This window comes from Bombina bombina, chromosome 6 (genome assembly GCF_027579735.1).
Source record: "Bombina bombina isolate aBomBom1 chromosome 6, aBomBom1.pri, whole genome shotgun sequence".
NCBI lineage: Eukaryota > Metazoa > Chordata > Amphibia > Anura > Bombinatoridae > Bombina > Bombina bombina.
The window spans coordinates 641,654,178-641,942,535 of record NC_069504.1 but is presented as its reverse complement, the minus strand read 5'-3'; the positions used below and the strand labels follow the sequence as shown (position 1 = coordinate 641,942,535).

General features: G+C 39.1%; 1 protein-coding gene across 1 annotated transcript; it reads right to left on the bottom strand.

Moving 5' to 3' along the window:
• Nucleotides 1-102,786: 102,786 nt before the first annotated feature.
• Nucleotides 102,787-281,434, bottom strand: LOC128662178 (ammonium transporter Rh type C-like). Its single transcript, XM_053716005.1, has 10 exons — nucleotides 281,248-281,434; nucleotides 223,548-223,734; nucleotides 201,014-201,164; nucleotides 150,540-150,687; nucleotides 145,949-146,115; nucleotides 145,667-145,804; nucleotides 145,389-145,525; nucleotides 137,836-137,960; nucleotides 123,694-123,767; nucleotides 102,787-102,870 (listed from the first exon to the last, which is right to left on the bottom strand). Exons 1-10 carry the CDS (start codon nucleotides 281,432-281,434, stop codon nucleotides 102,802-102,804), a joined length of 1,383 nt encoding a protein of 460 aa, XP_053571980.1. The 3' UTR covers nucleotides 102,787-102,801.
• Between the last annotated feature and the right edge of the window lie 6,924 nt (nucleotides 281,435-288,358).

The following is a 288,358-nucleotide window of genomic DNA, read 5'->3' as shown; positions in this document are numbered from 1 at the left end:
ATCATTTCCCGCCTTGACTATTGCAACTCAAGCCTCACTTGTCTCCCTAGCTGCCATTTATCTCCTTTATAATCCAAAGTGAATGTCTCTGCCAGGCTGTTCTTCCTTACACATCACTCTTCTTTTTCTGCACCTCTCTGCCAATCCCTTCACTGAAATCCTCTAGCCTTTAGAATTAAAGGGAAAGTCTAGTCCAAAACAAACTTTCATGATTCAGATAGGGTAATGAAATTTTAAACAACTTCCCGTTTTACTTTTATCCCCAATTTTTCTTTGTTCTCTTGGAATTCTTAATTAAAAGCTAAACCTAGGTAGGTTCATATGCTAATTTCTTAGACCTTGAAGGCCATCTCTTATCTAAATGCATTTTTACAGTTTTCACCACTAGAGGGCATTAGTTCATGTGTGTCATATAGATAACATTGTGCTCACGCATGTGGAGTTACCTAGGAGTCAGCACTGATTGGCTAAAATGCAAGTTTGTCAAAAGAACTGAAAAAAGGGGGCAGTTTTCAAAGGCTTAGAAACAATGTAATCACAGAGGTAAAAAGTGTATTAATATAACTGTGTTGGTTATGCAAAACTAGGGAATTGGTAATAAAGGGATTATCTATCTATTAAAACAATAAAAATTCTGGCGTAGACTGTCCCTTTAAACACAAAATTCTGACTGTCATGTAAGGCCTTTAATAGCACTGCATCCCCTATATCTCAGACTTTGTGGTAGATTTAACAAGGGCCAAACCCTTGGCCCTTGTTCCCCTTGTTTCCACGCAAGCCTTCAGGCTCACCGGAAACAGTAGTTATGAAGCAGTGGACTAAAGACAGCTGCTCCATAACTTGTCCACTGCCTCTGAGGATGCGGTCTTCAATCCGCCTGATCCTATAAAATCGGGCTGATTGACATTCACTCGGCCGCAAATCTGAAGGGGGCGGCATTGCACAAGCAGTTCAGGTGAACTGCTTGTGTAATGATAAATGCCAACAGCGTATGAAGTCGGCATTCAGCGATGTCTGTCAGACAGACATTGGTAAATCTACCCCTTTGTCTTCAGATACTCTCCCTCCCGTCCCCTTTGCCCTACTCATGACCTCCTCCTCTCTTGTTACCTCCTTGCATTCCGGTCTACAGGACTTTTCCAAACTGGCCCCTATTTTGTGGAACTCTCTGCTTCACTCCACAAGACTCTCTCCTAGTTTTAAAAGTTTCAAGTGCTTTTTAAAGACTCTACTATCCAGGGATGCATACAATATATGCTATTTTTTTCTAGTCTCAGTTCCTCTCCTCCTTTGTTATACATTTGAACCCCCTTAGCATGTATGCCTATGAGCCCAGCTGTTTGTAGATCATCTTTATGAGAGCTGATTTACAGCAGTGCAACTCTTGACAGGGCCCTCTACCCACTTGTTCCCTACAGGGAGTGCAGAATTATTAGGCAAGTTGTATTTTTGAGGATTAATTTTATTAATTAACAACAACCATGTTCTCAATGAACCCAAAAAACTCATTAATATCAAAGCTGAATAGTTTTGGAAGTAGTTTTTAGTTTGTTTTTAGTTATAGCTATTTTAGGGGGATATCTGTGTGTGCAGGTGACTATTACTGTGCATAATTATTAGGCAACTTAACAAAAAACAAATATATACCCATTTCAATTATTTATTTTTACCAGTGAAACCAATATAACATCTCAACATTCACAAATATACATTTCTGACATTCAAAAACAAAACAAAAACAAATCAGTGACCAATATAGCCACCTTTCTTTGCAAGGACACTCAAAAGCCTGCCATCCATGGATTCTGTCAGTGTTTTGATCTGTTCACCATCAACATTGCGTGCAGCAGCAACCACAGCCTCCCAGACACTGTTCAGAGAGGTGTACTGTTTTCCCTCCTTGTAAATCTCACATTTGATGATGGACCACAGGTTCTCAATGGGGTTCAGATCAGGTGAACAAGGAGGCCATGTCATTAGATTTTCTTCTATTATACCCTTTCTTGCCAGCCACGCTGTGGAGTACTTGGACGCGTGTGATGGAGCATTGTCCTGCATGAAAATCATGTTTTTCTTGAAGGATGCAGACTTCTTCCTGTACCACTGCTTGAAGAAGGTGTCTTCCAGAAACTGGCAGTAGGACTGGGAGTTGAGCTTGACTCCATCCTCAACCCGAAAAGGCCCCACAAGCTCATCTTTGATGATACCAGCCCAAACCAGTACTCCACCTCCACCTTGCTGGCGTCTGAGTCGGACTGGAGCTCTCTGCCCTTTACCAATCCAGCCACGGGCCCATCCATCTGGCCCATCAAGACTCACTCTCATTTCATCAGTCCATAAAACCTTAGAAAAATCAGTCTTGAGATATTTCTTGGCCCAGTCTTGACATTTCAGCTTGTGTGTCTTGTTCAGTGGTGGTCGTCTTTCAGCCTTTCTTACCTTGGCCATGTCTCTGAGTATTGCACACCTTGTGCTTTTGGGCACTCCAGTGATGTTGCAGCTCTGAAATATGGCCAAACTGGTGGCAAGTGGCATCTTGGCAGCTGCACGCTTGACTTTTCTCAGTTCATGGGCAGTTATTTTGCACCTTGGTTTTTCCACACGCTTCTTGCGACCCTGTTGACTATTTTGAATGAAACGCTTGATTGTTCGATGATCACGCTTCAGAAGCTTTGCAATTTTAAGAGTGCTGCATCCCTCTGCAAGATATCTCACTATTTTTGACTTTTCTGAGCCTGTCAAGTCCTTCTTTTGACCCATTTTGCCAAAGGAAAAGAAGTTGCCTAATAATTATGCACACCTGATATAGGGTGTTGATGTCATTAGACCACACCCCTTCTCATTACAGAGATGCACATCACCTAATATGCTTAATTGGTAGTAGGCTTTCGAGCCTATACAGCTTGGAGTAAGACAACATGCATAAAAAGTATGATGTGGTCAAAATACTCATTTGCCTAATAATTCTGCACTCCCTGTATATGAGAGTTAAGTATAATTTGTAGCGAATATCAAGAAAGAGCAGGTATAGCTCCAATCCAGTTAGGATGAGATCTAAGTTTACTATTCTAAGCTTCAAAATTATATTGAATTGAGATCATAGATATATTAATATAGAAATAAGGATATATGGAGTAAGACAACATGCATAAAGAGGGTGATGTGGTCAAAATACTCATTTGCCTAATAATTCTGCACTCCCTGTATAATTATTACCAGCATATCATACCAGTGTTTCTAGCGCTGTAGAATCTGTTTATGCTTTACAAATAACTGATAATAATAATAAAATAATAACTGATACATAATTGAACTGCATTGGATTAACAATGTTGTTATACTAATGCAGTCAATAGTATCATTTTTACCTGGAAGAATATGTGCACTAGGGACTAATGGACATACTTGAAGTTCCTTAACTGCCTCTACATGGACCAGGGGCAGATTGAGAACAACCAAGGTCATTGGGCAAAATTTAGGGCACCCCAATCTCCAGGAACAGGGCCCTATTTAACATTGAAGGGCCCCTGACTCTATGACCAGACTGCACACTACAGGGAACTCACAGTGACAGACCACCCATGCTAAAGACCCAGATACCACACTGCAGGGATTTAACATTCAAGGGCCCCTGACTCCATGGCCAGACTCCACACTACTGAGAACCCACAGTGACAGACCTCCCAGGACCCCCCACCCCCCCACCCTCAATGGCCAGATCTCACACTCCAGAGCCCATTCCTCGATTTCAAATATGGCAGTAGCCTGTTGCCAAAACTTCCTTCTATGGGTGCAAAGGACCACACCATCATACATAAAAAATCTGTAAAGTCATGCACACCTACAGGGTGTTAAAAAGATAGCAAGATAAATCAGGAAAATATAAATCCTAATGATTTATTGTATACAAAAATAGCAACAAATGTCGAGACCAGTTAAAAGTAGTACTATACCTTACGTATAATAGGTATTTCCAGAGAGCCTAAACTTGATCACTTATGTTTTTATTTTTGTATACAATAAAGCATCTCTTTACCAACCTGTCGTTCTTTATTCATTTTTCATGACGCATTAGCTTATTACATATGCAGACTTGGGTTGTCACAGAGACTTAGGAGGAGGTAATACATGGGTGAATACATGGGACATTACTACATATGGCTTAAAACAAAACTCAGTATGCATTGACAATGTTAACAGTTTTAAGATATGTTTAATTTAAAGATTAAAATAAAAGCCACATTTTTCATTGTTAGATATTTCTTTATGTTGAAAAGCAAAAAAAAGCTTTATTACAAAAAATATGAGTCTGCAGTGTCACAATTAAAAAGTTGCTTGCTACATAGTTGCCAACTGTTCCATTTTCAGTCCCGTGTTTTTGCTTCCTGTTCCTGTCTATTAAATAATCACTAAATATGCTAGAGTAGCATAGTTAATAAATGCATAATAAAGAGACAATGTAAAAGCACCTAGTTTCAAATGAGTACCAGATTTTTTTTCTGACTTATGTCAAAATTAGTTACATTTTCCTTTCTAATGCATCATGTGACAGCCATCAGCCAATCACAAAATGCATATACGTATATTCTGTAAATCTTGCAGATGCTCAGTAGGAGCTGGTACCTTAGAAAGTGTGCATATAAAAAAATTGTGCACATTTAGATAATGAAAGTAAATTGGAAAGTTGTTTAAAATGATGTGCTCTATCTGAATAATTAATGTTTAATTTTGACTTGTTTAGTTTAATAATATTGTGTGCCGTCCAGTACTGCCACCACAGAGTGTGGCTTTCGATTTTACTCTATTATTACTCATTGCTCACTATATGTAAGTTTTTTTTTCTGAAACTTAATCTGCGATCTTCTGTTATGTTGAAGTGTGTAGACAGGTGTCAGGTATGGGGAAGACATTTGATATACAATACCAGGGAGGGTAGGAGACAATGGATGTTGAAGCAAGGCATCTCAATAGTGTTGCACTGTTTGGAACATGTGTAATTTCCCCCATTTACAGTATATACTGAAGATTTGCTTAGCAGAAGTTTAATATATCAGGCTCTTAACGTGCTGGAACTGGAATTCAGAAAACATTAAAAAAAAAATTGTGAAACTTTCAGTAGTGTTTAAAAAAGTAAAAAAACAAAATTTATGCTTACCTGATTAATTTATTTCTCTTGTGGTGTATCCAGTCCACGGATTCATCCATTACTTGTGGGATATTCTCCTTCCCAACAGGAAGCTGCAAGAGGATCACCCACACCAGAGCTGTCTATATAGCTCCTCCCCTAACTGCCACTACCAGTCATTCGACCGAAGACAAGCAAGAGAAAGGAGAAACTATAGGGTGCAGTGGTGACTGTAGTTTAAAAATAAAAAACACCTGCCTTAAAATGACAGGGCGGGCCGTGGACTGGATACACCACAAGAGAAATAAATTTATCAGGTAAGCATAAATTTTGTTTTCTCTTGTAAGGTGTATCCAGTCCACGGATTCATCCATTACTTGTGGGATACCAATACCAAAGCTATAGGACACGGATGAAGGGAGGGACAAGGCAGGCGCTTAAATGGAAGGCACCAATGCCTGTAAGACCTTTCTCCCAAAAATAGCCTCTGCAGAAGCAAAAGTATCAAATTTGTAGAATTTAGAAAAAGTATGAAGCGAAGACCAAGTCGCCGCCTTACAAATCTGTTCAACAGAAGCCTCATTTTTAAAAGCCCATGTGGAAGCCACCGCTCTAGTGGAATGAGCTGTAATTCTTTCAGGAGGCTGCTGGCCAGCAGTCTCATACGCTAAGCGAATTATACTTCTTAACCAAAAGGAAAGAGAAGTTGCTGAAGCCTTTTGGCCTTTCCTCTGTCCAGAGTAGACAACAAACAATGCAGATGTTTGACGAAAATCTTTAGTAGCTTGTAAATAAAACTTTAAAGCACGAACCACGTCAAGATTGTGTAATAGACGTTCCTTCTTTGAAGAAGGATTAGGACACAGTGACGGAACAACAATCTCCTGATTGATATTCTTATTAGATACCACCTTAGGAAGAAACGCAGGTTTGGTACGCAAAACTACCTTATCTGCATGGAAGATCAGATAAGGGGAATCACACTGCAAGGCAGATAACTCTGTAACTCTCTGAGCCGAAGCGATAGCTACAAAAAACAGAACTTTCCAAGATAAAAGCTTGATATCTATGGAATGCAAAGGTTCAAACGGAACCCCTTGAAGAACTTTAAGAACTAAATTTAAACTCCATGGCGGAGCAACAGGTTTAAACAAAGGCTTGATTCTAACTAACGCCTGACAAAACGCCAGAACGTCTGGAACATCCGCCAGACGCTTGTGCAAAAGAATAGACAGAGCAGAAATCTGTCCCTTTAAGGAACTAGCTGACAATCCCTTCTCCAATCCTTCTTGGAGAAAAGATAATATCCTGGGAATCCTGGCTTTACTCCATGAGTAACCCTTGGATTCACACCAATGAAGATATTTACACCATATCTTATGATAGATTTTCCTGGTGACAGGCTTTCGAGCCTGAATTAAGGTCTCAATGACCGATTCGGAGAAACCACGTTTTGATAAAATCAAGCGTTCAATCTCCAAGCAGTCAGACGCAGAGAAATTAGATTTGGATGGTTGAAAGGACCCTGAAGTAGAAGGTAGTGCCTCAGCGGTAGAGTCCATGGTGGAAGGGATGACATGTCCACCAGATCTGCATACCAAGAACTGCATGGCCACGCAGGAGCTATCAAAATCACCGAAGCTCTCTCCTGCTTGATCTTGACAATCAGACGAGGGAGCAGAGGAAACGGTGGAAACACATAAGCCAGGTTGAAAGACCAAGGCGCTGCTAGAGCATCTATTAACGCTGCCTTGGGATCCCTGGACCTGGAACCGTAACAAGGAAGCTTGGCGTTCTGATGAGACACCATGAGATCCAGTTCTGGTTTGCCCCAAAGTTGAATCAACTGTGCAAACACCTCCGGATGGAGTTCCCACTCCCCCGGATGAAAAGTCTGTCAACTTAGAAAATCTGCCTCCCAGTTCTCTACTCCTGGGATATGGATAGCTGATAGATGGCAAGAGTGAACCTCTGCCCATAGAATTATTTTTGAAACCTCCAACATTGCTAGGGAACTCCTTGTTCCCCCTTGATGGTTGATGTAGGCTACAGTCGTGATGTTGTCCGACTGAAATCTGATGAACCTGACCGCAGCTAGCGGAGGCCAAGCCTGAAGATCATTGAATATCGCTCTTAGTTCCAGAATGTTTATCGGAAGGAGTGTCTCCTCCTGAGCCCACGAACCCTGAGCCTTCAGGGAGTTCCAGACTGCACCCCAGTCCAGAAGGCTGGCATCTGTCTAATTTTTTGTCCATTGGGTCTAGAAAAGCACAACTGTCCTCGACAGGGATAGTTGTACGCTTCGCTAGAGTAGAGACTGCTCCCTCCACCTTAGGGGCCGTTTGCCACAAGTCCCGTGTAGCGGCATCTATGGGAAACATCTTTTTAAAAACAGGAGGGGGAGAGAACGGTACACCTGGTCTATCTCATTCCTTAGTAATAATTTCTGAAAACCTCCTAGGTATTGGAAAAACATCAGTGTAAACAGGCACTGCGTAGTACTGATCCAATTTACACAATTTCTCTGGAACTACAATGGCGTCACAGTCATCCAGAGTTGCTAAAACCTCCCTGAGCAACATGCGGAGGTGTTCAAGCTTAAATTTAAATGTAGACATATCAGAATCAGGTTGAAGTGTCTTCCCTGAGTCAGAAAAATCACCCACAGAGAGAAGCTCTCCTTCTTCGGCTTCTGCACATTGTGAGGGTATATCGGACATAGCTACTAAAGCGTCAGAGAGCTCTTTATTTTTTCTAGTCCCAGAGCTGTCTCGCTTTCCTTGTAACCCTGGCAGTTTGGACAATACTTCTGTAAGAGTATGATTCATAACTGCCGCCATGTCTTGTAAAGTATATGCAATGGGCGCGCTAGATGTCCTTGGCGCCTCTTGAGTGGGAGTTAAAGGCTCTGACAAGTGGGGAGAGTTAGTCGGCATAACTTCCCCCTTGTTAATTTCCTCTGGTGATAAATCTTTTAAAGCCAGAATATTGTCTTTATAACTTATAGTAAGATCAGTGCATTTTGTACACATTCTAAGAGGGGGTTCCACAATGGCTTCTAAACATAATGAACAAGGAGTTTCCTCTATGTCAGACATGTTTAACAGACTAGTAATGAGACCAGCAAGCTTTGAAAATACTTTAATGTGAAAAAGCAGAATATAAAAAACGGTACTGTGCCTTTAAGGGAAAAAAACAAACACAAAAACTGCAAAACAGTGAAAAAAGCAGTTAACTCTATGAAATTTTTACAGTGTATATAATAGACTAAAATAGCATTGCACCCACTTGCAAATGGATGATTAGCCCCTCAGGTTAAAAAACGAAGCAAAAAAAACGATAAAAACCATTATAACAGTCACAAGCAAACTGCCACAGCTCTATTGTGGCTCCTACCTTCCCATAAAACGACTTTTTTAGGCACAAAAACCCTTTACAGAGGTCCAATATGTCAGGGGACTCTTTCAGGGAAGCTGGATGTCTCAGGATGTAATAAACAACTGCGCAATTAGAGCGCGAAAATAGGCCCTTCCCACCATGGACTCAAAGTCAGAGGGCCTTAAAAAACTATTCCTAGGAGTAAAATAACAGCCATGTGGAAAACTAAGCCCCAAATAAAGATTTATCACCTCAATAAAAAACGTTCCTTATATATATATAACGTTTTACATACTAAGCCATAATAGAAAGTAATATGAAAATTACCCTTTACTGCAAGCATGATGCCAGTCGTTATTAAATCACTGCAATCAGGTTCTGATCATCCTCTAGAAAAAAATATACTGAACATACCTCAGGGCAGTTAATTCTGCAGGCCGTTCTCCCAGCTGAAGTTTCCCCATACTCTTCAGTTATGTGTGAGAACAGCAGTGGACCTTAGTTACAACCTGCTAAGATCATCAAAAACCTCAGACAAATTCTTCTTCTAATTTCTGCCTGAGGTAAAAAAACAGTACAACGCGGCACCGTTTAATAATAACAAACTTTTGATTGAAGATAAACTACACTAATTCACCACATCTCTCTAGCTACTTCCCTTGTTGAGAGCTGCAAGAGAATGACTGGTAGTGGCAGTTAGGGGAGGAGTTATATAGACAGCTCTGCTGTGGGTGATCCTCTTGCAGCTTCCTGTTGGGAAGGAGAATATCCCACAAGTAATGGATGAATCCGTGGACTGGATACACCTTACAAGAGAAAAATTAAAAACAAGTCCTCTGTATATCTACATATATTGTTTTCCATTCCAGCAGCCCCAACACAGTAGTCAGCAGGTTAGAAATATTGAAGTAATATCTATATAAACTAGGGTGCTTTGTGATGCCTTCTATACAGATGCAGAAAGATTAATAATGTAACCCTTGCTTGCTGATTTTGGTACTTACCATAAAGGTATTTTTCCTATGTCAGTTATGTGCTTCAGTGTAGCAGTTGATGAGGAGCTTGATGATTTACCTGCATTGAAGGCTATAACAGTGTAAAAAGAAAATCTTCTAATATATGAGTACTTTTTTTTTTTTTTTTTTTTTTTTTTTTTTTTTTTTTGAGGATTAATTTTTTTTTTTTTTTAAGTATATTTTTATTGGGATTCAAGATAAAGCAAGCAAACATAACAGAGCCAGACAATCTGTATAAAAAGAGCATAGTTTCCAGATAAATAACTTGAACAATCAAACCACAAATGACAACATGCATGTATAAGGCCATATGAAACATATCAATGGTCATAGAGCTTGCCTTTCAAACTTATTGCCCTCTAATTAGCAGCGAGGCCACTCATTGACCTCCCATTTCTTATAGAAAAGCAGTAATATAGAGGGCAGCCATGAACTATGTGAGACCACTTTTGGATCTCAAATGGTTAGTCCCATTTTTTCAGTTCTATTTTCAGTATGTCGCGTTAGACTATATAAAAGGACAATGATATATAACTAAGAACTGGGGTAAGGATCAACTTGTAAGTATGGGGTCACACTGCAGTTAATTACAAGTAGTAATATGAAAATATCTTATTTTACATGTATCATGCTATATATGAAAAGTTTCCTGCCAACTGGTCTAGGGGCAGTATATATGGGTGTTATAGCCGCCCTGAACTCGCTATACAACTTGCTCAATTTGATCACAAAACACTTTTGTTGCATATAGGAACTTTGCTACAGGTTTATGCCAGTATTTTAGGTTAATAATAAAACTATATATATAGCTAACATAGTACTGGAATTTATAACAGAACATCAACTGACCTGAACTAAATTTTCAAGTGGTGAAAGGGAACATATATGTAGATATACAATTGGCAATTAGAAAACCTATAAATCAGGGGATTATATAGAGCCCAGCTGTAGCTATCCACTTATCTAAGGTTTATATATAAAGATTATGCAGTTTACATATTCAAAAAGTTCAGACAGGTAGTCCCACAGTAATTGGTCACATCACATTATCATATAAGGGGTAACTGAGCTCTTATCTAATATGAGCCCCTGAGCCCTTGTCTACTGAGATCGACATATGTGGAGCATAGAATACATATATAGTGTTCATCCTAGGGAATAAACATAGGTAGGGTGGGTTTGTACATAATCTGACTGGTCTAGTCGTCATGAAAAAAGGGCATTCCTGCTATGAGTGTTACTAGTCCTATGACAGCTTTCGGAGGCATGATCCGTAACCGTCACTCTAAATAGCAGAAGATTTAGATCAAAATTTAGCCCACACCGGTTCTCTGGGTTAAAGTTTCAACGGCAGCTGCCTGCCCATATTGCAGTCGGCATATAGCCGCAAGATCTTTTGGGTGGCTGGGTACACCGCCAGCGAGAGGCGGAGGGAGCTCCCAGGACTTTCCCAGCAGAGGAGGAATATGGCGTAGGTACCCGCGCACCTCGGCACCTCTCGCCCATGATCCTCGGCTTGTCACAGTGTAGTCCATCAGAGCCGGTACGTCCAATAAGACCTCTGATGTTTCGATGGGCTGTGTAGCACCTTTCTTTTGCTGTCTAGCTGTTTCCCTTAAAGTGTCTCTCAAATATACCGGAGCTGGAACTAGTTCTCTCGGTTCTCCCTCATTCAGCATGTGATAGCTCCTCAATGTGCTAGAAGCACTCTGTGTCATGGTTCCTTCCAGGTGTGGGCCAAGTAGGTCAAGCAGGTCCCGCTGAAATCTTGCAAAGTGTTCCGCTAGGGTCTTTTGTGCCTCTTTCTCCCACCGGTCAATTGCAGCTATGATCCCCTCGCTACGACGGGAGGCCGCCATTATAATCTCAGCATGTGAAGCTTGCAGGGTTTTTAGCTCAGTAGTTATAATCCTCAGTTCTGGATTGTCCAATGTGTGATCCAAAATTAAGCGTCCCTTAATTAGACCAACTTCCCCAGTTAGCAGCAAAAGAGCTGGACAGCACATACGGCTGTTATTCCTGACATATCAGGACTCAGGGAGGGTAAATGAGGAGCCAGGTCTGTTATTAGGCCTCCGCTGCGTTCCTCATCTATTCCGGTCTGCTTGGCTGAAATTTAAAGTCAAAGAACACAAAAATCCGTTCTTCAGATATTAATCTTCAAGATAGTTGTAATTTCAGGTGTGAAGAATAAGTTTGAGAGGCGATAGACAACGGATCTATCAGCTCCCGGAGTCAGCTAAGATTAAAAGCAGCCATCTTGGTCGGTGTTCGGACCCGCCCCCATATGAGTACTTTTTTATTGCACTATTGCTTGCATATAACTATTTGTTTAACTTCTGCAAGTGGATTAAACACATAGTTAAAGTCATCTCCAGTGCAGCAATGCACTACTGGGAGCTAGCTGAGCACAACTGGTGATTCAATTATGTAGCCACCAATTACCAGTGGAACATTGCTGTAAAAGTTCATTTAAAACTTACGTGCTCTTTCTGAATCATGAAATATTAAATTTGATTATTTTATCACTTTAAGCAATCAGTGTAGCTAAATTATACTACTAGTATTTAATGAGCTTGTTTTTGGGGTCTATCTGAGTGGGTTGAGCTATGAAAAGGGATAAATGGGTGTGGCTCTGCTGAAAAGCATCCCTGGAAAACAAATTCAAATGTTGGCAACTATGTACGATTGCCAGAATACAAATTGTCATAGCAAAATACTGAAACATAATCCATAATTATTAAAATTATACTATTAGACATGTCCCTAAACAGAATTAGAACCAAAAATAAATAGAATTAGACATTAGAATAAAATCTCTAGAAAGGACTGATATATTTGTGTACAGTAATTATAAATAAAATGTATTTTTTAAGAGCCATGATCTGATACTTAAATAGGCATTAAAAGCTTGTGCTTTGTTCCACACTCCATAGAGAGGCAAAACACAAAGGGCCAGAATACAAGTGAAGTGCAAACACTTGCGCGTAAGCCATAAGAGGTTTATCACGGGGGTTTGAGCTCATCAGGCTTACTGCTAGTATTTTAAGTTAAAAGTAAATGTGATCGCTTGAACGCAATCACGATTTACGCTAGAATGATTATCGCAACTTCAGAGCTCTGGTTATCTGTTTTGTAAAACATAAAAGTTGCACAAAACACATCAAAAATACATTACAAAGTACAGTTACACTCATAATAACACTATCTAATAAAAATTATTTTAAAAAAATATTGCACACAAAAGTTATAAAGGTTCAAAGATATGAGATATCAGGTGTTAGAAAAAATACAATCAAAGGGCTTTAACACTGATATATCTATACATATACATGTCTAAAGATGTATATGTATCTATATATAAATGTCTATATATGTGTACATATGTATTCATGTGTGTATATATGTATTTACAGACATACAGGTATATCCACATATAAACACATAAATATAGACATATATAGAAGTGCATTGGCACCCTTTGCAATTAAGTAGATGAAAACATGTTAAAGCATATTTATGCAATATTCATTTTTAATAAAGGTTTTAACTGTATTTACTGTAAATACTTCATATTCCAATGTTCTGCACATAGCAGAAAATGTTCTATGCATTTCTAAATAGATATTCCTATACCTATAAATAATCATGTGTATATATATATATATATATATATATATATATATATATATATATTAGGTGATAAGCCTGCCCAGAGGGCAGACTATGTTTAAAAAATACAAACCCCTAAGCTAAAGTTACAAAAAATAAAATTACAAATTACAGAACAAAATAAACAAAGCTATCCAAAATAAAAAATGTAAACCTAAACTAATACAACTATAAAAATAAAAAATCCCCCCCAAAATAAAAACATCCCCTAATCTAATGCTAAACTACCAATAGCCCATAAAAGGGCCTTTTGTAGGGCACTGCCCTAAGTTAAACAGCTCTTTTAGTTAAAATTAATACCAATTAAATACAAAAAACACCCAACCAACCCCCCCAAAATAAAAAAAACCTAACACTCAAAAAACCTAAGCTATCCATTGCCCCTAAACGGCCATTTGTATGGGCATTGCCCTTAAAAGGGCAATCAGCTCTTTTACAGCCTATTAAATCCCTAATCTTAAAAAAAAAAAATCATAAAACTAAGCCCCAAATAGGTACTCACTGTTCCTGAAGTCTGGTGGTGAAGGTCTTCTTCCAGGCGATTCCATTATCTTCCATCTTCATCTGGAGCAAATGCGGTGTGGAGCGGAGTTGCAGAGCGGTCTTCCACAATGCATGGATCCAGAGCGGCGGTCCTCAGATGCAGTCCTCAGCGGCGGCAATCCTCAGTATTGTGGAAGCTCCTCTTCATCCGATCTCCGGCGTACACTGAAAATTGAATGCAAGGTACCGCATTCAATTTGGGGTAACTTGCATTCCTATTGGCTGAAATTTTTAAATCAGCCAATAGGATTAGAGCTACAGAAATCATATTGGCTGTTCAAATCAGCCAATAAGATTTCAGTAGTTCTCATCCTATTGGTTGATTTCAAAATTTCAGCCAATAGGAATACAAGGTACCGCAATAAATATGGGGTACCTTGCATTAAATCTTCAGTGTGCGATGGACGATCGCATGAAGAGGAGCCTGCACACCACTGAGGACTGTTGCCGCTGAAGACCGCCGCTGAGAACCGATGATGAGGACCGCCGCTGAGGATGCCAGCTCCGCACCGCTGCTCTGAGCCGCCTTTGCCCCGGATGAAGATAGAAGATGATGAAGCCACCTGGAAGAAGACCTTCTCCTCCAGACTTCAGGAACGGTGAGTACCTATTAGGGGCTTAGTTTTAGGAATTTTTTTTAATTTTTTTTTTTTTAAGATTAGGGATTTAATGGGCTGTAAAAGAGCTGATTGCCCTTTTAAGGACAGTAAAAGAGCTTAATGCCCTTTTAAGGGCAATGCCCATACAAATGCCCCTTTAAGTGTAAATTAGTATTGGGGTTAAATTAGGGGGTGTTAGGTTAGGGGATTTAGTAATTAGATTAGTTATTTGCGTTGTGAGAGGTTGGCGGTTTAGGAGTTAATAGGTTAATTAGGTTTATTGTGATGTGGGTGTTTGTCAGTTTAAGGGTTAATAGGTTAATTAGGTTTATTGCGATGTGGAGGGTTGGCGGTTTAGGGGTTAATGTTTTAATTATGTCATTTGCGGATTAGCGGTTAATTACTTTATTATTTTGCGATGTTGGCGGTTTCGATGTTTGTTAATACTTTGTGCGGGAGGTTAGTTTTTTTTGTTATACTTCATGCTGGCGGTTAGTTTTTTTTTGTTATACTTTGTGCGGGTGATTAGTTTTTTTTTTAATTTCTGGTTGGCGGTTACGTTTTTTTACGTTGTTTCGTGTGGGCGGTTGCATGTTATGTTTTTTTTTAAGGCTTTGTTTGCCTACGCTGCATTCAGATTGATTCCGAAAATGGCAGGGGCTTATGTGTTAAACATTTCAATTTGCAATGAATGGGATCCAGTCAATGTCAACAAAGGTGAATTCTTTCACCACCCTGCCATTTTCAGAATCCACCGGGATGCAGCTTTGCTGCATCCAGGTGGATTCTTTTAGCGGCATGCGCAGCCAAAATTCATTTGGCTGCCTCACACAGCCAACATTCCTTTGAGGATGCGTGAGCAACTTGCGACACAGACGGACGTGTTACAAACGCGATTATAGTATAGATATATATCTATAGGTATAGATATATATTGTACCAAAAACATCAGATATACAGTATGTAGAAATATGTATTTATGAATAAATAGAATATATTCTATAATTTAAAGAACATTGGAATGTGAAATTTTCATCTTTTTTTATGTCGGGTTAGCGCAAATGAGAATATGCAATTGGGTTTTGCGCGAGAGTGGGGTGTTTTTTTCCACTTTTTTTTCTACATTAACTTCTATGGGGGAATACATGAACACACACATGATATTCTAACTTCGTTTTTTTGTGCTTGTCAGGTTAACGTAAGAGCGAAAACAGTTTACTTTCAGCTTGTAATATGAGCGCAACCCGATGTACGCAAAAAGCTTACTTCTAGTGCAGTTAATGCTTAAGAAGAAGTGTTAATTTGCGCTCCACAAACCAACAAACAAACCCTGCGAAAAAAACTCTATATTATTGCTGACTTAGAGCAAAAGGTGGGTACTACTCAAAAAACAATCCCAGAATTACTCACTGTTAGTGTAAATGATTAGTTAAGAAAACACTAAACTGAAATAACACTAAATTTGTCTTGAAATCTACTAAATCAATATGAATTGGGCTAGGCATTGATGATATACTGAGGTTTTTAAATTAAATTGTGTAGATATGTGCAATAAGTATTAACCCTAGAGATTACAAAATATTATTTCATATTTTTTTCATACATCAAATTGTAATAGGGTTACAAGCAAAAGTTCAAAAGTCACATTGCAAATAGAAATGTTTAACACATAAGCCCCTTTAAAATGCTGCAAAGAAATATGCTGTTTTGTCAGTCAATAAAAAAAAGATCCTTGTTGATTTCCAAAGCTAAATGAAATGTGTGTTTTTGCACCAGACTACTGAATGGAACAGGAACTTCATTCAAAACACTTGGTTAGCAATTGTTCTCTCTAGTACAGAAGTGGTTAAATTTGAGAGAGGAAAGCTAAGTTGTCCTTTGATAGTAATTCAACCCCTGCAGTGCAACTATAATACAAAGTGATAAAAGAGTTAATTAAACCCCTGTTTTTTTTATTGTTTTCCATCAAAATTCTGCTGGTTTAAGTCAGAGAACCATGCTCCTTCCCACATTACCACATGAATAGGCAGAGAGCTGTGTTACTATGGACAAGTCCAACTGTCCACTCAAGCAAACAATTTGGCTGGTAAATTGACATAATTACAAGGAACAGAGGGAAGTGATAGAGCACCCTCCCTTCTCTCCTTCCCCCAGAGGTCCAATTTGTCTTCCAAGGCTTGTTCCAACCCCTGCCAAGTTATTTAGCCCCTTTGTGAACTTCAATGCCAGGTACTGATTGGGGACCTTGTGCCCTTTTCAAGGTCTGTAAGTGATTGGCTTTCTTTTAATCTGATTAGAATGGATATAGCTTGTTCGCACACACATTCACATATACACGCTTCCACATCCACTTGCACACATTCACTCACATGCACACACAGAAGTATACATGCACTTTACTAATACTCCTGCATTCAGACAGTGATGTTCTTGTTTTAACCAAGGAGCAAGTGATCTGAGTAGGTCTTCTCAGTTTAAGTAGCTCTGTGGTAGGCCATTCAGTGGCTGGAGTATGATCTAAGCCCACCTGCCTGCTTATTAACTGCAGGAATGGATTAAAGCCTTCACCTCCCCCTCTCATCATTTTACAGCTCAGTATAGAGGCCTGAGGGAATATGCCATCTTTTACATAAGAATATGTCAACCTCTTTTCTGCTTCTTGCCCATAGATCACAAGGGATTATAAGTGAGGCCAAGCCTAGTAACTACTTAAACATGGACAGCTTTAGCCTTTCCTCTCATGGGAACCTGCCTTCTAGTGGATGTGGTCAATTGCTTTGTCCCCTCCCAACCAATTTGTACCTCTTAATCTCTTAGATTGTGTACCGTATGTCCTGCATTTCTGTTTTTCCCACACTTCCCTCTAACCTCCAAATGACCAAAAACCATGATATTCTACACAATTGCCCTCTCCTACACTCTTTGGTCTCATTTTATAGAATAGTTACAATTAGACATTAGGAATCTCAGTGCTTAAAAGCAAAGGAGCCAGACAGAAACCCAAGCCTGGAGAGGAGTTAAATACATATTATAAATTGTTTATTCATTAAAAGCAGCCATATATTTAATATTGCGTTACAAGTACATTTGGGTTTATATATAACCTTTCTTTGTCAGTTGTAGGGATTGTGTCATCACTGATATTTTTTTAATAGATTAGCACTTAGCAGTTGCAATTTCAGAAGCATAAATCTTGTTAGCAGAGAAAAGTATACTTTGCTCAGTCCCTGCCATCTTTGACAGGTATTTGTCATAGACTATTATTTCCAGTATACTTCAGTGTTGAACTCCAATTTAAGATTTGTACAATTAATACAGGCTGAAAATTCAAAATGACACTTAAAATTAGTAATTTAAACATAATATTTTCATTGTAATTTAATTTGCTTTTTTTTAAAAACTTTTTTTCACTATTTACCATTGCACTATTGTGTATATTTTGTTGGATGAACTAACGATGTGTAGGGTATATATATATATATATATATATATATATATATATATATATGCAACTTAAAGGGACACTGTAGTCAGAAATCAAAGTACAATATATATATATATATATATATATATATATTAAAAAAAAATGTTGCAGCTAAAGTTGAGGGTGAACTTGCTGTGTTGTCATTTCCTGTTATGAGCTTTATGATATTATAGTACTGTTTCTTCCCCAAACAACTTACTATTTTCCTACACTCCCTAAACCACCTACTCAGCTACCAGGCACCACTTGCTGTAATATTACTAGCTGTTCATAGTATACTGCACACATTTGTTTATAGAAATAAAGTGTAGGGACACAAAAATATAGCAGAATCAGTCTCCCTGCCCTTCTAGATGTGGTCTGTAGTCTATTACAATGCCTGCACAGCCTAGGTTACCTTGGCAGCAAACAGTGAGGGCAGCTGACATTTACATTACTAATACTGCTCCATGACAGGTTGTTTTAGCTGCCTAAACTAACTTTTCCTTGATAAAGTAAGACAGAAAACTGCTGCCTTCTATGGTGTACACAATATACTGTCAACTCTCATTTTTAACAACTTTAGCTGACTATAGTGCCCCTTTAATATTTAATAATGTATCAAATACGTTTGTGAAAATAAATGTTCCACTGTTGAATGGTGTTGTCAGGTGTAATATTATTAAATCACTACATCACAATGTTAAACACGCCACAAATTTTATAGCTTAATATTTTGCATATATAGAGTTAGATTACAAGTGGAGCGCTAATTTAACGTGCGCTCGTAAATGGGCAAATTCGCCTGTTTATGGGCACATGTTAAATAACCGGCCATTATAAGTGGCTGGTTAATGCTACTGCGAGCTCGCTGTAGCAATTAGCGGTCCGAAAATTAACCAGATGTCTTAAAAATGTCCCCCAACTGCCCCCAAAATAAAGTGTTGTGTTGCTATTGAAAATAAAAAATGTAGCATTTTTATTTTTTTAAATACTTATTTCACGAAGCAGTTTAAGGACTTATATTTTGTAGATATGGGCACTGTGTTATTGCTCAAAATATATGTATATGATTATATACATATATATTTATGTGTTAATATGTGCACATTTGCATGCGCTGGTATTACGAGTGGAGTGCAAATATTGTATTTGTGAAAGCGCAATGTTGCGCTCCACTGGAAATCTGTCCAAATTCTTTAATGACTTCCTAACAGCGAAGGAATAACAACAACCAACTAAATAACCAATCAAATGACCCCAACATGGATCCTTTTTAGTGCCAAAGAATGGGCCCAGTTTATGCCTTATGCTTTTACATGTGGTTTTCTTGCTTAGCCCCGCCCATTCCAATCCACCCCAAAAGTAGCACATCAAATTATATTAGCATAATTTAGCCGTACTGATTGGCTAAAGGGAAAGTTAAAATTAAACTTGTATCTAGATTGAGCATGTAATGTTTAAATTCACTTCTACTTTTTACTCATGGCTACCTTTGTTGAAAATTATATGCACATATCCTCAGAGGCAGCAATGCACGATTGGGAATTTAAATATGTGTTTAATCACACTACAGTAAGAAAATAATAAAATGTATCTAACATATTAGAGCATGTTCATGTTTGTACTGAACATAGCCCTCTAATGCAGGTTAATTCACAAGCTCCTCATCACCTCCCTTACTCTCAAGCACATAATTGGCATAGGAAGAATACCGTTATAGCAAGTGCCAAAATAAGCAAGCAAGGGTTAAATTATTAACTATTCAGCATCGGAATAGTAGGACACCACAAAGTACCATAGTTTATATAGATGTTACAAAGTCTGAAATTAGACAGCGATATTACTTCAAAAACTGGCGCTACTGGAATGGAGAATGGTGGGTGGCATTTTATGAGATAACTATTCATTTTTGATTTTTGCCGCTTCAGTGATTGTGGGCAGTAGGTTAATAGACCCAAAATTGCCCTAGTAAATCTTCATTTTTTGTATGTTTTGAATTCCAGTCCCACCAGCACATGAAAAGCCTGATGTCTTAAACCCCTGGAATCAAAACCTTAGTATATAAATGGAAGCAATTACACATGTCCAAATTGTGCAACACTAATGAGATGCCTTGCTTCCTTATCCCTTGCCTTCTACCCTCTCTGGTATTATATATAACATCTCATTGCTTCCACTTACCTGAAACCTGTCTACACAGAGCTAAACTTTAGTGCAGGGGTTTTCAAATTTGTCCTCAGGCCTCTTTAACAGACCATATTTTCAGAATATCTGAACTGGAGCACAGGTGAAATAATCAGCTGATTAGAAAAAAATGGTTATTTAACTGCACTCACCGAAGGTGATCCTGAAAATCTGTCCTGTTAGGGAGGCCTGAAGACGGGGTTTAAAGCCCCTGCTTTAACACAAGACCACAGATTAAGAAGACTATAGAAAAAAAAAAAACACAGTGTAAGCATAGAGACAAAATAGTAAAATAAAAAACAACAGCAACCTCTGTGGTTGGAGTACTGCACTGAACACAATATTATTAAATTAAATTCAGACTAAATTGAACAAGGGGCAAACTTAAAAGCCAGGGACAGGAAGACAAAAAAAACAAACAATTGGCAAACACAGGATACCTGTGTCCAGTCCTGTTCTCTTTTGGTGTCAATACCCTGCTCTGTGTAAGTGTGGTGCCAGTATCCTGCATTCGGCTCCTATGGTGCTAGTGACCAGTCCTTTGTTCCAGTAACACTTGTACTTATCAGTATCCTGCTCAGGATCCTGCGGTGCCAATATCCTGCCTTGGGCTCCTACTGTGCCAGTGACCAATCCTGTGTTTTAACAAAATTGTACTCAGCCTTGCTAGTATTCTGCTCTGTGCTCCTATGGGACCAGTATCCTGTCTTGGCTTCCTCCAGTGTCAGTATTCTGTCCTGTGTTCCAGTGACACCTGTACTCAGCCTTGCCAGTATCCTGTCTTGTGCTCCTTTGATGCCATTATCCTACCTTGGGTTCCTGTGGTATCAGTAACTAGCCCTGTGTTCAAAAGACCCAGCTTTGGGTTCCTGAAGTACCAGTATCCTGTTCCAGAGACACCTGTATTCAGTCATTGGCTTCTGCAGTGCCAGTAATGTATATTAATGTATATATTCTCGGGTTCCTGTAGTGCTAGTATTCTGTCCTGTTTCCTGTGGTGTCAGTGTCCTGACAATTGCACCACCCTTGCATTGTGTTCCAGTATCCTACCTATCTGTTGCCGATATCACAGTACCTGCTTGCTAAGCTTCGTATTTTCCTTAGTGCTGAAAAGAGAAACTACACTGGGGAGAGCAAAGGTGGGAGCCAAGGGTGCACTTTAAAAAAATAAATACTTCAGTTAATACATATCAGATCACTCTGCTTTCAGCATATAGTATTTTACAATAACCTCTTAGCATACATGTGCTTTTATATTAGGGTAATAAGTGTTTTACGTATTTTAACACAATTTTGAGTAGAGTAGAGTAGAGTAGAGTATGCCAGACCTCACAAAGAACTTTCAGCTACTCCCATAGAACACCACTGTTAGAAATATGAATTGCAGTGTAGTTTTATTATGATTTTTACTGTGCTCTTTAAACAGTATTTTTTCTTTGTAATTTCAATAAGATTTTTACATTTTTCCATTAAATATGATTTTAACAAAACATTTTCAGTTTTTTTTTTGTGTGTGATTAAACTGCATTTTTTACAGTATATTTTTATTTAACTAATTTATTTGTTTGATACAATTTTTAAATTACATTTTTTTGTGAGCCCTGTGGTAATGTATGGACAATGCCTTCACATACTTAAAAACAGGGAACACCGCTTTGCGATACACACTTTTCTCAAAATAAAAACTGCCTTTAAAGAATTAAGACAGGGACTTTATAGTGCTGGTGAGATTTCTTAGAAAATTTCACAAGCCCAGAGAGCTGTAGATAATCAGGTCTGAAACCAATGCACAAAAGGCCTGATTATGAAAATCTCGGTGGCATGTAGAGAAGTCACAAAAAAACATTTGTGATGTTCTTTTTGACCTTATATTATAATGCAGGGGCATCTCCTTCACATGGAGAACCATGTACAGTGATGTAAACAGCTCTAAAGATAAAATGTAAGATTCTAACAAATTTTAAGGGATCTCTCAGTACTGATAGGACTTTTTATATTAGCTTGCATTAGCGGAGAACTTTAGATCATCGGGCCCAATGAAATTGCGACTCACCTGACCACAGCACAAAGATAACAGGCACCATAGAAATGGCTACAAAATGCAATGCATACTTTTTTTTTCCGAATTGCACTGATAGAAAAAGATATGTATGAAAAGAAAAAAGCAAATGAAAAGGAAATGTAAGCTGAAAACAATGTTGTTAGATTTGTAAGAGTTTCAAAAAACGTTGTATCAGATTCTCCCTGTCACATTTGCTCTCCCCTGTGATATTTTGCATTCCAGAAAGCTCTGTTAGTTTATATGGAAGATAGCTCGTCACTCATCAGGACTTCCAGGTTGAGCCCTATATTAATAACTGAGTGTCATCTTCGCATGTGAGTATCAGTGTTATACAGTAGTTTACTCTATGCTGGCAAATTTTAGATAATTGCGGGTTTTTTTTCAATTATCATCATATGTTCACCAACTTTCTTCATCTTAAAAAAATTGTTGTAGCTTGTCCTGAAGAACATATATCTAATGACCCCAACCTTTTCCCAGAATTGTCATTAATTCCTTGGTAACTTACTAAGCTTTAAGCATGCAATGTTGCTCAGAACTTATGAAATTTACTTAATTATACTTAGACAGCATTCTTATGATGTTGAAAGACCTGACAATGTTGCAAATTCATACTTTCAGCACCTCCACGTTTTCATCATTTAAAAATACCATGATGACATCATCGTGTCATATGGAATTTCTGTATTTTTTGACTTCTCAGAAAAAGATTCTCCACCAGATATCTCTTTAAATTCAGCTAGCATCATAGGCCTTTTTTATTCCCAGATAAGGCCAATTTCTGACCCATTTATACAGAGGAATTCAGAGACTAAAGATGAAGGTGTTCTTTCAGAATCATTTGGTATTTTTAGATGCTTGCTCTTACATCAGAGGTACGACAGATGGCTCCTCTTTGTAGAGACCTGGAATTGATGAGGGAATTTTAGTATATCCCTGTAGTTTGTCTCGGAGTCAGATATTAGTATATTGGTCCTGTAAACATCATGTGGTTCCTTTTCTCAGAGGGGGCAGATGAACGAACCAAGTGAGGAACCTCAATATCAATGGCTTTAAACTCTTAGCTGGCCCCCTCAATTTGCAGTTTTGACAATGTACACACAGATATTTTTCTTTTTCTTTATAGATAGACAATGTTACTGGATACAATTATAATTGCCACCTTGCTGGCACAAGATCCAAGGTGCTAGGGTATCTGATATGAATGTGACTTTTGTGTCACCAGCATGATTTCCATTTTTGCACAATACATTCCAGAAACAATTTTATAGCAGAATGTTTTTCACATTCCTGGAGGGACTTCAATGTTTGGAAACTGGATATAATCTGATATGGACAAATACAGATTGTTTGTACTCCCTTTTCCCTGCATACGTATCTTAACTTTCTCCAAGAACCATTCACACAGGGTGACGCTCCGATTGGCTAGAAGAGCTGACACTCAAATAGCCCAATTTAAAAATCAGAGAGAGAGACTTTATTCATTGACCTATGTAGCATGAATAAAACAAGATTTATTTAGTGTACAGATGACTTGGGTAGTAAATAAGCACATCAATATGCTAGTTAGAAGAATACCTTTCCAAATATGTTTAGCAGTTTGGGAAAATTTACCATCACTTTAAAGGGACAGTCAACCCAAAAATTACTGTTACTTATTTAGATTAGTTAATTAACAATCTTTACATCAAACTCTAGCCTAAATACACTTTGGCAGAAAATACACTTACTAGATCTCATCTGGCTGTTTTGAAATGGCCACCTGACTCCTCCTTCTCTGACGTCTCTCAAAAGCTTGAACTGCAGCAATAGTACAGATCCTCTCATCCCTGCACGCTCACGCTCCTTTCATTCAGTTCATTGGGACTGATTGGGACCCTGATGCCAAAATGGCTAATTTGTGTAGTCCGTGCACATTTATCTTGCACATGCTGAGAGTAGCACTAGTGAAGTTATAAAGCATGTCACAGATGCAAATACAAATAGATTCTTATTCTAAAGGTATTTTAATGCATTGCTTGTAATTTCCATTTTATACAGTCTATTGATACATTGTGTAAGTTAGATAAAACATCTGAGTATAAGCGGATATTACACCCAGCTCCTTTTACCATTACTGTGTGACAAGAGTGATGACTTACTAGTGGGTACATGAGTTACGTTACTGGTGCAGTCACATGACACAGTATTTGTCACCATATCACAGCAGTGACCAGTGTGCACAGCCCAGGAATGAGAGGCACTCTAATAGTTTGTTCCACAGCTGTGTTTTGTCTGACTCCTGATATACTAAGTGTTGCGTGTAATCAGCTACACAGTCCTCCTCACTGCCTGAAACGTTAGGCTATGTATCACATACATACATTTGCTTCCCTTGGCATAACCCGTGTACGCATATCCAGACACATCCCAGCAATCACTTTGTCTACAGTTTTACCTCCTGAGTTATTTGTGGGCAGACCAAACTAATAGGATTAGTCAGGTCTTCGCTCTGTGTGCGGGGGTGCTGGCCAAGGAGGACCGGAGAACATCCACATGTGCTTTTTCCAGGACACATGCCACCCCCGCACACAGAGCGAAGACCTAACTAATCCTATTAGTTTGGTCTGCCCACGAATAACTCATGAGGTAAAACTGCAGACAAAGTGATTGCTGGGTTGTTTGGAAATGCGTACACAGGTTATGCCAAGTGAAGCAAATGTATGTATGTGATACATAGCCTAACGTTTCAGGCAGTGAGGAGGACGGTGTAGCTGATTACACGCAACACTTAGTATATCAGGAGTCAGACGAAGCGCAGCCGTGGAACAAACTATTAGAGTGCCTCTCATTCCTGGGCTGTGAACACTGGTCGCTGCTGTGATATGGTGACAAATACTGTGTCATGTGACTGCACCAGTAATGTAACTCATGTACCCATTAGTAAGTCAGCACTCTTGTCACACAGTAATGGTAAAAGGAGCTGGGTGTAATATCCGCTTATACTCAGATGTTTTATCTAACTTACACAATGTAACAATAGACTGTATAAAAATGGAAATTACAAGCAATGCATTAAAATACCTTTAGAATAAGAATCTATTTGTATTTGCATCTGTGACATGCTTTATAACTTCACTAGTGCTACTCTCAGCATGTGCAAGATAAATGTGTGCAACACAAATTAGCCATTTTGGCATCAGGGTCCCAATGAATTGAATGAAAGGAGCGTGAGCGTGCAGGGATGAGAGGATCTGTACTATTGCTGCATTTCAAGCTTTTGAGAGACGTCAGAGAAGGAGGAGTCAGGTGGCCATTTCAAAACAGCCAGATGAGATCTAGTAAGTGTATTTTCTGCCAAAGTGTATATAGATGAAAATTGGGCTAGAGTTTGATGTAAAGATTGTTAATTAACTAATCTAAATAAGTAACAGACATTTTTGGGTTGACTGTCCCTTTACGATGCTTTAGTTCACATTTTTAACCATCCACTTGCAATTCCAAATTGTTCATTATTATATGCAAGTGGCCAAATTCAAGATTAAGCACCCTGCACTATCAGTTATGCTCCACTTGCCGTGTAGCTCATTATTTACATGCCAGTAATTATTATTATTATCATTTATTTGTACAGTGCCACAAAATTCCATAGCACTGGGTACAAAGTTAAGGGTATACAATGACAACAATATGTGTTAACATACAAACACATAACATAACCTCTACAAGTTGAGGGTGCAGGGACATAAGGTTTTGGGTAGCTTGCCATGTGGATAGTATTTGCAAAAGCAAGTCAAATCAGTACAAGATTTACTTTGGTTAGAATGATAAACAGTTAATAGAGAGATGGTAAGCCTCTCTGAATAGGTGGGTTGTGAAGCATTTAACATTAAGACTCATTTTCTTAGGAAGAGAGGAAGATACCATTTGGATGTTGCTATACAAACCACAACCCATTTGTTATGTCAAATGCATATAATACAATCAGTATTGTTTATATCACAAATACAATATACAAGTATACAATCTTTTTTTCTAATACATATATGTCCGTGCATTGCAGATCTCTGGTGAAATGGTGTTCAACATTGTTATTAAATATAAAGGAGTATATTCTTAACCTTAAAGGGACATTAAGCTGCTGGTTAAAACTACTACAGCATGGTTACTACTCAACATGCTTTTGTTTTTCCTCCTGTGCTTGCAGCTCTCTTCTAGGCCATACTCTTTTTTTTAACCTTTCAAAAGTGATGGTTAGTGAAGTTTTACATCTTCACACTGGGCACCACCATCTTGGAATTTAACTATTCCTATACCCTGAGACAGAAGTGGTGCACAGATATTATTGATGTCTTACTGACAAGAAGCATCATTCACTACAGTTTAGCATGCACATTACAGAGCGGGAGCTGTGCTTTTTTGCAGTGTCCGCATTTTTCTATATTATTCCTGATGTTTTTATATTTGTAACTTTTAAGTGTACGGGCTTTCCATTTTTTGAGCTAATCCAAAGTGCAAGGTACAGCTGTCAAAAAGTCATTAGCATCACTGATTTAAAAAAGTGTACTGCTTCTGTAACAATGCAACAATATGTTCATACCAAGATGGAGACCCCCAGTATAAAGATTCAAAGCTATACCAACTGGTTTCTGTAATGGGTTAAAATAAGATAATGGCTTTAAACAAAGCTGCATCGGAGGAAGAGGTATTGTAGTTGTTCTTAGCAGTTTAAAAACAAGAACCAACAAGCTGTAAAGTATACAAATTTAACACTCAAAATCTTGATGTATTTGTTATGATATTGTGAAACAGAATACAACATATTTTAAGATGTAATTAAAGTGCAATTAATTAAAAGAAAAGATTTACAATGGATTAATATATATTTGTATGGGATAAAAGCATTCCACTACAATTAACCAATCCTTCATTCTCATAAATCACTTTAATTACACAGATACTGAGGAAAATAATATTTCCCTACTATAAAATTAAAACAGTAAACTAAAGGTCACCCCCTTGGAAACCTCTTACAAAAATATTAACCAAATGTATATCCCTATTCATCCCATTTGGGAAAAGGGTATTCAGTTTAAAAAAAAACAAAAAGCTTGCACCTGCTTCAGAAAGAGTTCACTGTCACAATCCCTTCCTGGTCTAGGGATATGGTCAGTCCCCTGAAGACTGAGTTGGCTTGTATTGTGTCCAAAAATGTATATGTTACAGAGGCCCCCAAATCACCTTTTCCTAATAACTTATGTTCATTAAGACAATTCTGGGCTTTCCTAGTGGTCTTACATACATATGCTATCCCTCAAGGATATTTAATAAGATAAATTACAAACTCAGTATTTCAAGTAAAATATCCTCTAATTTAAAAAATCTTTCCAGTCTTAGCATGCAACAGTTGTGGTCCCTTAGTCTTATTGTTACATTGTGAACAATTGAAACAAGGATAAGACCCTCTGTTCCTAATCAATTCTTAATCTTAGGGCCCATGTTTTCTTCCACTAAATAACCAACAAACTAGGTTGTTTTTTTATAAGACAACATAAGTTTTATCAGAAATTCTTCTATATGTGAGTTACAACTTATGACCAAAGGCCAACATTTGTATATAAATTTACAAGTTTGTTAGCCCAATGTGTTAAACTTTATAATAAAAGATAACCTCTAAACTTTAGCTTGTTTTATCCCACTTGTAGCAATTCTTTCCTATTAAAGTTCGAAACCTTCCTAATCCCAACATTAAGATGACGAATTTGTGAGTTCAATGAGGTTGAAGAGGTAAAGCAGGTGACTTTGTTGCCTACTAGTGTTTAGAAGTGTAGTGTTTTCAGTATGAATACTAGCATGATTAAGGCCTGTTTGCCGAAATTTTGCATGTTGTACTTCCTATTCTTAGGAAAATATTGCAATTTGGATGGTGTGAATATATTCTATTATTTTCTTATAAGGATTGGCATATGTAATGGCCTTTTAGTTTGCACATTTTTTGAATCTTGTGCATGAGTGCTGGACAATTGGATAATCTTGACATCTGTTTATTTACATCTGGGAGATTTTCTAGTAAAAAACTAATTGGGAATATAAATTTAGATCTCTTAGAAAGACATAAACACATACTGTATCTTTAATGTCACCAGGTTAATTGCACATTTTCCCTATTAGCATCACTACACACTATTAAAAGGGATCAATCAACATACAGGCCTCTCAACCTGTGCTGCTACAGCAACAAAGTAGCCATATTGTTTGTCTACAATCCTGGAAATTAGTTTTTAGGATTTCAAAAATGTGAGATTAACAAGGAAGATAACAATTTCCTGTTATTTTTGGGAGTTTTTTTTCAGATTCGAGTGTATGTATTAAGAAGTATGTTGGGGTAATGTCATGAAACTGTTAAAATTAAGGGTTTAAAAGTACCAAGATCCATGTGTATGAAATAAGCATGGTTAAGGGCATATCTGTCCAAAACAACATTGTTTTTGTACCTGGATGTTTTAATAAAAGTTAAAGGGACATTAAACACAAATTGTAAGCTACGTGATTATGAACCTTCATATATAAAAATAGTTTTGCAATGAAAATTGCAGCTTTATTTTATCAAATGAGTATATTGTTTTATGTTTATTCTTTTCACTGATTTCCTTGTCCCACAGAATAAAATAATCCAGGCTAACCAGCCACAAACTGATATTCAGATATAGCATAAACTGCATATGTGCAGAGTGGGGTAGCCTGCCCTCTTGTATTCCCTTAGGGGAGGTTTAGCACTGATTCAACTTAGTTACTATTGTAAAGAATGATTTTCCTATCATGATTGTTGATTCAAAACTGATAATCCACCCTTTTAAAGCATGTGACACCAAAGAAGCTCACATAGAGAGGGGAAAGTAAACAAAAGCTCACATAAATTGCCAAAAAAATATTAACCCATGCCTCCCTGGGAGAAAGTCAAACAATCACAATTTTTAGATGTATTTTACAGTAAAAGGCTGCAAAATAAATTATGAATGTATATTGTAATAATAAAACATTTTGGACCCGATTACGAGTGGAACGCAATTTAGCGCTTTTGCTAGAGAGCTAATTGCGCTAGAAGTAAGCTGTTTACGCTTATTGCGTGCAAACAGCTTACTTCTAGTGCAATTAGAATATCATTCACGTGATAGCGTATTCCCCATAGTCAATGGATCAAAAAAAGTGGGAAAAAATAAACACCCTACTCGCGCAGTAACGCATGTACTCAAGGGCGCTAACCCGACATGAAAAGATGAATATTTCACATTCCAATGTTCTTTACATATAACAATATTGTCTATTTATTCTTTATCTGTATACTATATTGTCTATTTATTATTGTCTATCTGATGGTTTTGCAGAAATATACAGTATATTTAAAAATAAAAATATTTTTTTCTTCTAAATGAAGAACATTTTAAGTATTTATAATTTTTAAACCATATATGTTGATAAATAATGGGGATTCAATGATTGAGTCATTACATCTCAACAATTGTGCACTGCCATATATGGATGGATATGAAGTTTCTAACCATATATAGTATTAGACAATTATTAAGAAGTAATAATTCTATTATTATATTAACCATTGATATAAACCATATATGGTAATCGACACATTCTTCAACAGATATCGTATTTAACAATTGTTAAGATGTAAGGATTCAATTAAAATTACGACCTTTATTTACAACCCTATATGGGTGTTTGTTTGTTTTTTAACCCCTTAACGACCAAGGACGTATGCCACACGTCCTCAAAAAAAATACAGTTAATGACCGAGGACGTGTGGCGTACGTCCTTGGTCTGGAAAGCAGCTGGAAGCGATCCTGCTCGCTTCCAGCTGCTTTCCGGTTATTGCAGTGATGCCTCGATATGGAGGCATCCTGCAATAACCCCCCTTGGCCATCCGATGCAGAGAGAGCCACTCTGTGGCCCTCTCTGCACCGGACATCAGTGGCCGGTATCGTTGGCGGGTGGGAGCTTACGTGGGAGGCGGGTGGGCGGCCATCGATGCTGTGTGTGGAGTGGAGGGGGGCGGGATCGGGGGCGGGACCTACGGGGGCGCGCACGGGAGCGCGCGCGTGCAAGGGGGGTGTTGGGCGGGCGCGTGCACGGGCGGGAGCGGGTGGGAACCGCTACACTACAGAAAAAAAAAAGTTCAGAGTAAAAAAATAAAAATAAATTTTCAGTATTATAAATCTAATCTAAGGGATCTGGAAGGGGTTGGGGGTTGGTCTTGGTGGGGGGGGGAAGCTACACTACAGAAAAGGGATTTTTTTAAAAGAAAAGCCACATTTTTTACAAAACTGGGTACTGGCAGACAGCTGCCAGTACCCAAGATGGCGCCCATTAAGGCAGAGGGGAAGGGTTAGAGAGCTGTTATGTGGGGGATCAGTGAGGTTGGGGTCTAAGGGGGGATCCTACACATCAGCATATGTAAATATGCTTATTTTTTTTTTAAAAAAAAAAGGGCCAAATACCTTTTTATTTTACGACTGGCAGAGTTTCTGCCAGTACTTAAGATGGCGGGGACAATTGTGGGGTGGGGGAGGGAAGAGAGCTGTTTGGGAGGGATCAGGGGGTCTGATGTTTCAGGTGGGAGGCTGAGCTCTACACTAAAGATAAAATTAACTCTGCAAGCTCCCTACAAGCTACATAATTAACCCCTTCACTGCTAGCCATAATACATGTGTGATGCGCAGCAGCATTTAGAGGCCTTCTAATTACCAAAAAGCAATGCCAAAGCCATATATGTCTGCTATTTTTGAACAAAGGGGATCCCAGAGAAGCATTTACAACCATTTGTGCCATAATTGCACAAGCTGTTTGTAAATAATTTGAGTGAGAAACCTAAAATTGAGAAAAATTTAACGTTTTTTTTAATTTGATCGCATTTGGCGGTGAAATGGTGGCATGAAATATACCAAAATTGGCCTAGATCAATACTTGGGGTTGTCTACTACACTACACTAAAGCTAAAACTACCCCAAAAAGCTCCCTACATGCTCCCTAATTAACCCCTTCACTGCTGGGCATAATACACGTGTGGTGCGCAGTGGCATTTAGCTGCCTTCTAATTACCAAAAAGCAACGCCAAAGTCATATATGTCTGCTATTTCTGAACAAAGGGGATCCCAGAGAAGAATTTACAACCATTTATGCCATAATTGCACAAGCTGTTTGTAAATAATTTCAGTGAGAAACCAAAAGTTTGTGAAAAAATTTGTGAAAAGTGAACGATTTTTTGTATTTGATTGCATTTGGCGGTGAAATGATGGCATGAAATATACCAAAAGGGCCTAGATCAATATTTTGGGTTGTCTACTAAAAAAAAAATATATACATGTCAATGGATATTCAGAGATTCCTGAAAGATATTAGTGTCCCAATGTAACTAGCGCTAATTTTGAAAAGAAATGGTTTGGAAATAGCGAAGAACATGTAAACATTGGGTATTTCTAAACTCAGGACAAAATTTAGAAACTATTTAGCATGGGTGTTTTTTGGTGGTTGTAGATGTGTAACAGATTTTGGGGGTCAAAGTTAGAAAAAGTGTGTTTTTTTCCATTTTTTCCTCATATTTTATAGTTTTTTTTATAGTAAATTATAAGATATGATGAAAATAATGGTATCTTTAGAAATTCCATTTAATTGCGAGAAAAACGGTATATAATATGTGTGGGTACAGTAAATGAGTAAGAGGAAAATAACAGCTAAACACAAACACTGCAGAAATGTAAAAATAGCCTTGGTCCCAAACGGACAGAAAATGGAAAAGTGCTGTGGTCATTAAGGGGTTAAACAATCTATTTAATTGAACACTCATTATGAGCAAATAAATATCATTACTTGTATACAAACCTTTTATTTAACTCATAACTTATTTAGAAATCACATATTTGAAACATTAGTTAAAGAATGAAGGCCTTAAATCAAAGGAGGAAAAGTGTTAGGACTATAATTGCTCAAAATGTATGTGTAACATATGTAAAGAAAATTAAATTAAACATATGTAAAAGTAAAACACAAGAATCATGTCAAATATATTTATTAAGAATATTAATGAAGAATATTACAACATCAAAATACTGTCAACATTATTAATTAAGACATTTAAATAAGATGACAACATAAGTTTAATGTCAAATCTCTTTTTAGAACACATTTAAATAAGGAAGATGACAAAACCAGATTCATGTCAAATGTGTATATTCAGATGAATGAGATTGTTTTTTTAAGACTTCTTGATATGAAAATTATAAGATGCCCCTGTTTCCGCGCGAGCCTTCTAGGCTCGCCGGGAAACAGCAGTTATGAAGCTGCAGGCTTAAGACCGTTACTCCTTAACTGGTCCGCCGCCTCTGAGGCTGCAGACATCAATCCTCCTGATCTCATACGATCGGGTTGATTGAACTCCCTGCTAGCAGCATTGCAGGGGGTGGCGTTGCACAAGCAGTTCACCAGAAGTGCTTGTGCAATGTTAAATGCCGACAGCGTATGCTGTTGGCATTCAGCGATGTCTGTCGGACATGATCTGCTGAGCAAATCATGTCGGACAGACATTTGATAAATCGGCCCCATTATGGTGAATAATTGGTTGTGGTACATGAATTATTAACATGTTGACAAAATTGCAATGAATTTATCCTGACAATGTAGTAAAATTGTCATGTAAATAAATATAGCAAGTGCATGTTAATGCATAAATTGTATACAATAATTATTTGCCTCTTAGGAGAAATGTAATCAAATAAGAACTAAGTTAAACATAGTTCAATGGCATACTATTCTTCCATGACAGTAGGGTCAGTTTATTACAAATCCACAATGCATGGAGCACATGGAAATCTATTGTACAATGTCTCTTTGATAATAAAGAGTGCAAGTCAATTGCACTTGGTCCGAGAGGGCAAGAGTCTGCTTTAAAAAATGAAAAAGAAAAAATTGCCACCCTCATGAAATGTGGATAATGGCAGAGGTGGTGGGAAGTTCTCTCCCCGAGTCAGAGGGAACATATTACATACAAGCTGGGGAACAGGTGGCTCAGCCTGTATTCCATAGTTGTACCCGTTCTTCCTCCAGAAACATGTTTCCAATACCATAAAAAAAATCTAAACACCACTGCCCAATATCTATTTATATATTTAATTGATTTGTGGAGTTCAGATTTTTTTATCATGAAACCCAAAATGTTTCTTTCATGATTCAGATAGAGAATACAATTTTTAAAAAGTTTCCATTTTATTTCTATTTTGAAATTTGCTTAGTTCTCTTGTTATTCATTGTTGAAGAGATCAAGATTGGTAGTGTGCACATGTCAAGTGCTCTTGCTAATAGCAACGTTGTTGCAAAACTGCTGAACTTACCTTCCTGATTTTTAAACAAAGGATAACAAGAAAACAAAGCACATTTGTTATTTGTAGTTAATTGGAAAGTTGTTTAAAATTGTATGTTCTATCTGAATCGTGAGAGAAAAATTTGGGGTTTTATGTCCCTTAAAAGAAAACATGATTGAGCATGTAAATGGAAATTTGATTCCCTTTGAATTCCTATGCTGTTATAAAGCAACTGGGTTAAGCCCATAGTAGAAACACTCCTCGATACCGACATTAAAATGATAGTCCTAAGTGAAATCTGCTGTAGAATCAATCAGAAGCACTAGTTACACAGCTGAATTGTGTGACTAGCGCTTCTGATTGGATCGTCAGCACTTTCAGGAAGGAACATGTTGTAGTTGCAATTTTGTATTGCCAGAAATACATCAAACAGCAATTAATATCCCCGCTACCAAATAAGATGCACTATCGCTCCTTTGCCCCCTCTACGCTGCTCCTCCCCTCTACCCACCCCTCCCTCTAATACTATAAATCCCGCTATAAATAGCTAAATTTACCATCTCTAGAAATAAACATTAGTTTCTGTCATCATTTACTAAAAAAACGCTGTTAAAGGGCCATTAAACCCCAAAAATTTATTTCACGATTCAGATAGAAAATACAATTTTAAACAATATTCCAATTTACTTCTATTATCTAATTTGGTGCAATATTTAGATATCCTTTGTTAAAGAAATAGCAATGCACATTGGTGAGCCAATCACATGAGGCATCTATGTGCAGCCACCAATCAGAAGCTACTGAGCCTATCCAGATATGCTTTTTAGGAAAGAATATCAAGAGAATGAAGCAAATTAGATAATAGAAGTAAATTAGAAAGTTGTTTAAAATGGTATTCTCTATCTGAATCATGAAAGAAAAAAATTGGGTTTAATGTCCCTTTAAACTCACCTTAATGTTTATTTTTAGTGATGGTAAATCCTAGCGTTTGTTATACTCTGGGATTTACCATCACTTTAATTAAACTACGTATTTATGTGTAAGTGTGTACCAGAAACAAATAAAAGTGTATGATAAAACTAATATGATATATACATATTAAATAAATCTTCCAATAACCACTATCTAAATAGTTCATAAACCCACTAATCTCTCACCAAGCTCCAATATACCTGTGCCTGGCGCTCTAAGCTGATCTAAGGTGAAAAGATTGTGCAGTTCCAAAGCTTGTATAGCACTCAAGAAGGAAGGGGCTAGGCAGTTAGCAAAATCAGAAATTCCTTCCCCCTGTACTGTAGAGGGAAGTAATTTATATTAATTTAATATTCTTGACATTTTTCCCTATGTATATACATTGTATCAGTACAGTAATAATTCCTGTTAGGTAAGCGTGCATAAAGACATTTTTACTCCTGATGGCTTAGCGCGCACGAAGAACAAAGGCATTTGCATGTGCACTATCCCGACGAGTTACAGTATATTAGGGTGCGTTATGTATTTATTTGATCTAAAATATAATTAAATATTAATAATTACAAATACATTTTAAGGTTCTTATAAATTATAAAAAGACATTATTATCAGCACTGACATAGTTTAATAGTTATATTAATTATTATTGATTATTAAAAAAAAAATATATATATATATGTTTAACATTTGATTTCAAATAAATACATAATAACAAATATTGTGAAATTTGTACTTATAAGTAAGCAATTCTAGGTGTATTGTTTTTCTTATTGTTAAATGAGTTTGGCTGCCTTTGCTAATGGGCTAAACAGCAGAGTTCTATGGGTATAGCTAAAAGTTCTCTGCCAGGTCTGGTAGTATTTTCTAAACATATTTCCTCTGCAGTTTCCCTGTTTAATCTTGCAAACAGAAAGTTTGTGAGATTTGATCAAAATATGAAGAAAAAAATGTCCTTCGTTAAAATATGTGGTTTGCTGAATTTCTACATGTATTGATAAAAAAATTTAAAGTGTTAAACACTTTTACTTTTTAGCAGATATGAGAAAGAACCTTACATGATCAGTTAAAAGTGTGTCTATCTCCACTGAACATTTTGAGTGAAAAAGATATTTAGAAACGTATGTATCTAAAAATGATTTATTTTAAAGCTGACCTGGATTTTGACTAAAGTCTGCCCTTTACAGCACATTGGAAGTAATTTAAAGGGACATTAAACCCAACTTTTTTCAACTTGATTCAGATAGAGAATACAATTTTAAAGAACTTTCTAATTTACTTCTATTATCTAATTTGCTTCATTCTCTTGATATTCTTTCCTGAAAAGCATATCTAGATAGGCTCAGTAGCTTCTGATTGGTGGCTGCACATAGATGCCTCATGTGATTGGCTCACCCATGTGCATTACTATTTCTTTAACTAAGGATAGCTAAAGAATGAAGCAAATTAGATAATAGAAGTAAATTGTAATGTTGTTTAAAATTGTATTCTCTGTCTGAATAATGAAAGACAAATTTTGGGTTTAATGTCCCTTTAAGTTTTTTTTTAAGTTCCATTCTGCCTTTAAAGGGATCTGAAACCCACATTTTTTCTTTTATAATTCAGATAGAGCATTCAGTTTCAAACAACTTTCTAATTTACTTCTGTAATCAATTTTTCTCTGTTCCCTTGGTATCTTTTATTGAAACACAGAGATATAAGCTTAGGAGCCTGCCCATTTCTCGAGGATTATGTTGCAGTAGTTTAGCAAAAATGTTATTGATTTGTAAGAGCACTAGATGGCAGCACTATTTCCTGTTATGTAGTGCTCCAGATGCCTACCTAGGTATCTATTCAACACTGAATAATATCATGGTAAAGCAGCAAATTTAATAATAGAAGTAAATTGGATTTTTTAAAAAAATTGTATGTTGTGTCTGAATCACAAAAAAAAAACCTTTGGGTTTTATATCCCTTTAAACACACCATTCATATCAAATTCACAATGTCTCTAGGCTGTCACATATTAGGTTTATACCTTAGCTCTAACTGTAAGGATGGAGATAGATTATAAAGTTAAAGCACGCTTTGTCTCAATTTATATCTCATAGTATCTCATAGTAACAACATTAAAGGGACACTACATAAATTTCATCTGCATCCCTCTAATCATGGCTGCTGCCATTATGGTATCTGGGTTACACTGCACGCATCTGAAGTACAGTTGCTGCACATGTGCAAACACATCAGCACTGAAATGTAGTGGTTTTAATAGGGTTGCACTCATGACTAGAGGGAGGCGGGGAATAACCTCAATACTATGCTTAGAAAAATGTATTTAGAGTTTAATGTCCCTTTCACTGGTTGGAAACTACAAATGACCAACCCCATCCTTATCCCTTTGGCTATTCTTATGCTGCTTAATGGACTACAGCGTTTAACAAATTCTTTTGGTGATTCTGCAAAGGAATCATGTTTGAGGACTGTAAAGCAAGTACATTACAAAAACATTTTTTGGTGAATTATTTGTCTTGAAAAACATACATTAATTGGGTTATTTGGACTACTTTTATTAACTAAAATCATTTTGACGCTATTTTCTATGGAAAAACGTCTTCAGGGCAGCAGAGGAGCAGCGGGACAGAAACTTAAAAAAAGCTAAATTAGTAACTGGTGCTACTGCTACAAGCCATCAGCATTATTTTTATGTGGTCAGGAATGGCAAAAACAAAAGTGAAGCTTATATACTAGCTGAATGTCATGTATTTCTTGGTCCTGTCAGGTAGCTGCTCCTTTAACTGAGGGATTGGCTTACTTCAGTCTCGGATCCTTTATAACCACCTACCTTACTGCAAACCTTTGCTTATTATTCTTTTGCCGACTGAAAGCAGTGTCTCACTGCTTACTCACATTTCAAGCCTCCTGGTATTCGTTGGTTATAGATTCCTCCTCTGAAGCTCACATACGCACATCTCCTCAGCTGATCAGCTGAATCTCGGCTTTCCTACTCAGATTGTGTTGGCAACTATGGACCGCCTCCTCTACTCTGCCGTTCATGCTCAAACACATCTCAAACAGGTAACGATCTCAAACCTCCAGACATCATCTGCACTTAATGTAAAGGACTTTCCTTTTATCTGCTCCCCAGTGCTGCAACCATACTGAGGTAACCTCGCAACTGTTACATTACTAAGCTCATAGTACAGGGTAGTAAATTTTGCTAATACTGCAGCTAATTACTATGATACTGAGATCTCATGCACTCAAGCTTTACTGCAACATTATATCATATCAAGCATTATGCCTTTCCCTGTTTCTCATGCAATTCCCCTGCAGCTTACACTACCAATAACCTTTGACTGCCTGAAACACTTGTGTCATTTGCTGGGTTTCCCAACAACCTGTAATTATTATTAACGTATTAAGTATTTATAATATATTGTGATCACCTTATGTATAATATTCATAGAGGATAATTCCAAGCTTACCCTACCTTGAATAGCCTCCTAGATTATAACAACAATTGCTATCATTCACCGAAACGAACGCAACAATAGTTGTGTTATTTCACCCTCCATAGCGCTGCCATTACGAGTTACTGAAAAGCCTCCTTGTGCGTGCGATATGGTGGCGTTAAGCTCCACACCGCACAAAATCCAAGGGCTGCTTTGATGTGCTTGTGCACGGTTTCCTGCAGTGCAGAATGGCGATCACCATAACGCAACAACATTGATGTCTATGGGGTGAAAAAGTTACATTTAAAGATAACACCCTAACATAAACCCTTTGTATTTTTTTACAGGTAAAAGAGCTGATTTCTTTAGGGCAATGCCCTACAAAAGGCCCTTTCTTTCATGTAATTGGCAAGAGTCCATGAGCTAGTGACATATGGGATATACAATCCTACCAGGAGGGGCAAAACTTCCCAAACCTCAAAATGCCTATAAATACACCTCTCACTACACCCACAATTCAGTTTTACAAACTTTGCCTCCTATGGAGGTGGTGAAGTAAGTTTGTGTTAAGATTTCTACGTTGATATGCGCTTCTCAGCATTTTGAAGCCTGTTTCCTCTCAGAGTACAGTGAATGTCAGAGGGACGTAGAGAGTATTACCTATTGAATGCAATGATTTTCCTCACGGGGGATCTATTTCATAGGTTCTCTGTTATCGGTCGTAGAGATTCATCTCCTGCCTCCCTTTTCAGATCGACGATATACTCTCATATACCATTACCTCTACTGATAACCGTTTCAGTACTGGTTTGGCTATCTGCTATATGTGGATGGGTGTATTTCGGTAAGTATGTTTTCATTAGTTAACACACTCTCAGCTATGGTTTGGCACTTTATGTATTTATATAAAGTTCTAAATATATGTATTGTACTTATATTTGCCATGATTTAGGTTTTCAGTATATTTCCTTTTGCAGACTGTCAGTTTCATATCTGGGAAATGCTTTTTTATAAAAAAAAAATGATTTCTTACCTGGGGTATAGTCTCTTTTTCAAATTGACTGTCTTTTAAATTCGTGGGCAGAATTAGGCTCACGAGGGCACAAAATGCCAAAGTTTATTGCGTCATTCTTGGCACGAGATTGTTTTGGTGCAAAGTTACGTTCGTTGATGCAAATTCGTCATTTCCGGCGTCTTAGTTAACGCCGAGTCCTTCACTAGGTTACATTATCTATGACGCGAGTGTGTCATTTCCGGACGTTTTTGCCGCCAAAAAATATTTTTCTGTTTGTTGTGCATCATACTTTCACCAAATATTTTCATTATTTAAGACCCCATTTCCATTTGCCTCTTGCCTTTTTCTATGTCAGAGGGCTATGCTGTTTGCATTTTTTCCCATTCCTGAAACAGCCATATAAGGAAATTGATAATTTTGCTTTATATATTGTTTTTTTTCTCTTACATTTGCAAGATGTCTCAATCTGATCCTGTCTCATAAATCACTGTTGGAACCCTGCGACCTTATAACAGTTCTACCAAAGCTAAGTGCATTTGTTGTAAACTTGTGGAGGTTATACCTCCAGCTGTGGTTTGTAATAGTTGTCATGATAAACTTTTACATGCAGAAAATGTATCCATCAGTAGTAGTTCATTACCTGTTGCTGTTCCCTCAACATCTAATGCACAAGATATACCTGTAAATTTAAAATAATTTATTTCTGATTCTATTCAGAAGGCTTTGTCTGCCATTCCGCCTTCTAATAAACGTAAAAGGTCTTTTAAAACTACTCATAAGGTTGATGAAATTTCAAATGACCAGCAACATACTGAATTATCCTTCTCTGATGAGGATCTATCTGATTCAGAAGATCCTGCCTCAGATATTGACACTGACAAATCCTCCTATTTATTTAAAATGGAGTATATTCATTCTTTGTTAAAAGAAGTGTTGATTACATTAGATATGGAGGAAACTAGTCCTCTTGATATTAAAACTAGCAAAAGTTTAAATTCTGTTTATAAACCTCCTGTGGTTATTCCAGTGGTTTTTCTAGTTCCTGATGCTATTTCTGATATGATTTCTAAAGAATGGAATAGGCCTGGTACTTCTTTTATTCCTTCTTCAAGGTTTAAAAAATGGTATCCTTTGCCAGCAGTTAAATTGGAGTTTTGGGGAAAGATCCCTAAATTGATGGGGCTATCTTTACTCTTGCTAAACGTACTACTATTCCTACGGAAGATAGTACTTCTTTTAAAGATCCTTTAGATAGGAAACTTGAATCTTATCTAAGGAAAAATTATTTATATTCAGGTCATCTTCTTAGGCATGCAATTTCTTTGGCTGATGTTGCAGCTGCTTCAACTTTTTGGTTGGAAACTTTAGCGCAACAAGTATCGGAAAATTGATGTTAAATCTATGTCTTTAGCTATTTTAGCTAGAAGAGCTTTGTGGCTCAAATCTTGGAATGCTGATATGGCTTCTAAGTCCAGATTGCTATCTCTTTCATTCCAAGGTAATACATTATTTGGTTCTCAGTTGGATTTAATAATTTCAACTGTCACTGGGGGGAAGGGAGTTTTTTGCCTCAGGATAAAAGACCTAAGGGTAAATCTAAAGCTTCTAACCGTTTTCGTTCCATTCGACAAAATAAGGAACAGAAACCTAATCCTTCCCCCAAGGAATCTGTTTCCAATTGGAAGCCTTCTTCAAATTGGAATAAATCCAAGCCATTTAAGAGATCAAAGCCAGCCCCCAAGTCCACATGAAGGTGCGGCCTTCATTCCAGCTCAGCTGGTAGGGGGCAGATTAAAATTTTTCAAAGATGTTTGGATCAATTCGGTCCAAAATCATTGGATTCAGAGTATTGTCTCTCAGGGGTACAGAATAGGATTCAGAGTAAGACCACCTGTGAGAAGATTTTTTCTTTCACGCATTCCAGCAAACCCAGTAAAGGCTCAGGCTTTCCTGAAGTGTGTTTCAGACCTGGAGTTATCAGGGGTAATCATGCCAGTTCCGTTTCAGGAATAGGGTCTGGGGTTTTATTCAAATCTATTCATTGTCCCAAAGAAAGAAAATTCATTCAGACCAGTTTTGGATCTAAAGATTCTGAATCGATATGTAAGAGTACCAACTTTCAAAATGGTGACTATAAGGACTATTCTGCCTTTAGTTCAGCAAGGGCATTATATGTCCACAATAGACTTACAGGGTGCATATCTTCATATTCCAATTCATCCAGATCACTATCAGTTCCTGAGATTCTCTTTTCTAGACAAGCATTACCAATTTGTTGCTCTTCCTTTTGGCCTAGCGACAGCTCCAAGAATCTTTTCAAAAGTTCTAGGTGCCCTACTCTCTGTAATCAGAGAGCAGGGTATTGCGGTGTTTCCTTATTTGGACAATATCTTGGTACTCGCTCAGTCTTTACGTTCTGCAGAATCTCACACGAATCAACTAGTGTTGTTTCTTCGAAGACATGGTTGGAGGATCAATTTACCAAAAAGTTATTTGATTCCTCAGACAAAGGTAACCTTTTTAGGTTTCCAGATAGATTCAGTGTCTATGACTTTGTCTCTAACAGACAAGAGACGTTTGCAATTGGTTACAGCCTGTCGGAACCTTCAGTCTCAGTCATTCCCTTCAGTAGCTTTGTGCATGGAAGTTTTAGGTCTCATGACTGCAGCATCGGACGTGATCCCCTTTGCTCGTTTTCATGAGACCTCTCCAGCTTTGTATGCTGAACCAATGGTGCAGGGATTATACAAGGATATCACAATTAATATCCTTAAATCCCAATGTTCGAATTTCTCTGACTTGGTGGTTAGATCACCATCGTATAATTCTAGGGGCCTCTTTCCTTCATCCAACCTGGACTGTGATCACAACAGATGCAAGTCTTTCAGGTTGGGGAGCTGTTTGGGGATCTCTGACAGCACAAGGGGTTTGGAAACCTCAAGAGGCGAGATTACCAATCAATATTTTGGAACTCCATGCGATTCTCAGGGCTCTTCAGTTTTGGCCTCTGTTGAAGAGAGAACCATTCATTTGTTTTCAGACAGACACTATCACAACTGTGGCATATGTCAATCATCAGGGTGGGACTCACAGTCCTCAAGCTATGAAAGAAGTATCTCGGATGCTTGTTTGGGTGGAATCCAGCTCCTGTCTAATTTCTGCTGTTCATATCCCAGGTATAGACAATTGGGAAGTGGATTACTTCAGTCGTCAGACTTTACATCCGGGAGAATGGTCTCTCCACCCAGATGTGTTTTCTCAAGTTGTTCAGATGTGGGAGCTTCCAGAAATAAATCTGATGGCATCTCATCTAAACAAAAAACTTCCCAGGTACCTGTCCAGGTCCAGGGATCCTCAGGTGGAAGCAGTAGATGCATTGACACTTCCTTGGTGTTATCAACCTGCTTATATTTTCCCGCCTCTAGTTCTTCTTCCAAGAGTGATTTCCAAAATCATCATGCAGCAATCGTTTGTGCTGCTGGTGGCTCCAGCATGGCCTCACAGGTTTTGGTATGTGAATCTTGTTCAGATGTCCAGTTGCGAACCTTGGCCACTTCCATTAAGGCCAGACCTTCTATCTCAAGGTCCATTTTTCCATCAGGATCTCAAATCATTAAATTTGAAGGTATGGAAATTGAACGCTTAGTGCTTAGTCATGGAGGTTTCTCTGACTCATTGATTAATACTATGTTGAAGGCTCGTAAATCTGTTTCTAGAAAGATTTATTATCAAGTTTGGAAGACTTACATTTCATGGTGTTCTTCTCATAAATTCTCTTGGCATTCTTTTAGAATTCCTAGAATTTTACAATTTCTTCCGGATGGTTTGAATAAAGGTTTTTCTGCAAGTTCTTTGAAAGGACAAATCTCTGCTCTTTCGGTTTTATTTCACAGAAAGATTGCTAAACTTCCTGATATTCATTGTTTTGTGCAGGCTTTGGTTCGTATCAAGCCTGTCATTAAATCAATCTCTCCTCCTTGGAGTCTTAATTTAGTTTTGAAGACTTTACAGGCTCCTCCGTTTGAGCCTATGCATTCTTTGGACATTAAACTACTTTCTTGGAAAGTGTTGTTTCTTTTGGCCATCTCTTCTGCTAGAAGAGTTTCTGAATTATCCGCTCTCTCCTTTTCTGATTTTTCATCAGGATAAGGCAGTTTTGCGGATTTCATTTAAATTCTTACCTAAGGTTGTAAATTCTAACAACATTAATAGAGAAATTGTTGTTCCTTCCTTATGTCCTAATCCTAAGAATCATTTGGAGAGATCTTTACATTCTTTGGATGTGGTGAGGGCTTTGAAATATTATGTTCAAGCTACTAAAGATTTCAGGAAGACTTCTAGTCTATTTGTTATCTTTTCTGGTTCCAGGAAAGGTCAGAAGGCTTCTGACTTTTCCTTGGCCTCATGGTTAAAACTTTTGATTCATCAAGCCTATTTGGAGTCGGGTCAAGCCCCACCGTAGAGAATTACAGCTCATTCGACTAGATCAGTTTCCACTTCCTGGGCTTTTAAGAATGAAGCTTCAGTTGATCAGATTTGCAAAGCTGCTACTTGGTCTTCTTTGTATACATTCACTAAATTCTACCATTTTGATGTATTTGCTTCTTCGGAAGCAGTTTTTGGTAGAAAAGCAGGCAGCTGTTTCAGTTTGATTTTTCTGCTTTTGATTTAATTTTTTTCCTCACATTTATGAGAATTAACTTATATTTTGGGTTGTGGATTCATTTTTTTCAGCGGAAAATGGCTGTTTATATTGCTATCCCATACATCACTAGCTCATGGACTCTTGCCAATTAAATGAAAGAAAACATAATTTATGTAAGAACTTACCTGATAAATTCATTTCTTTCATATTGGCAAGAGTCCATGAGGCTCACCCCCTTTTTTATGGTGGTTATGATTTTTTCGTATAAAGCATAATTATTTCCAAATTCCTTTGTTGATGCTTTTTACTCCTTTCTTTATCACCCCACTTCTTGGCTATTTGTTAAACTGAATTGTGGGTGTGGTGAGGGGTGTATTTATTGGCATTTAGAGGTTTGGGAAACTTTGCCCCTCTTGGTAGGATTGTATATCCCATAAGTCACTAGCTCATGGACTCTTGCCAATATGAAAGAAATGAATTTATCAGGTAAGTTCTTACATAAATTATGTTCTTAATGGCTATTGGTAGTTTATTTTGGGCTAGGGGTGTTTTTATTTTTGTGGAGCTTTTTTATTTTTATAGGGCTATGAGATTATTGTTTTTATTTTTGATCATTTTGTTTATATCTTTGTAATCTTAGTGTTTTTTATTTTTTGTGATTTTAGCATTTATTATTTTTGGTAAACTTAGATTTTTTTAAAAAATTTTTGTAGGATTTGTTTTTTTAAGTTGTAATTTAGACTTTTTATTTTTTTTTCGTAGTGTTATGTTTTTTAAATTTGTAATTTAGATATTTGAATTTGTAGTTTTTTTATTTTATTAGATTAGTTATGTTAGGTTAATTTATAGTTTAATGTTAGGTTTATATTTATTTCACAGGTAAGTTTTCATTTATTTCAATAGAGTTATATTGTAATTATAATTTAAAGTTGGGGGGGTTAGTTTTAGGGGTTAATAGTTGAATTTAGTGTTTTGCAATGTGGAGGGGCCGCGGTTTAGGGGTTAAAAGGTTTATTTAGTGGCAGAGATGTGGGAGGCCGGAGGTTTAGGGGTTAATAACTTTATTTAGTGTCAGCGATGTTGGGAAGCGGCAGAATAGGGATTAATAACTTTATTATAGTTGCAGCGATGTCGGGGAGCGGCGATTTAGGGGTTAATATATTTAAATAGGGTTGGCGATGTGGGTGGGCAGCAGATTAGGGGTTAATAGGTTTATTTAATAACCGCAATATGGGTGGGCAGCAGATTAGGGGTTAATACGTTTAATATAGTGTTTGCGATGCGGGAGGGCCTCGTAGTTTATGGGTGTTAGTGTACTTTGTATCAGTTACATAACTACTGCTCTCAGATTGAGGTATGGATTGTGTTGGTATAGGCTGTAACGCAAACATTTTAGCCGGACCACACAACCTGTAATACCAGCGCTATGGAAAGCCCACACAAAAATGTCATTTTTTTGAGTGCAGGATTGATGTTGCGTTACAGGCTAAAATGCTTGCAGTATAGCTCTACTCACACAACTAATAGTGTGTTCCTGCTTTTACGCTGAAATTGCCATTTTTTCAGCTTTAAAAGCCACAGCGCAAAACTCGTAATCTAGGTGATTGTTTCCTAGTTCTATGTTTGGAATTAGTTTTGCAAGTTGATAGCTACATCATAAATATTCCTATTGTCTTTCTATTTATAGCTTATGTACTACTTACTGATATGTTTACAAACATAATTTTATTGTGCTGCACATTATACTAAGCTCTGCATATTTGATTCACATTATTTATAGCATTACACTAACAAAGGAGATCATTCATCAGCTGACATTGCTACATTTGTATTGAATAGTGTAAATTAGAACTTTTTAAAGCATTAATTGTACATGTTAGAGGCCTTTGCCACCTTTTGAGTAACATTTAGCAGCACATTAAGGTTTTGTGCTGCCCTAGGCACCCAAAATTCTGCTGCCCCCCCCCAAAGATTTTAGCCCTTTTTTCCCCTTAATAATGTTTTGGGTCAGTGTGTAAAATGTTTTTTTCTTTTGTTTTTCATAACAATTCAAAAGAAAATGGGCTAGCAAAACACTTGCATACAGGTGGGTTGAATTGCATGCATCTCATACCATTTTCTCCCTGAGAGAAGGGAGAGAAAAGAAGGGGAGGGGAGAAAAGAGAGAGAGAAGAGAAAGAGAAGAGAAAAGTGGGTAGGGGGAGGGAAAGAAAGGAGTAAAAGGAGGGAGCAAGGGAGGGAGTTTAGAGAAAGAAGGGAGGGAGGGAAAGAAGAGAGGGAGGGAAAGAAATAAGGGAGAAAGAGAAAGAAGGAAGAGAGGAATGGAGGGAAAGAAGAATACACTTTGAAACAATCACTGCCCTTCACATGCAACAACATACAGTAATTACCATCATTCAAGTAATGGAACATTTTAAGTGTCCGTTTACTATTTGCTCAGTGGGTTCATGAATGCAGAGAAAGCTAGCTATTAGTAGCTAACATACATTAGCGTTGAGAGTTTATGATTAGCCATCACAAGCTGATCTAAGCAGACGCATCCAGTCTGTTAGTTACTAAGACTTGCAATAAGCACTGCGCTCGCAGACCCACTACAGCTGACAAAGGGGAGGCAGCATATCGGCACAAGGTCTTCTTCTCCAGCCTCACCTTGCAAGCATATCCCTGGGCAAGTTTCTCACCAAGAATGCTTCCACTGCAAAAATGCCAGCGGCTCTAAATGAAGCAACGGTTTAAAGCAGCACAGCTTGTGAAGAGCGACCTTAATCAGCGCACGTGCCTTGTCTTCCCTGTAAAAGCCTGCACTTTATTGCTCACTGTACTGTGTGCTGGCTTTCAGAGAGAGGATAGGGCAGATGTGCTGCCCCTCCCAAATCTGCCGCACTAGGCACCGGCCTTGTTAGTCTAACATATCTATTAGAGATAATACCGTTTGTCAGGTGTCACTATAAGTAATCTGCCTTTGGAATTTTTTTATGCTATTTAAAAATATGCACATGCCCTTTGAATTTGTTCACTGCCTGTGCCCAAGATTTTTTTAAATGTTTTTATATTTTTTATTTACGTATTTCTTTTGGTGGTCATCCACAGATAACTAACATGCAATAATTAAATTATTTGGAGTGGGGGTGTTAGTAAAGTTAGGAGGCGGGAAATACTTTTTCCATCCTTCAAGCTCTTTAGTCAGCTTGTGACTGAGGTAGGTGGGAAAGACTTTTTTGACAGGTTCTGCACTTTAGTCTGCTTGGACCACATGCTCTGCATCTGCAGATCTGAGGTTGTTGAACTGTATCTAGCTTTGGCTCTCCAGCTGGTAAGTTCATTGGCACATAAACACCAACTCTTGTTCTGTCTGCGTAATATGAGAAGGCTAGTTTAAAAGGATTAAGAGCAGACAGGATACGGTGCCCCTGACAGCTAAACATAAACACTGCAAATATCTGTGTAAAATGCATCATTCATTTTGATGTACTAATTACTAATGTCGTTGATGCCACAAAAAACATCTTAGGGGCCAGGGAATTGAAGTGTCTTCATTGAATATATAAGCATGGTAAATGGCTACATATAATATAAGACAATAGGTACACATCTCTATTTATAAAAAAAAGATAGAAGAAATAAGAAAAAAATAAAGCAAACACTGTTAACCATAAGCAAACATCCTTCAACCCAGCAGACTAACTGCAAAATTACTGCATAGTGTCCTCAAGTCCAATAACCATCATATAGTGACCAGAGAGTCAGGAAAGCAGTACTTAAAGAGGAATAAAATACAGAGAACTCATTACAGGATTGACAGCATGAACAATGTTCTATATACTTAGCTGCTCATGCATAGTTAGTAAAGAATAAATCATCCTCCTTGAGAAAGGGAACTTGAGGTGTTTAGGGAGTAGAGTCTTTCAACATTCAAAAGCCAAAATGTCTTCCAGGATTTAAAGAAATCCTTTTTATCTTGTGGCAAGCCCAGGATCCCTAAATTTCAAAGCTAAGCTGCACCATCGACATCTTCTTTAGAACTGTAACGGGTTGCTGGCTTCATAGATAGAACACTGGTACGTGAATCGGAGTCCCCAATAGGTGCCAGCACTGATACGCTTGTCATATCACTCTGATTCTTTTTGAATTCTTCAGTATATACAATGAGTGACTCCATATCGATGCATAATTCCAGCCCTATGATCTGAACCCCGACTGGGCTGCCTCTTTGTGGTTCACCGGCATCTCCAGAAGTTGCCCTGTCAGCCTTCATATCTTAATGGTCATGGAGCGGGAGGGGTAGCAGGAGCCGAAGCCCCAAAGCTCTGTCCACTCCAGATGGTGCAGTGCTATCACTCACCACTGTCTCCTTTACACACAGCGTGGTGTGGGTAGAGTTGGCTGCCTCTCTCATTGTATCCATGAAAACATCATGGTAAGCCTCCAGTAGGTTACGGATAACAGTGAGAATATCTATAGTATCCCCATATTTCCAGTGAACATGTATAAGCAGCTGATAGCAAGTAAAAGATAGCTTGTAAGCAGCTTTATGCAATAGAGTTGCTGCAATGTCTTGTGGGATATCACTGCTACATAACGACAGAGACACGAAGGTACTCTGCCATAGCGTTAGTTAGAAAGCTGCAACCTTTGCTAAGCTCCAGTAGTCTAGATCTGACATCAGACCTAAAGAAAGTAATATCTTTCAAAAAAGCATTCCCTGCAGAAAAATGAGCCGTACAAGACAATACTTGATGGGATGTTGGAGATGAGATTTTGTACAGAGGAATGCTAAGGTCAGAAGCAGAAGACAGTCGCCGCCCGGAAGTCCCCCCTCAATAAGCGCTTATTCTTTATTTAAATATGAACTGGTTTAATTGTTTTTTAATTACATTTCCCTTTTTTACAATTTAGTGACAACCAATATACAAATACAGTGACAGAAAGGTGTCACAAATGTTATTTTTTTGGGAAATGAAACTAGTAGCTAAATAACAAAAACGGGAGAGGAGAAGGCTGCTCTGCCTTAGAATGCCCGGGCCTATTTGTGGTCCCAGTCTGTCCCTGGAGCTGCGACTGATTTCCGTAGAACACTTTACATTTTGTTTATTTTAGCAATATACACTGATTGATAATCTTGGTCAACTCAGTGTTGGGGAGTTACTTTGTTTAGAAAAAGAGAGAATACAGCAAGCTATATTTATATATCTGATATATGTGTCTGTTCATCTCTTCTGCTATAATGTCTGTTGTTATAAATTAAATCCGTCTGAAAGATTGGATTAATATATGGATGATTGGAAATACAGGCCTTAAAACTCCCTTCTTCTGTAAAACAATAAAAGGTCAAAACTGTGTGAATACTTTTTTTTTATAACTGAACAACACAACATATTTCAGCTGATCAGTGTATAAAAAGAACATTTGCTAAAGAGAAATAAGGGTAACGTATTAACTACCATTACTCTGCAGATAGATCACATTACAGTTGTAAACTTTTCACTATGAAACACTTTCCCCAGCACTGTGAAAGAAACACCTTCAACTTGTTCACACAAACCTTTTAAGACTAAAATCTGTAACTTAAATCCCTGTTACGTACATGTAACACGTGAAAAGCGATTTGAGTGCAATCAGGAGCAAAAAGCTATTTAAGTTATTAGTATAGGGATTTTAAGATGGTTTTTTTCTTCGCAGCTAAAAGAGGCAATTTAACTCTCAACGTTGAGATGTGAGTTGCTCTGGCCAGTCAATGGGGCATATTTATCAAAGTGCGAGCGAACATGATACGATGTAGTGTATCATGTCCGCTGCACATCGATAAATGCCAACAGCATACACTGTCAGCATTTATCATGGCACAAGCAGTTCACCAGAACTGCTTGGGCAATACCGCTCCCTGCAGATTCGCAGACAATTGGCTGCTAGCAGGGGGTGTCAATCAACCCGATCGTATTCGATCGGGTTGATTTCTGTCTGCCGCCTCAGAGCAGGCGACAAGTTATGGAGCAGCGATCTTTAGACCCGCTGCTTCATAACTTCTGTTTCCGGCGAGCTTTCCATTCGGAGCTTGATAATTCGGCCCCACAGAGTTTTTTTATTCCTATGGAACATACACAATTACTTGTATAAATAACAAATCCCAGCACCTGAGACTTAGGAACAACATTTTCTTGAATTTCTTTATTATTCAACAGATATATATTAAATATTTTTACCTTTTCACAATGATGAGAACACTAATGTTTGTCTGCTCTCATTCTCACAAACCCCACCCACCATATGGTTTGTTATTTATACATTTAGCTTAGAGTAAATTAACCACACTCTATTCCGTGCACGAGCACGTTTATTACGGTTTTTGTATTTAGGTAGTGCTGTCACTAATTTATTTTTAATACACAATTACCTGTTAGTTTGAATACTTTAAAATGGTGCCCAAGATATTTAATAGAAAACTTTGTAGTCTACTTTCCCCTTAATAATTTATTAAAAAAAAGTATCTATAAGATTTAAATATGAATTTTATTGTTGCTTACGGTTATTAAGTTTATGATTTTAGCCATTGGTTTGCATGTCATCCCCTTACATAGAATTAATAGTAGACCCTTTTCATAATCACGCAATGATGAGCTGTTTTTGTACCACAGATTACACATTATGCCTATTTGCATAATCTCTTATTGTAAAGGTTTTCTTTTAGAACACAAATCATGCTTTGTCCCATTTTAATATCTTCCTAAAATACTCCCCCTCTCTTTATTTTTAATGCATCTGCCTGTAATGTTAAGTTAAAAATCATTGAGCTGCTAAATTTGTCAATCAAGATATCTTATTACTGTGTGCATCCAAAAATAGATGCCTGCTTCTGGGTCAAAGTATTGTTAGCTTGAAGTAACTAAGGGTTCTTTACCAAGACTTCACCTGCCAATTCTGGTGTAGGCGTCCTGTCAGAATCCCTACTGGAGCTTGTCTTTTACTAAAATAAATTTGTTCCAAACCTGACAGACTGTTTTATGCCTGTTGTTTAAAATGATGGAAAACAAACATTATCATGTATTTTTTCAGCAAATTAATAGTTAACCAAAGTAAATGTGTATCTTTAATTTAAATGAATCAATTTATTATAATTTTTTAAGTGCACGAGGAACTGCATGTAAGTTTGTTGCACAGAGGAAGCTAGGGGCTACTAGTGGGGTTACTATGAGCTACAGCCCCAGTTGTTCTCACTGGGAGCTCAGAGTGTTGAAAGCAGCTAGTTAGTGCACATATTGGCCAGATTACAAGTGTATATGTATGTCTCTATATGTGTATACATGTGTATTTATGTGTTTATATGTGTATATATACAGTATATGTATGTATGTATGTATGTATATACATATATGCAAATATAAATACACCCATACACATATTTAGACATATACAATATATACTATGTAGCCCTTTCTATTTGAACACCTTGTCACATACCATACCTTTTAACCCTTTAAAAAAAATGTATTAAAATTTATCTAATAATGATAGAATAAGTGATTCTATGGAGGTGCGCTAGTGGAAAAACAGCAAACGGTGTAAATCGGCAGCACTCTTGATAGTAGATAGCAGTAAAATCAACCCTAGACGAACAAGGATAAACAAAGGTGCCACATAGGGTAATAACGTAGGAGAACCACAGGTAGAATGATAAACAGACACCCCCCTCTCAGGTAATGGCTACTCACAAACAAAGAGGCACGACCAGAGTGCCTAGCTGTGCAGCACGGGACCAATAAAGTCACCCGATAGACTTGTTCCGGGAGCAGCTAAACGCCAGCAGCAGGTCACACTGATAGAAGATCCCACAGCAAAGGAATGTCTCCAAAGGTGGCGGTAATCCGATACACAGTGCACTCAGGTGTTAGGCGTGGGCCCGCAATTGGAGCAAGTCAGACGATGAGCAATGCAACGAGTCCTCAGACAGCGGATACCAGTGCAAAGAGAACAGAGCAAGTGTATCATAAAAGTGCAAACTTTAATAGCACATTTAACATTTTACCCTATGTGGCGTATCAGATAGTGTATATATGAGTGTAACACTTTATTTTAATGTATTTATGATGTGTTTTGTGCACATTTTTTTTTACTCTTACACTTCACGCTCAGTCTCCACTCATGCATATCTGATGCGCGCTAAGGCCCAGATTTAGAGTTGGGCGGTAGCCGTCAAAACCAGCGTTAGAGGCTCCTAATGCTGGTTTTTACCGCCCTCTGGTATTTGGAGTCAGTCATTAAAGGGTCTAACGCTCGACTTTTCCATACCGCAGATCCCCTTACGTCAATTGCGTATCCTATCTTTTCAATGGGATCTTTCTAACGCCGGTATTTAGAGTCTTGGCTGAAGTGAGCGTTAGAAATCTAACGACAAAACTCCAGCCGCAGAAAAAAGTCAGTAGTTAAGAGCTTTCTGGGCTAACGCTGGTTTATAAAGCTCTTAACTACTGTGCTCTAAAGTACACTAACACCCATAAACTACCTATGTACCCCTAAACCGAGGTCCCCCCACATCGTCGCCACTCTATTAAATTTTTTTAACCCCTAATCTGCCGACCGCCACCTACGTTATACTTATGTACCCCTAATCTGCTGCCCCTAACACCGCCGACTCCTATATTATATTTATTAACCCCTAACCTGCCCCCCACAATGTCGCCGCCAGCTACCTACAATAATTAACCCCTAATCTGCCGACCGCAAAGCGCCGCTACCTACGTTATCTTTATGTACCCCTAATCTGCTGCCCCTAACACCGCCGACCCCTATATTATATTTATTAACCCCTAATCTGCCCTCCTCAACGTCGCCTCCACCTGCCTACACTTATTAACCCCTAATCTGCCGAGCGGACCGCACCGCTACTATAATAAAGTTATTAACCCCTAATTCGCCTCACTCCCACCTCAATAACCCTATAATAAATAGTATTAACCCCTAATCTGCCCTCCCTAACATCGCCGACACCTAACTTCAATTATTAACCCCTAATCTGCCGACCGAATCTCGCCGCTACTGTAATAAATGGATAAACCCCTAAAGCTAAGTCTAACCCTAACACTAACACCCCCCTAAGTTAAATATAATTTAAATCTAACGAAATAAATTAACTCTTATTAAATAAATTATTCCTATTTAAAGCTAAATACTTACCTGTAAAATAAACCCTAATATAGCTACAATATAAATTATAATTATATTAAAGCTATTTTAGGATTTATATTTATTTTACAGGTAACTTTGTATTTATTTTAACCAGGTACAATAGCTATTAAATAGTTAAGAACTATTTAATAGCTAAAATAGTTAAAATAATTACAAAATTACCAGTAAAATAAATCCTAACCTAAGTTACAATTAAACCTAACACTACACTATCAATAAATAAATTAAATAAAATACCTACAATTACCTACAATTAAACCTAACACTACACTATCAATACATTAATTAAATACAATACCTACAAATAACTACAATTAAATAAACTAACTAAAGTACAAAAAATAAAAAAGAACTAAGTTACAAAAAATAAAAAAATATTTACAAATATTAGAAAAATATTACAACAATTTTAAACTAATTACACCTACTCTAAGCCCCCTAATGAAATTACAAAGCCCCCCAAAATAAAAAAATGCCCACGAGCATGTTTTTGAAGCTGGTTGCGGTAAATATGCTATACACTCCTTTTTTGGAGCCTAATGCAGCCGTTCTGTGAACTCTAAATACCAGCGGTATTTAAAAGGTGCGGCCAGAAAAAAGCACGCGTAGCTAACGCACCCCTTTGGCCGCAGAACTCTAAATCTAGGCGTTAATTTTTTTGCGCTTGAGCAAATGAGTTTATTTTCAACTTGCATGCAAGGTAGATAGCACAGGAGTGATATTGCTTATCGCAATCACTTGTAATGTAGCCCATTATGAGCTAGATTAAGAGTAGATTGTGATTTATCACTCCTGCTCACGTGCTAATTCCGCTAGAAGTAAGTTTTTTTACACTTACACTTCACGCTCAGTCTCCACTCATGCATATCCAATGCGCACTTAATTTTTTTGCGCTTGAGCGAATGAGTTTATTTTCAACTTGCATGCAAGGTAGATAGCACGGGAGTGATATTGGTTATCGCAATCACTTGTAATGTAGCCCATTATGGGTTAGATTAAGAGTAGATTTGCGATTTATCACTCCTGCTCACATGCTAATTCCACTAGAAGTAAGTTTTTTTACTCTTACACTTCACGCTCAGGCTATTTAACAAAGGTCTTGCGGACCTGATCCGACAGTGCGGATCAGGTCCGCAAGACCTCGCTGAATGCGGAAAGCAATACGCTCTCCGTATTCAGCATTGCACCAGCAGCTCACAAGAGCTGCTGGTGCCACGCCGCCCCCTGCAGGGGGGTGTCAATCAACACGATCGTACTCAATCGGGTTGAATTGTGGTAATTCATGTCCGCCTGCTCAGAGCAGGCGGACAGGGTTATGGAGCAGTGGTCTTTGTGACCGCTGCTTCATAACTGCTGTTTCTGGCGAGCTTGATAGATAGGCCCCATAGTCTCCAGTTATGCATATCCGATGCGCGCTTAATTTTTTTGCGCTTGAGCGAATGAGTTTATTTTCAACTTGCATGCAAGGTAGATAGCACAGGAGTGATATTGCTTATCGCAATCACTTGTAATGTAGCCCATTATGGGCTAGATTATGGGGATATTTATCAAAGGTCTGGCGGACCTGATCCGACAGTGTGGATCAGGTCCGCCAGACCTCGCTGAATGCTGCTGGTGGTGCAAGGCTGCCCCTGCAGATTTGCGGCCAATTGGCGCCAGCAGGGAGGTGTCAATCAACCCAATCATACTCGATTTGGTTGATTTTCGGCGATGTGTGTCCGCTTGCTCAGAGCAGGCGGACAGGTTATGGAGCAGCGGTCTTTAGACCACTGTTTAATAACTGCTGTTTCTGGAGTTTTGGATGAGTGCTAACCCATTGCATGCAAAATATTGTACTTAGAATTTTGCAACCCCATTATCGTATTCCCCCACACAGTTCAATGGAGCAGGAAAAACAGAAAAAAACCTAACACCCTTACTTGCGCACAAACCCAATCACATTTTCTCAAGTGCGCTAACCCGACATGAAATATTAATATTTCACATTTCAATGTTTTTCACATAGAAGAATATGTTCTATTTATTCATAAATACATATATATATATATATATATATATATATATATATATATATATGAATTTAAAGCTGTAAAAAGCGCTGGGCACTTTATAGGTAGTGTTAAAGTAAAGTATTAAAGATTTATTTCTACTAGCAGCTGTTCCTGTGAGTATGTAGTGTGCCACCCCTGAGTGTCTCACTCAGTACTGAAAGTTATATATAAAGAAAGCGTTGGTACAGCGCTGGGTAGAGAGAAACTGTAAGCATTATAATACTGAAAACTTAGAGGCCTAGTTATCAAGCCGTCAACCTCAAATACGCTGGAATTCCGCAGCGTATTTGTGGTGAGGCTGATTCGCCTTAGTTATCAAAGGCTAGAGACCGGCAAAAGTAAAATTTTGTGACGTAAACTTCGATCCGCCGGACTCAGTCCGACACAGATCGATTCTTACGTCACTACAGATGTTCCGCACACAAGTGCGGCACAATCTGACTACTTTTGCTAGTTATCAAAAAACTAGCAGGTACGCTCGGCACTTTTACGGCCCAGCGTACCTGGTTTTCAATCCGCCGCCCTGGAGGCGGCGGATCCCATAGGAATCAATGGGAGTCTGACCATAGCGAAAGTACAAGTTCACTGCTGACAGACATCCCATTGATTTCTATGGGAGATGTCTGCACCTAACACCCTAACATGTACCCCGAGTCTAAACACCACTAATCTGTGCCCCCTACACCGCCGCAACTAAATAAAGTTATTACCCCCTAAACCGCTGCTCCCGGAGCCCACCGCAAGCTACTCTATACATATTAACCCCTAAACCGCCGCTCCCGGAGACCACCGCAACTATAATAAATGTATTAACCCCTAAACCGCCACTCCCGGAGCCCACCGCAACTATAATATATGTATTAACCCCTAAACCGCCGCTCCCTGACCCTGCCGCAACCTATATTAAATTTATTAACCCCTAATCTGCCCCCCCCCTACACCGTCGCCACCTATAATAAATTTATTAACCCCTATCCTGCCCCCCACTACACCGCCGCCACTGTAATAAATTTATTAACCCCTAAACCTAAGTCTAACACTAACACCCCCCTAACTTAAATATTAATTAAATAAATCTAAATAATATTTCTATTAATAACTAAATTAATCCTATTTAAAACTAAATACTTACCTTTAAAATAAACCCTAATATAGCTACAATATAAATAATAATTATATTGTAGCTATCTTAGGATTTATATTTATTTTACAGGCATCTTTCAATTTATTTTAACTAGGTACAATAGCTATTAAATAGTTATTAACTATTTAATAGCTTACCTAGCTAAAATAAAGAGAAATGTACCTGTAAAATAAAAACTAACCTAAGTTACAATTACACCTAACACTACACTATCATTAAATAAATTATTCCTATTTAAAACTAAATACTTACCTGTAAAATAAACCCTAAGATAGCTACAATATAAATTATAATTATATTGTAGCTATCTTAGGATTTATATTTATTTTACAGGTAACTTTGTATTTATTTTAGCTAGTTAGAATAGTTATTAAATAGTTATTAACTATTTAATAACTACCTAGCTAAAAGAAATACAAAATCACCTGTAAAATAAATCCTAACCTAAGTTACAATTAAACCTAACACTACACTATCATTAAATAAATTACCTACAAATAACTACAATTAAATACAATTACATAAACTAACTAAAGTACAAAAAATAAAAAAAGCTAAGTTACAAAAAATAAAAAAATAGGTTACAAACATTTTAAAAATATTACAACAATTTTAAGCTACTTACACCTAATCTAAGCCCCCTAATAACAAATAACAAACCCCTCCAAAATACAAAAATGCCCTACCCTATTCTAAATTAAAAAAGTTCAAAGCTCTTTTACCTTACCAGCCCTTAAAAGGGCCATTTGTGGGGCATGCCCCAAAGAATTCAGCTCTTTTGCCTGTAAAAGAAAAATACAACCCCCCCCAACATTAAAACCCACCACCCACATACCCCTAATCTAACCCAAACCCCCTTAAAATAACCTAACACTAATCCCCTGAAGATCATCCTACCTTTAGTCGTCTTCACTCAGTCAAGCCAACGATGGAACTGAAGAGGAGACCCGGACCGGCAGAAGTGATCCTCCAAGCGGCGCTGAAGAAATCTTCCATCCGATGAAGTGATCCTCCAAGCGGCGCTGAAAAAGTCTTCCATCCGGGCGATGTCATCTTCCAAGAGGCGCTGAAGAAGTCTTCTATCTGGGCGATGTCATCTTCCAAGCCGGGTCTTGAATCTTCATCCCGCCGACGCGGAACATCCTTCTTTACCGAAGGACTACCGACGAATGAAGGCTTCTTTAAGGGACGTCATCCAAGATGGCGTCCCTTCAATTCCGATTGGCTGATAGGATTCTATCAGCCAATCGGAATTAAGGTAGGAAAAATCTGATTGGCTGATTGAATCAGCCAATCAGATTCAAGTTCAATCCGATTGGCTGATCCAATCAGCCAATCAGATTGAGCTCGCAGTCGAAAGTACACTGTGATGATGAATATGAATATGGGTGTTGATACACTCTATTGATGTTCCACAATGTTCCACCGTATGCAGATATTTAAAAAACAATAAGTTCAAATAAGTGATCTCAGTGAAGAGTATTGTGGAGTGAAGAATAAATCCCCGTTGGGGTTCCTACTTACATCCTTTGACCTCAATCTAATGAGGTAAGTGCCGCACCATAAGGAGGAACCCTATGCTGGGGTGTTGGATCAGCTCCACTTTGTTTGCTCAGAGGATGAAGGAATCTTCCGTTCTTTATTTGCTTTGATTCTTTTGGGGAATGGTAGACTCCTCCTCTGCTCGTGTCACCGGATCAGAAAGTTACCTTCCTAAAACTACCATCTGCAGACTGGAGCTCCACTCTTTCCTGTCTAGATGTATTTGTGTTTATTTGTGTATATATGTCTTTAAATACATAAATACACATATAAATACATATGTATGCACATATATACAGTATATATATATATATATATATATATATATATATATACTTATATATAGGAACACAATTTTCAGAACAAAATGACTTATAAAGGCAAAGTCAGTATTTAGTGTGACCTCCCTTGGCACTAAATACATCTTGAATAGTGATGTCCCGAACTGTTCGCCCGCGAACGGTTCACAGCGAACATAGCTTGTTCGCGTTCGCGTTTGTGGGCGAACACATGGCGATGTTCGATCCGCCCCTATGTGTCATCATTGAGGAAACTTTGACCCTTTATGTCACAGCCGCCTGACACATTAGAGCCAATCAACATCAGACACTCCCTCACAGACCCTCCCAGCTACTCGGAATCCGCCATTTTAGACTCATAACGACCTTGCTTTCTTAATGAGAGGACGTGTTGTGTTTTTGCTCCTGACATTAATAGGAAAAACATAGCTAGGCTAGTGTATTTACAGTCCAGAAGGACTCCACTCATCTCTGCTGCAAGCACAGCACCCCAAAAAGCCCTTTTTAGGGCTATATTTCGTGCCGTTTTTTTTGTTTGTTTTTTTTCGTTTTTTTTTTATTAGCATTTGCCTGGCTTTCAGGCTGTGTGTTTAAGGCTCACAGCATATGCTGTGATTACTGCCACCACTGATATCTCCCTAACAACATTAGTTTAAATTTAACTAACCAAAAATTTTTATTATTTTGCTAGTGTAATTTTTTTTCATTTTCTATCAGGCCAGTGTCACACAGCATATACTCTGGTTCATTGCTCTGTGCCAGCCAGCAGCCACCAGTGTTAATATCCGTTTATAACATTATTTTAAATTTAAAAAAAAAATAAAAAAAAAATATTTTGCTAGTGTAATCTAATTACATTTACTATCTGGCCTGTGTCTGTCAGGCTCACTCAGCATTAATATACCTCATTTTTTTCCAGTCTTTTGGTTAATTGGTCTGTGCCAGGCAGCCACCCAGCACTCATATCTATTCTTCTTCACCTTCATTTTAATATAAAAAAAAAAGTTTAAATTTGTTTGATAGTGTAATCTAATATAATTTTCTATCCGGCCTGTGTGTTTTGCTGACAAAGGCCTAGATTTGGAGTTCGGCGGTAAAAGGGCTGTTAACGCTCCGCAGGCTTTTTTCTGGCCGCACCATAAATTTAACTCTGGTATCGAGAGTTTAATCAAATGCTGCGTTAGGCTCCAAAAAAGGAGCGTAGAGCATTTTTACCGCAAATGCAACTCTCGATACCAGAGTTGCTTACGGACGCGGCCGGCCTCAAAAACGTGCTCGTGCACGATTCTCCCATAGGAAACAATGGGGCTGTTTGAGCTGAAAAAAAACCTAACACCTGCAAAAAAGCAGCGTTCAGCTCCTAACGCAGCCCCATTGTTTCCTATGGGGAAACACTTCCTACGTCTGCACCTAACACTCTAACATGTACCCCGAGTCTAAACACCCCTAACCTTACACTTATTAACCCCTAATCTGCCGCCCCCGCTATCGCTGACACCTGCATATTTTTTTTAACCCCTAATCTGCCGCTCCGTACACCGCCGCAACCTACGTTATCCCTATGTACCCCTAATCTGCTGCCCTAACATCGCCGACCCCTATATTATATTTATTAACCCCTAATCTGTCCCCCTCAACGTCGCCGACACCTGCCTACACTTATTAACTCCTAATCTGCCGAGCGGACCTGAGCGCTACTATAATAAAGTTATTAACCCCTAATCCGCCTCACTAACCCTATCATAAATAGTATTAACCCCTAATCTGCCCTCCCTAACATCGCCGACACCTACCTTCAATTATTAACCCCTAATCTGCCGAGCGGACCTCACCGCTACTATAATAAATGTATTAACCCCTAAAGCTAAGTCTAACCCTAATACTAACACCCCCCTAAGTTAAATATAATTTACATCTAACGAAATTAATTAACTCTTATTAAATAACTTATTCCTATTTAAAGCTAAATACTTACCTGTAAAATAAATCCTAATATAGCTACAATATAAATTATAATTATATTATAGCTATTTTAGGATTAATATTTATTTTACAGGCAACTTTTTAATTATTTTAACCAGGTACAATAGCTATTAAATAGTTAAGAACTATTTAATAGTTACCTAGTTAAAATAATAACAAATTTACCTGTAAAATAAATCCTAACCTAAGATATAATTAAACCTAACACTACCCTATCAATAAATTAATTAAATAAACTACCTACAATTACCTACAATTAACCTAACACTACACTATCAATAAATTAATTAATTAAACACAATTCCTACAAATAAATACAATTAACTAAACTAGCTAAAGTACAAAAAATAAAAAACAACTAAGTTACAAAAAATAATAAAATATTTACAAACATAAGAAAAATATTACAACAATTTTAAACTAATTACACCTACTCTAAGCCCCCTAATAAAATAACAAAGCCCCCCAAAATAAAAAATTCCCTACCCTATTCTAAATTAAAAAAGTTACAAGCTCTTTTACCTTACCAGCCCTGAACAGGGCCCTTTGCGGGGCATGCCCCAAGGATTTCAGCTCTTTTGCCTGTAAAAAAAAACATACCATACCCCCCCCCAACATTACAACCCACCACCCACATACCCCTAATCTAACCCAAACCCCCCTTAAATAAACCTAACACTAAGCCCCTGAAGATCTTCCTACCTTGTCTTCACCATACCAGGTTCACCGATCCGTCCTGGCTCCAACATCTTCATCCAACCCAAGCGGGGGTTGGCGATCCATCATCCGGTGCTGAAGAGGTCCAGAAGAGGCTCCAAAGTCTTCCTCCTATCCGGCAAGAAGAGGACATCCGGACCGGCAAACATCTTCTCCAAGCGGCATCTTCAATCTTCTTCCATCCGGTGCGGAGCGGGTCCATCTTGAAGCAGGCGACGCGGATCCATCCTCTTCTTCCGTTGTCTCCCGACGAATGACGGTTCCTTTAAGGGACGTCATCCAAGATGGCGTCCCTCGAATTTCGATTGGCTGATAGGATTCTATCAGCCAATCGGAATTAAGGTAGGAATTTTCTGATTGGCTGATGGAATCAGCCAATCAGAATCAAGTTCAATCCGATTGGCTGATCCAATCAGCCAATCAGATTGAGCTCGCATTCTATTGGCTGATCGGAACAGCCAATAGAATGCGAGCTCAATCTGATTGGCTGATTGGATCAGCCAATCGGATTGAACTTGATTCTGATTGGCTGATTCCATCAGCCAATCAGAATATTCCTACCTTAATTCCGATTGGCTGATAGAATCCTATCAGCCAATCGGAATTCGAGGGACGCCATCTTGGATGACGTCCCTTAAAGGAACCGTCATTCGTCGGGAGACAACGGAAGAAGAGGATGGATCCGCGTCGCCTGCTTCAAGATGGACCCGCTCCGCACCGGATGGAAGAAGATTGAAGATGCCGCTTGGAGAAGATGTTTGCCGGTCCGGATGTCCTCTTCTTGCCGGATAGGAGGAAGACTTTGGAGCCTCTTCTGGACCTCTTCAGCACCGGATGATGGATCGCCAACCCCCGCTTGGGTTGGATGAAGATGTTGGAGCCAGGACGGATCGGTGAACCTGGTATGGTGAAGACAAGGTAGGAAGATCTTCAGGGGCTTAGTGTTAGGTTTATTTAAGGGGGGTTTGGGTTAGATTAGGGGTATGTGGGTGGTGGGTTGTAATGTTGGGGGGGGGTATGGTATGTTTTTTTTTACAGGCAAAAGAGCTGAAATCCTTGGGGCATGCCCCGCAAAGGGCCCTGTTCAGGGCTGGTAAGGTAAAAGAGCTTGTAACTTTTTTAAGTTAGAATAGGGTAGGGAATTTTTTATTTTGGGGGGCTTTGTTATTTTATTAGGGGGCTTAGAGTAGGTGTACTTAGTTTAAAATTGTTGTAATATTTTTCTTATGTTTGTAAATATTTTATTATTTTTTGTAACTTAGTTCTTTTTTATTTTTTGTACTTTAGCTAGTTTAGTTAATTGTATTTATTTGTAGGAATTGTGTTTAATTAATTTATTGATAGTGTAGTGTTAGGTTAATTGTAGGTAATTGTAGGTAGTTTATTTAATTAATTTATTGATAGGGTAGTGTTAGGTTTAATTATATCTTAGGTTAGGATTTATTTTACAGGTAAATTTGTTATTATTTTAACTAGGTAACTATTAAATAGTTCTTAACTATTTAATAACTATTGTACCTGGTTAAAATAATTAAAAAGTTGCCTGTAAAATAAATATTAATACTAAAATAGCTATAATATAATTATAATTTATATTGTAGCTATATTAGGATTTATTTTACAGGTAAGTATTTAGCTTTAAATAGGAATAAGTTATTTAATAAGAGTTAATTAATTTCGTTAGATGTAAATTATATTTAAGTTAGGGGGGTGTTAGTGTTAGGGTTAGACTTAGCTTTAGGGGTTAATCAATTTATTAGAATAGCGGTGAGCTCCGGTCGTCAGATTAGGGGTTAATAATTGAAGGTAGGTGTCGGCGATGTTAGGGAGGGCAGATTAGGGGTTAATACTATTTATGATAGGGTTAGTGAGGCGGGTTAGGGGTTAATAACTTTATTATAGTAGCGCTCAGGTCCGCTCGGCAGATTAGGGGTTAATAAGTGTAGGCAGGTGTCGGCGACGTTGAGGGGGGCAGATTAGGGGTTAATAAATATAATATAGGGGTCGGCGGTGTTAGGGGTAGCAGATTAGGGGTACATAGGGATAACGTAGGTGGCGGCGCTTTGCGGTCGGAAGATTAGGGGTTAATTATTTTAAGTAGCTGGCGGCGACGTTGTGGGGGGCAGGTTAGGGGTTAATAAATGTAATACAGGGGTCGGCGGGGTTAGGGGCAGCAGATTAGGGGTACATAAGTATAACGTAGGTGGCGGTCGGCAGATTAGGGGTTAAAAATTTTAATCGAGTGGCGGCGATGTGGGGGGAGCTCGGTTTAGGGGTACATAGGTAGTTTATGGGTGTTAGTGTACTTTAGGGTACAGTAGTTAAGAGCTTTATGAACCGGCGTTAGCCAGAAAGCTCTTAACTCCTGCTATTTTCAGGCGGCTGGAATTTTGTCGTTAGAGCTCTAACGCTCACTTCAGAAACGACTCTAAATACCAGCGTTAGAAAGATCCCATTGAAAAGATAGGCTACGCAAATGGCATAGGGGGATCTGCGGTATGGAAAAGTCGCGGCTGAAAAGTGAGCGTTAGACCCTTTAATCACTGACTCCAAATACCAGCGGGCGGCCAAAACCAGCGTTAGGAGCCTCTAACGCTGGTTTTGACGGCTACCGCCGAACTCCAAATCTAGGCCATAGAGAGCCTACTGTGTTTACTTGCTGCCCTCCCTAGTCTATGAGCAACGACTCATATGTGTTTAACCTTTTTTTAATTCCCCCCCCAAAAAAAATAATTTAAATCATTTTTCTAGTGTAATCTAATAGTATTTTCTATCAGGCGTGTGTGTATCTGACTTACAGAGCCTACTGTTTTTAATAGCTGCCCTTCCAAGGCTATCAGCCACGACTCATATGTATGTGCTTAACCTTTTTCTTTAAATTGCCAAAAAAAAAGTCTTTAAATCATTATGCTAGTGTAATCTAATTGTATTTTCACTCAGGCCTGTGTCTAACTGTCTATCTGACTTACACAGCATACTGTTGTTAATTGCTGCCCTACGTAGCAGCCAGCCAGTGCGACCACTCATAGAGTCATATGTGCATTGCACTTCTTAAAATAATTTTAATATTAAAATCTAAAATTTTAAAATATTTTGCTAGTCTAATCTAACTTAATTTTCTATCAGGCCTGTGTTTTTATAACTTACACAGCATACTGTGTTAAATTGCTGCCCTACCTACCATCCACGACTCATATCTGCCAGCCTGTGTGCCAGGCCCAATTAGCCAATTAGTGGCACCAATCATAATTCTTGTAATTTTTTGGACTGCAAATATTCAGTCTCCTAGTGCCATTGAATTGCATTTACCTCCTGCCTGCCACTGCCAGCCTTTTGTGCCAGGCCGTCTAGCCAACTATTTACACCAATCATAATTGTTGTCACAGACAGTATAGTTACTAATTAAAATTAAAAACAATTTGATTGTTGATCTTAATCCTCAATTTGCTCGTGCCCTAGAATTGCACTTTTCTACTGCCTTCCAAGCCTGTGTGCCAGGCCTACTTGAAAAATATTTACACCAATCATATTTATTGTGACAGTATTCTTAATAATTAAAAATTACAATTTTTGGTAATAGTTGTTGTGAATCCTCAGTTTGCTGGTGCCATTGAATTGCACTTTCCTCCTGCCTTGCAGCCTGCTGTGAGCAAGGCCCACCTAGCCAATTGTTGCCAGCAATCATATTTCTTTTAACAGTATTGCAAAAATTGTCAATCATCACTGTTTTGACTGTCAGTAATCAGTCTCCTAGTGTCCTTGAATTGCATCTACCTTCTGCCTGCCAGCCTTTTGTGCCAGGCCATCTTGCCAACTATTTACACCAATCATATTTTTTTGTCACAGTATAGTTACTAATTAAAATTAAAAAATTCTTGATTGTTGATGATCTTAATCCTCAATTTGCTTGTGCCCTAGAATTGCATTTTTCTACTGCCTTCCAAGCCTGTGTGCTAGGCCTACTTGAAAAATATTTACACCAATCATATTTGTTGTCATAGTATTCTTAGTAATTAAAAATTAAAATTTTTGTTAATAGTTGTTGTGAATCCTCAGTTTGCTGGTGCCATTGAATTTCACTTTCCTCCTGCCTTGCAGCCTGCTGTGAGCCAGGCCCACCTAGCCAATTATTTCCAGCAATCATATTTCTTTTAACAGTATTGCAAAAATTGTGAATCATCACTGTTTTGACTGTCAGTAATCAGTCTCCTAGTGTCCTTGAATTGCATCTACCTCCTGCCTGCCAGCCTTTTGTGCCAGGCCGTCTTGCCAACTATTTACACCAATCATAATTTTTTGTCACAGTATAGTTACTAATTAAAATTACAAAATTCTTGATTGTTGATGATCTTAATCCTCAGTTTGCTCGTGCCCTAGAATTGCACTTTTCTACTGCCTTCCAAGCCTGTGTGCCAGGCCAACTTGAAAAATATTTACACCAATCATATTTGTTGTGACAGTATTCTTAATAATTAAAAATTTAAATTTTTGTTAATAATTGTTGTGAATCCTCAGTTTGCTGGTGCCATTGAATTTCACTTTCCTCCTGCCTTGCAGCCTGCTGTGAGCCAGGCCCACCTAGCCAATTGTTGCCAGCAATCATATTTCTTTTAACAGTATTGCAAAAATTGTCAATCATCACTGTTTTGACTGTCAGTAATCAGTCTCCTAGTGTCCTTGAATTGCATCTACCTCCTGCCTGCCAGCCTTTTGTGCCAGGCCGTCTTGCCAACTATTTACACCAATCATATTTTTTTGTCACAGTATAGTTACTAATTAAAATTAAAAAATTCTTGATTGTTGATGATCTTAATCCTCAAATTGCTCGTGCCCTAGAATTGCACTTTTCTACTGCCTTTCAAGCCTGTGTGCCAGGCCAACTTGAAAAATATTTACACCAATCATATTTGTTGTGACAGTATTCTTAATAATTAAAAATTAAAATTTTTGGTAATAGTTGTTGTGAATCCTCAGTTTGCTGGTGCCATTGAATTGCACTTTCCTCCTGCCTTGCAGCCTGCTGTGAGCCAGGCCCACCTAGCCAATTGTTGCCAGCAATCATATTTCTTGTAACAGTATTGCAAAAATTGTCAATCATCACTGTTTTGACTGTCAGTAATCAGTCTCCTAGTGTCCTTGAATTGCATCTACCTTCTGCCTGCCAGCCTTTTGTGCCAGGCCGTCTTGCCAACTATTTACACCAATCATAATTTTTTGTCACAGTTTAGTTACTAATTAAAATTAAAAAATTCTTGATTGTTGATCTTAATCCTCAGTTTGCTCGTGCCCTAGAATTGCACTTTCTACTGCCTTCCAAGCCTGTGTGCCAGGCCTGCTTGAAAAATATTTACACCAATCATTTTTGTTGTCACAGTATTCTTAGTAATTAAAAATTAAAATTTTTGTTAATAGTTGTGAATCCTCAGTTTGCTGGTGCCAGTGAATTGCACTTTCCTCCTGCCTTGCAGCCTGCTGTGTGCCCGGCCCACCTAGCCAATTATTGCCAGCAATCATATTTCTTTTAACAGTATTGCAAAAATTGTCAATCATCACTGTTTTGACTGTCAGTAATCAGTCTCCTAGTGTCATTGAATTGCATTTACCTCCTGCCTGCCAGCCTTTTGTGCCAGGCCATCTTGCCAACTATTTACACCAATCATAATTGTTGTCACAGTACAGTTACTAATTAAAATTAAAAAATTCTTGATTGTTGATCTTAATCCTCAGTTTGCTTGTGCCCTAGAATTATACTTTCCTACTGCCTTCCAAGCCTGTGTGCCAGGCCTACTTGAAAAATATTTACACCAATCATATTTGTTGTCACAGTATTCTTAATAATTAAAAATTAAAATTTTTGGTAATAGTTGTTGTGAATCCTCAGTTTGCTGGTGCCATTGAATTTCACTTTCCTCCTGCCTTGCAGCCTGCTGTGTGCTAGGCCCACCTAGCCAATTATTGCCAGCAATCATATTTCTTTTAACAGTATTGCAAAAATTGTCAATCATCACTGTTTTGACTGTCAGTAATCAGTCTCCTAGTGTCCTTGAATTGCATCTACCTCCTGCCTGCCAGCCTTTTGTGCCAGGCCGTCTTGCCAACTATTTACACCAATCATAATTATTTGTCACAGTATAGTTACTAATTAAAATTAAAAAATTCTTGATTGTTGATGATCTTAATCCTCAGTTTGCTCGTGCCCTAGAATTGCACTTTTCTACTGCCTTCCAAGCCTGTGTGCCAGGCCTACTTGAAAAATATTTACACCAATCATATTTGTTGTGACAGTATTCTTAATAATTAAAAATTAAAATTTTTGGTAATAGTTGTTGTGAAGCCTCAGTTTGCTGGTGCCATTGAATTGCACTTTCCTCCTGCCTTGCAGCCTGCTGTGTGCTAGGCCCACCTAGCCAATTATTGCCAGCAATCATATTTCTTTTAACAGTATTGCAAAAATTGTCAATCATCACTGTTTTGACTGTCAGTAATCAGTCTCCTAGTGTCCTTGAATTGCATCTACCTCCTGCCTGCCAGCCTTTTGTGCCAGGCCATCTTTTACACCAATCATAATTGTTGTCACAGTATAGTTACTAATTAAAATAAAAAAAAAATTTGATTGTTGATCTTAATCCTCAGTTTGCTTGTGCCATTGAATTGCACTTTTCTACTTCCTGCCAACCTGTGTGCCAGGCCCAACTATCCAATTAGTGCCAGCAATCATATTTATTTTAACAGTATTGCAAAATTTGTCAATCATCACTGTTTTGACTGTCAATCTGCAGTCTACTAGTGCCCTCCTTGAATTGCATTTTACTCCTGCCTGCCTGCCTGTGTGCCAGTCCCAACTAGTCAATTAGTGCCACCAATCATATTTATTGTAACAGGATTGGAATTTCTGTTAATCATAACTGTTTTGACTGTGATTCTCAGTCTCCTAGTGCCATTGAATTGCAGTTTCCTTTCTCCCAGCGTGTGTGCCAGACAGGCCCATTTGCCAACTAGTGCCAAACAATCATATTTGTTGTCACAGTACTTGTAATATTTTAAAAAAATAACAATTTGTGATTTTTAAAACATCTGTCTTTTTTGTTGTTGTCAGTCTCACAGCGTATACTGTGCCCACTTTCACAGTGCCACCACTCAATTGGTGTAATAGTATTGTTAGTGTCCATTTTAAAAAAAATGACAGGCCGCCCCGCAGGTTCCGTGGTCGTGGTGCTGTGATTCCTTTAGACCCTACAAATATGCACATTGTTCAGACGCCGGGTGCCAGGGGGGACGCAAAAACTTCTGAGGAGGACCTAGTTGAATGGCTAACACAGGACACCCAATCTTCTTCAGCTTCCGCTGCTAGTCCTCCTAACCTTGACGCACCATCTTTGTCCAGCTGTGCTTTGGGCAGGTCTCAAGTGACCAGTGACACTCCCCCGCCTGTCGCCACCACCAACACTAGCACCACAGCCGCTTCACTTGATCTGTCACAGGAGTTATTGACACATCATTTTGAAGAAATGAGTGATGCGCAACCATCATTGAGGATGTAGATAATAGTGTTCAGTCTCAGTCAGGCAGCATTACGACATGGAGGTACGGTGTGATGATGATGATGATGTTGTACCCGCTGCTGCTTCCTTTCTTGATGTTTCAGATACAATTGAAGCGGTTGATGATGATGTGTCGGTGGATGTCACGTGGGTGCCTGCTAGAAGAGAAGAAGAAGAGGGGGAAAGTTCAGATGGGGAGACAGAGAGGAGGAGGAGGAGGAGACAATTTGGAAGCATGGGGAGGTCGTCTCAAGGAGCTAGTGGCACAGTCAGACAGCATGCATCGTCACCAGGGGTCAGCCAGACAGCACGCCGACGCCCATCAACGCATGCTGTTGCCACCACCAGAATGCCGTTATCGCAGAGCTCAGCAGTGTGGCATTTTTGTGTGTGTCTGCCTCTGACAACAGCGATGCCATTTGCAACCTGTGTCAAAAGAAGTCCAACAGCCACCTAGGTACAACTGCTTTGCGAAGGCACATGGTCTCCCATCACAAAGGCCGATGGGAAGAACACATGAGTAGAAGCAGCACACAAAGTGAAAGCTGCCCTCCTCCTCCTGCTCCAGTATCTTCAGCCACGTCAACCAGTGCTGTCCTCCTTGCCCCCTCTCAACCATCCTCCACTCAGTCTCTCTTACGTAGCAGTTCATGGTCATCTGCCCACAGTCAGGTGTCTGTCAAGGACATGTTTGAGCGTAAGAAGCCAATTTCTCAAAGTCACCCCCTTGCCCGGCGTCTGACAGCTGGCTTGTCTGAACTCTTAGCCCGCCAGCTTTTACCATACAAGCTGGTGGAGTCTGATGCTTTCAAAAAATTTGTATCTATTGGGACACCACAGTGGAAGGTACCTGGCAGAAATTTCTTTTCACAAAAGGCAATCCCAAACCTGTACTCTGTTGTGAGAAAGGAAGTTATGGCATGTCTGGCACACAGCGTTGGGGCAAGGGTCCATATGACCACAGATAGCTGGTCTGCAAAGCATGGTCAGGGCAGGTATATCACCTACACTGCGCATTGGGTAAACCTGCTGACTTCTGACAAGCATGGAATGCGTGGCTCTGCAGAAGAGTTGGTGACACCGCCACGACTTGCAGGCAGGCCTGCTGCTACCTCCTCTACTCCTCCTACTCCATCCTCTTCCATAACCTCTTCCTCGGCTGAGTCCTCTTCAACTTCTGTGTCTTGCTCCACATCTATGGCACCCCCCCAGCTCCCCAGGTACTATGCTACATCCCGGGTACGGCAGTGTCACGCTGTCTTGGGGTTGACTTGCCTGAAAGCGGAGAGTCACACCGCACCAGCACTCCTGACCGCCCTGAATGCACAGGTGGATCAGTGGCTGACTCCGCATCAACTGGAGATTGGCAAGGTTGTTTCTGACAATGGAAGTAATTTGGTGGCGGCATTGAAATTGGGCAAGTTGACACATGTGCCGTGCATGGCACATGTGTGTAATCTAATTGTACAACGATTTGTCCATAAGTACCCAGGCTTACAGGACGTCCTGAAGCAGGCCAGGAAGGTGTGTGGCCATTTCAGGTGTTCCTAGACGGCCATGGCGCACTTGTCCGATATCCAGTGTCGAAACAAACTGCCAGTGGGGCGCTTGATTTGCGACAGCCCGACACGGTGGAATTCAACAGAAAAAGCTGTTAATGAGTATTTGTATGACCGGGGTGCTAGGCCAGCCTCTGGGGAGCTGGGGATATTTTTTCCAAATTACTGGACGCTCATGCGCAATGCCTGTAGGCTCATGCGTCCTTTTGAGGAGGTGACAAACCTTGTCAGTCGCACCGAAGGCACCATCAGCGACATCATACCATTTGTTTTCTTCCTGGAGCGTGCCCTGCGAAGAGTGCTGGATCAGGCAGTAGATGAGCGTGAAGAGGAAGCGGGAGAGTTGTGGTGTCCATCACCCCCACAAACAGCCGAATCAGCATCGCTTGCTGGACCTGCGGCAACGCAGGAAGAGGATTGTGAGGAAGAGGAGTCAGAGGAGGAATGTGGCTTTGAGGAGGAGGAGGAGGAGGAGGAAGACCGAGCACAACAGGGATCCCAGGGTGCTCGTTGTTGTCACCTCTCTGGTACCCGTGGTGTTGTACGAGGCTGGGGGGAAGAAGATACCATCAGTGAGATCAGTGAGGAGGAGGAACGGGACATGATTAGCTCGGCATCCAACCTTGTTCAAATGGGTTCTTTCATGCTGTCGTGCCTGTTGAGGGACCCTCATATAAAAAAGCTGAAGGCCCCAGATAAACCGCAAAGCTATCGGCCGATATCTTTGCTGAACACTGACGTCAAGATTTTGGCGAAGGTGTTAGCAAACAGAGTTAATAAGTACCTACCAGACTTGATTGCTTTAGACCAGGTCGGATTTATATCGGGTAGGGAAACTAGGGATAACACCCTTAAGGTGTTGCAGCTGATTTCACATTCTGCCGACCGGGGGCTGCCGTTCGCCCTGTTGTCGACTGATGCGGAAAAAGCTTTTGATAGGGTGAACTGGCAGTTCCTTAGAGGCACCTTGGGGAGAATGGGATTTGGGAGGCGGTTCATTAACACAGTTTTTAGCCTCTATTCCTCTCCAAGTGCGAGGATACGGGTCAACGGTCTTCTTTCAGAATCACTCAATATCTCAAATGGCACTAGGCAGGGGTGTCCCTTATCCCCCTTATTATTTGCCATCTCGGTAGAGGCCCTAGCGTGTAATATCCGCGATTGCAAACAAATCAAAGGATATCCAATAGGAGATCGGGAATGTAAGATATGTATGTATGCTGATGATCTTCTGTTTACACTACGAGATCTAGAGACATCGGTTCCTGCCTTGCTACAAGAGTTTGACAAATATGGTAAGGTCTCAAACTTTTTACTGAATGCCACTAAGTCTGAGGTTCTGGGAGTTAATTTAGACCCACTTGTAATGGGATGGCTCAAGGAACATAGCCCGTTTCAAATAAAAGAAAGCCAATTGAAATATCTTGGCATACACTTAGCTGTCTCAGTTGCAGACCTCTTTGAGGCTAACTATATGTCGCTTAGACGCACAGTTACGGCTGATCTTTCAGGGTGGAAACACAAAACAATCTCTTGGTTGGGAAGAATAGGGGTAGTGAAAATGAATATCCTTCCAAGAATAATGTACTTGTTTCAAACACTACCTATTCCTTTACCTCCTACTTTTCTTACACAGTTTCAAACCTTAATCGAGGAATATGTTTGGCAGGGGATCAGACCGAGAGTATGCAGAAAAACGATGTATCTAGCTAGGGAAGATGGCGGACTGAGCCTCCCGGACCTCAGACTATACAGGAAAGCAGTGATTCTGCAGAGAATAGTTGAGTGGTGTCAGGGTAACCCACAAAAAGATTGGATTACTATTGACAAGGAAGCTTTACAAGTGCAGGAACTGTCGCCCCTATTGTGGACGGCTGCTAAGCACAGATCTTCCTGTGTGCGGAAGTACCCCTTGTTGGAGGAGCTGTTTAGCGTATGGGATACTACGATAAAAGTGGACTCCCATGTTTCAACATTGTATTCCCCCCTGACGCCTATATATTCCAACCCCGATCTACCACTTCAGTCTAAAATACCCCCGGAACAGAGCAGAGAGTTCGGTAACAGAGTGGCTAGCTTTGTTTCTATGGGGAGAATAAAGGCAAGGGAAGAGATTTTGGCTGTTTTTCCTGAGATCCCATTGTCTTGGTTTACTTATTTACAAATAGGCCATTTCATAAGCACCCATAAACATAAGACACATTTATTGAGGGACCCTACACCCTTCGAGGCTTTATGCATGAAAAAAACTCCATCTAGACATTTGATCTCTATCATTTACGCCCTTCTCCTTCACCCCAAGGACAGCCCCCTTCCAAATTATACCAGAAGGTGGCATAGAGAGTTGGGAACGGATTTGTCCGAGGAGGAGTGGCAGCGTATTTTTTGGGCTGCCAGGACAGTCTCGGTCTCAGCTCGTATACAAGAATCTCATTACAAGTTCCTAAGTAGATGGTATCTTACGCCATCTAGGCTTCGAGCAATCTACCCTAGAGTCTCAGACAGGTGCTGGAGAGGGTGTGGGGAGACAGGAACGATTTTACATATCTGGTGGGATTGCCCCCTCTTGGAGCCCTTCTGGACCTCCGTTTGGCGGGAGATTCAGGGGATTCTGGAGATGGATATTCCAAAAATCCCAGAGATATTGCTGTTCCATTTTCCCAATAAAATAAAGGACAGTCTGAAAAAGACACTTTTAAAATTGATGTTGACAGGAGCTAAGAACCTTGTCCCCCGGAGGTGGAAATCAGCTCAGATTCCCACGCTGGCGGATTGGAAACAAAGTGTGCAGGACATCCTGCTTCTGGAAAAATATCACTATGTTAGGATTCAGAAACTGGACGTCTATATGACGCTGCTGCAGATGTGGGATGGTGCCCGCTCAGCGGGCTAGTTAGTAGACCTGGAACCATTGTAACTTAATAGATAGGTGCACAATGTAAGTTACCTATTCCCTTATAATGGGGTGTTTTTTTTTTTTTTTTTTTTTTTTTTTTTTTTCTCTTCTCATTTTTCACCTCTCTCTATTCTAGTATTTTATATTTTTCTGTCTATTCTCTGACTATTCACTTATCGACATGAAGTCGAGGGGTATGCAAGGACCGGTCACTTTAGTAGTGATGACATACTGAAATAAGTCAATATCATTTTTATTTTACTTTAACTGGCCCTGTTAGGTTTTTTCTTTTTTCTTTTTCTCTATGTGCTCGTTTTGCCCAATTTTTTGGGCATATCTACAAAAGTTATATCTCATGCTATAGAAAAATTTCTAAAAAATTGTAAAAACGGAGCAAAATGATTGTCAAAGCTTTGTCAAATTCTGTATATTCTTTTATGCCATACCATTGACTTTCATGTATAATGTCTGTTTATTTTTCTTTTTCCAATAAAGCTCCTTTAAAAAAAAAAAAAAAAAAAAAAAAAAAAAAAAGCTGAAGGAGAACGACCTGTACTGGGTGTCCACGCTCCTCGACCCCCGGTATAAGCATAACGTGCCTGAAATGTTACCAAATTCCCGCAAGTCAGAAAGGATGGAGCATTTTCATAATAAATTAAAAACTATGCTTTACACAGTGTATAAGGGTGATGTCACAGCACCACGGGAATGTAACAGGGGAAGAGATTAAATTAATCCTCCTCCTCCCACGATCACGGCGGCAAGGACCGGACGCTTTCCTGACGTCTTGTTGATGGAGGACATGCGTACCTTTTTAACTCCCATGCACCATCAGAGCCTTTCGGGATCCAGCCTTAGAGAAAGACTCAACCGACAGGTAGCAGACTACCTAGCTTTAACTGCGGATCTCGACACTCTCAGGAGCGATGGATCCCTTGACTACTGGGTGTGCAGGCTGGACTTGTGGCCTGAGCTATCCCAATTTGCAATGGAACTTCTGGCCTGCCCCGCTTCAAGTGTCCTGTCCGAAAGGACTTTCAGTGCAGCAGGAGGTTTTGTCACTGAGAAGAGAAGTCGCCTAGGTCAAAAAAGCCTTGACTATCTCACTTTTATAAAAATGAATGAGGGCTGGATCCCGAAGGGACTGACATTGGGCAATACATTTGAATAAAAAAGGCCTGATGATGAGATGAGCTGGCTTGGGCTACAACTGGTACACAGGCTGGCCTTTTTTTTTGTTATAAAGCCGGAGGACTTGCTTGACTTATCCGCCAACAACTAGTGTTCAAGCCACAAGCTTTTAGGGCACTTTATAAATGTTTTACAAACATCAATTTTTCTGGCCGCTGCTACAACAGTTGCTACAACAATACCCAATGTTTTCAGTCATTTGTACATTCCTAATTTTTCTGGCCTCTGCTGCAGCTCTGTGGGTACAAAACTCAAATAAAAAAAATAAGGCACATAACACTAGTGATTAAACTGTTACGAATTGTACAACTTAGCAAACCACTCATATCTGGTGGACCATTAAATTGAACGCAAAATGCCACAAATTTGAAGGAGGAGGACCGACCAAGCATCTTTATCCGTCTCTTGGCTGCTCTAAATTATCTCTGTGTTCCATCTATGCCATACCTGTACTCTATTGTGCAAAAGGGTGGCATATGTGGTGTTTCATGCTGTTGTGCCTGTTGCGGGTCGTGGCCCATGGTATAAAAAGGCTGAAGGAGAACGACCTGTAATGGGTGCCCCATCAAATTTTTAGAAAAATGTTCCTGGTTCCTCTCAATTATCTCTGGGTTTCTAAAATGGATGCCATACCTGTACTCGCTTGTGCAAAAGGATGGCATATGTGGTGGTGTTTCCTACAGTTGTTTCTGTTGAGGGTGCTGGACCCTCTTATAAAAAAGCTGAAGGAGAACGACCTGGAGTGGGAGTCCAAGCATGGTTTTTGGGGCTATTTCACTTTTCCAAACAATTATCTGTGGGTTTCTAAAATCAATGCTGTACCAGTACTCTATTGTTCAAAAGGATGCCATATGTTATCTTTCCTGCTGGTATTTTGTTTGAGGGTCCTGGACCCTCTTATAAAAAGGCCTAAGGATAAAGAGGTGTACTGGGTGTCCACTCAATTTTTTTTTCTATTTCACATTTGACCAAAATTATCTCTGGGTTTGTAAAATCAATGCTGTACCTGTACTCTATTGTTCAAAAGGATGCCATACGTCCTCTTTCCTGCTGGTGTTTTTTTTAGGGTCCTGGACCCTCTTATAAAAAGGCCAAAGGAGAAAGAAGTGTACTGGGTGTCCATCGAATCATTTGTTTGATTCAAATTCCCGGTTGCAACAAATTATCTCCGGGTTTCTAAAATCAATGCCTTTCCTGTAATCTAATTTTCAAAAGGATGCCATATGTCCTCTTTCCTGCTGCTGGTTTTGTTGAGGGTCCTGGAGCCTCTGCTAAAAAAAGGCCTAAGGATAAATAAGTGTACTGGGTGTCTAATCAATGTTTTTTTAGATTTCACGGTTGCAACAAATTATCCCCGGGTTTCTAAAATCAATGCCTTTCCTGTAATCGATTATTAACAAGGATGCCATATGTCCTCTTTCATGCTGTTGTTTATGTTGAGGCTCCGACCAGGAGCCTCTTATAAAAAGGCCTAAGGATAAAGAAGTGTACTGGGTGTATAATCTAATTTTTTTTAGATTTCATGGTTGCAACTAATGATCTCTGTGTTTCTAAAATCAATGCCTTTCCTGTAATCTAATTTTCAAAAGGATGCCATATGTCCTCTTTCATGCTGCTGGTTTTGTGGAGGGTCCTGGAGCCTCTGCTAAAAAGGCCTAAGGATAAATAAGTGTACTGGGTGTCTAATCAATCTTTTTTTAAATTTCACGGTTGCAACAAATTATCCCCGGGTTTCTAAAATCAATGCCTTTCCTGTAAACTATTAGTCACAAGGATGCCATATGTCCTCTTTCATGCTGTTGTTTCTGTTGAGGCTCCGGGAGCCTCTTATAAAAAGGCCTAAGGATAAAGAAGTGTACTGGGTGTCCAATCAATGTTTTTTTCTATTTCCCGGGTCATATAAATGATCTCTGGGATTCCAAAATCAATGCCTTAACTGTAATCAATTGTTCACAAGGATGCCATATGTCCTCTTTCATGCTGTTGTTTCAGTTGAGGCTCCGGGAGCCTCTTATAAAAAGGCCTAAGGATAAAGAAGTGTGCTGGGTGTCCAATCAATGTTTTCTTTTATTTCACAGTTGCAAAAAAAATATCTATGGCTTTGTAAAATCTATGCCTTACCTGTCATCTATTGTTCAAAAGGATGCCATATGTCCTCTTTCCTGCTGTTGTTTTTGTTGGGGGTCCGGAACACTATTCTAAAAAGGCCGAAGGAGAACGACCTGTACTGTACTTGGTGTCCAATCATGTTTTTGTTTTCAATTTCACGGTTCATAATAAATATCGCTGTGTAACTAAAATCAATGCCATACCTGTACTCTGTTGTTCAAAAGGATGGCATATGTGGTGTTTCATTCTGTTGTGGTTGTTGAGGGTCATGGCCGTGGGACAGTGTATAAAATGGCTGAAGGAAAACAACCTGTACAGCCTTGCTCCTCTTTTTAGGCAGGCCAGCTCTTTGCATACATGCCCACAGACTCTGTAACGCATGCCTCTTTTAGGGAGCGGTGCAGCCATAATGCAGGGTCAGAACCTCTGCCTGCAACTGTTATACTCGATTTTGCGAAAGGAAGTAAGCTTACCATGGTTCCCTGCACGCACGTATTGTTGTTATATTTTGGTGAGGGTAATTATGATGGCCATGTAGACCACCACCACTGAGAGTCCTGGAAGTAACAGGGATGAGATGAAAGAGCTAAGAATAGTAGAACTTGAAACAACAGAGTTAGTCATGGGTGTTAGTGCAAGACCGCTTGGCTTTTTTTTGGCTTTGGGTGCGGCTATTCATACAGGCCATATAGAGCTGCCACCATTCGGTGTTGTATCAGGTATTAAACTAATAAGAACAGTACTACCAAAATACAGCCAATGAAGGGCCTTAGGAAGACTGAGCCAAGGTTGGATTGTAGTATTTGGTTAGGCTAATCATGATGGCCATGTAGACCACCACCGAGAGTCCTGGAAGTAACAGGGATGATGAGATGAAAGTGCTAAGAATAGTACTACTTGAAACAACAGAGTTAGCCATGGGTGTTAATCCAAGACCGCTTGGATTTATTTTTGTATTGGGTGCGGCTAATCATGCAGGCCATATAGAGCTGCCACCATTCGGTGTTGTATCAGCTATAAAAATAATAAGAACTGTACTATCAAAATACAGACAATGAAGGGCCTATGAAGACTGAGCAAAGGTTGGATTGTAGTATTTTGTTCGGCTAATCATGATGGCCATGTAGACCGCCCGTAACAGGGATGAAAGTGCTAAGAATAGTACTAATTGAAACAACCGAGTTAGCCATGGGTGTTAGTCTAAGACCACTCGCCTTTTTTTTGGGTTTGGGTGCAGCTAATCATGAAGGCCAGATAGACCTGCCACCATTTGGTGTTGTAACAGGTATTAAACAGCAAAGAACAGTACTACTTAACACAACCTACTTACCATGGGTCCCAGAGCATATGTTTGGTTATTATATTTTGTAAGGGTAACCATGCAGGCCATATAGACCTCCACCGATAGGGTGAGTATGAGTAACAGCTATTAAAATGCAAAGGACATGACTAATTAACACAACATAGTTACCATGGGTCGCAGACCAAGAGCAGATGTGTTATTATTATATTTTGTATGGGTAATCATCCAGGCCGTATAGACCTCACCAAATAGGGGGAGTTACAGAGATTAAAGTGCTAAGAATGGTAGTACTTAAAACACAACCTAGTTAAAATAGGTACCAGACCGCATGTCTTATTATTATATTTTTTCAGGGTAATCAGGCAGGCCATATAGAACACCCCCGATAGGGGGGGACGACAGGGATTAAAGTGCTAAGAAAAGTACAAATTAACACAAGCTAGTTATCATGGGTCCAACACCGTGTGTCTTGATGTTATACTTTGTCAGGGTAATCATGCAGGCCATATAGACCTCCCTTGATAGGGGGAGTAACAGGGATTACAGTTATAAGAATAGTACTACTTAAACACAACCTAATTACTATGGGTCCAAGACCAGATGTTTTATTATTATACTTTGTCAGGCTAATCATGCAGGCCATATAGAGCTCCAACAAAATGGGGGGGTAAGAGGGATTCAAGTGATAAGAAAAGTTTTACTTAACACAACAAAATTACCATGGGTCCCAGACCGCGTGTCTTGTTGTTATACTTTGTCAGGGTAATCATAACCGCCATATAGACCTCCACCAATAGGGGGAGTTACAGGGCTCAAAGTGCGAAGAACAGTACTACTTAACACAACCTAGTTGGGTCCAAGAACGCATGTTTAATTATTAGACTTTATTTGGGTAATTATATATCTAACAAATCTATCTATTTCTCTTCTATCGATTCTATCTAACTATCAATCTATGTATATCTATCTATCCTATCTATCAATCTATCTTCTGTCTGGGATGTTTTGAGACAGCCACTTTGGGAATGTCAGTTGATTTAGGCCCATTATGGCTTAAAAGCAGACTCTGCATAAACTATGTAATTTTCCATGGGAGTTTTGCCAGGGATCCACCTCCAGCATGTGACAGTCCAGGTGTTATTACCCTTGAAGCAACTTTTCCATCACTATTGTGGCCAGAAAGAGTCCTTGTAGGTTTTAAAGTTCGCCTGCCTATTGAATTCAATGGCGGTTCGCGCGGTTCATGGGTTCGCGAACAATACCGGAAGTTCGAGTCCGCCGTTCGCGAACCGAAAATTTTAGGTTCGCGACATCACTAATCTTGAACTCTTTTGAGGAGACTGTCCAGAAGTTTTCTGAAGTAATCTTCTGGTATATTATACCAGGCTTCTTCAGCACTTCCCATAGACCTTCTTTAGATTTAGGTTGTCTTTTATTTTTTTCTCTGTCCAGGTGATCCCATATTGCCTCAATAATATTTAGGTATGGACTCTGTGGAGGCCAGTTCATGACTGTCAGTGTTTTATCAGATGTTTTTCTGTCCAAATAGGATTTCACTGCATTAGCAGTGTGCTTGGGATCGTTACCATGCAAAAAAAAAACCATTCACAATTAGGCGCTTTCCAGAAGGAATGGCATGATGATTTAAACCCTGTCTGTACTTTTCAGCATTCACGATCCCATCCATTCGGACAATATCGCCAACACCACTGGCAGAAATGCAGCCCCAAAGCAGGACAAACTCTCCACCATGTTTCCCTGAAGGTCGCTAGCACTCATTCTTCCATCTCTCTCCAACTCTTCTTCTCACATATTGTCGAAGATTGGACCCAAAAATTTCAAACTTGGATTCGTCACTCCATAATACTCTTTTCCACTGATCTTCATTCCAATCTTTGTGAGCTTTAGCATAGTTTAGCCTTTTCCCTCTGCTCCCCTTATGAAAACGTGATTTCTTGGCTGCTACCCTTCCACAAAGACCATTCCTGATTAAGCTTCTTCGGACTGTAGAAGGGTCAACTTGGCATCCTGATGAAGCTGCCAGATGCTGAGTCAGATACTTGCTCGACTTCTTCCGGTCTCTCAAAGAAGAAACTTGGAAAAACTTTGCATCAGATTTTGAAAGTTTTCTTTGCCTTCAAGTTCTTTTCTTTGTCCTTGACCTCTCCTGATTCTTCAATTTTCTTTATAATAGTTTAAAAACCACAACTTGATGCAAAAGTATGATTTTATGTCTGTAAAATTCTGTGATCTTTGGCATTTTGAATGAAATGATGTGATTGAAAGTTAGTCTTATTACCAAGCTTCCTATGAATTAAACTCATACCACATGTGTATGTAATGCTCAAGCATGTCTTGCACAAACCTGGTGTAATAGACCTTTTTCACATCAGTCGTTTTGACATGAAATAGTAGAACAAATACAGGTGTTAGCAATGGTCACACTAAATACTTGCAACTTTAGCCTATAGAAGCAGTTTTTTTTTATTTTCAGGTTGTATTCTAATTAAGAGATTGAGGAATAATTATATATGTTATTATACTATTGCTAAAGCAACAAATTTAATGGTGACCTAAGACTTTTGCACAGTACTGTATATATACACTAACCGACCACTTTATTAGGTACACCTGTTCAATTGCTTGGTAACACAAATTGCTAATCAGCCAATCACATGGCAGCAACTCAATGCATTTAGGCATCTAGACTTGGTGAAGATGACTTGCTGAAGTTCAAACTGAGCATCAGAATGGTGAAGAAAGGGGATTTAAGTGACTTTGAACGTGGCATGGTTGTTGGTGCCAGAAATGCTGGTCTGAGTATTTAAAAAACTGCTGATCTATTGGGATTTTCATGCACAACCCTCTTTAGGGTTTACAGAGAATGGCCCAAAAAAAGAGAAAATATCCAGTGAGCGGCAGTTGTGTGGACCAAAATGCATTGTTGATGTCAGAGGTCAGAGGAGAATGGGTAGACTGGTTCGAGATGATAGAAAGGCAATAGTAGCTCAAATAATCACTCATTACAACCAAGGTATGCAGAATACCATCTCTGAATGCACAATACGTCAAACCTTGAAGCAGATGGGCTACAGCAGCAGAAGACCACATCAGGTGCCACTCCTGTCAGCTAAGAACAGGAAATTGAGGCTACAACTTGCACAGGCTCACCAAAATTGGACAATAGAAGATTAAAAACAAGTTGCCTGTTCTGATGAGTCTTGATTTCAGCTGTGACATTCAGAAGGTAGGGTCAGAATTTTGGCATAAACAACATTAAAGCATGAATCCATTCTGCCTTGTATCAACGGTTCAGGCTGGTGGTGGTGGTGTAATAGTGTGGGGGATATTTTCTTGGCACACTTTGGGTCCCTTAGTACCAATTGAGCATCATTTAAACACCATGGCCTACCTGAGTATTGTTGCTGACCATGTCCATCCCTTTATGACTACAGTGTACCCATCTTTTGATGGCTATTTCCAGCAGGATAATGCATCATGTCGCAAAGCTCAAATCATCTCAAATTGGTTTCTTGAACAGGACAATGAGTTCACTGTACTCCAATGGCCTCCACAGTCACCAGATCTCAATCCAATAGAGCCCCTTTGGGATGTGGTGGAACAGGAGATTTGCATCATGGATGTGCAGCCGACAAATCTGCAGCAACTGCGTGATGCTATCATGTCAATATGGACCAAAATGTCTCCAACACCTTGTTGAATCTATGCCATGAAGAATTAAGGCAATTCTGAAGACAAAAGGGGGTCCAACCCGGTACTAGCAAGGTGTACCTAATAAAGTGGTTGGAGAGTGTATATGTATATATAGGAGTACCCCACTCAATAGCAAAAGGTAAGTACATTAGAAATTGTACTAATGATGTAGACTTTGTTAAACAGAGTAGTGAGATAACCAGGAGACTCCTAGAGAAAGGTTATAACAGATATATTGTGAAAAGAGCTATAGAGCAAGTAGACAATTTGAGTAGAGAAGAATTGCTGTGTGACAGATCTAAAACGAAATACATAACTCTGAGATTGAATAAGATTGATTGTGTGAATAAGGAATCGGTGACGTTTGTAACACAGTACTCCACTGATTATGAGGACATTTGCAAAATTATAAAGAAACATCTTCCCATGCTAACAGCAGATGAAGGTTTAATAAAAGTAACTAAAAAGTTATTTATCTTTTAATTCTAATACCAATTCATGACTAACATCCAAGGATGTTTAGCTGTGGCTTTGGTCCCTGCAATTCATACAGTTTCATACACAAAGGAGATATTTTTAAATAGAATATGACAAATAAACAGTACAAATTGGAAAGTTGTGTAAACTGCAGAGCAAAATATATAATTTATATGGCGTGGTGTAGTTGTTCAGATAAACAAAATGTTGTGTGTACATCTAGGGAGGCCAGGGAGAGAATCCGACAACACCTTTCAGACATTAAGAGATTTGATGCACGCTCGAAATTGGCAAAGCATTTTATCTCAGAACATGCGAGTTCTAATTTAACTTTCAAATGGATGATTATTGAAAAGATAAAGAAAGCAAAAAGAGGTGGTGACCTTAATAAATTATTGCTTAAAAGAGAGGAGTTTTGGATCTTCTCCCTGGCCACCCGTATCCCAAATGGCTATAATTCCATCTATGATGTCATACATTTTTGAGAATAGTGAAAATAGGCTAATATTGAGAGCAATACAGGGCCTCTTGTATCTAAACAACAACACAAACCTTAGGAATAAGTGGATATAGGCCAACAATTTTGGTCAAAATGGTTATATAGATACCTTATCCTTTCCACTAATAACATCTTTCTCAGATATGGTTTGTCTTAACTGTGGCATTCCCATTTACATATTTTACATATTATACATTATTTACTATACAATAGTTGATATGAAGAATGCATAGCTCTAGCATAGGTATCAATTATATGGTTTGTTTAGATAAATTAATATGAGAATGTGGAATTTATCATTTAAATGAGTACAGGAAGTTGCATTTAATACACATGTGGAGTATGAGAATATATATATATTTAGACATACTGTATGTATGTATATTTATGCTAAAGTCCTTTGCAGTCTGTTTTTTGAGGTCTGAGATCTCATATCTTTTAGCCATTATAACTTTTTATTGCAATTTTTTAAATAATGTTTATTATAATGAGTGTAACTGTACTTTTAAACTGTAACTAAGAGCTGTATACACAGTTTAAATAAACTGTCTGGGATGGGTGGAACAGTCAGTGAGATCCAGGGGCAGTGTTGAGGCACTCTTACATCACATCTGGAAAAGGGCTAGATTACGAGTTTGGCACGAACTGTTGCGTGCAAGCGAAAAGGTCTTTATCGCGGGTGTTTGTGCACGTCAGAATTAGCGCACGTATGAAAGTAAATGCGTTCTTCAAGCACAATTGAATTGAATAGCGTGAATTCAGAGCTCTGGTTAACTGTTATGCTCGAATAAAAAGTTGCACAAAATACATCAAAAATACATTTTACAAAAAGTACAATTACACTTATCATAACACTATCTAATAAAATTATTTTTGCAATCAAAAATTATAAGTGCTCAAAGATATGAGGTCTCAGAAAAAAAGGACTGCAAAGGGCTTTAACATAGAGATACATGTCTAAATATGTATATATATATATATATATATATATATATATATATATATATATATATATATATATATATATATAAATATGTTTATATGTGTACAGATGCATTTATGTAAAGATGAATTTATGTATTTATATGTGTATATATGATCTAACTGATCTAAATATGCGAGTATGCGAATTTAGGAGTGCCACATCCTAGTATATATTTTTATATGCAATACAAACCTTCACAACGGAGCGAACAGACAAAAGTCCTTTTTTTTCCAAGAGTATTGTTCTAGGCTCAATGGAGAGTGAGCCGGGATGTAACTCCCAAAACAAACAGGCAATGGCTGCTCCCTTCAGCGTGTCTGCATACACGCCAATATATATATTTTTATATATGTATTTAAAGACATATATACACTACATATGTAGACATATGCAGACACATACAGGTATATAAGTGCTTTGGAGCTCTTTGCAATCAAGTAGCTAAAAACATGTAAAAGCATATTTATGCAATATTCATATTTAATGTGTTTAACTATGTATTTACTGTAAATATTTCACATTCCAGAATTTTTAAATAGATATTTTTATATATATATATATATATATATATATATATATATATATATATATATATATATATATATATACACTAGTCCTAAAGCCCGTGTACACAGGCCATTTTTTTCAGAACAGCAGTTCCACCCCTTGCTCTCTCTCTATTCCCCCTTTCTTTTGCTCTCTCTGCCCCCTCATCTTTGCTCTCTCTCCCCCCTCTCTTCTGCTTTCTCTGTCCCCTCTCTCTCTCTTTTGCTCTCTCTCCCTCTCTTTTGCTCTCTCTCTCCCCCCTCTCTATTTTGCCTTCTTTCTCCCCCTCCCTTTTCCTCCCTCTCTTTTGCACTCTCCTCCCTCCCCTTTTCTTTTGCTCTCTCTCCCCCTCCCTCTCTTTTGCTGTCTCTCTCCCTCCCCTTCTCTTTTGCTCTCTCTCCCCCTCTCATTTGCTGTCTCTCTCCCTCTCTTTTGCTCTCTTTATCCCCCCCTCTTTTGCTCTCTTCACCCTCTCTTTTGCTGTCTCTCTCCCCCTCTCTTTTGCTCTCTCTCCCCCTCTCTTTTGCTCTCTCTCCCCCCTCTCTTTTGCTCTCTCTCTCCCCCCTCTCTTTTGCTCTCTCTCCCCCTCTCTTTTGCTCTCTCTCCCCCTCTCTTTTGCTCTCTCTCTCCTCCGTCTCTTTTGCTCTCTCTACCCCCCTCTTTTGCTCACTCTATCCCCCCTCTTTTGCTCGCGCTCTCTCTCCCCTTTCTTTTGCTCTCTTTCTCCCCTCTCTTTTGCTGTCTCTCTCCCCCCTCTCTTATGCTCTCTCTGCCCTCTCTTTTGCTCTCTCTCTCCCCTTCTCTTTCCCCCTCTCTTCTCTCTCTTTTGCGCTCTCCCCCTATCATTTGCTCTCTCTCCCCCCCCTCTCTTTTGCTCTCTCTCCTCCCTCTCTTTTGCTCTCTCTATCCCCCCTCTTTTGCTCTCTCTCTCTCCCCTTTCTTTTGCTCTCTTTCTCCCCTCTCTTTTGCTGTCTCTCTCCCCCTCTCCTTTGCTCTTTCTCTCCCCCTCTCTTTTGCTCTCTCTCCCCCCTCTCTTATGCTCTCTCTCCCCCTCTCTTTTGCTCTATTTGCCCTCTCTTTTGCTCTCTCTCCCCCCTTCTCTTTCCCCCCTCTCTTTTGCTCTCTCTCCCCCTCTCTTTTGCTCTCTCTCTCCTCCGTCTCTTTTGCTCTCTCTTCCCCCCTCTTTTGCTCACTCTATCCCCCCTCTTTTGCTCGCTCTCTCTCTCCCCTTTCTTTTGCTCTCTTTCTCCCCTCTCTTTTGCTGTCTCTCTCCCCCCTCTCTTATGCTCTCTCTGCCCTCTCTTTTGCTCTCTCTCTCCTCTTCTCTTTCCCCCTCTCTTCTGTCTCTTTTGCACTCTCCCCCTATCATTTGCTCTCTCTCTCCCCCTCTCTTTTGCTCTCTCTATCCCCCCTCTTTTGCTCTCTCTCTCTCCCCTTTCTTTTGCTCTCTTTCTCCCCTCTCTTTTGCTGTCTCTCTCCCCCTCTCCTTTGCTCTCTCTCTCCCCCTCTCTTTTGCTCTCTCTCCCCCCTCTCTTTTGCTCTCTCTCCCCCCTCTCTTATGCTCTCTCTCCCCCTCTCTTTTGCTCTCTCTGCCCTCTCTTTTGCTCTCTCTCCCCCCTTCTCTTTCCCCCCTCTCTTTTGCTCTCTCTCTCCCCCTCTCTTTTGCTCACTCTCTCCTCCTCTCTTTTGCTCTCTCTCTCCCTCTCTCTCTCTCTCTCTCTCTCTCTCCCCTCCTTTCTTTTCGCCCCTCTCTCTCGCCCCCTCTCTTTTGCTCTCTCTCCCTCTCTCTTTTCCTCTCTCTCTCTTCCCTGTCTTTTGCTCTCTCTATCCCCTCTCTTTTGCTCTCTCTCTCCCCTTCTCTTTCCCCCTCTCCCCTTCTCTTTCCCCCTCTCTTCCCTCTCTTTTGTGCTCTCCCCCCTATCTTTTGCTCTCTCTCTCCCTCTCTCTTTTGCTCTCTCTCCTCCCTCTCTTTTCTCTCTCTCTCCCCTTTCTTTTGCTCTCTTTCTCCCCTCTCGTTTGCTGTCTTTCTCCCCCTCTCCTTTGCTCTTTCTGTCCTCCTCTCTTTTGTTCTCTCTCCCCCTCTCTTATGCTCTCCTCCCCCTCTCTTTTGCTCTCTCTCCCCCCTTCCCCTCTCTTTTGCACTCTCCCCCTCTCTTTTGCTCTCTCTCTCCCCCCTCTCTTTTGCTCTCTCTCTCCTCCTCTCTTTCGCTCTCTCTCTCCTCCTTTCTTTTCCCCCCCTCTCTCTCGCCCCCTCTCTTTTGCTCTCTCTCCTCCTCTCTTTTGCTCTCTCTCTCCCCTTCTCTTTTCCCCTCTCTTCCCTCTCTTTTTGTACTCACCCCCCTATCTTTTGCTCTCTCTCTCCCTCTCTCTTTTGCTCTCTCTATCCCCCCTCTTTTGCTCTCTTTCTCCACTCTCTTTTGCTGTGTCTCTCCCCCTCTCTTTTGCTCTCTGTCTCCGCCCTTTCTTATGCTCTCTCACTCCCCCCTCTCTTTTGCGCTCTCTCTCTCCTTCTCATTTGCTCTCTCTCCCCCCTCCCTTATGCTCTCTCCCCTCTCTTTTTCTCTCTCTCTCTACCCCCTTCTCTTTTGCTCTCTCCCCTCTCTTTTTCTCTCTCTCTCCCCTTTCTCCCCCCTCTCTTTTGCTGTCTTTCCCCCCTATCTTTTGCTCTCTCTCTCCCCCTCTCTTTTGCTCTCTCTCTCCTCCCTCTCTTTTGCTCTCTCTCCCCTTTCTTTTTATCTCCCCTATATTGCTCTCTCTCTCTCCTTCTCTTTCCCCCTCTCTTCCATCTCTTTTGCGCTCTCCCCCCTATCTTTTGCTCTCTCTCTCCCCCTCTCTTTTGCTCTCTCTCTCCTCCCTCTCTTTTGCTCTCTCTCCCCTTTCTTTTGCTCTCTCTCTCCCCCTCTCCTTTGCTCTTTCTCTCCCCCTCTCTTATGCTCTCTCTCCCCCTCTTTTGCTCTCTCCCTCTCTCTTTTGATCTCTCCCTTCTCTTTTGCACTCTCCCCCTCTCTTTTGCTCTCTCTCTCCTCCTCTCTTTTGCTTTCTCTCTCCTCCTTTCTTTTCCCCCTCTCTCGCCCCCTCTCTTTTGCTCTCTCTCTCTCTTCCCTGTCTTTTGCTCTCTCTATCCCCGCTCTTTTGCGCTCTCTCTCCCCTTCTCTTTCCCCCTCTCTTCCGCTCTCCCCCTATCTTTTGCTCTCTCTCTCTCACTCTCTTTTGCTCTCTCTCTCCTCTCTCTCTTTTGCTCTCTCTATCCCCCCTCTTTTGCTCTCTCTCTCTCCACTTTCTTTTGCTCTCTTTCTCCACTTTCTTTTGCTGTCTCTCTCCCCCTCTCTTTTGCTCTTTCTCTCCCCATCTCTTTTGCTCTCTGTTCCCCCCCCTTTCTTATGCTCTCTCTCTCCCCCCTCTCTTTTGTGCTCTCTCTCCCCTTCTCTGTTGCTCTCTCTCCCCCCTCCCTTATGCTCTCTCCCCTCTCTTTTTCTCTCTCTCTCTACCCCCTTCTCTTTTGCTCTCCCCTCTCTTTTTCTCTCTCCCCTTTCTCCCCCCTCTCTTTTGCTCTTTTTATCTCCCCTATATTGCGCTCTCTCTCTCCTCCTCTCTTTCGCTCTCTCTCCCCTCCTTTCTTTTCCCCCCTCTCTCTCGCCCCCTCTCTTTTGCTCTCTCTCCTCCTCTCTTTTGCTCTCTCTATCCCCTCTCTTTTGCTCTCTCTCTCCCCTTCTCTTTCCCCCTCTCTTCCCTCTCTTTTGTGCTCTCCCCCCTATCTTTTGCTCTCTCTCTCCCTCTCTCTTTTGCTCTCTCTGTCCTCCCTCTCTTTTGGTCTCTCTATCCCCCCTCTTTTGCTCTCTCTTTCTCCACTCTCTTTTGCTGTCTCTCTCCCCCTCTCTTTTGCTCTTTCTCTCCACCTCTCTTTTGCTCTCTTTCTCCCCCCTTTCTTATGCTCTCTCTCTCTCCCCCTCTCTTTTGCGCTCTATCTCCCCCTCTCTTTTACTATCTCTCCCCCCTCTTTTTCTCTCTCTCTCTACCCCCTTCTCTTTTGCTCTCTCTCCCCCTCACTTTTGCTCTCTCCCCTCTCTTTTTCTCTCTCTCCCCATTCTCCCCCCTCTATTTTGCTGTCTCTCTCCCTCTCTTTTGCTCTTTTTATCTCCCCTATATTGCTCTCTCTCTCCCCTTCTCTTTCCCCCTCTCTTCCCTCTCTTTTGCTCTCTCTCTCCCCCTCTCTTTTGCTCTCTCTCTCCTCCCTCTCTTTTGCTCTCTTTCTCCCCTCTCTTTTGCTGTCTCTCTCCGCCTCTCTTATGCTCTCTCTCCCCCTCTCATTTGCTCTCTCTGCCCTCTCTTTTGCTCTCTCTCCCCCCTCTCTTTTGCTCTCTCCCCTCTCTCTTTTGCACTCTCCCCCTCTCTTTTGCTCTCTCTCTCCTCCTCTCTTTTGCTTTCTCTCTCTCTCCCTCTCTCTCCCCTCCTTTCTTTTCCCCCCTCTCTCGCCCCCTCTCTTTTGCTCTCTCTCCCCTCTCTTTTGCTCTCTCTCTCTTCCCTGTCTTTTGCTCTCTCTATCCCCGCTCTTTTGCTCTCTCTGTCCCCTTCTCTTTCCCCCTCTCTTCCCTCTCTTTTGCGCTCTCCCCCTCTCGTTTGCTCTCTCTCTCCCCCTCTCGTTTGCTCTCTCTCTCCTCCCTCTCTTTTGCTCTCCCTCCCCTTTCTTTTGCTCTCTTTCTCCCCTCTCTTTTGCTGTCTCTCTCCCCCTCTCCTTTGCTCTTTCTCTCCCCCTCTCTTATGCTCTCTCTCCCCCTCTCTTTTGCTCTCTCTGGCCTCTCTTTTGCTCGCTCTCTCCCCTTCTCTTTCCCCCTCTTTTGCGCTCTCCCCCCTATCTTTTGCTCTCTCTCTCTCCCCTTTATTTTGCTCTCTTTCTCCCCTCTCTTTTGCTGTCTCTCTCCCCCTCTCCTTTGCTCTTTCTCTCACCCTCTCTTTTGCTCTCTCTCCCCCCTCTCTTATGCTCTATCTCCTCCTCTCTTTTGCTCTCTCTGCCCTCTCTTTTGCTCTCTCTCCCCCCTTCTCTGTCCCCCCTCTCTTTTGCTCTCTCCCCTCTCTTTTGCACTCTCCCCCTCTCTTTTGCTCTCTCTCTCCCCCTCTCTTTTGCTCTCTCTCTCTCTCTCTCTCTCTCTCTCTCTCTCTCTCCCCTCCTTTCTTTTCCCCCCTCTCTCTCTCGCCCCCTCTCTTTTGCTCTCTCTATCCCCTCTCATTTGCTCTCTCTCTCCCCTTCTCTTTCCCCTTCTCTTCCCTCTCGTGTGCTCTCCCCCTATCTTTTGCTCTCTCTCTCCCTCTCTCTTTTGCTCTCTCTATCCCCCCTCTTTTGCTCTCTCTTTCTCCACTCTCTTTTGCTGTCTCTCTCCCCCTCTCTTTTGCTCTGTCTCCCCCCTTTCTTATGCTCTCTCTCTCCCCCCTCTCTTTTGCGCTCTCTCTCCCCCCTCCCTTATGCTCTCTCCCCTCTCTTTTTATCTCTCTCTCTACCCCCTTCTCTTTTGCTCTCTCTCCCCCTCTCTTTTTCTCTCTCTCTCCCCTTTCTCCCCCCTCTCTTTTGCTGTCTCTCTCCCTCTCTTTTGCTCTTTTTATCTCCCCTATACTGCTCTCTCCCCTTCTCTTTCCCCCTCTCTTCCCTCTCTTTTGCGCTCTCCCCCATCTTTTGCTCTCTCTCTCCCCCTCTCTTTTGCTCTCTCTCTCCTCCCTCTCTTTTGCTCTCTCTCTCTCCCCTTTCTTTTGCTCTCTTTCTCTCCCCTTTCTTTTGCTCTCTTTCTCCCCTCTCTTTTGCTGTCTCTCTCCCCCTCTCCTTTGCTCTTTCTCTCCCCCTCTCTTATGCTCTCTCTCCCCCTCTCTTTTGCTCTCTCTGCCCTCTCTTTTGCTCTCTCTCTCTCCCCTTCTCTTTCCCCCTCTCTTCTGCACTCTCCCCCCTCTCTTTTGCTCTCTCTCTCCTCCCTCTCTTTTGCTCTCTCTCTCCCCTTTCTTTTGCTCTCTTTCTCCCCTCTCGTTTGCTGTCTTTCTCCCCCTCTCCTTTGCTCTTTCTCTCCTCCTCTCTTTTGTTCTCTCTCCCCCTCTCTTATGCTCTCCTCCCCCTCTCTTTTGCTCTCTCTATCCCCCCTCTTTTGCTCTCTTTCTCCACTCTCTTTTGCTGTGTCTCTCCCCCTCTCTTTTGCTCTCTGTCTCCGCCCTTTCTTATGCTCTCTCACTCCCCCCTCTCTTTTGCGCTCTCTCTCTCCTTCTCATTTGCTCTCTCTCCCCCCTCCCTTATGCTCTCTCCCCTCTCTTTTTCTCTCTCTCTCTACCCCCTTCTCTTTTGCTCTCTCCCCTCTCTTTTTCTCTCTCTCTCCCCTTTCTCCCCCCTCTCTTTTGCTGTCTTTCCCCCCTATCTTTTGCTCTCTCTCTCCCCCTCTCTTTTGCTCTCTCTCTCCTCCCTCTCTTTTGCTCTCTCTCCCCTTTCTTTTTATCTCCCCTATATTGCTCTCTCTCTCCTTCTCTTTCCCCCTCTCTTCCCTCTCTTTTGCGCTCTCCCCCCTATCTTTTGCTCTCTCTCTCCCCCTCTCTTTTGCTCTCTCTCTCCTCCCTCTCTTTTGCTCTCTCTCCCCTTTCTTTTGCTCTCTCTCTCCCCCTCTCCTTTGCTCTTTCTCTCCCCCTCTCTTATGCTCTCTCTCCCCCTCTTTTGCTCTCTCTGCCCTCTCTTTTGCTCTCTCTCCCCCTCTCTTTTGCTCTCTCCCTCTCTCTTTTGATCTCTCCCTTCTCTTTTGCACTCTCCCCCCCTCTTTTGCTCTCTCTCTCCTCCTCTCTTTTGCTTTCTCTCTCCTCCTTTCTTTTCCCCCTCTCTCGCCCCCTCTCTTTTGCTCTCTCTCTCTCTTCCCTGTCTTTTGCTCTCTCTATCCCCGCTCTTTTGCGCTCTCTCTCCCCTTCTCTTTCCCCCTCTCTTCCCTCTCTTTTGCGCTCTCCCCCTATCTTTTGCTCTCTCTCTCTCACTCTCTTTTGCTCTCTCTCTCCTCTCTCTCTTTTGCTCTCTCTATCCCCCCTCTTTTGCTCTCTCTCTCTCCACTTTCTTTTGCTCTCTTTCTCCACTTTCTTTTGCTGTCTCTCTCCCCCTCTCTTTTGCTCTTTCTCTCCCCATCTCTTTTGCTCTCTGTTCCCCCCCCTTTCTTATGCTCTGTCTCTCCCCCCTCTCTTTTGTTCTCTCTCTCCCCTTCTCTGTTGCTCTCTCTCCCCCCTCCCTTATGCTCTCTCCCCTCTCTTTTTCTCTCTCTCTCTACCCCCTTCTCTTTTGCTCTCCCCTCTCTTTTTCTCTCTCCCCTTTCTCCCCCCTCTCTTTTGCTCTTTTTATCTCCCCTATATTGCGCTCTCTCTCTCCTCCTCTCTTTCGCTCTCTCTCTCCCCTCCTTTCTTTTCCCCCCTCTCTCTCGCCCCCTCTCTTTTGCTCTCTCTCCTCCTCTCTTTTGCTCTCTCTATCCCCTCTCTTTTGCTCTCTCTCTCCCCTTCTCTTTCCCCCTCTCTTCCCTCTCTTTTGTGCTCTCCCCCCTATCTTTTGCTCTCTCTCTCCCTCTCTCTTTTGCTCTCTCTGTCCTCCCTCTCTTTTGGTCTCTCTATCCCCCCTCTTTTGCTCTCTCTTTCTCCACTCTCTTTTGCTGTCTCTCTCCCCCTCTCTTTTGCTCTCTGTCTCCGCCCTTTCTTATGCTCTCTCTCTCCCCCCTCTCTTTTGCGCTCTCTCCCCCTCCCTTATGCTCTCTCCCCTCTCTTTTTCTCTCTCTCTCTACCCCCTTCTCTTTTGCTCTCTCCCCTTTCTCCCCCCTCTCTTTTGCTGTCTCTCTCCCTCTCTTTTGCTCACTCTACCCCCTCTTTTGCTCTCTCTCTATCCCCCTCTCTCCCCCCTCTTTTGCACTCTCCCTCCTCCCTTTTGCTCTCTCCCCTTTCTCTCCCCTCTCTTTTGCTGTCTCCCTCTTTTTTGCTCTCTTTCTCTCTCACCTATTTTGCGCTCTTTCTCTCTCCCCTTTCTTTTGCTCTCCCTCCCCCCTTCTCTGTTGCTGTCTCTCTCTCTCTCCCTCTCTCTCAACCCCACCCTCTTTTGCTCTCTCTCTATCCCCCCTCTTTTGAGCTTTCTCTCTCCCATCCGCACGGCCCCGCCCATGTCACGTCCGGCCCTGTTCCACCCCTGTCATGCACGGTCGGCCCAGACCCAGATGCCAGGTCAGTGTCGTTGAAGGCCTGGTGTGTTTGTCTTCGCACTGTCTCTACTGCACATGACAGCTTCGGACAAACGCACTTTGCCTTTTATATTATAGGATATATATATATTTATATTTAGACATAGATATATATTTTACCCAAAAAATCATATAAATACGTATTTAAGAATAAATAGAACATATTCTCCTATTTGAAGAACATTGGAATCTGAAATATTATTTTTTCCCGTCGGGTTAGCGCACTTGAAAAAATGCGACCAGGTTTGTTCGCAATAATTGAACTTGTAATATGTGTGCTACCCGTCGTGCACAAAATGCTTACTTCTAGTGGAGTTAACGCGTGAGCGGGAGCAATAAATAGCACTCCACTCGTAATCTAGCCCAAAGTTGGGTGGAAGAGCTGGTTGGGAACATGGCTAAGTGGGCCTTGGAATACTTGGCCTTTTAGAAAGGTCCTGTGAAACTGTGGGAGGGAAAGTCCAAACCTTGACAGTTCTGTAACATGTGGGGTGTTTCGGAGCTTTGTATACCTTTTCTGCCCATGGCATTAGATGGTAATTGTATATAGGTTATAAAGGCTGTATAATGAATCTTGATGTAAGGCATTTAATAGTTTACTTAACGGGGAATCATCTGGGAATAACAAAGAGATAAGTCTTGAAGTGACACTGAACCCAAATTTTTTCTTTTATGATTCAGATAAAGCATGCAATTTTAAGCAACTTTCTAATTTACTCCTATTATCAAATTTGATTAATTCTCTTGGTATCTTTATTTGAAAAGCAAGAATGTAAGTTTAGATGCTGGCCCATTTTTGGTGAACAACCTGGGTTGTCCTTGCTGATTTGACAGCACCAATAAACAAGTGCTGTCAAGGGTCTGAACCAAAATTTGTCTGGCTCCTTAGCTTAGATGCCTTCTTTTTTTTAAAAAAGATAGCAAGAGAACGAGGAATTATTGATAATAGGAGTAAATTAGAAAGTTGCTTAAAATTGCATGCTCTATCTGAATTATGAAAGAAAAAAATTGGGTTTAGTGTCCCTTAAAGTAGTAAATTGATTAGGGCCCTTCCCATTTTTGCAATAGGCTTTATAAACAGATTATTTTGGAAGTCTTGCACAGTTCACTGTGTGAGAAAAATGTACTTAATATTTTATTTACAAAGCTGTGCTCAGTCTATATGATTATTAAAATGTGTTTCCATAACTGTCCTTGCCTTGTATTGAACCTTGGTCTCCCAGTCCATCTTTCACTCTGAATTCAGAAATAATCCAGTGCTGAACCTGATCATGTGACTGGTTTGGGCCTATAAGAACAAATTTCTTGCAAAACAATCATGGCCTGATTATTGTGATATAGATTACAGAAATCTTTTTAAATTTACAGTTAAAAAAAATGATCTACTTCTTTTCATACCTGAACTTTTAGAGATACTGTTTGGCCAAGATATAAACCAAACTTGATCTAAGAGAAGTTTATAAACTATAATTATGAGATCTGGTGATGAAAAGAAAACGACTTGAGTTGATATGGCATTATGAATTTTGCAAAGCATCTACTACATTTCAGCATTTCATTAATTATGTTCTGCATCATTTCCTGGACCAGTTTGTGGTAGCTTATCTTGATGGCATATTAATCTTTGCTGAAAACCTAGAAAATGGTTCTTGTGCAACTTCCCAAAAAACAACTTTACATACAAAAATTTGAATTACATAAACACAGCTAAGATTAAGGCAGTTTTAGAATGTATTTTCCTCAAGAATTAGAAGGACTTGCAAAAAATGTGGTTTGCAATCTTTTACAATGTATTAAGATTTTTTTCTGGAATAGTTGCTCCATTTACTAAACATACCCAAAAAACATAATTTATGCTTACCTGATAAATTTATTTCTCTTGTAGTGTATCCAGTCCACGGATCATCCATTACGTATGGGATATTCTCCTTCCCAACAGGAAGTTGCAAGAGGATCACCCACAGCAGAGCTGCTATATAGCCCCTCCCCTAACTGCCATATCCAGTCATTCGACCGAAACGAACAGAGAAAGGAGAAACCATAGGATGCAGTGGTGACTGTAGTTTAATTAAATTTTAGACCTGCCTTAAAATGACAGGGCAGGCCGTGGACTGGCTACACTACAAGAGAAATAAATTTATCAGGTAAGCATAAATTATTTTTCTCTTGTTAAGTGTATCCAGTCCACAGATCATCCATTACGTATGGGATACCAATACCAAAGCTAAAGTACACGGATGATGGGAGGGACAAGGCAGGGATTAAGGGGAAGGAACCACTGCCTGAAGAACCTTTCTCCCAAAAACAGCCTCCGAAGAAGCAAAAGTATCAAATTTGTAAAATTTTGAAAAAGTGTGAAGCGAAGACCAAGTCGCGGCCTTGCAAATCTGTTCAACAGAGGCCTCATTTTTAAAGGCCCAGGTGGAAGCCACAGCTCTAGTAGAATGAGCTGTAATTCTTTCAGGGGGCTGCTGTCCAGCAGTCTCATAGGCTAGGCGTATAATACTCTGAAGCCAAAAGGAAAGAGAGGTTGCCAAAGCTTTTTGACCTCTCCTCTGTCCAGAATAAACTACAAACAGGGAAGTTGTTTGACGAAAATCTTTAGTAGCTTGTAAGTAAAACTTCAAGGCACGGACTACGTCCAGATTATGTAAAAGACGTTCCTTCTTTGAAGAAGGATTAGGACACGATGGAACAACAATCTCTTGATTGATATTCTTGTTAGAAACCACCTTAGGTAAAAACCCAGGTTTGGTACGCAGAACTACCTTATCTGCATGAAAAATCAGATAAGGAGAATCACATTGTAAGGCAGATAGCTCAGAGACTCTCCGAGCCGAGGAAATAGCCATCAAAAACAGAACTTTCCAAGATAAAAGCTTAATATCAATGGAATGAAGGGGTTCAAACGGAACTCCTTGAAGAACTTTAAGAACCAAGTTTAAGCTCCATGGGGTAGCAACAGGTTTAAACACAGGCTTAATTCTAACCAAAGCCTGACAAAATGCCTGGACGTCTGGAACTTCTGCCAGACGCTTGTGCAAAAGAATAGACAGAGCAGAAATCTGTCCCTTTAAGGAACTAGCTGATAATCCTTTGTCCAAACCCTCTTGGAGAAAGGACAATATCCTAGGAATCCTAACCTTACTCCATGAGTAATTCTTGGATTCACACTAGTAAAGATATGTACGCCATATCTTGTGATAGATTTTCCTGGTAACAGGCTTTCGTGCCTGTATTAAGGTATCAATGACTGACTCGGAGAAGCCACGCTTTGATAGAATCAAGCGTTCAATCTCCATGCAGTCAGTCTCAGAGAAATTAGATTTGGATGATTGAAAGGACCTTGTAGTAGAAGGTCCTGTCTTAGAGGCAGAGTCCATGGTGGAAAGGATGACATGTCCACTAGGTCTTCATACCAGGTCCTGCGTGGCCACGCAGGTGCTATTAGAATCACTGATGCTCTCTCCTGTTTGATTTTGGCAATCAGTCGAGGGAGCAGAGGAAACGGTGGAAACACATAAGCCAGGTTGAAGAACCAAGGTGCTGCTAGAGCATCTATCAGCGTCGCTTCTGGGTCCCTGGACCTGAATCCGTAACAAGGAAGCTTGGCGTTCTGGCGAGACGCCATGAGATCCAACTCTGGTTTGCCCCAACGATGAATCAATTGAGCAAACACCTCCGGATGGAGTTCCCACTCCCCCGGGTGAAAAGTCTGATGACTTAGAAAATCCGCCTCCCAGTTCTCCACGCCTGGGATATGGATTGCTGACAGGTGACAAGAGTGAGTCTCTGCCCAGCGAATTATTTTTGAGACTTCTAACATCGCTAGGGAACTCCTGGTTCCCCCTTGATGGTTGATGTAAGCCACAGTCGTGATATTGTCCGACTGAAATCTGATGAACCTCAGTGTTGCTAACTGAGGCCAAGCCAGAAGAGCATTGAATATTGCTCTTAACTCCAGAATATTTATCAGAAGGAGTTTCTCCTCCTGAGTCCACGATCCCTGTGCCTTCAGGAAGTTCCAGACTGCACCCCAACCTAGAAGGCTGGCATCTGTTGTTACAATTGTCCAATCTGGCCTGCGAAAGGTCATACCCTCGGACAGGTGGACCCGAGACAACCACCAGAGAAGAGAATCTCTGGTCTCTTGATCCAAATTTAGCAGAGGGGACAAATCTGTGTAATCCCCATTCCACTGACTTAGCATGCATAATTGCAGCGGTCTGAGATGTAGGCGCGCAAATGGCACTATGTCCATTGCCGCTACCATTAAGCCGATCACCTCCATACACTGAGCCACCGAAGGGCGCGGAATGGAATGAAGAATACGGCAAGCATTTAGAGGCTTTGATAACCTGGACTCCGTCAGGTAAATTTTCATCTCTACAGAATCTATAAGAGTCCCTAAGAAGGAGACTCTTGTGAGTGGGGATAGAGAACTCTTTTCCTCGTTCACTTTTTACCCGTGCGATCTCAGAAATGCCAGAACTATCTCTGTATGAGACTTGGCAATTTGAAAGCTTGACGCCTGTATCAGGATGTCGTCTAGATACGGAGCCACCGCTATGCCTCGTGGTCTTAGAACCGCCAGAAGTGAGCCCAGAACCTTCGTAAAGATTCTCGGGGCTGTAGCCAACCCGAAGGGAAGAGCTACAAATTGGTAATGCTTGTCTAGAAAGGCAAACCTTAGGAACCTATGATGATCTTTGTGAATCGGTATGTGAAGGTAGGCATCCTTTAAGTCCACTGTGGTCATGTACTGACCCTCTTGGATCATGGGTAGGATGGTCCAAATAGTTTCCATTTTGAACGATGGAACTCTGAGGAATTTGTTTAAGATCTTTAGATCCAAAATTGGTCTGAAGGTTCCCTCTTTTTTGGGAACCACAAACAGATTTGAATAAAAACCCTGTCCTTGTTCCGTCCGCGGAACTAGATGGATCACTCCCATTACTAGGAGGTCTTGCACACAGCGTAGGAATGCCTCTTTCTTTATCTGATTTGCAGATAACCTTGAAAGATGAAATCTCCCTTGTGGAGGGGAAGCTTTGAAGTCCAGAAGATATCCCTGAGATATGATCTCCAACGCCCAGGGATCCTGAACATCTCTTGCCCACGCCTGGGCGAAGAGAAAAAGTCTGCCCCCTACTAGATCCATCGCCGGATAGGGGGCCGTTCCTTCATGCTGTCTTAGAGGCAGCAGCAGGCTTTCTGGCCTGCTTGCCTTTGTTCCAGGACTGGTTAGGTTTCCAGGCCTGCTTAGATTGAGCAAAAGTTCCCTCTTGTCTTGAAGCGGAGGAAGTTGATGCTGCACCTGCCTTGGAATTTCGAAAGGCACGAAAATTAGACTGTTTGGCCTTTGATTTGGCCCTGTCCTGAGGAAGGGTATGACCCTTACCTCCAGTAATGTCAGCAATAATTTCTTTCAAACCAGGCCCGAATAAGGTCTGCCCCTTGAAAGGAATGTTGAGTAATTTAGACTTTGAAGTCACATCAGCTGACCAGGATTTGAGCCATAGCGCCCTACGCGCCTGGATGGCGAATCCGGAATTCTTTGCCGTTAGTTTAGTCAAATGAACAATGGCATCAGAAACAAATGAGTTAGCTAGCTTAAGAGTTCTAAGCTTGTCAACAATTTCAGTCAATGGAGCTGTATGGATGGCTTCTTCCAGGGCCTCAAACCAGAATGCCGCCGCAGCAGTGACAGGTGCAATGCATGCAAGGAGCTGTAAAATAAAACCTTGTTGAATAAACATTTTCTTAAGGTAACCCTCTAATTTTTTTATCCATTGGATCTGAAAAAGCACATCTGTCCTCAACCGGGATAGTGGTACGCTTTGCTAAAGTAGAAACTGTTCCCTCCACCTTAGGGACAGTCTGCCATAAGTCCCGTGTAGTTGCATCTATTGGAAACATTTTTCTAAATATAGGAGGTGGGGAAAAGGGCACACCGGGCCTATCCCACTTCTTACTAATAATTTCTCTAAGCCTTTTAGGTATTGGAAAAACATCAGTACTCACCGGCACTGCATAGTATTTATCCAGCCTACACAATTTCTCTGGCACTGCAATTGTGTCACAGTCATTCAGAGCAGCTAATACCTCCCCAAGCAATACACGGAGGTTCTCAAGCTTAAATTTAAAATTAGAAATCTCTGAATCAGGTCTCCCCGAATCAGAGACGTCACCCACAGACTGAAGCTCTCTGTCCTCAGGTTCTGCATATTGTGACGCAGTATCAGACATGGCTCTTACAGCGCTCTGTATCTCATCTAACCCCAGAGCTATCGCGCTTGCCTCTCAATTCAGGCAATCTGGATAATACCTCTGACAGGGTATTATTCATGATTGCAGCCATGTCCTGCAAAGTAATCGCTATGGGCGTCCCTGATGTAATTGGCGCCATATTAGCGTGCGTCCCTTGAGCGGGAGGCGAAGGGTCCGACACGTGGGGAGAGATAGTCGGCATAACTTCCCCCTCGACAGACCCCTCTGGTGACAATTCTTTTATAGATAAAGACTGATCTTTACTGTTTAAGGTGAAATCAATACATTTAGTAAACATTCTCCTATGGGGCTCCACCATGGCTTTTAAACATAATGAACAAGTATCCTGTGTTTCAGACATGTTTGTACAGACTAGCAATGAGACTAGCAAGCTTGGAAAACACTTTAAAGCAAGTTAACAAGCAATATAAAAAACGTTACTGTGAAATTTGAAATAACAGTGAAAAAAGGCAGTTACACTAACAAAATTTTTACAGTGTATGTAACAAGTCAGCAGAGCATTGCACCCACTTGCAAATGGATGATTAACCCCTTAATAACAAAAACAGAATAATAAATGACAAAAACGTTTTTTAAACACAGTCACAACAACTGCCACAGTCTACTGTGATTGTTACCCTCCTCAAACACGACTTTGAAGCCTTTTGAGCCCTTCAGAGATGTCCTGTATCATGCAGAGGGAAGCTGAATGTCTCTGTCAGTATTTTTAGCTGCACAGAAAAGCACTAAAATAGGCCCTTCCCACTTATATTGCAACAGTGGAAAGCATCAGGAAACTGTCTCTAGGCAGAAATCAAACCAGCCATGTGGAAAAAAACTAGGCCCCAATAAGTTTTGTCACCAAACATATATAAAAACGATTAACATGCCAGCAAACGTTTTATATTATATTTTTATAAGAGTATGCATCTCTATTAATAAGCCTGATACCAGTAGCTATCACTGCATTTAAGGCTTTACTTACATTAATCCGGTATAAGCAGCATTTTCTAGCAAATTCCATCCCTAGAAAAATATTAACTGCACATACCTTATTGCAGGAAAACCTGCACGCCATTCCCTCTTTGAAGTTACCTCACTCCTCAGAATATGTGAGAACAGCCATGGATCTTAGTTACTTCTGCTAAGATCATAGAAAATGCAGGCAGATTCTTCTTCTAAATACTGCCTGAGATAAACAGCACACTCCGGTACCATTTAAAAATAAACTTTTGATTGAAGAAATAAACTAAGTATAAAACACCACTCTCCTCTTACGACCTCCATCTTTGTTGAGGGTTGCAAGAGAATGACTGGATATGGCAGTTAGGGGAGGAGCTATATAGCAGCTCTGCTGTGGGTGATCCTCTTGCAACTTCCTGTTGGGAAGGAGAATATCCCATACGTAATGGATGATCCGTGGACTGGATACACTTAACAAGAGAAAGCAATACATTTGAATTGGTGTATGCAAGCAGAATCAACTTTTAAAAGATTAAAACACTATTCACCTCTACTCTTATTCTGATTCATACTAATACAAAATTGACTTTATTTGTTGTTGTTGATGCATCAGATCCTTCTGTTGAAGGTGTTCTCTCTCAGCAGTCTGGATAAATTTGCTTTCTTTTATCGAAAGAAGACTCCAGCAAAAGGAAATTACGATACTGAAAAATAAAGAGCACCTAGAAATCAAATCTGTTTTTACATAGTGGAGACACATTTTTGAAGGAGCTGTTCATCCCATCACTTACTTACTGATCACAAGAATCTAGAATTTATAAAGTCAGCTAAAAGTCTATCATCTTATCAATCCAGATGGTCCCTCTTTTTCTCTTGTTTCAATTTTGTGATCTTCTAACGATGTAGCCCCAGAAATGGAAACCAGATACTTTGTCCAGAACTTGTTCTGAGTCTCCTCAAACTCCTGAGCCAGCAACAACTCTTTTGCTAAAGAATATTTTTTTGGGGTATAAGCTTATCTTCCAACCTCTTATCTCATATTAAGAGAAGTTATGCTGATGATCCACATGATTTTCTCAGTCCTCCCAGAAATCTTACTATGAGCAAGGTAAAATGCTTATTGTGTTTACCTGCAGCAATTATATGTACCAGAGCCTTGTAGACTGGAAGTATTTAAATTATTTCATGACTCTAAGCTGGCAGGTCACCAATGTATTAAAATAAACTGTTTCCTGGTCTTTTTAGTAGCCAAAGCTTTTGGAGGATGTTCAGAAATAGGTTTTGTCATGTGTCACCAGAAACAAGATTTCTCATTTTTGTCTTCTAGGACTTTTACAACCTCTTATTGTGCATGCTCATAAGTGATAATAGATTTCTACAGATTTTATTGTGGAGCTGCCTCAAACCAGAGAATACACTACAATATTAGTTGTAGTTAATCGTTTAACAAGATGAGTAAGTTTATTTATACCTGCAGTCTTTCAACAGCTAAAAACACTTCGGATTTAATCATCAAGGAGGTTTTTTTTGTCTCTGTGGAGTCTCTAATGTGTTAATATCTGATAGAAGAATATCTATCAGATATTATTGGAAGTTTTTTTTTGTTTTTAATTTTAGGAATTAATATCGAATTGTCATTTTACACCCAAACTAATGGACATACTAAATGAACCAATCACACTCTAGAACAATATTTACAATGTTGCAGGAATTATTTGCAGAATGTCTGGTTTGCATTCCTAGCCACAGCTCACTTTGTTTATAACAATGCTTAGCACACCTCTACTTTTCAGACTACATTTTTAGCAAATGCTATTATACAACATCATTGTCAATCAACCTACTACATATGCTGCACCTGCGGTAGCTTTGCATAACTCTCAGAGTTTAGCAATGCTATAAGAAATCTGCTAACAGATATCAGAAAGATCACGCAATGTATAATATAGGAAGGTTTATGTTCCATCTTGAAAACTAAGTGAAAAGTATTTTGGTCATTATGAAATCAATCCAGTTACCTTCCATTTAAAACTCAGTGACAGACACAAAATAAATCCTATTTTTCATTCTGCTTTTCTCAAGGTTTTCCATAAAAAGTATTTCCCAGCTCCTGAACAAGTTAATGGTGAAGATGAATATGTTGTGGAAAATTTTTTGGACTGAAGATTTTTCTATGACAAAATTGCTATATTTGGTCCATTGACAGGGTTATAATCCTTAGATTATGGGAACCAGTTGAAAACATTCATGATTCTTGATTACTCAGATCTTGAAGTATCTCTCCTTGATGTGCATAGAACACTGGACACAAAGGTGGGAGATGAGGAATATAAAAATAAAGGTAGGAATAGCTAGAAGTTAATACCTAGGGGCCGAATGATCAAGCTTCGAATGGAGCTTGATGCTCCTCTTTCCACACAAGGCGTTAGGATCACCGGAAACAGTAGTTATGAAGCAGTGGTCTTCAATCCGTCGGATCCTATACGATCGGACTGATTGACACCCCCTGCTAGTGGCCCATTGGTCCTGAATCTGCATGGGGCGGCATTGCACAAGCAGTTCACCAAAATCATGTCCGTCCGCACTTTAGTAAATCGGCCCTTTAGCCTTGTGTTTAACCTTTTGTACACTAAAATTTTAGGAAAGTAGACCCACCCCTGAGGACAAGCACATTTTAAATGATGCTGACAGATGTCATTAAAAGCCAAACAAAACATGTAATAAAGCATAACAATATTTATTTTTCAGGAATTATCTTACAACTAATATAGGGCTAGATAACAAGTGGAGCCCTATTTATATCGGTTAGCGTGTGCATTACAAGTTGAAAGCAAAATGTTTTCGAGCACTAACCCGACAGGTGCAAAAAGCCAAACTTCGAATTACACGACTGCTTTAACGTATCTCCCATACACTTCAATGGAACGTAAAAAGTGTGAAAAAAAACTACTGTGCTAACCTGACATTAAATTTGAATATTTCACATTCCAATGTTTTTTTTTACAAATAATAATTTTACTAATAATAAATATGTTCTATTTATTCTAAAATAAATGTTTCTATATATATATGATGTTTTTGTTTTGTTGTACACATATATATATATATATATATATATATATATATATATATATATATATATATACATATATGTGTGTGTGTGTGTATATGATGTATGTGTATAAATATATATATATATATATATATATATATATAAAACTTTATATAGGTATAGATATATACATATATATAGGAATATCTATTTAAAAATACTTAAAATATATATGTGAATGTGAAAAACATTGGAATGTGAAATATTTACAGTAAATCCTCTTTATTAAATAATATGTATATTGCATAAATATGATTTTTCACCTTTTCAGCTACTTGACTGCAAAGGGCTCCAGTGCACTTATATATATATGTCTTTATGTGTGTACATATGTATTTAAATGTTTATATGTGTGTATATGTATATGTATATATATATATATATATATATATATATATATATATCTATACACATTTGTTTGTATGTATCTCTATGTTAATGCCCTTTGCAGCCTTTTCTCCCCTAATACCTGAGACTTCATATCGTTGAGACCTTAACTTAAAAATTATTTAATAAAAATGCAATTTTAATCAGACAGTGTATTTATGGGTGTAACTGTACATTTAAATATTTTTATCTCACTTGTAATCTAGCCTATAGTAAGTGACTTTACATGTCTTATAATATGCAGATAACTTTCATTTTGTGCCTAAACGTAGCACTTTGCAGGTGTGTAAGCTAGGTATGTGTCATAAAAAAAGTATTCATAATAAATATTATTAAGGCATTATTTGAAAACTAGCGCACTTCTGTTTATAGTGCCTGTGCTGATGCTCTCTCAATACCTCATAGTTTAACTTCCTATAACTTTGACCCTCTTTGAAAGCACAGAATTAACACAATCCCCAACCATTACCATACATGAATTATAAACCATAGTATTAAGAAAATAAAAGCTGTGGTATAAAACATTTACTCATTTTCCATGTGTTGTTATACTATGATAGGTGTCAATATTCCTTTAGCTGCATGTTTGTTTTCAACAATAATTTTGTGTAGGTTCATAAAGTTGAACATTTAGGCTATTTTTAAATACTTAATCCTGTAAGGATTATGTCACTTTGTCCAGATCATGGGTGGTGTACTGTTTGCAAGATTCAGCATCATCTTCACCAGGAATCTGCAGAGAGAAAAAGTATTTAATGTTCTTCATGCCAGTAATATACATTAGGCACATTCTGTAGAACATTACAAACATTTGATTTATTTTCCACTAATGTATCACTTTGGCTCCTTTATTATGTAACATATTTGTTTACATTACTTAGCAACGGTCTTCTTAAAGACATTTTTAAATGCGTCCCTTTTATTATGAGATATATATATATATATATATATATATCTCAATCCTTTCTTTCTCTACTGCTCAATATTTTTAATTTTCTTCTTTTTTCATCTCATTGTTTTAAAGTATGTTAATTTTAACGTATTTGTATTTTGTTATACAAGTCCACTTTCACCATTATTTAGCACATGTTGTTAATAATAGGTTGCAGGGTATCTTAAAATCAGCTAAATTAATGTACTTCAATTATCTAATTTGTTTGATTCACTTTGTATCATTTGTTGAAGGAGCAGCAATGCACTACTGGTTTTTAACTGAACACATGGGTGAGCCAATGGCAATCGGAATATATATGCAGTCACCAATCAGCAGCTAGAACCTAGTTTATTTACTCCTCCTGAGCTCTCCTAGATAAACCTTTCAGCAAAGGATAACAAGAGAAGGAAGAAAATTAAATAATAGAAGTAAATTGGAAAGTTGTTTAAAATTGTATTCTCTATCTAAGTCACAAAAGAAAAATTTTGGGTTTCATGCCCCTTTAAGCTATATAGGGCCAGATTACGAGTGGAGTACAAAATTGCTTTCATATTGCATGGAAGCTCTGTGCTCAATAGAGCGCGCTTCCATAGGCTCCAATGGAATGACACGGCATGAGAACTAGAGCATAAAATATAAATATATATGGATAAGAATATATACATATATATTTATGCACACGTTAACACATAAATATATATATGTATATAAGCAAATAGCAACAAAGACAAAAACGTTTCATAAAACTGCACGTGTATATAAGCATAGTCTCAGAAAGACAACGTCAATCTTTCCCACTGCAGTCCTTGTGAAATATTTTTGTGGATACAACCTGGAATCCCTTGATCCAAAAGTAGGTAAACGTAGCAAGTAGCTAAAAATCCCTTAAATAATATGGGATCCATCAGTCCCAATCCCAGCAGTGAACAACACTTAGACAGATGTGATCATGGGACCTTTAAGAGCAGCCCGTGCCCAACACAGCAATTAGCTGCGCCCACTCGCCACTCCTGTCATGTCTCCTTGAATGCTGTCTCACTGGGCTCTGCTTGCTTGTTACAAACGCTGCCCCTAATAGCGGCGTTCTGTTGTTGCACAGGTAGGTGTGTCTAATCCCGTGACCGGCTCCAGCCAATCACCGCCAATCACCATCAGATGGCTCCAAAACAGGGCTATAACTGTAACTGCAGAGAAGGTAGAGGGTAGAGACTGCGAGCTTCCCCTCGCTATTGGAAATCGTGGACAATATGCAAACTTTAGGAAAAAAACATTATTCAAGACAAAGTAAAAACAAACTCATTTATTGATATCCACATTAAATAATTTAAAGATTATTAATACACATTAAAGGAGAAGTAAAACAGAGTGAAGCTATTTGGATAAATAATAAACCAATATTCTAAGATACAACTGTATCTCTTTAGAGGCATAGAAACGCCATTAAAGTTAAACTATTACCACTTAGAAATATTAACAGTGTGTGAAAATAGGTTACATAATTAGTTATCATACACAATATCTCTTAAATTTAAGTGAGACTCACGACACACTGATGTGTATTGCATTGCATTTCATTCTATTTTTATGGAGCACAATGAGTGAGGAAGGAGGGAATATGGAACAAGGAAAATATTGCCTTTTATAGGCATTATATTGATGATTTGCTTTTAATTTGGCAAGGAGATGTCGAACTTATTGAATATTTTATACAGGACCTCAATGATAATGCAGTAGGCCTACGGTTTACCTTTGAGAAACATGAGACTACAATTAATTATTTAGACCTCACATTAACGGCTAAGGACAATGGGCAGATAGTAAGTGATTTGTATAGAAAGCCCACCACTAAAAACACCCTTTTAAACGCCAAAAGCTGTCGCCCTAAGCATGTACCATTTGCGGTTGCTAAGGGGCAACTAATCAGAATAAAAAGAAATTGCACGGAGGAATCGGCTTACATCAAACAAAGTACAGATATTAAACAGAGACTACATCAAAGGGGGTATCCAATTAATGTGCTAGACAAGGCACAGACACAAGTTGACAAATTAGATAGAAGTTCCCTTTTAAAACATTCTAAAAAAGGCCAGATCTAATCAAGATAGGATCAAGTGTGACCAAGTCACTTTTGTCACAAAATTTAGTGAGGAATACAGTAGCATCTGTGGGATAGTAAGAAAGCATTTCTGATTGTTAGCAGCAGATGACAAACTTACTAAATGTGTTGAGAAGGGTCTACGCTGCTCATACAAAAAGAGCAGAATGATAGGGAACTATTTATCTCCCTCTGAATTACCAACTAAAACCCCCTCCACTCAGGGTTCCTGGCTCACATACAGGGGGATGTACAAGTGTGGAAAAACGAGGTGCAGACCATGTGAATTTGGTATCTTCTCAAATAAGTTTCACTCAGAAGTGACCTGAGAAGAATTTAAAATTGTATCTTGTCTCAACTGTACTTCCTCCTATGTCATTTATGTATTGACGTGTATCCAGTGTCATCTTCAATACGTAGGTCTCCCAGCAAATTATGTAAATACTTGGATAAGGAACCATCTATTCTCTATTAAGATTGGTGAGGCCACTACACCACTGGTCAAACATTTCAAAAATATACATGACAAGAGCAATGATACCCTACGATGGCAAGCTATAGAACGGATCAAGCATCCTACTAGAGGTGGAGATAGGGATAAGGTTTTGGGCAAACGAGAAATGTTTTGGATCTTCAGACTCCAGACTAGAGTGCCCATGGGTCTCAACTCAGAGTATGACTTAATTAACTATTGGAAGTAGTTATCGCATACTTCAACTGTGGTGTACTATTGAATCATGCTCTGAGTTTGACCCTTGTCACTGGGATATGCACATATATTCCCTATACTTCTGGTTTGCCTATTTATTTGTTGATGTAATCCCGTTTAGGCATCCTTACTGTTAATATCATTTAATGCACAATACGCACTAATGTATTAATGTATATATGTTTTCAACATTATATATGTTTATTATGTATGTGTGGGCATCTGAAATGATGCATCTAATATTGTATATTATGTTTTGCAATGTAAAATACACCTTATCTATAGGATATATATAATAATACATTTATCCATATTCCCTCCTTCCTCACTCATTGTGCTCACTAAATATAGAATGAAATGCAATGCAATACACATCAGGGTGGCATGAGTCTCACTTAAATTTAAGAGATATTGTGTATGATAACTAATTACGTAACCTATTCGTCACACACTGTTGATATGCCAAAGTGGTAAAAATTTAACTTTAATGGTGTTTCTATGCCTCTAAAGCGATACATTTGTATCTTAGAATGATGGTTTATTATTTATCCAAATAGCTCCACTCTGATTTACATCTCCTTTAATGTGGATTAATAATCTATAATATATATGTATGCAAGCAAAGTCTTTATTTTGAATATATATCTGAATAGAAATAGTTAGTATATTAATTATTATGGCTCCTGTATTCAAAAGTATCCACTATGTACATGTATATATTCTCCACTGGCTTCTAGTGATTTAGAGGTTAATAATGGCACTTAAACTCAAACTGTGTGACTGGTAGTTTATTGACCAATCATTGAGTTGATACACCTTTAAAATTAGTGAGACACGTTTGCATAGAATTAGCTACGATTACAGCAGAAGGCCGAAACATGTCAGCCTAATGCACTCGTGTGTGTTATTTTTTATGTGCACATTGGTACTCCCATGATTGTTTTTACCACAAGTAAATATCAATAAATGAATTTGTTTTTACTTCGCCTTGGATATAGTTTTTTCCTAAAGTTTATTTAAGCATATACATATATATTTACTGGGAACACACAGTTCCTATAGACCGCAATGTAAAGGCACTTTTCAGTTCCGTTTTTTTCTAACACCCCAGGCCCGCCAACTTTAACCCCTAAAAACTGCTTTTTGCAGTTTTTTTTTTTTAATTAAAATTTTTTAAATTAAAAAACAACTTTATTTTGCGAGCAAATGGGGGTTATTTTAAAAATTAACCAGAGGTCTAAACTCTGGTTAATTTTCGGAGCACTTATTACTACCTAGAGCTCATGGTAGCAATAACCAGCCACTTGTAATGGCTGATTATTTATTGCGCGCCTGAAAACGGGCAAATTTGCCCATTTGTGGGCGTGCAATAAATTAGTGATCCACTTTTAATCCAGCCCATAATCTATAATAGCTGCATAAAAACTATCCACCAGGAACTGTGTATATGTAAATGTAATCTTTGGATTTGCATTATAGTGTATAGCTTTTACACCTTTCTTGGGTATTTAAATGCAGATGTTGCAAATGTTACGTATATATTCAAACTTTCTTTGTTCTTTCATCTAAAAAACAACACCTACTGAAAATGCTTATTCAAACATGATAGGACAGTTTGCTAAGCAAACTCAAAAGACAAAGCAAAATAATAAAATATCTTAAAGTGCAATTATCATTGACAGAAAACTGAAATGTGCATATGTGCATTTCAATTTAAATAGAAGCATTTTTGCAATATACTTCCGTTAGCAAAATGCTTCTAGAAAAAGTTATGACTGTTCAAGTGGCATATGCACACGTGGATCAGGCCATTCCTGATGAAGATGTACATATCCCTTTAAGGGCACAGCTAATGTTAAAAATAGCTAATGTTAAACATTTTAACTATTTTCTGAGGGTTAGCTTCATTGGGTAACAGTTTTCAAATATTCTGCTCATTTTAAAATCTGGTCCTCTGTATTTAGGCATTTTTCTATATTATTTTTTTAATATATTATTTTTAATTAAACTTTACAGGGTTTGTGTGAAGGTATTCCAAGTATAAAATTCCTATCTTAATCTGTCTCAGTATTTTCCTTTAAGAAGTCTCAAACAAAGCAACTGTTACATGGGACATATTCACTATGGAGTCCAATGGAATTCTGTTAACAAACTTAGGTACATTTAATCTTATACTCTTCCACCACCTAGTGGCTAAATGTTATATGAAAGCAATTTAACTAAAATAAGATCTGTCCTAAAATCTAATACAATATATGTTAATTCATAACAAACTTACTTAGTTTATTTATATTTTTGAAAATCCTGTGTGTTCTGGGGTTTTTATTTGTATTTTTTTTTACTTAACTTACACCGAGATTACGAGTCTTGACGTTAGCCTTAAAAAGCAGCGAGCAGCGTTGAGAGGTTCCAATGCTGCTTTTTAACGCCCGCTGGTATTACGAGTCTGGCAGGTACAGGTGTACCGCTCACTTTTTGTCCGCGACTCGAGCATACCGCAAATCCCCTTACGTCAATTGAGTATCCTATCTTTTTAATGGGATTTTCCTAACGCCGGTATTACGAGTCTTGGAGAAAGTGAGTGGTACACCCTCTCCTGTCAAGACTCGAACCGCATTTAAAAGTCAGTAGTTAAGAGTTTTATGGGCTAATGCCGTAACATAAAACTCTTAACTAAAGTGCTAAAAAGTACACTAACACCCATAAACTATCTATTAACCCCTAAACCGAGGCCCCCCCCACATCACAAACAGTTAACTAAAGTTTTTAACCCCTAATCTGCCGACCGGACATCGCCGCCATGTCAATAAATATATGAACCCCCTAAACCCCCGCCTTGCAAACACTAGTTACATTTTATTAACCCTTAATCTGCCGTCCCTAACACCACTGCTACTATATTAAATGTATTAACCCCTAAACCTAAGTCTAACCCTAACCCTGACACCCCCCTAACTTAAATATAATTTAAATAAAACAAAATAAAATTACTACAATTAAATAAATTATTCCTATTTAAAACTAAATACTTACCTATAAAATAAACCCTAAGCTAGCTACAATATAACTAATAGCTACATTGTAGCTAGCTTAGGGTTTATTTTTATTTTACAGGCAACTTTGTATTTATTTTAACTAGGTACAATAGTTATTAAATAGTTATTAAAGTGATGGTAAATCCTAGCGTTTAGGAAAAGGCAGCCCACGGCAGAACGCAATTTGGCTGAGAGGTGACGTTTCCACCTCTTAGCCAATAGCCGTTCGGGAAATACAGCTTGGCGCCACAAAAATACAGCTTGGCGCCACAAATCTTTTACCTGTAAAAAAAAAAATACAATACCCCCCCAACATTAAAACCCACCACCCACACACCCAACCCTACTCTAAAACCCACCAATCACCACTTGCAGATCACCCTACCTTGAGACGTCTTCACCCAGCCGGGCACAAGTGGTCCTCCAGAGGGACAGAATCTTCATCCGATCCGGGCAGAAGAGGACCTCCAGATGGGCAGAAGTCTTCATCCAGGCGGATTCTATCAGCCAATCGGAATTAAGGTAGGAAAAATCCTATTGGCTGATCCAATCAGCCAATAGAATTGAGCTTGCATTCTATTGGCTGATTGGATCAGCCAATAGGATTAAACTTCAGGTTTTATTAAGGGGGGATTGGGTGGGGGGTTTTAATGTTGGGGGGTATTGTATTTTTTTTTTTTACAGCTAAAAGAGCTGATTACTTTGGGACAATGCCCCACAAAAAGCCTAGGTACATTTAATCTTATACTCTTCCACCACCTAGTGGCTAAATGTTATATGAAAGCAATTTAACTAAAATATAAGATCTGTCCTAAAATCTAATACAATATATGTTAATTCATAACAAACTTACTTAGTTTATTTATATTTTTGAAAATCCTGTTTGTTCTGGGGTTTTTATTTGTATTTTTTTTAATTAACTTACACCGAGATTACGAGTCTTGACGTTAGCCTTAAAAAGCAGCGAGCAGCGTTGAGAGTTCCAACGCTGCTTTTTAACGCCCGCTGGTATTACGAGTCTGGCAGGTACAGGTGTACCGCTCACTTTTTGTCCGCGACTCGAGCATACTGCAAATCCCCTTACGTCAATTGCGTATCCTATCTTTTTAATGGGATTTTCCTAACGCCGGTATTACGAGTCTTGGAGAAAGTGAGTGGTACACCCTCTCCTGTCAAGACTCGTACCGCATTTAAAAGTCAGTAGTTAAGAGTTTTATGGGCTAATGCCGTAACATAAAACTCTTAACTAAAGTGCTAAAAAGTACACTAACACCCATAAACTATCTATTAACCCCTAAACCGAGGCCCCCCCACATCGCAAACAGTTAACTAAAGTTTTTAACCCCTAATCTGCCGACCGGACATCGCCGCCATGTCAATAAATATATGAACCCCCTAAACCCCCGCACTCCCGCCTCGCAAACACTAGTTACATTTTATTAACTTCAAATGAATAAAGATGGATACAGCACCCACTACTCACTAGTGCACGGAGAGGGCTGACCAAGCCCAAACAATTCAAGTAGAAGAAGGCAGCCTCCAGCAGTGAACAAAGTGACTTTTATTTGTTAAACACAGGTCAAATACAGCAACGTTTCGGGCTAACAATAAGCCCTTTCTCAAGCCTGACATAAATTGAATAAAACACCATTTAAATAGCCATATTGGCGCCAAACAATTGTGAAAAAATTGCACATATATCGCCCTCTAGTGGTGGACTTGAATATTGCATGTCAAAATACATTTCTTGCAATTACAAAGATACAAATCTGTTACAAAATATTTTACATTGTATATATTGCACACATTCAATCAACTTCATAAATAAAGTGCCAAGTGATCCTATAAAAAATGAAGAATAAAAAGTAAAAAATTAGAATAATAATATTTGTGACAACTAAATTCAATGTGAATATATTAGTGAAAATAAATATATTGAATATTCAAATTTATTAGAATTTGAAATCTAAAATTAATCACAATACTCATATCAAAATTTCTTAATTACCATATATGTATATATAGGAACACAATCAATCGAATGGACTATATATAAAAAATTAAAAAATTGATATATATGGGAATCCTTCAACAAAGGATACCCATATTACAATAAGTCAGAGATTTAAAAACTAATGGGTACTCAGTGAAAATATAGGTAATGCCAAATGTTGGATATAGACATTTGGCATTACCTATATTTTCACTGAGTACCCATTAGTTTTTAAATCTCTAACTTATTGTAAAATGGGTATCCTTTGTTGAAGGATTCCCATATATATCAATTTTTTAATTTTTTATATATAGTCCATTCGATTGATTTTGTTCCTATATATACATATATGGTAATTAAGAAATTTTGATATGAGTATTGTGATTAATTTTAGATTTCAAATTCTAATAAATTTGAATATTCAATATATTTATTTTCACTAATATATTCACATTGAATTTAGTTGTCACAAATATTATTATTCTAATTTTTTACTTTTTATTCTTCATTTTTTATAGGATCACTTGGCACTTTTTTATGAAGTTGATTGAATTTGTGCAATATATACAACGTAAAATATTTTGTAACAGATTTGTATCTTTGTAATTGCAAGAAATGTATTTTGACATGCAATATTCAAGTCCACCACTAGAGGGCGATATATGTGCAATTTTTTTACAATTGTTTGGCGCCAATATGGCTATTTAAATGGTGCTTTATTCAATTTATGTCAGGCTTGAGAAAGGGCTTATTGTTAGCCCGAAACGTTGCTGTATTTGACCTGTGTTTAACAAATAAAAGTCACTTTGCTCACTGCTGGAGGCTGCCTTCTTCTACTTACATTTTATTAACCCCTAATCTGCCGTCCCTAACATCACTGCCACTATATTAAATGTATTAACCCCTAAACCTAAGTCTAACCCTAACCCTGACAACCCCCTAACTTAAATATAATTTAAATAAAACGAAATAAAATTACTACAATTAAATAAATTATTCCTATTTAAAACTAAATACTTACCTATAAAATAAACCCTAAGCTAGCTACAATATAACTAATAGCTACATTGTAGCTAGCTTAGGGTTTATTTTTATTTTACAGGCAACTTTGTCCATGAGCTAGTGACGTATGGGATATACATTCCTACCAGGAGGGGCAAAGTTTCCCAAACCTCAAAATGCCTATAAATACACCCCTCACCACACCCACAAATCAGTTTTACAAACTTTGCCTCCTATGGAGGTGGTGAAGTAAGTTTGTACTAGATTCTACGTTGATATGCGCTCCGCAGCAGGTTGGAGCCCGGTTTTCCTCTCAGCGTGCAGTGAATGTCAGAGGGATGTGAGGAGAGTATTGCCTATTTGAATTCAATGATCTCCTTCTACGGGGTCTATTTCATAGGTTCTCTGTTATCGGTCGTAGAGATTCATCTCTTACTTCCCTTTTCAGATCGACGATATACTCTTATATATACCATTACCTCTACTGATTCTCGTTTCAGTACTGGTTTGGCTTTCTACTACATGTAGATGAGTGTCCTGGGGTAAGTAAGTCTTATTTTCTGTGACACTCTAAGCTATGGTTGGGCACTTTTATATAAAGTTCTAAATATATGTATTCAAACATTTATTTGCCTTGACTCAGGATGTTCAACGTTCCTTATTTCAGACAGTCAGTTTCATATTTGGGATAATGCATATGAATAAATCAATTTTTTTCTTACCTTAAAATTTGACTTTTTTTTCCCTGTGGGCTGTTAGGCTCGTGGGGGCTGAAAATGCTTCATTTTATTGCGTCATTTTTGGCGCAGACTTTTTTGGCGCAAATTTTTTTTTCTGTTTCCGGCGTCATACGTGTCGCCGGAAGTTGCGTCATTTTTTGACGTTTTTTTGCGCCAAAAGTGTCGGCGTTCCGGATACGGCGTCATTTTTGGCGCCAAAAGCATTTAGGTGCCAAATAATGTGGGCGTCTTTTTTGGCACTAAAAAAAATGGGCGTCACTATTGTCTCCACATTATTTAAGTCTCATTATTTATTGCTTCTGGTTGCTAGAAGCTTGTTCACTGGCATTTTTTCCCATTCCTGAAACTGTCATTTAAGGAATTTGATCAATTTTGCTTTATATGTTGTTTTTTCTATTACATATTGCAAGATGTCCCAGATTGACACTGAGTCAGAAGATACTTCTGGAAAAACGCTGCCTGGTGCTGGATCTACCAAAGTTAAGTGTATCTGTTGTAAACTTGTGGTATCTATTCCTCCAGCTGTTGTTTGTAATGAATGTCATGACAAACTTGTTAATGCAGATAATATTTCCTTTAGTAGTTACATTACCTATTGCTGTTCCATCAACATCTAATACTCAGAGTGTTCCTGTTAACATAAGAGATTTTGTTTCTAAATCCATTAAGAAGGCTATGTCTGTTATTCCTCCTTCTAGTAAACGTAAAAGGTCTTTTAAAACTTCTCATTTTTCAGATGAATTTTTAAATGAACATCATCATTCTGATTCTGATAATGGTTCCTCTGGTTCAGAGGATTCTGTCTCAGAGGTTGATGCTGATAAATCTTCATATTTATTCAAAATGGAATTTATTCGTTCTTTACTTAAAGAAGTCTTAATTGCATTAGAAATAGAGGATTCTGGTCCTCTTGATACTAAATCTAAACGTTTAAATAAGGTTTTTAAATCTCCTGTAGTTATTCCAGAAGTTTTTCCTGTCCCTGATGCTATTTCTGAAGTAATCTCCAGGGAATGGAATAATTTGGGTAATTCATTTACTCCTTCTAAACGTTTTAAGCAATTACATCCTGTGCCATCTGACAGATTAGAATTTTGGGACAAAATCCCTAAAGTTGATGGGGCTGTCTCTACTCTTGCTAAACGTACTACTATTCCTACGGCAGATAGTACTTCCTTTAAGGATCCTTTAGATAGGAAGATTGAATCCTTTCTAAGAAAAGCTTACTTATGTTCAGGTAATCTTCTTAGACCTGCTATATCTTTAGCGGATGTTGCTACAGCTTCAACTTTTTGGTTAGAAGCTTTAGCGCAACAAGTAACAGATCATAATCATAGCATTGTTAATCTTCAACATGCTAATAATTTTATTTGTGATGCTATCTTTGATGTCATTAGGGTTGATGTGAGGTATATGTCTCTAGCTATTTTAGCTAGAAGAGCTTTATGGCTTAAAACTTGGAATGCTGATATGTCTTCTAAGTCAACTTTGCTTTCCCTTTCTTTCCAAGGTAATAAATTATTTGGTTCTCAGTTGGATTCTATTATCTCAACTGTTACTGGAGGGAAAGGAACTTTTTTACCACAGGATAAAAAATCTAAAGGTAAATTTAGATCTAATAAACGTTTTCGTTCCTTTCGTCACAATAAGGAACAAAAGCCTGATCCTTCACCCACAGGAGCGGTATCAGTTTGGAAACCATCTCCAGTCTGGAATAAATCCAAGCCTTTTAGAAAACCAAAGCCAGCTCCCAAGTCCACATGAAGGTGTGGCCCTCATTCCAGCCCAGCTGGTAGGGGGCAGATTACGATTTTTCAAAGAAATTTGGATCAATTCAATTCACAATCTTTGGATTCAAAACATTGTTTCAAAAGGGTACAGAATTGGCTTCAAGATAAGGCCTCCTGCAAAGAGATTTTTTCTTTCCCGTGTCCCAGTAAATCCAGCGAAGGCTCAAGCATTTCTGAAATGTGTTTCAGATCTAGAGTTGGCTGGAGTAATTATGCCAGTTCCAGTTCTGGAACAGGGGCTGGGGTTTTATTCAAATCTCTTCATTGTACCAAAGAAGGAGAATTCCTTCAGACCAGTTCTGGATCTAAAAATATTGAATCGTTATGTAAGGATTCCAACATTCAAAATGGTAACTATAAGGACTATCCTGCCTTTTGTTCAGCAAGGGCATTATATGTCCACAATAGATTTACAGGATGCATATCTGCATATTCCGATTCATCCAGATCACTATCAGTTTCTGAGATTCTCTTTCCTAGACAAGCATTACCAGTTTGTGGCTCTGCCGTTTGGCCTAGCAACAGCTCCAAGAATTTTTACAAAGGTTCTCGGTGCCCTTCTGTCTGTAATCAGAGAACAGGGTATTGTGGTATTTCCTTATTTGGACGATATCTTGGTACTTGCTCAGTCTTCACATTTAGCCGAATCTCATACGAATTGACTTGTGTTGTTTCTTCAAGATCATGGTTGGAGGATCAATTTACCGAAAAGTTCATTGATTCCTCAGACAAGTGTAACCTTTTTAGGTTTCCAGATAGATTCAGCGTCCATGACTCTGTCTCTGACAGACAAGAGACGTCTAAAATTTATTACAGCTTGTCGAAACCTTCAATCACAATCATTCCCTTCGGTAGCCTTATGCATGGAAATTCTAGGTCTTATGACTGCTGCATCGGACGCGATCCCCTTTGCTCGTTTTCACATGCGACCTCTTTAGCTCTGTATACTGAACCAGTGGTGCAGGGATTACACAAAGATATCTCAAGTAATATCTTTAAAACCGATTGTACGACACTCTCTGACGTGGTGGACAGATCACCATCGTTTAGTTCAGGGAGCTTCTTTTGTTCTTCCGACCTGGACTGTAATTTCAACAGATGCAAGTCTGACAGGTTGGGGAGCTGTTTGGGAGTCTCTGACAGCACAAGGGGTTTGGGAATCTCAGGAGGTGAGATTACCAATCAATATTTTGGAACTCCGTGCAATTTTCAGAGCTCTTCAGTTATGGCCTCTTCTAAAGAGAGAATCATTCATTTGTTTTCAGACAGACAATGTCACAACTGTGGCATACATCAATCATCAAGGAGGGACTCACAGTCCTCTGGCTATGAAAGAAGTATCTCGGATACTGGTATGGGCGGAATCCAGCTCCTGTCTAGTTTCTGCGGTTCATATCCCAGGTATAGACAATTGGGAAGCGGATTATCTCAGTCGCCAAACGTTACATCCGGGCGAATGGTCTCTTCACCCAGAGGTATTTCTTCAGATTGTTCAAATGTGGGGACTTCCAGAAATAGATCTGATGGCTTCTCATCTAAACAAGAAACTTCCCAGGTATCTGTCCAGATCCAGGGATCCTCAAGCGGAAGCAGTGGATGCATTGTCACTTCCTTGGAAGTATCATCCTGCCTATATCTTTCCGCCTCTAGTTCTTCTTCCAAGAGTAATCTCCAAGATTCTGAAGTAATGCTCGTTTGTTCTGCTGGTGGCTCCAGCATGGCCTCACAGGTTTTGGTATGCGGATCTTGTCCGGATGGCCTCTTGCCAACCGTGGACTCTTCCGTTAAGACCAGACCTTCTGTTGCAAGGTCCTTTTTTCCATCAGGATATCAAATCCTTAAATTTAAAAGGTATGGAGATTGAACGATTGATTCTTAGTCAAAGAGGTTTCTCTGACTCTGTGATTAATACTATGTTACAGGCTCGTAAATCTGTATCTAGGAAGATATATTATAGAGTCTGGAAGACTTACATTTCTTGGTGTCTTTCTCATCATGTTTCCTGGCATTCTTTTAGAATTCCGAGAATTTTACAGTTTCTTCAGGATGGTTTGGATAAAGGTTTGTCTGCAAGTTCCTTAAAAGGACAAATCTCTGCTCTTTCTGTTCTTTTTCACAGAAAGATTGCTAATCTTCCTGATATTCATTGTTTTGTACAAGCTTTGGTTCATATAAAACCTGTCATTAAGTCAATTTCTCCCCCTTGGAGTTTGAATTTGGTTCTGGGGGCTCTTCAAGCTCCTCCGTTTGAACCTATGCATTCATTGGACATTAAATTACTTTCTTGGAAAGTTTTGTTTCTTTTGGCCATCTCTTCTGCTAGAAGAGTTTCTGAATTATCTGCTCTTTCTTGTGAGTCTCCTTTTCTGATTTTTCATCAGGATAAGGCGGTGTTGCGAACTTCTTTTAAATTTTTACCTAAGGTTGTGAATTCTAACAACATTAGTAGAGAAATTGTGGTTCCTTCATTATGTCCTAATCCTAAGAATTCTAAGGAGAAATCATTGCATTCTTTGGATGTAGTTAGAGCTTTGAAATATTATGTTGAAGCTACTAAGAATTTCCGAAAGACTTCTAGTCTATTTGTTATCTTTTCCGGTTCTAGGAAAGGTCAGAAGGCCTCTGCCATTTCTTTGGCATCTTGGTTAAAATCTTTAATTCATCATGCCTATGTCGAGTCGGGTAAAACTCCGCCTCAAAGGATTACAGCTCATTCTACTAGGTCAGTTTCTACTTCCTGGGCGTTTAGGAATGAAGCTTCGGTCGATCAAATTTGCAAAGCAGCAACTTGGTCTTCTTTGCATACTTTTACTAAATTCTACCATTTTGATGTGTTTTCTTCTTCTGAAGCAGTTTTTGGTAGAAAAGTACTTCAGGCAGCTGTTTCAGTTTGATTCTTCTGCTTACAATTTCAGTTTTTTTCATTATAAGATTTAAACTTTATTTTCGGTGTGGATTATTTTCAGCGGAATTGGCTGTCTTTATTTTATCCCTCCCTCTCTAGTGACTCTTGCGTGGAAGATCCACATCTTGGGTAGTCATTATCCCATACGTCACTAGCTCATGGACTCTTGCTAATTACATGAAAGAAAACATAATTTATGTAAGAACTTACCTGATAAATTCATTTCTTTCATATTAGCAAGAGTCCATGAGGCCCACCCTTTTTGTGGTGGTTATGATTTTTTTGTATAAAGCACAATTATTCCAATTCCTTATTTTTTATGCTTTCGCACTTTTTTCTTATCACCCCACTTCTTGGATATGCGTTAAACTGATTTGTGGGTGTGGTGAGGGGTGTATTTATAGGCATTTTGAGGTTTGGGAAACTTTGCCCCTCCTGGTAGGAATGTATATCCCATACGTCACTAGCTCATGGACTCTTGCTAATATGAAAGAAATTAATTTATCAGGTAAGTTCTTACATAAATTATGTTATTCCTATTTAAAACTAAATACTTACCTATAAAATAAACCCTAAGCTAGCTACAATATAACTAATAGCTACATTGTAGCTAGCTTAGGGTTTATTTTTATTTTACAGGCAACTTTGTATTTATTTTAACTAGGTACAATAGTTATTAAATAGTTATTAAAGTGATGGTAAATCCTAGCGTTTAGGAAACGCTAGGATTTACAATCGTAACAAATAAAGGGGACTTTCATTCATGAAGTATAAAATACTTCATTCTGAAAGCCCCTTTATTTGTTATCAGCGTTTGCTTCGCTGAGCTGCTAAAGGCAGCCCACGGCAGAACGCAATTTGGCTGAGAGGTGACGTTTCCACCTCTTAGCCAATAGCCGTGCGGGAAATACAGCTTGGCGCCACAAAAATACAGCTTGGCGCCACAAATCTTTTACCTGTAAAAAAAAAAATACAATACCCCCCCAACATTAAAACCCACCACCCACACACCCAACCCTACTCTAAAACCCACCAATCACCCCTTAATAAAACCTAACACTAACCCCTTGCAGATCACCCTACCTTGAGACGTCTTCACCCAGCCGGGCACAAGTGGTCCTCCAGAGGGACAGAAGTCTTCATCCGATCCGGGCAGAAGAGGACCTCCAGATGGCAGAAGTCTTCATCCAGGCGGATTCTATCAGCCAATAGGAATTAAGGTAGGAAAAATCCTATTGGCTGATCCAATCAGCCAATAGAATTGAGCTTGCATTCTATTGGCTGATTGGATCAGCCAATAGGATTAAACTTCAGGTTTTATTAAGGGGGGATTGGGTGGGTTTTTGAGTAGGGTTGGGTGTGTGGGTGGGGGGTTTTAATGTTGGGGGGTATTGTATTTTTTTTTTTTTACAGGTAAAAGAGCTGATTACTTTGGGACAATGCCCCACAAAAAGCCCTTTTAAGGGTTATTTGTAATTTAGTATAGGGTAGCGGTTTTTATTATTTTTGGGGGCTTTATTTTATTAGGGGGATTAGATTAGGTGTAATTAGTTTAAAATTCTTGTAATTATTTTATTTTTTTCTGTAATTTAGTGGGTTTTTTTCGTACTTTAGTTTATTTAATTTAATTGTAGTTGATTGTATTTAATTTAGGGAATTTATTTAATTATAGTGTAGCGTTAGGTGTAATTGTAATTTAGGTTATGTTTTATTTTACAGGTAAATTTGTCTTTATTTTAACTAGGTAGTTATTAAATAGTTAATAACTATTTAATAACTATTATACCTAGTTAAAATAAATACAAAGTTGCCTGTAAAATAAAAATAAACCCTAAGCTAGCTACAATGTAACTATTGGTTATATTGTAGCTATCTTAGGGTTTATTTTACAGGTAAGTATTTAGTTTTAAATAGGAATAATTTATTTAATTGTAGTTATTTTATTTAGATTTATTTAAATTATATTTAAGTTAGGGTTAGACTTAGGTTTAGGGGTTAATAAATATAGTATAGTGGCGGTGGCAGATTAGGGGTTAATAAGTGTAGTTAGGTTGCAGCGACATTGGGGGCGGCAGATTAGGGTTAATAAATATAATGTAGGTGTCGGCGATGTTGGGGGCAGCAGATTAGGGGTTCATGAGTATAATGTAGGTGGCTGCGGTGTCCGGAGCGGCAGATTAGGGGTTAATAAGTGTAAGATTAGGGGTGTTTAGACTCGGGGTTCATGTTAGGGTGTTAGGTGTAGACATAAATTTTCTTTCCCCATAGGAATCAATAGGCTGCGTTAGGTTTTTTTTCAGCCGATTCTGCCCCATTGATTCCTATGGGGAAATCGTGCACAAGTACGTTTAGCCAACTCACCGTTACCGTAAGCAGCGCTGGTATTGAGGTGAGATGTGGAGCTAAATTTTGCTCTCCGCTCACTTTTTAGAGGCTAATGCTGGGTTGAAAAAACCTGTAATACCAGCGTTGTTTGTAGGTGAGCGTTATTGTTGCAGTATGTTTTAGTATGTATTACCATCTAGTGGCCGGTAGAAACATTGCATTTTAGTGATTAGTTAAATCTTAAAAGTTTGATTTTAAAGGGAAACTGTAGTAAAAAAACAAAGTACACTATGTAATAGTACTAACTGTGCAAAGTATACTGCATATAGCAATAAAGGAAACAGTTTTCTGTCTAAATAAGTAAAAATAAAGTATAGGGACACAAAAAATAAAACAGAAGCTGTCCTGATATATGTGCTCTGTAGTTGATTACAATTCCTGGGCAGCATGGGATACCTTGGCAACAAACTAGTCTCTGGCTCTGCAGTGAGGGCAGCTAGAACTTACATTACTTGCACTGCTCCATTACAAGTTGTTTTAGCTGCCTAAACTATGTTTCCTTTACCATTTGCCTCATTTCTGCTAAAGTAAGTCAGAAAACTGCTACTTTCTATGGTGTACACAGCCTACTGTGCTCAGCTAGTTCTGCAACAGCCAGTGGTTCTTGGTAGCTGAGCAGGTGGCTCTATACATGTACTGTCTACAGCAGGTTAGGGAGCATAGAAAAATAGTATGCTGTGTGGGGAAGAAGCAATACTATAGTATCATAGAGTTCATAACAGGAAATGGCATCACAGGTAAGTTCACTCAATTTTAACAACTTTAGCTGCAAAAAAATGTAATACATATATATTGCAAAATACAATTTAAGCTATTCTGTTTTCAAATATTGTACTTTGTTTTCTGGCTACAGTGTCCCTTCAAAGGGACACTGAACCCACAATTTTTATTTTGTGATTCAGATAGAGCATGCAATTTTAAGCAACTTTTTAATTTACTTCTATTATCAAATTTTCTTCATTCTCTTGGAATCTTTATTTGAAAAGCAAGAATGTAAGTTTAGATGCCAGCCCATTTTTGACGAACAACCTGGGTTGTTCTTGCTGATTGGTGGATTAATTTAACCGACCAATAAACAAGTGCTGTCCAGAGTCCTGAACTAAAAAAAATAGCTTAGATGCATTCTTTTTCAAATAAAGATAGCAAGAGAACGAGGAAAAATTGATAACAGGAGTAAATTAGAAAGTTGCTTAAAATTACATGCTCTAACTGAATCACGAAAGAAAACATTTGGATTCAGTGTCCCTTTAAGTTACAATAGCCAATTTTACTCTAAACTCACTGGTAACATATTGTACTATCCACACTTATTACATATACCTGTATTAGCAATATTTATGATTTACTATGCTCATGAGGATATGTAAACATGCCAGGTAGAACAGAACCTCAGGAAACAACTTTGGACATGACTTGATTTGAACAGCAAAAAGGATTTCAGTAGCTCTCATCCTATTGGCTGATTTGAATTTGAAGAATTAAATTAGCCAATAGGAATGCAAGGTACGCCATATTTAAACGCGTAACTTGCATTCAATATTCAGTGTACGGCGGTGATCGTTCGAAGAGGATCCTCCACGCTCCTTGGCTCCGCGGTCACGGGTCTTGAGTTCCTTGGTCGCCGGTCTTCAGTTCCGCGGTCCTGGATGAAAATAGAAGAGGTCGCCGCTTGGAAGAAGACTACATCGCCAGAACCGTGAATACCTATCTGGGGGTTAGACGGTTTTTTTTTTTGGTTTTTTTTATTATTTTTTAGATTAGGGATTTAATGGGCAGTAAAAGAACTGAATGTCCTTTTAAGGGCAGTCAAAGAGCTGAATGCCCTTTTAAGGGTAATACCCATACAAATGCCCCTTTAAGGGCAATAAATAGTTTAGGATTTTTTAGTGTTAGTTTTTTTATTATTTTGGGGTGTTTGGTGGGTGGGGGGTTTTACTGTTAGTGGGAACTTATTTTTTTTTAAAGGTAAAAGAACTGTTTAAATTAGGGCAATGCCCTACAAAAGGCCCTTTTAAGGGCTGTTAGTTTAGTATTAGATTAGGGGGTGTTTTTGTTTTGGGGGGGCTTTTTATTTTCATAGGGATTAAGTATATTTTTTTTATTTTTTGTAATTTTAGATTAATTTAAATTTAGTTTTTTTTTATTTTTAACTAATGTTAGGTTTTTTTATTTTAAAGGGACAGTCAAGTCCCAAAAAAACTTTCATGATTTAAATAGGGCATGTAATTTTAAACAACTTCCCAATTTACTTTTATCAGCAATTTTGCTTTGTTCTCTTCATATTTTTAGTTGAAAGCTAAAGTTAGGAGGTTCATATGCTAATTTCTTAGACTGCCTCTAATCTGAATGCATTTTGACCACTAAAGGGCATTAGTTCATGTGTTTCATATAGATAACATTGAGCTCATGTACGTGAAGTGACCTAGGAGTGAGCACTGAAGTCTGTCAAAAGAACTGAAATAAGGGGGCAGTCAGCAGAAGCTTAGATGCAAGGTAATTACAGAGGTAAAACGTGTATTATAATGGTGTTGGTTATGCAAAACTGGGGAATGGGAAGTTCTGGTCCTGACTGTCCCTTTAATTGTAATTTAGGATTTATTATTTTAATTGTAATTTAGGATTATTTTAATTTATGTAATGGGGTTAATTTAGGGGGTGTTAGGTTAGGGGGCTTAGTGATTAATTATTTGCGATATGGGGGCATGGCGGTTTAGGAGTTAATAATTTAAATGGCTAGATTGCGTTGTGGGGCATGGCGGATTAGGGGATAAAAATTTAAATGGCTAGATTGCGTTGTGGGGGATGGTGGGTTAGGGGTTAATAGTTTAAATGGCTAGATTGCGTTGTGGGGCATGGCAGATTAGGGGTTAATAGTTTAAATAGATACTTTGCGATATGGGGGTTGGTGAATTAGGGGTTAATATATTAGTTATTGTGGTGGGGGGTTGCGGTTGAGAGGTAGATATTGTGCATGTGTAAGGTGTTTTATTTTATAAAATAAAATCTTTTATGCGTTGCCGTATATGCGATCGGGTGTAGTGAAAGGTCAGGTTACCATAGTAACCTATTAATGTTTTAGAAATCTGGCATTGGGTGAAATCTTTAACACAACACTAACTTAAACCTACACGAAAAGAGCGCCCGCACGCAAAGCGGAAACTTTTTCAATGGAAACCTGGTACTAAAATGGAGCCGTAAATTACTTTTAGCTGTCGGTCGCTTTGGTAGCTTACAGCTCTATTTTTAATGACTCAATGGAAACGAGCCCATACATTTTTTGAAACCTCCAGTTGGTGAGAAAAACCCTCTGATGAAGCAGTGGTAACCGCAAAATGCATAAGGCCACACCCACCTTGCATGCCACGGTTTGAACATTCACTGTGACTACAGCTCCTAATGTCCCTAAAGGGGTAGAGTACAGACAGTTAACAACCCCACGCAGAAACAGATAGCTACTGAATCTAATTTTTTTCAGATGTGCATACTGAGACTGCTGAGAGGACCGGAAGACATCAAAGACTGTCACTAGTGATTCTTATTACATGCTATATATACCTATATAAACACATAAATATATATATGTATATAAGCATATACATATATATTTACACTATGTTGCCCATCGCTGCACGACTTACCCCCTTTGCTGCGCTAGATTCTCAGCCATGTCTGACAGCTTGAAAACGAGGCTCCCATTGGAGCCTATAGAAGTGTGCTCTCTTGAGCGCAAAGCTTCCCTGCAGAGATTGCATTCGCATTGTGCCTAACTTTTAATACCAGCACACATTTGCGTGCGCTGGTATTACTGAGTGGAACGAAAATATTGTGCTTGCGTAAGGGTTATTTTGCGCAACACTCTAGCCCTTAGTGTTTCTTACTTAACCTAAAATAATTTTGTACTGATTCTATACCTACCAGGAAAGGAAAGGCTTTAGTGATGAATGGTTTATAACCAACCATTTTCTTACCTTCCAATACACTGCATCCACAAAACAGTTTTCATCTGTTGGTTCTCCCCAGATTGGTAATTTTAGAATGAAACCTGCAGAGATATAAATAAGGTGAGGCCTCACAAAACAAAACAAAGAATCACTGATACAATTATAATCTAGAATTACCAATAAATTGTAGCATGAAGTATAGATAAAGAATATTAGCTTTCCATGAATATAGATATTAAATTGTCTAATGAATACATTAATAAAGCTTCTGCTATCAAAACTTGAACAATTAATTGTTTGGGAGCTCTGTCCACTGCCCTTTTCACAATTTTGCAGGAACTTATACAAGTTCCTTTTTGTTGAGAGCTGCTTAGCCACACCCCCAATCTGCCCTCTTGTTCAGAGCTACCTGTAGTCCCTGCCCATCTCGTCCCCCAATGTAACCTATATAGCCTGATAGTATTTTTTAATTAACAGGACAACACATTTTACTTTGTACAGCTAAATTGTACAGTATAAATCAATTAGGACTTGTAAATTCATCAAACGGTTTAAAAAAATCTTCTCACTAAGCTGAGAGTCAAAAGGACAATGGGCTCAATATACTAAGCAGTGTAAGCTGCTTTTGAGCCCTTGTGGGACAGGCTTGCACATGCAAACCTGCTTCCAGCAATGTAAGGATCTCCAGTCACCAGACTGTTGCTTTTACACTCTCCACCCCCTCTAAGATGGCATATTGAAATTGCTTGGGGTGATAGACAGGCCCTTCTCTCACGTAAGACAAGGGGTGGCTTTACACACTCAAGTGAGTGTGTAATGATACATCAGAGCAGCAGATGTACAGAGTCCGCTGCCTGTTAGATGCAAAGCTAGGAGGACAGGTTCTAAAGTTGGGAACCTTGTCCGCACAGCCCTTAGTACATGAGGGTCAATGTACTCAAACAGGTGGCAGATAACAGTTGATTGCATTCAAAGCAGTAGCAGGAACACTATTTCAAATATACTGGACTCGGGGGGCGTGACCAAGCGGCAGCCATGGCAGTCTGAAAATTCTAAAGCTCTGTAAGAGTTTAACTTACTTTTATATTTATCTTGGGAATTACTCATAATCCATCCAGAACAACAATATTCATGGATTGCTGAAACTGATCACTGCAGGAATATATATATTTTTTTCCATTACGCAGCAGCTTTAATGGGCTAACATTGGCTAATAGTCACTGGTCAGCGGCCTAACATGAGACTATCCGCATTTTCCCCACCCTAACACCCCGGGAGCAATTGAAGGCTTAACCCAGCTATACAGCTTTGCTACTCACAAGAGAGAACCTCTTCTGCCTCTGTGTCGTCCCTCTTGCCTAACTGTGCTCTAACGGTCTCGACATTGGAGAACATGGAGGAGGATCTGAGCATAGCAGTGGCGCTCCTTGAGGATTTCGGTTGGCTGATGGACTTAAGATTCAGCCAGCTTATGGCCAGTGTTCGCTCGCCGAGTGTGGAGGAAAGTGACTTCAGCCCCCAAACCAAACAAGCCGAGATACCTGTGGTGCGGACACGAGAGGTGCAACACACCGCGACACAACCGCATACTGTCAGGCACTTTACACCAATACAGAGTGTAACAGTGAATGCTCCCAGCTCCCCCATGGTACTTACTATTGAGGATGTGGTTGATCATTTGGAGCAGGGTAAGCAAACTTTGTGTGCAGACAGAAGCTGACTGTGACCTGTTTCCCACGCTTCTAACACCAAGCTCTCATAAGAGACTACAGATTCCCCTACCACTTTCTACCCACTCGGTTATACTGGAGACATCCTCAGGAACCCTCTTAAGAGTCTCTTTGGCCCGGATGATTTACTTTCTAGAGGAAACCAACAATCAGCTCCTGACAGTGGCTCTACAGAACACCAGGGGCATAGTGGAAACTGTCCTGCCACAATACAACTTCGATAAATCAGGAGTTGGTTAACATGGGACCTTGTAAGCATGATATTGAAAGATCTGATAGTGGTTCCAGTGACATACGCCAGCTGCTACCAGACTTTTCATTAGCCTTAAATGATGTGCACCATGAAGAGGAATAAGTCCCTGGATAATGGACATAATAGACATTATTAAAGGCTAAAATTCCTTGGGACTGTTATCACTAGTTTTTTGTTCCTTTTTTTTCCTTTTTTATGTTTTCATAATCTTTATAGTTAAGGTTAGTAACTCTTCACACACAGGTTCAATGAAACCTAAGGCGAACATTATAATTATATATCTGTTTTTATTAGTGAATTAAGAAGAAATGCAGATCCACTTTTAGGCTCAGTATCAATCCTCTCCGTTTGTTCTTTTATATTTTTGACTATGAAAAAGTAATGAATAACTCAAATACAACTAATTATTTCTCACTAACCCACATAGCGGAATAGTCTTCTGCTCACTAAGTCAGATCCGGTTAAAGCCAACTTTGATCTGCAGAAAACAGCTAATAAGGTTTCATAAATGCCTCCACCCTGTCTGTTATATAAAGACCTGCCCTATGATAGCTCAGTATAACTTCTTTCATAATGCTTTGTTGACAGTGCATGTTGAGGAGGTTGTAGCCATTTCTCTTATTTGTGCCTTACAGGATGTTCTCATACCATGCTATACTTTTTCCCCTGCTTATAGCTTAAAATGAGAAGTTCTATTTTGCTAACTGTGAGGGTCACACTGGTTATGTATATTGTGGGTACAAAATTGACCAGCCTCATTTCTTTCAACCCTCTCTCATTTCATCCACATGTTGCTATAATACCTTACCTACTATAAACATGCTGACTCTGGCTAATATAAATACGATTATCTATCTCCTACTATTTCATAGAATAGTATAACCTCTTACTCACTAAGTTATATCCTGTTATAGTCTAATTTACTCAGCCGAAAACAGTCTCAAAACAGCTTTTAGGGTCATATAGCTACCCTTAATATCTAGTCATGTATACATACTTAACTCTGCCTAGTGAGACATAGTTGGCTAGGCTGAATCTTTAACCATGAACCCAGTACTACTTGTGTTCTTATTACTACTTTATATCTTCCTTATCACAGCATTTATTTAAACCCTCTTACTTAGCTGCAAATGCTTAGCAATGATAACCTGATTCATACCATGCCCAAGCGTTTTTAGCCATTTAACAATACTGTTGTATAAGGGTTTCTAACTACTACTTGCCGGTTTATCAAGTTTATGACTATTTGACTCATGTATATCTGCCTTAGGTTGTTACTGGCTCTCTAGGGGGGTATACAGAGTATTTTATATCGGAGTATGTCTTCGTACTATACCTATTTAATTTACATGAGCCATAACTACCTTGTACTTTCCAAGATTGTATGTTTGACCCCATATACAAGTTAGATAGGCCTCCCATCTCATATTGACATTTGACTATAATATTGTAATGTATACACCCATTAAGAGCTATCCCTAGATCCCATAACTGAATACTTCCAACATCTCACCCTCAACACTAATGTGCTCACCTCAGCCAGCCCGCCCCCCCTCCCTCTCTCCCCCTTTTCTAATAAGAGCGGCTCTTGCCCGCTGCACTCCTTTTCCCCTCTCTATACTTTAGCCTGAGAAGAACTAATTCATAAGCTCCCACCCTGTATTTTATCCTCATTAGATTACTTTGGTCCAAGAGTGACCCCTCTGACATTGGGGGGAGCCTTTTCATTTGTTTTCATTTGTTTACATTTGTTCTTCGACTTAACATAAAAAAGAAGTCACACTTTTTTCCGTCCAGTCCGGTTTACCACACTGTAGAGGAACCTATCTGAGACCATTTGGCAAACAGCTATAGTTTTACATGCTGACCCCGAAGTTATTAAGACAGCCTTAATGCTCACTCAGCTCAACCTCCTATCATTGTAGCTGTATGATATGTTATGTAATGCTTTTATCCTCTTAATGTATACTTTATTTATGTATAATTCTGGTCTATGGACGGACCTTGTTTGTAATTTTGACTTACGACTTCAATAAAAAATTTGGAAAAAAAAATATATATATATATATATTCCCCTGCACCACTGGAAGGTTGATTTCTGTTGCCTTTTGTTTACATAGTAAATGTGTAGCCAAAATATTAATATTATCTAACACAGCTACTTCAAATGAGAAAATAAAGGAAAGTGAGCTATTTGTAAGCAATTTAATATATTCCAGCAGCTAAAATGGATAATTTGGAACACATTAATCAGAGATAATTCTAAAGTGTAATGCCTCTTTAACTTCTACCTACAGTTTATCTTCAAACTACTTCACATAGAAACTAGTGCATTTAGGGCCAGATTACAAGTGGCATGCTTTTGCTTGAGCGTAAACTTCACAAGAAGTAATTTTTTTTCCATGTGGCGGCTAGCATACGTATTGCAAGTTGAAAGTATATGTGCGGGAGCAAAACCCAATGCACGCTAACCAAATATCGCAACAGAGTAAACAAATTCTTCACATAGTAGTCAATGGAGAGCGAAAAGAAAAAAAAATCTAACACCTATTGCTTGCGCATTACATTAAACTACATTAACAGTATCACACACACACACACATATATATATATATATATATATATATATATATATATATATATATATAAAATAAAAAATGATATAATTTTCTATGTAAAGAACATAGGAATGTAAAATGTGTAACGGGTTCGCGATTTAGGTCTAACTGTTGGGTTAGCGCACATGCAGAATTGCTAACTTCTATGCGCGTTATTGAAATATTAAATATAAAATATTAAAAATAATGTACATATATAGATATGTATTTACAATAAAAAAGTTATCCTGTAAGTGAAGAACATTGAAATGGGAAATGTGTACAGCGAATATACAGTAAAACAAAATTTATGCTTACCTGATAAATGTATTTATTTCCAGGCATGGAGAGTCCACAATTTCATTCCAATTACTAGTGGGATATTCAACTCCTAGCCAGCAGGAGGAGGCAAAGAGCACCCCAGCAGAGCTGTTAAGTGTCACTTCCCTTATACATAATCCACAGTCATTTGGCCAAAGGAAAATGGAAAAAAGATAACACAATGGTATAGAGGTGCCTGAGGTTTATACCAAAAATTTGCAGTCTTAAATGAAAGAAGGGCGGGTCGTGGACTCTCCATGCCTGGAAATAAATTTATCAGGTAAGCATAAATTGTGTTTTATTTCCTATGGCATGGAAAGTCCACAGTTTCATTCCAATTACTAGTGGGAACCAATACCCAAGCTAGAGGACACAGAATGAAAGGGAGGGAGAACAAGACAGGCAGACTTAAACAGAAGGCACCACCGCTTAAAGAACTTATCTCCCAAAGGAAGCCTCAGACGAGCCAAAAGTCTGAAATTTGGAAAAAAGTAGGCAAAGAGGATCAAGAGGCCACCTTGCAGATTTGTTCCACAGATGTTTTATTTTTGAAAGCCCAGGAAGAAGAGACAGCACTAGTGGAATGAGTCGTAATTCTCTCAGGACGCTGTTGCCCAGCTGTCTCATAAGCTAAACGGATCACACTTCTCAACCAGAGAGAAAGAGTGGTAGAAGTGGCCTTCTGACCCCTAAGCTTACCAGAGAAGACAACAAACAGGGCAGAAGTCCTGATTTAGACCAAAGCCTGAACAAAAGATTGAACATCTGGCAGATCTGCCAGACATTTGTGCAAAAGAATAGACGGTGCAGCATACTGACCCTTGAGAGTACTGACTGACAAACCTTTCTCCAGGCCCTCCTGAAGAAAAGACAGAAAGCAAGGAACCCTCACCTGACTCCAAGAGAAACCCTTCGATACGCACCGATACAGATATTTACACTATACCTTATGGCAAATCTTACTAGACACAAGCCTGAAGTATAGTATCATAGACTTACTCAGAAAAACCATGCCTAGCCAAGACTAGACGTTCAATCTCCAAGCAGTCAGCTTCAGAGAATCTAGATTTGGGTGGAGAAAAGGATCCTGAAGTAGAAGGTCCTTCATCAGAGGCAACCTCCAAGGGGGAAGAGATGACATCTGCAAACCAGATCCTGCAAGGCCAGGCACCCTCTCTTGCCTAATACGAGCAATTACCAGAGAAAAGAAAGCAAATGGGGTGAACAGGAACACCAGCCTGAAGTTCCAAGGCAGCGCCAGAGCATCTATCAGAGTGGCTTGTGGATCTCTTGATCTTGAACCATACTTTGGAAGCTTGAGGTTTAGACGAGACACCATCAGATCCAACACAGGCAGCCCCCACCTGAGAGTTATAATTGTGAAAACCTCTGGGTGGAGAGCCCACTCCCTGGGAAGAAAAGTCTGCCTGATCAGAAAATCCTCTTCCCAGTTGTCTACCCATGGGAGGTGGATGGCAGAAAGGAGACAATTGACAGACTCCGCCCACTGGAGAATGTGAGTCACCTCCTTCATAGCTAAGGAACTCTGAGATCCTCCTTGGTGATTAATGTATGCCACCGAGGTGATATTGTCTGATAAATTGGACAAAAGCTAGTTGAGGCTAGGCTATCAAGGCATTGTAAATTGTTCACAACTCTAGGATGTTTATAGGAAGAGAGAAGGACCCTTTATAGGAAGAGTCCAAGGACCCTGAGCCTTTAGAGAACCCTAAACTGCTCCCTAGCATGAAAGGCTGGCGTCTGTGGTCTACAATCACCCAGGATGGTCTCAGAAGACCAATTTCTTCCATACACTGAGCCACAGATGGACAGGTAGAGGACTGAAGAGAAAGGCAAGAAGCCAGAAGATTGAATTTTTTGACCTCCGTCAGAAAAATGTTCATGGACAGAGAATCCATAATTGATCCTAAGAAACACACCCTGGTGTCTGGCTCTATGGAACTCTTCTCCAGATTCACTTTACAACCATGAAAACGAAGAAAAGACAACAACAAAAAAATGGCACTTCAACCAGAAGCCATTTAGATAAGGTGCCACTGCTATTCCTTGAGATCTGAACACCGCCAAAGAGCCCCTAGGACCATTGTAAAGATTCGAGGAGGCATGGCAAGTTCAAAGGAGAGAGCAACAAACTGGAAATGTTTGTTCAGAAAAACAAACCATAGGTATTGGTGATGCTCCTCGAGAATGGAAACAGGCAGATACGCATCCTTCGGATCTATGGTAGTCATGAACTGACCTTCCTGTACCAAGGGTAGAATGGAACAATTAGTTTCCATTTTGAAAGACAGAACCTTGAGGAATTTATTGAGACACTTAAGGTCTAGAATAGGATGAAAAGATCCCTTTTTTTTTGGGGGGGGAACAACAAAATATTTGAATAGAATCCTTGACCCTGTTTCTCTATGGGAACTGGAACAATCACTTCCAGGGAAGATAGGTACTTTATGCGGATTAAGAAGGCCTCTCTCTTTTCCTGGTTTGCAGATAACCTAGAAAGATAAATCTGCTCCTGAGGAAACAAGACTTGAATCCTATTCTATATCCCTGAGATACTACCTCCACAGCCAAGGATCTGGGACATCACGGATCCAAGCTTGCCGAGAAAAAAAAAGCCTGCCCCCCACCTGATCCAGGACTGGATCGGGGCGGCCTTTCATGTCGATTTATGATCAGCAGAAGGCTTCTTGGGTTGCTTCCCCTTTTTCCAAGGTTGACTGGATCTCCATGAGGACATGAATTGCTCTGGTTAAAAAGAGGAAGAGGAAGACCTTTGTCTTTTGAAAAGACGAAAGGAACTAAAATTAGAATTCGGAAATGATCTCAGCTAGACCAGGACCAAATACAGTATTGCCCTTATAAGGTAAAGACAGAAGTTTGGATTTGGAAGATACATCTGCGGACCAAGATTATAACCACAGAGCGCTGCAAAATAGAACAGCAAGTCTAGAAATCTTGGCTCCCAATCTAAGCACAGATATAAGAATTAGCCAACTTAAGAGCCTTGATCCTATCCTGGATCTCCTCTATAGTAGACTTTTCTGAAAGCAGGTCAGACAAGGCATTGCATCAATAAGATGCTACCCCCACATCCGTAGCAATAACTGCAACTGGTTGCCAATGTAATCCCAGATGAATGTACATATTGTTTAAGTAAGCCTCTAGCTTCTTATCCATGGTATCTTTGAAAGAACAACTATCTGCAATTGAAATAGAAGTTCTCTTGGCTAGAGTACAGATAGCTCTCTCTACTTTATGCACTGTGTGCCACGAGTCATGTAAAGAGTCAGCAACAGGAAACATTAGGGGACGGGGAAAAAGGATTTCCCAGATTCCCTATTCCTGAACTATAATTTCCGACATACATTCAGGAACCTGAAAATTTCCACAGATGAAGGAAACATCATATATTCTACTTAGATTACTAGACTTCTTTGGGATCTCAGCGACAGATGAGTTGAAGCCTTCCAAAGTAGCAAGGACCTCCTTCAAAAGTAACCGGAAGAGTTCTATTTTAAATTTAAAATTAACCTTGTCTGAATCTGTAGAAATTTCCACTATATAGTCAGAGATCGCACCTTTTAGAAACCATTGATGTATCATCATCATCAGATAACAGAGAGACTGACTAGTGCAGCCTTAACGGAGGCAGAACCCTTTCTAATAGAAATATTTTTAGATTTCCTCATCCTCTTACCAGGAATGGTAAAGGCTGACAATGCTGCAGAAACTACAGATGTTATCTGCGCAGCAAAATCCCCTGGTAAATAAACACCCCCTGGATGTTGTTGAGAGGAATCGCAGGGCACTGCGTGAGAAACTACTAAAGCTTGGGATGTAAGAAGAGAAAGCTGAGGCATGTCACAGACAACATTATCCTGAGAGACAGATGGCTCTGAGAGGGGCTTCATTAATTCTTAGACAGTACATCTTATATAAGAATGTAATAACAAAGCCGATTAGGAGGAACGACTTGAGCCTCCAAGCAGTACATCATTTATCAAAAAATAAAAAGATTAGTTTCAGAGTCCATAATAAAACAAATACCCCCAGTACTATTGGATCCCAAAAAAAATCAATAAAGTTTTGAGATTAAACACAGAATAAGTACTGCACCTTTAGATAAATAAACAACAAACATGTATTTGCAATAGAGCACCTTTATAACCTCAGCTTCTGCTGAGGTGCTTACCCCACCAGGATCAGTGATGTTCACATGAGTAGAGACAATGAGATGATAACCGGAAAAGGGAGAGACAGAAAAGCTCTACAGACAAGTTGCAACGGCTCTGTTGAGACAAACACCGCTCTCCAATCGGAAGGGAAGTTATGAGAAAGCCGAATTGGGAGCGGTCATGTGATCGCATCAATTTAAAATGCGACATAGCAAAAAGCACGCAAATTACACTGCGCTGTGCAGTCAGGCAAGAAGAAGAATAAAATGGCCATTAAATAAGAGTTACCTCCTTTAAAACGAACCCAAAGTTAGAGAGCAGGAATAAAAACCCCTAGACCATCAGAGGTTATGCTATCCTGTCCTAAATAAAATTAAATGCGTATTCTCCAGATCATAGCCACAGGAAAAAAATTCCCAGCAGATATGCCCCACTTTAAGCCAGCCTTCAAAATATAGGGGAATTAAGTTAACCCCTTATCTCCTTACACAGTGCTGCCCTCATAAATCCCTATATAAACGGATAATCATGTCCCAATTTACATCCACTGAGGATACATCCTGTCTTTTTGTACCCCTGAAGTGCTGTTCTTCAAATCTAGAAGGAACAAGCACTTACCTGTGGATCCAGCTAAAGGGCAGCAACAGCTTCTTAGGTGTGACAGATATATCCACATCTGTCAGGTACCTATAGAAAAAGAAAAAACAGAGTAACCAACCCTGGTTTTCTATAGAGGAGTAGCATTGTTAGAAGTAAAGCAAAGACTACCTTGCCACCTTCTAACTGCTAAAAGCCACCATTACTCTTACTAAAGAGATTGACATGGACACATCATAACCCCAATCCTTGCTTGCAGGGAAAACTACCCATTAAAGGATTAAATATCTTCAGACACCATCTTTGCACATTCTCTCTTGACAGAGGCAAAGAGAATGACTGGGGATTATGGATAAGGGAAGTGACACTTAACAGCTCTGATGGGATGCTCTTTGCCTCCTCCTGCTGGCCAGGAGTTGAATATCCCACTAGTAATTGGAATGAAATCCGATGGACTCTCCATGCCATTGGAAAGAAAGCACAAATATATATATATATATATATATATATATATATATAATATCCAATTAGCACGTGTTCCAGCACTCCAGCTTCAAATAGTGATGAAGCACCTGGGTGCAATCCTCAATGAGATGTAGATAAGAGCTAGGAAAGGGAGGGCACTCTCAGGATTTATATAATTTGCATATAAGCAATCAAAGTCAATTTATTGTTTTTGACAACAACATTAGTAAGTCATAGGAATAGGTAGACGTTTCGGCTTGCGTAGAAGCCTTCTTCAAGACAAGTGAACAACTCATATCGGCGTCTTACAGCCGCATACAACAACACCGGTTTCTATCCTACCGGTGTTGTTGTATGCGGCTGTAAGACGCCGATACGAGTTGTTCACTTGTCTTGATGAAGGCTTCTACGTAAGCCGAAACGTCAACCTATTCCTATGACTTACTAATGTTGCCCTCCCTTTCCTAGCTCATATATATATATATATATATATATATATATATATATATATATATATATATATATATATACACAAACACATAGACATGTATATGTATGTACATATACATTATAACCATTTGCAGTCAAACACCTTGTCATATACTATATAGATTTTAACATATATATATATATATATATATATATATATACATATATATATATATATATATATATATATATATATGTGTGAATATTTTTTAATCAGATAGTGTTTATATGAATGTAACTAATTTTGAATGTATTTATGTTGTGTTTACTGCAATTTTTTTTAACGCACTAAACTTTACGCAATGGTTTCAGGCATGCTATCCCAACTAAAGTAAAATTAGATTGCGCTTTTGCGATAAAATTTACTTTCAACTTGTAATACGTGTGCTATTTCTGAAGTGCAGAAAAACCCAATATCGCTCGCGTGTAACATTGTAACCTAGCCCTTTATTGTTTTACATGGCATCTTTATAACAGTAATCCAAGTATATGAGACTGATAAATATTATACTATTCTTTTTTCATTAAGCAAATAGGTTTTCTGATTGTGTATTCACTCATAACATTGTTCTGACATAGCATACATTTGCTATCCAATAATATGCCATTATTAAGGTTTTATTATTGCTGGTTACATGTTTTTATGATTTATATTATTGGTTCACTATTACTAAATTGCATTTTTATTAATAATTTATTAGAGGCTCTATCTTATCTGTATTGTACTTTGGGAGCAGATGCAAAAGACTTTGGGAATTAATTATATTCAGTGTTGTTTTGTGATTATACAGAGTGCTAATATATGCGTTTATAATAATAAAAACTTAAGCATTTTTCCTTTTATAGGGACTAAATACCTCTCAAGTTTACCATAAGAATGTCAGTCAACTGAAGCAACAGCCAATCTCCTTCATTTTTGAGGGACATTCAATAACATATTTGAAAGAACAATATCCCATGTTTAAAACAAGAGGCTATGGGGCCGATTTATCAATGTCTGTCCAACACGATACGCTGTAGCATATCATGTCCGACAGACATCGCTGAAAGCTGATTTAACATTGCACAAGCAGTTCTGGTGAACTGCTTGTGCAATGCCGCCCCCTGCCGCTAGCAGGGGGTGTCAATCAACCAGATTGTATAGGATCGGGCAAATTGATGTCCACAGCCTCAGAGGCAGCAGACCAGTTAAGGAGCAGAGGTCTTAAGACCGCTGCTTCATAACTGTTGTTTCCGGCGAGCCTGAAGGCTGGCAGGAAACAGGGGCATCAGGGGCCCTTGATAAATCGGCCCCTATGGCTTTGATTTATCAAATGTTGAGACATCACTGCAGGCAGACAGCATACACTGCCCGCATTTATCACCAGACCGCTGCTTCTAAACTTTTGTTTCAGGCGAGCCTGAAACTATGGGCCCCCCCGAAACAGCATCCACTGCTTGAGAGATGGAGTCCTTTGTGTCTTTCCTAGGAGGCATAGAGCTGAGATATTGTCTCCTGCATCATTAGCAACGAGGAAGTGCCCCTTCCTTTTAGCACTTCCTCTTTGCATGTCATGTCATCACATGCATAATTATCAACCCACAATTTTTGTAATTAAATTACAGGAAAGAGGGCACAATACATAATTACAGCATAATAGAAAAATGTTTTACTATGTGGCGGGAGTAACTGTTATCTGGGGGCCTGTTACAGAACACTCTTTGGGCAGGGGGCACATGGGCTTAAAGTGAATGTAAGTTTTGATGCAAAAGTGCCCGTCTTTTAAAAATTCGATTAAAAATAGGGGCACTTTAATTCATCAAAATTTATATTTCACTCGTGTTGTGAAAAAATACCTACCTTTTAAACTTGACTGCCGCTCCAGCTTCCCTCGGTCGTCGCAAGCCATTTCTGACGTCAGAAATGATGGATGGGTCATCCTACAATCATGTCTTCCCCCCCAGGGAAATCAGTGTCTGATTCAACGCTGTGATTGGAGGAACCCGAATTCCTCATTTTAGACCCAGGAAGAGGCGCTGCGACGGGCGGAGGAATCTGGAGCCGGCTGTCAAGATTAAAAGTTAAGTATTTTTTCACAACATGAGTGAAATGTAAATTTTGATGAATTAAAGTGCCCCTGTTTTTAATCGAATTTTTAAAAACCAGGCACTTTTGTATCAAAATTTACATTCACTTTAAGGATACCCAGAGACTGCATGGAAATGTGGAATTTTATATGCCGGACACCCTATGTACTTTCATAACTTTATCTTATGTCCACGTCACCCTGTATCCATATATACAGGATGGGTACAGGGTGTGAGTGCCCATTGTGGGAGCAATTGTAACTCTATAAACCAAGTTGGCATAAAGGACTTAATATTTAATAAGAGCTGTTTTTAATGTTTTTTAATAAGAGGTGTTTTATTTACGCTTCAGATCTGATTGTGTCTCAGGAGCCTGTTTGGTTAACCTGATTAGTGTTAAGTGTGTTCCTGTGGGATTATGTTAACAAGACTGCCCAAAATCAGATTGTCTGAGTAAACTTATTATTGATTTGGTCACCAGCCTTTCCTTCTCTGGAGCAGTTCTCTGCGACTCTTGAGTGGTACTTTTACCTCCTCAAAGGGGTTAAACAGAGTTGCATGTTGCTAGTGCTAAAATTAAATGCACTTTCAGAGTACTAATTACTAAGGGAACAGCTGTAGGGTGGAGATTTGAATGAATTCAATTCATGGTAAAAAAATGAATAAGATTAGCGGAAATAACAGTACAGGTAGCCCTCAGTTTACGCCGTGGTTAGGTTCTAGAAGGAATCGTAAATCGAAACCGTTGTAAATTGAAACCCAGTTTATAATGTAAGTCAATGGGAAGTGAGGGAGATAGTTTCCAGACCCCTCTCACAATTGTCATAAGTAACACCTAATACATTATTTTTAAAGCTTTGAAATGAAGACTTTAATTTCTAAACAGCATTATAAACCTAATAAAATAATCACACAACACAGAATATATAATTAAACTAAGTTAAATGAACAAAAACATTTTCTAAACAGCATTATAAACCTAATAAAATAATCATACAACACAGACTTCACTTGCATTTTTCTGCAAACAGTTCTTTCTATGCATTCCAATCTGGACTGATTTATAGACAGGAAGATCTTGTTCCTTTGAAATCTGCTCGATAGCTCAGGTCTGGTTAAACTGATTAATTTCAGCTTGCTTGGCTTTGCTGCAACACAAGCGGACAGCTCCACCTACTGGCTATTTTAATAAATGCACTGCTTCTCAATGCTTTTCAATAGCAGTCACATGACTGGAAAAAAAGGTTGTTATTCTGAAACGGTGTAAATTGAACCGTTGTAAAACGAGGGCCACCTGTATATATTTTTGGTAATCTGTAAAAGCAGAGATCCGCTACAAAATAATTTAAATACAATTCATTGTACCTCACAAAATAATGTGCTGATCTCTATGAACATATTCTGTAATTTTCATTTCGATTTGTAATACTTAAACTATTAAATATCCGCCTCACCTACGATAGTTCCTCCCACAAATCCAAAGGCAAGTGAGACACAAATGCCAGCTGCTTGATATCCTCCTTGAATGCTGGGAGTTCTATTTGCAAATTCGCCTTCGAAACCAAACATGGCTATAAGGCTACAAAAGGAAATAACAAAATGTAGGTTGTGAGACACAATTTCTTACCAACAAAACACACAAGTTCAATTATAGCTAGAGACACGTGCACGCTCTTGAGCTCAACAAGGGTTACTCTTTAATAAAAGATACCAAGGAATCTAAGCAAAATGGATAACGGAAGTAAATTGGAAAGTTGTTTAAATTTGCATTTAAGTCCTATACATTTCTGGGGACTGGGATTCAACAGGATCTTAAAGGAGATAGTAATGGCACATGATAACTAATAAGGGGCCGATTTATCATAGTGCGAGCGGCAGAGGCGTAACTAGAATTCACAGGGCCCAGGGGAAAGAATCTAAGAAGGGTGCTTGTGCAATCTAAGAAATGCTTGTGCAATGCCGCCCCCTGCAGGGGTGTCAATCAACCCGATCGTATCTGATCGGGCTGATTGCTGTCCGCCGCCTCAGAGGATTGCTGCTTCTTAACTTATGTTTTCGGCAAGCATGACAGCTGGCACGGAAACTGCTGCATTCGCAGCATGTTAAATTGGCCCCTTAGTCTCAGCAACAAATTTACTTTTTAAGGCAACTTAAAGTGATAGTAAATCCTAGCATTTCAAAAATGCTAGGATTTACCATCGCTCAAAATAAAGGCTACTTTCATTCATCAGTTTTAAAAAAAAAAAAATACAGAAGAAAAAGGTGCCCTTATTTCCCCAGAGCTTCACTGTTAAGATTAGCAGCTCTGGCGGCCCACGTCACTGCTCATTTTTTCAATTCGGTGACATTTCCCCCTTTTAGCCAATAGCTGTATTTTAGATAAAACTAGGATTTACCATCACTTTAAGAAATTTGGCTTGTCTCAAGGATTACTAGTTCAGTTTTATTCAGCTATTATTGAATCCGTTTTATCATTTCCATTTCTGTTTGGTTTGCTTCTTCTACTTTACAATCAAAAGAGAATTCTGAGATCTGCATAGAAAACTGTTGGTTGTCAGTTTCTTTCTCTCATGGACGTATATTTTTATAAAGAATAAATAAGAGATTGGGAAAAATCTTATCAGATACTTCACATCCTGGTCACTTTCTATTTAACCGTTTTTCTTCTCATCATAGGCCGAAGCTGAGATATTTAAAAACTTTGACAAATCATAATTTGAATTGTTTTTTTTCCCACAGGCTATAATTGTTTGTTTCAGTGATATTGACACATTTTACAACTTTGACACCGAAAAATTCCTTGTATATTTTTTATAAATTGGTGAATAAATTATTCCGATTGTGATTCTATAATAGACCTATAAATAAGTAATAACATGACTAAAACATCTGCCTATTTTATTATCATCCCCCCCCCTCAAAAACACTTTAAAGATGGCACCCTATTACAATGGTACTGTATAATTATCTTGGACCGTTATATCACTGCAAAAATGTGGAATAGACAATATTGCTAAAACTAGTAAATAACTGTTGCAGCAATATTGCTGTAATTGTGTTTGTAAATGCAATAATAGTGATGGTTAGGGTTAAGATAAGTATTTAGGGTTTGAGTTTCAGGACAGACATGAGGATAAGTGTAATGGCCAGTATGATAAATGCAGCAAATTGTTTCTCTGGCATTCACAGCATTGTCAGACTATGAAACTTTCATTTTATCACTTGCATGAAAATAATGCACACAGCATTTTGAAACAGCATAATACCTGTAAAAATAAATGATTGGAATATTCTTGTTCAAGCACAACATTTTTCAGTGTTGCTATTACTGTTGTGGTACTGTAACGTAAACCCCATTTATAATCATCTAACTGGAAAAACATCTAAACTACTTCAACACCCCCTTCCCATTAAGAATTAGACAATCAGAATCTAATAGTTTTCAATATTATTTACATTATATTGTTTTGGGTCTTGTTTATAATTGCCCCACCATTTTACAGTGGATTATTATCAACTGTAAATCTAGGCATCAACAAAGCACAAAATAAAAATTTCAAGGTCTCTTCTTCCCTGGGTCCCACACCTACAGCTACACAATACATGCCTTCAACCAAACACACTGAGGTACAGACAAGGGTGACAGGCCCTTTCTAATTTCCTTATAGACATACAAAACACAGAAATGCACTCCGTCAGCAGCATAGCTTTCAGTGATTTCGGCAGTTAATACAGACAAGCCTGGGTGCAAAGCCCATAGGGAAAAATTACAAAACAAAATTATCAACACAACATATAGAAATGAGTTACAAAATCTGTAACAAAAAAAAGAGTGCTTTACCCCTGCAATTATTTAGAAAAAAAATTCACTGAATAATACAGGAATGATTTTTAATCATTCATACTTTATGATTGAATAGTTAAACCAATAAAGATAAACGTTTAAAAACACTTAAACTCTCTAGATATCAATATATAGCATAGATGTGTGAATAATACCTCTGAGAATCATGTAGCTATATGTGAAACATACTTGGTTTGTATGATATGAAGCAGTCAGATACAAACATTATCTTTTGTAGCCGGCTATTAATGAATTCAGAAATAATGCTGTAACAATTCAGTGTAATAGATTCTGACTGCTTAAAATCTCTAGATATTAATATTAAGTATAGGTGTGTGAATAACACCTTTGAGAATCATGTATCAAGATATGAAACATTGTACTTGGTTTGTATAATATCAAGCAGTCAGATACAAATATATTTTTTGCAGCCGGCTATTAATTAATTAAAAAATAATGCTGTATAAAGAGGACCTATTAATATGTGGAATATCAGGTTATGAAATTAAAGCTATCTAGTTAATACTCTATCTGCAATTATAAAGTCCTTGTTTGCACAGTTAACTTTAGCATAGCTGTTCAATGTAATAGATTCTATCTGCTTGAACTCTCTCGATATCAATATATAGCATAGGTATTTGAATAATACCTCTGAGAGTTATGTATCTAAATATGAAACATTGTACTTGGTTTGTATAATATCAAGCAGTTAGATACCAACAATATATTTTTTGCAGCCGGCTATTAATTAATTAAAAAATAATGCTGTAACAAGAGGACCTGTTAATATGTTGGATGTCACATTGCGAGATTAAAGCTAATAAGCTAATACTCTATCTGTAATTATAAAATCCTTGCTTACACAGTTAACTTTAGCACAGCTATTGAGTGTAATAGATTCTGTCTGCTTAAGCCCTTTCTATAGCGGGGGCTAGATTAACGTTTGACTTGTTTCACTAACATAGTGCAATATCTGACCTCAGAATATAACACACATTTACAAGATATTGGCAATCAACAGTTATCATAGAGAGTAAGCAGTTAAAAAATGAGTATGAACTCTCTGAATCCAGACCCCTGACACATGTTTCGCTCACGCTTCTTCAGAGGGGTTACATGCCAGCTGTTTGGTAAATCTATTTACTGGTTCATAAGTTCCACCTTGTGCGTGGGATTGGATGATCATGAGGAATTATCTTAATTCTGATTGGTAGGATTGCATGTCAATCATGTTTAGGCATCCAATGGGGATACATTTTTCTGCATATGGTCCTATTACCTAACAATATCTCAGTGGTGTAATACAAAATACACACAACAAGTGAAAGTATGTACAATAAGAAAATGTAGAACTTCTTCAGCAGTAACATAAAGAACTTCCTGATAAAGTAACATATATCATCGTAACCCACATGCATAAGTTCGCAAAGTAACATATATCATCGCAACCAACATGCATAAGTTTGCAACATGTAACAGAGTATAGCATAAGGCTTCAAATGAAAAATGTATCCCCATTGGATGTATTAGATAGATAGCTTTAATCTCATAATCTGACATCCCACATATTAACAGGTCCTCTTGTTACAGCATTATTTCTGAATTCATTAATAGCCGGCTACAAAAGATAATGTTTGTATGACTGCTTGATATTATACAAACCAAGTATAATGTTTCACATATAGATACATGATTCTCAGAGGTATTATTCACACATCTATGCTATATATTGATATCTAGAGAGTTTAAGTATTTTTAAACGTTTATGACTGAATTAGTTAAACCAATAAAGATTAAATCGTTCCTGTATTATTCAGTGATAATGTTTCCTAAATAATTGCAGGGGTAAAGCACTCTTTTTTGTTACAGACTTTGTAACTCATTTATCTATGAGTCTCCTTAGTGCTATATTGCCCCCCCCCCCCCCAACAGGTGCTTGTTGATTACAAAAAATATTTGGCACCTATAGGTACTTACCATTAGTACTACTTTACCTACTATCTTGTTACTACAACATATAGAAAGTCTGGCACTCTCTTGCAAGCACACACCTAGATAAAAAGCAAAATGGAAGCTTTAGTTGCAGCATTTGGCCAAATGGTGATAGGCCCAGGGCCATGTAAAGGTTTCTTCCTCTCTGGATCCCTAACCTACAGCCACACAATACATGCCTTCAACCAAACACACTGAGATACAAACAAGGATGGCACAGGCCCTTTATAATTTCCCTAGACGCATACAAAACACGGAAATTGACTCTACTCTCAAACCAGACTAGGTACACATCCCTACTCAAAAGACCTTAGTGATCACCAGCACTCACAGACAGCTCACAGCTTTCAGGGACTCAGGTAGTTAACCCCAGACAAGCCTGGGTACAAAGCCCATGAGAAAATAACAAAATACAATTATTACACAACACATAGAAAGTTTGGCATTATCTTGTAAGAAGGAAAATAAAACTAATTTTGAAATCCGTCCTACTCATGTGAAATTCAAACTAAGTGCTTTTACATTGTTTTATTTATTGTGCATTTATTGATTATGCTATTCTATAATGCTTAATTGTCCTTTAAGATAACTTTTCACTGCAACTAAGGGGCCTAGTCTAAACCCTGCTAACAGCCCCAGACCAATATCCTTCCTCCACCAAACGTTATAGTAAACACTATGCATTCTGGTAGGTTGCATTCTCCTGGCAATTGCCCCTCCCAGATAGTGAAGCGTGATTCATCACTCCAGAGAACAATTTTTCCACTGCTCCAGATTCCAGTGACTTTGGGCATTACACCACTCCAGACAATACTGTATAGCGCATGTCTATGGGACAACTGTTTAGCCATGGTAAACCATTTCATGAAGCACCCGACGCACAGTTCTTGTGCTGATGTTGATTCCAGAGGCAGTTTGGAAACATATGTACTCAGCAGCCACGCTCTGTGAGATTGCATGGTCTACCACTGTGGCTGCAATGTTGGTGCTCCTAAATACTTCCACTTCATAATATTGGTGCTTACAGTTTACTGAGGGAGATCTAGTAGGGCAGAAATCTCACAAACTGACTGGCAAAGGTGGTATCCTATGAAAGTGCCATGTTTATAGTTACTATGCTATTCAATACTACTCATTGTACTGCCAATGTTTGTCTATATAGATTTCATGACTATATGTGCAGTATGTACCCGTTAGCTATGGGCGTGGCTAGAACACCTGAACTTATATACTTATATATATATATATGTTTTATATTTAAACAATCATTTTTTAAATAGAAATGTTGTTACTTGCACTTGGAAGATCCCCAACAACCCTTAAGAAAAGTGGGTCATTTTTTTTAAATACACATTTTCATTTGGGAAGTTTAAAACTAATGGTATCTAGAATTAGCTGTATACCTTTGTAAATGAGAGGTGATAAGCTATGCATTGTTGTCCATCAAATCCCAGGAACAGGGATCAAGTTGTGCACATTCTCACTCAAGTATATTCTAAAATTTTGGAATGCACTAAAATGTGTATGCACAAATTATTCAGCCAGGCCAACCCATGTAAAACAGTTAATTAGGGCTCTTTTCCTTAAAGGGACATAAAAGTGCAAAAAGAAAATGCTTTTATCTGTTAGATAATTGTATTAACGTATAGAGGACCCTAATAAACTTCCTGTTGCATTAAGATCATTTGGTTAAAATATTTAACCATCTACTTGTAATTCCAAATTTTGCATTATTCTTTTGCATTATCAATTGCATTCCACTTGCAATCTAGCCCATACTTTTCCCCAAAATACAATCTATTTTTCTCCCATTTATTTTGATTCCTGTATTTTTATTTTAATAATTCAGAGAAAAATGGCCCTAACATTAACACCACAATAAAATGGCAATAGTGGTGGCTGCCAGATAATCATTATTACTTTGAAGATTACTTGAAAGTTATATGGACATGACAACACCTTATATGAATTGTGGAACCTTGCTCTTTTAAATGAGGGATACAATATATATCTATGGTTAGGAGGTGATAAACCCTCTATAAAATTGCCAGAACCCCTTGAATCATATGGGATGAATACCTGGTACCTTGAGAGACCCAGGACCAGTTATTTTAAAGATAAGGATTGCTGCTTTGAAATAAGAGATGTTAAAGGGAAATTAAACCCACAATTTTTCTATCATGTTTCAGATAGAGTATACAATTTTAAACAACCTTCACAATTTACTTTTATTGAATAATTTGCTTCCTTTACGTTTAGTCCTTTGTTCAAAAGTGTATGTAGTTTGGCTGATTGGTGGCTGCACATATATGTCTCTTGTCATTGGCTTACCAGATGTATTCAAATAGTTGCCAGTAGTCCATTGCTGCTGCTTCAACAAATAATACCAAGAGAATTAAGCAAATTTGATAATAGAAGTAAACTAGAAAGTTGTTTAAATTGATATGCTGTATCTGCATTGTGGAAGATGAATTTTGGTTTTCATGTCCCTTTTAAGCTTGTCTATGTATTGTGGGGAGTGACAGACAGTGATACTCACAGTTTGCTATTTTATATGCCAATGGTTCTGTTAGGTGATCACTGGACGGGTCACTCAAGCTGTTGGAGTGTTAGGATGAGATCTCAATCCCAGAGCATCATAACATTTACCTGGTAGACCAATGATTGATATTTCTTTGGCAATAAATTGCTTTCAAAGGAGCATGAGACACCTCATTTGAAAATGGGTAATTCCAAATTTTATGTAAAGGGGTACTGTATGCGTGTTGGTGTGTTTAATAAGGGCTTCATCCCCCATACAATAAATACATTAGATATATTGCTATTTTTATGGAAATCACCAGTTAATGACAGGAGTAAGAGACTCCACATTTTAAAGAGGGGGACTTCCCTCTTTTCAAACTAGGGTTTCATACCCCAATGTGTTTATGGGGAGAATAGGGGCTCTCAAATTCCCCCCTTCCACTCTTTAGACACCACATGGGTCTGTTATCAGTATTACCATTGTGACTAGTTCATATCTGTTCATATTTATGTCTACTCAAATATATTTACTTTCTAATTCCTCCTTTTGTATACGTATGCATTTATATTGATAACATTGTTTAATTTATTACTAAAATTCACTTATAATAATTATTTTTATTTTTTTTTACAATTTATACATCTTACCCTTCACGGGTGTAAACACCTTCAGTTGCAGCAGCAGCTGTTACTGCTCCAACAATGCCTCCGATAATGCCTGGCATTCCATGCAGATTGTTAACCCCACATGTGTCTTGGAGCCCAATTTTGCGTAACAAGAATGGCTGGAAATTGAAGTGTAAATGCTAGATTAGTGACAGTGGCAATGAACAGATAAAGGCAGTGAAAACAAGGTATAAATCTGTATGGATTTATGATACCACTTCACTATACCATGTGAGGCAGTAAGGAGGGGTTTTACTTACTGAAAGGTAGGCATAGCCCAAAGTAGACACAATTCCACATATAAAACCAACTATTAGAGAGCCATATGGAGTCAGGACCATTTCTCCAGCAGTGCCAACGGCTACTCCTCCAGCCAAGGTTGCATTCTGAATGTGAACCTGCAGAATATTTCCAGTATATTATGTGTAGTTTGTAACAAGTTATCCAGGAACAATAGATTAATGACTGGAACTCAAAGAATAAATAAAAAAATAATGGTACATCTGGGATACACTGTAACTCATGCCATGAATTCTACTTACCATTTCCAGTTTTCCAGTCTTATTGACCGCACTGGATATGGCAAAAGTTGAGAGAACAGATGCAGCCAAAGAACAGTATGTATTAATGACAGCTCTCTGTTGAGCGTCACCAGCCTTTGAGATAGCCGAGTTAAAACTGGGCCAGTACATCCACAGAAAGAGAGTTCCTGAAATCAGAATAAAGGCTACATTTAAAAAACAAATCATACCCATCAAAGTAATAGTGTCAGGACTGTTCATTGCTTTGCAGCTACAAAGTAGAAACTAAAAAAAACTGGTAACAGTTAATCTAACAATATAGCTAGTCCTAGTTATTTCATATTTTATTTTTAACCAAAATTAGACTAAAAGGGTTTGAAAGTGTCTAAGTTTGAGAAATTAATTAACGCCATGCAGAGGAAGCATATTTAATTCCTTCACTGGCTAATATATATTAGATATTAGTCCATGGCCCCTATTCATGACGTTGCTTCAGGGCTGTGTTGTTGCAGGCTTGTACATGCAACAGAAAGTTAAGAAGCTCGCTGCTTCTTGACGTTTTCACAATTTCAGAGGCTGTGAACATCAGACAAGCTAGACTTGTTCATCCGAGATGACTGACAAATTCTGCTCTCAATTGGTTGAGAGCAGGCAGGGGGCTGGGTTGCATATTCGAACTTAAAAATTCCAGCAGCCAATGCTGCTCTGGAAGCTCCAAATGCATGTGGATAGGTTCTCTCTCTCTGATAACCTTGTCTGTGCGAAGATTAATAAATTGGGACCCTCATCACATTTTGAATGTAGGAAATATTGATAATGTTTTTAGCATCAGATATAAAAGTAGTTACGGGTAATTTGGGATACATTTTACAGCACATGTTAAATACAACCTGTAGAGACCAGAATCTTGTTGCGTTTTTATAAACGTTTATAGTTTGTCCTGTAATATAACATTAAAAAAAAAAAGAATCACTACATACTGGGGCATATTTATCAAGCTCCGTATGGAGCTTGATGCCCCGTATTTCCGGCAAGCTTGAAGACCGCGCTCCATAACCTGTCCGCCTGCTCTGAGACGGCAGACAGAAATCGACAGAAATCAACCCGATCGAATATGATCAGGTTGATTGACACCCCCTGCTAGCGGCCGATTGGCCGTGAATCTGCAGAGGGCGGCATTGCACTAGCAGTTCACAAGACCTGCTGGTGCAATGATAAATGCTGACAGCGTATGCTGTCGGCATTTATAGATGTGCAGCGGTCATGATCCGCTATATCGGATCATGTCCTCTCGCACCATAATAAATAGGCCCCACTGCCTCTGAATTTTGAGACCAACATGGCTACTCAATTCCACATAAAAACATAGCATATACACCTGCCTGTGTGTGTCAGTATTTATACTAAATCATATATCATATTTAAAGGCAGTCTAGCATATCTTGTGCAATTTTACTTGAGTTATAAATTAAAGTCTTCAGTTTTAATAATATGCTATTGTCATACTAGCATGTTTAAAAAGGACACCTATTAACTGCATCAATCAGTCTTCCCTTTATTGTAAGTATAGTACAACAGACAATGGCCTCTAGTTATGAAGCTCCGTATTTACCTGCATTCGCCGGCCCATTAACATCGCCGCGGTCCTGAATACGTTTGCCAAAGTTATCAAGAATGCTGTCAAGAAGCCGCGCACCAAGTACGGAGCGATGAGCAGCGGACTGTTGTTAACTGACAGTCATCGATCTTGCTGCTCATCGGCTTCTTCGCAGCTTTCTTGCTACCCTGTCACTAAGCACCCACACTATACTATACTGTTTTACCCCCTAAACCGCCACTCATGGACCCCGCCGCAACTAAATAAACTTATTAACCCCTAAACCGCCGCTCCTGGACCCCTCCGCAACTATAATAAATATATTAACCCCTAAACCGCCGCTCCCTGACCCCGCCGCCACTATAATAAATATATGAACCCCTAAACCGCCGCTCCTGGACCCCACCGCAACCTACATTAAACTTTTTAACCCCTAATCTGCCGCCCCCTATACCACCACCACCTACATAAAGTTATTAACCCTTATCCTGCCGATCCCGGACCCCGCCGCAAATAAATTAAATGTTTAACCCCTAAACCGCCGCACCCGGAGCCCTACACCACCTACATTACATTTATTAACCCCTATCCTGCCCCCCTACACCGCCGCCACCTACAGTACATTGATTAACCCCTAATCTACCCCCCCTACACCGCCGCCACTATATTAAATGAATTAACCCCTAAACCTCTTCTTCCGATGTCCTAACATTGAATGAAGGTTCCTTTAAATGACATCATCCAAGATAGGATTCTATCAGCCAATCAGATTTAAGGTAGGAAAAATCTGATTGTCTGATGTAATCAGCCAATCGGATTGAAGTTCAATCCGAATGGCTGATTGGATCAGCCAATAGAATTGACCTTGCATTCTATTGGCTGATCCAATCAGATTTAACTTCAATCCGGTTGGCTGATTACATCAGCCAATCGGATTTTTTCTACCTTAATTCCAATTGGCTGATAGAATCCTATCAGCCAATCGGAATTCGAGGGACGCCATCTTGGATGACGTCATTTAAAGGAACCTTCATTCAGTGTTAGGACATCAGAAGAAGAGGATGGCTCCGCGTCGGCTGGATTCAAGATGGCTCCGCTCCGGTTGATTGAAGATAGAAGATGCCGCTTGGATGAAGACATCTGCCGCTTGGAGGACCTCTTCTGCCCGGATTCGATGAAGACTTCTGGACGGATCGTATGACCACTTGTGCCGGCTGGGTGAAGACGGCTCAAGGTAGGGTGATCTTCAAGGGGGTAGTGTTAGTTTTTTTTAAGGGGGGATCGGGTGGGTTTTAGAGTAGGGGTGTGTGGGTGGTGGGTTTTAATGTTGGGGGGGTTGTATTTCTTTTTTTACAGGTAAAAGAGCTGATTACTTTGGGGCAATGCCCCGCAAAAGGCCCTTTTAAGGGCTGGTAAAAGAGCTAATTACTTTGGGGCAATGCCCCGCAAAAGGCCCTTTTAAGGGCTATTTGTAATTTAGTTTAGGGTAGGGAATTTTATTTTTTTGGGGGGCTTTTTTATTTTATTAGGGGGCTTAGATTAGGTGTAATTAGTTTAAAATTCTTGTAATTTTTTTATTTTCTGTATTTTTTTGTACTTTAGTTATTTTTAGTTAATTTTATTTAATGTTAGGTAATTGTAGTTAATTAATTTAATTTATTTAATGATAGTGTAGTGTTAGGTGTAATTGTAACTTAGGTTAGGATTTATTTTACAGGTATATTTGTAGTTATTTTAGCTAGGTAGCTATTAGTTAATAACTATTTAATAGCTATTGTACCTAGTTAAAATAAATACAAAGTTGCCTGTAAAATAAAAATAAACCCTAAAATAGCTATAATGTAATTATTAATTATATTATAGCTATCTTAGGGTTTATTTTATGGGTAAGTATTTAGATTTAAATAGGATTAATTTATTTAATTATAGGAATATTTATTTAGATTCATTTAATTAATATTTAAGTTTGGGGGGTGTTAGGGTTAGGGTTAGACTTAGGTTTACGGGTTAATTCATTTAATATAGTGGCGGCGGTATAGGGGGGTAGATTAGGGGTTAATCAATGTACTGTAGGTGGCGGCTGTGTAGGGGGGGCAGGATAGGGGTTAATAAATGTAATGTAGGTGGCGGAGGGCTCCGGGTGCGGCGGTTTAGGGGTTAAACAATTAATTTATTTGCGGTGAGGTCCGGGATCGGCAGGATAAGGGTTAATAACTTTGTGTAGGTGGCGGCGGTATAGGGGGCGGCAGATTAGGGGTTAATAGGTATAATGTAGGTGGCGGAGGGGTCCGGGAGCGGCGGTTTAAGGGTTTATATATTTATTATAGTGGCGGTGGTGTCGGGGCGGCGGTTTAGGGGTTAATAAGTATAAAGTAGGCGGCGGCGGTGTAGGGGGGACAGATTAGGGGTGTTTAGACTCGGGGTACATGTTAGGGTGTTAGGTGCAGACACTTCCCATAGGAATCAATGGGATATCGGGCAGCAGCGAACATGAGCTCTCGCTGCTGTCAGACTCCCATTGATTCCTATGGGATCCGCCGCCTCCAGGGCGGCGGATTGAAAACCAGGTATGCTGGCCCGGAATAGTGGCGAGCGTACCTGCTAGTTCTTTGATAACTAGCAAAAGTAGTCAGATTGTGCCGAACTTGCGTTCAGAACATCTGTAGTGATGTAACCATCGATCTGTGTCGGACAGAGTCCGGAGGATCGTATGTTACGTCACTATATTCTACTTTTGCCGGGCTGTAGATAACTACAGCGAATCAGCCTCGCCACAAATACGCTGCGGAATTCCAGCATATTTGCAGTTGACGGCTTGATAAGTAGAGGCCAATGTGCCTTTAAACAAGAAAAGTTTTTAAATGTTTAATCTTAACATTGTCTTTTTAATTAAAAGTATATGGAGAATTTACCATATCCGTGCAGTTATCTATTCTAATATATCTATAAGTAATCAATAGACAATATTATCCATATGATGTTAAAATTGGAATATTCTGAAAATATTTCACTTACCGATCATAGAAAATAGATCAGAATGGTACGTTGACACCTCCTTATCATTCCTTTCTTTTAATTTTGGGCGCCTTAGTATCCAAGCAACCGTAAGCCCAAAATATGCCCCAAATGTATGAATAGTCATGGAACCACCAGCATCAATAACCTAGAAAATAAAACATACTTTCTTTCATAAGATGAGAGTCCACAAGCTATCACATGTAGTATTAAAGGGACAGTCAAGTTAAAAAAAAACTTTCATGATTTAAATAGGGCATTTAATTTTAAAAAAACTTTACAATTTTTTATTATTACCAATTTTGCTTTGTTCTCTTGGTATTCTTAGTTGAAAGCTAAACCTAGGAGGTTCATATGCTCATTTCTTAGACCTTGAAGGCCGCCTCTAATCTGAAAGCATTTTGACAGTTTTTCACCAAAAGAAATGAAATAAGGGGGCAGTTTGCAGATGCTTAGATACTAGGTAATAACAGAGGTAAAAAGTATATTATTATAACTGTGTTGGTTATGCAAAACTGGGGAATGGGTAATAAAGGGATTATCTACCTTTTTAAACAACAAAAAGTCTGGTGTTTACTGTCCCTTTAAAATCCAGTTCTACAGGATAAGGCAAAACACCCCACATAATGTCAGAGGGTTCTGCACACCTCTAATATAAGGCAAAAGGAGGAGGACATCAGCACCCACTTATTCATCAAAAACATATCCTTTATTTCATAGTAACATTAAAGACAAACAGCAACGTTTCGGATCCACCTGATCCTTAGTCATGTCTGCATGACTAAGGATCAGATGGATCTGAAACGTTGCTGTTTTGTCTTCAATGTTACTATGAAATAAAGGATATATTTTTGATGAATAAGTGGGTGCTGACGTCCTTCTCCTTTTGCTATATATATATAACTTCTGCCCAGGGTGCACTTTAAATAAGTATACAGTTCAAAAAAGTGAAAGGCACTCACCGGGTCTTAAATGCTGAAAAGTTTTCTCTTTATTAAGGTGACGTTTTGGGTTTTATCCCGTCTTCAAACCAACATCAAACATACATACATTACCTACCAAACTTAAATACAAACCCAATCCCCACCCGCAGTGCTGTCCGTGGCGTACCAGAAATCACAGCAACCACGTGGTGCATCTCCACGTCATACGTTGCTATGGAGACCGGATGCCACTCGGCAGCCACGGTGAAATTAAAAACAACATAATACAAAAGTTAAAAACAAAGGAGACAATAGCAGGTAAGCATACATTGCGCTATGGAGCAACATGATGTAGAGGATCAGCCGCAACTACAAAAAACAACATAACAGCGTGCAAGCTACATTATGATTCCATTGGCTAAGGCTGAAACAATCACCACGTAATGTATAGCCAACACCCTTAAGCAAATAAACAGCTGTAAATTATTGGAGGATATTCCTGATACGTTCCAAAGGTTGCCATGGACGCATAATGGTGCAAAATTGCACTCAAATATATTCATCCCAATGGCAACCTGGATTTTAAAGTTCCCAACAAAATACACCAATACAATATTGTCATTAAAAGACATATGCCAAAAACGAAAGAACAAGAGGGCATGTAAGAGCATACGATCCAAAGAGCATAATGTAATAAAACAAATAGTGAGATATTAGCATTGCAAGTGTGTCTTAAAATGTAAATGTACCCTCATCTCATGGAGCTGAAGAATGTAGCAGAAAAAAACAATAGTTATCAAAAATAATTTGTTTCCTGTAAATATATAGAAAAGCAATAGAAAAATTGAAACATACTTCTATGTGTAGGTAATTAACTCTGTTTAGAAAAAATCTAAGTCCAATGGATCAAGGCCTCTCATAAATAGCAATGCCAATCAAGGTGGACATTAAGTCCTTGTGGTGCCATGGTGCCCATGGTGTGATTTCCGGTACGCTACGGACAGCACTGCGGGTGGGAATTGGGTTAGTATTTAAGTTTGGTAGGTAATGTATGTATGTTTGATGTTGGTTTGAAGACGGGATAAAACCCAAAACGTCACCTTAATAAAGAGAAAACTTTTCAGCATTTAAGACCTGGTGACTGCCTTTCACTTTTTTTAATTTTATATATATATATATATATATATATATATATATATATATATATATATATATATATATATATATATATATATATATATATATATATATATATCCAAGCCAAAAAGAAGAACACTCCAAAGGTCTTGCACAGATAATATAGTCACCTTTAATGTGAACGCTTTCAAGTCAGAACGACCCGTCTGAGGACGGGTCGTTCTGACTCGAAAGCATTCACATTAAAGGTGACTATATTTTCTGTGCAATACCTTTTGGAGTGCTCTTCTTTTGGCTTTATATCTACTATTTAGTAGCACCCAAGGCTGTTGGACCAAGATTCAGGAGTGCACATTATATACAGATACACACACTATACTATATGATCATGTCTTCAGTGTGTGTTTATTTTCTCTTTTTATACTGACATTGCTCATTGCTTTTTAGGACAAAGAGGATTACAAGATTAAGGCTTCTTACACAAGATCATTATAGGTAATAGGTCTCTCAGTTTCTCATTAGTCTCTGTTACTGAAAATGTTAAGAAGAACCTAGGAGTAGTATGTAATTATGTTTTATTGGAAGTTTACAATAGGAAGTCACAAACATATGTTAACATGGATAAATGTATCTGTAAAGTAACTTAAATGGGATGACACTAAATAGTATGCCAGCTGAACAGTCTGTTCATTATGACAGATATAAGCATTATTAGCGAGTTCAGCATGTGTTTGATCAGTCAATAGATACTCATTACCTGGGCTGTGAGTTCATTATTAGCATTATTGACAACATCATTATAAAAGCACAGTTCATTTTTTCATTCTTCATTGTATACATAGCATCATTATACCATGCACACTGCTCGTTCAGTGGACAGAAAGCATTAATTTACAGTTTTTCAGATCCATAATCATTACATTTTGTTTAGGGGCAGTGAAACAGTTTGCAGTGTGCAACTAAATTAAAATAATGTAGGCTAAATTTTAATTTGTATTATAAATACATTAGAGGATTTTTTGCTTAAATGCTCAGCTTTTCTATCTTATAAGGTTTAGCAACTAGGGATGTGCATTCATTCATTACAAATGTCAATTTATCAGGAACTTTACCTGGAGGACCCCTTCTCAGCTTCCCATGTCAGTTTGAAACTGTTATGCTGCAATTCCCTAGGCGTGTGTGGCAGTGCCTTACTAAGATTTAAACAGCCATCCTGTTGATTACAGGAGGTCCCACCTGGAGGACTCAGGTGTGGGAGTTCCTATAAAGTGCAATCAGCCCTTCACTCCCTGTTGAGTTACGGCCTATACAGAGCATACTTCTCTGGTTCCTGCTCCTGAGTCCTGCTTAACCTGTGTACCTGAAGCTAAGTACCACTGCTGTGAGTGATACCTGTGTATTCTTATCTTGTTTCTAAAGCCAAGCACCTCTGCTATGATACCTGTGTATGCTTACCTTGCTTCTGAAGCCAAGCACCTCAGCTGTGATACCTGTGTCTGCTTTCCTTGTTTCTGAAGCCAAGCACCTCTGTTGTGATACATGTATATGCTTACCTTGCTTTTGAAGCCAAGCACCTCTGCCAAGATACCTGTGTATGCTTACATTGTTTTTGAGACCAAGCACCTCAACTGTGATACCTGTGTATGTTTACCTTGCTTCTGAGACCAAGCACCTCAGCTGTAATATCTGTGTATGCTTACCTTGCTTTTGAAGCCAAGACCCTCTGCCGAGATACCTGTGTATGCTTACCTTGCTTCTAAAACCAAGCACCTCAGCTGTGATACCTGTGTATGTTTACCTTGCTTCTGAGACCATGCACCTCTGCTGCGATACGTGTGTATGCTTACCTTACTTCGGAGACCAAGCACCTCAGCTGTGATACCTGTATATGCTTACCTTGCTTCTGAAGCCAAGCATCTCTGCCGTGATACCTGTGTATGCTTACATTGCTTCTGAGACTGTATGCTTACCTTGCTACTGAGACCAATCACCTCAGCTGTGATACCTGTGTATGCTTACCTTACTTCTAAGACCAAGCACCTCAGCTGTGATATCTGTGTATGCTTACCTTGCTTCAGAAACCAAGCATCTCTACGTTGATACCTGTGTTTGCTTATCTTCTTAATGAAACCAGCCATCTTTACGCTGATACCGGTGTATGCTTATCCTCTTCCAGAAACTAAGCATCTCTACGTTGATACCTGTATATGCTTAACCTCTTCCTGAAAACAAGCATATCTACAGTGATACTTGTGTATACGTTTCCTCTTTCTGAAACCAAGCATCTATATAGTGATACCTGTGTCTGCTTGTCCTCTTCCTGAAACCAAGCATCTGTATGGTGATACCTGTGTATGCTTATCCTCTTGCTGAAACCAAGCATCTGTACGGTGATACCTGTGTATGCTTATCCTCTTCCTGAAACCCAAGCATCTCTATGGTGATACCTGTATATGCTTATCTTGTTCCTGGACATTTTACAAGAGACCTCACCAACAGTTCCCGCTGGGTAGTCTGTGCTTGCTGAGAGACGTGTGCTTAAAGTGTTCATTTGTACACTAAATTCTACAGGAAAAGAGAAGACCCTTGAAGTTCCAGAGATGCCTTCCATAGAGTCTTGTGAAAGATCTTGCAGTGCTGAAGGATCATTTTATATCATTTCACCACATTTGAGCAGAGAGCTTTATGGGAGAAATAGCATCACTATTTCTGCGACATCCAGGTTCCGCCCTTTTCCTTTTAGCATTCAGTGAGTTCAGCCCCTGTGAGGTCTACACTAGAATTTCTCTCCAAGCAGGAAAATCTTTTATCACCAGGTTAACAATATTTATTTTGCACCTATTACCTCACTCTTTTTATCTCAGTCCGCTGAACAACTTAAACAAAGGTGCTTCTGTTTATTTTTATGTTTTGTGGGCAATGACTTTAATATCCTCTACATCTACCATTCTTTTTCTTTAAGGGTTAAAATGTACAGCTTATGGAAATGGGTAATGCACGCAAGAATCAAAGACCAGGGATTGTAAAAATACATTAAAGGAAGCAGGAACTATCTGACAGATGGTAACTTGAAGGCTACATGAACCCCATTGTGATTTCCCATACTTTTGTTCTGTGTCCTACATAAGGGTCAAACATACAGAGTGTTTTGCATATGCAGTCAACTTCTTAGTTTCCATTGGCTGACTTAGAAGACATTTTTAATGTTTAAAATTGTTTTATCAAATGTTATATTCAGGGGTGTTTGAAAAGGTCGCTATGTACTGAGGGTCATAAAGAAGGCTGCATGGGAAATACTGTACAGCCTGAGTACTTATAATTAGCCATATAGGAGGTTGCAGGAGACATGCGTATGCCTCAAGGTTTGATGACTGGATATATAGTGGGGTTCAGGGGGGCTGCAGGAGACATGCACCTGGGTTGTGTTGAGGTAAATGTTGCATCTCAATTGATTACTGCAGAATGATAGTTTGCAATATCAAAATTTAGGTTCTGACAGCATTCCAGGACACATTCACCTAGATTACAAGTTATTTGCGCTATAGGGAAATTAACGAACGCAACAAAAGTTGCGTTATTTAACCTCCTATAGCACAGCTATTATGAGTTTTCAAACAGCTGGCTTGTGCATGCGATATAGTTGCGTTGAGCTCCATACCGCACACAATCCAAGCGCTGTTTTGACGTGCACGCTTCCCCCAAAGACTTCAATGGGGAGAGCGGGCTAAAAAAAGCCTAACACCTGCGATCGCGGAATGAAAAGCTCCATAACGCAGCCCCAATGATGTCTATGAGGAAAAGTAAAGTTATGTTTAAACCTAACACCCCTAATCTGCTGCCCCCATCATCGCCGCCACTATACTAAAGGTATTAACCCCTATTCCCCTGCACCCCAACATCGCCCAAACTATAATAAATCTATTAACCCCTATTCCACCGCTCCCCGACATCGTCACCACTAAATAAATTTATTAACTCCTAAACCTCTGGCCTCCGACATCACTGCCACTAATTAAACCTATTAACCCCTAAACCGACAGCCCCCCACAATACAACAACCTAAATTAAACTATATATTAACCCCTAAACCTAACCCTAACACCCCCTAACTTTAACATAATAAAACTAGAGCTAAATTAAACTTACAATTATTAACTAAATAATACCTATTTAAAACTAAATACTTACCTGTGAAATAAAACCTAAGCTAGCTACAATATAACTAATAGCTATATTTTAGCTAGCTTAGGTTTTATTTTTATTTCACAGGTAAGTTTGTATTTATTTTAACTAGGTAGACTAGTTAGTAAATAGTTATTAACTATTTACTAACTACCTAGGTAAAATAAATACAAACTTACCTGTGAAATAAAACCTAAGCTGCCTTACACTAAAACCTAACATTAAAAAAAAATAAAAAAACTACCATTACAAAAAATAACAAACACTAAAATTACTAAAAATAAAAAACCTACCATTACAAAAAATAACAAATGGCTAGATTACGAGTTTTGCTGTATGAGTGAAAAATCAGCGTTAAAAAAGGCTCATAATGCTGCTTTTTCACTACCGCTGGTATTACGAGTCTTGCAGTTTTAGGGGCACAGCACACTTTTTTAGCCTTAACGCAAATTAACTTACGCAATTTGCGTAAAGTCTTTTTTCAATGGGACTTCCATAGCGCCGATATTACAAGCTTTTTCTGGGAGGCCAAAAAGTGAGCGGTACAGCCTATCCCGCAAGATTCATAACACAATCTAAAGTCAGTAGTTATGAGTTTTACGCTACGAAGCTGTAGCTTAAAACTCATAACTAAAGTGTTAAAAAGTACGCTAAAACCCATAAACTACCTATTAACCCCTAAACCGAGGCCCTCCCGCATTGCAAACACTAAAATAAAATGATTAACCCCTAATCTGCTGCTCCCGACATCGCCACCACTATAATAAACATATTAACCCCTAAACCACCGCACTCCCGCCTCGCAAACACTAGTTAAATATTAACCCCTAATCTGCTGTCCCTAACATCACCGCAACCTACATTAGTTATTAACCCCTAGTCTGCCGCCCACAACGTCGCCGCCACTATACTAAAGTTATAAACCCCTAAACCTAAGTCTAACCCTAACCCTAACACCCCCTAAATACAATATAATTAAAATAAATCTAAATAAAAATTACTATCATTACCTAAATAATTCCTATTTAAAACTAAATACTTACCTGTAAAATAAACCCTAAGCTAGCTATAATATAACTAATAGTTACATTGTATCTAGCTTATGTTTTATTTTTATTTTACAGGCAAGTTTGTATTTATTTTAACTAGGTAGAATAGTTACTAAATAGTTATTAACTATTTACTAACTACCTAGCTAAAATAAATACAAATGTACCTGTAAAATAAAACCTAACCTGTCTTACACTAACACCTAACCTTACACTATAATTAAATAAATTACCTAAATTACAAAACCCCCCACTAAATTACACATAATAAAAAAAGAAATTATCAGATATTTAAACTAATTACACCTAATCTAATAGCCCTATCAAAATAAAAAAAACCCTAGCCTACAATAAACTACCAATAGCCCTTAAAAGGGCCTTTTGCGGGGCATTGCCCCAAAGAAATCAGCTCTTTTACCTGTAAAAAAAAATACAAACACCCCCCCTATAGTAAAACCCACCACCCACACAACCAACCCCCCAAATAAAATCCTAGCTAAAAAAAAACTAAGCTCCTCATTGCCCTGAAAGGGCATTTGGATGGGCATTGCCCTTAAAAAGGCATTTAGCTCTTTTTCAATTGCCCAAACCCTAATCTAAAACTAAAACCCACCCAATAAACCCTTAAAAAAACCTAACACTAACCCCCGAAGATACACTTACAGTTTTGAAGACCGGACATCCATCCTCAACGAAGCTGGCAGAAGTCTTCATCCAGACGGCATCTTCTATCTTCATCCATCTGGCGCGGAGCATCCTCTTCAATCGAAGTCTCCTTCCCGAATGAAGGTTCCTTTAAGTGAGGTCATCTAAGATGGCGTCCCTTGAATTCCGATTGGCTGATAGAATTCTATCAAGGTACGCGATTTAAGATGGCGTCCATTGCATTCCTATTGGCTGATTTGATTTTGGAAATTCAAATCAGTCAATAGGATGAGAGCTACTGATATCCTATTGGCTGTTCAAAACAGACAATAGGATGAGAGCTTCTGAAATTCTATTGGCTGTTCCCATATGAAGAGGATGCTCCGCGTCGGATGTCTTCAGTATGGACCTGCTCCTTGCCGCCGGGAAAAAGATAGAAGAGGCCACCTGAAGACTTCTCGCCGCCTAGATGAGTACTTCGCCGCCTGGATGAAGATCGTTCAAGCGGGACTTCAAAAACTGTAAGTGGATCTTCGGGGGTTAGTGTTAGGTTTTTTTATAAGGGTATTTTTGGGTGTTTTTTTTTTTTTTTTAGGTTAGGTTTTGGGCTTTTGTAAAAGAGCTAAATGCCCTTTTCAGGGCAATGGGTAGTTTAGTTTTTTTTTTAGAGTTGGGTTTTTTATTTTGGGGGGTTGGATGGGTGGTGGGTTTTACCGTTGGGGGGTCTTTGTATTTTTTTTTACAGGTAAAAGAGCTGTTTAACTTAGGGCAAAGTCCTACAAAAGGCCCCTTTAAGAGCTATTGGTAGTTTATTGTAGGCTAGGGTTTTTTTATTTTGGGTGGCTTTTTTATTTTGATAGGGCTATTAGATTAGGTGTAATTCTTTTTTATTTTTAATAATTTCGTTAGTTATTTTTTGTAATTTAGTGTTTGTTATGGTTTGTAATTTAGTCTTTTATTTTTTATAATTAGATAGTTTGTAATTTTTAGAGTAGTGTTAGGATTTTTTTAATGTGTATTTTAGTTTAATTTAATTGGTAGTTAGTTTAATAATTTATATTAGTTTAATTGTTAGTTTAAACTTAGTTTTTTTAATTTGACAGGTAAGTTAATTTAATTTAAGACAGGGAAATTGTAATTTTAATCTAAAGGGGGGAGTTGGGTTTAGGGGTTACTAGTTTAAATTAGTTTATTGTGATATGGGGGCTTTCGGTTTAGTGGTTAATAGTTTAATTTAGCATATTTTGTTGTGGGGGGCTTGTGGTTTAGGGGTTAATAGGTTTATTATAGTGGCAGCGGTGTAGGGCTTAATAACCTTAGTATAGTGGGGGCGATGTGGGCGGACGGCAGATTAGGGGTTAATAATATTTCAATAGTGTTGCGATGAGGGAGGGCGGCGGTTTAGGGGTTAATAACTTTATTATAGTGGTGACGATGTCGGGGAGCTGCGGAATAGGGGTTAATAAATTGTGTTAGTGGTGGTGATGTCGGGAGCGGCAGATTAGGGGTTAATAACTTTAATATAATATTTACGATGTGGGAGGGCCTCGGTTTAGGGGTTAATGGGTAGTTTATGGGTGTTTTGTATACTTTCTAACATTTTAATTATGAGTTTTATGTTACAGTTTTGTTGCGTAAAACTCATAACTACTGCTCTCAGGTGGCGAATTGGATCTAGTCGGTATAGGCTGCAACAAAAGCTTTTTAGCCTGACCGCAAGACTCGTAATGGCTGCGCTATGGAAGTCCCATGAAAATACGTAATTTTTACGTGTGCGGGACTGATGTTGCGTTACAGGCTAAAAGGCTTGCCGTACAGCTATACCGACAAGACTTGTAATGGCTGCAGTGCTGTTGTAATGCTGAAATGGCCATTTTTTCAGCGTTAAAACCTGAACGTACAACTCATAATCTAGCTGCATGTTAGTAAAGAGTAGTGCTAGGGGATAACAAAAGCAGCTATACTATGGTTGAGGGTAACCTATTTTACATTTCTATGTGGAGGGAGATAGGTAGGGCAGCTATTTTAAATTAAAATCTATAAATAAATAAAATAAAAATCACTACCACCATCAGTCATTGCACCATGGGACTGCTACCTCCATGTTCCTTGTGCTCCTTCTTATATCAACTTTACTCCTTGGTTACCAAATTGTGCTATAATAACATTGCACTTACAAAACAAATCTAAAGCCATACAAATAGATAATGAGTTTTGCGCTATACCGACTGAGTGAGGAAAGCAAAAAAATTAGCGGACACGCACTTTCCATAGCACTGCCATTACGAGTTACTGAAAAACCTCCTTGTGCTGTGCGTTATGGTGCGTTAAGCTCTATACCACACACAATCTAAGGGCTGAGTTTATGTGCTTGTGCACGCTTTCCCCCATAGACATCAATGGGGAGAGAGAGTTATAAAAAATCTAACACCTGCAATCGCGGAATGGCAAATCGCCGTAACGCAATCCCATTGATGTCTATGGGAAAAAGAAAGTTACGACATCGCCAACACCTAAATTAAGTGATTAACGCCTAATCTGCCGCTCCCCAACATCACTGACACTAAATAAACATATTCACCCCTAAATCACCGGCCCCCTATATTGCAAAACACTAAATTTAACTATTAACCCCTAAACCTAACGCCCACTAACTTTAAATTAAAACTTACAATAGAACTATCTTAAAATAAATAAAAACTTACCTGTGAAATAAAATATTGATTGGAATAGCCAATAGATGAGGACTTCTGCCGGCTTGGATGAGGACTTCTGCCGGCTTGGATGAGGACTTCTGCCGGCTTGGATGAGGACTTCTGCCGGCTTGGATGAGGACTTCTGCCGGCTTGGATGAGGACTTCTGCCGGCTTGGATGAGGACTTCTGCCGGCTTGGATGAGGACTTCTGCCGGCTTGGATGAGGACTTCTGCCGGCTTAAATGAGGACTTCTGCCGGCTTAAATGAGGACTTCTGCCGGCTTAAATGAGGACTTCTGCCGGCTTGGATGAGGACTTCTGCCGGCTTGGATGAGGATGGATGTCCAGTCTTCAGAGACTGTAAGTGGATCTTCAGGGGTTAGTGTTAGGTTTTTTTAAGGGTTTATTGGGTGGGTTTTAATTTTAGATTAGGGTTTGGGCAAGGAAAAATAGCTAAATGCCCTTTTAAGGGCAAAGCCCATACAAATGCCCTTTTCAGGGCAATAGGGAGCTTAGGTTTTTATTTGGGGGGTTGGTTGTGTGGGTGGTAGGTTTTACTGTTGGGGGTATTTGTATTTTTTTTTACAGGTAAAAGAGCTGATTTCTTTGGGAAAATGCCCTACAAAAGGCACTTTTAAGGGCCATTGGTAGTTTATTGTAGTCTAGGTTTTTTTTATTTTGGGGGGCTTTTTTATTTTCATAAGGCTGTTAGATTAGGTGTAATTAGTTTAAACATTTGATAATTTATTTTTTATTTTGTGTAACTTAGTGTTTGTTTTTTTTTTTGTAACTTAGTGTTTATTATTTTGTGTAACAGGCAGCTAGATTACGAGTTTTGCAGTATGAGGGGTGCGATACTAACTTGCACGTTATTGTCACTGCTCACTTACCTACAGCGCTGGTATTAGAGGTTTTCATAAACCCGGCGTTATCAGGCAAGAAGTGAGCGTAGAGCAAAATTGAGCTCCATACCGCACTCCAATACCAGAGCTGCTTAAGGCAGCGGTGAGCTGGTTTTACGTGCTTGTGCACGATTTCCCCATAGACATCAATGGGGAGAGCCGGTTGAAAATGCCTAACACCTGCAATAAAGCAGCGTAAAGCTCCGTAACGCAGCCCCATTGATTCCTATGGGGAAACAAATTTTATGTTTACACCTAACACCCTAACATAAACCCTGAGTCTAAACACCCCCAATCTGCTGACCCCGACATCGCCGACACCTACAGTACACTTATTAACCCCTAATCTGCCGCTCCGGACATCGCCGCCACTATAATAAACATATTAACCCCTAAACTGCCGCACCCCCGCCTCGCAAACACTAAATATTATTAACCCCTAATCTGCCACCCCTAACATCGCCACCACCTACCACATTTATTAACCCCTAATCTGCCACCCCCAACGTCGCCGCCACTATATTAAATTTATTAACCCCTAAACCTAAGTCTAACCCTAACACCCCCTAACTTTAATATAATTAAAATAAATCTAAATAAAACCTACTATTAATAAATAAATAATTCCTTTTTAAAACTAAATACTTACCTGTAAAATAAACCCTTAGCTAGCTACAATATAACTAATAGTTACATTGTAGCTAATTTAGTGTTTATTTTTATTTTACAGGCAAGTTTGTATTTATTTTAATTAGGTAGAATATTTATTAAATAGTTAACTATTTACTAACTACCTAGCTAAAATAAATACAAACCTGAGTTACACTAACACCTAACCTTACACTACAATTAAATAAGTTACCTCAATTAAATACAATTAACTAAATTACAACAAAAAAAACACACTAAATTACACACAATAAAAAAAGAATTTATCAGATATTTAAACTAATTACACCTAATCTAATAGCCCTATCAAAATAAAAAAAGCCCAACCACAATAAAAAAAAACCTAGCCTAAACTAAATTACCAATAGCCCTTAAAAGGGCCTTTTGTGGGGCATTGCCCCAAAGAAATAGAAACACCCCCAACAGTAAAACCCACCACCCACACAACCAAACCCCCAAATAAAATCCTAACTAAAAAAACCTAAGCTCCCCATTGCCCTGAAAAGGGCATTTGGGTGGGCATTGCCCTTAAAAGGGCATTTAGCTCTTTTTTTTTATTGCTCAAACCCTAATCTAAAACTAAAACCCACCCAATAAACCCTTAAAAAAACCTAACACTAACCCCCGAAGATCCACTTACAGCTTTGAAGACCGGACATCCATCCTCAACAAAGCTGGGAGAAGTCCTCAGCGAAGCAGCAAGAATTCCTCAACGAAGCCGGCAGAAGTCTTCATCCAAGCCAGCAGAAGTGGTCCACCAGACGGGCAGAAGTCTTCATCCAGACGGCATCTTCTATCTTCATCCATCCAGCGCGGAGGGGCTCCATCTTCAAGACATCCGGTGCGGATCATCCTCTTCAAACGAAGTCTTCTTCCCGAATGAATGTTCCTTTAAGTGACGTCATTAGTTTAGGCTAGGGTTTTTTTTTATTTTGGGGGGCTTTTTTATTTTGAAAGGGCAATTAGATTAGGTGTAATTAGTTTAAACATCTGATAATTTCATTTTTTATTTTGTGTAATTTAGTGGGGTTGTTTTTTCCGTAATTTAGGTAATTGTATTTATTTTATGTAATTGATTTAATTGTAGTGTAATGTTAGGTTTTAGTGTAACTCAGGTTAGGTTTTATTTTATAGGTAACTTTGTATTTATTTTAACTAGGTAGTTCGTAAATAGTTAACTATTTAATAACTATTCTACCCTAAGCTAGCTACAATGTAACTATTAGTTATATTGTAGCTAGCTTAGGGTTTATTTTACAGGTAAGTAGTTTTAAATAGGAATTATTTAGGTAATGATAGCAATTTTTTTTAGATTTATTTTAATTATATTAAAGTTAGGGGGTGTTAGGGTTACGCTTAGATTTAGGTTTAGGGGTTAATAAATTTAGTATAGTGGTGGCGATGTTGGGGGCGGCAGATTAGGGGTTAATAAATGTAAAAAGCTTGTAATATTGGCGCTATTGAAGTCCCATTGAAAAAAGACTGAGTTCATTTGCGTTACGGCCAAAAAAGTGTGCGGTGCCCCTAAACCTACAAGGCTCGTAATACCAGCGGGAGTGAAAAACAGTGTTATGAGCCTTAACGCTGCTTTTTTACTCATACCGCAAAACTCGTAATCTAGCCATTAGTGTTTGTTATTTTGTGCAACTTAGTTGTTAGTTTTTGGTAACTTTGTAATTTTTTTTTTTTTTTTTAATTTTATTTTTATTGAGGCAATGAAACAAGTCAGAGTACAATCACAGTATAAAGGACAATATCTCAAACAGTATTACATGACAGTAATTCCTTCTTTCGAACATAGGTACACTGAGCAGTAATGGGAGCGTGGTATTGACCTTAATAATGCCTCTTTTCTTATAATAAGTTAACATAACATGCAAGCGTCAACAGTGTAACTTAGGTCCACTTATGGGACCTGTAAACTGGTACTTATCGGGAGACAGAACTCTCAGGATTAAGGGTTCACAATATAGAACATAGAGAGAAGAAACTAAGTTTTAAGTAATTGTCATCATCTTAAGACAAACATTGTGATACTTGTTAGATTCTGAAGCGGGGAACAACTGGAGGATAACTTATGATTATAGGGAAGGGGTATTTCCCAGAGAACCATGGTCAGGAGGTGGGGGAAGGGAAAGATAGGAGAAGGAGAGAGGTAATGGGGGAGAAAAAAAAAAAAAAAAAAAAAAAAAAGGGGAGAGAGAAGGGCCACTGAAGGCTGGAGGAGTGATCGGGCCGCCAAGGTCACAGCCCAGTCTCTAGGGCTGCCCAACTATCTGTTCGTCCACCAAAATGTCGGCATTGTCAGGTCTCCTAAACTCCTCCCATGTCAACCATATAGAGCAATAGAAGTCATAACGACCTTCGACCCTTAACGCGTATTCTTCCATGTTTTGAATGTAATCCAAGGACTCAAGGACTGGGGTAAGCGTAACCGGGGTTTGTTTCATCCACTGCCTAGCTATAACGAGTTTTGCCGTCAAAAAGATGACAACACCTAGTAGGCGGGATGACCTTGGGAGGCCCTGCAATCCAAGATGAAAGAGCGCCGTATCTCCTGTGAGGTCATCGACCAGACCCAGTCTCCGGAGTAGCCTCGCTACCTGAGTCCAAAATTGGTTCAGTTTGGGGCATTCCCACCAGATATGTAGGTGGGTACCTCGCTGGGCGCATCCTCTCCAACAGTCCGCTGACCTGGAGGGATATATTCTGTGCAACCTGGTTGGGACCCAATGCCACCGAAGTAGGATTTTAAGATATAATTCGAAGAGGTTGGAACAGCGCACCGCTGCACTGACATCCTGGAGAGCACGCTGCCATTTATCATCTGATGTCACTACCCCCAAGTCTCTCTCCCAGTCCTCTGTGGACCGGGTTTTTAAGAAGTGAGGGGAGTTAAGGAGAATTCTGTAATGGAACGATAGGGAGCCTCATAGAGGTCTACCAACCAACCACCTCCTCTCCCAGTTGGTGAGCACTCTCATGTTAGCTTTCTGAAATCCCCAGGATAAAAGGAGCGAAACTAGCCGGAGGTATTCGAATTGCAACTCTCTAGGGAAGTTGTCCGTCGGATAAGCTTGGGGTGGAATCGCCAGAACGTCTCCCCTATATAGGTCTGAGAGTAGTCTGATCCCTAAGGCTTCCCACTTCCTGGGGTGCGATTCAGGAAGGCACTGCAGTAAAGCTCTGATAGAGTGTATAGGGGAGGGGTGCGGGGCCACCAAATCAAGAGGTCGTAGCTCTCTCCAAAGCTTCAGGCAGGTCTTGATTGTGCGGCAATGTATTCCGCTCAGCACCTCTGCGTGATCTGGGATCCATATAAGAGTGGCCAAGTCCACACCAGCGGGCAGTGAGCCCTGCTCGATTTGGTACCACCTTGCAGAGCAATCCCTCACCCCCCAGGCGGTAATATGCGAGAACATAGCAGCCTTGTAGTATAATGTAATGTTTGGCATCGACAAGCCTCCGCATCGTTTTGGCTTTTGTAGTTGGGTCAGGGGTAGCCGTACGTGGCGTCCTTTCCACACGTATTTCGTAAAGATGGATTGAAAGTGGTTGAGAAGATATGCCGGAACAGGAACCGGGAGGCACCGAAAGAAATAGATCAACTTTGGGAGTAAGAGCATCTTTACAGCCGCAACTCTACCCGTCCAGGAGACCTCCGGCACCTTCCAACTAGAGACAGTCTGTTGGAATTCCTTGAGTAGTGACCCGTAGTTTGCGGTCACTATTCGTTTAGGGTCATGAGAAAGCATTACCCCCAGGTGCTTCAGTCCTTCGGTTGACCATTTAAATGGATATGTTCTTCTCAGGGTCTCCAGAGTGGTCTCGTCTAGACCAATAGTGTAGGCTTCAGTCTTGGTATAATTGAGCTTGTAATATGTTAGGTTAGCAAACTTGGTCAAGATCCTGAACAATTCAGGGAGGGACTCCTCTGGGTCTGCTAAAAAGATTGTCAAGTCATCCGCGAATAGCGCTAGGACTTGCGGGATATCATGCAACACCAGGGGTTGAATAGAGGGGGATGCCCGGAGTTTCGTTGCCAGCGGTTCCATCATGAGAGCAAAAAGAAGTGGCGACAGGGGACACCCCTGTCTCGTGCCATTCTTGATCTCAAAAGCTCTAGATACAAACCCCAGTCCTCTGACTATAGCGGATGGGCCTGAGTATAGGGCCATTACCGCTGTGATAAATGCAGAAGGGAATCCAAAAGAGTGCAGGACCTCGATCATGTTTTCCCACCGGACCCTGTCAAATGCTTTCTCAGCATCCAACGACAGGGTGACCAGTGGGATCTTAAGTGCGGCTGTCTCAGAAAAGATATTCAACAGACGCCTGGTATTGTCTGAGCCTTGACGTCCCGGGGTAAATCCCACCTGATCCTGGTGGATCAGACCCGGAAGGATTTTATTTAGCCTTGAGGCTAAAATTTTTGCGTATAGTTTTACATCTCCATTAATGAGAGATATTGGGCGGTAGCTCTCACAGAGCTCAGGGCTCTTCCCAGGTTTGGGTATAGTTATGATTGATGCCTCTAAGAATTCCCGGGGGAAGCTACCAGCATCCATGGCCTCACCAAACACACGAGCAAGAAGAGGACATAGTGGGGTAACAAATTTTTTGTAAAACATGGCATCGAAGCCGTCCGGCCCTGGAGATTTATGTGCCTTAAGACTCTTAATCGTCTTCTCAATCTCCTCCACTGTGATAGGGGCAGTGAGAAGATCCCTCATATCATCTGGAACCTGCGGCAGTTGAAGTTTGTGTAGAAACTTGGGGATAGCGTGCGCCGGCCTATAGTGGGAACAGGGGTCAGCAGATATCTGGTATAAACCACTGTAGTAGTCTGCGAAGACATCTCCTATATCACTAGGAGAATAAAATTTTCTGCTATCTCTTTTGATATAAGCTATCTTGTTCAGTAAGGTTTTCTGTTGGAGTTTGTGGGCCAGGAGTCGGTCCGCCCTATCTCCTTTGTGGTAGTATCTCTGCTTCAGGAGATAAAGTCCCCTCTGAACTCTCTCTAGTTCACAAGTTTCGATATGCTTTTTGAGAGTCTGAACCCTCCTGACCAGGGAGTCTGTTCTAGTTCTTCTGAGCTGAGTCCTAGAGATAGAGTAGTCATGATAAAGTTGGGCTAAGCTGGCTCCTTTGTGTCGTCTAATCTCTGAGGACTTCTGCATGAAGAGTCCGCGGAGGTAGGCCTTAAGCGTCGCCCACAGGGTCAGCGCAGATGTAGTTCCCGTGTCATTTATGTTCAGAAACCCCTCTATTTCCCGTATCCAAAGTGGGATTTGTGGGTCCGCGAGGAGGTGTTCTGGTAGACGCCAAGAGTGTCCACCCTCCCCAGAGGGAGAGAAAGTGATATCTACAACTACTGCATCATGATCTGACCAAACACAAGGTACGATCCTAGCCGCCGCAACCGTCTGCAGTGTCCATGAGTGACAAAAAAAGTAATCAAGCCGAGAAAAAGACAGAGAGGGGGACGAATAACAAGTGTAGTCGTCGACATCAGGGTGTAGGGCCCTCCAGACATTGTGATATGAGTGTTGTGAGACAACATTCCTGAAGAGGTGGGAGTAATGTTCCTCTCCTCGGTGTGGGGGTCCCTTTCTTTGTGACTTTTTATCCCTGCGCGGGTCCCACACTAGATTACAGTCACCACCTATAATAACATGGCCCTGTTTAAGTCGGCCTACTTTACCTAGCAGGTTGCCAAGGAAGCGAGTCTGGTTGACGTTGGGGGAATACAGAGCGACTAGCGTGACCAGATTGTTATCCAATCGGCAGACACATATTATATAACGGCCAGAAGGGTCCGTTTCAAGGTAGATGGGCTCGTAGGAGACATGTCTACCAATTAGGACAGTAACTCCCCTGGCTTTTTTGTGGAACGTTGAGGACAAGCGAACCGGGAAATCTCTGGGGTGGAACATGGCGGCCCGAGACTCCGTCCAGTGGGTCACCTGTATGTACACAACGTCGAGACGTTGGGTTTTCAAAAATTTGAGGAGTAAACTTCTCTTTGTGGGGGAATTCAGGCCTCTAACGTTCAGCGTGCCCACTTTCATTGTGAAGGGAGAGAGAAAGAAAAAAAAAAAGAAAAAAAAAGGGGGGAAAATAGGGGTGTGAGGCAAAAACTATGGGAGCTAAGGGAGGGTATACACTAGATTCCACCAGGTTCTCCGGGTTGGGCAGAGACTACTACACTCTGCCAAATAGGGAGTGCGGAGGATAAAATAAATAATCCCTAACCGCACCAAGAATACAACCCCCGTGGGGGGGGGGGGGGAAGAGGTAGTGAAGGAGGAGAGAACTTGGAGGCTCCCCTCCGCCACCGGTGTGTGTTACATGTCACTAATCATCCTACATAGGAACCTGTGGCCAGGTAATCTTAAGGGCGTAGTGGAAAAGGAAGAATGGGAAAATGCAAGGGGGAGGGAGGGGGGAGGGAAGGTGGCAGAGAGTCTAGGCAGGTTAGGAGAGAGCAATGTACCTTTGTTATATTTCGGTCCACAAGTAGGTGGAAGGGGTGGAGAGTCTAAAGGGTGCTGAAGGCCTGCGTCAGGGGTCAGGTAGCTCATGTAGGTCTTAAAGAATGGGTAGGTACAAGCATGTATATAGACAGCTGCCATTGTAACACATGATTTGTAATATCACCGAGTGGTAAAAGGTAATGAGTAGGCCCGAAGTGGGCACAGAGTAATAGTACCTAGAAAGGAGAAGCGGGATGGAGCGGATTTTGATGATGAGGTTGGGGGGGAGATCAGGGAGTAAAAAGGTGGGTGAGAAGAGGTAGGGTGCAAAGAAGCAATACCTAGAGGGTAACAGATGATGTAATAAATCAGAATACACCTGAAAAACAATATGTTCCCAACACTTGACAATACCCATATGGCAGATCTCCTCCCCAGCACCTCCCACCAGGAAAATCCTCCCTTAAGTCCATGAGGAATGACGATGGACTGAGCAAACAACACTGGTAAAGAAACAGGGAGGTTGGGCAGAGAGAGGTTAAAAGAGAGAGCCAGAGGGGCAGAGCAGTGGGAGGGGAAAGGGAGTAGGGATAGGGAGATAGGAGAGAGCAGAATGAGAGGGGAGGGATAGGCGGATGACAGGGGACTATCAGCAATCCAGGGGGAAGGAAGAAATGGGGGGAGGAGGTGATATGGTTGTGGGAAAGATATTGGAACTGGGAAAGGTAGTGTGAAGAGCGGGTACAGGGAGAAGGGGAGAGCGGAGGGGAGGATGATAGAGATCAGGAGAGATAGAAAGAGAAACACAATCATCAAAAGCACCAATCTGTAAAACATTAACCTGAAATCATCGGTGGAGCATTATACAAGGTTAACAGTGCAAGTTAAACTCATAGAGACTTTAAATACAATCTGTTCTCGGCTTTTAACATTGTCCATAAAACAAATCTCTTCCTCGGCACCCCCACAAGGGCAGTCCTCTCTCAAGTCCAGAGGAAGCGATAATGGGTTGAGCAATAACACTGGCAAGAATGGGAGAATTGAGCGAAGAAAGGCTGAGGGGAAGGGAGGAGGGAAGGGGAGAGAGAAAAGGAGGAGCGAGCAGAGGGAAAGGGAAGGGATAGGCGGATGGCGGGGCCATCAACAATCCAGGGGAGGGGGGAGAGATGGGGGAGAGGAGGCAATATGATAGTAAGGAGGATATTGGAGCTGGGAAGGGTAGTGAGAGGAGCAGGGTACAGGGAGAAGGGGAGAAATGGGGAAAGATGATAGAGATGGAGAGAGATGGAAGAGGAAAACATAACCATCAAAAGCACCTTTATGTAAAACATTAATCTGAAATCGCCGGTGGAGCATTATACAAGACTAACAGTGTAAGTTAAACTCATATAGACTTTAAATACAAACTGCTCTCGGCATTTAACAATGTCCATATAACATATCGCTTCCCCAGTACCCCCCACTAGGGCAGTCCTCTCTCAAGTCTAGAGGAAGCGATAGTGGGTTGGACAAACAATATTGGCAAAAATGTGAGAGTTGAGCGGAGAAAGGCTCAGGCGAAGGGAAGAGGGGAAAGGGGAGAAAGGAAAGAAGGAATGAGGCAGCAGGATTAGGGAGATGGGAAGAGTAGAGGGGAAGGAAGTGGGTGTATGCGGTTGGTAGGGGGTATCAACATTCCAGGTGGAAAGGGAGGACTATTAGGGGAAAGAGGGAATAGGATAGTAGGGAAGGTAATAGAGTCGGGAGGGTAGTGGGAAGAGCAGGGTATGGGGAGAAGGGAGGGTAAAGGGAAAGATGATAGAGATGAGGAGAGTCAGGAGGAAACAACATAGTCATCAGAGGTACCACTATGTAAAACATTAATTTGGCATCATAGGTGAGACATCGTATAAAACAAACATTGCAATTTTAACTTATATTAACAGCAAACATTTTAACTTGAACTAAATGATTTTTCACATGTACGTTACCAGTTCCCTGGCCACCTCCAGGTCTCGGTAGCAATAACAGTCCTCTTGGAGAAATGATCCATTAACTTTGTAATTTTTAATAGTAGATTTAAATTATTTGAGTAGGGTTAGGTTTTAACTATATAATATATTTAATTTGTAGTTTAATGTAATTTTAGTATAACAGTTAGGGTAGATTAATTAATAGTTTAATATAGTTTAATGTAATTTTAGTATAATAGTTAGGGTAGGTTAATTAATAGTTTAATATAGTTTAATTTAAATCTAAAGGTAAGTTTTAATTTATTATAAGATAGGGATGAGTTAATATTTAATGTAAAGTTAAGGGGTTGTTAGGTTTAGGGGTTAATAGGTTAATTTAGTTTATGGCGATGTGGGGGGCTGGCGGTTTAGGGGTTAATAGGTTTAGTAAGTGGTAGTGATGTGGGAGGTCAGGGGTTAATAACTTTATTTAGTTGCGGTGGGCTCTGGGAGCGGAGGGATAGCGGTTAATACATATAGTTAGTTGCGGCGGTGTGGGGGAGTGGCGGAATAGGGGTTAATAAGTTTATTAGAGTTGCGGCGCGGTCCAGGAACGGCGGGATAGGGGTTAATATTTTTATTTAGTTGCGGTGGGCTCCGGGAGCGGAGGGATAGGGGTTAATACATTTAGTTAGTTGTGGCGGTGTCGGTGAGCAGCGCAATAGGGGTTAATAAGTTTATTAGAATTGCTGTGGGGTCCGGGAGCAGCAGGATGGGGTTAATAACTTTATTTAGTTGCGGCGGGGTCCGGGAGTGGCGGGATAGGGGTTAAACAGTTTGGTATAGTGGTAGTGTTTAGTGACATATATATAAATAAGGCTGGAAATAAACGAATAGCAGCGAGATCGATGACTGTTAGTTAGCAACAGTCCGCTGCTCATTGCCCCGTACTTGGTGCGCAGCTTTTTGACAGCTTTCTATAAAAATATGGAGAGCGTATTCAGGTCCGCGGCCGCGATGTTAGGCGATGTCAGGCGAGCATATTGGTGCCGTCGAATGCAAGTAAGTTGACGGCTTGATAAGTAGGCCTCTTTGTATAGTAGAACAAACAAATTATAACTTAAAAGTGTGCTTTAACTTTATAACATTATAGACATAACTAGACCAAAATGAGTATGAGAGCAGTCATAGAGAAGGAGCCCTGACTCCTATACATAACTCGCATATGGCTCGCAGGGATTTTCCCGCACCTATTTTTGGAGGAGTCCAGACTAATAGTAGAGGCTGAATATCAGACAGTGGTACACAAAATGTCGAAAAAACAAAATTTATGCTTACCTGATAAATTTCTTTCTCTTGTGGTGTATCCAGTCCACGGGTTCATCCATTACTTGTGGGATATTCTCCTTCCCAACAGGAAGTTGCAAGAGGACACCCACAGCAGAGCTGTCTATATAGCTCCTCCCCTAAACCCCACTTCCAGTCATTCGACCGAAGACAAGTAGGAAAAAGGAGAAACTATAGGGTGCAGTGGTGACTGTAGTTTAAAAAATAAAAACACCTGCCTTAAAGTGACAGGACAGGCCGTGGACTGGATACACCACAAGAGAAATAAATTTATCAGGTAAGCATACCAATACCAAAGCTTTAGGACACGGATGAAGGGAGGGACAAGGCAGGCACTTAAACGGAAGGCACCACTGCCTGTAAGACCTTTCTCCCAAAAATAGCCTCTGAGGAAGCAAAAATATAAAATTTGTAGAATTTAGAAAAGGTATGAAGCGATAACCAAGTCGCCGCCTTACAAATCTGTTCAACAGAGTCCTCATGTTTAAAAGCCCATGTGGAAGCTACCGCTCTAGTAGAATGAGCTGTAATTCTTTCAGGAGGCTGCTGGCCAGCAGTCTCATAAGCTAAACGGATTATGCTTCTCAGCCAAAAAGAAAGAGAAGTTGCCGAAGCCTTTTGGCCTCTCGTCTTTCCAGAGTAGACAACAAACAATGCAGATGTTTGACGAAAATCCTTAGTAGCTTGCAAATAAAACTTTAAAGCACTAACCACGTCAAGATTGTGTAACAGACGTTCCTTCTTTGAAGAAGGATTAGGACACAATGATGGAAAACAATTTCCTGATTGATATTCCTATTAGATACTACCTTAGGAAGAAACCCAGGTTTGGTATGCAAAACTACCTTATCTGCATGGAAGATCAGATAAAGCGAATCACACTGCAAGGCAGATAACTCACTCTTCAAGCCGAAGAGATGGCTACTAAAAACAGAACTTTCCAAGATAAAAGCTTGATATCTATGGAATGCAAGGGTTCAAACGGAACCCCTTGAAGAACTTTAAGAACTAAATTTAAACTCCATGGCGGAGCAACAGGTTTAAACACAGGCCTGATTCTAACCAAAGCCTGACAAAACGCCTGAATGTCTGGAACATCAGCAGGTGCTTGTGCAAAAGAATAGACAGAGCAGAAATCTGTCCCTTTAAAGAACTAGCTGATAATCCCTTTTCCAATCCTTCTTGGAGAAAAGATAGTATCCTAGGAATCCTGCCCTTACTCCACGAGTAACCCTTGGATTCACACCAATGAAGATATTTACACCATGTCTTATGATAGATTTTCCTGGTGACAGGCTTTCGAGCCTGAATCAAGGTATCAATGACCGACTCAGAGAAACCACATTTTGATAAAATCAAGCGTTCAATCTCCAAGCAGTCAGACGCAGAGAAATTAGATTTGGATGTTTGAATGGACCTTGGAGTAGAAGGTCCTGCGGCAGAGTCCATGGTGGAGAGGATGACATGTCCACCAGATCCGCATACCAAGTCCTGCGTGGCCACGCAGGCACTATCAAAATCACTGAAGCTCTCTCCTGCTTGATCTTGGCAATCAGACGGGGGATGAGAGGAAACGGTGGAAACACATAAGCCAGGTTGAAGGACCAGGGCACTGCTAGAGCATCTATCAGCGCTGCCTGGGGATCCCTTTACCTGGACCCGTAACAAGGAAGCTTGGTGTTCTGACGAGACTCCATCAGATCCAGTTCTGGTTTGCCCCATAGTTGAATCAGCTGGGCAAATACCTCCGGATGGAGCTCCCACTCCCACGGATGAAAAGTCTGCCGACTTAGAAAATCCGCCTCCCAGTTCTCTACTCCTGGGATATTGATAGCTGAGAGATGGCAAGAGTGAACCTCTGCCCATAGAATTATCTTGGAAACCTCCATCATTGCCAGGGGACTCCTTGTTCCCCCCTGATGGTTGATATAGACTACAGTCGTGATATTGTCCGACTGAAATCTGATGAACCTGGCCGCAGCTAGTTGAGGCCAAGCCTGAAGAGCATTGAATATCGCTCTTAGTTCAAGAATGTTTATCAGAAGGAGGGCTTCCTCCTGAGTCCACGAACCCTGAGCCTTCAGGGAGTTCCAGACTGCGCCCCAGCCCAGAAGGCTGGCATCTGTCGTCACTATAGTCCACTCTGGCCTGCGGAAACTCATTCCCCTGGACAGATGGACCCGAGATAACCACCAGAGAAGAGAATCCCTGGTCTCTTGATCCAGATTTAACAGAGGAGACAAATCTGTGTAGTCCCCATTCCACTGGTTGAGCATGCAAAGTTGCAGTGGTCTGAGATGTAGGCGGGCAAACGGAACTATGTCCATTGCCGCTACCATTAGGCCGATCATTTCCATACACTGAGCCACTGACGGCCGAGAAGTGGAATGAAGAGCACGGCAGGAAGTTAGAAGCTTTGATATCCTGACCTCTGTCAGAAAAATTTTCATTTCTACTGAATCTATCAGAGTTCCTAGGAAGGAAACTCTTGTGAGAGGAGAGAGAGAACTCTTTTCTATGTTCACTTTCCACCCGTGAGACCTCATAAAGGCCAGAACAATGTCCGTATGGGACTTGGCAATTTGAAAAGACAACGCCTGAATCAGAATGTCATCTAGGTAAGGGGCCAAGGCTATGCCCCGCGGCCTTAGAACCGACAGAAGGGACCCTAGAACCTTTGTAAAGATTCTTGGTGCCGTGGCTAACCCGAAGGGAAGAGCCACAAACTGGTAATGCCTGTCTAGGAAGGCGAACCTGAGGAACTGATGATCTCTGTGAATCAGAATGTGGAGATAAGCATCCTTTAAGTCCACGGTAGTCATATATTGACCCTCCTGGATCATAGGGAGGATGGTTCGGATTGTCTCCATCTTGAAGGATGGGACCCTGAGAAATTTGTTTAGGATCTTGAGATCCAAGATAGGTCTGAAAGTTCCCTTTTTTTGGGGAACTATAAACAGGTTTGAATAGAAACCCAGCCCCTGTTCCTCCCTTGGAACTGGGTGGATCACTCCCATAACCAGTAGGTCTTGAACGCAATGTAAGAATGCCTCTCTCTTTATCTGATTTACAGATAGTTGTGAGAGATGAAATCTCCCCTTTGGAGATGAACCTTTGAATTCCAGAAGATATCCCTGGGAAACAATCTCTAGTGCCCAGGGATCCTGGACGTCTCTTGCCCAAGCCTGGGCGAAGAGAGAAAGTCTGCCCCCGACTAGATCCGGTTCCGGATCGGGGGCTACTCCTTCATGCTGTCTTAGAGGCAGCAGCAGTTTTTTTGGCCTGCTTCTCCTTGTTCCAAGCCTGGTTAGGTCTCCAGACTGATTTGGACTGGGCGAAATTTCCCTCTTGTTTTGCATTAGAGGAAGCTGAAGCTGCGCGACTCTTGAAGTTTCGAAAGGAACGAAAATTATTCTATTTGGCCCTTAATTTATTGGACATATCCTGAGGAAGGGCGTGACCTTTTCCTCCGGTAATATCAGAGATGATCTCCTTCAGACCAGGCCCAAATAGGGTCTGTCCTTTGAAAGGGATGTTAAGAAGCTTAGACTTTGAAGTAACGTCTGCTGACCAGGACTTAAGCCATAGCGCCCTACGCGCCAGAATGGCAAAACCTGAATTCTCAGCCATTAGCTTGGTTAAATTAAAAAACGGCGTCAGAAATAAAGGAATTAGCTAACTTAAGAGCTTTAATAATCCTGTCTAAAATATCATCTAACGGGGTCTCCACCTGTAGAGCCTCCTCAAGAGCCTCGAACCAAAAAGCTGCTGCAGCAGTAACTGGGACAATGCATGCAAGAGGCTGGAGAATAAAACCTTGATGTATAAAAATTTTCTTAAGGAGACCCTCCAATTTTTTATCCATAGGATCTAGGAAAGCACAACTCCTTGACGGGGATAGTTCTACGCTTAGCTAGGGTAGAGACTGCTCCCTCCACCTTAGGGACCGTCTGCCACGAGTCCCGTATGGCGGCATCTATGGGAAACATCTTTTCAAAAGCAGGAGGGGGAGAGAACGGCACACCTGGTCTATCCCATTCCTTAGTAATAATTTCCGAAAACCTCTTAGGGACTGGAAAAACATCAGTGTAAACAGGCACTGCAAAGTATTTGTCCATCTTACACAATTTCTCTGGAACTACAATGGGTTCACAGTCATCCAGAGTTGCTAAAACCTCCCTAAGCTATAAGCGGAGGTGTTCGAGCTTAAATTTAAACGCTGTCATTTCAGAATCAGACTGAAGCAACGCCTTCCCTGAGTCTGAAATGTCACCCACAGATAGGAGCTCTCCTGCCTCAGCTTCTGAGTATTGTGAGGGTATATCGGACACAGGTATTAAAGCGTCAGAAAGCTCTGTATTAGTTCTAGCCCCAGAGCTGTCTCGCTTTCCTTGTAACCCTGGCAGTTTGGACAATACCTCTGAAAAGGTAGCATTCATAACTGCCGCCATGTCCTGTAAGGTAAAAGAATTAGACGCGCTAGATGTACTTGGCGTCACTTGAGCGGGAGTTATAGGTTCTGACACATGTGGAGAGCTAGATGGCATAATCTCCCTTTTTTCAGTCAGAGAATCCTCTGGAGATAAATCTTTAAGCGCCATAATATGGTCTTTATAGTTTATAGAATTTTCAGTACATTTGGTACACATTCTAAGAGGGGGTTCCACAATGGCTTCCAAACATATTGAACAAGGAGTTTCCTCTATGTCAGACATGTTTAACAGACTAGTAATGAGACAAGCAAGCTTGGAAAACACTTTAATAAAGGTGAAACAGCAATTAAACAAAAACGATACTGTGCCTTTAAGAGAAAAAAACTAGCACTTAAACTGCAAAACAGTGTAAAAATATAGTAAAGTCTTTGAAATGTTTACAGTGTGTGTACGGGACTAAAGCAACATTGCACCCACTTGCAAATGGATGATTAACCCCTTAGCCCCCAAACCGGATTTAAAAAACGTCAACCACCGGTAAAAGACAGTTGAGCACCTTGCCACAGCTCTGCTGAGGCTCGTACCTGCCCTCAAATACGATTTAGAGAAGAAATAAACCCTTTATAATGGTCCTCAGATGCCAGAGGACTCCTCTAGGGAAGCTGGATGTCTCAGTCTGAAGGAAAACTGCGCATCTAGAGCGTTAAAATAGGCCCCTCCCACCATGTACTGGATGTCAGAGGGGCCTTAAGAAAATACTCCTAGGAGTATCTGACTAGCCATGTGGAAAACTAGGCCCCAAATAAAGACTTATCTCCCTCAGAGAAAAAAACGTCCTATTTATGAAACATGTAAATGTTTTGTCACTAAGTAATATGAGTATAAACATGAGTATTACCCTGTTTTGTAAGCATGATCCCAGTCGTTTTTAAATCACTGCATCTAGCTTACCTCAAATACACAAGGCTCTGTCAGCATTTTCTAGAACTTATTCATCTCTCTAGAAATAAAAATACTGAACATACCTCAAAGCAGGTAATCTGCAGACCGTTCCCCCAACCGAAGTTGTCCCATACTCTTCAGTTATGTGTGAGAACAGCAATGGACCTTAGTTACAAACCGCTAAGATCATCAACCTCCAGGCAGAATTCTTCTTCTAATTTCTGCCTGAGAGTAAAACAGTACAACGCCGGTACCGTTTAAAAATAACAAACTCTTGATTGAAGGTAACACTACACTAAGTCACCACATATCTCTTGATACTTCCTATCTTGTCGAGTGACTGGAGGTGGGGATTAAGGGAGGAGCTATATAGACAGCTCTGCTGTGGGTGTCCTCTTGCAACTTCCTGTTGGGAAGGAGAATATCCCACAAGTAATGGATGAACCCGTGGACTGGATACACCTTACAAGAGAAAAAGGCTATGTAGAGTAAGGGTCTGTGAACATCAAACTGTTCATCGCCATTTACAATGCGATATGCAACAATGCTATGGAGTCTCATCTTCAACTCCGCAGCCACAGGTCTTTCAGAGCTTTTGAATCAACTTCCCTCATGCTGTGGAAACTGTGTATTCAACTTCGGCAACTCTATCAGCAGTGCTCGTCCGGCAGGAAATTCTGCAGATGTTGTCTGTAAGCTGCGAGTGCTGCCCCTTAATGTAGGTGCTTCAGCCAGCGATAGTTTCTCACAGTAGTGTGGCGGGACATCTGTCTCGTGGCCAGTTTGTATCAAACTCTTCTGGATTTGGAGACAGTCGTCATCAGTCACTTGGTCTATTCGCATCTGCAAAGTGTAAATGCTTCTCCATTCTTGAATGAGTAGGTCCTCCAGACGTTGGAAGTGGTCACTAAACAATGAGTCTAATTGTTTATTTTTTCATAGTATTAGTTTTTTTTTTAGGAATTTTAATTGGTAGTTTTTTTTATTTTATTAGAATAGTTATGTTAAGTTAATTTATAGTTTAATCTTATTTTTTTTATTTCACAGGTAAGTGTTTATTTTAAGATAGTTATAATGTAACGTTTTATTTAAAGTTAGGGGGTGTTAGGTTTAGGGGTTAATAGTTTAATTTAGTGTTTTGCGATGTGGGGGCTGGTGGTTTAGGGGTTAATAGGTTTAGTTTATTAATTACGATGTGGGGGCTGGCAGTTTAGGGATTAATATTTTATTTAGGTAATTTGCAATGTTGGGGGATGGCGGTGTAGGGGTTAATAATTTATTTAGGTACTTTGTGATGTGGAGGATGTCGATGTTTGCGATTTTCTAGCTACCACTAGCGAAAAAAAAATATTTTTTTCAAATCGTAATACGAGGGGATCCCGAGAATCACAAAATCCATATCGCTAGTGGTAAATTTAGATTTGCCACGCGCCAAAAACCTGGCATTAATAATTATATGGAGTAGGGCTAACCCGTCATCAGACTCTCCCCCCCCTCCCTTAACGAAACTTAAATAAGATGTTATTTCATTTTATAGCTATTTTTAGATCAGGTATGATCAGCTATTTGTTTTGTTAGATCTAACATAATTACAGAGATATTAGGTATTACATTAGGGGCTGGCCCACCCAAATAAAAAATTCAGACAAACAATCATTCAGGCTGGTATTAAAAAGCATTTAGAAGGGGGCTAACCTGTCATCAGCCCCCCTTAACAAAAAATTGAAAAAAAGTTATGTAATATTTAGATCACTCCATTGTTTTGTTAGATTAATATAAATACAGAGATATTAGGTATTAAATTGGGGGACTAGCCCTCTACTTAAAAATTTCAGGCAAAAAAATCTTTCAGGCTAATAGATCTTTGTTAGATCAGGTTAGATCAAGCTGTTTTTTTTTATGTTAGTTCTATCAAGCAAAAGTTGGTATTAACAATTCTTTTGTGGGGGGCTTACCCATCATCAGCCCACCTTAACAAATTGGACGAAAAGTATAATCAGTCAGTTTTTTTGTTAGATATAACATAAATATAGAGGCATTAAACTGGAGGGGAGCTAACACAAATCAAAATTACAGACAAAAAATAATAATAATAATTTAGGCTAGTAGACCTTTGTCACATCAGGTTTATGTTAGATCTAACATGCAATATATGGTATTAATAATCATATTGGGGGGGCTTTATGTATTCAGAGTGTCAGACCCTCATAACAAACAATTACACAAAGAGTTATACAATTTCATAGATATTTGTTAGATCAGGTATGGTCAGACATTTATTAAATATAACATAATTACAGAGATATTGGGTATTAATTTAGAGGGCCTGTCTACCCTCTTATCAAAATTTCAGACAAAAAATCAAAACAGACCTTTTAATCAGGTTAGGTCAAGTGTTTATAATGTTAGATCTAACGTGCAAACCCTGTCAACCTGATATCGCGGCTAATACGCTGTCAATCACCTCGGTCGGACTTGTCCGGGGTGATTTAAAACTACAAACTCAGAGGTGGTGTATAGGTTAAGATGCAGTAGTCTGATGACCGCTGTTCTTAAATCGATTGCAGGCTTGATCACGTGAGACTGCACCAAAGCTGTGAAAAGCTGCATCACATAGCTTTATAAATATCCCTTATGTGTGATAGAAATTGTTATCTATTAAACTGGATAATTTTTGCCTGAAATTGTTGCTTAAGGTATAATCGCCATCATCACATATTTTATATCTTAAGAAAAAAGGTTAGATATAAAAATAAAACCTGATTAACCACATCTAATCTAACTAATATAGCTATATATTTGTTGTACTTTTTTTGTTATGGGTAGCAGGCATCCCATAATGAATGTATAGAGGCTCCCACAATATACTGTAATTATTAATAACATCTTTTGTGTTTTAGATCTTATGTAATAAATGCCTAATTTAACCTAATCTATCAAAGGTCGCTTAGCCTAAAAAAAAAATTTGAGGAGCTTATCTGGCTTAAAGGGACAGTCTACACCAACATTTTTCTTATTTAAAAAGATAGATAATCCCTTTATTACCCATTCCCCGTTTTTGCATAACCAACACAGTTATATTAATATACTTTTTACCTCTGTGATTACATTGTATCTAAGCCTCTGCAGACAGCCTCCTTATCTAAGTGCTTTTGACAGACATGCAGTGTAGTCAATCAGTGAAGACTCCTAAATAACTTCACGGGAGTGAGCACAATGTTATCTATATGACACATGTGAACTAGCACAGTCTAACTGTGAAAAACTTTCAAAATGCTCTGAGCTAGGAGGCGGTTTTCAACTGTTTAGAAATTAGTTTGAGCCTAGCTCAAGGTTTAGCTTTTCAAAAATACCACCAAGGGAACAAAGCAAATTTGATGATAAAAGTAAATTGGAAAGTTGTTTAAAATTGCATGCCCTATCTGAATCATGAAAGTTTAGTTTTGACTTTACTGTCCCTTTAAGTGGGTTGGCACCCCATAATTAATACATAGAGGCTCCTACAATATGATTATTAACGCCAGTTTTGTGTGTAATAAATACAATCTAAACTGATCTAAAAAATATCTATTAGCCTGTTTATTGACTGAAATTATTAAGTGAAGGATAGCCTCCTAGTTTAATACCTATTTATGTTAAATCTAACAAAACAACTGAATGATCATACCTCTAACAAATATCTATCAATTTACAGTATATACCTTTTTGTCCAATTGTTATGAGGGGCTGACATTCCATTTAAATACATATAGGCTCTCACAATTTGATTATTAAAGGGACATGATACTCAAATCATAAAGCAGTTAAAAGTGATGCAGCATAGCTATAAAAAATCTGACTAGAAAATATGAAAATATCATCATCTCTCTATATAAAAAGAAAGATATTTTACCTCAACATTTTTTAGTAGCCAAATCCCATTGCAAAGGGACTTTAACCCCTTAAGGATCGGGCATTTCAGACTAAAACTTCCCTAAAAGACCAGATCATTTTTAGCATTTTGCATTTTGCCATCACTCCATTTAACCCCTTAACGACCAAGGACGTGCCAGGCACGTCCTACAAAAACTGGTCCATAACGACCAAGGACGTGCCTGGCATGTCCTCTGGGGTTTCAATCGCTGGAAGCGATCGTGATCGCTTCCAGCCACTTTCAAGGTATTGCAGTGATGCCTCAATATTGAGGAATCACTGCAATACCTTTTTTTACCCACCAATGCAGAGAGAGCAACTCTGTGACCCTCTCTGCATCAGCCAGCGATGGTGCCGATTGTTGGTGGGTGGGAGCCATAGCAGGGAGGCAGGTTGGCAGCCCATCACTGGTCAGTTCCGGATCCGGTCTTACTGAAGTGCATGCAATTGTGCGGGAGCGTGTGAGGGGGCATGGGCGTGCACGCTACATTTAAATACAATCAAATGTTTGGGAAGGAGGGAGAGAGAGGGGGGGAACAAATGTTGAAAGGGAAAGGGATCTGGGGGTTGGAGGGCGGTAGGGAATTGAGGGGGGCAACTACACTACAGAAAAAATATTTTTTATATAAATCAAAATAATAAAAACTTTTTTTTCATCAAACTGGGTACTGGCAGACAGCTGACAGTACCCAAGATGGTGGCATATAGGCAGAGGGGGGAGGGTCAGGGAGGATACAACACTGCAGAATAAATATATATATAAAAAACTTTCTGCCAGTACTTAAGATGGCGGTGACAATTATGAGGTGGGGAGGGATGAGAGCTGTTTGAGAGGGGTCTGGGAGGGATCAGGGGGTGGGATGTGTCAGGTGAGAAGCTGATCTCTACACTAAAGCTAAAATTAACCCTACAAGCTACCTAATTAACCCCTTCACTTCAGGGCATAATACAAGTGTAGTGCACAGCGGATATTTAGCGGCCTTCTAATGACCAAAAATTAATGCCAAAGCCATACATGTCTGCTATTTCTGAACAAAGGGGATCCCAGAGAAGCATTTACAACCATTTGTGTCATAATTGCACAAGCTGATTGTAAATCATTTCGGTGAGAAAACTAAAGTTTGTGAAAAAGTTAATTTGTTTTATTTGATCACATTTTGCAGGGAAATGGTGGCATGAAATATACCAAAAAGGGCCTAGATGAATACTTTGGGTTATCTACTAAAAAATAATATATACATATGAAGGGTTATTCAGGGATTCCTGACAGATATCAGTGTTACAATGTAACTATCGCTAATTTTGAAGAAAAAAAATGGTTTGTTGATAGCAAAGTGCTTGCACTTTTTGGCGGTTGTAGATGCTTAATAGATTTTGTGGGTCAAAGTTAGAAAAAGTGTGTTTTTTTCCATTTTTTCATCATATTTTATATATTTTTTTTTAAAGTAAATTATATGATATGATGAAAATAATGGTATCTTTAGAAAGTCCATTTAATGGCATGAAAAACTGTATATAATATGTGTGGGTACAGTAAATGAGTAAGAGGAAATTTACAGCTAAACACACCGCAGAAATGTAACAAAAAAAAATGGCTGGTCATTAAGGGGTTAAACAGAAATAGAGCCTTGTTTTTTTTTATTTACCTATCAAAATTTTGTGTATATATATATATATATATATATATATATATATATATATATATATATATATATATATTTTAGTAGACAACCCAAAGTATTGATCTATGCTCATTTTGGTATATTTAATGCCAAAATGTCACTGCCAAATGCGATCAAATAAAGAAAATCATTAACTTTTTCACTTTTTTTTCTTAGGTTTCTCACTGAAATTATTAACATACCACTTGTGCAATCATGGCACAAATGGTTGTAAAAGCTTCTCTGGAATCCCCTTTGTTCAGAAATAGCAGGCATATATGGCTTTGCTATTGCGTTTTGGTAATTAAAAGGCTGCTAATTGAAGCTGCGCACTACACTTTTATTATTCTCAGCAGTGAAGGGGTTAATCAGGTAGCTTGTAAGGTTAATTTTAACTTTAGTGTAGAGACTACCCTCCCACCTGACTGGTCACCCCCATCTTAAGCACTGGCAGTCTGCCAGTATGCAGTTTTAGACTTTTTTAAATTTATTTTTATTATTATTACTATTTTCTTCAGTGTATGATTACCCCCTTACCTTCCCACTTCCTTGATCCCTTCCCCCTCTAATTATTTCCTGCCATCTTAGGTACTGGCAGCTTTTTCTGTAGTGAAGATGCCCCCTTCATTTACCCCACCTTCCCCCCCCCACAATCTTTTCCCCTACCCTCTAGTCCCCCTCTCTACTCTAGGACCCCCCTACCTTCTGTTCCCCCTCCTTCCCCCTCCCTCCCGCACTCTGCATTTATTTTTTCTGCAGTGTAGCGGTCCAACCTGTTCCTGCCCCTCCCTTCCCCTTCCAGCGATGGTCCACCCACCCGCCTCACTCCCAAACCACCACCGATCGGCACCACCGCTATCCGATACAGAGAGGAACACAGAGTGTCCCTCTCTGCATCGGTAACTCTGCGGGTCTATTTCTGCACTGCCCCCCTCATGGGGCATGCAGAAATAGCACAATCTCGCCACTTTTAGCAAGATTGTGGCAGAGAAAGGCCCAGGACAGCAGCGTTGTACAGGGTACGGCGCTAGTCCTTAGGGCTTAACGACCAGCGCCGTACAGAGTATGGCGCTGGTCGTTAAGGGGTGAAGCAGCCAATCTTGATACTAGTCCTGGGACTGGCAAAGGATCATTAATCTGATGTGCAACATAATCATGTTTGCTATGAAATCTTGCAGCATCACAGTAAAGTGTGACATGAAAAATGATGAAGCTGATTGTTTTATTTAGTTTTTATTTTTATTATGCAGCTGAGAGCAGCAGAATGATTACTGTTCACAAAGCACCTACTTAACTTGTAAATGAAAAAAAAAAATTGAGGTATAATATCTTCCTTTTTTACATAGAGATTCTCACGTGATATTTTCCTGTCAGATTTTTACAATTATGCTGCACCACGTACAAGAGATTTAGGATATGGGTATTATGTCCCTTTAATAGCACATTTGGCATTTCATATCTAACATAATAAACACGTGATCTAACCTGATGTAACAAAGGTCCATTAGCCTGAATGATTTTTTGTCTAGAATCATTAAAGGGCCACTGTAAGTAAATATTTTCTATGCCTGTTACTAACTAACTACCCCAAATACGCTTTTTATCAATAGCATTTCATTAACATATCTCTACCGTATGTCAGAAATCTTGTCTGCAAATTTAATTGTTTTCCAAACCCACTCCGTGGGTATCCTTTGCTCTGTACCAATCCGCTTACAATACCTAGGTTTCAAAATGGAGCTTTAAAGACAAAGTTATTGGTTTAAGTATTTTGAACATGCAGTGCTGAAAATAGTGGGCAGGATAACGTGACATCATCGGCGAATAAAAGATATAACTTTTAGAACGTTATGAAACTTCGTTTTGGAGAAAATATAGGTCAGTAGGTTTTAATTAATGTTTATTAACTTTAATATGTTAGTTGTTTAGCTTAAAAATTATAACAGAAAGTAATCCTTTAATTGGGAGGCTAATGTAACATCTAATATCTCTGTAATTATGTTAGATCTAACAAAACAACTGACGGATCATATCTGACCTAACAAATAACTATAAAATTTAATAACTTTTTTATTTATTTTTTGTTATGGGGCTGGAACCCCCATATTGGATACATAGAAGCTCCCACAATATGATTATTAATACCACATTTTGCTTGTTAGATCTAACGTAATAAACACTTGATCTAATCTGATCTATTAGCCTGAATGATTTTTTTGTCTGAAATGTTATTTAGATCTAATAAAACAACTGACTGATCATACCTTATCTTACAAATATCTACTAAATTAAATAACTTTTCACCCATTTTTTTTTTGGTAATGGGGGGCTGATGACAGGTTAGCCCCCTCCAAATAATTGTTAATACCATCTTTAGCTTGTTAGAGTTATGTAATAAACACTTGATCAAACCTGATCTAACAAATATCTATTAGCCTGAATGTTTTTTTGTCTGAAAATTTGATTAGGAGGGCCAGGCCCCTAATTTAATACCTAATATCTCTGTAATTATGTTAGATCTAACAAAACAACTGACTGATCATACCTGATCTAACAAATATCTATCAAATTAAATAATTTTTTGTCCAATATTTTTTATAAGGGGGGGGGCTGATGACGGGTTAGCCCCCTACAAATAATTGTTAATACCACTCTTTGTATGCTAGATCTAACGAAAACACCAACTGATCAAACCTGATCAAACAAAAATCTCACCAACTGAATGAAGTTTGTTATAAAATTTTGATTTGGGGGGACTAACCCGGCTGAGGTAAAAAATGGACCTATACTAGATTAGTTGTATAATAAATATGAGCCAAAGTGATACTCTTTATTGTATTGTATGCTACAGAAATTACATTGTTGATTTTTAAAATGTGTAATTATAATTCTCTATAATTATATGCTTGATGCAAAAAGTCTCATCTTCACAATAATTAACTAGTATTTTCCCCTCCACCCAAAAGGACGTCTCCCTGAAGCAATTAAAGCTCAAAACTAGACGAAACTAGAATGAGTGTATCAAGAAACAATCATATAAAATAATCATAGTAAATGAGAGAAAAAATAGGTGTGCAGGAGCAAAAAACATTTCTGTGTTGTCCGTCTAAAAAAGTATGTAAGAGCAGAAAAGAAGGTATCCAAAAAGGTATAACATGCCAGTAAATAGTTAATGTATGTTAATATATATTTATAATATAGCAGTACTGGCCAACAAATACAGTATCTACAAAGATATTTTAGGCACAAATACACATGATCTTGCTATAACAAAGGGAAATAATGTCCCCAACTCACAGCCAAACACAGATTATTTTTATATTATAAACTGTTTTTCATGTCTTTGTAACTTTAGATTGAACAAATAAACGCCTAGATTTAGAGTTCTGCGGTAGCCGTCAAAACAAGCGTTAAGGGCTCCTAACGCTGGTTTTTACCGCCCGCTGGTATTTAGAGTCAGTCAGGAAAGGGTCTAACGCTCACTTTCTAGCCGCGACTTTTCCATACCGCAGATCCCCTTACGCCAATTGCGTATCCTCTCTTTTCAATGGGATCTTCCTAACGCTGGTATTTAGAGTCTTGGCTGAAGTGAGCGTTAGAACTCTAATGACAAGACTCCAGCCGCAGAAAAAAGTCAGGAGTTAAGAGCTTTATGGGCTAACGCCGGTTTATAAAGCTCTTGACTACTGTGCTATAAAGTACACTAACACCCATAAACTACCTATGTACCCCTAAACCGAGGCACCCCCACATCGCCGCCACTCTAATAAAATTTTTTAACCCCTAATATGCCGACCGGACACCAACGCCACCTACATTATCCCTATGTACCCCTAATCTGCTGCCCCTAACACCGCCGACACCTACATAATATTTATTAACCCCTAATCTGCCCCCCCAAAGTTACCTACACTTATTAACCCCTAATCTGCCGACCGGACCTCACCGCCACTATAATAAATGTATTAACCCCTAAACCGCCTCACTCCCGCCTCGCAAACCCTATAATAAATTTTATTAAGCCCTCACTAACATCGCCAACATCTAACTTCAAGTATTAACCCCTAATCTGCCGAACGGACCTCACCGCTACTATAATAAATGTATTTACCCCCTAAAGCTAAGTCTAACCCTAACAGCCCCCTAAGTTAAATATAATTTTAATCTAACAAAATAAATTAAATCTTATTAACTAAAGTATTCCTATTTAAAACTAAATACTTACCTGTAAAATAAACCCTAATATAGCTACAATATAACAAATAATTATATTGTAGCTATTTTAGGATTTATATTTATTTTACAGGCAACTTTGTATATATTTTAACTAGGTACAATAGCTATTAAATAGTTATTAACTATTTAATAGCTACCTAGTTAAAATAATTACAAAATTACCTGTAAAATAAATCCTAACCTAAGTTACAATTAAACCTAACACTACACTATCAATAAATTAAATAAATAAACTACCTACAATTACCTACAATTAAATCAACTAAACTAAATTACAAAAAAAACCCCACTAAATTACAAAAAATAAAAAAATATTACAAGAATTTTAAACTAATTACACCTACTCTAAGCTCTATTACCTTACCAGCCCTTAAAAGGGCCTTTTGCGGGGCATGCCCCAAAGAAATCATCTCTTTTGCCTGAGAAAAAAAATATACAATACCCCCCCCAACATTACAACCCACCACCCACATACCCCTAATCTAACTCAAACCCCCCTTAAAAAAACCTAACACTAAGCCCCTGAAGATCTCCCTACCTCGTATTCACCCAGCCGGGTATCACCGATCCGTCCAGAAGAGGGTCCGAAGTCTTCATCCAATCCGGCAAGAAGAGGTCCTCCAGAGGGTCCAAAGTCTTCATCCAGGCGGCATCTTCCATCTTCTTCCATCCGGAGCGGAGCGGGTCCATCTTGAAGCAGCCGACGCGGAGCCATCCTTCCACACCGACGGACTAACGACAAATGAAGGTTCCTTTAAATGACATCATCCAAGATGGCGTACCTCGAATTCCAATTGGCTGATAGGATTCCATCAGCCAATCGGAATTAAGGTAGGAAAAATCTGATTGGTTGATTGAATCAGCCAATCAGATTCAAGTTCAATCCGATTGGCTGACTGGATCAGCCAATCAGATTGAGCTTGCATTCTATTGGCTGATCGGAACAGCCAATAGAATGCAAGCTCAATCTGATTGGCTGATTGGATCATATGTGTAGGTAAGGTAGCAGTGACGTTGGGGGGGCAGATTAGGGGTTAATAAGTATAATGTAGGTGTCGGCGACGTTGGGGGCAGCAGATTAGGGGTTCATGGGGATAATGTAGGTTGCGGCAGTGTACGGAGCGACAGATTAGGGGTTAATAATAAAATGCAGGGGTCAGCGATAGCGGGGGCGGCAGATTAGGGGTTAATAAGTGTAAGGTTAGAGGTGTTTAAACTCGGGGTACTGCCCCATTGTTTCCTATGGGGGAATCGTGCACACGCACGTTTTGCTAGCTTACCGCTACCATAAGCAACGCCGGTATTGAGGGTTGAAGTGGTGGTAAATTATGCTCTACGCTCACTTTTTGGAGCCTAACGCAGCCCTTCAGAGAACTCTAAATACCAGCGTTATTTAAAAGGTGCGGGGGGGGGGGAGAAACACGCGTAGCTAACGCACCTCTTTGGCCGCAAAACTCTAAATCTATCTGGAAATGTAGTTATGAAAAAAGGCACTTTTCCCTATTTCTTAACACTGGAAATTATTAGCTGAACCAGAAAAAGAACAACAGCCAATAAACAAAAAACATTCACAAATCTTTATGAAATGTGGTATGAAGATTTTATTGCCTAGTAGGGTTTGTTGTGGAAACAAGGAACAGTGATTACTGAGATATCTAAGAGATAAAAAAATTTTTTTTTTAATTGTAATAGTGTCCAGTAGAAGCAGAAAACTATACTATGTATGGCATTTATATATATTTTGTGGTTTATAGTCTGACTTCCACAAACACATACAAACACTACACACACTTTAAGCAAATACTACTTACCCCACACTACAGAAATGTATCCAGAAACTGCACAACACATGAACACACACTGCAATAATACTACCTCATGAACACACACTGCAATAATACTACCTCATGAACACACACTGCAATAATACTACCTCATGAACACACACTGCAATAATACTACCTCATGAACACACACTGCAATAATACTACCTCATGAACACACACTGCAATAATACTACCTCATGAACACACACTGCAATAATACTACCTCATGAACACACACTGCAATAATACTACCTCATGAACACACAGACACACACATATACATTTGTTTCCAATATACCTAGTAAATCCAACAGCAACAAACATACATTAAACTCCCATTAGGAGTGCTCAAAGGCTAAAGGTTAATAAGAAGACAAAAGACAGTTATTACTAAACCATCAATATTAGCAATTTCTATTAATTAATGAAACAATAAGTGATTCAGATAATATGTTAATCGTTATAGCAAATCACCTAAATATATATGTATAACTGAAAAGTCTCGAATAAAGAAGGGTAATAACAATATGTGGCAGATAAAGAAATATTGAAAAGAATACCCAAAATAGTAAATGAGCAAATAATTTATTAAACCTAAACAGTGGTGCAAATAAACGGCATCAATATCTGTTACATAAATTAAATAACATATTGATAAAAATAGATAAAAAAAATTTGACGTCTGATATAAAACAGCTAAAAACAAGTAGGAAAAAAATATTGCCACCACTAAAATAGAGATTTGGCCAAACGTAACAAACAAGTATCAAAAAAGTTGTTACAGAATTCCAGACAAGGGGTAACAACTACAGTTCACACAGTCTTAGTATATCGATCCTTAGGCACATAGGTATATTTTACCTGGCTATTTGGGAGTGGTCATAAACATAGGGGACAGCCAGCTAGAATAGCCGTTCAAACTCTGTGTGGTCTCTTCCTCCAGCCATTATGGTCACGTGTAGAGGATCTTTTAGGCTGCTCCGCTCCTATTGGTCAGTGTTGCTTACACACACTCCAGCTGACCCGTGTGTCCCCTCTCGATAAACTAGAGGGAGAAAAAAGTATCCGCCCTTAGTGCAAATTGCACGCTGGATACTCGTATAATCTTTATGACTTGCTTGCAATATAACTTTTTACTGTGCTTGGTATCACTATCCAGTAATTGAACACGACAGCGAATGCCAAACGAAGGCTCTAATTAGTTGCACCAGCTGATGTCTCAACCTTACAAAAGTCCTGTGTCAAGTCCCATTGACACCATTGTCATTGAAAAATCCCTCATTTAGGGAGAAACGCGTCAATGTTTTAAATAGATGCAGCCACTCCAGCCAGAATAATTTTATTGTTTGCACCATTTATACTCTGTGGTAACAAAGGTGTCATTGGGACTTCCCACAGGACTTTTGTAAGGTTGAGACATCAGCCGGTACAACTAATTGGAGCCTTCGTTTGGCATTCGCTGTCGAGTTCTATTACTGGATAGTGATACCAAGCACTGCAAAAAGTTATATTGCAAGCAAGTCATAAAGATTATACAAGTATCCAGCGTGCAATTTGCACTAAGCGTGGGTACTTTTTTTTCTTTATAGTTTATCGAGAGCGGACACACGGGTCAGCTGGAGTGTGTGTGTAAGCAACACTGACCAATAGGAGCGGAGCAGCCTAACAGATCCTCTACACGTGACCATAATGGCTGGAGGAAGAGACCACATGGAGGTAGAACGGCTATTCTAGCTGGCTGTCCCCTATGTTTATGACCACTCCCAAATAGCCAGGTAAAATATACCTATGTGCCTAAGGATCGATATACTCAGACTGTATGAACTGTAGTTGTTACCCTTGTCTGGAATTCTGTAACAAGTTTTTTGATACTTGGTTGTTACGTTTGGCCAAATCTCTTTTTTAGTGGTGGCAATATTTTTTTCCTACTTGTTTTTAGCTATTTTATATCGGAGACGTCCAAATTTTTTATCTATTTTACTCAAAATGTTATTTAATTTATGTAACAGATATTGATGCCGTTTATTTGCACCACTGTTTAGGTTTAATAAATTATTTGCTTATTTACTATTTTGGGTATTCTTTTCAATATTTCCTTATCTGCCACATATTGCTATTACCCTTCTTTATACGAGACTTTTCAGTTATACATATATATTTAGGTGATTTGCTATAACGATTAACATATTATCTGAATCACTTATTGTTTCATTAATTAATAGAAATTGCTAATATTGATGGTTTAGTAATAACTGTCTTTTGTCTTCTTATTAACCTTTAGCCTTTGAGCACTCCTAATTATTGTTTTTTGTTTATACTTTGTATTTATCCTAATCTTAGGGGATCTTTTAGGGTTTAGGAATAGTGATGTCGCGAACCTAAAATTTTGCGTTCGCAAACGGCGAACGTGACCTTCCGCAAATGTTCGCGAACCGGCGAGCCGGGCGAACTGCCATAGACTTCAATGGGCAGGCGAATTTTAAAACCCACAGGGACTCTTTCTGGCCACAATAGTGATGTAAAAGTTGTTTCAAGGAGACTAACACCTGGACTGTGGCATGCCGGAGGGGGATCCATGGCAAAACTCCCATGGAAAATTACATAGTTGATGCAGAGTCTGGTTTTAATCCATAAAGGGCATAAATCACCTAACATTCCTAAATTGTTTGGAATAATGTGCTTTAAAACATCAGGTATGATGTTGTATCGATCAGGTAGTGTAAGGGTTACGCCTGCTTCACAGTGACAGACCAAACTCCCCGTTTAATGCACCGCAAACAACCGCAAACAGTCAATTTGCACAACCGCAAGCTCCGCATGGGAGTGCCCCTGTTTTTGGTCAGATTTTTAAAAGGACCGGGCACTTTGGCATCAAGATTTACATTCACTTTAACCTTCCAAAGATACATCCAGGTATGGTATCATCATCTTATTATACTCATTGGTAAAACTTAAGGGGACAGTCAAGTCGAGATTGAACTTTCGTGGTTCGGATGGGGCACGCAATATTGAGCAACTTTTTAGTTTGCTCCTGTAGTCGATTTTTCTTCGTTCTTTTGGTATCTTTGTTTGAAAAAGCAGGAATGTGTGTATGGGAGCTGGACCGGTTTTGGTTCGGCACCTGGGTGGTGCTTTCTGATTGGTGTCTAAATGTAGCCACCGGTAGGCAGGCGCTGCCCAGTTCTGAACCAGGGATGAGCCGTCTCCTAGGCTTACATTCAAGTGGAGATGCCAAGAGAACGAAGAAGGTTTGATAAAGGGAAGTAGATTGGAGGGTTGCTTGGAGTTGCGTGCTCTATGTGAACCGTGCAGGTTTGGTTTTTACTAGACTATCCCTTTAAGACCCTTATAATTAGAATTAAGATATGTTAAAAATTCCCTGGCCTCCAGTTTGGGTATAAAAAATAAATATACACACTAACACATATGTGTGTGTGTGTGTATATATATATATATATATATATATATATATATATATATATATATATATATATATATATATATATTTATGTTATTTTTATTCTGAAGGAGTTTATTGTTGAAAAAACTTGATAGCTCCCACCAATTTATATAGAGATTGGGGGAAAACTAAGGCAAAATTAGCCCACATAGCTTAAAGTTAAGTCCATAATCAATCTATTGACGGCAATAAGAGTTTCAAATAGATTGACTTTTGCTGTTAGAACAAAACCTATATGCGCCAACACTAATCACCAGCTAGCTTCCCAGTAGTGCATTGCTGCTCATGAGACTAGGTTTACTCTTCAACAAAGGATACCAAGACAATAAGGCACATTATAGATTATTATTAAAGGTAAATTGAAAGGTTGTTTAATATTGCATGCTCTGTCAGAATCATAGAGGTGTTATTTTGACTTTACTGGTCATTTTAAACAGTTGTTAAACTTTCAGTGTTAGCTGGAAAACGTTTTATTTGTTATTTTTTATGTTTATCAATGTCTTTACTTTGTACTTGCATCTCCCCTACCTTGGCCTAGCAGACACCTATTTCTGCAGTATAAATGTATAGTGACAGTTGCATCTGAGAAAAATAACCTAATTTGTGAAAAGAACCTTTCTTTTTAACAGACATAACATTTTCAGATGTACTACCAATGATAATCACTGTGGGAGAAACAATGAACCAGCCCATATTTTTAAATGTCTTTGTAGTGACCCTTGAATTTTATTACCTGATATTATTGATCTCTCACGATAGGGTTAAACGCATAGGTAAAGTCCCACTTCTATATGCAGCTCCTGTGCAGGGCACAGCCGGTCCACAATCGGTAGGTTTCACGACCTAGCCAATCATCTGTTGCCGTTTCTGAACATGACAGACTTCCTGCTTCTGAATGGGGCTTTAACTACATATTTAACCACTTTGCTGGGATTAAAATTGTATTTATATAGAAGAGCCAGTTCAACCCTATGTTCTGTTGAAATATAACATGCCCTTTTAATGTCCTTTTAAATGTTCTATCATTTAAATATTGGTTTACAGGTTTCTACTGAAGACTAAATTGGAGAAGCAATTGTATTTACATACTATTTGCTTTTATATATTATTTGCATGCCCTTCTAAAACATGGATTGCAGACAAGGTTCTTTTTTTATTTTATTGATCATTTTTTAATTGCGTCTTCCATTACCGCTTCTAATTGTTTAGTGAAGCACACTTATCTGTGTATAGTGAGCTGCCATTTTGTATGGAACTCTTCTTTCAGACACAAAAAAATGTTCATGTACAGTTTACAGCATAAATGGTTTACTGTGATATTTAAAAGTAATAAGACAATAGCAAGTTTGTGTTTTTATATTTTAGCAGTTTTTGACATAAAATGTTTGCGTGTTTTTATGCTAGATTTTGTTAATATTTTTCTTGCGTGTTTTCTGTAGTGTTGTAACATGTCAAATAAAAAAACACATGTCCTCCATCAACAACACGTCTGTAAAGCGTCCTGTCCTTGCCGGCGTGGTTGTTGGAGGAGGAAGATTACTTTCACCTCTTCCCCTGTCAGATTCCCGTTGTGCTGTGACATCACCCTTATACGCTGTGTAAAGCATACTTTTTAATTTATTTTGGAACTGCTGGCAGTCCCTGAAACGCACACATGTGAAGGAAACTGACTGCTATTATTTCACAGTAAAAAAAAGTTGTTTTTTTTTAAAATGTACACTACTGTTACTACACAAGATATGAGTTGCACTGGTGTGACAATGTGCCCTGGCATGCCCTGAAACGCACACGTGTGAAGAAATCTGAGTGCTATTATTTCACATAAAAAAAAGGTTTTTTTTTTTAAATGTACACTACTGTTCAGATATGACTTGCACTAGTGTGACAATGTGCCCTGGCAGGCCCTGAAACACACACGTGTGAAGGAAACTGACTGCTGCTATTTCACAGTCAAAAAAGTTTTTTTTTTTAAATGTACACTACTGTTCAGATATGAGATGCACTAGTGTGACAATGTGCCCTGGCAGGCCCTGAAATGCACACACGCTGGCAGGCAGGCAACTGCAATTAGATTACACTAGCAGACTGATGTTTCACAGTCAAAACAGTTTTTTTTTTTTAAATTTAAACTACTGTTACAACAGATATGAGTGGTGGCACTAGTTGGCAAGTGGGTCTGGCACACAACCTGGCAGGCAGGCAACTGCAATTAGATTACACTAGCAGACTGATGTTTCACAGTCAAAAAAGTTGTTTTTTTTTAATTTACACTACTGTTACAACAGATATGAGTGGTGGCACTAGTTGGGAAGTGAGCCTGGCACACATGCTGGCAGGCAGGCAGGCAACTGCAATTAGATTACACTAGCAGACTGATGTTTCACAGTCAAAATTACGCAGGCAAAAAAAAAACAAAAAAACACTGATGTTCTAGCCCTAAAAAGGGCTTTTTGGGGTTCTGTCCTTACAGCAGAGATCAGATGAGTCCTTCAGGACTGTAGTAGACACTGAATACACTAGCCTAGCTATCAATTTCCCTATAAAATCAGCAGCAGCTACACTGTCCCTCCTCTCACTAACAATGCAGGATCAGAATGAATCTAAAATGACTGCTGCCCAGGAGCTGGGAGGGTCTGGGAGGGAGTGTCTGATGCTGATTGGCTGTAATGTGTCTGCAGACTGTGAGATACAGGGTCAAAGTTTACTCAATGATGACGAATAGCTGCGAACGCGAACAAGCTATGTTCGCTGGGAACAATTCGCAACATCACTATTTAGGAGTTTGGTTATTCAGACTCGCACACTCCTTAGATTGTCTAATACATTCAACTCCCATTTAATGTTAAAAAGTAAAAATTACAAAATTAAACTTCCTATCACACAGAATATAAAACAATAAAATATATGTATTATATATCTTGGAATTTCGTTACTTTTTAATACTTGAATGGAAACGTAAGGGCCAGTAAATACAATAGATTTGCATAATCATCAACTGCGTGATACAAAGACAATGCAATAGCACTTTATCTGAACTTCAAATGAGTTGTATAATTGTTTTAACAAATACTGGCCTAGATTTAGAGTTGGGTGGTAGCCGTGAAAACCAGCGTTAGAGGCTCCTAACGCTGGTTTTTACCGCCCTCTGGTATTTGGAGCCAGTCATTAAAGGGTCTAACACTCACTTTCCAGCCACGACTTTTCCATACCGCAGATCCCCTTACATCATTTGCGTATCCTATCTTTTCAATGGGATCTTTCTAGCGCGTGGCTCGTAGTAGAGTCGTGGCTGAAGCGAGCGTTAGAAATCTAACGACAAGACTCCAGCCGCAGAAAAAAGTCAGTAGTTAAGAGCTTTCTGGGCTAACGCTGGTTTATAAATCTCTTAACTACTGTGCTCTAAAGTACACTAACACCCATAAACTACCTATGTACCCCTAAACCGAGGTCCCCCCACATCGCCGCCACTCTATTAAATTTTTTTAACCCCTAATCTGCCGACCGCCACCTACGTTATACTTATGTACCCCTAATCTGCTGCCCCTAACACCGCCGACCCCTATATTATATTTATTAACCCCTAATCTGCTCCCCTCAACGTCGCCTACACTTATTAACCCCTAATCTGCTGAGCGGACCGCACCGCTACTATAATAAAGTTATTAACCCCTAATCCGCCTCACTCCCGCCTCAATAACCCTATAATAAATAGTATTAACCCCTAATTTGCCCTCCCTAACATCGCCGACACCTAACTTCAATTATTAACCCCTAATCTGCCGACCGATTCTCGCCGCTACTGTAATAAATGGATTAACCCCTAAAGCTAAGTCTAACCCTAACATTAACACCCCCCTAAGTTAAATATAATTTAAATCTAACAAAATAAATTAACTCTTATTAAATAAATTATTCCTATTTAAAGCTAAATACTTACCTGTAAAATAAACCCTAATATAGCTACAATATAAATTATAATTATATTATAGCTATTTTAGGATTTATATTTATTTTACAGGTAACTTTGTATTTATTTTAACCAGGTACAATAGCTATTAAATAGTTAAGAACTATTTAATAGCTAAAATAGTTAAAATAATTACAAAATTACCTGTAAAATAAATCCTAACCTAAGTTACAATTAAACCTAACACTACACTATCAATAAATTAATTAAATACAATATCTACAAATAAATACAATGAAATAAACTAACTAAAGTACAAAAAATAAAAAAATATTTACAAACATTAAAAAAATAATACAACAATTTTAAACTAATTATACCTACTCCAAGCCCCCTAATAAAATAACAAAGCCCCCCAAAATAAAAAAATGCCCTACCCTATTCTAAATTAAAAAAGTTCAAAGCTCTTTTACCTTACCAGCCCTGAATCTTCATCCAAGCCCAAGCGGGGGCTGGCGATCCATAATCCGGCGGCTGAAGAGGTCCAGAAGAGGCTCCATCTTGCAGACCTCCGACGCGGAACATCCTGCTGGCCCGACGGACTACCGACGAATGAAGGCTCCTTTAAAAGGGACGTCATCCAAGATGGCGTCCCTCGAATTCCGATTGGCTGATAGGATTCTATCAGCCAATCGGAATTAAGGTAGGAATATTCTGATTGGCTGATGGAATCAGCCAATCAGAATCAAGTTCAATCCGATTGGCTGATCCAATCAGCCAATCAGATTGAGCTCGCATTCTATTGGCTGTTCCGCATTCTATTGGCTAATTCCGATTGGCTGATAGAATCCTATCAGCCAATCGGAATTAGAGGGATGCCATCTTGGATGACGTCCCTTAAAGGAGCCTTCATTCGTCGGTAGTCCGTCGGGCCAGCAGGATGTTCCGTGTTGGAGGTCTGCAAGATGGAGCCATTCCTCATCGGATGAAGATAGAAGATGCCGCTTGGATCAAGATGGTTGCCAGTCCGGATCGCCTTTTCTTCCCGGATAGGATGAAGACTTTGGAGCCTCTTCTGGACCTCTTCAGCTGCCGGATTATGGATCACCAGCCCCCGCTTGGGCTTGGATGAAGATTCCGGAGCCAGGACGGATCGGTGTGATACCCGGCGAGGTGAAGATAAGTTAGGAAGATCTTCAGGGACTTAGTGTTAGGTTTATTTAAGGGGGGTTTGGGTTAGATTAGGGGTATGTGGGTGGTGGGTTGTAATGTTGGGGGGGGGTATTGTATGTGTTTTTTTTACAGGCAAAAGAGCTTAATTCTTTGGGGCATGCCCCGCAAAGGGCCCTGTTCAGGGCTGGTAAGGTAAAAGAGCTTTGAACTTTTTTAATTTAGAATAGGGTAGGGCATTTTTTTATTTTGGGGGTCTTTGTTATTTTATTAGGGGGCTTAGAGTAGGTGTAATTAGTTTAAAATTGTTGTAATATTTTTCTAATGTTTGTAAATATTTTTTTATTTTTTGTAACAGTTCTTTTTTATTTTTTGTACTTTAGTTAGTTTATTTCATTGTATTTATTTGTAGATATTGTATTTAATTAATTTATTGATAGTGTAGTGTTAGGTTAAATTGTAGATAATTGTAGGTATTTTATTTAATTAATTTATTGATCGTGTAGTGTTAGGTTTAATTGTAACTTAGGTTAGGATTTATTTTACAGGTAATTTTGTAATTATTTTAACTATTTTAGCTATTAAATAGTTCTTAACGATTTAATAACTATTGTACCTGGTTAAAATAAATACAAAGTTACCTGTAAAATAAATATAAATCCTAAAATAGCTATAATATAATTATAATTTATATTGTAGCTATATTAGGGTTTATTTTACAGGTAAGTATTTAGCTTTAAATAGGAATAATTTATTTAATAAGAGTTAATTTATTTCGTTAGATTTAAATTATATTTAATTTAGGGGGGTGTTAGTGTTAGGGTTAGACTTAGCTTTAGGGGTTAATCCATTTATTACAGTAGCGGCGAGAATCGGTCGGCAGATTAGGGGTTAATAATTGAAGTTAGGTGTCGGCGATGTTAGGGAGGGCAGATTAGGGGTTAATACTATTTATTATAGGGTTATTGAGGCGGGAGTGAGGCGGATTAGGGGTTAATAACTTTATTATAGTAGTGGTGCGGTCCGCTCGGCAGATTAGGGGTTAATAAGTGTAGGCAGGTGGAGGCGACATTGTGGGGGGCAGATTAGGGGGTAATTAATATAATATAGGGGTCGGCGGTGTTAGGGGCAGCAGATTAGGGGTACATAGGGATAATGTAAGTAGCGGCGGTTTACGGAGCGGCAGATTAGGGGTTAAAAAAAATATGCAGGTGTCAGCGATAGCGGGGGCGGCAGATTAGAGGTTAATAAGTGTAAGGTTAGGGGTGTGTAGACTTGGGGTACATGTTAGGGTGTTAGGTGAAGACGTAGGAAGTGTTTCCCCATAGAAAACAATGGGGCTGCGTTAGGAGCTGAACGCAGCTTTTTTGCAGGTGTTTAGGTTTTTTTTCAGCAAAAACTGCCCCATTGTTTTCTATGGGGGAATCGTGCACGAGCACGTTTTTTAAGCTGGCCGCGTCCGTAAGCACCGCTGGTATCTAGAGTTGCAGTGGCGTTAAATTATGCTCTACGCTCCCTTTTTGGAGCCTAACGCACTGAAAATCCAGCCATTCTGTGAACTCTAAATACCAGCGGTATTTAAAAGGTGCGGGAGAAAAAAAGCACGCGTAGCTAACGCACCCCTTTGGCCGCAGAACTCTAAATCTAGGCGACTATTCAGAAGTTCAATAGTTCATGTGGTAGGGAATTTAGTAAAATGTTACATAATAGATACAAATATATTGATTCTAATTTTTCTTATTTGAATATTGCACAATTTGAATATTACATTTATAGATCGCATTAGAATGTTGTTAAAGCACTCTAAATTAGAAATTAACGAACAAATGTGTTAAAATTAATCAAATTTCTCAAATGTTGCAAAACATTTGTCTGTCCCTACATTCTATGCATGTGTACTCTGCGTGACTGTGTGTATAGGATTCTCTAAACCTCCAATACAAAAACCAATTTTTCTTCTGAAGTTTCTTCAATGTATATCTTATTTTACAGATTACAACATAATTTAGATTGTAAACTTTCTTTTCAGAAGTACCCAGTTATCTTCATATAATGCTTTCCCAATATATACACATTCTGTAATGTATTAATAACCTATTCATAAATAATGAGAATACAAATGAAAATATGTTTATCTCTTTTGAAGGCACAACACACTCTATCAATATTTAGTACAACCCAGTTAAACATATAAAGATATAATAAGGACTTATAATCAGTAGCTGTTAAAACTGGAGACATATTAGTTTTCAATCAACACAATGTCATTATTATAAGATAATCCTTTAATATTTAGAAAAACACCCATAAATTTGCATATCTTTGCTATGCCAAAATTATTGTCATAGTAGACACGGTTAAATTGCACAGATATTCTTAGTTTACTTGGTCATATTTTATTATACAAATCGGGATCAAATAGTAATAGCTTTAAAAATGCTTGCCTGTTTAACACAAGCATACATAACCTTGGACTCCATTTTTAACAAGCAATATATGTATGCTCTTTTTAATGCTGTTGTTTTTGGTAGTTTTTATTGGTAGGAGATTAAATCCCCTTTTTATCTTAGTGTTATCACTTGGAATGAATAATGCTTCTGCGAACAGTCATCTACATTACCTTACTCAATATAGTATAAAATCTGCTACAATAAGATAAGTTGTTATCTAATACTTCCTCTAGGGGCTATAAAAATAACTGGGACTGGGACTGATACTGTTCCATATGGGACCTCACTTATTACTATAGTCCAATTTGCTTATAATCCAATCATTACAATTGGAAAATGTATACATACTTGATAGAGATATATATATATATATATATATATATATATATATATAGATTGATAGATAGATTGAAGATAGATATGCATTTATTAGAATGATAGATAGAAATGATGGTTTATACCTGATCAATATAGAAACCGTTAGGATTAAATTTATACATTTTAGTGAATATCTTACATGAAGCTTGTTTAGTAGGATCCACTCATTCACCGCAAACAGAGTAACCTGAAACAAGGTCATGACCAGGACTTGTACAGGGCTCACTTTTCCCAAGACTGCGCCAAAGGCGATGCAGACAGATGCGGCACAGAAGTCCGCATTGACGAGACTGAAAAACAATGATACTGATCACATTTCTACAAATGTTTTATAGAAACAAAGTAAATACATATATTTAGACTTGATTTAACTTTAAGAACGTATTTTGTTTATTGTATTAGCAAATATGACTTTCTCTCTCTCATATACTAAAACCCCTTCTGCATATGTAGAAACTAACTCATATTAAATGGTTTACATATCTGGATCTTCTGAATAGAGTCAATAAATCTAATAAAATCTACCTCATGAAATCTAAATACCTAATTTTATAAAAGGTAGGTGCACCTGTTTTGACTCTAGTATTAAAAAAAAAACCTCATGTACCCATGTTTGAAATATAATTTTTTCACATCTTAAAAACTGAAAAAGTATTCATATCAATTTCTCAGGGTTTGTAATCAATGACAAACTGTCAGTTTATTCTGTCATTCACAATATAAACATGTAAATTAAGATTTAACATATAATTAATGATCTAAAGTTATCACATTTAGCACAATTTTATTTACCAAACAAAAATTATCTTAAAAAATAAATAATCATTTATGAGCTTATAATGCTGGGCGATCATCATTTGTGACTTGTTGATGTTTGAGCAATTTAAAACCTTTTGACTCTTTAAAAAAATAATCCAGAGCCTATCTAGACATACTATCCAGGAAAGTAGGATACAGTAAGAAAGACAATAAAAAAAGGTTCAAATAAAGCCTCTTGGAAGGTGAACACTTTATTCAGCAATTCTTTAAAACAGCAGGAATTGGATAGTAAAATCCTAGGTCATTATAAACGTCTGACCAATTTATTTACATCTAATATAGTCGGGAATAAATCAAAACTCTTTGTAGGAACAAAACCCAGACCGTAATTAAACAGCACAAAAAGACCAGAAATTCCTTCAAAGAAACATTCCCAAAATCAGGGGTTAAACGCAACAGTAAAACAGATGAAGTGGAGGGATTGTAGAGAGTTATTAGCCTGTTATATAAAACGTCAGGTCTTAACTTCAAAAGACTGACCGAGGCAATTACAGTCCCAAAATGTGAGTGAGACTAAAAACATTGTGTATTTGTTTGTAATGTCAAAGCGAGTAATATCTGCTAGCTCACAGAGGATTCAGCATGATTTCTCCCATAGAAGACACACATAAAACAAACAATAGGTCCCACAGCTTTCTTCACTCACCCACACTGGATATCTCAGGTCACTGTCCTTAATAAATGGTAATCCGTGGGTTATAAAGAAAGGCAGCGTGTACTGAAAAACGGCTTGGAAACTTACAGCTCCGGCATCAGCTAATCTCTGCTGCACATCCACACCACATGACCACTGAAGGACCAATCAATATGGAGTTACTACCATGTCCTGACATCATTGGCTTGGAGATATGATCAGCTGGAAGCACTAGCTGCATGCTATAGGCAGGCAGGTCATCAAGGGCTCAAAATAGCGGAGCAGATCCCTGAATACTGCTTAAATAACAATGAAAAAAAGATTCCAATAGAGCCTCTTGGAAGGTGATGATAAAAAGTAAACACTTTATTCAGCAATTCTTTAAAACAGCAGGAATTTGATAGTAAAATCCTAGATCATTACAAACGTCTGACCTGTTTCGGTCTTTGGGACAGTAATCATAGATATAACAAGATACATTTCTGTGAAAAATATAAAGGCTAAAGAACTGCCTGATAGGCTAAAACTAAATTGACCCAAGAATTGAACCCTGAGAGGCCAATTTATCAAATGTCTGTCGGACCTGATCTGACAGTGCGGATCAGGTCTGACAGACATCGCTGAATGCGGAGAGCAATACGCTCTCTATATTCAGCATTGCACTAGCAGCTCTTGTGAGCTGCTGGTGCATCACCGCCCCCTGCAGATTTGCGGCCAATCGGCTGCCAGCAGGGGGTGTCAATCAACCCGATCGGGTTGAATTCTGGCAATGTCTGTCTGCCTCATCAGAGCAGGTGGACAGGGTTATGGAGCAGTGGTCTTTAGACTGCTGCTTCATAATTGCTGTTTCTGGCGAGCCTACAGGCTCGCCAGAAACACAGGACCTCAAGCTCCTTGCGGAGCTTGATAAATGGACCCCTAATTGTACATATTTTAAATTAAAACATCTTAGTATTTATTAAATAAAAGCAAAATTAAAACATCTTAGTATTTATTAAATAAAAGCAAACATGAACATTTACATTTTTATTATATTATCCACTATAAGCTTTTTATATATTAAAAATATAACAATAGAGAAAATGAAAATGAATCTAGTTAATCTAGTCTGGACAGTCTGAGTTGATTAGAATAAAGGTGATCCCTTGGACGAAGTCTGGGTGGCTCATGCCATACCAGGTCATATAGGGATAGTACTTTGGCATTCTTGAATGGGGATTCCACCACCTCCATAGACATGGGTCCTCTCCCACCAACCCATAAACAGGTTGGCCTGGAGGGAGCAAACTTCGCCACCATAGCGGTACCCCGTCTCTGGAGGTAGTAGTGCCCTTGAAACAGAAAATAGTTGTGCTCCAGCAAAAATCTCACCGACTTAACCACAAAGTTTTTCAAATCAGTAGCCAAGTCAGTATAGAGATCCAGATAAAAATGCAATAGCCACCAGGCCATATTCATGGGGGATGGAGGAGTACAGTGGTACAACATCAACTGTCAACCAACTGTACTCCTCCCTCCACCAAATATCCTCCATAAGGTGTAGTGCATGGGTAGTGTCCCGTATATAGCAAGGGAGTCTGGGAACCAGGGGTTGGAGAAAAAGATCTACCCATTTAGAGAGAGGTTCCATAAGAGAGCCAATACCAGCGACTATGGGTCTTCCCTTAACATTACATAGACTCTTATGCACCTTGGGGAGGTAGTGGAAGATGGGAATGACTGCATTCTTCAACAGGTAATCAGCCATTTGATAACCCATTAGACCATCTTCCACCGCCTCATCTACAAGATGCCTAAGTTCCCTAGAGAACCTATGAGTTGGATCACCCGCTAACTTTAGATAAGTATCCATATAATTCAATTGTCTGTGAGCCTCTTCCAAGTAGCTGCTTCTATCCATGACTACCACACTTCCTCCTTTGTCAGACTGCCTAATCATACACAGCATCCATTTCCTTCACTGTCAAGTTATGAGGCCCACATTTAGTCCTTCTGGATAGCTCAGTAAGGTCCTCTACTACACGTTGGTGAAAAACCTCCAATAACTTACCCCTAGCCTGAATGGGATAAAAAGTAGATCTGGACCTATGACTGGGCAACCTGACACCTAGTGATGGTATATAGTTGGCGTGTGCATCATTCTGCAATCCTTCAAGGGACTCCAGAGCAGATGTATCCTCAAAAGTCAGTTCAAAATTAAATCCTGATGCTAGAGAAGCAGTTATTGAGGGCCTGCAGTCTGAGGTGTCTTGTTCAGAATAGAATTTATGAAGAGTGAGATCATGAACCAATTTATTTACATCTAATATAGTCTGGAATAAATCAAAACTCTTTGTAGGGACAAAACCCAAACCATAATTAAGTACCTTACGTTCAACCTCTGAAAATTCATAGGAAGAGATATCGATTACCATTTCTACTGGTATTTCTTTATTTTTTTGTTGTTGTTGTGTTTGGCCCTCAGTTGGTATCTGGGTTTTTCCACACACCCCATTGACATATCAGTGGTTACTTGGTCCTGTTTCCCCCCTCCCTGATATTGCTTCTGGGCCCCATGAAAAACCTGTGAGTTAGAGGACTGTGTTATGCTTGAAGAAGCTATGACTCCAGTCCTACCACAATCTGTTTTTGGTCTTACTCCCTGATTGGTATGGCCCTTAAATATACCTTTGTTGTTGATCCCTGTATGTTTGTGTGTGACTTTATTCTGTATTTGTTCCTCCCCTCCTGATGTTTGTTCATCTCCTGACACCCCTTCAAAGCTTAAGGCAAATCTATCCTCATCTGAGTCTTCCACCTCCGAATCAGAGAAGCTAACTTTTTTGGGGTTGTCTGATGGGAAGTTGCCAGAATTCTGTCTGTTATTCCTATTACCGGGTCTCCTATTTCTGTTCTTACCCCCTTTAGAGGCTTCCTGGTTATCAGCATTAAAGCATAAGATATTCCTCTGGCGACATTGCCATACATATACTACCACCTGAGTGTAATCTTTCTGATCTCTTAGAAATGTTGTATGTTTGGTTTGTATCACCAATTTCTCAGATTCCTCAATTGTTGTTTGTTTGTTTTTTTAAATAACCTCAAAGCGTGTGTATATATATATATATATATATATATATATATATATATATATATATATATCACATTGCTTAAATTTATCCATGTCAGATTGAATACCAGCAATTTTAGCTTTAACATCATTCAGTAAAATGTCTTTATACTCTATAAGGAGGGAAATAAGGGTTAATGAACAGTCTGTTAGTGCCTGATTCCACCGTGAGATAAAAGACTGGTCTTTTATATCATGCAAAGGGAATTTACTCAGCCTTAAACCTCTCGGGATCATCTTGAGATCCAAATATTTAGTTAGAATCCACTTATCCCACTTAAGTTTCTGCTCTTTTAGTTTGAGTTTGTCATAGTCCTGAAACAGAATCATGGTTAAACACATCCTCAATATCCAATAGATCCAAATTGTCCTCATCAATCTTATTAAGGTTTAAAAAATCCATATTCTGCATTTCCTCCATTGTTCCCAATGGGAAATTAACAAAGCCTGCAGCGTTTAAACTGCACAAAAACACCGGAAATCCCTTCAAAGAAACATTCCCAAAATCAGGGGTTAAATGCAACAGTAAAACAGATGAAGTGGAGGGATTGTAGAGAGTTATTAGCCTGTTATATAAAACGTCAGGTCTTAACTTCAAAAGACAGACCGAGGCAATTAAATGTCCCAAAATGTGAGTGAGACTAAACACATTGTGTATCTGTTTGTAATGTCAATGTGAGTAATATCTGCTAGCTCACAGAGGATTCAGCATAATTTCTCCCATAGAAGACACACATCAAACAAACAATAGGTCCCACTGGTTTCTTCACTCACCCACACTGGATATCTCAGGTCACTGTCCCTAATAAATGGTAATCTGTGGGTTATAAAGAAAGCCAGTGTGTACTGAAAAACATCTTGGAAACGTACAGCTCCAGCATCAGCTCATCTCTGCTTCACATCCACACCACGTGATAATTGAAGGACCAATCAGTATGGAGTTACTACCATGTCCTGACGTCATCGGCTTGGGGATATGATCAGCTGGAAGCAATAGGTGCACGCTGTAGGCCAGTAGGTCATCAAGGGTTAAAAATAGCAGAGAGGATCCCTGAATACCGCTTGAATAACAATGAAAAAAGATTCCAATAGAACCTCTTGGAAGGTGAAGATAAAAAGTTAGTTATTAGTTATTCAGCAATTCTTTAAAACAGCAGGAATTGGATTGTAAAATCCGAGGTCATTACAAATGTCTGACCGGTTTCGGTCTCTGGGACCATAATCATAAGCATAACAAGAAAAATATAAAGGCTAAAAAGCTGCATGATAGGCTAAAACTAAATTGACCCAATAATGTAACCCTTTATTTATTAAATAAAAGCAAGCATGAACATTTACCAATTACATTTTTATTATGTTATCCACTATAAGCTTTTTATATATTAAAAATATAACAATAGAGAAAATGAAATTACTTAGCCTAAAATGACTTGCAGTTAATCTAGTTAATCTAGTCTGGACAGTCTGAGTTGATTAGAATAAAGGTGTTCCCTTGGGTGGAGTCTGGGTGTCTCATGCCACACCAGGTCATACAGGGATAGTACTTTGGCATTCTTGAATGGGGATATAGTGATTACAGGATGCTTTAACAGAATCCAGAACATAAATAAGCATTAGGAGCTCTGAACAGAGACATTGCATAAAGATTGCTTAAAAGGGCATTCCAGTACAAACTTAAATAAATACCAATACATATAAAATGTTATTAGAAGCAAAAATGCATGGTGTTTGCAAAGTTGCATCTAGTAAAAGTTATCACAACTTTAGTGATAGAGTGTTTGAGCACAAGCCCTAAAGAGCATTCATCTGTAGGTCAAGTGCACTCACATGTGCTAATCACATGATCTGAGTGTCGTCCACATCACAATTTACATCACTACCAGAACTAGTATGCTCTGCAGACTTCATGCACAATCCTAGTGGTAACTAAAGAGGTTTGCAAAATGTTTCTAATAATTTCCAGTTGTTAGAGGTAGTGCTTGACAGAGCTCCTAGTCTGTGTCAATGCCACAAAGCACTGGATGGTTTGGGACTCTCCAATCATCTTCCCACTCTTAAAAGGGACATAAAACACTAAGGGGGGTATTTAAAAAGCCGTCAACCGCAAATATGCTGGAATTCCGCAGTGTAATTGTGGCGAGTTTGATTCGACCTAGTAATCAAAGCCTACAGACTGGCAAAAGTTGAAATCTGTGACGTAACATACGATCCGCCGGTCTCAATCGGACACAGATCAATGCCTACGTCATTACAGATGTTCCGAATACACATTCGGCACTATTTGACACTTTTTAAAAGTTATCAAATAGTTAACAGGTACGCTCGCGGCTATTCTGGCCCAGCATACCTGTTTTTCAATCCGCCAGCCTGGAGGCTGCGGATGCCATAGGAATCAATGGGCGTCTGAAAGCAGCGATAGCTTATGTTTGATGCTGCCAGATATCCCATTGATTTCTATAGTAGAAAACCAGTTATGTTTACACCTAACACCCTAACATAAACCCTGAGTCTACACCCCTAATCTGCCACCCCACATTGCCGCCACCTACATAATGTTATTAACCCCATCCCGCCACTCCAGGACCCCACTGCAACTAAATAAAAGTATTAACCCATATCCCGCCGCTCCCGGACCCCACCACCACTAAATAAATGTATTAACCCCTAAACCCCTGGCCTTGCACATCACTACTACTTAGTAAACCTATTAACCCCTAAACCGCCAGCCCCCCACATTGCCATAAACTAAATTAAGCTATTAACCAGTTAACCTAACAACCCGCTAACTTTACATTAAAATTACAACATCCCTAATTAAACTACTAATTAAATTAACTGAGGATGAGAGCTCAATCATAATGGCTGATTGGAACAGCCAATAGGATGAGAGCTGCTCAAATCCTATTGGCTGATTGGAACCTTTCAGCCAATAGGAATGCAAGGGACCCCATCTTGGATGAAGTCGCTTGCATTCAAGATCCAGTTTACGGCGGAGACCGTATTGAAAAGGAGCTCCTCATCAGATGTCTTCAGGATGGAGCTGCTCTGCGTCGGATGTCTTCAGGATGGACCTGCTCCACGCTGGATGAAGACTTTGCTGTCTGGATGAAGATGGAAGAGGCCGACCCAGATGAAGACTTCTTGCCGGCTGGATAGATCCTTCAAGCGAAACTTCAAAAACTGTAAGGGGGTGTTAGGTTTATTTAAGGGTTATTTGGGTGGGTTTTATTTTTAGAGTAGGGTCTGGGCACTAAAAGAGCAAAATGCCCTTTTAAGGGCAATGCCCATACAAATACTCTTTTCAGTGCAATGGGGAGCTTAGGTTTTTTAGATAGGGTTTTTATTTGGGGGGGGGGGTGGTTGTGTAGGTGGTGGGTTTACTGTTGGGGGTGTTTGTATTTTTTTTAGTTAGGGTAAGTTAATTAATAGTTTAATATAGTTCAATGTAATTTTAGTATAATAGTTAGGGTAAGTTAATTAATAGTTTAATATAGTTTAATTTAATTCTACAGGTAAGTTTAAATTTATTATAAGATAGGGATGTTGTAATTTTAATGTAAAGTTAGCGGGTTGTTAGGTTAAGTGGTTAATAGCTTAATTTAGTTTATGGCGATGTGGGGGGATGGCGGTTTAGGGGTTAATAGGTTTAGTAAGTGGTACCATATATATCTATTTATACCTATACTTGTAAACATATTCCTATAGATATATAGGTATGGATATGTGTTTTTCATGAACAGTATAAGATATATGTAGAAATATATATTCAATAATAACAAATACATTATTTCTTTCATACAGGTGCTGAGAGTTTACAATTCATTACTCCTGGAAATTAGTCTTCCCTACCACTAGGAGGAGGCAAAGATTCCCAAACCCCAATGCAAGCCATCGAAAAAGCAGCAGCACTTGTCAAAAATTAAAAGCTCTTTAATAGCACAGAGAAAAATCTCTTTCACAAAGAATGAAGATGTGCATTTAATTCTTCAAAGAGAGGGGCTTTCATTCTATTTTTTAGGCCCGTTTTCCCCTCAGAGTACATTGTTTATCAGAGGGATGTATTTGGGGGTGTCAAAGTTCTTAGTGAATTACGGAGGAACGTTACGTGAGGGGGTGGAGATCAGCTTACGGAAAGACACGCTAAGAACTCTGATAGACACTTGAGACTCAGTTTAACTGTTCTGATAGATATGTTTTATGCTTCAGTACAGAGTTTCTTTTTTGTGTTTTATTGCTTAAAATAAATATTTTATTTGAATGGATTCAGCTTGCCAGTGGGATTGCTACAGAACGTGATACTCAGAGCTATAGTGGCTCTGACTAATGTGAGTACCTTGCCACCTGTAAAATATATTGAAAGTTTTTAAAAAGTTATGCTATGTCCCTGCTTTTTTTTTTCTTTTGAAGAACTGTTACATTGCAGATAATCGAAGAATAAAACATTTATTCATCTAAAGGAGAATTTCGGTGATTGTATCTTTTTCAGTATGGGTGCACTTGTGTTTATGTTCACATTTTTTTTTATTAACAAACCTTCCATATAGTGATCGCAGGGACTTACATTATTTTCTAAGTGAAGAACATAGGAATGTAAAATATGCTTAACGTGCATCGGGGTTCGCAATTAATGCGGTCAGGTTAGCACACATGAAGAATTTTTTTCTTCAGTGCACGTTATTGAAATATTAAATATGAAAAAATATATATAAATTATTTAAAATTATTATACATACTGCATAATATATTCTATGGATTATTTAGAATATATTACAGTATGTATAATAATTATATTCATAATTTCAATAATGTGCTTTGAAGATAGCAATACTTCATGTGTGCTAACCCGGCCGTGTTAGTCCTAAGTGTGCGTTATGCATATTTTACATTCCTATGTCCTTCACAAAGAAAATAATGTACTTTTTAACGTGCATCGGGGTTCACAACTAATGCGGTCAGGTTAGCATACATGAAGAATTGCTTTCTTCAGTGCACATTATTGAAATATTAAATATTAAAAGTATATATTATTTAAAATCATTATACATACTGTATAATATATATATATATATATATATATATATATATATATATATATATATATGGGACTGCATGTTAACAAATTATTACCATTAAAAAAAATACTTTCACAATTTTGAAGGAAATTTCAGTTTGACTTAAAAACCTGATTTGTAAACCAGAAAACAGGAAACAAAATATGTTTAGAAGGTGGAGCAGAGTTAGTTTCACATGTGAGCAGCTCCGCTTATATTATAGCTATTACCTTATACAACTGCTACTCCGCGAAACAAATCTAAGCCACACACTGTTATGACACTTGTACACTATCAAGTGACCACTTTTGTCAACTTAGATCGCCTTGCAGGAAACAATAGGTAAAGTGCACCACTGTGGCCCACTCTCCAACACAACCTAGTAAGTGGCCTTGTTTGGAGGCGCTCGTGGTACCAATTTCATTTTGCACTTGCAGCTGGCCGGAGGGTCCGGAATCGGCTCCTGCAGCCAGGCTCTCCTTTGAGACCCAATGCTTACCGTTATGCTCAGTGATTCCTTGAAAAAGCTGCACTACAAGCAGTGAAATGTGCATTGGAGAAATTGGATGTTAGGAAACAAAGAGGAGAAACGATTTGACTTTGGCACAATAAGAGGATTTCTGTAACAGTGAGTTTAATTGGACCTGCCTGCAATCTGATAACTTGCTGTTCCAGCAGCCATCATTGTTCTTTAGCTTCTCTTAGTCCCTCAATCACGCCATTCCCAGAGAGAGAGACCAGAGACCGATATAAAGCCTTGACAATCTGTGTTAAGACTTTGCTTTATTATTTAAAGGCCAACGATTGTACCTGGTAGCCCCCATGTATACCTGGTCCCTCTATTTATAAAACAAACAAACTATCACCAGGAATAGGCTGGTTTACTTGAGTGATGAGGGATTCTGTTCTGTGGCTTACAATTTTATTGTTGGATGCCTCTGATCCCTTACTCCATTCAGACACCACTTAGATTAACAGCCACACTGCTACTGAAGGGTTGAGAATCTGCTCAAGTTGCTATATCGTGAGGACCCACAACGTCCTTGGACCTACCAGACCTAAGCTTCAAGAAAAGCCTAATATGCCTCTAGGGAAGCATAGCCCTTAAGCTCCTACTAGTCTGGATAATTACATTGGCAATATTCACATACATGAAGTCACTCTTTAATGATATGCCTTTTAAGTGAACAGTACTAACAATGATAACTCTCGCCTATTATCATTGCAGTGGATCTTTAGCTTGAGCCAAGGTGAACTAAGAAGTTTGAGTCATGTCCCCATCAGTTTTTAGGTCACTGATCCATCAAAATATTTTCCTGCATATACTCGTCTTACCAATATTCCTCACATTTTTGTTCTGCAAACTGCTTTATAGCTATAATGTTGCACAAAAGAGGAAACCTAAACATAGCCATAATCCTAAAAGGACTGTCATAGATAAATTTCACCACCCTAATATAAAACCACACAATGGATCTGATGAAGATGGATCTGATGCTGGTAGCTCAACAGATACCTAATTCAGCCCTAAGACAACAAACTTCCTCTGGTATCCTAACTGAGAATTTGTCAAATAATCTAATGCAGTGATTTTTAACCTTTTTTTTTGCCGTGGCACACTTTTTTACATTAAAAAATCCTGTGGCACACCACTATCCCAAAATTTTTTAAAAAATCACACATTGTAGCCTAATACAGCATATATATATATATATATATATATATATATATATATATATATACACATACACATAAACACACACATACTGTATGTATTGTGCTGTTATGCCATGCCTCCTACAAACTACCCCTGCACTGGGAGTAAAAAACAAGCAAAGTTTAAAAATGATCACACTGTTGTCAGTCTGCCGTGGCACACCTGAGGATCTCTCATGGCACACTAGTGTGCCACGGCACACTGGTTGAAAAACACTGATCTAATGGATACTATAAAATCCCTACTGGCCATGACAGATATATGAAGATATATTGCAGGTATAAGTGATCCCATATATACAATAGAATGCAAACAAGTAGAAAAAGCTAGCTTATTAAATCATTCTCAAATGTTAACTGAACAAATCTCTGATCTGGAAATTAAACTTGCCAACCTAGAAGACAGGTCTTGGTGGAATAATATCAGAATTAGTGGAGACAGTTATGCCCCAGGAAATTGAATCTCATCTTTAAGAACATTTTAGAGCAGTTCTTGAGCCAAAAGACTGCAATGAATTACTACTAGACACAGCTCATCAAGCTATTCATCAGAGAACAATTCAAGGTGATAAACAGAGAGATATTATTGCTTGCCTCCATTACTATACTTTTAGATAAATGTTCATAAGAGCTGCAACTAAACCAGAGGCCCTAACAGGCAAATTTGCTGATCTACAGATCTTTCCAGAATTGTCTCCCCACACACTGCAGTTGTAGAGACATTACACTTAAACTAATAAGATCCTAAGAGAAAGGGGAACCAAATATAGATAGGGCTTCCCGGTAAGACTTTTCCTTAAAAAGGATAATCAACAATTTGAGGCTTCAACTCCAAAGCAAGCTGGCAAACTCCTTCATAAATTGGGCCTCCTTTCAAAAACACCAGAAGACACCCCTTCACAATCAGCAGCCTCTACCCCTCTTTCATCGTGCCTCAGAGCTTGATCCCCACCTTTACATAAAATAATGGAGAAAAACAAAAAAAAGACAGCCTTCTCATAGTTTGTCCATGCTACAACCAACGTGAGAGCAAGTACCCCAGTTCTTCGCCATATGCTCCCCCCACATAACTTTAGTTGTGTCCCCACTCTTTTAGATTTGGGGTCACTCATTGAATAAGTGTTTGTTATACACTGTAAGAATCTCCATTCTTATATTATTGCATAATTTTGTATTTAGGACCTCATTTATTTTTCTCTTTGCATTTTAAATGGAATATAGTTCAAAACCTATTAGTGCATAATCATATGAAGTCTCTCCATTAAACATTTATAGAACTATTTTATTCTCTTTCTTTCTCCCCTTTTATTATCCTAGCCTCTCCCTCTCTTTACGCCTCCCTTTTTTAAATCTTTGTAGTCCCATATTACTTAACTCTAGTCCCACGTACTCTAGATACTCCTATTCACCTTATCCCACTTTCCCAGTATCCCACACATCATTGTATTCCCAAATGGGCCCGATCAGAGTAGCCACCTTACACTCCCAGACCTTAAACCCTACGAAGCTCAGTTTACTCCTTAACCACTTACGAGCCGATAAAGTCCATGTCACTTTAATACAGGAAACACATTGGAAGGGAGACTCATTTTCTTCGTAATTCTACTTATTTACTGATTTGTGAAATAGCCTCACACTATGAGAAAAAAAGAGGGGTTGCCATTGTGATTTACTGATCGCTAAAATGTGAGATTGACTACATAGAGAAAGATCCTGATGGTTGATATCTTCTTCTGATTTGTAAGTTAAATTATGTTGTGTGTAGTCTCACTTTGGTCTATGCCACGAACATTAACCATATACAGTTTCGTCGTAGCCTCCTATCACACACTGAACAAATTAAGAGAGGTCACTTGATTTTGGGTGGTGACCTCAATTTGGTCTGGGATCCAAGCTAGATAAAAATCTACCAGTGGGTAGATACCCCAATCATAGTCTAAATTCTCTTTCTATGAGGCTCTGCAAATTAATTTACTAACATAACTTATTTGATGTCTGGATGTCTCCCCATCTGATAAAGATTTTACCATTTACGCTTGCCCCATAACTCCTATTCTCACATAGATTATCTTCTCTGTGACTCATGAACTCTTGATAAATTTGCAAATGACAAAATCTGATCCTGCACTTGGTCAGACTACGATCTAGTCTATGTTGACCTTTTATTGTTTCAACTCTCTAAAACGACTTCAGCTGGTAGCACACTGAGCAGTTCTTAGCAGAACCCAAAATTCCTGACCTTTCTCAAATTATAGTAGACTTTCTGTCAATCAATGATTCTAGTGACACCAACACAGAAACTGGGCCACCTTTAAAGCATATCTCAGAGGTCAATTTATTAAAAAAATCTGCTCAAGTGAAGAGGGACCACAGAATTTTCCTAGCCAAACTCTATATTAACCTTAAAAAACTTGAACTGGCGAACAAGCAAGACCCATCCGACACATTAGCAAAAAATGGTAGGTTCTATTAGAAATTAAATCTTGAATAGAGAAGATATAAGAGTTAAAGAGATACTCAAAAAGCTTAAGCAGCTGTTTTATTGTAAGGGAAACAAAGTGGATCGCCTTTTAGCAGCTAAATTGAGATTGAAAACCCAGCAAAGACGAATTTCAATTATTAATTCTGTTCCGGGCAAAGTTTATTCACCCAAAGATATTGGAAAAACTTGTGCTACTTTTTACACCACCCTCTATAACCTAAAGGACAATGACAAGGGACCCCATGCAGCAAGGATGACTAAGCAATATTTCCTAGAATGTTTGCATCTTACAACACTTTCCACAGATGCTATCCCAGACCTTACCCTTCCATTTACGATTGAAAAGAACAAACAAACCATTGAATCTTTGCAATTTCATAAAGCTCCTGACCCTGATGGATACACAGCTTCTATTAAGTTTTCTCTTCTTTCCCCATCCTACAAATATTTTACAATAAGGCAGCTATAAATGGTTTTTATGCATACAAGTTCTTAGAGGCTAACATCATTATGATTCCTAAGGAGGATAAAGACCCCTCTCTTTGTGAAAGTTACAAGCCTGTCTCCCTCATCATTGTAAACTTTATAATTGATGCCAAATTATTGGCAAATAGACTGAGGCAATACCTGCCGTCTATTATCCACTTAAACCAAGTGGGATTTATTCAAGGAAGACAAGGCTCAGATAACACATGTAGACTCTTGAACATCTTGGAGTCAGCAGATTTGGGCATCCCCCTTTTGACAGAGTCAGGTGGGACAACATGTTTGCAATGTCCATTGAACCATTAGCAACAGCTATTGAACAGAGTAGGGAGATCCAAGGCATCCTTTTCCTCAACACTGACCAAAAATTAGCCCTCTTTGTGGATAGCCTTACTGTTTATATTACTGATCCAATCTCCTGACTACACTCTCTTATGTCTCACTTTTATTTTTTTGGAACCCTTTCTCACTATAAACTAAATATCAATAAAAGAGATGCTTTCTCCTTAGGGGTTCACCCAAGACAACTACACCTTCTCCAAAAAAGGTATGAGTTCAAATGGTTAGAAGTGGGCATTAATCACTTGGGAGTTTTCCTATCCCATGATAAAGACATTCTACTTAACAGAAACAATAACACATTGCATTGCAATATCTTGGTTAGGCAGGGTCGCGGCTATTAAAAATATGCTATTACCAAAACTCATATCTATTCAAGTGTTTTCCCCTTAAGGTTCTGGTAATTCTCCTCAATAAATTCCAAGCTGTCTTTAATGCATATGTCTGGAATGTATAAATGTCCTAGAGTAGCTGTGGCTATTCTCCATAGATCATTGCCAGGAGAGGAGTTGGTCTTCCTAATATAAAAGTATATCATGACATTGCTTAATTGCCCATTTTTCTGCTTGGGGTTCTAACCTTCCTCTAGGTGAAAGGAGCTAGAACAGGCATCTGCATACGTAACTCTTGAGAATCTCTGTAAGATCTGTAAAGCCATCTAAAGTCAATATTTATGATTTTTATGCTACAAATCTGTAACATAAAACTCATAACTAAAGTGTTAAAAAGTTCACTAACACCCATAAACTACCTATTAACCCCTAAACTGAGGCCCCCCCGCCTTGCAAACACTATAATAAACGTATTAACTCCTAATCTGCCACTCCCGACATCGCCGCCACTAATAAAATGTATTTAACCTCTATTCCACCGCTCCCCAGCATTTTCACCATCACTATGTTAAAGTTATTAACCCCTAAACCGCCACCCTCCTGCATCGCAAACACTATTTAAATATTTTTATTCACTAATCTGGAGTCTGCCCACATTGCCCCCACTATACTAAAGTTATTAAGCCCTACACCGCCGCCACTATAATAAACCTATTAACCCCTAAACCGAAAGCCCCCCACATCGAAATAAACTAAATTAAACAAGTAACCCCTAAACCTAAAAAAAACCTTACTTTATATTAAATTTACAATTTCCCTATCTAAAATTTACCTGTCAAATTAAAAAAAAACTAAGTTTAAACTAACAATTAAACCAATATAATTATTAAACTAAAATTAAACTACCAATTGAATAAACTAAACTACACATTAAAAAAATCCTAACACTACTCTAAAAATTATTCTAAAATGTATCTAATTACAAAAACAAAAAAATACTAAGTTACAAAAAAACACAAACACTAACGGCTAGATTATGAGTTTGGCGTTAGCCTTAAAAAGCAGCATTAAGGGGTCCTAACGCTGCTTTTTAACGCCCGCTGGTATTACAAGTTTGGCAGGTACAGGTGTACTTTTTTCCGCGACTTTTCCATACTGCAATTCCCCTTACGTCAATTGAGTATCCTATTTTTTTAATGGGATTTTCCTAACGCTGGTATTACCAGTCTTGGAAGAAGTGAGCGGTACAGCCTCTACCACCAACGACTCCTACCGCATATAAAAGTCAGTAGTCAAGAGTTTTATGGGCTAACGCCGGAACATAAAGCTCTTAGCTAAAGTGCTAAAAAGTACACTAACACCCATAAACTACCTATTAACCCCTAAACCGAAGCCCCCCCACATCGCAAACACTATAATAAAATTATTTAACCCCTAATCTGCTGCCCCTAACATTGCCGACACCTACATTATAGTTATTAACCCCTAATCTTCCGCCCCCAACGTCGCCGCCACCTACCTACAATTATTTTATTTTTTTTATTTTATTTTTGAAACAGCTTTATTGTAAATAAATCAATAAAATTACATAAGCAGGGAGACGCAGCTCCCACAGTGTAGATTACAACGACAGCTGTTAAATTTATGAATAACAATGTAAGTATATAGAGCATTACGTTTTTTATTAAGCTTTAGATGGCGTAAGTGATTAAGAGATTAACAAAGAGACTATACTTCCCGGTCCGCCGGCGCCCCGATCATCAACATCCCATTTGTTTATAAAGAAAAGGGGGTCAGTTCCCATAACCAGCCATGGATGGTGCTTATGCTGTGAATGAATCTATTTGTTTATTTATATTGGATGTAATTGGACCAAAGTTGCAAGAATTCTGCATAGTAATCTATTTTGTCTTGTTTGAGATAGTAGTACTCTTCTAGTTCGATAGTGTCTGTTACTTTTTGTCTCCACATAGTTATGGATGGTACTTCCCTACTCCTCCAATTCTTAGCTATTAAAATGTTTGCGCTATTAGTCAAGATGTTAAGTAGGTGCAGGTAAGGCTTGTATTTTATAGATGGGGGGGTTTGTGTACACCTACCTACAATTATTAACCCCTAATCTGCCGACCGGACATCGCCACCACTATAATAAATGTATTAACCCCTAACCCGCCGCACTCCCGCCTCGCAAACACTATAAAATTTGTTATTAACCCTTAATCTGCCGTTCCTAACATCGCCGCCACCTACCTACAATTATTAAACCCTAATCTGCCGCCCCCAACGTCGCCGCTACTATATTAAATGTATTAACCCCTAAACCTAAGTCTAACCCTAACCCTAACACCCCCTTACCTTAAATCTATTTTTAATAAATCTAAATAAAATTACTATAATTAAATAAATTATTCCTATTTAAAACTAAATACTTACCTATAAAATAAACCCTAATATAGCTACAATATAACTAATAGTTACATTGTAGCTATTTTAGGATTTATTTTTATTTTACAGGCAACTTTGTATTTATTTTAACTTGGTACAATAGTTATTATACAGGGAGTGCAGAATTATTAGGCAAGTTGTATTTTTGAGGATTAATTTTATTATTGAACAACAACCATGTTCTCAATGAACCCAAAAAAACTCATTAATATCAAAGCTGAATAGTTTTGGAAGTAGTTTTTAGTTTGTTTTTAGTTATAGCTATTTTAGGGGGATATCTGTGTGTGCAGGTGACTATTACTGTGCATAATTATTAGGCAACTTAACAAAAAACAAATATATACCCAATTCAATTATTTATTTTTACCAGTGAAACCAATATAACATCTCAACATTCACAAATATACATTTCTGACATTCAAAAACAAAACAAAAACAAATCAGTGACCAATATAGCCACCTTTCTTTGCAAGGACACTCAAAAGCCTGCCATCCATGGATTCTGTCAGTGTTTTGATCTGTTCACCATCAACATTGCGTGCAGCAGCAACCACAGCCTCCCAGACACTGTTGAGAGAGGTGTACTGTTTTCCCTCCTTGTAAATCTCACATTTGATGATGGACCACAGGTTCTCAATGGGGTTCAGATCAGGTGAACAAGGAGGCCATGTCATTAGATTTTCTTCTTTTATACCCTTTCTTGCCAGCCACGCTGTGGAGTACTTGGACGCGTGTGATGGAGCATTGTCCTGCATGAAAATCATGTTTTTCTTGAAAGATGCAGACTTCTTCCTGTACTACTGCTTGAAGAAGGTGTCTTCCAGAAACTGGCAGTAGGACTGGGAGTTGAGCTTGACTCCATCCTCAACCCGAAAAGGCCCCACAAGCTCATCTTTGATGATACCAGCCCAAACCAGTACTCCACCTCCACCTTGCTGGCCTCTGAGTCGGACTGGAGGTCTCTGCCCTTTACCAATCCAGCCACGGGCCCATCCATCTGGCCCATCAAGACTCACTCTCATTTCATCAGTCCATAAAACCTTAGAAAAATCAGTCTTCAGATATTTCTTGGCCCAGTCTTGATGTTTCAGCTTGTGTGTCTTGTTCAGTGGTGGTCGTCTTTCAGCCTTTCTTACCTTGGCCATGTCTCTGAGTATTACACACCTTGTGCTTTTGGGCACTCCAGTGATGTTGCAGCTCTGAAATATGGCCAAACTGGTGGCAAGTGGCATCTTGGCAGCTGCACGCTTGACTTTTCTCAGTTCATGGGCAGTTATTTTGTGCCTTGGTTTTTCCACACGCTTCTTGCGACCCTGTTGACTATTTTGAATGAAACGCTTGATTGTTCGATGATCACGCTTCAGAAGCTTTGCAATTTTAAGAGTGCTGCATCCCTCTGCAAGATATCTCACTATTTTTTACTTTTCTGAGCCTGTCAAGTCCTTCTTTTGACCCATTTTGCCAAAGGAAAGGAAGTTGCCTAATAATTATGCACACCTGATATAGGGTGTTGATGTCATTAGACCACACCCCTTCTCATTACAGAGATGCACATCACCTAATATGCTTAATTGGTAGTAGGCTTTCGAGCCTATACAGCTTGGAGTAAGACAACATGCATAAAGAGGATGATGTGGTCAAAATACTCATTTGCCTAATAATTCTGCACTCCCTGTATAGTTAATAACTATTTAATAGCTACCTAGTAAAAATAATTACAAAATTACCTGTAAAATAAATCCTAACCTAAGTTACAAATACACCTAACACTACACTATCAATAAATTAATTAAATAAATTAACTACAATTATCTAAAATAAAATACAATTAAATAAACTAAACTATATTACAAAAAAAACCCACTAAATTACAAAAATTTAAAAAATATTACAAGAAGTTTAATCTAATTACACCTAATCTAAGCCCCATAATAAAATAAAAAAGCCCCCCAAAATAATAAAATTCCCTATCCTAAACTAAATTACAAATAGCCCTTAAAAGGGCCTTTTGCGGGGCATTGCCCCAAAGTAATCAGCTCTTTTACCAGCCCTTAAAAGGGCTTTTTGCTGTATTATTTAGTTATTAATTGTAACTTTAGTTTAGCTCTAGTTTAATTATGTTAAAGTTAGAGCGTGTTAGGGTTAAGTTAGGTTTAGTGGTTAATATAGTTTAATTTAGATTTTTGCGATGTGGGGGGCTGGCGGTTTAGGGGTTTATAAATTTATTTAGTGGTAGTGATGTAATAATAACTTTATTTAGTGGTGGCGATGTTGGGGAGCAGCAGAATAGGGGTTAATAACATATATATTGGTGGCGATGTTGGGGTGCGGCAGAATAGGGGTTAATAACTTTAGTATAGTGGCGGCGATATTGTGAGCGGCAGATTAGGGGTAAATAGATTTATTTAGGTGGCGGCAATATCGGGGGCGGCAGATTACGGGTTAATAACATTATGTAGGTGCCGGCTATGTCGGTGGGAGGCAGATTAGGGGTGTTTAGACTCAGGGTTTATGTTAGGTTTACACGTTAGTTTTTTTTCCCCATAGACTTAAATTGGGCTGCATTATGGAGCTTTTCATTCCACGATCGCAGGTGTTATTTTTTTTTCTGACATCTTCTCCCCATTGATGTCTATGGAGAAAGTGTGCACGAGCACGACAAACACAGCACTTGTTTTTGGTGCAGTATGGAGCTCAAAGCAACCATATCGCATGCACAAAATGGGTTTTTTAAAACTTGTAATGGCTGCGCTATAGGGGGTTAAATAACGCAACTTTTGTTGCGTTCTTTACTTTCCCTATAGCGATCAAAACTCGTTATCTAGCCATATGTGAATAGATATTGTCTGTATCTAAAATGTGCAAATTTACAAGACATTCATACCTCATGCAGTGTATTAGTGTCTGATTTCTAGTGAGATACATTTTGGTTTGAAAACCCTAAGCTCCTTTTCTGCAGCACATTGCATAACAATACATACCAAGTAACTATATTGGTCACAAAAAGGATCCATATTATGTACTAAAATCAAACAAGATAATATAAATAGTACTTGGCTATCTTTACACATGTAAAATATAATATAGTATGATATAATGTTTGGTTTGAATTAAAGTGAACTGGTGTATATAATGTTTCTTAAATCAGTAGGTATAAATATTAATTCTTAAATTGCACAAATTATATTTTAAAATGTACTTTGCAATGACTTTTATCTCTGCTTCACTAACCCCTACCCTAACTCATCTCTTTAACCAATCTCTCACAGCTGGCACATTTCCTGATACATTCAAGCATGCGTCAATCATACCAATCCTAAAAAAGTCCTCCCTTGACCTCTCCACCCCTTATATCTATCGACCAGTCTCCTTACTTCCCTTTGCTTCAAAATTATTGGAATGACTGGTCTATAATCGACTAACTCAATTTCTCACAAATAACTCCTTACTTGATCCACTACAATCTGGTTTCAGCCCTAAACACTCAACAGAAACCGCTATTACTAAAGTAGCGTGTCATGTCCGACAGACATCACTGAATGCCGACAACATACGCTGTCGGCATTTATCATTACACAAGCAGTTCACCAGAACTGCTTGTGCAATGCCGCGCCCTGCAGATTCATGGCCAATCAGCCACTAGCAGGGGTGTCAATCAGCCTGATCGTATAGGATCGGGCGGATTGAAGACTGCAGCCTCAGAGGCAGCAGACAAGTTATAGAGCAGCGGTCTTTAGACTGCTGCTTCAAAACTGCTGTTTCCGGTGAGTCCCTAAGGTTTAGGCCCCTTGTTTTTCTCTCTCTATACATCCTCCCTTGTAAAACTTATAGCCTCCTTTGGCTTCCAGTACCATATGCTGATGATACCCAAATCTATCTTTCCTCTCCTGATATCTTTCCCTCTTTACTCAACCAGATTTCCAACTGCCTCTTTGCAATTTCCTCTTGGATGTCTTCACACAACCTCCAACTCAATCTGTCCAAAACTGAGCTGTTTCTTATCCCTCCCTCTTCAAGACATCCAACACCGGACATTTCTCTGATGGTTATAGACTCTATTCTCAACACCTCACCCCATGTCAACCCACATATACAAATATACAAGTGCTTACCAAATCCTGCTGTGCACACCTACGCAAAATTTCCAGAATTCGTCCCTTCCTTACTCAAAAATTACAAAAATACTAATCTATTCCCTCATTTTGTCACGCATTGATTATTGCAATCTATTTCTAAACGGCTTTCCAAAACACCGCCTCTCCTTCCTCCAATCTATTATGAATTCTTCAGCTGAACTCATCCACCTAAGTCGCTGCTCTGCCAGTCTCTACACTGGCTCCCTATACACTCCAGAATACAATTTAAAGTTTTTAACCCTAACTTACAAAGCACTCAACAGTCCAACTTATATTTCCTATCTCATCTCCAAATATTCCCCATCTCATCCTCTTCGATCAACCTCTGACCTACGTCTCTTCACTCCTGTTATCTCTATGTCCCATTCCCGTCTCCAAGTCTTCTCACATGCTTCTCCTGTCCTCTGGAACTCTCTACTCAGTTCCATAAGACTGTCTCCAACCTTGTATAGCTTCAGACGCTCTTTGAAAACATATCTATTCATAGAGGCTTACCATCTCTTCTCCATCTCTTATCCTAACCAAAATAATTCTTGAACTGCCTGACTCATTGCTGCAACTACACTCCATGTGACAAACTGCCCCAAACCTTATTTCTCTGCACCCTGAACCTGTAGACTGTGAGTTCTCTGTAGCAGGACCCTCTTCCTATTGTACTAGATTTGTTTAGTTTGTTATGTTTTGCATTTTATCACAAATCCTTGTCATTGTATATCCCTATATTTGTACCCAGCGCTATGGAATTTTGCAGCGTTATACAAATAAATGAAAATAATAATAACCCCCAGGTGCCTCCATTAAGAAGTATTTTTATCATTTTGATAAGTGGTTGGTACAACCAATAGCAAGCACACCACCCTCCCTATGGTACTTTATAGCAGTGTACTCTCACACTGCTACTGCACATAATTTTGATAGCATCTTGAGTATAGAGCTCACATAAGACTTTTACTTGTATTTTAACATATGCAGGTTTCTAATTCTAAAATTCTAATCCATGTTGACAAAAAATATCCGGTGTATGGTAAAATAGTATTGATACTTTTTTTTTTTAATTCATACATGAAAAAAAAAAAAAACATGTTTAAATCTATTTACAGAACTATAACAAATACGTTACTTACTTTATTACACCAATGAAAATCTTTCCATCATAAAATGAGTGGAACCAGCCCTGCATCAGTATTGCCCATTGAATAGCAAAAGCAGCAAGCAAGAAGTTGAAACCAACACCACCATAGCCATAAAACATAAGGAACGTCATGAGGAATCCAAACCCAACAAAGACCATCACATGGACATCTTGAAAACCTGATGATAAAAAAAGACACTGCCATTATTTGTGATAATTAACAGTAATATGGAAGAAAAAAATCAGAAACTTTCAGCATTAGGAAAACAAATAAGATATGGGGGCTGAAATTCGGAGCTTGATGCCCCTGTTTCTGCCCAAGCCTTCAGGCTCACCAGAAACAGCAGTTATGAAGCAGTGGTCTAAAGACCACTGCTCCATAACTTGTCCACCTGCTCTGAGGCTGCGGACATCAATCCGCCCGATCCTATACGATCGGGCTGATTGACACCCCCTGCTAATGGCCGATTGGCCGAGAATCTGCAGGGGGTGGCAGTGTACAAGCAGTTCACAAGAACTGCTTGTGCAATAATAAATGCCGACAGCGTATGCTGTCAGCATTTATCGATGTGTGCCGAACATGTTACGCTACATCGTATCATGTCCGCTCGCACTTTTATAAATTAGCCCCATGGTGTAAAATGTAACCTAGGCACACTTTATTATCCAAGAAGACAATTTACAGAAATTTTAGTGGATTTGATGACACCTCAAATACCAAAAAAATTGCAGCAGCATTCAGTTCTGCAAACCTAACTAATAACTGCACTAACCTCTCTTAGTAGACTGTTATAGAATAAGAGATGTGGATATAGATTTAGAATTATGTGTAAATGTGAAAGCTATTGGATTTTCATTTATAGGGGTTGATTTATTAAGCATCGAAGCCCCATCGTTTCTGGTCCGCCAGAAATGGAAGTTAAGAAGCAGCAGTCAAAAGACCGCTGCTCCTTAACTTCTCTGTAACCTTTTAGGTGGTGGACTGAAATAATCCCGATCCAATACGATTGGGATAATTGATGGCCCCTGCTAGCGGCAGATTGGCCGCCAGTAAGAAGGGGGCGGGATTGCACAAGCATTTCACTAAAAATGCTTGTGCAATGATAAATGCCGACAGCGTATGCTGTCGGCATTTAGCGAGGTCGAGCGAAAATGATTCAATACAGTGAATCATGTTCAATCGACCATAAATAAATCTACCCCATAGACTAATGTTTATTTAGTTTTAAATCTAGATTTGAATAAATTAGTGCCCTGTGGACCAAAGATACCTGACAGTTCCTAATCCTTTCAATTAACAGTTTTGTATTCTATATAGTAAAGCTATCATGATCAACTTCAGTTAAAAGAAGAAAAAACAAGGACCCACATGGTCAAGTACAGTTTAGAACCACCTTCCCAAATTGTGAGTATATATATATATATATATATATATATATATATATATATATATATATATATATATATATATATATATATATACACACACACACACACACACATATATACACACTCACAGTGCACCACAATACGCTTTAATCGCAGGCTGCAACTTCACAACCATCCAGCAAACAGATCCCTATGTTACTGCAGGAACCAAAAAAACTCAGTCTATGGCTACTCTATGTTTTTTCACCAAGGATTAAGAATTAACTACTTTACTGATCTGAGATTTGTGATGTCAAAACATCAGTTTTCCTACAGTAACATGGAGATCAGTCTGCTTGACATCTGTAAAGTTGCAGACTGTGATTACAGTGCCTGGTGGTGCTTCTCTTTTGTGATTGTATGTGTTACAGTGAAAACGGATGGTCAGAGAAGTGCATGATGAGGTTGTGCTGCTGGGAGCCTGTGACTTCCCCGATGGAGACAGAGGACAGGAGTGGTCTGGGACTGACAGTGGCTGACTTCACATTCCAATATAAAAGGTGAAACCGCTCAGCTTTGTTTGCAGCAAAAGCTGGAGCTGTTACCTCTCTACTAATGTGCACCTGCAAAGCTCCAGATTTGTATTGATTTCCTTTTTTCTTTCCATGTGACAGCATAAACATTCAATGTCAGTTGTGCTCTAACTAAACTGTTAGTTTTTCAACAACTTTTCACAAGGTTTTGGACGTCAATGAAAAGTGTTTTATCGATTTGATTAGAAATGTTACTTTCCCCAATCCAAGTTAGTAAAGGTTAACAAACACTAGAGAGGGTATACAATCACTAGTGAGTGTGTATTTATGATGCTCAAACAAAAGATTTCAAATTCTGCAATATTCACTGTAGACTTTAGTGAAGGTTTACATAAACTAGTAATAGTTTACAATCACTGTAATATCCGCTATATCACTGTAACATATTTACTCCTTACACTTTGGGAAGTTGGGAATTCATATACATGAGGACAGGTGAGACAATATCTCGCTAGAAGGAGCCACCTGAGCTTTGTAAGAAACTTATTTCCCCTGATGAATAGATTGCTACAGATACCTTCACATTCTGGTTAACATAAGATCTTCTAAGTTATGCTTTAGTTTGGATATATATATTTTTGTTACAGACCTTATCTTTATTGGAGGGCGCTCCCTCTGAATCGTATTTCCATGGTCAACTTCATAGCACATGGGGGGCCACAGATCAATATTTTAGCCTTAAGGGCCTCATATAAACTTATGTCTATTAAAAACAGAAATATTGATATATTGCCTAAAAAAAAAATCCAGTAGCATAGTGCCATATTGCAGGGTACCCTTTGCCTGCTATTGTGGCCATCCAAAAACACACATTTTTATTTTTATTTTTCCCTGGAGCCACAAAATTATAGCACACATTATTATCAGCATTTTCAGTTTGGGGGAATATTTGCCTCCAGGACCCCAGTTTGACCTGGTAAATAATATAAATATACAGGGAGTGCAGAATTATTAGGCAAATGAGTATTTTGACCACATCATCCTCTTAATGCATGTTGTCTTACTCCAAGCTGTATAGGCTCGAAAGCCTACTACCAATTAAGCATATTAGGTGATGTGCATCTCTGTAATGAAAAGGGGTGTGGTCTAATGACATCAACACCCTATATCAGGTGTGCATAATTATTAGGCAACTTCCTTTCCTTTGGCAAAATGGGTCAAAAGAAGGACTTGACAGGCTCAGAAAACTCAAAAATAGTGAGATATCTTGCAGAGGGATGCAGCACTCTTAAAATTGCAAAGCTTCTGAAGCGTGATCATCGAACAATCAAGCGTTTCATTCAAAATAGTCAACAGGGTCGCAAGAAGCGTGTGGAAAAACCAAGGCGCAAAATAACTGCCCATGAACTGAGAAAAGTCAAGCGTGCAGCTGCCAAGATGCCACTTGCCACCAGTTTGGCCATATTTCAGAGGATGGAGTCAAGCTCAACTCCCAGTCCTACTGCCAGTTTCTGGAAGACACCTTCTTCAAGCAGTGATACAGGAAGAAGTCTGCATCCTTCAAGAAAAACATGATTTTCATGCAGGACAATGCTCCATCACACGCGTCCAAGTACTCCACAGCGTGGCTGGCAAGAAAGGGTATAAAAGAAGAAAATCTAATGACATGGCCTCCTTGTTCACCTGATCTGAACCCCATTGAGAACCTGTGGTCCATCATCAAATGTGAGATTTACAAGGAGGGAAAACAGTACACCTCTCTGAACAGTGTCTGGGAGGCTGTGGTTGCTGCTGCACGCAATGTTGATGGTGAACAGATCAAAACACTGACAGAATCCATGGATGGCAGGCTTTTGAGTGTCCTTGCAAAGAAAGGTGGCTATATTGGTCACTGATTTGTTTTTGTTTTGTTTTTGAATGTCAGAAATGTATATTTGTGAATGTTGATATGTTATATTGGTTTCACTGCTAAAAATAAATAATTGAAATGGGTATATATTTGTTTTTTGTTAAGTTACCTAATAATTATGCACAGTAATAGTCACCTGCACACACAGATATCCCCCTAAAATAGCTAAAACTAAAAACAAACTAAAAACTACTTCCATAAATATTCAGCTTTGATATTAATTAGTTTTTTGGGTTCATTGAGAACATGGTTGTTGTTCAATAATAAAATTAATCCTCAAAAATACAACTTGCCTAATAATTCTGCACTCCCTGTATAGTGCTCCATTTATAAAGCAGGGGTTGCTGCTACGGAGGCCCATTGTTTCAGATGAGCCTAAATGAAAGTTAAGATGCAGCGGCCATGATGATTGACAGTCCCTGCTAGAGGCCGATTGCCCGCCAGTAAGCAGGGGGCAGCATTGCACAAGCATTTCTGGTGAAATGCTTGTGCAATGATAAATGATGACAGGGTATGCTGTCTGCCTGCAGTGATGTCCTGCCGACATGATTCACTACAGTAAATCATGTGCACTCGACATTTGTTTTCAACCCCAGCAACGGGGTTCAAGGCATATATGTGCAGCCACCAATCAGAAGCTAACTCTTAGTAGTTGCTGCTCCTGTGCATACCTAGGTATGCTTTTCAGCAAAAAAAAAAATACAATATATTAAGACGCAAATGAGATAATGGAAGTTAACTGGAATGCTGCTAAAATTGAGGAAAAAATACCAAAAAAATTGCAGCAGCATTCAGTTCTGCAAACCTAACTAATAACTGCACTAACCTCTCTTAGTAGACTGTTATAGAATAAGAGATGTGGATATAGATTTAGAATTATGTGTAAATGTGAAAGCTATTGGATTTTCATTTATAGGGGTTGATTTATTAAGCATCGAAGCCCCATCGTTTCTGGTCCGCCAGAAATGGAAGTTAAGAAGCAGCAGTCAAAAGACCGCTGCTCCTTAACTTCTCTGTAACCTTTTAGGTGGTGGACTGAAATAATCCCGATCCAATACGATTGGGATAATTGATGGCCCCTGCTAGCGGCAGATTGGCCGCCAGTAAGAAGGGGGCGGGATTGCACAAGCATTTCACTAAAAATGCTTGTGCAATGATAAATGCCGACAGCGTATGCTGTCGGCATTTAGCGAGGTCGAGCGAAAATGATTCAATACAGTGAATCATGTTCAATCGACCATAAATAAATCTACCCCATAGACTAATGTTTATTTAGTTTTAAATCTAGATTTGAATAAATTAGTGCCCTGTGGACCAAAGATACCTGACAGTTCCTAATCCTTTCAATTAACAGTTTTGTATTCTATATAGTAAAGCTATCATGATCAACTTCAGTTAAAAGAAGAAAAAACAAGGACCCACATGGTCAAGTACAGTTTAGAACCACCTTCCCAAATTGTGAGTATATATATATATATATATATATATATATATATATATATATATATATATATATATATATATATATATATATATATATATATATATATACACACACACACACACACACACATATATACACACTCACAGTGCACCACAATACGCTTTAATCGCAGGCTGCAACTTCACAACCATCCAGCAAACAGATCCCTATGTTACTGCAGGAACCAAAAAAACTCAGTCTATGGCTACTCTATGTTTTTTCACCAAGGATTAAGAATTAACTACTTTACTGATCTGAGATTTGTGATGTCAAAACATCAGTTTTCCTACAGTAACATGGAGATCAGTCTGCTTGACATCTGTAAAGTTGCAGACTGTGATTACAGTGCCTGGTGGTGCTTCTCTTTTGTGATTGTATGTGTTACAGTGAAAACGGATGGTCAGAGAAGTGCATGATGAGGTTGTGCTGCTGGGAGCCTGTGACTTCCCCGATGGAGACAGAGGACAGGAGTGGTCTGGGACTGACAGTGGCTGACTTCACATTCCAATATAAAAGGTGAAACCGCTCAGCTTTGTTTGCAGCAAAAGCTGGAGCTGTTACCTCTCTACTAATGTGCACCTGCAAAGCTCCAGATTTGTATTGATTTCCTTTTTTCTTTCCATGTGACAGCATAAACATTCAATGTCAGTTGTGCTCTAACTAAACTGTTAGTTTTTCAACAACTTTTCACAAGGTTTTGGACGTCAATGAAAAGTGTTTTATCGATTTGATTAGAAATGTTACTTTCCCCAATCCAAGTTAGTAAAGGTTAACAAACACTAGAGAGGGTATACAATCACTAGTGAGTGTGTATTTATGATGCTCAAACAAAAGATTTCAAATTCTGCAATATTCACTGTAGACTTTAGTGAAGGTTTACATAAACTAGTAATAGTTTACAATCACTGTAATATCCGCTATATCACTGTAACATATTTACTCCTTACACTTTGGGAAGTTGGGAATTCATATACATGAGGACAGGTGAGACAATATCTCGCTAGAAGGAGCCACCTGAGCTTTGTAAGAAACTTATTTCCCCTGATGAATAGATTGCTACAGATACCTTCACATTCTGGTTAACATAAGATCTTCTAAGTTATGCTTTAGTTTGGATATATATATTTTTGTTACAGACCTTATCTTTATTGGAGGGCGCTCCCTCTGAATCGTATTTCCATGGTCAACTTCATAGCACATGGGGGGCCACAGATCAATATTTTAGCCTTAAGGGCCTCATATAAACTTATGTCTATTAAAAACAGAAATATTGATATATTGCCTAAAAAAAAAATCCAGTAGCATAGTGCCATATTGCAGGGTACCCTTTGCCTGCTATTGTGGCCATCCAAAAACACACATTTTTATTTTTATTTTTCCCTGGAGCCACAAAATTATAGCACACATTATTATCAGCATTTTCAGTTTGGGGGAATATTTGCCTCCAGGACCCCAGTTTGACCTGGTAAATAATATAAATATACAGGGAGTGCAGAATTATTAGGCAAATGAGTATTTTGACCACATCATCCTCTTAATGCATGTTGTCTTACTCCAAGCTGTATAGGCTCGAAAGCCTACTACCAATTAAGCATATTAGGTGATGTGCATCTCTGTAATGAAAAGGGGTGTGGTCTAATGACATCAACACCCTATATCAGGTGTGCATAATTATTAGGCAACTTCCTTTCCTTTGGCAAAATGGGTCAAAAGAAGGACTTGACAGGCTCAGAAAACTCAAAAATAGTGAGATATCTTGCAGAGGGATGCAGCACTCTTAAAATTGCAAAGCTTCTGAAGCGTGATCATCGAACAATCAAGCGTTTCATTCAAAATAGTCAACAGGGTCGCAAGAAGCGTGTGGAAAAACCAAGGCGCAAAATAACTGCCCATGAACTGAGAAAAGTCAAGCGTGCAGCTGCCAAGATGCCACTTGCCACCAGTTTGGCCATATTTCAGAGGATGGAGTCAAGCTCAACTCCCAGTCCTACTGCCAGTTTCTGGAAGACACCTTCTTCAAGCAGTGATACAGGAAGAAGTCTGCATCCTTCAAGAAAAACATGATTTTCATGCAGGACAATGCTCCATCACACGCGTCCAAGTACTCCACAGCGTGGCTGGCAAGAAAGGGTATAAAAGAAGAAAATCTAATGACATGGCCTCCTTGTTCACCTGATCTGAACCCCATTGAGAACCTGTGGTCCATCATCAAATGTGAGATTTACAAGGAGGGAAAACAGTACACCTCTCTGAACAGTGTCTGGGAGGCTGTGGTTGCTGCTGCACGCAATGTTGATGGTGAACAGATCAAAACACTGACAGAATCCATGGATGGCAGGCTTTTGAGTGTCCTTGCAAAGAAAGGTGGCTATATTGGTCACTGATTTGTTTTTGTTTTGTTTTTGAATGTCAGAAATGTATATTTGTGAATGTTGATATGTTATATTGGTTTCACTGCTAAAAATAAATAATTGAAATGGGTATATATTTGTTTTTTGTTAAGTTACCTAATAATTATGCACAGTAATAGTCACCTGCACACACAGATATCCCCCTAAAATAGCTAAAACTAAAAACAAACTAAAAACTACTTCCATAAATATTCAGCTTTGATATTAATTAGTTTTTTGGGTTCATTGAGAACATGGTTGTTGTTCAATAATAAAATTAATCCTCAAAAATACAACTTGCCTAATAATTCTGCACTCCCTGTATAGTGCTCCATTTATAAAGCAGGGGTTGCTGCTACGGAGGCCCATTGTTTCAGATGAGCCTAAATGAAAGTTAAGATGCAGCGGCCATGATGATTGACAGTCCCTGCTAGAGGCCGATTGCCCGCCAGTAAGCAGGGGGCAGCATTGCACAAGCATTTCTGGTGAAATGCTTGTGCAATGATAAATGATGACAGGGTATGCTGTCTGCCTGCAGTGATGTCCTGCCGACATGATTCACTACAGTAAATCATGTGCACTCGACATTTGTTTTCAACCCCAGCAACGGGGTTCAAGGCATATATGTGCAGCCACCAATCAGAAGCTAACTCTTAGTAGTTGCTGCTCCTGTGCATACCTAGGTATGCTTTTCAGCAAAAAAAAAAATACAATATATTAAGACGCAAATGAGATAATGGAAGTTAACTGGAATGCTGCTAAAATTGAGGAAAAATGTAAATAAAATTTTTAAAGTGCTATATCTGTTCCATGTTCTAATAAGTATAGTATAGAATATACATCCTGCTTTTAGCTCTTGTAGCTCATAACAGTTAAACCACGTGTTTCTGAAAGACAGAATTGTTTAAAAGCTAAAACCTCTTCACAAGGAAGCAACCTAAGCTTGTTCCTCTATTGGCGCTCCAACAACCATTAATACTTCCTATGATATATATTACCTATGAAGGTTACATGAAAAAGATCTGTAATATTTATTCTATTTTTAGTTTAGGTCTGATAATCATCAAGCATGTTACAGTTATATGGATAGTAAACACGTTGAAATTTTAATATAAAATGTTCCGTTTTTAAAGTGAAACAACTTTGCTAAATACATTCACTATTTGTTTTGCCCCTTTCTGTGTAATTTAGGTCTGACAATTGTGCATTTGAAGTTCTGGGAATTAAAAAATTCACACTGCAGGCTTCTCAAGGCTAATCCTGCTACATATCTTTTCCTAATTGGTGTTAATTGACAACTACAAAACCATTTCATTTATATTGTGGCTAGCCTTATTGTCTGAGACTCAAGACTGGATTGGCTCCTCCAAGTAAGGTATATGGTGTGTGTCAACATTTGCTTCAGCAGTGTCCCTGGCCTTCGGGCTTCCTCTACGGTGGCACCAGCAGTCACTTCCGGTACCACCCCTTTTGGTGTTAGGAGTTCATAGGAAGAGTAGATGATTTTGCACAACATGAAGTAACGCATCATGGGGGCCAATGCACTAGGGAGGAAATGTGTCACACACACATGCTGCAGGGGATATGATGGATGTGGTGGAATATCTTTATGGGGCTGGCAATGTGCCATATGTAGCAGTTTGTGGAGAGTGAGGTGACTTGTTAGGTGGATTAATTTTTGTTGCTAGGTGAGCAAGAAAGCATGGTAGCAGCGCAAGTGTGGGTTTTCAAGTGCTTCTGGATCTAAAAGTTTGAGGTAGACAATGGGGAAGTGTTGTAAGTGCTGGGGTACTGCTGACTTTGCTTCTATCTTGCAGGTTGTCATCTCCGCAATGGCACAGGTGGTGATTTCATCTTCAAAGGTTAGTAATGGCGCAAGGAAGAGTGGCATCAGGTCCAGACAGACTGGTGAGCCTGGAGCATGTGGCATCGAGATCGATTAAAGCCCTTCATCAGCAGAGCAATGCAGTGGTGCCTTCACCTGGAACTGGTAAGGCTGCCACTGTTTCTCACACGCACACCACACTATCAGACATATCTACTGACACAGATTCAGATAGTGATAGGTTTCTAGGGTTGGTGGGAAAAGGGCAGAAGCGTATGTTTAGAATGATAGAGAGTAGCCGCTAGTCAAGGACAGGGGGCGGGGAGCGCAGGTTTGGGCAAGAAACAGTATGACATAAGGTAGCTGTGCAAGGGGATACTTATCCCTGTTAAATTTATTCTTAGCACGGCCATTTAAAAATGTTAGTATTGAGGAAGATTCAGGACAGCAGATATGTGAATATTTTTTTTATTATTTGCCGATTTGATATGCAGCTGTGGTTGCAATTAGGTCAAGAGCATTCCCCTTCACCCCTGGGTGGGCATCTAGGAGCAGACAGGCTGAGAGTTTTGACACGTGTGTAAGAACTGAGAAGTCACACCTGAGCTGTGAATGTTCGCATCACAAGGATCAGGCATCTGATGGGAACAAGGGTGCCTACCCCATTGAGGGTGGACGCTCTTGACCCCTGGTTGTGCATGTACCCTGGCTGCCAATAAGCTGGAGTGTTGTTGGCAGGAATATACTAGGATTTATTTTGTAATTCCAGTGAATTTCCTTTGTGTTAGGTTCCACAACTCATAGGAATTTGCAGTCAGCTTAACAATTTTCAGAAGCATTCAGGGAGAAGTTAAAGAAGGAGGTGGACCTTGGCCACATAGACGGGCAAATTTAGTAATCTTCCCTTTAGGGGTGTTACCTAAGAAGGAATCTGGAAAATTCAAGTTAATCTAGCATCTCTCTTATCCCAAAAGTGGGTCGATTAATAATGCTATTTATCCATAGCTTAGCTCAGAGCATTACTAGTCATTTGATGAGGCCCTTGCTATTGTTTAACAAGTCAGGAAAGGTGCGCTGCTGGCTAAACTTAAGCTAAGTTAAGCGGCTTTAATCACTCCTGGGGTTATTGAATTTTGCTTTTACAAGTATTCCTTTGGGGAAGATTTTCAATTGATGGTTAGAGTTTCCTTTGAAGTGGGTTATGCATCAGCAAGCAAAATCAGGTTGACCAGGGACATGAGTGAGGATATGTTGTTGTGGGAACAGTTCTTTTGAATTTTAATGGGTTAAAGCTTTGACCAGAGGCCTTGATTTCTAATTAGGCGCTGCATCTCTTCATGGATGCGGCTGAGGCTTGCAGTTTTAGGGACTTTTTTGAGGACGAGTGGTTTGCAAGATCTTGGCCAAAGGTGTGGGTGGAGGCTGGTCTGATTGGCAATCTCACTTTATTAGAAATGTTTCCCATTGTAGTGGTATTGCAGCTATGGGCTATGCGCTTGAGCAATAGGTCTGTTATGTTCTGGTGTGACAGTCACAGCATGGTCCATACTAATGACACTTTGTCAGCAGAGTCGTCAGTGGTTGTGCGTTAACTCAGTTCCTGGTCTAGCGCTGTTTTGAGCACAAAATTATTTTTTTCGGCTCAGCATGTGGAGTAACTGCTGCTCTTTTAACAAGTTGTAACTGCCTTTTTTAACAAGTTGTTTTCTTTCCCTGACCCGACAAGAACTTTCTTGGCCCATATGATAGTACATTGAGGCTGTTGAGTGTGTTAAGGGATATTTGTACTTCTGACAATGAAATCCCTTTATTAAGGGCATATTTTTGGCGCTCTTTAGGGCTCTGCGAGTTGGGGAACTAATAGTGCCATCTAAGGATGAGGATGAGAAAGGTGTGCAGTGTGCTCATGTGCGGGTCAGTGTGATATCCCTTTAAGACTTTCTGACTATCAGCACTTCCTCCTATTTAAGGAAGTGCTATTCCATTACTCAGTGCCTGAAAATTAAAGTGGATTCTCTCATCCTGTGTTACTGCTTGATCCAAGCTGTGTATTTTCCCTTTCAGGTCTTATCTCTCATATTGCTGGAGACTGTTTGTGTCTCTTATTTGCTGCACTTCTTTCCTGATACAACTGGACTGATACTCCTGATCATATTCCTACGCTACCGGATCTCAATTCACACGCGGCTGAAGCCGCACTCACACAAGCTTCTACCGGAACGCCGCTCTCTACTGATTCTCCGGTTTAGCACTTACTCTGCTGTTACTACCACTCTCCACGCTACACCATTGATTCAGGGGAAATCTGGATCTGTCACCACGCTGGTTTGGGTATCGTACTGTATACATAACATAAGGTTTCCTAATATAACGCTAAGTGTCATTACTTACCTGAGGTGTATTACACTGAATTAACCTCCTCCTTGCTGGTCAATATTGCGTGTGTGTTGGAACAATGTATATATATTTTAGAGTGTTGTTGTGAGTGCGTGAAGCTTAAGGAAAGCTATAAGAACATTTCTTTATCCGGAGTCAAACTCTGTCTCTTTACTTCTTATCCTGAATATAAAGGATTTTTTTTCTCATTTTTTCTTTGGCAATCATATTAAGGAATTATATCTTATATTTTGAGGCTAAGCTAGTTTCTCTCATAACATTTATTATTATCCTACATTGTGAGATATACCATACTTTTCACTTCAATTACTAAAGTAAATGCTCACCTTGTGCATGCTAGTAGAATAAGTAATATTTACTTGCTGTTTACAAGAATAGAGCTACAATTATTTTATTCTTTCAATATTGTACCCTGAAGTTTGGTGAGACAAAAATATCACAGAATTTTCAGGCCCCTAAAAAGTTTTTTTTTTGTTTGGGAAGATGGATCCCAATGAAATTAAAAATGAATTTTCTAATATTCATCAAAAACTAGAATATCTTGCTAGAGCCTTAACAGAGGTACAAACTGAAAATAAAGCTCTCAAAACCCTAATAAAAGATTGTATGTCAGGGAAAGAAGCAGGAATTGCTGAACCTCACATACAATACCCACAACCTTTTTCTGGCAAGCGTAGCGAATTCAGGGATTTTAAAAGTGCATGCAAACTTCTTTTCTCACTTAGACCTAAAACATACCATAGTGAAAGGATAAAGGTCTGTACCACTATTTCCTTCCTCCAGGGGGAGCCACACTCCTGGGCCAATAGATTCTTCGAAAGTGAACATCCAATATTGGATTCACTTGAATAATTTCTTTTAGCAATGACTGCCTTGTATGAGGATTCCCACACCCAAATAACCGCTGAAAATAAATTAAGATCTATGAGACAGGGGAAAAGGAACATTGAGGAATATATCACGGAATTCCAAATGTGGATAGATGACTCTCAATGGAACGAAATCAGCTTGAAGAACCAATTCAGATTGGGACTCTCTGAATCCCTTAAAGATGAATTGTCACGATTAGAGATGCCTGACACACTGAATGGATTGATGAAATTAAGCACCACTTTGGATCGAAGGTTACATGAAAGAAAGGCTGAAAGAGCTTCCTATGAAGTTGTGCCCAGACGTTCCTATCCCTGTTCTACAACCATGGAAAAAGCTGTTTCAAACCAGATTCCTATGGAAATTGGAACTATAAGGGGTCCTTTAACTCCAGAAGAAAAAGCCAGACACAGATTAGAAAATCTCTGTCTTTATTGTGGACAAAAGGACCACTCCGTTACAAATTGTCCATCTCTGCTGAGACAGAAAAAGGGTAAGGGTCGTTTCAATCACAATATTTTGCATATTACTCAAAATCCACATCTCACTCTCACCCTCTCTTTACAGTGGGATCAGAAAAACGTGCGTTCTAACGCTTTGATTGATTCTGGGGCGTCAGGAAATTATATTGACATATCTTATGTTAAGCTTAATAAAATTCCAATTGTTGGCAAATCACATCCTGTTTCAGTTAAACTTATTGATGGTTCTATCATACAACAGGGCCCCATTACCCACCAGACAATCCCTTTACTCATAACAACTGACCAAGGACATTCCGAATATATTACTTTTGACCTCATACCTATCTACATGCATACTATCATCTTAGGTTTTAGCTGGTTACAAATACATAACCCTCATATTGACTGGTCATCACCACAAGTAATCTTTGACTCTGACTATTGTATAAAGACTTGTTTTCCCTATCAGGTAATCTCTACTATAGAACATAATCTACCTCAAATTTATCAGGACCTGGCAGAGGTGTTTGACCTCAAGGAGGCAGAAAACCTCCCACCACATAGGGAGTTTGACTGTCCCATTGATTTAATACCGGGATCTCAAATACCACATGGAAAGATTTACCCTCTATCACAAGAAGAATTGGTATATCTACGATCATATTTAGACGAAAACCTGCGTAAAGGGTTCATCTCACACTCAACATCTCCTGCTGCTGCAGGAATGTTTTTAGTACGTAATAAAGATGGAACAATAAGACTGATTATTGACTACAGGGCCTTGAATGAAATAACAATCAAAAACAGGTATCCTCTACCTCTCATACCAGAATTACTCGAAAGATTAAATGAGGCCACGATATACTCAAAATTAGATCTAAAGGGCGCTTACAATCTTATTCGTATAAAGGAAGGACACGAATGGAAAACTGCGTTCAGAAACCGCTATGGTCTTTTCCAGTATAACGTAATGCCCTTTGGATTAAGCAACGCTCCCGCAACCTTCCAACATTTTATCAACGAGATTTTTCATGATCTAATGGATATCTGTGTCATCATATATCTAGATGATATTCTGATATATTCTAAATCTTCCATAGAACATGAAAAACATGTTAGGTGGGTCCTTACTCGTCTCAAAGAGCATAAGTTATATGCAAAACTGGAAAAATGTGTTTTCCATGTGTCTAAAATAAAGTTTTTGGGTTATATAATAACCCCAAACAAAATAGAAATGGATCCTGAAAAAGTAGCCGCCATTAAAGAATGGCCTATACCCACTACTGTAAAAGCATTACAGCGATTTATTGGTTTCGCAAATTACTACCGTAAATTTATTAAAAACTTCTCCTCAGTGATAAGACCGCTAACACAATTAACTAGTATAAATCAGCGATTTAAGTGGTCTGAACAAGGTCAGGAAACTTTTGATAGACTTAAGGAATTGTTCACAACAGCTCCAATACTAACACTGCCTAACTTTGATCAACAATTCCAATTGGAAGTTGATGCATCTAACACAGGCATTGGAGCTATTCTTTCCCAACAGAATAAGGATAGTGGTGAAGTTCACCCCATTGCGTTTTATTCAAGAACATTGACTTGTGCTGAAAATAACTATAGTGTGGGTGATAAAGAACTCCTTGCAATTAAGTGTTCACTAGAACAATGGAGACACCTACTAGAAGGATCAGTAATTCCATTTCTCATTTATACTGATCATAAAAATCTAGAATACTTAAAGAAGAATAAGACTTTAACAGCTAGACAAGCAAGGTGGTCAATTTTTCTAGATCACTTTAACTTTTTAATAACCTATAAACCTGGGAGTCAAAACACTAAAGCAGATGCACTTTCTCGTATTCATGAGCTACTTCCTCATGAACAACCTAACTTCACTATCCCTCCAGAAAAGATAATAGGTACCCTGACACCCTTAGAAGAAGAAATTTACACTGCTCTAAAACATGATCCAATACCACTACAGTATTGCTCAAAAGATCCTACTACAGGTCTCTTCTATCATGAGGAAAAATTGTATATACCTGAGAAAATAAGGTAATCCATTCTCACACACACCCATGATGACACCATATCTGGTCACCCTGGTATACAGAAAACCATTGAACTTACCCGTCGTAAGTTTTGGTGGCCAGGGATGAATAAATACATTTATGATTACGTCTCTAGGTGTGAGAATTGTGCCAGAAATAAAATTGAACATAAAAAACCCATAGGGTTACTTAGACCTCTGCTCATTCCAGATAAACCATGGAGTACTATTGCCATGGATTTTATAGTAGAGTTACCTGCATCACAACAATATAACACCATCATGGTAGTAGTAGACCATTTAACAAGACTGGCACATTTTATCCCACTCAAGGGATTACCAACTGCCATGACCACAGCCAAAGTATTTCTTGACCAGATTGTAAGACTACACGGTTTACCCTCTAATATAATTACTGATAGGGGTACCCAATTCACCTCTTCCTTCTGGAGAGCTTTGTGTAAGCTGTTGAAAATTGATCATCGCTACACCACTGCTTTCCATCCACAGACAAATGGGTTGACAGAAAGACTGAACCAGACCATTGAACACTTTTTACGTTGTTATATTTCACATTTACAAGATGACTGGCTAAATTTCCTTCCTATGGCAGAATTTATTCATAACAATTCAATGTGTTCCTCAACCAAAACATCCCCCTTTTTTGCAACTTATGGGTACCATCCTAACACTATAACCTTGTCCCACAAAACAGTGAATTCCCCTACAGCTTTAGATTTTTCTTCCAAACTTCAAGAGAGATTGAAAGTATTGAAAACACATCTAGCTGAGGCCAAGGAATACCAAAAGAAATATTATGATCGGAAACATTCGATTGGACCTGAATATAAAATAGGTGATTTAGTGCTACTTTCCACTAAGAATCTTAAACTTCAGGTCCCCTGCAAGAAATTGGCTAACCAGTTCCTGGGACCCTACCCTGTGGAGCAGATAATAAATCCCAATGTGGTCAAGCTTACATTACCCAAGGATTACAAGTTTCATCCCACCTTCCATATTTCATTATTAAAACCTTTTCACTCAATGACACGCACGGCCGTTGATCTTCCGCCTCCTATCTCAGTAGATCATCAAGATGAATTTGAGGTTGAATCAATACTGAATTCTAGGATTCGACGAAACAGATTAGAGTATCTCATCAGATGGAAGGGCTATGGTCCCGAGGATGATTCCTGGCATCTTCATGCCGAAGTCCATGCCCCTCGTTTGGTGAGGTCTTTTCATCACCGTTACCCCCTCAAACCTGGTCTGGAATCCCCGGGGGTGATTCCCTGAGAAGGGGGGGATGTGATATCCCTTTAAGACTTTCTGACTATCAGCACTTCCTCCTATTTAAGGAAGTGCTATTCCATTACTCAGTGCCTGAAAATTAAAGTGGATTCTCTCATCCTGTGTTACTGCTTGATCCAAGCAGTGTATTTTCCCTTTCAGGTCTTATCTCTCATATTGCTGGAGACTGTTTGTTTCTCTTATTTGCTGCACTTCTTTCCTGATACAACTGGACTGATACTCCTGATCATATTCCTACGCTACCGGATCTCAATTCACACGCGGCTGAAGCCGCATTCACACAAGCTGCTACCGAAACGCCGCTCTCTACTGATTCTCCGGTTTAGCACTTACTCTGCTGTTACTACCGCTCTCCACGCTACACCATTTCTTCAGGGGAAATCTGGATCTGTCACCACGCTGGTTTGGGTATCGTACTGTATACATAACATAAGGTTTCCTAATATAACACTAAGTGTCATTACTTACCTGAGGTGTATTACACTGAATTAACCTCCTCCTTGCTGGTCAATATTGCGTGTGTGTTGGAACATTGTATATATATTTTAGAGTGTTTGTGTGAGTGCGTGAAGCTTAAGGAAAGCTATAAGAACATTTCTTTATCCGGAGTCAAACTCTGTCTCTTTACTTCTTATCCTGAATATAAAGGATTTTTTTTCTCATTTTTTCTTTGGCAATCATATTAAGGAATTATATCTTATATTTTGAGGCTAAGCTAGTTTCTCTCATAACATTTATTATTATCCTACATTGTGAGATATACCATACTTTTCATTTCAATTACTTAAGTAAATGCTCACCTTGTGCATGCTAGTAGAATAAGTAATATTTACTTGCTGTTTACAAGAATAGAGCTACATTACAATTATTTGATTCTTTCAATATTGTACCCTGAAGTTTGGTGAGACAAAAATATCACAGTCAGTGATGATTCAGTGCTGTTATTTGTCCCCCTGATCTAAGACAGACCAGAATGCAAGAGGAGTTTGGCTGTCATGGAATGCAAGATGAGTAGTGTCCAGTGAAGTTATTGAGAGAGTTTCTTATGATTCATTTGTGAGTCAGTTTTTGGAGCATGAGGATGGGTCTGCCCCAACTAGGTTCCAGTTTATGAGGGTTTTCGATTGGTCTGCAAGGAAGGTAGGGCTGGATCAAACTAAGATTGCTCCCCATTCCTTCAGGATAGGGGCGGCTACTTCAGTGGCTAATAGTGGGTTTGTCTCACGAGTGCATTCGTTGGTTGGGGAGGTGACTTTCAAACAGGTTTAAGTTTTATATTAGGCCTTTGGAGGTACATAGTTTGTAGTTGTTTGTTCCCTGTGTAGTTCTTTGTTATTTGTTCATTTGCATTTGTCAATACAGCTTGTTTTTTTGTTTTTTTTTTCAGGGTTGGCATGTTGCTCAGTACGTATATGCATAGTTGACCATTCATTTGTTCACTGGGCATCTTTCAGAGCTTTGAATCAACTGGGCAGCCAACACTTAGGATTTTCTTTGTCTGGAGCAACTCTGAGATGGTTGGGCCCTAGGGGTATGAGGTGTCATGAGTTGCCGGCATTGCTTCAAAACACTTTAAAAATGTGAGGGAGACCCCAAGTCACTGTGATTCATTTGGGGGGAATGATCTGCTTTGAACTTGATCAAGAGCATTCAGTCTGACCTGAGATGGTTAAGTGCGTGGTGCCCTGGCATATCTATTGGTTGGTCAAACATGTTAGCTAGGTTGCATTGTAAATACATGGGATCTTGTGATGCAGCTTAAAGAGTGAGGAAAAAAGTGAAAAGGGAAGTAGGGAAGGCCATCAGGGAGTTCCAGGGTTTTGTAATAAGTCATCCAAATTTGATGTTCGACAAAAAGGTGTTATATCACCCAGATGGTGTGCACTTTTATGATGTTGAGCTGGACTTGTTTCTAAATAATATTAGCATTGCTTTGTCCTCCCTGTATACTGCTCCCAACATTAAGTTGTGAAATTTTTCTTGTTATTTTATGACAGCAAGAGTTTTGTTTGGGAAGTTTTTTTAACACTCTTGGCTGGAGGTCTCAGCCCTGCATATTTAACAATGTTTGGGGCGGAGTGATGGTCAGGCTGAAGGGAGGAGCAACCCACCCTAGGTGTGGGACTAGGGTGCTCCTCCCTACATGTAGGCAGACCAGTAGAGCTTCTTAATTGCACTGATCAGTTCTTAGGGGAGGCTCCAGGAACTGCTCCATTGCAGTTCCTGAAATTTTGGCCTTGACCTATTATGCTTGAGATACATTTTAGGGACTTACTTGCCACCAGGTTATAATAGAAACGTTTGTTCATTTTACAATAATTCGGCTAGATTACGAGTTTTTGTCGGTAATGGTGTGCAATGTTAACGAGCATTTTTTTCTCACCGCTCACTTAAGACAACGCTGGTATTACAGGTTTTTTTTAAACCCGGCGTTAGCCGCAGAAAAGTGAGCGGAGAGCAAAATTTAGCTCCACATCTCACCTCAATACCAGCGTTGCTTACGGTAGCGGTGAGCTGGTAAAACGTGCTCCTGCACAATTTCCCCATAGGAATCAATGGGGGAGAATCGGCTGAAAAAAACCTAACACCTGCAAAAAAGAAGCGTTCAGCTTCTAACGCAGCCCCATTGATTCCTATGGGAAAATACTTTTTATGTCTACACCTAACACCCTAACATGAACCCCTAGTCTAAACACCCCTAATCTTACACTTATTAACCCCTAATCTGCTGCCCCCGACATCGCCGACACCTGCATTTTTTTAATTAACCCCTAATCTGCCGCTCCAGACAGCGCCACCACCTACATTATCCCTATGAACCCCTAATCTGCTACCCCCAACATCGCTGACACCTACTTTTTATTTATTAACCCATACTCTGCCGCCCCCAATGTCCCTGCCACCTAACTACACTTATTAACCCCTAATCTGCCACTGCCAATGTCGCCGCCACTATAATAAAGTTATTAACCCCTAAATCTAAGTCTAACCCTAAAACCCCCCTAACTTAAATATAATTTAAATACATCTAAATACAATTACTATTATTAACTAAATTATTCCTATTTAAAACTAAATACTTACCTATAAAATAAACCCTAAGCTAGCTACAATATAACTAATAGTTACATTGTATCTATCTTAGGTTTTATTTTTATTTTACAGGCAACTTTGTATTTATTTTAACTAGGTAGAATAGTTATTAAATAGTTATTAACTATTTAATAACTACCTAGTTAAAATAAGTACAAATCTACCTGTAAAGTAAACCCTAACCTAAGTTACAATTACACCTAACACTACACTATAATTAAATGTATTACCTAAACTAACTACAATTAATTACAATTAAATAAAATAAACTAAAGTACGAAAAAACACTAAATTACAGAAAATAAAATAAGTACAAGAATTTTAAATTAATTACACCTAATCTAATCCCCCTAATAAAATAAAAAAGCCCCCCAAAATAATAAAAATCTCTGCCCTATACTAAATTACAAATAGCCCTTAAAATAAAACGGCCTTTTGCGGGGCATTACCCCAAAGTAATCATCTCTTTTACCTGTAAAAAAAATACAATACCCCCCAACATTACAACCCACCACCCACACACCCAACCCTACTCTAAAACCCACCCAATCCCCCCTTAATAAAACTTAACACTAACCCCTTGAAGATCACCCTACCTTGAGACGTCTTCACCCAACCGGGCAGAAGTGGTCCTCCAGACGGCCAGAAGTCTTCATCCGATCCGGGCAGAAGAGGACCTCCAGACGGGCAGAAGTCTTCATCCAGGCGGCATCTTCTATCTTCATCTATCCGGAGCAGAGCGGGTCTATCTTCATGACATCTGACGCAGAGCATCCTCTTCCATCCGACGACTAACACTAAATGACGGTACCTTTGAGTGACGTCATCCAAGATGGCATCCCTTCAATTCCGATTGGCTGATAGAATTCTATCAGCCAATCGGAATTAAGGTAGAAAAAATCCTAATGGCTGATCCAATCAGCCAATAGGATTGAGCTTGCATTCTATTGGCTGTTCCAATCAGCCAATAGAATGCAAGCTCAATCCTATTACTGATTGTATCGGCCAATAGGATTTTTTCTACCTTAATTCCGATTGGCTGATAGAATTTTATCAGCCAATTGGAATTGAAGGGACGCCATCTTGGATGACGTCACTTAAAAGGTACCGTCATTTAGTGTTAGTCGTCGGATGGAAGAGGATGCTCCGTGTCGGATGGCTTGAAGATAGACCCGCTCTGCTCCGGATGGATGAAGATAGAAGATGCCGCCTGAATGAAGACTTCTGGCCGTCTTGAGGTCCTCTTCTGCCCGGATCGGATGAAGACTTCTGGCCGTCTGGAGGACCACTTCTGCCCAGTTGGGTGAAGACGTCTCAAGGTAGGGTGATCTTCAAGGGGTTAGTGCTAGGTTTTATTAAGGGGGGATTGGGTGGGTTTTAGAGTAAGGTTGGTTGTATGAGTGGTGGGTTGTAATGTTGGGGGGGTATTTTTTTTTTTTTTTACAGGTAAAAGGGCTGATTACTTTGGGGCAATGCCCCGCAAAAGGCTCTTTTAGGGGCTATTTGTAATTTAGTAAAGGGTAGGGATTTTTATTATTTTGGGGGGCTTTATTTTATTAGGGGGATTAGATTAGGTGTAATTAGTTTAAAATTCTTGTAATTATTTTCTGTAATTTATTGTTTGTTTTTTTCATACTTTAGTTTATTTAATTTAATTGTAATTAATTGTAGTTAATTTAGATAAGTTATTTAATTATAGTGTAGTTAGGTGTAATTGTAACTTAGGTTATGGTTTATTTTACAGGTAAATTTTTACTTATTTTAACTAGGAAGTTATTAAATAGTTAATAACTATTTAAGAACTATTGTACCTAGTTAAAATAAATACAAAGTTGCCTGTAAAATAAAAATAAACCCTGAGATAGCTACAATGTAATTATTAGTTATATTGTAGCTAGCTTAGGGTTTATTTTATTGGTAAGTATTTAGTTTTAAATAGGAATAATTTATTTAATTGTAGTATTTTTTTTTTATTATTTTAAATTATATTTAAAGTTAGGGGGGGTTAGGGTTAGACTTAGTTTTAGGGGTTAATACATTTAATATAGTGGCGGCGATGTTGGGGCGGTAGATTAGGGGTTAATAAATGTAGGTAGGTGTCGGCGATGTTAGGGACGGCAAATTAGGGGTTAATAAAATTTAACTAGTGTTTGCGATGTGGGGGGCGGCTGTTTAGGGGTTAATACATTTATTACAGTGGCGGCGATGTCCGGTCGGCAGATTAAGGGTTAAAAAAATATTTTAGAGTTTGCAATGTACGGCGGGGCTCGGTTTAGGGGTTAATAGGTAGTTTATGTGTGTTAGTGTACTTTTTATCACTTTAGTTAAGAGTTTTATGTTACGGCGTTAGCCCATAAAACTCTTAACAACTGACTTTTAAATGCGGTAGGAGTCTTGACAGGAGAGGGTCTAATTTCACTTTTTCAAAGACTCATAATACCGGCATTAGGCAAATCCCATTAAAAAGATAGGATATGCAATTGACGTAAGTGGATTTGCGGTATGCTCGAGTCGCGGAAAAAAAGTGAGCGATACACCTGTAGCTGCCAGACTCGTAATACCAGCAGGCATTAAAAAGCAGCGTTGGGACCTCTCAACGCTGCTTTTTAAGGCTAACGCAAGACTCGTAATCTAGGCGATTGTTTTTTAGGACCTTTAATAAATACGACCAATGATGGTCTGTTTTCCAAATTTTCTTGTCTGTGTGTTATTGATAAGTTAGGCATTGAGGTAATAAAGTTTGTCTGATGATTTATGGAATACTTATCGCATACTGAGCATTTAATCCCTTATGCAATTTTTTATAACCCATACAGCTTTAATGAGATATAAAACACATTTTAATATATTAACATGGTTGCTGACTTTGAAAAGTTTGTTGGTGCATTAACACAATGCTTGCTGGGATTATTTTTCAATGGCCAAATTTCCCACACCACCATTTACCTTATTTGGATAAGCCAATCCAGGTTTACTGAATTAAAAAACGTTTGTCATTGTGCTACCATATGTTGTACGGTTTTGCAGTAGATTATCTTGTCTTCTTTGCTAAGGCAATTAAGGTCAGGTATGTGGTAGGATTAGGCTTGTGTGCATATAAATTAGCCTCCACAACCTTCTTATAGTTACTACGCAACAGCTAATGGGTAGAGGGCAAAGGTGCCCTAAGAGAGGTGCGCTAGTATAAGGTGACCAGAATCACAGGATAAGAATCCAAGCAACAGACGGCAGCACTCTTGAAAGTGTAGACGGAGAGATAATCCTGTAGAGACAGATAGAGAGGCGCCACATAGAGCAATATCGTATGCACAATTAATACACAGAGGACAAAGACGAACCCAGGCGGGTGGTTACATACATAGAGGCACATCAAGAGTGCCAAACACAATCTAGTAAAAGGTGTCAAATTTATTAAAAACACACTTAAAAACAGCAACGCGTTTCCGTATAGTGCCGTTTCATCAGGCTGAAGCACAAAGCAAATTATTACCAGCTGTTCATCAAAATTAAAAAATCACAAAGGGATATGAAACCAAAAACAAATATTTTTGTGATTCAGACAAAGCTTCCAATTTTAAAAAAGTTTCCAATTTACTTCTATAATCATATTAGCTTTGTTCCCATGGTATTCTTTGTTGAAGAGATACTTAGGTAGATGTCTGGAGCAGTACATGGCAGGAGATAGTGCTGCCATTTAGTGCTCTTGCAAATGGATAATATTCTTGCAAACTGCTCCAGACACGTACACGATCCTGAGAACAAAGAAAATGTGATAATAAAAGTAAATTAGAAAGTTGTTTAAAATTTCATTCTCTATCTGAATCCTGAAAGAAAAAAGTTTTAGGCTGCTTTAAGGTTTTAATGACAGCAATATTTATGATCAATAGATGGTTCCTAAACATAGCAGCCAATGTCTAAGGTCTTGCTAACTACTGCCTACATTGGGCTAGATTATGAGTGACTCGCTAACAGTTGCGTGCAAGCGAAAAGGGGTTTATCGCGGCTCTTCGCTGAAGTAATGTGGATATTACTGATTGAAATTAAAGGGACAGTCTAGTATAAATTAAACTTTCATTATTCAGATAGGAATTTTAATTGACTTTCCAATTTACTTTTATCATCAAATGTGCTTTTTTCTCTTGGTATTCTTAGTTTAAACTAAACCTAGGTAGGCTCATATGCTAGTTTCTAAGCCTTTGAGGGCTGCCTCTTATCACATGCTTTTTAAATCTCTTTTCAACACAAAGAGACAGAAAGTACACGTGGGCCATATAGATAACACTGTGTTCAGGCACAGGAGGTTATTTAAGATTTAGCACAAAACAATGCTACATTTAAGACAATAGATAATAAACAGCCACAGTCATGTGATCAGGGGGCTGGAAGAAGGTTCCTAGATACAAGGTAATCACAGAGGTAAAAAGTACTTTAATATAACTGTGTTGGTTATGCAGAACTGGGGAATGGGTAATAAAGGTATTATCTATCTTTTAAAACAATAATTCTATGGTAGACTGTCCCTTTACATGCGTTTGCTTGAGCACAATTGACTTTAATGCACTTCGGGATAGCACTTCTTAAGAGCGCTGGTTAACTGTTACACTTGACAAAAACATTGCGCAAAACACATTAAAAATGCATTTAAGGGGGCGGAGTTAGCCTAGCGTGCTGTGTCTGAGCTCCTACTAAAGTTTATAATCTTTATAGGATTAAGGTGTTCTACAGTACACAACTTAGGCAGCTCTATATATCTGTGAGCGGTGAGTGTTTTGGAGCATCAGACGCACAAGAGATTTGCAACCCACCCGATATTTAGCAAGAGATCTCTAGACGGACCCTGCAGTTCTTCAGGAGCCGGACCGGAGTCGGGAGATCCGGCATTCCAGACTACCCTCACCTTCAGCAATCAGAACAGCTGAATAGAAAAGCATCGGTGAGTTGCATATACAGTGTGGGGCACACCCGGGAGACTTTATAACTACTGGCGGTACAAAATTGAAAAGGGCGCGAAATAACGCCATTATCCATAGACGTCACAGTCAGTTACCGGAAGAGAAGGTGGGGGCGAGCTCCGTAGTGGGAAAGCACACAAGAGGCTGTAGACTGGCTAGGGGTATGAGAGGAGACGGAACATCTGCACTAATAAGCTGAAATGAAATGCTAGCCGACAGAATAGATTAAAAGGTTGAAGGCTACTATCATTTTTAGTGTGAATATTTGATTCAATTGAAGCCGCATAAACTGACACCGAGACGGCTTAGCTACTACATACCCTAACTAGGAACTAAAGGAATATAAATCAGCTCCTACAGTCACAGTTCCACTAAGCACCCTAACTTATTAATTAAAAGGAGAAGAGATAAAACCACATACAGCCCCTTCATTATAAGAACTTATAAACAGTGTGGAAGTTCCCTCACACAACTGAGCTACAGTACTGACCCCTGCTGGACTTACCTGGAACTGCATAGAGTACTTTGTTAGCAGCAAGGCACATCTCATTTAAAGCTGTATAAAGGAGGCTCTCTCTCATCACCCTCTCCCCCCCCCCTTTCCTGTCAGACAGCAGTGCTGACAGGTCATATCCCAAATACCTTTTACCGTGATCATCCTGTGAGGATAAATTCCCTGGGGAGAGGGGGTACTAATAACCTGCAGCGCTGTACCATCAAGCTGCTGCCTAGGCTGGAGATTAAACACTTCATAGGCAAAAACAAAAATACAGCGACTCAGGATGAGGATAAATGCTGATTAAAATGTGAACAACATCCTACCCTATACTGGGGGACCTAAAAATTAGCTACCTTTATGAACAACATCAATGTAAATTGCTACATAGTATGGAAATAAGGAGCAATTCTCTTACCTATCTAAATAAATTGCCTGCCTAAAATAGAAAACTGACAAGAAAGTCTGGATTTCAGTCAACTATTATTCTGGATCACATCAGTTATAATTCTATACCTCACAAGGGACAGCCTCTCCAACTGATTAGGGGGTAGGCACATCTACTGCTCTCTATCACTCTATAGCCTACATTTATCCATTGCTAGGATGACCTCTAAAAGATCCGCTAAGGGGGATAAAACACCAAAATCTACAAGTATGTCTACATTCTTTAAATCCTCCCAAACAAGCAAACAACTAATAGACGCAGAAGTGGAAGAAGAATCTGAAACAGACTCTCAACCAACACTACAAGACAAAAGCCCACTCACAAAAGCTGACCTTAGAAATCTAGTATCCAAAAAGGACATAGCAGATAATTTCGGAAAATTATGGGAGAAAATTGATTCCATTCATACATCGGTGACCAGCAGTCTCTCTGAAATTAAATCAGATCTAATGGAGATGGGAAATAGGATTGAGACACTAGAGGACCAAAAAGATTCTATGGTGGATCAAATGGACGAAATGTCCCAAACCATGTCTACACAACAACAACTCCTGGAAGAATTTCAAGATAAAATCGAAGATTTGGAGAACAGGAGCAGAAGGAACAATATTCGCCTTAAAGGAGTTCCAGAGGAAGTAGGTACCGCAGATATTCCAGCCTATCTCTCCCAACTCTTCACTCAAATCACAAGCTCCCCAGCGGACTACACCTTCCATATTGAAAGAGCACATAGAGCGCTGAAAGCCAAACCTAAACCAGGCCTCCCCCCAAGAGACATTATACTCAAACTTACTTTCTTCCCCGACAAAGAAAAAATTCTACAAGCTGCAAGAAAGCACCCAACGTACAAGTACCAAGGCAATGTGGTCCAGTTTTATCAAGATCTCAGCATCAGGACACTGCAAAGAAGGGGAGCCCTTCGTCCTCTAACCACTCTACTTAGAAAACAGCAGATACCATACAGGTGGGGATTCCCATTCACATTACATATCCTGAAAGATTCTAAAACAATCACTCTCAAAGACCCTGAAGATATACCAGAGATCTGTAAGATTCTATCTCTAGAAACACCTGATATTCCAATGATCACACCAAACACAAGGAAGAACAAAAGGTCCAGAAAGACTTCCAGAATCCAACAAATGGCAGACAATTAACCATAAGAAACAGAAAATAAGAGAACCTAGAGCAAAAATTCCTTAGAAGACTCTAAAGTCATCTTGAATCAATGACTATATGTAAGACATCCCTTAAGGAGCCTGTTTAATACCCGAGAGGGACTTTTGGACTTGGAGTAGAAGATTACCCCAGTTGACTCTTAACATACCTGATGGTAAAAAAGGGGGTAATCCCCCAATCCACAGTAAGACCTGCCCGAGGGGGGTATATTTTTCAGGCCTCCTACTAACTTGTATGATGTTTTGGGAATTTAGTCTCCCCCAATGTAACATATTACTTAGTTCTATGATGTTTCCTTGTTCATTCATACAGGGTCCTAGTGTTGAGGGCTCTAAGCTGTTATTTATTAAGTGTTTATTATTAATGTTTTCTCTTTTTGATTCCCCCCCCCCCCCCTGTGACGACACGACAAAGACCAACATAGACAAAGCAGAAACCAACTCATGCAATCCTGATCTCCTGATCACAACTCAGCAAGGTATCCAACCCAGAGAAGTAAAGGTAACACTCTTCCTATTACAACACCCACATATAGACACAACACTATGAACCCTAAAATAAAGATATTATCCCACAATGTTAGGGGATTGAACACTAACGTTAAAAGAAGGATAGCGATGACACAATACAAGTCCTTACAAGCTAATATACTGTTCCTCCAGGAAACACATCTACTTAAAGATATCCCAAAATACTGGGCAAAACATTTTGACACGCACTATCACTCCACTGCAACGTCCAAAAAAAGTGGCACATCCATTTTGATACACTCATCTCTCAAGTTTACCACAGAATCCATAATAACGGATACTGAGGGGAGATACCTAATTGTAAGAGGTAGGATACTAGACTCAGAAATCACACTATAATATATACGCACCAAATGAGAACCAACATACATTTTTTCATCATATATCACATTTACTCACCCAATGGTCACATACTAAAATATTTTTGTCAGGGGACTTTAATGTCACTATGCTACCTATTAAACCCACAGACACCAAACCTTTGACCAATAAACAGACCAGACACAATCGTATAGTCAAGTCAATTAGAGACACCTTATTTCCTCATTCCCTGATTGAGACATGGAGCACCATATATGGACAAACAGATGACACAACTTTCTACTCAGCACACAAAACTTATGTCAGACTCGACTATATATATGTTAGCCAAATCTTACAACCCCTACTAAACAACTCACAAATACACACCTGTGTGTGGTCTGACCACTCCATAATCACCCTTCAGATTAACGGCATTACAGACCCAGACAGAAGCAGAACTTGGACTTTTGACCCATCTTATGTTAAAAACACCCAAACATTCGACAATATATTACAACAATTAACTGAATACTGGCACATAAACGCAGAAGCCACAAGTAACCCAGGGATTATATGGGCAGCTCACAAGGCGGTCCTCAGAGGGATACTAATTAAAGAAAAAACAAGACAGGTTCAAAAACATAGACAACAACTACAACAGCTCCACACAGAGATCGAGGAATTAGAAAGGCGACATAAATATAACAAAAATAAAATTAACTTCAAATTACTCCAAAACTAAAAGATCCGCATTATCCTCATTACTTCATACACAAGCTACTAGAGCCATTCATAAAATCCAGGCACAATACTTTATATTTGCGAACAAACCCGATAAATACATGGCACACAAAATCAGAGAAAGGTGTAAGGCCTCGGTGATCCCACTAATTGAGACACATGACAACACCACGACCTCACACCCACAAGAAATTGTAGACACTTTTGCAAGGTACTATGGGGAACTGTACAACGGGGAAAAAGTTACACGTAATCAAGAAACAGAAACAAAGTCTTCAGAATTTTTCGCCCAAACTCAATTACCTAACATAACCTTAGAACAGAGAGAAGCAATCAATGCCCCAGTCTCCACAGTAGAAATACTGGGAGCCATCAAAGACCTTAAAACGGGAAGAGCAGCGGGACCAGATGGCTTCCCAGCTGAATATTATAAATTATTTAAAAACTCACTTACCCCACACCTGGTAAAATTCTGCAATCACGTTATGGAAGGAGGAGATATCCCCCCAGATCTATTAGCGGCCAAGATAGTTGTGATACCCAAGCCGAATAGAGACCACAAAAAATGTCAGAATTACCGCCCAATATCTCTCATAAATCAGGATCTTAAGATTTTCACAAAAGTAATCGCAAATCGACTCAAACACATCATCCCCCACTTGGTTCATCCGGACCAAGTGGGATTTATTAAGGACAGGGAAGCCCCAGACAACATCCGAAAGGTTACCAATCTAATACAATTCTTGGGAGAGACACAAACGCCTTCTCTGCTCCTATCTTTGGATGCAGAGAAGGCGTTTGATAGAATAGACTGGGACTATATGTTCTTAACACTACACCATATGGGCTTCGAGGGAGGATTCATAAAAGCTTTAAAAGTAATATACTCATGCCCAGAGGCCCAGGTTTCCTCAACAGGATACAAGTCAAAATCCTTACCAATACGGAACGGTACCAGACAGGGGTGCCCTCTGTCCCCGCTACTTTTCGCACTCTGTATAGAGACACTAGCAATCACGATCCGTTCACATCCAGACATATCAGGAGTTAAAATAAATCCATCAGAATACAAACTTTCTTTATTTGCTGACGATGTCCTGCTGACCTTGACGAACCCATTAATATCTCTACCGAACCTCTATCAGACAATAAAGACATTCTCAACTATCTCAGGATTTAAAATCAATCCAGACAAATGTGAAGCCCTGCCCATTGCGATACCCCAACAAACTAAAACAGTATTAGAAACACAATTTAATTTTAAATGGATGAAACACACACTAAAATACTTAGGAATCCAGATTCCAACTCCACTCAGCTATATAAAGTAAATTACACCCCACTATTTAAACAAATAAGACGAGACATGGCAAAATGGAAGAGCTTTAACTTCTCTTGGCTAGGTAGAATAGCGGCGGTTAAAATGAACGCCATGCCACGAATACTATATTTATTCAGAACTCTTCCGATAAAAATAATAAAACCAGAATTAGAAACAATGCAAAAGGACATCTCAGCATTCATTAGGGGAGATAAATCAAACAGGATAGCAAAATCTATCTTAACCAGACATAAGTCACTAGGGGGCATCGGAGCACCAAATTTAATAGAATACTACAATGCAGCCAGACTAGCTCAAGATACACTACTCCTGAAAAGGTCAAGGGGAATAATATGGCCCAAGATGGAAGCGAACATAGGAGGGTGGGATGAGGCAGACCTAATTGTTTGGGACCCAGGGAGGGCTCAGAAAGATGGAAAGACACTTACACCTTACACCACAAACCTCACTGTAAAGATCTGGAAAACAGCGAGAACGAAATATAAACTACTACAGCAATACTCCCTATCAATACCACTTAGATACATAATACCAGAAGACCTTTGGACCCAACTTAAAAAATGGGAAAACAAAAGTTTATACAGAGTGGCAGACTACTTAACAGGACGAAACATACTGACGTTTAACCAACTGCAGACAAAGATTGACCCCCTGAAGCTACATTGGTACCTATACCTACAGATACACTCTGCTCTACAAACCTATTTAAAACACCCTAGAGAACAGACCACCACACCTATAGAAACCTTCTGTAAAACAGAAGAACGCAACAAACGCACCATATCTCTACTATATGTGTCTATACAGACCAACCACAACACCTCCAAGACCACGACCATGCTGGCCTGGGAACAAGAACTACTTATTTGTAAAGACAAAAAGGTATGGGAATCAATGTTTCAAAATGCAGAAAAAGGATTGATTAGTGTAGACCTTAAAGAAAATGTCACCAAAACAATCCATAGATGGTACTTAACCCCAACACGAACGGCTCATATGCACCCCCAGGGCAGCAGATTATGTTATAGAGGTTGTGGAGAAATAGGGACATATAGACACATGTGGTGGGACTGCAGAGAAGTGAGGGGGATATGGAGCAGACTATCCACATTCCTCAGTCAGCTGCTAGAAGAAAATATTTATCTCACGATCCAACAAGCTTTGTTACATGAACATCTCAGTAAATTCCATAAACATATCAATACATTTATTAAGATCTTATGCACAATCACGAGGATATGCATAGCTAAATATTGGAAATCTGGAACTCCAACTTGGACAGAGATATATAATAAAATCCAACACACATACACCATGTACGAGGCAGCATCAAATACACTAGATAACAGGGAAACAATCCAAGCAGTATGGTACTATTGGATAAGCAATGGGTCCACAACCTCACGAGATAACTGGAGATCAGAGATCTAAATGACCATCAGACTATAGCCATACCAAACACATTGATGTACATATACTATGGTCTGAGACACAAGACGACGTCACTCATCCCTATTCCCCCTTCCCTACAACCCCCCTTTTTTTTTTATTCCTTTTTTTCTTTTCTCAATTGTTAATCCTCAAGGTTTTAAATCCAAGTTTCCCAACCCTATATTTTACTGAGTATATATTCCAAGATAGGAGAAACTGCTAAATACATAGGATTACTCTAAGTTAATAAAGACTCAGCCAAAAAGTATCTAGATAGAGAAATACAGAGTTAAGAAACAAGCTGTACCAATGACTAGAAAGAAAGCTAGACATAACCTAATTACTAATAATCTCTTGTTAAACGGTTGACAATACTTGATGAGCCAAAGACAGTTCTAAGATAGAAATACTCATCGGTGAATAACGGTGTAAGGATGAGATAATTGTGTGACTAATCAACAACACAGTATGCCTAGGATTTATAATTTGTATGTAACTGTACACATGTAATGCAGTATTTCCAAAATCAAAAGACAATAGAAGAAAAGATAATTTATGTTATGTTAATTCATTTTATGTATTCTTGTTCTTTGAAAAATATAAAACAATAAAAATTATTTAAACATAAAAATGCATTTAAATTTACAGTAAAGATATGAGGTCTCAGGACTACAAACGGCTTTCACATATATATATATATATATTTATATAATATTTATGCAATATTCATATTTAACCACTTAACGATCAGCACCTTACCCTGGGCCTCCCTCTGCTGCGATCTCGCTACTGTGGGGCATGCAGAAATAGCATAGTTGCCAACAGTCCCTGATTTCCAGGGACAGTCCCTGGATTTTGTTGTCCCTGAAAATCTCTTTTGCACAACATTTGTTGTATGTATGTATGTATGTATGTATGTATGTATGTATGTATGTATGTATGTATGTATGTATGTATGTATGTATATATATATATATATATATATATATATATATATATATATATATATACACATACACACACACACACACACACACACACACACACACATACATATATACAGATAGATAATAGATAGATATAGTGTTGTATTATTTAAATTTTATTCATTGCTAATGGAATATTATTATTATTGAATGGGTTCACATATTATTTGTCTTTCTAATTTTGATGCTGTGTTGTAAAAATAACCATATGCCCAGAATGTGTTCCAGAGACTGGGTAGGTGTAAAAGCTTGGTGCTGTAATCTGTATAATAAACTATGGATAAGTCTAAATTATACTATTACTTCCAAATGGGTGTGTTTTGATTGCAGAACTGAGTGGGTGGAGCAGTTGAACAGTAGGTCATCAATACTTTTTTGAAATGTTGGCAACTATGAAATAGATGTGCAGAGGTAACGGTGATGCCGATCATTGGTAGTGTGGGAGGGTTAGGAGGGAGGCTAACCTTTACACTAAAGCTAAAATCAACCTTACAAGCTAAACCCCTTCACTGCTGGGAATAAAAGTGTGCTGGGCAGCTGCAATTAGCGGCCTTCTAATTACCAAAAAGCAATGACAAAGCCATATTTGTCTGCTATTTCTGAACAAAGAGGATCCCAGAGAAACTTTTACATTAATTGTGCCATGATTGCACAAGCTGTTTGTAAATAATGTCAGTGAGAAATCTAAAGTTTGTGAAAAATTAAACTTTTTTTTTAAATTTGATTGCATTTGGCGGTGAAATGGTCGCATGAAATATAGTGATGTCGCAAACCTAAAAATTTGGGTTTGTAAACTGCGAACGCGAACTCCTGCAAAAATTTGCGAACCGGCGAACTGGGCGAACCGCCATTGACTTCAATAGGAAGCAAATTTTAAAGCCCACAGGGACTCTTTCTGGTCACAATAGTGATGGGAAAGTTGTTTCAAGGGGACTAATACCTGGACTGTGGCGTGCTGGAGGGGGATCCATGGCAAAACTCCCATGGAAAATTACATAGTTGATGCAGAGTCTGGTTTTAAGCCATAAAGGGCATAAATCACCTAACATTCCTAAATTGTTTGGAATAACGTGCTTTAAAACATCAGGTATGATGTTGTATCGATCAGGTAGTGTAAGGGTTACGCCCGCTTCACAGTGACAGACCAAACTCCCGCAGCGGGTACAAGTTCATCATCATCATCATCACACCGTACGTCCATGTGTGTAATGCTGCCTGACTGAGACATATCCCTGTTATCTACATCCTCTGGCAATAATGGTTGGGCATCACTCATTTCTTCCAACTGATGTGTAAATAACTCCTCTGACAGATCAAGTGAAGCGGCTGTGGTGCTAGTGTTGGTGGTGGCGGCAGGCGGGCGAGTGGTAACTTGAGAGGTGCTGCCCGAAGATAAGCTGGAGGAGGATGGTGCGTCAAGGTTCGGAGCGGAAGCTATAAAAGATTGGGTGTCCTGTGTTAAAAAGTCAACTATGTCTTCAGAACTTTTCGAGTTCATGGTACGTGGCCTCTGAACACTGGGCATTATTCTAGGGCCAGAGGGAATCACAGCACCACGACCACGACGGCACCTGCCTCTGCCTGTCATTTTTTTAAATGTACACTTACACTACTATTAAACAAAGATATGAGTAGTGCCACTGGGCAAGTGGGCACAGTATACGCTGTGAGCCTGACACAAAAAAGCAGACTGATGTTTCACAGTCCAAAAAGTTTTTATTTTTTTAAATGTACACTTACACTACTATTAAACAAGATATGAGTGGTGGCACTGGGCAAGTGGGCACAGTATACGCTGTGAACCTGACACAAAAAAGCAGACTGAGGTTTCACAGTCCAAAAAGTTTTTATTTTTTTAAATGTACACTTACACTACTATTAAACAAGATATGAGTGGTAGCACTGGGCAAGTGGGCACAGTATACGCTGTGAGCCTGACACAGAAAAGCAGACTGAGGTTTCACAGTCCAAAAAGTTTTTATTTTTTTAAATGTACACTTACACTACTATTAAACAAGATATGAGTGGTGGCACTGGGCAAGTGGGCACAATATACGCTGTGAGCCTGGCACACACACTGGCAGGCAGGCCACTGCAATTAGATTACACAAGCAGACTGATGTTTCACAGTCAAAAATGTTTTTGTTTTTTAAATTTACACTACTGTTACACCAGATATGAGTGGTGGCACTGGGCAAGTGGGCCTGGCACACACGCTGGCAGGCAACTGCAATTAGATTACACTAGCAGACTGATGTTTCACAGTCAATAAAGTTTTTTTTTATAATTTACACTACTGTTACACCAGATATGAGTGGTCGCACTGGGCAAGTGGGAACAGTATACGCTGTCAGCCTGGCACACACGCTGGCAGGCAGGCAACTGCAATTAGATTACACTAGCAGACTGATGTTTCACAGTCAAAAAAGTTTTTTTTTATAATTTACACTACTTTTACACCAGAGTGGTGGCACTGGGTAAGTGGCTTGGCAGGCAGGCAACTGCAATTAGATTGCACAGGGGAAAATAAAAAACAGACTGATGTTCTAGCCCTAAAAAGGGCTTTTTGGGGTGCTGTCCTTACAGCAGAGATCAGATGAGTCCTTCAGGACTGTAGTGGACACTGAATACACTAGCCTAGCTATCAATTTCCCTATTAAATCAGCAGCAGCTACACTGTCCGTCCTCTCACTAAGAATGCAGCTTCCAAATGAATCTAAAATGGATGCTGTCCAGGAGGTAGGAGGGTCTGGGAGGGAGTGTCTGCTGCTGATTGGCTGGAATGTGTCTTCTGACTGTGAAGCACAGGGTCAAAGTATTACTCAATGATGACGAATAGGGGGCGGATCGAACATCGCATATGTTCGCCCGCCGCGGTGAACACGAACATGCTATGTTCGCCGGGAACTATTCGCCGGCGAACTATTCGCGACATCACTAATGAAATATACCAAAATGGGCCTAGATCAATATTTTGGGTCGTCTACTAAAAAAAAAATATAGTTTTGATAGGAAAATAAAAAAAAAACAAGGCTTTATTTCTGTTTAAATGTAGTGATGGCAAAAATGCTAAAAAAAAAAAAAAAAAAAAAAGCTTTGGGGCCGATTTATCAAGGGCCGAATGGCCCCTGATGCCTCTGTTTCCGCATGAGCCTTTAGGCTCGCCGGAAACAGCAGTTATGAAGCATCTGTCTTAAGACCGCACTCCATAACTGGTCCGCTGCCTCTGAGGCTGCGGTCTGCAATCCGCCTGATCCTATACGATTGGGTTGATTGACAGCCACTGCAAATCTGCTTAAAAGCTGTGTAATGCGGCGATGCTATGGCGTAAAGCAGGCTAAAAGTAAAAAAGTGAGTCATTGTGAACCTCATTTGCATATATTACCCAGAATCCTTTGCTGCATTGGCAACAATATATACAGAGAGTTTCTGTGGGAATTTTAATTGTTGTTTTATAGATAGATATTGTACCAAAAAACATTGTGTATATATATATATATATATATATATATATATATATGTATATTTATATATATTGTACCAAAAACATTATATATATATATATATATATATATATATATATATATATATATATATATATATATATATATATATATATAAAAAAAGTAGGCAAGGGGAAGGCACCCACCGTTTTAAAATGTAACTTTTTATTCACAGATAAACGTTTTCGGGGGTTGCCCCTGTCCTCAGACCAAACGAACACATAAAAAAACTCACCCTTTTATGAAAGAACCCATCACCAAGTGATTACTATCAGCTGTTCTCCCTACACGTCCAGCACACACAACTGCGCATGCGAAGACATACTACAGGGCCCAGCAGGGAGCAAAATTAGTCCATTATCACATCCATCCCCATGGCAACTTAACACCGCCGTGTCCTACCAGACTAAAATGACAATCAAAATGAGCCACAGTATTTCATAACAATCCTTATTGACAGGCATAAACATAACAACAATCAGTGCATCATGTCTTAAGGCCCTTTATATGCATTCTCATTACCGAGCCAAACCACTGCTGCCTAGCAAACAAATCACGCTAACCGGGGCCAGCCAGTGACATTTTAGTACACTCCCACATCTTCACTGCGTATTCCTCACATCACCTATCCCACAGTTAAACAACATTCCCCCGATCGACAACTAAAGAAATCACAAAAAAACATACAACATCCACTGAACACCTTGAACATTCATGTCACTACAAACACATTACTAGCCTTATGCAGCAAAAAACCACATCGACACTCATACTCAATAATCACAAACCCTTCGCACGGCCACACAGAAGTAACAAATATTTATTTATGAATGAATAAATAGAACATATTCTTCTATGTGAAGAACATTAGAATGTAAAATATTCATATTTCATGTCGGGTTAGCACACTTGGTTAAGCGCGATCAGGTTTACATGAGGCTGTTATTTATTTATTTCTACTTTTTGTGCTCCATTGAAGTCTAAGGGGAATGCATTTAATGCAGTCATGATATTCCAAGTTTGGCTTTTTTCGGAAATTGGTTTAGCACTTGAGCAAAAACATTTTACTTTCAACTTGTAATATGAGCCCTACCCAATGAGTGCAAAAAGCCTCCGTCTAGCAGAGTTAATGTGCAAGTGTAAATAGCAACCCACTCGTAATCTACCCAATTAACTCTCTGTCCTCACTTTTGGGTATAAAAGTAATCCAATTTTGTAGCAAAGGTGCTGGCTCGAAATAATTAAACTAGGGTAAAAGCATTTTTTTACCAATAGCGTCTAGAAAAACTTCTACAAAGCTGTTGTTTCAATGTCAGGGTACTGTTACTCAGTTTTCACTTCAGGAAAGTATATTTAGCTTTGATTCTCAAATTAATTAGTACATGAGCATAATTGAAAAAAAATATACCTACTCAATGGAATAATGCAATTTAATGCATTATTGATTAATTTATTAAACTGGATATTTAATTGTTAACAGCTACTTTACCATTATTTTGAATAGCTACTTCTGCCTGTTGTACTTGCATTGAAAAAATGAGTAAAAAACGTTTTCTCTGTGTGTTTGTGGAGGGGGGGGGGTTAATGAAGAGAGAGATTGTGTATGTGAAATAGCTGCTCATGCTTTACTTGCAGACTCAGCTCATTGTTATGGGCATGTGCTAGGTGATGGTTGTATGATGAAAAAACACCATGAAGAAACAATACTTTGCAGTAAACATAACAAGTCCCTTAGAAGATATCAAGGGGAAACAAATTTTATTGTACGTCACTTTAAAAATGAGGAAAGAAAATGCTCCAATATGTTAGCTGTTCATATATGGTAAACCAATGACAAGAGGCATATGTGAATAGCCACCAATCACTATCTTACACTGCAGCACTTGTGCTTACCAAGGTATGCTTTTCAATTAAGGATTCCAAGGGGAAAAAAATATGTTTGATAGTAAAAGTAAAGTGAAAAGTTTCTTAAAATAGCATGCTCTGAAGTTTCTAAACCAAATCACTTTAATTTGAACTCCAAACTCCAATGTTATTTCCTTATTCATAGAGTAATGATTTGTAATTTACTTGAAAATAACATTGATTTTCTTTTAGGTTTGTCAGAATGTATAAAAAATATGCAGTGTATGACTAAGAACTTAGCATGCACTTTTCTTATGATACTGTCATGGTATTTTGGATTGTTAGGAGTATACATGATTTTATCATCAAAAGTAATTGGTTAAGTAGTTACAATATTGTATGCAGCTTTTATTGGCACTTTCACCTTGTAATTCCAGTTTGTAAATATTTGTTATTCAAACATACAACAAAGTTGCTTAGCACAAAACCTGTACCAAGTGACAAAATTAGTGCATGTCAAATTAATACCAGAATGCTTTGGCAAAACTGTAAACTTCTGTATACATTGCTAAGCATACCAAACAATGATCTTTTAAATTAGTTATAAAATAGTTTGGGGTTGAAGAGAAGAAAACTAGGGATGTGAATTTGGAGGTTTTATTAGTAAACAAATTAAGAAAATGGCCGCCACCAGTTGCATTCAGCTATTCTCAGACAGATTTCGGGGGATATCTATCAAGCCGTCAACTTTGCTGCCTTCACCGGCACCAATACGCTCACCTAACATTGCCTAACATCACGGCCGCGTATCTCAATATGCTCTCCATATTTATAAAAAAAGCCGGCAAAAAGACACGCACCAAGTACGGGGCAATGAGCATCGGACTGTTGTTAACTAGCAGTCATCGATCTCGCATCTATTCCGCTTTTACCAACTTTATTTATACCCTGTCACTAAACGCCGACACTATACTAAATTGTTTAACCCCTATCCCGCCACTCCCCGCCCCCCCTAAATAAATGTATTAACCCCTAAACCTCTGGCCTCCCACATCACTACAACTAACTAAACCTATTAACCCCTAAACCGCCAGCCCCCCACATCGCCATAAACTAAATTAAGCTATTAACCCCTAAACCTAACAACCAGCTAACTTAAAATTACCACATCCCTATCTTCAAATAAATTTAAAGTTACCTGTAGAATTAAAATAATTTTAAAACTATTAATTAACCTACCCTATTATCCTACAATTAAATTAAACTAGCAATTAAATAAACTAAATTACATATTAAAAAACCTAACCCTACTAAAATTATTTAAATCTACTATTAAACCTTATTACAAATTACTAAATTACAAAAAAAATAAAACGCTAAGTTACAAAAAATAAAAAACACTAAATTACGATAAACAAACCACATTATCAAAAATAAAAAAGAATTACACCTAATCTAATAGCCCTTTCAAAATAAAAAATCCCCCCCAAAAATAAAAAAAACCCTAGCCTGCAATAAACTACCAATGGCCCTTAAAAGGGCCTTTTGTGGGGCATTTCCCCAAAGAAATCAGCTCTTTTACCTGTAAAAAAAATACAAACACCCCCCAACAGTAAAACCCACCACCCAACCAACCCCCCAAATAAAAAACACCTATCTAAAATAACCTAAGCTCCCCATTGCCCTGAAAAGAGCATTTGTATGGGCATTACAATGACATTTAGCTCTTTTACATGCCCAGACCCTAATCTAAAAATAAAACCCACCAAAAAACCCTTAAAAAAACATAACACTAATACCCGACAATCCACTTACAGTTATTGAAGTCCTGCCTGAAGGATCCATTCAGCTGGCGAAGTCATCATCCAGGCAGCAAGAAGTCTTCATCCGGGCGGCCTCTTCCATCTTCATCCATCCGGCGCGGAGCGGATCCATCCTGAAGACATCCGGCATGGAGTATCCTCTTCATACGGTCGCCGCCGTAAACTGGATCCAACATGGCGTCCCTTGCATTCCTATTGGCTGAAAGATTTAAATCAGCCAATAGGATTAGCGCTGCTAAAATCATATTGGCTGTTCCAATCAGCCAATAGGATTTGAGCAGCTCTCATCCTATTGGCTGGTTGGTTGGTTGGTTGGGTGGTAGGTTTTACTGTTGGGGGTGTTTGTATTTTTTGTAAAATAAATATATCTTTTTTTACTGCTTCTGGCTTATAGCAGGATCACTTGCTACTACGTCAATTTTAATTATAAGCGGCCCCCTTAGCAGCTGCTCTGAAGATGTTTCCCATAGGACATAGCAGAAGTAAATCCTGGTTGTACTGTTATCCAGTTATATCTGTTTTGTTTTAAAAAATATCTTTTGATCTCATCGTGTTCCATTGTAATGTATGTTAGTAGATTATGCAGAAATAAATAAATCATTTTTTAATTCACCTACTTGCTCAATGTTGCCTATGGCAATGTTCTTAATGTTTTATGATCCACCCAGTTTCATAAGAGTGAAACTCAGTGACATCCCAAAAATAAAATAAATGATTAAATAATTCTTAACTTAAGAGAAAAGAAGACAAACTTATGCATACAGAAATATATAAAGTCATATACTGCTTATGTAATATTGCTGGCCTGGCCACAAAAAAAGTGATATTTATCTTTAACAAAATCCTATATATTTATAATTCAATATTATAGTTATACAGTATATTGTACTATTTATTCTATAGTTTTCTTATTCTACTAATGGCCCTCAGAAGCTGCTACCTGGTGGGATCATACTTGTGTTTAACCCCTTTGAAGGGGTAAACAAACCATTATCTAGAACCAGTAATGCCAAAATATCACATTAACAAGAGACTGTAATAACAGACTCAAGAATAATTGATTTCCATTATACTTTAATGTATTGTGGGTAAGGCTGATCTCTTCCAGTAGCAATACATATTCTTATAAACAGGTTGTTGTATTGTAGTCTTATTCATAGGTATCATATATTTTGTGCCACACATTATTCAAAGCAATGGGATAACAATGTTTTAAAAATAAATGACTATAGTAAAAATGTGTCCTAGTGTACGTCAATTAAAATTGATTAAAAACAATTATTCAAATTATTTTTTATCTAACTTTAAAAGCTTACATGTGGTCATGAACATATACATCTCAACATCCTTCATATCTGCCTGAGAAATGTCATCACCATTCACAATTGTATAGCCAGAATGTAATTTGTGCAAGTGCGTTGCATGTCATAGTTCACAATCTCATTGACAGGTGAGTCTGGAAACATTGGGCCATATTACAAATGTTGTACTAAATAACCTTTTTGCCTGCGTGCTAACTGTGCTCCAAGTGAAATTTTAGTTAGTGCGTATTACAAGATTAAATTAAAAAGTTAACGCAAGATAAAAAAAAAGTCCATAGACTTCTCTAGGGTGTGTTTTAAATAAATATAAGTTGTTGGCATTTATCATTGCACCAGCAGTTTTTGTGAACTGCTGGTGCAATGCCGCCCCCTGCAGATTCACGGCCAATTGGCCGCTAGCAGGGGGTGTCAATCAACCCAATCGTATTCGAACTGGTTGATTTCTGCCCGCCACTTCAGAGCTGGTGGACAGGCTATGGAGCAGCGGCCTTTAGACCGCAGCTTCAAAACTTTTGTTTCTGGCGTGCCTGAAGGCTCTCCGGAAACATGGGGCATCAAGCTCCGTACGGAGCTTGATAAATTGATCCCTAAGACTGAATAAAAATGATATTGCATGTCTATAGGTATTTGACTGGGAAGGGCTCAAAAGTATATATATATATATATATATATATATATATATATATATATATATATATATATATATATATATATATATATATATATATATGTGTGTGTGTGTGTGTGTGTGTGTATTTATGTGTATATATGTATGTATGTGTGCACATACAATACACACACACATATATATATATATATATATATATATATATATATATATATATATATTATTTTTATTTTTTAATAAAAGTTAGAAAATGAAGAAAGGCAATGAGATTTAGTAAGAATGAGGATAAGGAAGGGAATGGGAAAAGATAGCCCTTTCCAGTACTAAATCATTTAGCCTTTAATAAACTATACACTTTAAGGTTTATGAATTGTATCACAAATGATAGTACACAGTGGATTGCTACAAACTAAACATCAGTTTAATGCTGAATGCAAAAATAGTACAACAACCAGCAGAAATAATTGTGTATAACAAACAAACAACAAATTTTGTTATTTTGTTGCAATGGGCCCCTTGAATTAATACCATCTGAGAATTGAAGCAAATAGTCCTAGAAAAATTAAAGTCTAAAATGAATTGGAATCCAAATTAGAACTGTAATTTTATTGGGGATCCCCTTTCTGAAGCAGTGAACATTGATTTAAATACAGTCCTTTTAAAGGGACATAATACTCATATGCTAAATCACTTGAAACTGATGCAGTATAACTGTAAAAAGCTGACAGGAAAATATCACCTGAACATCTCTATGTAAAAAAGGAAGATATTTTACCTAACAATCTCCTCAGATCAGCAGAGTAAGTGCTGTATAAAAAAGTTATACTCAGCTGCAGCCCAGCGGCAGGTAAAAAAAAAAAAAAATGAAGAAATGAACAGCAGCCAATCAGCATCAGCAGTGCTGAGGTCATGAACTCTTTTACTGTGATCTCATGAGATTTGACTTAACTCTCATAAGATTTCCTAGTAAACTTCCTTAAACTGAATAGGGAAATAACATGAGAGTGCACGAGGATCATCCCTTCGGCTGTCCCAGGACAGACATACTGATATGCTGCTTAGAAATCCTTTACAATGGGATGTGGCTACTGAGGAACTTTTTAGGTGAAATATCTTTCTTTTTTACATGGAGATGTTCAGGTGATATTTTCTAGTCAGCTTTTTACAGCTATACTGCATCACTTTCAAGTGTTTAAACATTTGGGTATTATGGTCCTTTAACTTGCAATTTATTTTTATATCCTTTTGAAGATGCAAGTATAATATTACTTGAAAACCCTAGCTAGGCGTTAAGTGCAGCAGTAATTCTAATATCCTAAAATCTGCTTGATATACAACCTGAGTGAGTACTATATTTGAGCTCTGTTTCAAAGTGGCTGTATGGAGGAAACACAGCAATTCTAATGTTGCAATTATTAGTGTGACTGTTTTCAAGCAATATTATACTTGCATCTTCAAAAGGATATAAAAATAAATTGCATTTTAAAAGGACTGTATTTAAATCAATGTCCACTGCTTCAGAAAGGGGATCCCCAATAAAATTACAGTTCTATTTTGGATTCCAATAAATTTTGGACTTTCATTTTTCTGGGACTATTTGCTTCAATTCTCAGATGGTATTAATTCAAGGCGCCCCTTGCAACAAAATAACAAAATTTGTTGTTTGTTATACACAATTATTGCTGCTGGTTGTTGTAACATTATTGCATTCAATCCACTGTGTACTATCATTTGCGATACAATTCATAAACCTTAACGTGTATAGTTTATTAAAGGGTAAATGATTTAGTGCTGGATAGGCATATCTTTTCCAATTCCCTTCCTTATCCTCATTCTTACTAAATCGCATTGCCTTTCTTCTTTTTCTAACTTTTAATAATACATAATTATTCATTATAGTCCCCAAGCACCAGTAATTGCTACAGAAAACGTAGCAATTATTTGTTAAATCTCTCCACTAATTATGTGGTGCGGTTACTTTAGATATATAGATATATATATATATATATATATAGATATATAGATATATAGATATATATATATAGATATATAGATATATAGATATATAGATATATAGATATATAGATATATATATATAAAATACGAAAGTTCATAGGGATTTGCACTCTCACCTTTTAAGATATGAGCCAGGGTGTCAGGAGCAGCAATATCCAATTCCAAGTAATAGATCCGCACTCGCTAGACTTTCAAAAAACAATAGTTTATTGTGTACAGTGACATTTTGGGGAGCCAACTGTCGCCTGGTCTGATGAAGGGGACAGTTGGCTCCCTGAAAACGTCACTGTACACAATAAACTATTAATTTTTTAAAGTCCAGCGAGTGTGGATCTATTACTATATATATATATATATATATATATATAGTAGCCCTTTCTAGACAAAGACTAGATATACTATATCCCTTTTAACCTTTTTAAAACATTTATATATAAAACCACTGGTGTGTATGCACTCTCACTATCCTTGGACAACTGCCAGGGTGCTATGTAGGTAAAATAAAGTTTGTGAAAAAAGCACTCACTGGTCTGGCGACATCTGTGACAACAAGAAAAACTTTTATTCAAGCGTGACGTTTCGAGACAAAAATAGTCCCTTCCTCTGACAAACAAACTGTGCAAAAAAATGGCCTTTTAACAGGCACCTGGAAATCCCCCCCTAAGAGAACAGCCAATCATGACTGTTTATACAACACACCCCCAAGGGTAACCAATGTGTATATCCTGATGTGAGTGACATGAGTGAACCATGTTAAGTATGGTATAAAACAGTGTGTGAAATAAAATCAACCCGAAGCCTCAACGATATTCCCAGTGGAGTGATCAGTGTACATAAAAGCAACGAGAACCTGCATGTGCATTAATCATCATTAAATAATTAAAGTAGGACAAACATGTATCCCGTTTATCGACCAATCATCTATAGGCGTGAAAAAAAATCAACCAAATGGTCTAGTCGTGCGTACGTGTCAGTATGACCCGACACGCCCACAAATTTGGTAACTAGTATCTGTAACTACAGACTCATCACAAACCGTGTTTCAAAGTATCAAGGCAATAAAAGGACTTAAGTCAAATTGTCCAACCATTAAAATATAACCAAAGATCATAATAAAGCACTATGCCCCTTCAGTAGTGATGTCGCGAACCTAAAAATTTTGGTTCGCGAACAGCGGACGCGATCTTCCGCAACTGTTCGCTAACGGGCGAACCGCCATTGACTTCAATAGGCAGGCGAATTTTAAAACACACAGGGACTCTTTCTGGCCACAATAGTGATGGAAACGTTGTTTCAAGGGTACTAACACCTGGACTGTGGGATGCCGGAGGGGGATCCATGGCAAAACTCCCACGGAAAATTACATAGTTGATGCAGAGTCTGGTTTTAATCCATAAAAGGGCATAAATCACCTAACATTCCTAAATTGTTTGTTATAACGTGCTTTAAAACATCAGGTATGATGTTGTATCGATCGGGTAGTGTAAGGGTTACGCCCGCTTCACAGTGACAGACCAAACTCCCCGTTTAACGCACCGCAAACAACCGCAAACAGTCCATTTGCACAACCACAAACTCCCCCATTGCTACAAGATAGATAGATTTGATAGATAGATAGATAGATAGATACATAGATTAGATAGAAAGATCAATAGATGCAATGGATACATTTGATAGATACGATAGATAGATTTGATAGATAATTTCCCAGACAGAGAATTACAAGACGTGCGGTCTGGGACCCATGGTAAGGTTACTTCCTTTTCCACAATCGAGTACAGGTTGGGGATTGCCTTTTGTGCAAAGAAATTTCGGCCGGGTACCTTCCACTGCGGTGTCCCCTATCAGGGGACGTGGTCGTGTATATGGCATGGATTTTAGGAACCGGGAGATGGAAAAAGATGCTTGGTCGGTCCTCCTACTTCAAATTTGGGGCACTGCGCGTGCAATCTATTGTGCCACCAGATATGAGTGGTGTGTTAAGTAGTACTATTCCTATCACTTTAATCCCTGTTGCGTGCCTTTTTTTGTTTTGTTTTTTGAAGCCATAGTGCAGCACCAGAGGCCAGAAAAATTTGGCATGTACAATGTAAATTAGGTATTGTTGCAGCCCCTGTAGCAGCGGCCAGAAAAATTGATGTTTGTTTCCCTGGCAGAAAGTGCCCTAAAACATTACGGCTTGAACCCTAGTTGGTGGCGGATAAGTCACGCAAGTTATCCAGCATTCGAAGACAACTTACAGCAGCTTGTGGACCATTTATAGCCCAAGGCAGATCATCTAATTACTTTTTATGTATCGCCCAATGTCAGTCCCTTCGGGATCCATCCCTCATTCATCTTAATAAAGGTGAGGTAATCTAGACTTTTTTGACCTAGGCGACTTCTCTTCTCAGTGACAATACCTCCTGCAGCACTGAAGGTCCTTTCTGACAGGACACTTGAAGCGGGCAGGCCAGAAGTTCTATTACAAATTGGGATAGCTCAGGCCACAGGTCAAGCCTGCACACCCAGTAGTCAAGGGGTTCATCGCTCCTCAGAGTGTCGAGATCTGCAGTTAAGGTGAGATAGTCTGCTACCTGTCGGTCGAGTCGTTCTCTGAGGGTGGACCCTGAAGGGCTGTGGCGATGCATAGGAGTTAAAAAGCTCCGCTTGTCCTCCATCAACAACATGTCTGTTAAGCGTCCTGTCCTTGCAGGCGTGGTCGTGGGAGTCGGAGGATTACTTTCACCTCTTCCCCTGTTAGATTCCTGTTGTGCTGTGACATCACCCTTATACGCTGTGTAAAGCATACTTTTTAATTTATTTTGGAACTGCTGCATCCTTTCCGACTTGCGGGAATTTGGTAACATTTCAGGCACTTTATGCTTATACCGGGGGTCTAGTAGCATGGACATCCAGTACAGGTCCGTCTCCTTCAGCTTTTTTATACGAGGGTCACTCAACAGGCACAACAGCATGAAAGACCCCATTTGCACAAGTTTGGATGCCGAGCTACTCATGTCCCGTTCCTCGTCCTCAGTGATCTCACTGAAGGTATGTTCTTCCCCCCAGCCACGTACAACACCACGGGTACCAGATAGGTGACAACGATCACCATGGGATGCCTGTTGTGGTTGATCTTCCTCCTCCTCCTCCTCAAAGCCACATTCCTCCTCTGACTCCTCTTCCTCACAATCCTCTTCCAGCGTTGCCGCTGGTCCAGCAAGCGATGCTGATAAGGCTGTTTCTGGTGGTGATGGTGACCACAACTCTTCCTCTTCACCCTCATCTACGGCCTGATCCAGCACTCTTCACAGGGCACGCTCCAGGAAGAAAACAAATGGTATGATGTCGCTGATGGTGCCTTCAGTGCGACTGACTAGGTTTGTCACCTCCTCAAAAGGACGCATGAGCCTACAGGCATTGCGCATGAGCGTCCAGTAACATGGCAAAAAAATCCCCAGCTCCGCAGAGGCTGTCCTAGCACCCCGGTCATACAAATACTTGTTAACGGCTTTTTCTTGTTGGAGCAGGCGGTTGAACATTAGGAGTGTTTAATTCCAACGTGTCGGGCTGTCGCAAATCAACCACCTCACTGGCATGTTGTTTCGCCGCTGGATATTTGCAAAATTCGCCGTGGCCATGTAGGAACGCCTGAAATTGCCACACACCTTCCTGGCCTGCTTCAGAACGTCCTGTAAGCCTGGGTACTTATGCATAAAGCATTGTACGATCAGATTACACACATGTGCCATGCACGGCACATGTGTCAACTTGCCCAATTTCAATGCCGCCAACAAATTACTTCCGTTGTCAGAAACCACTTTGCCGATCTCCAGTTGGTGCGGAGTCAGCCACTGATCCACCTGTGCGTTCAGGGCGGACAGGAGTGCTGTTCCGGTGTGACTCTCTGCTTTCAGGCAAGTCAACCCCAAGACGGCGTGACACTGCCGTATCCGGGATGTGGAATAGTACCTGCGGAGCTGGGGGAGTGCCGTTGATGTGGAGCAAGACACTGCAGCAGAAGAGGACTCAGCCGAGGAAGAGGTTATGGAAGAGGATGGAGTAGGAGGAGTAGAGGAGGTGGCAGCAGGCCTGCCTGCAAGTCGTGGCGGTGTCACCAACTCCTCTGCAGAGCCACGCATTCCATGCTTGGCAGCCATCAGCAGGTTTACCCAATGCGCAGTGTAGGTGATATACTTTCCCTGACCATGCTTTGCAGACCAGCTATCAGTGGTCAGATGGACCCTGGCCCCAACACTGTGTGCTAGACATGCCATTGCTTCCTTTCACACAATCGAGTACAGGTTGGGGATTGTCTTTTGTGCAAAGAAATTTCGGCCGGGTACCTTCCACTGCGGTGTCCCAATAGCTACAAATTTTTTGAACGCCTCAGACTCCACCAGCTTGTATGGTAAAAGCTGGCAGGCTAAGAGTTCAGACAAGCCAGCTGTCAGATGCCGGGCAAGAGGGGTGACTTTGGGACATTGGCTTCTTATGCTCAAACATGTCCTTGACAGACACCTGACTGTGGGCAGATGAGCAGGAACTGCTACGGAAGAGAGACGGAGTGGCGGATGGTTGAGAGGGGGCAAGGAGGACAGCAGTGGTTGACGTGGCTGAAGATGCTGGACCAGGAGGAGGATGGTGGCTTTGAGTTTGTGTGCTGCTTCTACTCATGTGTTCATCCCATCGGTGTTTGTGATGTGAGACCATGTGCCTTCGCAAAGCAGTTGTACCTGAGTCGTTGCACTTCCCACGACTCAGTTTCTTTTGGCACAGGTTGCAAATGGCATAGCTGTTGTCAGAGGCAGACACACAAACAAAATGCCACACTGCTGAGCTCTGCGATGACGGCATTCTGGTGGTGGCAACAGCATGCATTGATTGGCGTGCTGTCTGGCTGACCCTGGGTGCCGATGCATGCTGTCTGACTGTGCCACTAGCTCCTTGCGACGACCTCCCCCTGCTTTGAACTTGTCTCCTCCTCCTCCTCCTCTCTGTCTCTCCATCTGAACTTTCCCCCCTCTTCTTCTTCTCTTCTAGCGGGCACCCACGTGACATCCACGGACGCATCATCATCAACCGCTTCACTTGTATCTGACAAATCAACAAAGGAAGCAGCAGCGGGTACAACATCATCATCATCACACCGTACGTCCATGTCTGTAATGCTGCCTGACTGAGACATATCACTGTTATCTACATCCTCTGTCAATGATGGTTGCGCATCACTCATTTCTTCAAACTGATGTGTCAATAACTCCTCTGACAGATCAAGTGAAGCGGCTGTGGTTCTAGTGTTGGTGGTGGCGGCAGACGGGTGAGTGGTCACTTGATAGGTGCCCGAAGCTAAGCTGGAGGTGGATGGTGTGTCAAGGTTCTGAGCGGAAGCTGTAGAAGATTGGGTGTCCTGTGTTAGCCAGTTAACTAGGTCCTCCTTAGAACTTTTTGCGTTCATGGTACGTGGCCTCTGAACACTGGGCATTATTGTAGGGTCAAAGGGAATCACAGCACCACAACAGCACTTGCGGGGTGGCCTGCCTCTGCCTGTCATTTTTTTTTTTTTTTAAATGTACACTTACACTACTATTAAACAAAATATGAGTGGTGCCACTGGGCAAGTGGGCACAGTATACGCTGTGAGTCTGACACAAAAAAGAAGACTGATGTTTCACAATCCAAAAAGTTTATTTTTTAAATATTTACACTACTGTTACAACAGATATGAGTGGTGGCACTAGTTGACAAGTGGCACACACGCTGGCAGGCAGGCAACTGCAATTAGATTACACTAGCAGACTGATGTTTCACAGTCAAAAACGTTTTTTTTTTTTTTAATATTTACACTACTGTTATAACAAATATGAGTGGTGGCACTAGTTGGCAAGTGGGCCTGGCACACACGCTGGCAGGCAGGCAACTGCAATTAGATTATACTAGCAGACTGATGTTTCACAGTCAAAATTACACAGGCAAAAAAAAACCCCCAAAAAAAACGACTGATGTTCTAGCCCTAAAAAGGGCTTTTTGGGGTGATGTCCAAACAGCAGAGATCAGATGAGTCCTTCAGGACTGTAGTGGACACTGAATACATTAGCCTAGCTATCAATTTCCCTAAAAAAATCAGCAGCAGCTACACTGTCCCTCCTCTCACTAACAATGCAGGATCAGAATGAATCTAAAATGGCTGCTGCCCAGGAGCTGGGAGGGTCTGGGAGGGAGTGTCTGCTGCTGATTGACTGTAATGTGTCTGCAGACTGTGAGATACAGGGTCAAAGTTTACTCAATGATGACGAATAGGGGACGGATCGAACATCGCATATGTTCACCCGCCGCTGCGAACAAGCTATGTTCGCCGTGAAATATTCGCAGGCGAACAATTCACAACATCACTACCATTCAGCACCTAAGTAAAAAGGAGATCTCAATACCTTAAGCGCCGTACGTGTAAAGCATAGAGTGGAGGGCAGGACCAGTCGACATATACACACCTCGGTACACCATTGGGCCCTGATCATAATGTGGGAGTGGACATCGTGTATGTAAACATCGCTTAATGCGATCGTTTGAAAGCTTATCCAAATCTCCAACAGCCAATGTCCACAGAAACTAGCCAGCTGGATTTAGAATAGAACCATCAGGATTAATTGCTAACATAAAACACTGTGTCCCAGTATATCGGGGGCTCAAAAAATATAAATAAAATGAATGAAGCAGTGGAGCAGAGTAGAAAAAAAAAGTGATAATAATCATATAACCTTTCTAAATATTTCAATTAGGTATAACCCCGTGAGAAAAGGAACTCCCAAAAGGACTGTGTACAACCACATCATCAAATAAACGAATACATCAACTAGATGCTAAGGACCCTGCATTTGGCAGTCATATTCTTCTAATCAAAAAACAAAACAAAAGCCAACTGTCCCCAATTTACAAAATAATTAACGGTGCAGAAAGTAGAGAATGATTAAAAATTAGTTAAAAATTCAAAACTCAAATCTAAGCTATGGTATTAAGGAAATGGTTTATGATAATGCTAACTGTCTGGTCGTATTGCTTTGCTTGCTAAAACAGAAGCCAAATAAAGGCAATTGGGACATATTTCGTCATTCCTGATGCAACAATCAACCAATTTGACTCCCCCCAGACCATGGTGCCTATTTATCAAGCCATCAACTGTGCTGCATTCGACAGCACCAATACGCTTGCCTGACATCGCCTAACTTCGCTGCCTGAATACATTCTCCATATTTAACAAAAAAGTTGTCAAAAAGCCACGCACCAAGTACGGGGCGATGAGCAGCGGGCTGTTGTTTACTAACAGTCATCGATCTCGCTGCTCTTCAGCTTTTTCCCAGCTTTATTTGTATACTGTCACTAAACACTTACACTATACTAAACTGTTTAACCCCTATACCGCCGCTCATGGACCCCGCCGCAACTAAATAAAGTCATAAACCCCTAAACCGCCGCTCCCAGAGCCCACCGCCACTCTAATAAACTTATTAACCCCTATTTCTCCGCTCCCAGAGCCCACTGCCACCTACATTATACTTATCAACCCCTAATCTTCCGCCCCCTACACCGCAGCCACCTACGTTACGTTATTAACCCCTATCCCTCCGCTCCTGGAGCCCACCGCAACTAAATAAAGTTATTAACCCCTAAACCACCAGCCCCCCACATCGCCATAAACTAAATTAACCTATTAACCCCTAAACCTAACAACCCGCTAACTTTATATTAAATATCAACTCATCCCCATCTTATTATAAATTTAAACTTACCTTTAGATTTAAATTAAACTATATTAAATTAATAATTAATTTACCCTAACTTTTAAACTAAAATTACATTAAACTATATTAAAATAAAAATTAATCTACCCAAACAATTATACTAAAATTACCTTAAACTATATTAAACTATTAATTAATTTACCCTAACAATTATACTAAAATTACCTTAAACTATATTAAACTATTAATTAATCTACCCTAACTTTTAAACTAAAATTACATTAAACTACAAATCAAAATAACTATATTCTATATTTAAACACCTAACCCTATTTAAATAATTCAAATCTACACTAAAAAATTACAAAGTTACAAAAAAAAACTTACAACTAAGTTACCAAAAATAACAAACACTAAGTTACACAAAAAAATAAACACTAAGTTACAAAAAATAAAAAATAAATTATCAAAGATTTAGACTAATTACACCTAATCTAAGGGCCCTATGAAAATAAAAAAGCCCCCCTCCCAATATAAAAAAACCCCTAACCTACAATAAACTACAAATATCCCTTAAAACGGCCTTTTGCGGGGCATTGCCTCAAAGTAATCAGCTCTTTTACCTGTAAAAAAAAATACAAATGCCCCCCAACAGTAAAACCCACCACCCACACAACCAACCCCCCAAATAAAATCCCAACTAAAAAAACCTAAGCTCCCCATTGCCCTGAAAAGGGCATTTGGATGGGCATTGCCCTTAAAAGGGCATTTAGCTCTTTTGCAGCCCAAAACCCTAATCTAAAAATAAAACCCACCCAATAAACCCTTAAAAAATCCTAACACTAACCCCTGAAGATCGACTTACAGTTTTGAAGATCCGACAGCCATCCTCCAAGAAGCCGGGAGAAGTCTTCATCCAATCGGCAAGAAGTCCTCCAAGAAGCCGGCTGAAGTCTTCATCCAAGCCCGCAGACGTCTTCACCCAGACGGAATCTTCTATCTTCATCCATCCGGCGCGGAGCGGGTCCATCTTCAAGACATCCAACACGGAGCATCCTCTTCTTCTGACGGACTAACGACGAATGAAGGTTCCTTTAAATGACGTCATTCAAGATGGCATCCCTTAGATTCCGATTGGCTGATAGAATTCTATCAACCAATCGGAATTAAGGTAGAAAAAAAACCTATTGGCTGTTGCAATAAGCCAGTAGGATTGAACTTCAATCCTATTGGCTGATCCAATCAGTCAATATGATTGAGTTTGTATTCTATTGGCTGATTGGAATAGCCAATAGAATGCAAGCTCAATCCTATTGGCAGATTGCAACAGCCAATAGGATTTTTTCTACCTTAATTCCGATTGACTGATAGAATTCTATCAGCCAATCGGAATCTAAGGGACGCCATCTTGGATGAAGTCATTTAAAGGAACCTTGATTCGTTGTTAGTCAGTTGGAAAAAGAGGATGCTCCTCTTCAGATGTTTTGAAGATGGACCCACTCTGCGCCGGATGGATGAAGATAGAAGATACCGTCTGGGTGAAGACTTCTGCGGGCTTGGATGAAGACTTCGGACGGCTTCTTGGAGGACTTCTTGCTGCTTGGATTAAGACTTCTCCCGGATTCTTGGAGGATGGATGTCGGATCTTCAAAACTAAGTCGATCTTCAGGGGTTAGTGTTAGGATTTTTTAAGGGTTTATTGGGTGGGTTTTATTTTTAGATTAGGGTTTTGGGCTGCAAAAGAGCTAAATGCCCTTTTAAGGGCAATGCCCATCCAAATACCCATTTCAGGGCAATGGGGAGCTTAGGGTTTTTTAGTTAGCTTTTTATTTGGAGTTTGGTTGTGTGGGTGGTGGGTTTTATTGTTGGGGGGTATTTGTATTTTTTTTTTACAGGTAAAAGAGCTGATTACTTTGGGGCAATGCCCCGCAAAAGGCCCTTTTAAGGGCTATTTGTAGTTTATTGTAGGCTAGGGTTTTTTTTATTTTGGGGAGTTTTTTTTATTTTCATAGGGCCCTTAGATTATATGTAATTAGTTTAAAGCTTTGATAATTTCTTTTTTCTTTTTTGTATCTTAGTGTTTATTTTTTTGTGTAACTTAGTGTTTGTTATTTTTTGTAACTTATTTAGTTTTTTGTAACTTTGTAGATTTAGTGTAGATTTAAATTATTTGAGTAGAGTTAGGTGTTTAAATATATAATATATTTAATTTAATTTGTAAGTTTATGTAATTTTAGTATAAAAGTTAGGTTACATTAAATATTATTTTAATATAGTTTAATGTAATTTTAGTTTAAAAGTTAGGTTGGATTAATCATTAATTTAATATAGTTTAATTTAATTTTATTATAATAGTTAGGGTAGGTTAATTATTAATTAATAGTTAAATTTAAATCTAAAAGGTAAGTTTTAATTTATTATAAGATAGGGATGAGTTAATATTTAATGTAAGGTTAGCGGGTTGTTAGGTTTAGGGGTTAATAGTTTAATTTAGTTAATGGCGATGTGGGGGGCTGGCGGTTTAGGGGTTAATAGGTTTAGTAAGTGCTAGTGATGTGGGAGGCCAGGGGTTTAGGGGTTAATAACTTTATTTAGTTGCGGTGGCCTCCGGGAGCGGCAGGATAGGGGTTCAAAACTTTTATTTAAGTGGCGGCGGTGTCGGGGCGGCAGATTAGGGGTTAATAAATATAATGTAGGTGGCGGCGGTGTAGGGGACGGCAGATTAGGGGTTAATAAGTATAATGTAGGTAGCGGTGGTGTCGGGGCAGCAGATTAGGGATTAATAAGTATAATGTAGGTTACGGCGGTGTCGGTGCAGTAGGTTAGGGGCGTTTAGACTCGGGGTACATGTTAGGGTGTTAGGTGTAAACGTTTCTTTTATTCTCCCATAGGAATCAATGGGATATCGGGCAGCAACGAACATAAGCTTTCACTGCTTTTAGACTCCCACTGATTCCTATGGCATCCGCCGCCGGAGGGGTGGCGGATTGAAAACCAGGTACGCTGGGCCGGAATAGTGGCGAGCGTACCTGGTAGTTATTTGATAACTAGCAAAAGTAGTCAGATAGTGCCGAATTTGCATTCGGAACATCTGTAGTGACTTAAGCATCGATCTGTGTCAGACTGAGACCGGCGGATCGTATGTTACATCACAAAATTCTACTTTTGCCGGTCTGTAGCCTTTGATAAATAAGGCAAATCAAGCTCTCCACAATTACGCTGCAAAATTCCAGAATTTTGCGGTTGATGGCTTGATAAATAGGCCCCCATATCTGATCACTTCACTCACAAATGTTACCCAGCTCTCCCCTATCTTCCCTCTTAGTCCATTTAACATGCATTGTCCTAACAGAACCAGAATATCCACACCATCATGAAATTAAAATATCCCTAATTCTAAGATATCCCTCCTCAAATTAACCAAATTACAAAACAACCCCTCTAAATTACTGAAAACCCTAAACCCAATATATTAAAATAAAAATCATTTTATAAAAAAAAATAGGTTTAATAATGTTAAAATATAATAATAATAATAGTAACAATAACAATAATAATAATAATAATAACAACAATAAGACAGGGAACCCAAATGCTTTCTTTCATGATTCAGAGAGGGGACACAATTGTTAAAAAGTTTCCAATTTACTTGTGTTTACTTGGAAGGATTTTTTTTTTAACAATTATATACATTTGCAAGAGCACTAGTAATTCTCCAGACATATACACACTACATACTTACAAAGAATACCATGAGAACAAAGCAAATATGATAAGATAATAAAACTGGAAACTTACTGTCTGAATTATGAAAGTACAATTTGGGTTAATTTACCCCCTCCCCCCCCATAATTATCAAACCCTCATTTCATTAGTCTTCTGTCTTTATTCTAGTTAGTTAAGCCCACTCATGGCCCAAGCCACCTTATATTAATAAGAAGCCCCAGAGGAGGAGCCAGTAACTGGGAGAAGGATCAATTTATTCCTGAATTTCAGAAGACTCCTAATATGCTGATTGATCAGAAGCCTAGCTGGCAGAGATTTTTTGCTATGCGGGTTCCTGGGGTGTTAGCAGCAGTTTTTATATTTCCATGTTTAATATTTTTAATAGTATTTTTTTTTTTTTGCCCTTTAGGACTCAAACCATTAAAACATACTGTAGCTCCAGGGTATTATTTCAGTGATAGCCATATGATAACATCCCTGTGATGATGTAGGTGACCCTACTCAACCTATAGTAGCTCACTACTTGTTGCTACCTACCACATAAAGCACTCAAGGTGTGACCCCAGCTAATGAGATATTTTCAATATCCGCTGGGTACAGCTAGTTTTACAGCTAGAGCTGACAATGGGATCTAGGTTACTATTGGCAATATTGCTATTTTCAGCACAAGGCAGAGCATTTCCACAGAGCCACCTGACACACCTATGCACTCATCTGAAACCAGCTTATGGGCAGTCACCTACTTTGTTGTATACAATGTGTTTATGAGCCTTAAGGCATAATATCTAAATCAGTGATGGTCTACTTCCTATCACATAGGGGCCCCATATAAATGTATGGCTATTAAACAAACAAATAATATAAAAGTTATATATTTATATAATACATTTGGTTAAGGTTACATGGTACTTTCTGCCTGCTGTTCTTCCCTCTAGAGGGCTCTTCTGAGATGTTGTGGTCACCCCAAAGCACAGCAGGTTAACATGTCCAAAGTGGCAACCCTACATATAACATATGCTAAATATATTAACATTTGTATTTGCACAAGTCTATTGCCACATCTAAGCAAATTATATACATATATTTAAACCTGTGCATGGCACACATCTAAAAGAAATAAATTATATTATGTAGATATTTAATTAGTATATATTAGTAAATATTTCACATACATTTAATTTTACTTAGAATATTATCATGGTGTCCTACACACACACACACACACAAAGGGGTCATAGATTGTAACATGGACAGTCCCTTAATAAAGGCCCCTGTCTGTATTGTACATATATAAATTGGAAGGTATATACAGATGGTCTATGGCAGGCTCCACATAGCTCTGTGAGTGCACTGGTCTCAGTCAATCAGTTAAGTAGCATTTCAACCAATGGGCTCATTTAAAGGTCACTAGAAACTTAAAGGGACACTGAACCCAAATTTTTTCTTTCGTGGTTCAGATAGAGCATGCAATTTTAAGCAACTTTCTAATTTACTCCTATTATCAATTTTTCTTTGTTTTATTGCTATCTTTATTTGAAAAAGAAGGCATCTAAGCTTTTTTGGCTTTCAGAACTCTGGACAGCACTTTTTTATTGGTGGATGAATTTATCCACCAATCAGCAAGGACAACCCAGGTTGTTCACCAAAAATGGGCCGGCATCTAAACTTAAATTCTTGCATTTAAAATAAAGATACCAAGAGAATAAAAAAAATTTGATAATAGGAGTAAATTAGAAAGTTGCTTAAAATGTCATGCTCTATCTGAATCATGAAAGAAAACATTTGGGTACAGTGTCCCTTTAAGTATCATATGCATTGAGCAACAGTTCATTTTAGGGAACCATTAGGGGCCGACAGCCATGATGCATTGCTAATGGGCTAAGAATCAAGGATAATACCCCCTGTATACATTCAGTTAAATTTGTTTTTAGAAACAAACATTCTCTGTTTTCTAAGGGAACACATCTTTTGAGCCAATGACAAAAGGCATATATGTGCAACTACCAATCAGCAGCTAGCTACCAGTAGTGCATTGATACAATAGGGCCGATTTATTAAAGTGCTGACAGACATAATATGATGTAGCGTATCATGTCCGACATACATCGATAAATGCCAACAGCATACGCTGTCGGCATTTATCTTTGCACAAGCAGTTCTTGTGAACTACTTGTGCAATGCTCCCCTGCAGATTCGCGGACAATCGGCTGCTAGTAGGAGTTGTCAATCAGCCCGATCATTTAGGATCGGGCGGCGCAGCCTCAGAGTGGGCGGACAAGTTATGAAGCAGAGGTCTTTAGACCACTGCTTCATAACTTCTGTTTCCGGAGAGCCTGAAGGCTCGCATAGAAACAGGGGCATCAAGCTTTATTTGGAGCTTAATAATTTGGCCCCTATGTATCTTTTTCAACAAACGATATCAAGGGACCAAAGTAAATTTGATAACAGAAGTAAATTGAAAATTCTCTTAAAATTGTATTCTTTAGTCAGGAAAGTTTATTTTTGGCATTCATGTCACTAAAATGAATATAGAAGTCTAAAGGAAGCCTAGGGCATTTAAAACCACTTTATATGTTTTTGAAGCCAAAGTAACTTGGAATTTGCAATACCTTTGTAGGTACAATATGCTATGATCTGAATAGGGAAGGAGGCAGGTGCAGCTTTCAACCTTTTTATCAAGCAATATAGAAATGACATTTCTTGTGTTGGTCTAAGACTGAACACATAAAAAACAAAGTATTGTTTTGCCTTTCAGTCCGCAGTTAATAAAACAAGTGGGTAAACATTAAATACAATCTTGAGTTTTGTAAAACAATAATATATTTGACACAAAGTGTAAAGATTAAAAGAACCACATTTCAGCCAGAAGGAAACTTTACAGAGAAAGTACATTTATTTCTCTTCAAAAGAGGTGGAAAACAGCAACTTTTTAAAGGGAGTGCAAGATAATGTGTATAGTTTAAATATATATATATATATATATATCAATATATAAAATACTTACTTGGATACCTGTAATAAAAACTTTTTTCATTGTCACTTGGAATGTTGTTAGCCAGTTTGTATTCTTCCCAATGGGGATCAGTTTCGATGTTATAACGTACAAATACTCCAAACAGAATTATCATAGCAATTTCCCAGGTAAGGCAAATCAATGGTAGTTTTAATCTCATGCATGTATTTTTCATCATCTTGGCTATTTTATATTACAGGTAGCCCCCAGTTTACGCCGGGGTTAGGTTCCAGAAGGAATGGTTGTAAATTGAAACCCAGTTTAATGAAGAAAAACTTTTTTTTACTTGCATTTTTCTGCAGCTAAGGGAAGTGGCTGCTAGATCTTGTTCCATTGCTCAGGTCTGGTTATACACTGATTAATTTCATCCTGCCTGTGTTTAATCACACAACAGACTGCATCATCATCATCAAACTAAGTTTAACCCTTTAAGGACACAGCTTTCAGTTTGCTCAATTGTTTTATTACAGGAAAAATCTGTTACATGTCCTTAAGAGGTTAATGAACAAAAACGTTTTTCACTTGCCTTTTTCTGCAAACAGTTCTCTGCATTGAGTCTGCAGCTATGGGAAATGGCTGCTAGATCTTGTTCCTTTGAAAGCAGATTCATTGATCATGTCTGGCTTGCTTTTCTTTGCATGTGTTTGCTGCAACACAAGCGGACAGCTCCACCTACTGGCTATTTTAATGTATGCATGTGCTAATGCTTTCAATAGCAGTCAATGCTTTTCAATAGCAAAAAAAAAAGGGTGTTATTCTGAAACGGCGCAAAATTGAACCGTCGTAAACCGAGGGCCACCTGTATTTCTCTATAAACAATGAAAGTTTCAGTTCCTTATATGAACCAATATATAAATATATGCCCTGCTTCATGCAGCTATATAAGCAAAGGGTTCCCAAAGTTTTTAATATGATAGAAATTTGTGCTTCCATTTTATATAGCTGGATGTTTGGGGTGTGACTTCATCATTGTAATTTATAATCTCTTTATTTTAGAAAAGGGAGGAGTTGCAGAACACTATTGTGTGTAATATATATTACATGCTTGTCATACATTTTATAAGGTATAGAGCTATAGATATATATTCCACAATATTATATACTGAATAGAATGCATTTAAAGGGACAGTAAAGTCAAAACTAAACTTCCATGATTCAGATAGGACATGCAATTTTAAACAACTTTCCAATTTACTTTTATCATCAAATTTGCTTTGTTCCCTTGGTGGTATTTTTGAAAAGCTAAACCTAGCTAGGCTCAAACTGATTTATAAACCGCGTAAAACCGCCTCTTAGCTCAGAGCATTTTGAAAGTTTTTCACGGTTAGACAGTGTTAGTTCATGTGTGTCATATAGATAACATTGTGCTCATTCCCGTGAAGTTATTTAGGAGTATTCACTGATTGACTACACTGCATGTCTGTCAAAAGCACTTAGATATGGAGGCTGTCTGCAGAGGCTTAGATACAAGGTAATCACAGAGGTAAAAAGTATATTAATATAACTGTGTTGGTTATGCAAAAACGGGGAATGGGTAATAAAGGGATTATCTATCTTTTTAAAAAAGAAAAAAATTGGTGTAGACTGTCCCTTTAAAGTATGTAATCTGGCTATTACGTTTTAAAATTATTGCATTACAGTTAAAGACAACAATTTTAAAGAGATGCCCCTGAAGACATTTTACTAAGAATATTTAAATAGCTTACCTTTGTGCAGAAATATTTTAAGACTTTTATACTCAACTTTTTCTTTAATACACTTTTATACACAAGCTTTTTCTGTGAAATACACCCACAAATGTATATTTTTCGAGCATACCATACAGTTTAAAGGGACACTGAACCCAAATATTTTCTTTCGTGATTCAGATAGAGCATGCAATTTTAAGCAACTTTCTAATTTACTCCTATTATCAATTTTTCTTCGTTCTCTTGCTATCTTTATTTGAAAAAGAAGGCATCTAAGCTTGTTTTTTAGAAACATAGAATTTGACAGTAGATAAGAACTAAAAAGGCCCATCAAGTCTACCCATATTACATGTTACTTTTTCCTTAGGATAGCCTTATGCATGTCCCAGGCATTTTTAAATTCCTTTACAGTCTTTGTGTTTACCACCTCAAATGGAAGTTTATTCCATGAATCCACCACCCTTTCTGTAAAAAAATGCTTCCTCAAATTTCTCCTGAATCTACTACCCTCTAACTTGAGATTGTGACCCCTTGTTTTGGCATTTATTTTTTTTGTGAAAAATGCTTTCAGCTTCTATTTTATTAAGTCCCTTCATATATTTGAAGGTTTCTATCATATCACCTCTTTCCCTTCTATCCTCTAAGCTATACATATTTAGATCATAGAGCCAGGTACCATTTTAGTAGCCCTCCTTTGGACAGCTTCTAGTTTATTTATATCTTTCTGAAGATATGGTCTCCAGAACTGTACACAGTATTCCATATTTGGTCTAACTAAAGATCTGTAAAGTGGCATAAGAACCTTGCTATTTCTGCTACTAAAACCTCTACCAATGCAACCAAGCATTTGACTGGCCTTGTTGGCTGCACTGCGGCATTGTGTACCAAATTTTAAATCATCTGAAATAATAATTCCCAAATCCCTTTCTTCTTTAATTACAGTCAGTAATGTACCATTGAGACTATAATTTGCCTTTGGGTTTTTGGATCCAATATGCATAATTTTGCTCTTTGTAATATTACATTTCAGATCCCATTTATTTGACCAGTCCTCTAGTTTATTAATATCACAGTTCATTTGATCAACTCCTCCTGGAACATCTACCCTGTTACAAATTTTTGTATCTTCAGCAAACAAGCAAACCTTCCCCTTAAGCCCACTTCCAATATCACTTATGAACATGTTAAACAAAACAGGCCCAAGAACTGACCCTTGGGGAACACCACTAGTAACTGATGCCTCATTTGAATGTACTCCATTAATTGAAACCCTCTATCGTCTATCTTTAAGTCAGCATTCTACCCACTTAACAATCTTAGCATCTATTCCAAGGCAATACATTTTGTGAATAAGTTTGTTGTGTGGGACGGTGTCAAATGCTTTGCTAAAGTCTAGATATGCAACATCTACGGCTCCTCCCTGGTCTATTATTTTAGTTACATGGTCAAAGAAATCAATTAGATTAGTCAGGTATTATCTTCCAGCAGTGAAACCATGCTGTACTTTGTCTTCTAAGTTGTTTGTCTGAATGAAAGATACAAGTCTTTCCTTTAAAAGAGTTTCCATTAATTTCCCTGCAATTGAGGTCAAACTGACTGGCCTATAGTGAGCAGAATCTTCCCTACTACCCTTTTTATGAAGAGGGACTACATTGGCAATTTTCCAGTCTTTTGGAACAATTCCTGTTAGAAGTGACTGATTAAATAAATCAGCTAATGGAGTAGCTATTACGGATCGAAGTTCTCTTAGAACCCTTGGATGAATATTATCTGGACCCACAGACTTATTAACTTTTATTTTTGATAAAGCCATTGAAACCTCTTCCTCTGTAAAAAGAAAAGTACTACTCACATTATTATTTACAGTAACATCCCTTAATAGAATCTCACTATCTTTACCATCTGTTGTAAAGACTGAACAAAAGTAATCATTTAAACAATTTGCTATTTGTTTATCTTCTTCCAATACTCTATCCTCATTCTTGAGTCTAACTATCCCTCTGTTAGTTTTTCTCTTTTCACTGATATATCTAAAGAAGGTTTTGTCACCGTTTTTTACAGATTGTGCTATTTTCTCTTCTGCATCAGCTTTAGCCTTTCTGATTAACTGCTTTGTCATCTTTTGATGGGTTCTCCATTTTTCTTTATCCTCTTCTGAGCCAGTAAGTTTGAATTTTTTATAGACTGTCTTTTTTTGTCTTAACTGCATGTGCTACTTCTCTTGAAAACCATATTGGTTTTCTTTTTCTTTTACTTTTACAAACAAGCCTAATACAGTGTTTAGTTGCATCTAGAATAGCATTTTTAAAATATTCCCACTGTTCTTGTACTCCTGTAATCTGTGCCATCCCTTTGAGGGATTCATCTAGGTATCTGCCCATGTAAGAAAAATCAGTTGATCTAAAGTCTAAGACTTTTGTTTTACTATGGTTGCTTAGTTCGTTTGCCTGAATATTAAACCATACAGACTGATGATCACTAGAGCCTAAGTTCTCACCCACAGACACCTCAGATACTATATCACTGTTTGTAAGTACTAAATCTAATATAGTTCCTTTTCGTGTTGGTTCTTTTATTAGTTGCTCAAGAGATTTCCCTTGTAAAGATTCCAGGATATATTTACTTCTAGTTAATTTGGCAACATGTACTTCCCAGTCTACATCAGGCATATTAAAGTCCCCCACTACAATAACATTGCCCTTCATTGTAATTTTGGCTATTTCATCAATTAATAAATTGTCTGATGCGTCATCCTGTAATGGTGGTCTATATACTACTCCTATTCTAAACACCTGTTTCCCTTCAGTTTCTATAGTTACCTAAACACTTTCTACATTGTCATTTTTTTCTACAATTTCAGTTACTTTAATATTGTCTTTCACGTACAGAGCAACTCCGCCCCCTTTTTTACCTACTCTATTTTTTTTAAACAAGATGTAAACAGGTATGACTGTTTCCCAGTCGTGAGAGTCATTGTTCCATGTCTCTGTTATAGCTACTAAATCCAATTTATCTTGAATCATTATTGCAGTAAGTGTAGGTAATTTACTTACTAAACTGCGAGCATTTGTGCACATTGCATGTAGAATATTTCTAGAATTCTCAAATCCTTTTGCATGGTCAATACAACCCCTGTCTACATTATTCAAAGTCTTATTCCTTAAAGTAATGTTTTTTTTCTTAAATAAACAAGAATCGTCCGGCAGCAGGAGGACCAGCTTTCAGGCGCTTAACTACGGAATGAAGACCCGGACAAAAGTGAGTTGCCTATTGCCCCCCAGCAGCAGTACTCTTTATTAAAAGATTTTATACGCCCTCACAACACGGCCACAGCTCCCACACACAAAGGGCACACTTCTCTCTGCAGTCGGGAAAAATGTCTTTGGCCTGAGTCGCCATTTGCAACTTCAGCTTGGAGACAGGGGTTGAGGTGGCGGCACAGTGAGCATAGCCTGAGGGGGTAAGCAAGACGTTTACTCACCAATCCTACTACACTTTATCCACACAGGTGGTCATTTCACTCTCTGGTGTTAAAAATCTCAGACCGGACTGGGGACATTTTTTATTTTTTAGAGTGTGACGGTATCTTCTTTCTCCTGCGCGAACTGCCATTCTGCTTCCCTATTACACAACACAGTACTGTGCCCCTGCTCTCAGCTCCATCACCTAGCCCAAAGTCATAGACAGCCTGATTAAAAAAAGAACATTTGGCTGGAAGGCGAACTCCTAATTGGTGTAGTCTACTGGACCTTGGCTAGTTTTTTTTAACTTTGGGAAAACATAAAGTGCCTTCATAATTGTTTGGTTTATATATGGGAACAGGACATTAATAGCCTGATACTGAATAGGAGTTTAAGAATGCAAACTTTCAGAGATCCTGGGACACAGACTAACTATATGCTTGCTTTGGGTCACATGGGCTCCTGTTCTAATCAATTAAAAAGGAGAGGTTGAAGCTGTGGGTCTGCTTTCCCTTTTATCCCCACTGCTACATACAAACATGGCAGCCATCAACTAAGACAGTTTGTCAAGGGCCATAGTGGCTGCTGTTGCTCCAGGGTATTCATCTTAACCTCACTACAGACTGTGTATCTGAGCCCGCCGGTGTGAAGGCTGTAGGTACTCTGGGGTGAGAGACATTTTCAAAACACAGAGGAGCCAAGCAGCACAAAACTCCTGCTGGGACACATAATATGTTAATTTGCCTATGTGGCCTAATTGCTCTCCCACAGTGTACCTGGACTGACTGATACAACAGAAAGTAACTGCAAACAAAATTCTGCTAGCACTCCTGGCGGGGATATTTCCGGACATGCTGTGGAAGCCATTTTTTGCAAGCTGTGTATGTGTGTAAATGCTGTATGTGAAATATTGCTATCTGTGATTTTGAAAACATAGGGGGCATATTGTATATACACTGGGAATACTTGTACAAACTCGATCATCATTTATGCCATAATATTGTAAATACTGTAACAACACCCCACTGGTGAGGGCCCACAGAAAACAAAATAAATCCTATTGTGCAATCCCTTCTCATACCCAACGCCCTTTTTCAGACACATATGCAACACATACGCCTCTTCTTTATATGGATACATTTCTAGAGCCCTCAAAAATGTCTAGTAGAGGCAAGACAGGCGACAAAAAGCAAAAAAAAATACTGCAGAGAGCACCTCTGCCCTTACACCTAAAAAGGTTGACAACCCACCAGAACTCACTGAATCACACGCCATAGTACAACAACTTACTTCACTTTTTATGCCTAAAATGGACAGTATTCAAAGAGGTGTAGATACATTGGCAGGTGAGGTTAAGCAGATAACGGCTCGCTTTATTGAAGTTGAAGAGAGAGTCTCAGAGTAAGAGGACTTCAATGTTACACACACAAAGAAGGTAGAAGACCTGACACACCAGAATCAAATCTTATATCAGCGCCTGGAAGACCTAGAAAATAGGTCCAGGCGGAATAATGTTCGCCTTCTGGGTCTACCTGAAACTATTAAACCATCTGATATAATACACTTCATTGAACATGACTTAGCATCCTTATTAGGTATTGCGACAGGCACTATGAGGGGTAGTGTCGAAAGGGCGCATAGAGTAGGCCCAGAGAGACAAAATCCTAGAGAGGGCCAACCCCCCAGACAAATAATGATAAAATTCTTGCATTTTCAGGTGAAGGTGCAAGTGCTGCGAGCATATCGTAGACTCCCCTCCTTGATGTTTGTAATTCCAAACTCATGCTTTTTCAGGACTACTCTGCTGAGTTGATGAGGAAAAGGAGGGAGTCCTCTGCGATATGCTCATCTCTAAACAGGGAAGGCCGGAAAGTTTACCTGTTGTATCCAGCAAGACTAAAATTGCTAACGGACAATGGTCCTAGGTTCTTTGATTCGCCCGCGGAGGCACAG

Coding starts and splice junctions, on each gene's coding strand:
- LOC128662178 (XM_053716005.1), bottom strand. CDS start 281,434: ATGATGAAAAATACATGCATGAGATTAAAACTACCATTGATTTGCCTT. Junction 150,688..201,013: donor TCCTACTAAACAAGCTTCAT/GTAAGATATTCA, acceptor TTTATTTTCTAG/GTTATTGATGCTGGTGGTTC. Junction 146,116..150,539: donor TGATCTATTTTCTATGATCG/GTAAGTGAAATA, acceptor TTCTGATTTCAG/GAACTCTCTTTCTGTGGATG.